At 46.4% G+C, this 288,358-nt stretch overlaps 1 protein-coding gene across 2 annotated transcripts; it reads left to right on the top strand.

Annotated features, from left to right (window-relative positions):
* The first annotated feature begins 11,762 nt into the window (after positions 1-11,762).
* LOC149328391 (uncharacterized) lies at positions 11,763-235,567 on the top strand. 2 transcript variants are annotated; one of them, XM_089561824.1, is made up of 9 exons: positions 11,763-12,465; positions 106,271-106,363; positions 162,976-163,253; positions 166,582-166,825; positions 167,709-167,981; positions 182,942-183,260; positions 216,053-216,389; positions 217,677-217,799; positions 227,034-235,567. In XM_089561824.1, exons 4-9 carry the CDS (start codon positions 166,617-166,619, stop codon positions 227,408-227,410), a joined length of 1,638 nt encoding a protein of 545 aa, XP_089417950.1. In that variant the 5' UTR covers positions 11,763-12,465; positions 106,271-106,363; positions 162,976-163,253; positions 166,582-166,616; the 3' UTR covers positions 227,411-235,567. The 2 variants fall into 2 exon arrangements, with proteins under 2 accessions (XP_089417950.1, XP_089417951.1); XM_089561825.1 differs by having other exon boundaries at positions 167,712-167,981.
* Positions 235,568-288,358: the final 52,791 nt, after the last annotated feature.

Raw genomic sequence — 288,358 nt, forward strand, 5'->3', positions numbered from 1 at the left:
GGAGCTCTCAAACTCCCGACTGAATGCGGACCTCGCCTCGAGTGGCGCTGCCATCAGGAAGCCCTGCGCCCTCCTCAGATACAAAAGAGAACTTCGCCCAATTTTTTTATATTAATATTGTATTATTTGGCTTCACGTGGCTCTGTTCATGCTTGGCCTGCAGTAGAGACATATTTAGTGGTGAAATTTTAGATTCCAAAATTAAATATTTTTGTCCCAAAAATCGCCTAAAGCATTTTACGTTTAATGTCAGCGCATGCTAAAGAGCCCCACGCTGTCTAAAGGGTAGACTCGGACTTCAGCTCCATCCTAGTTGAACACATATTTTATTCCGACAAAGGATAGGTTTTCCTTCTGAAAAGTAACCCTAATTTTTAATCTTGGAACAGCATTAATGCTCGCAAAAATGGCTATGAAATTCCGGTTCAACATGTAGAGTCGAACACTCAATAAGCGCTGCGCCGAAACGTATGGCTTTTCATTCGACAAGCTGTACTTAAAGGTGCACTGAAGAGGATTCTGAACTTGTCTTTTTGCCGCGGGAACTCTATCTACACGTTTCTAGCATTCTTAGAAACTGCAACTTATTGCCCTGTATGGCCGATTTCCCTAATTAAATCGAATTAACGTCCGGCTCCCGCCCTTTTTCTTGAATTCTGCCTCGTACGATGGGCGGAGTCGACCAACGCGTGAAGTTCCTTTCAGCCAGCTCCGTGGAGGCTTTGCTTTCGCTTTATTTTGTTTTTTAGGTTTCCATGAATAAATAGTTTCATTCGCAGATAATATAGCCGCAAAATAAGCCCGCAGAAATAAAAATACGCGCGGACTATTTGCTACTACGGACTACTACGTATTCCTCCGCCAATGGCAGAGCGGCAAGCCGCCACGGGACTGGGTGAAAGGCACTCCACGCGTTGGTCGACTCCGCCCACCGTACGAGGCAGAATTAAAAAAAAAAGGGCGGGAGCCGGCCGTTAATTCGATTTAATTTGGGAAGTCGACCATACAGGGCAATAAGTCGCAGTTTCTAAGAATGCTAGGAATGTGTAGATCGAGTTCCCGCGGCAAAAAGACAAGTTCAGATTCCTCTTCAGTGCACCTTCAATGGAGAATACACTAAGTACTTAATGGAACTTTGCTTATGCAGTTATAATCAATACGTAAGTTTTACTCAATAATTTTTACTTAATGCAACTGTACTCAATTCAGCGCACAAGTACGCAAGTGTATCGCAGCTGCCGAAGCGCCTATGGGGTGAACGTTTCAAATAGCAAGATCATGAAGCAGATCAAGCCTCAGTATTTTTTCACTTAAAAGAGGTAGAAGCTATTTCAAGCCGTAAAAGACCTATTTGCGAGTGAAATTCTAGCGTTTCACGGTAGCAAGAAAAGTCTTAAACTTCAAAAGGCTGTCTCGAGAAAAGTCACCTTTTTTTGAATAGCAAGTCCTGCTCGAGTACAAAGCATACAGTTGCAGAACTTGACCGTGGGTATAAAAGGATCTACAGTGTGTCATTCCGTCAATAAAAAGAAATATTTAAAAAAAGCGACCAGGGAGACAAGGAAACGTAAGCCACTGTAAAAAAGAGCAAGTACAAAGCCATTACAAAATAATACATGACAAAAACGACTGCATGACCAACAATACTCTTGCCCTCTAAGAAGGATCCCCAAGTTCTGATATAAAACGCGTGTCTCAAGTGCTTTCCGCATGCCGCGCAAAGAGACATAAAAGAAAGTTGGATGCTTTTTGGCATCCGAGATTTTACTGGGGAAGCGCTTTCCGGGAACTCTACTCGAATTGCGCAGGGGGGTGACGAGCGGGGAAGCACAGATAGCGATTTCGATAGCAAAGACAAAGCGGCAGTCTCCTATGGCCGCGCTTCCGGGCTAGAAGCCATCGCTCGAACAATCTTTACGGGGCAAACACAAAGGCTGCAAGTCGCTGATATGCCAACAGAATAAAAGGGAGAAGAGCGCCGGAGATAGGGAAGTTCGGGGAGGACGTAAATAAAGATATGATGAATAGCGACACGGAAGCGCGGTGCGAGATGCTATGACTTTCTTTGTTCGCCGCCACCCACTCCGCTATAGCCTCCCCTCAGCTCAGGATGCGTGCGCTGCGAGAAACTTGGCAAACGCCGCTGTTTACCAGGGACGCGCGCGGGCGTCCCCCGGTTGTTTGCTTTCTCGTCTATCTTTCGCTCAGAAGTCAGGTGAGGGCCGGTGTTCGTTCATCTAGCACGCCTGCTACTCTCGTTCCCTCCGTGAACTGCCTCTCTCCGTAGCGTGGCTGTTTGTTTACTTGTTTGTTTGTCCTGACGCAGCCTTCAAGGTCATGAACTGAAAGAAGAGGCGAAGAGAAAGATAAATCCAGGGCTTACGATGACCTAAAGTTAATAAAAAAAATGCAGGAATGAATCATGGCGCTAAACGAAGCGACGCACCGGCGAAAGCTATATTTCATGCATGCAGTCAACACCAACAACAAGGGGGAAGTGTCAGCGCACTTGCTAATGGAGCCTGCTAATTAATGACGCTGATCGCGAACCACTGATTTATGTACGCTTTCATAATGCAAGTTACAATGTATAAGATATTTTTCCTTTAATGAAAGCAATGTAAGCTTAATGAGTTGTTAAAGGGTTATTCTGACGCTGGCATGTCATACAACCGTAAAGTTGACTCGTCTAGGCACAGAGCCAAGTGTGGAAGACTGAGTCTTCGTTCTTGGAACGAGAGCTTTTGGTGGTCATTTTCCGCACCGCGAACGCTTCTAGGAAAATCTAAAAGCACAGCATACATTTTACCATCCAACATGGAAATCACCAGTAGCAGGCAGTTAGCTATGCAGACTAACGTGATCGGTACACGCAGTTAACCTTCCTAATTTATTAGGCTAGCTTCGTAAAAAAAAAGGCAACGGACGTCAACCAGCTTGAAATCCTCCCGACCGTTATTCCTCAGGTTATAGAACCTTCACCTAACCCTGAGTAGCTAGGAAACGACTCAGAGCGCCACAAAACTATGATTCAGATAAAAACTTAAGCTGTTCGGGGCTGAATATATTTTCGTGCCGCCGCGTCTTATTCTTCGTTACCCATTCTTCTTCGTTGATTGTATTTCTGTACTTAATAAATTCAGTAAACGTTCTCCGCGGTGACTACGGCACCAGCTACATTAACCTTGTGAAGAACTGCAACGACCAGAAAAAGCTACCGCGTATGCGCCGGCGAGAAGGGTGATTGCCTAGAGCTTCGCACTTAGCATACGATAATGCGATCCTCTGTACCTGCGCCAACGTTAAGATTATGCGCTTAGGCGAAGGCATATAACGATTTGAATAATCCACTCAACGCGATTCTGATCGACGCTGCATATTAAACTCGTTACTAAGCGTCTGGGCGACGTGATCCGTTTTAAATTGGAATGATATACGGACGCCAGTAATAACGCCTGCCACTTTAAGTATATCGAGGCGAATCATTCTGATTTCAAAAAATTTGCGCTTACGGTGAGCTTCTAAACTGCTTTCTGTCACCGTGCAGCAGCTAAGCATATAATCTTTGTCCTCAGTCCTGTTCCATTCGCTGCGTATAAAAAGGCTTGTCGCACTGATCTGAAATTACTCCAGTGTGTGTTAACTTTTGACATCACAACCAGGCAAGCTTTCTTACCTCATCTCCCAGACCAACTTTTCCCTATTTATTCCTGCTTTTTTCCCTTGTAAACCATCCTGTTGCTTTTACATGCTTATCACCCGAACCGGCTCGTATCGCTTTTTGCTTTTTTTTTGTTCCTCTGTAAGCTGAACTGTGGCTTTTACTTGGCACTCGTTGTCTCTCCTCAACATGTGCCCGGCACAATTCCATTTCTCTGTCTTCATTTGCAGCTGTGGCATGTTGTGTGACTCTTTCGTTCTCCATTGAGCACTGCACTCTCTCCGACTGTTACCATTGCACCTATAATCGCTATTTCCTAACACTGAAACATAAAAATGTTAGGCCTAACGCTGCAGCGAGTGCTCAACCGAAGCTACTTCGTGATAAGATTTTTTTCAGGGCTAGCGTAGCGTTGTTACGGTGGCTATAATGATTGTGATAGGTTTAACTATTACGCAAAAGGAATACGTGTTATTGCGTTAGGCCTCAAGCTTTACTGGCACTACGCAGCTTCCTGCTCTTGCATTCTGATTACGCCTGGTTTGTGGTCTGTAAAATGAAGGCGCATGGATGTAATAACTATTACGCTACACTACCAGCTTAAGTACTGATCGGTGCACAAATTTCGCCAAAATGACTCCCTAACGAGTTCAGGTGTTTTTCTATGCTTTTAACTAGTGAGAAAAGCGTCTAGGACGACTCGAATCGCATGTCATTGTAGTGTTTAAAGTACACAGTCGAATAATCTACTTTTTCGAACTGGATGAAATGTCCTACCTCTTCCTGTAGCTATAGTCATGGTTGTGTTTGATGTCGCTGATCGATCTCAGACTTGCAAAAAATTGCCTGATGCTCTCTTTAGTCACACCAAAGTACCCCTGCGGTACAACCACGTTAGTTAACATCTGTTATTCCAACATATATAGATCTGGAAGAATTTTAAATAATTACGTTTTCCAATAAATCTCGCTCTTGGCGTCGTAAGATACGATGCGGTTCTGTACTCCTCTACAATCAATAAGCAAGTAAAACTCTTGGTTGGGCAAGTTGGTTCATGTTTGAACGGGTAGGTGCTTGCGCGAAGACGACGGGACAGAACAAACGAACACACACGACATATATAGAGCGCAACTTCCAACTGGTTTATACTTCCTTCTACGAAAATAAGCCAGTTGGAAGTTGCGCTCGGTATATGTCGTGTGTGTTCCTTTGTTCTGTCCCGTCTTCTTCGCGCGAGCACCTGCCCGTTCAAAAATCAATAAGCCCAACGATATGAACTTCAACCAATAAGATGTATAGCATTTTTCAGTTCATCAATGTCATACCAATTGCGCTATTCGTTTTACAGGTTGAAAGTGTCAAGCCTAGTGGCAGTCCGGTTCTTTTCTTATGCATTCTATTTCTGCACTGCCTCTCATGAGGGCACGAAATGCACGAAAAGAAGGTGAATAAGAACATCTGCTCATTCCCCACCTCACTCAACTTGATCAAGACGTATTCGAACGCAGCTTAAGAATTTAGGAGGCATACTTCTCACTATCATCTTGTTCTCGCTTAATTCGCAGTGTCGTTTCTTATGCCCCAAATATTTTTGTGTAAACCGACATAGCGGGAACGAAAGTACGTAATCATCATGTTGTGGGCTGTGTAGTTGACTGGATCGTCCAGGGAATGGGGTGTGTTGTCCTTAGGGAATGCGCGGTGAACGAACTTACTTCATGAGCTCTACGTCTCGACCACTCATCTTCGATCACGTCCGATCTTTACGCGTTTCCTTAAGAGACACGCAAACATCGAACTAGGATTTTTTCTTTGCCAGAGCTTCTCAAATAAGTTGCTTGTTTCGTGACGTCAGGCGCACGGTGACGGCTATAAGTGTGCGATTAGTTGAACTGAGCAGTGGATATCTTGCTCTCAAGTTTTCAACCTCCGCCAGTTCTCTAGCATGGAATGTAATTTTCTGAATACATTTGACTTCACTACAGAACAAAGAAGACTTCTTTCAGAGAGGCGACTTGAATGCATTTGGCCGCAACTTCCGTGTGCAATTTTTAACTTAAACATGCAAAAATAATTCCACATGAGTTAAATTGTTCACATCTGCCGCAGCATCGAATTTGGCACAACGTGTAGCCTTTTGGTCGACTAACTGTTCATATAGCACCTGGAAGACGCAGTCGGGTTGAAAAAAAATGATAAAATTTTTTCCTGATTGATTTTTCAAAATGACCAAATGTGTCACGAACTTATACTTTATTAACTGAAAATCTTGTCTTTATTCTGTGTTTGCTCAGCTTAGCCCGACGGTGTTTCTTTTGAAAAGCGACGACAGTTGAAAAAAAAACATATTCCGTGAAGTCCATGAAGCAGCGCGCTTAATTTTCTGACAGCCTATTTTCGTTAAATCTGCGATGAATAAAGCTACCATAAATTTAAAAAATGTCGCGGCACGGCATTCCAGAATCTCACTACAATAATCGCTCCAGTAAGAAATCTAATTAGGTTTGGTTTATGGGGGCTTAACGTCCCGAAGCAACTCAGGCTATGAGGGACGCCGTAGTGGAGGGCTCCGGAAATTTCGACCACCTGGGGTTCTTTAACGTGCTCTGGCATCGCACAGCACACGGGCCTCTAGAATTTTGCCTTCATCGAAATTCGGCCGCCGCGGCCGGGATCGAAGCCGCGTCTTTCGGGTCAGCAGCCGAGCGCCGTAACCACTGAGCCACCGCGGCGGGGAATCTAATTAGGGTTTTGTAGGTATTGTTCTTTGGTAATCCCTGTTTCGTCAATAACTATTTGGTACAGAAATCAAGGGCGTCATTTCATTCGTACAGCGGAAAGATCTTTCCAACCCACGTTATTTTTCTCCTCGTGCAACTATCATTGCTCAAACACTGCTATTAGACAGACCCAGCTCCTCTGCGCAGAATTTAGCACCGAAATAGTGCTGAGGACCCTGTGTCGTAGATATGCCGGCGTCGACGTCGGCGTCATTGGCCGTCAGGGAAACATCCATGAAAAACACATAGAGAAGTAACCTGGTCAAATGTTTAGGGGAATCCCCCAAGGTGGAGTAGATTTGTAATAAGGGAGTAATTACTCATTGGCATCCACCCGAGCGCAGCCATTCGGCTACAAAGGAAAACTATACAGCTTTCTCAGAAACTTCGTAGTTAAAGCAAAATTCGTCCTGGTCCGGGGTTCGAACCCGGGACCACCGCTACACCGGAGCAGTCGCTCTGCCAGTTGAGCTAAACAGGACGGCAAGCTTATGGTAGGGCGAGAGCGAATTGATCAATAAGTCGAAGTGGGAACTGTGTTGGTCAAATGTTTAGGGGAATCCCCCAAGCTGGAGTAAATTTGTAATAAGGGAGTGATTACTCATTGGCATCCACCCGAGCGCAACCATACGGCTACAAAGGCAAGCTATACAGCTTTCTCAGAAACTTCGTAGTTAAAGCAAAATTCGTCCTGGTCAGGGGTTCGAACCCGGGACCACCGCTTCACCGGAGCAGTCGCTCTGCCAATTGAGCTAACCGGGACTGCAAACTTATGGTAGGGCGAGAGCGAATTGATTAACAACTCGAAGTGGGAACAGTGTTGGTCAAATGTTTAGGGGAATCCCCCAAGGTGGAGTAGATTTGTAACAAGGGAGTAATTACTCATTGGCACCCACCCATTGGTGGATGCATCCATTCATTGGTGGATGCCATTGAGTAATTACTCCCTTATTAGAGAAGTAACTTAGGTGGCATGGGGCAACCTGCCCAAAGCGTTCTGAGCTAACTGGTCACTGTGGTAGGTGGCAGTTAAATTGCTGATTGATCGGGAGAGGTTGGTCGGGAAAAGCAATCTGAGTAACATGTCACACCAGTGGCGGCACATGCCACCGAAGAGCAGTGGCGCATCGCTTAACAGCTGCGCCACCCCGCCAGGAGGGGTATGAGAACTCCCAGGGATCTATGAACGTAGAGGATGGCCGATGTCGCATACATGGCCATTAACCCATTAACACTATCGCACGATGCCCTTCCCCTCCCCTCCGATTTTTTGTCGTTTACCAATATTTATTCGCCACAGGACCCACACGGCTGAACAATATTCGAAATGTACGGCTATGAATGATATGTATGGCTACGTTTATCCACGACGGGGTAATGGCGCCTCTCTCACAACACAATAACTGGTCGATCCGTACTAAAAGTTTAATCTTTATGATTATCCCATTTGACAATGTTCAGTCGATTTGAATTCTACAAAATGCCTTTGCCGACATTCGCCCTCTGCCGAAAAAGAAACCTAATTCACAATTACTTTGGGAAGACAGCTTTGTTTTTTTTTTGTAGCAATATTTCGAAGGCCACTATATCTCTCCATATTTAGTCCTCTTTCGCGGGCCGATTTTTTTTCTTTGCTGAACATTCAAATGACAATGCCGTCCAAAGCACACGTGCTTCGCGCCACATATCGACATTTTCAATGCGGAATTCTTTTTAGCGCAACACATAAAGGGTACTAGAAAGGCACCATGTCTTGGCCTTTTTATGTGTTGCGCTGAAAAAAATTCTACCTTGAAAACATGAACCGACTAGGTCCCAAGCTAACGCTGCTGAAATATCCCCATATATAGGCAGAAATTCGTTCATATTCGGTTTCATTACATAAGTGGCCTGCGCTGTTCCCTTCGAGGAGGCGACATAATTTATTTAAACGAAGATGAGCTAGAGGAGCAGTAGGAAAACGTCCATGGATAAAGAAGTTTTCCTCGTAGCCACAGAAACCTTTTCAGCTGGATGGTAGAGAGAGGACCAACTTGACATGAAGAGGCGCGATCGCTATAACATGTAACTATCCACTTTCTGGATTTTTCCGTGGTGTCAGTCCAACATGTTCTTTTAAACTTCGTGTCTCTTATTCTTTGTCAGCTCTATCACCTCCTCTGCATTTATAACGATTCTTCTATATTCCCGAGCACAGGTTATCAAACCAGCGGCTACTTCTGGGTACCCTCCCCGTCTCGCCTCTGACACTTTCTTTCTCTCTCTCCCATAGCTGAGATATGCTATTTTCACATCCGGTAAAGTGGAAACAACAAACAGTTAAGTGGTAATAACAAAATCTACTTGTACAATAGCAGAAGAAAAACGGCGTCGAAGACGGAACAAGGAAGCAACGACCGGTACAGCAGTCTGCCCCGTCTGCTTCGTCGTTCGCGCTGTTTTTCTTGTGTTGCTCATGAAATAACTGGCCCAGCAATCTTCCCTACCACATAGCGAGGGGAAGAGAGACGCTTCATTTGCAGTCCATCACTCGGCTACCGATGTTGATGCCCTGAGGCGGGCTCATCAGAAGCAGTTGGCCTTCCAGCCAATTCAAGCCAATCAGAGCAATCTGGCTGGGACGAGGTGGACGAGTTTGTGGGTGGACTATATATTGGTAACGAAAATGTGCAGCGTTCGTGAGTATGGGGTGAGTTCACGACAGTTAGGGCAGGAGAGTGAGTTGCGGCAGTCGCAAAAGTGACTGCCGGATGGGATGAGGAGGGCATTGAAGTGGATTAGAGTCCAGAAACTTTCCATGTCTGGAGCTCTGCCTGATGAAATCGGGTACAGGCGCTGGCGGTGCCGCATTCAGCGCTTGTCTACCCTGGTTTCTGTCCTCTAGCTGTTTTCGTCTGAGTTGCTTATTTGGCAGTAAGCCCCACTGGACGTAGTGCAAATGTACACGCCACCAATGTTCAATCACTTACAAGCAAATTGGAGCCAGTGAAAACAGTTTCAACAACTGTTTGCAGATTTGTGTAGGCGTCTGTATTTTTCATGTGAGTAGCTTTTGGGGACAAGCAGTGTTGCTATTAAGGGGCGAGCTTGTCACCACTGTCTGCGTTGGCCCAGACGAACTCTGTCGAGAATGTGGATGCGAAGGCATGAGACATCATGAGTAACCTACTTCGGCACTCGTCCCGTCCAGTCAACGAGAGCGCTTCGTCGTGTTTCCCTCTTAGCCACCACGGTTTCATTTAGCCGTCGCTTTTCCCCAACGCTAGGTGTTGCTGCGGTCGCAAATATCTGCATCCACTTGTATTTGATTTCGTGTAATTGCGCCGTTCGTAAGGCAGAATGGCGCTGGTTATCTGGACGTCCAAAGTCGCATCTAAACTTTGTTGAAAAGGACCCAGTAGTGCATTTGTGCGAAAAGATTTTAAACAGATTTTTTTTCCTTCATTCTTCGACGACGCGTGAACGGGGTGCTGTTATGTGATGCTAACAAAGACTTCGTGCATTAGATAGCACACTCAAAATCCGTTTAGGTAAACAAATGTGGCTCTGCTGATACCGCATCATTGTCCTCATACATGGCCACTTTTGTCCAGGTGGTCGTAGTGAGCGTTAAATAAATGATGGTCAATATGCTTAGTTAGGCTTCATTCGAATTAGGTGCGCTATCATTTCGGCTCTGACTTCGGTTCCGGTGTTCAGATTGAGTGTTCACGGATGACAGTTGTTAGGGTAGCGATAATGGGTTAGTACACGTATATGCGGATATGCTCATTCTCTACATTCATAGATCCCTGGGTATCTTCCCATCAATCCTGGCGCAGCGGTGCAGCGGTCAAGCAATGCGCCATTTCCCGTTTATGGTAGGCGTTGTAATGGATGGGTCTTGGGTTGCTTAGGTTTGGTTGTGATCCAGGATGCTCTTCATCAGCAGCCTCTCAAGATTAATTGAGCTGCCGCCTGACAAGGTGCACAGGTGCTCACCTACCCACCACTCCCAACCTGTGGAGTGATATACAGTTGGTTGGCTGTTGCTGCATGACGAGCAGTGAACACCTATTCAGGAATGGTACTTTTGGCACTCTAACCATTTTTTCGTTGTGCTCGTGAACAAGCACGAGCATCACAAGTGGTATTGCAAGCCATTCACGCACTCCATCGCACTGGAAATATATACAGAGTGCGTCACCGGAGTGTAAGGCACTCGAGCAGGGCATTGCACTCCAAACAAAGCGACATCTGTCCGCAGCTGCTAAGTTAGAGACGCAAGGTTACCACGGAAATAGACCCACAAAGATTCACAGGTCAGATGAGAACCACCATTTTGCCCGAAAGCCTTAAGCTACTGCCTATAATTAGTTTTTATTGGCGGGTGCGCACTCTTCCAATGCTTTACACAGGGGGTTACGAAGCTCACATAGCCTCAAATAATACTTGTCATGCAGTGCGCGAAGTTTCTGTGGCGTGCACGCTAGTGGCAGGAACGTTATGGAGCTCTAACTTTTGCAGCACGGAATTTTTATAGTGTTTTACTTTGGCTATGCGAAACAATTTATTGTCCTGTGTCAACCAATGCAATTTTTCCACTTTACGAAGGTAGAAATATGTATACATAATTAACCACATTCGTCTACAGTTACATCGCAAGAAATGATTTCTAAACAGGTTACGCACTTAAGAAATCAGTGGTTCTGGTTCCAGGTTTACGATACGCTTGTATTTCGAGAACTTTTTTCGCACTAAAAGCAATCGACAATACATACGCTAAAGCTGTTTGTGAGATTACGCACTAGCTTATGAAGAACTTTTGAAGCATAAATTTAAATCACGCTTCTCGTAACGCAACCCGTCGGCTGCAGCAGATGTGTTGCATCAGCCAAGAGTTTGCTATCCGGGAAATTTTCCAATTTCTTTCGTCAGTTTATGTCATAATCGTGTCATGTGAAAAGTTCATTGCTCAACTTAGAAGTGAACGTTGCACCACCAAACGATGCGCAATCCTCCGAAGGCAACTTTCAGCAAACGTCGCTGCACACGAGTCCAGCCTAAAGCATTTGTATCCAGCGCCGCGCAGTCGGTGGCTCGTCCTAATCCTTGCAAAGCAATCAAAAAAACCAAAACTGAGGATGCCAATCGAAGGTCCCGAATAAAGCCCCAGAACAAGCGAGTTCCGGACCAGCCCGGGCGTGGAACGTTTCGGCTTGCTGCCAAGGTGGGGCGCAAGCTCCGCGATTCCCTAGGTTCTCGCTCTTTTCGCTGCCATCTTTTCCCTAGGCTTGCGCGAGCGCTCCCCAGGTTCAGAACCCCGGCCGGCCGGCGTCTCTCAGTCGCCTGTTGCTAGGCCTGCCAGCCGGGGTCGCGACTTGGCCGCGCGTCGCCGCTTGGGCGGCGGTGCTTCGTCCCACCTTTGTTTTTGTTGTTCCTTCTTTTGTTTGGACGTTCGTTTCTTCGGGGCGCCAGCGAGGTCCGTTTCTCAATATCTGCGACGCCGTCGATTTCACTCTTTCTCTCTCTCTCTCTCTCTCCTGGCGAGAAAGCAAAAACAGTTCGACCCACAAAGCTGTTTTCTGCCACAGCGAGCGGGCTGGTGTCGTCTGCTGCGCCGTGCCACTCTGCTGCGCGTCGTCTGCTTGCAGTCGCGGCAGGGAAACAACAAGAAAGAAAGGAAGTCAGTTGTCGCATGAGAAGAGGCTGGAGAAAGGCGTTTTCCCGAACCGGTGACGTGACGACGGATGGTGTGACCTGAAGTTTCCGTGCCATGCTTTTGGTGCTTTGTTTACGCGGGTGTTATCCCTGAAAGACTGCGACGAAAGTTTTTGATCGTTTCTTTTTGTTAGTGAGTAGCCTCCTGTCTACGATTGGGTGAACAGCGACACATTGTGCAGTGTAGTGATTCTTGGCGCGACTGAAGTTTTGCGAGTTGATAAAGGTGCGCGCATCGGTCAAGTGTGGATTACTGCCGTGGATTTGGACGGCCGGTCTCAAGTGAGATTTCCCGTCGTGCCCGCCAACCTCCTCAGAACACAGGTAAGTTTTTGCGTGCCACGCGGTTTTTTTTTATAAAAGTATAATCACTGCGAAAAATTGAGATTAAGGCAGCAACTTTTTTTTGCTGCGCCTGTTGACATCCTTCTATGATAATATTGAATTCATTTTTCAATAATTTTTCATTCCACGGGGATATTGCAGTGGGATGTATGAACAATATTACGCGTCAATTTTCCGAGAAACGCCTTTCTGAGACTTAGCGCACGTCTGCTTTGAACAATGTACGTTGTCAACCCACTTACATGTGAAATATGCTGCTGAGTGCTTTATTCTCACGAAGAATATTTTTCTGACGCATTGTTCAAGCAAGGACGTCCAACTATACTCTCCGCACCCAAGAGCCGTAAATCGCAACACAGACCCTATCGCATTAGCTAATTAAACAAACTTAGCATTGTTCGTTTAGAAATTAGTGCTAAAGAGCAGGAATATTTCCACACCTTGATTATTTTCTGAACTATATCAAGAAAACAAAACGTTCGTCATTTAAAGGTAGGGAAGTAATGCGGACTGCGATGAGAAAGATTATTCCAAGAGAATGCGAAACCCGTGCATTCCAACTTTACACTAGCATTTAATGCAACACGAATCGGCTAGAGCACAGCAATACCAATCACTAGGGGCATTTTCGCACCTCTATAAATCGGTGTAAATGCGGCTCGTATTTGATCCAAGTGGTGTCTAAGGTAAACTATTCTTTTGTCTGTGAAATCCAACATATTGAGTAAAAGAACAGCACGTGGTTGCTATTAGCCGCTGTTGCACTTATTACATAAATCCGCCTTATTTCTTTTTCGCAGAGTTCACATATCGTAGCTGCCATCCGTATAGTACAGACTATAGTCTTTGTCTGCGGCAAGTAATACCTCACGGAGCTCATTGGCTTTTGGCATGCGAATATTCATGGGGCATGGAGTTTTTCGCATGTAGTTACATTTAGTACTCGCCTTCTTCCATCGGGCGCCGCTGAAGGAAAGATGTCGGCATTGAGTATTCGAATTCGTATATCGACATCGAGTATCGGGCCGTTTGTGGCTGCATTTTTCATCGTAGCTCAGCAATTTTTTCTCATGGTAACCCTCTCATGGTAACTGATTCGGTGCTTCCTTGCATAGCGCGCTTCAAGCATTGATGTATATCTATCACTACTGAGCATCCGATGTTGAGTACGCAACACCCTGTTTATGTACACTTAGTCTTACTCGCAAAGTGAACCTCATACAATCCATGGTCCTGACACTCAGTTCACGTGGCGATCTAGTAATTCATCTGTAGTCCTCTTGATTTCGTTGGACGGAACTCACTGACGTAGTCCTTAAAGAAATTAGGTTACTTCTCCAGTCTCCTGTCCGGTCCAGGGGTGCTAGCCAGCTGCGTCTACAGATTGCGTGGATCGCGCAATTACCGCTTCTTGTAGTGTGTTTCCCACTCTGTTTTGCCAGGTTCATTGCACCGCCTGGTTTTCAGATAATGGTACCTTTTCACCTAGCGTAAATTCATTACTGTAAAGCCTGCCTTCTGAGTTTGTGGCTGGCCTTGTTACTTTGGGGAATATTGGCTTATTTGCTTATTGGGGTTTAACGTCCCAAAGCGACTGAGGCTATGAGAGACGCCGTAGTGAAGGGCTCCGGAAATTTCGACCACCTGGGGTTCTTTAACGTGCACTGACATCGCACAGTACACGGGCCTCTAGAATTTCGCCTTCAAGAAATTCAGCCGCCGCGGCCGGGATCGAACCCGCGTCTTTCGGGTGAGCAGCCGAGCGCCGTAACCACTGAGCCACCGCGGCGGGGCACTTTGGGGAATAATACACAGGATATAAGTAAACATGAAATCCTAAAGCTCCGCTAAATTTTTTTTTATTCCTCCCCTTTCCATTCCACCCTCTCAGTGCATCACTGAGGCCTCGGCATCAAGCCGACGCGGTGATATCGCGAAGTGATGCTCCTACCGCGAGCGCAGTGAAAGTAGAGGAATTTTATATTAAAAAATTACAAACACCCTTATCTTACTTAAGCAGCTATCGCTTTCCAAAGCGTAAGGCTGATGTATCAACTAGAACCAGTAGTTGCTCTAGTTACTTAACAATGCAGCCTTACTGAAGCGTGAAGGAGCTCTCTTGTATGGCTGGCGACATCTTATGTGGATGGCTTCCTTCAAACTCTGTTCTTTTATTCTTCCTTTCTCAAAGCGCAGTACCAAATCTGTGGACAGTGCAAGTTCTCGCTAATTATTTTTTTTAGTATAGAACACGATTATTATGTTTTCAACGACACCTCAGAGTGTACACTCACTGTAAAAAAAAATCTTTCAAAATGACGGGAAATATGTGGGCAGCCCTACTTCCAAGCATCTAACCGTCAAAATGACTGCCGGCCGTCATTTTCAAATGACGGTGTTTTTTATCATTTTGACGTCTTGCTTTTCAACTAGGAGTACAATTGAGCCTTCAATATAACGGCCTCACGTCTTTTCATATTGCAGCATGGCGTCATTTAAACGATTCGTTGTCAATATGACGGCATGGCGTTTTTTCATTGTACTGTGTGGCATCATTTAAACGACATTTTCAATCTGAAATACATTTAGGTTGTAAATATGACAGCCTGAGGTCTTTTCATGTACACTGTGGCATCAATTCTGGACGGCAGGCACCAAATTTAAGTTGCGCTTCTTCTTGTAAGCGATGAGTTACACATTAAAATACAGAGATCAATGTATCACGATCCATGTATAACCACAATTTATAAGGTAATTTCTGGATGTCTTTCGGCTTCACCAGCCAAGAAACTTCTGTGATTTGTATTTGTTTTAACGCCTCGTGAGGCAAGAATCAAACTACACTATAATGGCTGACACATACTGTTCGTTCGCGGAGATATGACAACAAATGATGTATCAGCATTTATATTACTTTTTCATGCCTCACGCGACCTAAACACCTTCTGCACATCACAGTAATCAGTCGGCTGATGAAACCGAAACAGTAACAAGAAATTTAATTATAAACGATTTTGCTGTCATAGCTAAATACCATGTAGTGATACATTCATTCTAATCGGTTACACATTATTTTAAAAATGAAAACACGCCAGGAAAAATTTCTCTATACTTAAAATTTTTCTTCGTTAATCTCAACACATTTAGCCTAATACGACCGCCTGGGTGTTTTTTCTACAGTTCATCTATAATTCTGTACAGTTCCGGTCCATATTTGTGTATATGCTATAGGGCTTAAGCAAGGTCAAGCTGGTGTTCATCGTTCTTGAAACGACCTCAACTGTTGCTCCTGTCGGTCGTTTGAATTTTCTCTTGCTCCTTGATCAAGGCTTCCCAGAATACTGGAAGTCGTTATATTTCTGAAGCCAAAATTTTTTGTATTATGAAATATCTTATGAAAGATGCTGCAAAAATTGATATCTTTTGAAGGCATTTATTGCTCATAAGTGGTTTGTTAGTTGCCGAAATACAAAAAGTAACGTTAAACTCGCAGCTCCTATGTCGCCTTAGGTGCTTCCTCTCAATAACATGCATGGACCCTGGCATCTGAAAAACAGAACATAACGTATAGCCTGGTTAGATACAAGGATGACAAAGAATATGCACAAAATTGTACAATATGAAGCCACGAGAAAAGAGCCACACCAAAGCAGAAACTTACAAGGAACAATTTTGTTGGCATCATTAAATACCTGTATATGAAATGAAAACACAATTCTCTTTCCTATAAAAGAGACATAGCGCATCTGTCTAATTTTCATTTATGAACTGTGTGGTGTTTTAACTACCTTGCACGACAATGAATTCTAACCTGCCTCTGGCATCGTGGCGTGCAAGGCAGGGGCTTCGTCAAGTTGCGACGACAGCCCACCGCTGAACTATATCGCAGCTTGCGGAAAAATTTTACACTGTCAGTTCGAAAGGTGTACTGACTTCCTTGTTCCCTTATTCCATCGTACTTTTGTCCATGTAACCATTCAGGCTATATACACGACATTATCTTTACATTTACCACTTGAAACCAACATAAGCACTCTACTTTAATTAGTCAATAGACTTATTTTGAATGATCTTCACGTAAAAGACAAAAAATATGCTTAAAGTGGACTTTATTTCCTAAAACTTAACATACGGTATGGCTGCCTCAAGGGAGGTACGCATCACATTTCCGCAAGGCAAAACTTTTATCAGCAGGCAACCTCATATAAACCATTTTAGGCAGTCTTAAGAGGGCAGGTCTGGAAGTGGAAGGCATTTGAAGCATCTCTTTCAACTGGACAACTCTGGCAGATCAATGCATCATTCTGGAGGAAAGCACTTGTGACCATCCCAAGGTGTGCAACACATATACTGACAGAGTTACGGATTTCTTGCTTCAAGTGTGAGCGAGCAGCACAGCTGACCAAAAATATATTTAATTACATAAATAATTATAAAAGGTGTTTTCTGCAATGTCGTGAAAACAGAGACACAGGACCAGATGTAGTCGCACACACTTTTTGGCGGACTTACAAATGATTTATTTTTGGCTCGTCCACGCACTTGATGCCATTTTCTGGCACAAGCGTTCATGCAAGTGAAAAAATCAAGTCCGGTCATCTTCCCATCTCCGGCAAAAAGCAACCACTCTATCTCTATGCTAAAGACAGATGGCTCGCTTATGTAGGACCGCTCATTCTTTTTGATTAAAGATTCAGACGTTTTACTGCAACAAAAACGTCTGAAGCATATTTTTGGGCTTTTCAATCACAAATATGCGGGAGCTTTTTGCCTTCAGTTTGCTAACATGGTAACCGTCCGTAATCCTGTTTGTTGTATATTGCAACAAACCCTTGTAACAAACGGCTCTCCTTCTACACAGCAGAAAAATGAAGGTTTGCTCATGCAGTTTAAATGTTTATTCGTAGTCACTAGAGCGCATGTGTGTTTTCGTACAAGGACATCATGTTGTGTTCCCTCCAAAAACGTGGACAATATGTTTCGCATCTTTCCTTTTCTTTCCATTTATGCGAGGCGTACTGCAACAAAGGGAAGCTCTCAAGCTCACCGCCGAATCCCTTTGCGCAACAAAGCGAACTTGGAGAAGGCCCTCCGGCGCCGGCGTCTTTTGAGGCGTGAGTCACAAAATGGACGCTCTGTCGGCACCGCCTCGCTTTAGAGGTACTGCTCTGTTCCGATTTCGATGAAAGCCATGATTATGTGCGGTACGTTTAATTTTAAATAAAAATCCTCTTACAGTAAGGGTACTTTGGATTATTAATAGCTGTGTGTGTGCGATGAAGTGCGTCTCAGCTTTACAATCTTAATGCTTCTTAGGCAGTATCGAGAGGACACTTTTAGAGCTTCTCATTAAAGGATCAATTAAATAACGCTGCATGAAACAATTTTTATGCTTTCATAAATTAGGCTTCTGTCTGTTTTCAACGAAAAGTGGTTAAAGGCAAGTAAGTATGCTAGGTGAGAAATGTAACAAAGGGTCGAAAGGAGGAAACCGTACAGCCAAGCCTGAAATCACTTGATTAAATACATGAATTAACTTGGTTCACCTATATAAAACAACGCAGGCTCAAAATGCAGCGCTGAAATTCCATTCAAGTCTTTATACCAGCACGTCGGCCTGCTCGTCGAATTCACGTAACTGTCTGTGAGACCTGTATCGGTGAAATAAAATGACGACCATGATACCAGGAGCATTGACTGGAGAGCCAAATGCGACAGGGGTATAGTCAAATAGCTTCAGTGCATTGTCAGTTACACTATTCCCTGGCAATTGAAAAAAACATCAGTCGCCGTAAAACTGATGGTCTCCAGAATAAAAGCACATAGACGTGTTTTCCATTCCAGAACACCGATTAGACCCTCCTAACATAAAGAATTATGATTGCATATTAGTCCGGTGATTCGAGCCACTCTTTCATGAGACACGACAAAAACTGCTGTTACTGCTCTCATCACGTTAGAGCAGGAGCAAAGCGTTCAGCGTAACAAAGAAAACCGCATACTTAGTCAACAGAAAAAAACTAAGGAAACAAAAAAAAAACTGTCGACACGGATTGTAGCACCTTCCAACGAATGTAGTTTACTCGGCCGCCCTCTTTTCCTTAATAAAAATCAATTTCCTCTGCTGCAATTCGGCTTTCGCGAGAGGGTATGGGCAAACCGCTGACGCCAGACGCCCCTAATCAATGGCTGATGAGCGAATAAGGGTTTACAGGGACGGAGCAAGCGCGTAATGGATGGCCAAGTATCGGGCCGCGCCCCATCTCGTTTGGCTCGGTGAGATATGACATCGCTTGACGCTACCCAGCGCAGCGGAAAAAAGGGAGGCGGGTGGTGGGGGAGAGACCGTGCACAGGCGTGAGGTCACGATGCATTTGGGTCTAGGGTCTGCTCATTAACTATGGGCCGTTAGGGGATGCCATTGTGTGATGCGCCCGACTTGCCCCCGAAGTGGGCATTCGTGTCGGCCGTGCATAGGCACGGAGGCGGCCAAATGAGTGTTTGATGGAGTCGGCCGGCCACAATAGACTCCCTCTGCACGGTGTCTTTTTCATTAGGCTCTGCTTGCTGGACGACATTCATTGCTTCATTTTCAGGCTCCCGTAGAGCCAATGAAAGCGATGAAATCTACCTCTATTGTCTTTTCGTTGAGGGAAATGATGTATAGGACAAGCGATGTTAGAGCAGAGAGTCATGTTTGCTAGTTTTATTACTTAATGGGAAAAAGTGGCAGTTAACAAGTTCGCAAAAAGGGCTTAAAAATGAAGAAACCCAAATTCTTTGACCAGAAGTTGTAGGTTTCCTGCTCTAAATGTACTGAATTTTTATTTTTATTTTGCTATCACCACTCAGCCGCGAAGTCATCGTAACTTTGTACGCCGTACACGAGCTCTCCCCATTATATGTTTTTTTACGCTATGATAAAAAAACGCAATACACGTAAATGTAACTAATAAAGCAATTGAATCTCGTGGCGGAGTTGTTCTGAGGAGCTTTAATACTGGTTCCAGAAAGTTCACAGTGCGAGCCGATGGCTGTGTGGACATCTGCATTGTCCATGGCAATCTGTGAAACTTAGTGTATTATCACTTCCTCACCTTCCGTTTGCACTCTACATTTTCTGTGCACGTTAAAGAACCCCAGGTGGTCGAAATTTCCGGAGCCCTCCACTACGGCGTCTCTCATAGCCTTAGTCGCTTTGGGACGTTAAACCCCATAAAACTAAAACCAAACCAATCTACATTTTCCTTTCCTTCACTTTCCCTAGTCTGCAGAAGCAGGTCAGGGTCACTCTTCCCCAGGCTCGAATCTGCTCGAATCTTGGCTCGAATTACTGTTTCTCACTTGCTTTTTTACCCTTTGTTGTTATTTCCTCTCGCGCACGGATTTTGACAGCCCTCCGTTTCCATCTGTACGGGTGCCCGGTCATCAGGCGGGAAAACTTTTCTGATGTTTAGACCTTTGCTTATGCAATCTTACGCCATCATGGCTAACATCGACGGTTGGCGTCGTTACAACGAATCATTGGACTCCGGGCTGCAAATCCATCCCGTCACGCAGCGTTTAGATGACTGACTACTTTTTCCGAGTGGCCATGTTTAACTACCAGGTATCTTCGCAAGAAGTAACCAAACAAAGGAATTTAGACAGATAGAAAAAGATTTCCAAAAGAAACTACCTGGTGCCATAAGAGATGATTGTAGGCCAGCCGTCATTCAATCCTATCGAAACTCTTGCAAGGGTGTCTGACATCGGGTTTATCAATCGGTCCTCTGACCAGACCGGGGAGTCCGGACTACTCAGCGCAGCAAACTAACACTTTGGCGTAGAGAGTAAAGGCATTCGCAAGATCGCCATGCCACACGTGCGGTGCGGAGGAGGTCCTGAAAACTGTAGCATTATTTCCATGTTACTGAGGACACACGTTACAAAAATCGTGAAAGAAGCCGTTCAAAATGTATTTCAAAAGCTGCGGTTTGGATGTGCGTTTTACGAATGCAAAACCGGAACCATTCTCAGTTCCATAATAGCGCCAGCATCATAGCCTTCTGCGGCAGTTTCGAGCTATGCAAAGCCGGTTAGATTGGGCCAGTCGCTTTTTGTTATGCAGTAAATGGGACAAACTTTCATTATTGGTAATGCCAGGTGCTAGCATGCAACTTGAATCTTGCAGTCTTGCATCGTTTAGCTATTCAAGAAACGTCGATAGGACGACTTAGGAGGAAAACGGCAGAGAATAGTGATGCGAAAACCACAAACTGACGGCCAAATATGCATATGCAGGCACTTCTCAATGAAAACAAAAAAAAAACGCTCAAAATTCACATGCAATCTGACATCCCCTTAATATTTCTGTTTCTTCGTGCAGTGCCCCTCTACAGTTGATCCCAAGAATTGATTTTCAATTGATAATTTCTCTCTGGGTATCCTGTGTCATTTAAAGCTATAGTCCTGTCAAAATTTGTTGAACGTCGCAAGGATGTAAGGCCATGAAAGAAAGCTGTTAGATCAGTTTGAACTGGGGTGGTATTCAGCCGGTGTCGCCTTTTGCGACATGTCGCATTCGCTCTTCGCTGATTGGCTCGAGCCGCGGTGACGGCGGCGTGACGACACGGACCCGCCTTCCTGCTACGTCATCGTGACGTCGCCCCAATTTACTACGCTTAGTCGAACAACGGAATGCGCTGAAGCGATTCGCGCGGGCGACGGGCTACCGTTAGCGTACGAACGCAATCGGCAGTTGCGGCTTTTGTGCCCTTGGCGTGAAAACATGGCGACGTCCTTTCAAGCGAGAGCCGCCCGCTTCAGCCCATTCAGCAGTCCTTGCGATTCCGGTCGGCATGTTTACCGGCAACTACTGGTGTTGTTACTTTTCGCTATGACTTACCTTGCTTCGACGATAAAGTTTAAGCTGCAATTCAGCCTAGTTTTTTAGATACGCTCTCGATTCTGGAGTGCGCAAGCCTAATGGGACCTCCAGCTACACTGCTACCGTCTGCAACTGCCCGAAACGCAGCCGAAACCTAGCACAACCGTCCGGAACGAAAGAAAAATAGATTTTTAGCTTTTTCGCGGTGTTTTATAGACTTAAATGAAGTAAAGCGAGTTTATATTAAATTTGCAAATGTTTTTTTGAACATTAGACGTCATGTGATGGCAAATATTCTTGCTATAAACGATACGAAACTACTGCTGCTAGTGAATCAGCAGTGGTAAATTGTCGCTTCTCGGAGTGAATGAATGCACCGCAGACGAAAGTGTCGGCGGCTTTTTCCGTTTCTTCGAGCATCTGTAAGCACTTTTCTAGGCCCCGCCCATATGCGACATGTCGCAAAAGGCGACACCGGCAGAATACCACCCCCGATGTTAGCGCAAAAGCTTTTTTTAATGGGTTGTAAGCCAAATCCGGAACCAAAAGCCAAGGATGCACTGCATCTCAGTATATAATGCATAGCTATATATTAAAGTTTTTTGCCCACATTATATAAACAGGAAACTATTTAATGTCCTACACATTGCCAACTATATACCTCAAAGCAATGGGAGAAAACTGGCTTTGGCTCCTGTATTCATTGCGGTCTACCTTTCGACATGTCTTTTACACTGCGCTAAGAATGCTCGGGGAATTTTAGCCCCAAAGTCTATTAGGGTGTTCCACCACACCATAAACTTCGCGTAAATGTTGTGATGTACAGATAAAAACTAAAAGCAGAAAGAAGATTAACGAAAGGCAGAAGAGAGCTACGAGTGGCAAGATCCGATGCATACTAAGCTAAGTAATCTAAGCAGATGAAAAGGTATTGAGTGGGAAACGCATGGGCAAAAAGGCACCTGGATTCTATGCTTTTGGACGTTTTCACATTAAACTACGTATGACCTCAATTCTTTCAAATTCCTCAATTTTTTCGAATTGAGGTCATAGGTTCGAGCAGCCGCGGAAGTCTTAACTTTTAGAAGAATGAGGATGAAAATTCATCACACCTTCAAGAGATGTGGAACTCACGGAATGTATAAGGAGTCATGCGATGTGGCCCAGAAGCAAACGTCCCACGCTCTAAACTATTGACAAAAGCTGTTCGTGCATCCGCGATCAAGGGACCGCCCTGTATACATGGCCGACGCCCCGCGCTACCTTGACAAGTGTAGAAGCGGGGGTTTCATTCCTGAAACAGCCGAACAAGGCAAGGACGCAGAAACCGATGTCCGCGTCCCCCCATATGCACATCTGTTCCAGCGTCTATGCCTCGTTTTGGCTCTTTCAAGAATGCAATAACTTCGTCATAACCAGGCGGTGCGGACGGCTAGACTCAACTAGACAGCGCCAAACGCCTTGAGACGCCGCTCAATAAACATCCTGAAACGAGTAGAGGCATCCTGAACTCCTGTGCAGTGGCAGCCGAAGCTACCACAAAGCCGCCCGCAGCGGCGTGGCACACACGTCCGATCTGATGGCGGGTCATGGATGCAGTGAGACGAAGAGTCGTCCTCTGAACGGTGCACCTGCACCTGTAAGGGCTCTAAGCATCCGTTATATCTAACACACAACGAGTTGTGTCTGTACACAGCCCTCAACTGATGCTCTGCACGTAGGATGCTGAATTCCATGGCAACACATGTATCGCACCATGAAGTACGAGTTTTAGCTCTCACCCAGGGGACACAAAATCGGAGCCTGCCCAAGCATGGCATGAGCATTCAAAGCAAATCGAACAATTTCAAAAGCGCAACTTCGACTTGCTAGTGCTCACTATTCGCTGCACCTGGCATGCAACCTTCGCCTAATTTATTTCTTTTGCGAGCATTCGCAAGTGGGAAAATTATCTTGGCAGCCGCAGACAGCCCTGAAACCACATTTGTGATACCTGACGGCCTTTGCGAATTTTCACTGATGTTTTTCAGCTTTGCAATGGCCCTGGTACTTTCGAGAGTATGATGAGTAGTTATGCATGGCCTGCAATGGAAGACGCATCTCTGTTACCTGTACGACGTAGTGATGTTATCCCCAAATTTTAGTCTCATATCTCTCACCTCAAGCACGCCTTCACTTGGCTAACGAACGCTGGCCTGCAGCTCAACTTAAAAAGTGTCGCCTCCTTCTCGTGAGTTGACGATTTAGATAACGTTGTCTCAGAGGAGGGTGTCCGCCGAGACTCCGACAAACTTCGTCCTCTGACTGCGTTTCCCAAACCTCCCTCTATTAAAGAACCACGGATGTTATTAGGCCACTTCTCCCATTTGCTTCCATTGCTTGCCCTTTGACTGATGAGCGCCTCGACAGCAATGTGGGCTTATCGATTTCACTCCCAGAATGCCACGACACCTAAAACACCTGGCACAGTCTCTTCACGACACCACCCATCCTGCACCATTCGGACCTGCAAGCACTGAGCTGAAGCACCAACGGATGCAAGTGTTATCGGCCTCGGTGCTATGCTCGCACAGCTCAACTCTAGATTTGACGAATACGCATTTTCATTTGCCAGCAGCACACTCACGTAGGCAGATTGCAACTACTCTCTGACGCAAAAAAAAGTGCTCCGCTATCATCTGGGCCCTCGTAAATTTCTGTCCTTAGGTTTATGGCCGTCCACTTGACGTAGTCACGCTCCCCCATGTCCATTGTTGGCTTTCATTGCCAAAAGACCAATCCGGCAGTTTGGCTCGATGGGCTCTCCATCTCCAAGGTAATAATAGTATATCTGCGTCGTCTGTCGGTCCGGCTGGAAACATCAGGTCGCTGATGCTTTCTTCAGCTCGCCGGGACCAGCCCAGATGGTCAGCCTATTCGCTTTCGAATCCGCGCCTTCACTCGCCATTAATCGCATGATTTCCGAACAACTGGAATATCCATAGATTGCTTCCCTTCTGGATTTATCCGCCGGTTCCACAATCGCATGCTCTTCACCGCCCAGTAACGCATTTTGACATTCGCGCTAACCACTTTTATTAGCTTAAAATTAAAACCGGCGGGCGGAAATGGTTTCGGGTCCTTCCACATGTACGAGCCCACACCTGTGCATCTTTCCAAGCTGACCTCAATGGGGTCAGGCCAGAGTGTTCAAGACGCATACCCTAAACTGTCTCAGATGGTGCTGTCACGGCTTGTACACATCAGTACTCAAATAGCTCCGCTCGTACCTCCCTTGTCACTCGGCCGGTGAGTTTAAGTGACTACCTTGTGCGCCTCGACCCTTCGACCCCGTTGAAATTAATTCATACGACCCTCTTCCGTGCACTGCTTCTGGTAACCGCTGGATTATTATCGCCGTTTAGCCACTGACGAAACACACTAAAACCACCCCGTTGCCGACTACTGCACCTCGATATGATGCGTCCCTCACTTTGCAGCGATTCATTCTTCAAAGCGGTGCTGCTCATGAGCTGACAGAGGACGTGTCTTCTTGTCTGACGTCGTTAATTAAGAGCCTTGCTCGTAGAGCGCAATGTACATTGGACTCACATCGTCTACGTCTCGAAGACACACATTTTAAACTAGCGATTTACTCACTCTAGATGACATGCTTGCCATGTAGTCTTGGTAAAAAATATACAGCCAAGGGGTTTGCTTCCAAGCCGTGTAGCGGGGCTCTTTAGCTTATTTGACACTCCTAAGCTTGGGAGGGATGAGAACTTAAATTCCTTCCGCGCTCGTGAGATTAGAGTCCTTGAGTATGCATGAGGTGCCGCGCTGCAGGGTTCAGAAGCGGACCCCTTTAGGCTCCATACTTTTTACAAACGTCGCTTCCAACCGTAAGAACTGGGACCTCAATCTCCTCAGTATTATTTGCACCCACAACACTGGCACACAATCTACAACAGGCTTCTCTCCGTTCTTTCTCCTATATGGCCGGCATCTATCCGCTCCCATTGATACAGTTCTCCCCTACCATCCTGACAATAAGAGTCTACAAATGCGTCAGAAGCTACCCAGCACTCAGAAGAGCGGCGGTCACTCCCGACAAAAACTCAGTGGCCCTAAGAAAACCTTATGACCAGGATCAGGTTCCACCGGCTTTCCTTCTTGGTTCACTCGCATGTCTATTAATATCAGTCAGCGTTCCCAGCCTCTCTAACAATCTTATTTCCAAATATCATGGGACCCGCACCGCGTAATGTAGCAAGCATCTCGTGTTAATCACAGCCAGAAGTTCTATGCAATTTTTTTAACTAACTTATTTATGGACGCACTGTGTTACGTGCTGTAAGGTCCCACTACAGCGGTCAGTATATCCGCAGGTACCTTCTCGGGACGCGTATACTTTTTTGTTATTTATTGTCAAAAGCGTACCATTGGTCTTAACTACTCGACGCGAGCGAACGACAACCATTAAAATGAATATTTCACTGCGCAACGCAAGATTAGATACTTCATTCATGTGTATAAAAAATATTAACAATATTCTACGATTGCCCAACATTTAAAAGTGATGCCCAAGAAAGTTGGAGACTGTTATTGACCTGCTCATAGTGTCCACCGATCTCCGCTGACGTGGCCACGAGACTGTGCATGTCCAGCTCTTGAAGCCTTACTACGGCCTGGATGTCTTGTCGTCTTCATAACTCCCCAATATGGCTCATCTTCTCTCCGGGGGCCATTGTAGAGAAGATGTACACTCCCCTAGCCGCATTGCCTTCGCTCGGAGCCTGCCAGACCTGTCTGACAGCGGACTTTCCACTCTGCTGCTCCCATTAACCTCAGCATCGCCAAATAAACTGGTCTTGCATTTCATATTTGTCCGACCAATATTTCAACCTCTATTGTAAATCTAGGAATTCACTTCTATAAAGCACATATTCTATTCAGTTATAATCTATTTCAAATTTATATCCTCAACTTCATTCTTTAAGTCAGTGTCCTTTTAGTCCACAGATATTCCAAGCGTTTCCTACTATTCTCTACCGCCGATTCATTTGCCTTCGTTGTCTCAACTTTAGAGCCTTGGGGTACTTACTCTGCCTGTCTTTTCTATCAAAACATGCTTAATTTCTAATTGAGGTTTTCCATACTCTCTACATTAGTCATCATCTTAGTTATCGTTCTTTGCTTGGTTCTAAGGCACCCTAATCTCGTAGCCAGCACCATCTCAAGTTCAGAGGCGACACTGCTTATCTCACGACAGTGCCCTCGTATCCGGGCCACACCAAGAACAGTTGCAGCGATGACGCCACCGCGTCTCCCAGCTTGGTCTGCGCCCAAGTGCGTTGCCCAGCGACGCCGGTCGTCGTCGTCGGCCCGCTGGCGCCGCCGCGAAGGTCGCGTCGCGGATCTGGCGATTGCGGGGACTAACGTGGGAGGGAGGGGGACGTCCTCGCAAGCTCGATATTCTGTCTGGTCGCCGCATTAACGGGGCGGCGAGGGAGCCCGTCCTTTCCTTAATGCTTCCCAGATACTCGTAATGTACCGCAGGCCTGCCATCTGGACGAAAGCTATTCAGTGGCCTGGAAGACATAAGGGAGCACAGCTTCGTCTGGCCCCTCCGGATATGGGGAAACGAGGAAGGGAAGTGAGAGGGAATTGGGAAACTGCAAAAATACAGTGCCTGGAGTAACTAACCATGCTTACCTTCTAACTCGCAAGCCAGCATGGCCGGCTTGTGCTTACATTCCCCGAAACGCTCTAGTCGGCCATTAAAGCTTAACTATTGACTACTCTTCACCTTGTCGAATACGCGTCAAGTGTTAGGTTTCCTACTGTCTGTGGTAAGTTTCGTTCAAAATACAACTGTCGTTGTAGTGGTTTGCTCAGGGATATATCAAATTTCTGCTAAAGATTCCTTAAATCTAAAATTTTTCCTCATTTCCACATATCAGTGACACGCAGTGTGAAGAATGGCTCGAAAGTATGTCAAATAACACATAAAAAAAGTCTTTCATTCCAGATGACACATGGACACTTTCTTTCAGTGCTAAAATCCCCTCTATCTTCTATTTTCTTGGCTTAATTCTCGCTAAACTGTTAAATGCATGAATTCTTTTCTTTATTCTCGTCTTTAATAGTATTTAGAGCTGGTTCTTTAGCGCCGTTATACAGGTCCCTCTAGTTTGGTACGTGTCAAATGCTCCGGTACTCCACAGAGTAAGAGGAACATGCGCATTCTGTTCAGCGTGTGGTTTCGCGAAGGAGCTGCTTCCCCGTGTTTTCCGTAAAGCGTAGCCTACTTCGCTACCATTAAGCTCGACCCCAGGCTCTTTCTATCACACTGCACCCAAAGGCAAGATATTGCTGTTTTAGTCGTATTGCTCAATATTCCTTCAGTTGCATTCATATTAACTTTGAACTAATAGCTGCATGTCTGGCTTTCTTCGGCGTGAACCGAGAACTACCGCGTTCACATGCCGCATTAAATGAGCGTCGCTCTGGTATGCCTGAACTGCAAACCAGAAATGAGACGGGGATCATTCGTGCTCGATAACGTGCCACTCCCGTTCACGCGTTCTAGGCGGACATGGAAGATGGCACTCGTATTGGATGGCATAGTTTCCGAATTTTACAATTCCGAAACTGTCTAACTCAGGAGAGTTGTTTAGATGTGGGAATACACGTTTCGTGCAGAGGTCATCACTAATTTTCCAATAGTCAAGCACTAGGTTATGGGACGATGCCGTAAGCCAACCGGAAACTTTGAAATTGAAGGTAGTGCTATTAGGGAGACCAAAAGGAGAGGATGACAAAACAAGGATGAACGGTTCTTTTTTGTGTCGTTGCGTCGTCCTATCCCTGAGATCCTCATAATAGTGCTACCTTCAATTTCAAAAGATGAGTAACCAACTAGCCTAGCACCAAGTTATACTGAAGTATACGACCAGAGGTTACTGTGGTGGTTTCTGAGACAGTGATGCAGACAGCAACAGTTTGCGCATCTAACAACTTGTTTTTGACATAAAGACAATTATCTAACAACGTGTTTTTGACATGGAGACAATTTTTACTCAGGTGCGCTCTCCCAGCGTATCGTACGGAATAATTTGTTAAATGCTGCTTCATTCCGCTGCGCACAGCATGTATCAATCGAGCTTCTACATCATCATCATCATCATTAGCGTACGGACCTAACCTATGTCCAACATAGCTGGATGAAAATTTTTAACATTGGAATATTGTATGCGACAATTATGAAAATACTGAAGGTAATGGTTCAATTTTCCGACGCGCAGCAAAATCCTTCTTTTGAAACTTTTCCTTCGCTCGCATTGAGCAGTTAAGGCTCCTATCGAAAACAAATGAGAAACGTTAGTGAGGTTAGCAAAAACGTTAATAGCAAAAAAGGTCAAGCTTTTCGAGCAAAGATCAGCGGATGCATTAATTCTTTTAGGGAAATCTTACAACGCATAAAAAAATTGCGTTCATAAACTCTTTCCCGTTGAAAAATGCTTTTGCCCTGAATAGCTGGGTATGGAAAGAACGGGCCGGTCATCGGCGATCCTGCACCAAAGCAAAAAGGGCTTGGAAAATTTAATGATACGTTTAAATAAGAAACAATGGCAATAATTTTGTTTAATAAACTGAGTAAAGGGAGAATGTGAGGCATATTCTAAGTTAGTATGCCACCAAAAACTGCAGATCGTTTTGAAAATGAAGGTAACGCAGAGAGACAATGTATTCCTGGAGAGAGGGTCCCTCACAGTGCCAAGAATGCACGCACAAAGCACGCGGCATAATGTCAGGAATCATCATTCACCGATAGGTGGACAGAAGAATACTGCATTCTCTGTCGGAATTAAATCGCCTAATGTCGGACTAATGGCGCAATAAATATTAATTCACACAGGCACAACCATGCTAACATATCTAGCGGTTCTACTATTAATGCATGCTCCACTAGTGCTGCTACAACTATTACTGTTAATCTTACTTCTACCACGACGACCACAAGAACTACTACTCTCCCGCTAGAGCTACTGTACTGTGATGATGCCACAATTTCCGGACGTCTCCTGACACAGCTGTAAAAGCCTTCCCTAAAGGCTGTAGCAATCGCACAAGCCCTTCGGCCTCTTCTTCATTACAAAGATTTTGGGTGGAACACGTTCGAACGATAAACTAGGGAGAAAAAAAATGAAGAGGAAATGCAGTCCTATCTTCTCTCTCCCCTTCCATCTGGGTGTCCTTATTAAGGAACCACCGCACGATGAGAATATAGGCGCCGGCGCGGGATGACTCTGCCCGTGGCGAGACGGCCCGCCCAGGAGATGACACAAGCGATGAAACGTAATCAGCCCGCCCCTCGCCACTGCTCTTTAACGCGAGGCCTTCTCGGCTGTGCCGACGCCCGAGTGATACCCTTTGCTGCTTGCTCGTTCCTCTATCCACGAAACGGGCAGTCTATACGGCGCCTATTATCGCGCTAAGTGCATAGCGCTGCTGGTGGCCTTGCGTCGCTTGCTTAAAGTGTCCGGTGATATTCCTCTATGCCTGATATGAAAGCATTGCGCGTAGATCTAATCAGGATCATACTTCCCGCAAGCGGCCGTAAATGTTAGAGGGTAAAGCTTTAGTAACGCGCACGAAACATTATTTCCAACTGCAATTAAGCTCCGTATTACCGTTGCCAGAATTCCGACATATCTCCCGGAAGGGGGATCTCGCGCCATATTCTCATGGAGCATCACTGGTCAAAGCTTTCTTTCTATGCTTCTAAGTTATAGAGACCTGCACGAAAGGCTTATACAACAGTCTAAGAAGTGACATACTTTCTTTTCCTGTATGATTCGGGATGGAAATGGTTGTTGGAGTTCCTCAAGCGGCCCAAACGTTGAGGCACTCTCGGGTGTATAAAAAGTGCTTTTCTTTTCGGCGAATAAATGGAAGAAATCAAAACGAGGTCTCTTATTTTTGTATTTTTTGCACTAAAGCCACCGTAAATAATCGTATGTTTTAGCGTTGCGTGCGAAAGGAGAGCTAAACGAGCGTTAAGAATAAAGTACGGTGTGGTTAAGAGTGCCGAGCGGGCGATTCTTTTTCTTGCCCGCGCCACTGTGATCGTATATCGCCTGGTCTCGAGACAGCATGAAATGTGCCTCACCCAAAAAGGCCATTATTTTATGCTGCCGGCTCCTTTTTGTATATTTGTTTCCATTTATCCTCGCGGCACTCTTCCCAGTTTCTCCCTCGCTCTCTGTTTGTTTGTTTTTTACTGAATAACCAGACAGTAACATAGGCGTCTCCATTTCTTTAATAAATTCCGGGCTATAATTTATTCTGCACTTCTTGGATTTGGGCCTTTTTGATGTCGCACTTGCGCACCTAGAATATGAATAGTTCTCTTTGAGAAAACACACTTAGTGTCTCATTTGCTCATTATAAGCCTCACTGTGACGGAACAAATTCAAAGACAGGTAGAAGCAACTGCGGAAGAGCATGAGAAAGGCTAGTAGCTTTGCCGCTGAAATCAAGTTTCCTGCGGCGAACGGCAAGTTAACCTAATTATTTATGTTGTCCCTGCTAATACATTGGGCATGATGGAGGCCGGAAAGTAATAGCGCTGAGCCATCAAACAAGCTTGCTATGTAGCAGTCGAAGGAAGGAAGTGGAGGATAGAGGTTTGACGAGAATTCTTTTTCAGCTGAACAAAGAATTAACTCTCATGCAAATTAGAGGTTCTTGTCGCTCAAAACCGCTTACTCCCTTCAGTACAGTTTGTGTCGTCCACAAAAATCAAGCTTGATTACTTGAACACATAAGGAAATGGAATTTGTCGCGGAAAGAACTAATTGGATAACTTGTTCCCTTCGTCCCACTTAATACGTGTCTTCCCTGCATTGCAGTCGTACTCTTAAGCGCTGTCGTGAAGAGAATCGCGAGAATTCTAGAAAGCCTGTGTGTCCAAAAAGAAGTGGTAGTTGAAAGTGATAATGACAGTTGTTAATAATGACAATGATAGTGATAATGGCAGTTGATATTGACAATGAGAGCGAGCCAAATAGTTTTCCAGTGTTTTTTGTCGAGGCACTTTCCACATCGTGTTTCTTAATCTACAGCAATTCAGTGCAGTATGCAAATCTTGTTATCCACTTGAAACGCGACGAAATCCCCTCCATCCCAGTTTCAAGTCGCCATTGACAGGTTTAACAAGGAAAATGGAGACCGGTTGTTTCGGAGGAGTTATTTTTTTTTAACCTGGAACACTTATTAAATCTTCCAGCCGCTGGATAGTGCCCTTGGAAATTTTATGCAGTGACCTTAGAATAATTATATTTACTGAGGGATGATTCTATTAGCTCGGTGACAGCAGTCTGTTTTATTGTTTTCTCTCCTTCTTCAAAACAATTATCTCTTGTGGCGTTCAGAGCTTCTGATAACGATTCCTTACGCACCAGCCATCTCTGTTTCGGTCCTGATTAAGATGATGTCATAGCGCTAGCGCTTAGCATCCAAAGCAGGCCAAAGCTGGCTTCCTGAGCTTGTTTTAACACTACTCAGGGCACAAGATTGCAGTCGGTGCAGTTTGAGGAGGGACTCTTCAAATAAAAGATGCTTTAATCCAGATGACGGGGCGCTTCTCAGTGCCAATCAGCATAACGTAAGCGAGCACCACGAGTATGCATATTCCTGAAAGCACATTACGCGAGGCCAGAAAAAAGCAGGGAGAAAAAGTTTCGTAGGAGGAAGGCCTGCATTGGAGCCTGCATACTGGAGCCTACATTGCCATGACTTACTATGACTGAGCGGGCGCTAACAGAAAGAAATCTGTGTGTGTGTGTGTGTGCGTGCGTGTGTGTGTGTGTGTGTGTGTGTGTGTGTGTGTGTGTGTGTGTGTGTGTGTGTGTGTGTGTGTGTGTGTGTGTGTGTGTGTGTGTGTGTTTCTTGAATCTCTTTACGTACAAATATTGAACATTTCACCTTTAAAGGTGTCACTAAAGATGCAATCCTGGGAGCAGGAGTGATTTTCTGGGAGGGCGCAAAACACGTGTCCGCAGCCCAGTGAACCTGAGCTCATCACTCCATGGGCCAAGGTGCGATTGGGAACGTGAAATTTCACGGTGGTCGGGGTGCTAGCAGCACTGTACTTTTCTAGGTTACATAGTCTAAGAGCACTTGCTGCTGGGCTAGTTGGTTTTGGCTCTTAATTAAATGGTTGTAAGGCGCAAAAAACTGACAAGACCCATAGGTAGGCGCTTCGTCCGGTAGCCTACCTATGTGTCTTGTCTGTTTTTTCCGCCTTAAAACTATTTAATTTTCTAGGTTAGTTCTTTGCCTGCACACCAAATCAGTTCGACCACTGATAACACGCGAATGGTGTATACCTGTGAGTGTTGCGTATTGTTGTTAGTCATTGGCTCTCCACTGATGCAACAATGAGGAAGCAGCGCCTCTGACAAGGGGTGTCATTTCACCGTAAAAAGGGCAGCAGCGTTTTTTTCGCCTAAACTCCTCGGCCCTGCGCCAGAGCCCCTGAACTGAGAACTGAGGTTTTATTATTCCGTGTCCTCGTGCGGTGATTCGCAGGGTTAAATGGACACAAAACTATATTAAATCAGTCTATGTGCGTAATATGAAATTCTAGTTCTTGGGGCCGACTTCCTCGCCCACTTTTCGGGAAGAACATGTTGGGTTGTTTAACTTTTTTTAATTAAACAGTCCAATGGTTAAACCTGAAGCTTCAATGGTTTAAGATTAAATTCTAAAACCTGAAGCTATAAACTGCCTTTCGAATATGTGAGCGGTCTGCAATGACGATGATGATCAGTGGCGATTGCAATGCTGTGAAAGATTCATTACCTAATAGTGTTCGAAATAAATATTCTCTCTACTAAAGCTACATGTTAAACAACTTTTCAGCTTCATAGAAGTGTAATTGGCCAATTTTATCATATATATTTAGATTCTGATGATACTGAGCGCTCTGAACGTGTTAATTAAAGACCCTATGGCGTATTTCTTCAGTTTATTACGAGGGTTGAAAGTGCGGACAATTATTGTGAATGATGTCACTCCCTCTTTTATTTAGTCGTTCAAAGCCAGCTTATTAAAATTTGTAACTAAAAACTTCATCTTTATATAGATAACCTTGAAGCTTACGGTAATGATGATTAAGACTCCTTGGATGGATTACAGGAATTTTTACAGGGCTCCTAAAGGGTGGGCACCTTTTTAAAACTTCCTGTTCGGAAACTACAAATATCTGGCAGCAGCTGTTTACTGCGCACTGCACTAACAGAGACCAGGAAATGCAGTCGCCGAGAGAAGTGCCGTGTAAAATTTGCTCAGTGAACACACGTGTTTACAGCACTCACGGTGCCGGAGGCTCGCCTTCTTCGGCACATCCAAATGAATGCAGTTATCACCCCGTCTCGCCTCTTCCTCTATCGCTATCGATCGGACCCTTCCTGCCCCAACTGCCCCTGTATCTATGCGGACCTGGCCCATTGCCTCTTCTATTGCCCGGCTGCTCAGCAGTCGGGTTCCTACCCCCCACCCTCTCTATCCATCACCACCTGGCTTGACTGTATTGGCGCCGAAGGGGAGGAAGAACAGCGACTTCTGGTCGCCCAGGCGGTCGACATGCTCGGCCTGTGAATTATGGCTGAATAAAGGTCCTGTACTACTACTACTACTATACTACTACTACTACTTCTACTACTACTACTACTACTACTACTACGTCGCCGGCTGAAGACTCCAAATCTGCGCAGCCGTTTCAGCGCCTCGCGCGTGAAACACTCCAGGGGCAACTCAGCGCAGCGCATTGCTCCGCTCGCTCTGTCAGGACGCCGGGCGCAGGCGCGCGGCGGCCGACACCTGTGGCATGGTAGCCGGGTGCCGCCCCTTCCCGCGATCGGGCCCCGCCCTTCGCCTGCTTGTTTGCACACATCGAACACCTCGGGGAGCGGCGTCAAAGCGGAACAAGCTGACTCTTCTACTCCGCCTGACACTCGGCGCTAGTCGAACCGACGCGTGGCTGGCGGCGTCTGAGGGCGCTTGTGGAGAAGAACGAGGCTGTTTGCTGCTTTAACGATTTTTCTTAGCGTCATCGCAGGCTTTCATGAAAGCGCAGAGCGCTGGAAATTTCTTTCCTGCCTACTACGCTCAGTGTGAAGTGCGCGTCAGCGTCCAAGTACAATGTATGGCGGTTAGAGTAATCATTCGGCGATTAGCACCTCAGAGGACCGTAACGGTTTCTGTGTGTTTTGCGTGCGAAAATCCAGAAAAATGGAGAAACTCTGGGTGAATCATGAGTTAATGTTAGAGATCTCCCCGAAGGTCACCCTTTGTCACTTTCTGGCATATCTTGAGCTTTTTCTCTGTCATGCTGTTGTTCATAAGAGCGCATGCCCGTAAAGCAAGCTCCGTGCTTCGCACCGTTCCTTAAGCCACTAACTCCGTCCTATCTGCAAACTTACCATGATCATCAAGGGATAGTTTGCGCAAAAACTTGAATTTCTAACATTTTATTCGGTTTTCGGCCGTGGCGATTTGAAATGTTTCACACGCAGCTCTAATCTATAAAATTAGAGCATATGCTACTGCCTCCAACCAATCAAAGCCTTTACTTTCCTATTCCGCCGGCCACAAAATTCTGGTGCACACACACACGCACGCACACACGCACGCAAACACACACGCATGCGCGCGCGCGTGCACGCACACACACGCACACACCGGGAACTACACAAAATCTTTTCTTTACTGTTCTCAACGGCATGCTCGTACGCAGGGGTCAGTGGTACATCAAGTGCGGGCATCTAGCGTCTTCTTCGATTTCGAAAATGCAGCTGTGGTTTCTTGACTAATACTTCCTTCGCATATTTCGCATGGTGTTCGGTATTCGCGCCCATAAATTTTGCCAGTGTGCGCGATCCAATAAATGCGCCTCCTCAAAACATGAAGAAAAAAACATACACTATCTCCCTAAATTGAATTTTCCGATCGTAGTGCATCGGAGCTTGCTACACCACTGCAGAGACCATGACAATACAGTTAACGGCAATAAGAGACTGGCTGCATGGTCTTTTGCGATGGCTCAGTGACCGAAAAACCCCGGTATCCCGCCGATAACGCGCAGTCAGAGTAAAACAAAGTAATTCAAAGGAACGCCGTTGAAGCATCAGCCAAGCACTGGCTGCCGTGCTGGAAGTTTAAGCGAAAAAAAAAAGAAAATAAAAGCGGTCGAAATCGCGCCGCACTCGCGAGCACACAATGGCAGCGACTGCTTTCAAGTTGGCCACAAAGCAACTCCGGAAAGAAAGTCGCAATAGTTTGAGCGGCAGTCGTCGCTGCGCGCTCCCGATAGCCGTCCGCTTCGGCGCCGCATGGCCAACGCAGCCAAGCGTCGCTAGTTCACCGAGCTACGGTACGCGGAACCCGACCAGACACACGAACACACACACACAACATCGCTGCCGTGGCTTTTCGTGCGAGCCGGTGGCGTGGCAACGGGTGATCGATCGACGGCGCGGGAACGGCGAGGGGGAATCCCGCGACGGCCTTGTTTGACGCCGCGCCGTAGTGTATATATACGATTGGCCTCTTCCTTCTGCTTCCTTTCCACGTGTCTCTTCTTCTTTCTTCTTCCTGCGTTAATCCGCTTCCACGCTACCCTTCTTCGCGCCGCCGCGGCTGTGGTCGATCCGCTTTTCCCTTATTTCCCCCGTTTCCCGCCTTTTTTCGTTATTTCTTACCCCGCTGCGGTTGGTTGCATGGCGTCGCCGACTCCCATACCTTTGATCTTTTCGGGGCGGTGGTCTAATAACTGTCGCGCGGTGACTCCGACGCCGTGCGGGCGGAAGTAGTTGGCCCGAGGAGCCCCCGAGAAGCGAGCAGCACTTTGGAGATGAAAGCAGTGCACGCTAGAGCAGCGTCGCCTGGCACAGCTCGCGGGCTGCGCGCAGTGTTTTCCGGTGTCACGCCCTCGCTAGAGACATTGCGGGGGTCGCCGTCGAGGGATTCTCCGCACCGCTGATGTTAGACACGTGTGGTTTCTTTCGCCCTCTTCGTTCGCTGTCTGACCTCACTCGTGAAATCTAATTCGCTTATTACTACAAGGGTTACGACATATTTAGTGCAACAGAGGCCTGGATGAAGAAGCAAAAGAGGATACCCATAGGCGCCTCAACATTTGGTATTTCATTCCGGTCAATCTCCGGCTAGTGTGTTTAGACTATCCAGAAGCATAGCTACCAACACATAGCTTTGTCGAACCTCTAACACAACGGTTGCGCGCTCTTATGATGAATAACTCGTTTATTGAAAGGGTGATGAGAAAGATGCCAGAGAAGCGATATGGCCAGAGAGTATAACTGTACCCAGTAGACGTTTGGAGGGGAGGGAGCGAGTACCACCCACATTCCACCCACTTTGCGCACTGCAAGTATAGCACATTCCCATATCGTCCAGAACGATCGGTTGAGCGCAAGCTTGCACTCAGCTATTCGGGGTTTTGCTGAGCACGGCTGGATAGTGGTGGGTAAAGAGCAAGAAGGAATTGAACATAAGAACGAGGAGGACGACAGGGCGGTTGGCGTTCCGTTCATTCCTGCGCTGTGTCCTCAAACATGAAAAAAAACCAGCTCCCCCAATAGCAAGCGTTGGTTACGGTTAGAAGCTCTGCCTCCCTCCTTCTCAACATGCTTCTGGAAAAGAGAGAGAGAGAGCTGGGCGCCGCCTTCTTGTGACTCCGGGAAATATAATGCATACTTGTTTTTTAATTACTACTTTCTATTTACTACAAAAACTGTATGCAGTATAGCACTGAAGAAAAGAAAAGCGAATTTTTATAAAATGCGTCTTAAAAGTAGTGGTGACTAATTAAAATATGCAGGCATGAATTCTACGACACCGCCAGAACAGTGTTGGCGAAAAGCAGCTAATCGAATTCCAGAACATAGTATACACAAGCCAGCAGTCACCATCTAATTATCAGGGGTCCGAAAAATGATGCGGAATGTTGTAAGATTTCGTGGTTACTATGCTGATGACAGTCTGCATAGATCAGCCGTTTGTTCTTTGGAAAAAACAGATGCTTGAAACATATATTACGGGAGAAGAAAAGGTTAACTCTCAAGCACTTATGTTGTTTTGTAAAAACCCTAATGGGACGAGTGTTGTGCAGTTGATATTGGTGAATTTGGAAATAAGCTTTCAGTATGCGGTAGTATAAAGACTCCGCTTAGAAGTAACCAGCCGCCTCTGCAGAGAGCTAGATATACCAAAATTATTTCGCTAGCAAAGGAATGGGGCACGATCACTGAGTGCCCCCGGTGCATGCGGCGAAAAGTTTTTTTTTTTTTAATGGTGGAGTGCCTCTGAAACACGTGTGGTAATACTGTATACAGCTTGAACGTAAAGAAAACATGTGAGATCCTTCGCGTACTCTTGGAGTCCACATTGTTACTCATAGAGCGTCTAAGAAAGCGCGCATCTAACAAGTCATTAACGTTATTAACTTCATTATGTTAACGAATTTGTTTCCTAAGGCGCTTTCACTAGAGCGAGCTTTTAGAGGCACAGCTTGTAAACAAGTTAATGAATTTCGTTTATCTTTTTGCGCCCGCCAGATGTGGCGCGGAAAACGTTTGGATACATTGTTGTGTTTACGTTAACCAATGCTAAATGACTTTCTGGAAAGAAGGCACTACGTGACTGCTTAGTTATCTGAGTTTTAAGTGATATTGTTCTCTAGTTTTAAGAGTCAGCGTACGGCTCCATATTGTGAAGGAGGAGAACTGCAAACACAAATATACACAGCAGTTTGTAAACTCTGCTTCGAAATCAGATTATAAGACAGGCAAGTTAGCGGTGGTCAGCAGACGGTCCTGCCACCTGTGTGCTGGGCTGTTGGCTATCGGTGGCGTCCTGCAACTTATTTCTATACTGTGTTAGTGGGTGGAGCAGCGCTGGGTAGTCCGACTCCACGCCATAAGTTGCGGGATGTCCTTTTAAGATCACAATATGACAAGATAACAGCCTGTTAAGCTAAAAGTGGTCATGTGAATGAATCTCGGTGCTAGTTATCAAAAAACTATTGGAAGATTGGTGGCTCAAAAGCAGAGAAGTGACATGCGGTTAGAAGTCTAGGATTAACAAGTTACTTAAAGAAAATGGCGTATCTATAGACCGAGGTAAGGTAAGTGGTGAGAAAATACGACTAATTCGGGCAGGTAGTGAACACATATCCGGATCACGAGAGGAAAATAACTAGAAGGATAAGAATGGGGTGGAGCGCATATGACAGGTTCTGTCAGATCATGAATGGCTTTTTACCAAAATATCCCTCAAGAGACAAGTATACAACAGCTGTATCCTACCGGTACTCACCTATGGAGCAGAAAAAAATGAAGGCTAACAACGAGGGTTCATCTTAAGTTAAGGACAACGCAACGACCTATGGAAACGAAAGTGATAGGTGTAACATTAATGGCGCAGTGAGTGTGGGAACAAGCGCGGGTTAATGACATCCTAGTCGACATCAAGAGGAAGAAATGGGCTTGGGCACGGCATGTAATGCGAAGGTAAGATAATCGCTGGTCCTTAAGGGTAATGGAGTGGATTCCAAGAGAAGGCAAGCGTAGCAGTGGTCGGCAGAAAGTTAGATGGGCAGGTGAGATTAAGAAGTTTCCGTGTGTAACGTGGCCGCACTGGCAAAGGACAGGGTTAAATAGGTATACATCCCAAGCAGCGCAGGTAATCGGCCCAGCATTTCAAACGGATGGTTTCCCTCTGGTCCTTTGTAGGGCCGGTCTTTTCCAATACATTACCAATATTGCGTCGATTACATGTATTGCTTGGGATAGGAGAGGCCCTTGCCCTGCAGCGGGCTCAGTCAGACTGATTATGATGATGAAGATAGACCACATTATTACACCGCTAAAAACAGAAACAAAAAAAAAAGTCGAGCATAGCGACAACTGCCACCATCCCGTTTCAAAGGAGAAGCTCTTGTCTTCCGTGCATCCGTCCCCGAGTTTGGTCAATCGGACCGCTGGATTACAACACCTCGCGCCTGTGGAATTTCTTATCTGTTATAACCAGAGAGCTGTCGTCTGGACCGCGTGTTTAGAGCAGCGTCCCATCGGACTTTTGTTCTTCTACCTTAGAGGCATGTTCGGCGCCCTTCTGGCACTTGCGTGCGGCCGCGTAGTGGTGGCTTTGTCGAGCTGTCGCGTGCTTCTCACTTCTGGCGTCAACCGCTCATTGCATTTCTGATTGTGAAGATGCTTATCGGCGGTCGGATATTCAACACCACCCAGTGGCCACAGCAGTGCTGCATCTGAAGGCATGGGAGTGGTTCAGTTATACAGATTCGCCCTGTCCACAGCCTGGCTACGGCGCCCACTTTCTTATGTTGTTGGGATGCCGTATTTTTTTAGGGGCATGCTTAAAACACCAACACTTTGAGAACAAAAGTTGCCGTTTGCAGGACGGGGAATAAGGTATTTTTTGGCGGAAGCGGATGGCTCGCAAAATGAGCGGGTTATGTTGCTGCGAATTCGTAGCATTGGCCGCAACGGAATGGCTCAATGCCATTGTGCAGCAATGTCATTGTGCGGGAGACAGGCCTGTATGCAGTTACTTCGTGGGAAGAGTTAAAAAGCTGGGCGACATTTTGAGAAAGGAGAACGTGGGCAAAACTAGTCTGGAGTTCCCTAATGATCTTCGACGAAATCTTTTTACACACGGATGCAAGAAAGAAAGTTCTCAAAGGTTATGACCATGCTCTAAGACTTCCTAGTTTTCTGTAACCAACACTGGCTGCACAAAAAAAAAAAAAAAAACACTTAGATTGTCTGGCCAACCCGAACGGCGATGCGCTCGGCTCAACGGCAGAAAGGCGACTGAGCGCTCGCTCGACGAGCGATCCTCCTCTCCCTAGTGACTCTGACACGTGGCCTAAACGTTCAGAGCAAGTTGACGCTGTAATCTACGCATTAGCCTGCTGTTAGCGTCACGCCGACACGCAGCGGACTGAGATACTTAACCGCGGACAACCACGTACTCACAGAGAGCCCCCCTCCCACCCTCCAAACAATCAGCTCTCCACGAAAACGGCATCACGCGGTCGACCGGAGCCGCTGATCACAGGTTCTAACGACCCCATCAGAGAGATGCGCTAACGAGAGATGTGGGCTTCAGCGACTTCATCTGAAGCCGCCGAAGTCGAGCGCATAGCCGACTCCGCAGTTGAGCATCGCTGAACAAATGTATAGCAGCCTCTCGCCGTAAAAAGTGCCGACGACCGCCATGCATGCTGTATTTTTTTTACATACGTGCCCTAATCATTATAGCTCGCCTTTGATCTGTTATCTTAACAGAAAAGCACCCAACTACCGGTTTCTTCTGCCGGCTCATGTCACAGCCTTATTAACGGCGATTTTGGTTCAAAATTATCTCAGAATCTAGCCCCAAGTATTAAGCACAACCAAGACAAAACGACAGTTGATTCGGGCGTCGTTATATCTCAGCGTAAAACAAAATGGCAAGGAAAACAGAGTGAAGTTCATCCAGCTTTTGTCTTCAGCTGAGCCCGCGAACGCATAGTGGTCTCTCTGAAGGTGTTAATAAGGTACTTTGTAACGCTCCTTCGATCTTCGTTTTAAGCAAGCGTGCAGCGTCCTACAGATACGAGACGAGATCTTCTTCAAGTCTTCGTGTCCGACTGTAATGGTCCGGTTTCAGTTAATACTCCACGACCACTTGCTACAATACTAACTTTCATCTTTTTCGTTTCATTCGTTTTGCGAAAATGTAATTTTGTACTAGATAAATAAATATCCAGATTACACTATTCACAGCGAGATAAATTTGTAAGAAATCGTAGCAATGAATACCATCATCACCCCAGGTTAAGACAAGTGACATGTAATATTTGGTTTGGTAGTATTTTTGCAGGGCGAGAACGTACCGTCACGTCGCGCAACGTTCCCCTCGTTGCCTTTCGTGCAGCCCGGAGTAAAGAAATACAAATAAATAAATTTCTGCGGATTGCCATCTCGGAACGACATGTGGGCTATGAGGAACGCTGTAGTGGCGCTCTCCGAATTAATTTAGACCACCAGGGGTTATTTATTTATTTATTTATTTATTTATTTACTCATTTATTACGGGCGCCTTTCCCATTTCGCGTCAATGAATATGCGGTCGCAGCTGCCGGGATCGAACTCTCGACCTTCGGATCTGCAGCCGAACGCCAAAACCAATGAGCGTACGCGGAGGATCAAAAGTGCGAACAACTGCAGTAGCAGAGAGACACAGCTTTTCCCAAGTTCTGCGTCTTATGACCAGCAACTGGCGATTGTTTGCATTAAACGAAATCGAAATTCCCGCGTAGAAACACCTGTTGCGGCCACCGTAGCAACGGTGAGCCGAAATGGCTGCACAGGTGTTTACTGGAGCCTGGATATATCAAGAGCTCAGGAAATGACTATTTGCCACTCGATACAATTTAAAGGCAATCGCTTGGCCAGAGGTGCTGACTGAGGCGCCCCCTTTCGCCCCTCCGCTCCAAGTGGCCATTTTGTCCGAGCGACCCCGGGTGGTGCGTGGTCAGCCAAGTGTTCCGGGGAAGAAAAGTGATCGAACAACTCGCTCGATAAACGGCCAACGCATTTCCGCCGCCTTCGATCGGCAGTTGGTTCCGCTGCTCGTGACTGCGGCCGAAGTTGTTTTGGGAACTGTGCACGGCGCTTTCTTGGAGAGATCGATCCTGTGCGGGGGCCGCCCTCCTTCCGTCACGCTTTGTTTGGCCCAGAGAACGAAAGCGCGGAAGGACATACAAAATGAATCTTAATGTACAGCGCTGCCGCACCCCAGCGGGATAGGAAATCATGGATACAGTGCTATTTAGCCCTTCTAATCAACTTGGGTTGGGGTAATCTCACTTATTCAGTGCTACTACTAATTAACATCTAATATTCAGTGTGCATCAGAGTCGCCCATTCTAATAATTAGATATTTAGCACTTCCTAGTTTCCTGTATTAAGCAAATTGCGTATAAATCCACTATACTCCGTGTTAACGACCGCACAGTTATCTGAAGCGAGAGCACCTGTGGAGCTGGATACAGCGCAGAGACCTGAATGTTTAACGCGCACAGCCTCTCATTCTGCAAATGATTTCGCGGAGCCAGCAGCACTATGCTTAAAGATTGCATGACGTTCAACCGACCGGCGAAGCTTTTAGAGAGTCAAGATTTAGTACCATTGCGTTCCTAACTGGTCAGTTTCGAGGAAGAAATTCATAGGAAAAATATTGGCCACATGTAACCAATGCATTCTTGCGAATTTCAGAAGGGCTGGGTGTTGGGTGCCTTTCGAGAAATTAATTTTTAATGAGAGAGCCATGTTAACAACATATTTTTGCAGAGGCAGACATTTTCTATAGCGATGGCGTAGGCGTGACATCACGCCACGGTTATTTGTCAGCAAGAAGAGAAGTCAGGCATGACGTCAGTTTAACGCGCCACGCCAGCGCACCACGCTGGGTTGTCTGATGACAACACAGTGACGTCACGCGGGCTCTACCAGAGAAGAAGCCAAATATATATAAATAAAAATATCATATTCACCCTGTAAACAGGTGTCGCTGAATCTCGCCTTAGACGCAGGTACTTATCAATTCTTTTCCAACAAAGAAATTTTAGAAACTTACTGTGTAAACGCGACCGTGCACTCCATCCACCTTCTGGAAATGAGCATGAACCGCTTACCATGTTATTCTCCCACTACCGAAAGGTTACTTAAAGTCGGCACTAAGCTTTCGGGCAGCAGACGTCTGGAAGAAGGTGCCAAGGAATGCATGGAGACTAGCATCGCGCTTGGCTGACGCTGTATAAGCGAGTCCATCTTGGGCATATCCAGCAAAGAAAGGACCGTGGAACACTTCCGTTGATCTCGAACGTCTTACGGCTGAGCCATCCCTAGCAATGCGTCGGTTTTTTGTGCACACAAAATGGTTTAGCTGTACAGCAGATGACACTCATGTACGCCTATGGTACTGTCAGTTATGAAGGAAAAATTGGTTGTCCTCTCTAAATGTGACAACCTGCAAGTGAACTGTGACATAGAAGTTAAGAATGCACGAAACGAGGCTAGCTTGTAAGAGAAGTTTATTTTGATTTTGTTTGGCAGGAAAAAAAATTATTAGCGGAAAGATGCAGGGAAAGTGTAATCAATGAAGGATACTAACAGAATACGGAAAAAAGGAAGAAGTGACAGCAGCAGGAAATCATGAAAAAAATTTTAAAGGCGGGAAGTATAACGAACGAGCGGTAGGTAATAAACACAAAAGTAGTGTTGAAAGGAAGTCAGTGACTGATGTATGAAAACGGCGATCGTAAAGTGCAAGGATAAAGTAGCATAAAACAAACATCTTCACTTACAAAATGACACAAAAAACTGGCTAATAAAGGGAAGCTGAAATGTCTCACAAAGCCATGCACTTAATTTGTCAGTGTTGTAGCCCGTGGTGATGCCCCACAGAGATGCTTTTAGCAGTTGCCATCAGTGCCGTCGGAAAGCTAACCAGTTCGGCCAATACAGACCTGGTCCTATTGTAGTATAACCTTGCACCACAGAGCCCTGTTCAAGTAACATGCATAGTGTCTTGCGCCGTTTTAGAGCTTTCCTCTAGTGGTCGTGTTTCAAGCCTCCGAGTTATGCTGATTCCACTATATATAATCCAAGAAGCGGCCTACATATCAACGACATTGTATCCCAGTGGTTGCCATGGTGACCGAGCTGCTTACATAATGCAATAAAATAATGATAAATGGGAGCGTGATGCCCGAGCACCACACTTGAAACTAAACTATCTCGATCCGGTATAACCATCCCTGTCTGGCAAGCGGCCAATGATTCCGGCATTCGTGTGAAATTTACGGGCCTCCCGTTTGACGCAGAACGTTCCGGATCGTTTCATACGATTCAGCGTTTCGTGCAGCATATATATTTATTTATTTATTTTATTTCACATACTGTCAATCCCATTGGGATTTTTACAGGATGGGCATATAGTAAGAAGGTACAAAGCGAATACAAATGGAATGGTATACATTAAAAACACTGTTATTTTCAAGTAATTACATGAGTATGGGAAAAAAAACACAGATAACAGAAAATAAAACACATAACGAGAGAATATTTTTCACAGAAAAGGGTGCAATTTTATACATTGTAAGTAATATGTTCATAAAGATGCTGTTACATGCAGTGATACGAGTGGTCTGTTGTACTTGAATAATTATGATTTAATTATCTATTTAATTATCGCTCAACTGTTCTTCTACCAAAGTTACAAATTTCTGCAAAGATGTATTAGTAGTAATAGACGGGTTCAAACTATTCCATTCTTTTATGGCAAGCGGGAAAAATGAATATCTGAAACAGTCGGTTCGGAATGCGTACTCTTTAAGGGTTAATGGGTGCTTATGCCGGGATGGTCTGGATTCATCTACAGATATATATAATGAAGTATCTATGTTTAATGTGTTATGAACTAATTGGAACAATAATTTTAGTCGTGCTAGTCTGGCGCGTTTCTGTAAAGTAAGAATACATGCTTGATTTAGTAGTTGGGATGGTGAATCACTGCTCCTGTATTTGTTAAAGATAAATCTAATTGCCTTTCTCTGCACTCCTTCTAGTTTGTTAATGAGTTGTTGTGTGTAGGGAAACCAAATCTAGTTAAGTTAGAGCCTAGCCGCCGGCAGGGATTCGAACCGGCGACTTCTGTACCCTCAATTCTATGTCTTTATGAATTTTCATGTGAATATATCGGCTCTACCGTTTGTTGCATAGCATTCCGGGTGGTGGCATACGATTCAGCGTTTGCTGCAGCATAGACGTACTAGTTAAGTTAGAGTCTAGCTCGCGTCAGGGATTCCAGCCGGCGACATATGTTCGATGTGTTAACGCTCGATATTAGTTCGCTGCCTAAGCGTCGACTCATTTTTGCACTTCATGCCCGTCGTTACTTTCTTTACTGCTGCCATTGGCGTGCCTCGGTTGGGCGCGAACCGTCATCCCACTTTGCAACGAATCTTCGTCATGACTCCATAAAAACCGCGGATGTAAGAAACACTAACTGCATGCTTGTTTGTCGCTCCACCCGTGGGAAGTTGACGTCCAATATTGTTGCGAACGCACCTGTATCTCGGAGCTTCGTTTTGGAGAGTGCCGTTATGAGTTTTGATGGATATCTGTCTTCTTCCAGTTTGGCCATCTCTGAGCGAAACTTCGGCCCATTTAGCGCAGATAAGAAGGCTTTTGGCTCATGAATTAACCGCAGTGGTCGGCCATCGTTCACAATCGTGATGCTTATTCTGATTAGAATCTCTATCAGAGTATTTATTATTACGTTTGTATATTTATTTTACGCAGGCACAATGCTACCTACAAATCAGTTGATTTACAGGACACGTGACAATAATTCTATCTGAGTATACACTGACAAAGTCGTTCTATGGCGTATTCTCCCGCATCGAGTCACTGGTGTGACCCTTTCACAGTATTCAGTGTGACGTTTTCACAGTATTTATATTTACGTTGGTAAATTTATTTTACATATCCGCAATGTTACGTACAATCCAATTGATTTACAAGACGCGTGACATCATTTCTATCGCAGTCTACACCGACAAAGTTGCTCTGTGGCATATTTTTCCGCAAAGAGTCAGTGGGGTGGCGAGGGAGCTACGTTTTCGATATATTCTTTTTTTTTAGTTTCCGCGCATCACACGCGGAATTCGGCGGCACTGCTATGTTCCGCAGCACGAGGTAGCACATTCCGGACGTCGTCGCCAGGCGGCGGCTGCCTGGGGCGTTGGCGTTTCCCCCATTTTCGGGAACGCATATGGCGCGGTGCTTCCCTGGCTGTCAACATCTCCGCAGATGTGTCCGTTCAACCTCATAATGTAGAACGCTACCTCTCCGCTGGTCTCCTCGAAATAACTCGCAGTCGTGCTGCCCCCTATATGCGTAGCAACTTCCTACCATCTGCCCGCCAAACGGTGCAGGCGTACCACACACGCGAATACTTGTTTCCAGAAGTTGTTGCAGCGTGATGCCATGAACAAATCTTTTTGCACAAACCGTGCGTTCATTTCGTACTGAACAGGGAGAGAAATGTGCATTCCGAAAGGCAATGAAATTAAATAAATGAATCAGGCTGCATTATAATATCCGGAAATTTTCGGCTCGAGCGTGCGCTTCCCGGTAAAAACCTCTTCTATTTTCCTTGCTCATTCATTTAACAAAGCACCAAATTTCCATCATTTCAAAGCAAACCTATGAACCATATGTTCCTGATGGCTGCATTTTACTAAGCAATCACTTCATCGTCGGCTGACCTCTTCGCACTTCATTTCATGAAATTACTTTCTGTCTGTCTCTCCGGCTGGGCGTACTCTCGTCAGGGGTCCATATTGAGCGCTTGGGGGTTTTGAACTCCCGTTGAAGACTCAGTACAACGCTGCAGTCCGGTTATAACCTGCAATCGCTTCCTCAGAAGCATAGCGCGTAAGCTAATGAACCAGAGCGATTGGTCTCAGAGCAGTTTAGTTGCGATCAAACCGGTGCGAATTGCTTTGTATTAAACTAAATCAGTGTGTGAGATCGGCGAGAGTGTATAAAGTGTAATATTAAGATGACTGCGCAAAAGGCGCGTACTAACCTAAACAACACACGTTGAAGGTCGCACTACACTTTATTCACTGCGCAAAAGAAATCAAGAAAAATTCGCACATCCGGAAATAGCCAACGCCACCAACGAGCTTCCTTTTGATTAAGATATATCAAAGTCGAAAAGAAAAGAAACAGCCAAAAAAACTGGCTATCATATAAAAGCAGCACTCTATTCACAAACATGGTTTGGCTCGGCTTCATGAATTTAACGTCCAAGAGCGACTCAGGCTATCATAATCGCCGCTGTGAAGGGCTCTAGAAAATTTCGATCACTTGGGGTTTGTTTAGCGTGCACTCGAATCACGCTCTAGTTGGGCCTTTAGCATTTCGGCCCCATCGAAATCTGACCGCTGCGGTCGGGACCGAACCCGCGTCTTTCGAGTCAGCAGCCGAGCATCACAGTTACTGAACCACCGCGTCGACCATTCGCAAAGAGATTCGAAGTTATTCCACCCTCTTGTACTGTAGCTGATCTCAAGTTTTCGAAGTCCAGATATTTTTAATGGCACGCAAAGGAAATCAAACATGTTGAGACAAGCCAAGTGCCTCAAATGCAAGAGAATTGGAAGGTTGTCGTACTCTAGTGGTTTTTTTTTGCTTTAAAATGAAGCGTTTACGTTACCTTCTGACAAACCTTATGCTGCTGCCGATAGAAAATTATTGCCAGAGCAAAATGCGGCGAATTAACGTAACATAACTGACGAATTAACACAACTGCCCACGGAAGAATACAATGCATCCAACATCCCGTGCTTATAGCCTCGAGCTTCATGCTTGAGTTGTAAACACAACAATTATATATCAGCACCCGCAGAGTGCTTTTCAGGAGGTATTTGAAGCATTTCTGTCTAAGAGAAAAAGAAACACACCTTAGTGAGTCAACCGTACCGTCTTTTACCATACCGTGTTTTGCCGCTGTTTAGCCGTTTGCATGTTATGTTTTGTTTTGTGCCAAAGTGGAAAAAATCATGCACATTTCGCTCGTCCTGTTAAATCCGGGCTGTAATTGACTGCAGTGTACAAGAAATGCAACGCAAATTTTAGTTCGTATGGATTTAAGAACCATACTTACACCGTCGCTTTGAAGTGGAGCCGTGGATGTGCCTTTAATATTTTTTAATTGTTTTACTAGCCTGTGATGGTGCCAGCTTGCAGGAAAACAGTCGTTTCTGCCGGTAAATCTGAGCGCTTAAATTAGGGGATGGATACAGCTGCAGCATGTGCTAAAAAATGCATGGAACGAGAATTCTGCAAAACTGCTGAACATGCGTAACAAGAGTAATATCATTTGCTTTTTTTATTTCTGTGCCGAAGCAAGTGTTCAGTCTGTAATATCAATCTCTCGTGTACGGTATTGGCAACTTGCGAACTGTGCACTTAAAACGAACATGGACGCGTGTTTCTGGCTGAAATCATCGCCCCAAAATTAATATTTTTGCGTAAATGAGCTTGATATATATTTTAGACCTAGGAATAATTTTATTTTACACTATATAGAACTACGTAAAATTAAAACTTACACCGCCACAAAGCGCTAAGAACGTAGATGTCGTGAAGTTAGCAACTTCAGTGCTATGGACTAGTGAATGTTTTTCTTTTTTTTTCCTGCAGGATGAAGTACAATCTCTAGATTTTCCTCTCAGCTTTCATTCTCTAAAAAGCAGGGGTCGGTCGTTTTAGTTGAAACTGAAAAACACCAGTAAAAGTTCGCTGAATTCATTTTTTGAAATTCTGTTTTAACCGATAAAGGTCAATATTTCTGGAATGTATGGCACATCTTACTCGCTATTCAGTGCCATTTACAGTTGGTTACAGCATAAAATGAAGATTGTTCTAATGCCAAGAACCAGGTCAGACAAAGGTACCTAGGAATCATGTACACTGACTGTGAATCATAAGGCATTGGTTCGCGAACTCAGACGCGTCGTTGCAAATATTTAGGAGTGTGTGTGTGTGGGGGGGGGGGAGTGATTCGAACATTATTTTTTCTGACTCAACGGTACTGAAACGGTTCATACGCGCCGCCACATGTTTCCAGAAAATGGTCACAGCGCCGAAACAGACAACACACAGAAAGGTAGACGGGACAGGCTATGTGACTAGCATATCTCTTTTTTAAATTTTTGTGCAACCCTCCCGCGCATGTGTGGTTCTTGCTTTCCCTCTTGATGCGCCTGCCCCGTCTACCTTTCTGTGTGTTGTCTGTTTCGGCGCTGTAACCCTTTTCTAGAAGCATGCACCAACTAGCCCCTGAAGTGTCTACACTGCGTCTCAGTAGTCCATATGATATCGAAAATATATGGAAATCCATATGTATTTTCTATAGACTGCATGAACTTTCCCTATAATTTATATTGATTTCAATACATTCTGCCTGACGTCCTATGGAATCCGTAAGTTTCTACAGGGGCTTTAAACAGAGTTCATGTCCACTTCATACGCTCTATCTTAATTCTATATAAGCAATTTGGAAATACAGAATTATGAGGATCGTCATGATACTTTCTGTAGGAAAAGCTTTCCAAATGGCAGGGGATCAGCATTCATGAGCGAAGAGCTTCCCCTTCGTGATGTGCTTACACTGCGTCCCAGCTTTTATCGGTTACGTTCTCCTGCAAGAACTGCCGGAGTGGGAAACGTGGAGAGCACTGATAAGAGGAGCTTCCGCGACCGTATTGCGCTTCGTGTTTATGCAAGCGCACTTGGCTACTTTGCGAACGTCCTGTATTACTTGCGAATCCCAATGGGATTTCTGGTACATGCTGTAGCATACACGTATAGTATTATGGTTTTAAGCGAGGGAGATAAGTGCACAAAGAAGCCGTCTCACAATATCCTGATCACTAAGGTGTTTTGGTTCGATTAAAATTCTGGTCCAGTGCATACAACAGCAGACACATAATGCGCGCCCTTTCTAGCGGAATGTTTTGACTATCGTATCGTATCGTATAAAGGATAAAACTAACCTTTCTCTGCTTGGTATGGAGAGCAGCGGCCACCAAGCACACCAATGAAGTCCTCTCCTATAGATCTATGATCCCCTGTCGAACAGCGACCGTAAAAATCTTTTCTATAACTTCACTAAATGAAGGGCTTAGGATTTTGCTTTCAAAAGTACGATGCTAACTTGTGTTATTTCCACACACCGATCTCCTGCGTTTTTTCACTGCAAGTGGTTGAAGCTACAAAATTTACGCAACCATTTGACGTTCATATGTGCCTTCCAAACTTCCCGTCAGCTCCTTCGCACCCGTCACCTAAAGCGCACTTTACTTTGAAAACAAAACAATTTTTATCAAACACGAGCAAAAATTTTTCTTCCAATTTTCTTTTTTCAATTATTTTTCCTCCTCTTTCCTTCTTCCAGCCTGTCAAAATTTGGGGCGAGAAAATCTCCGCTTTAATTGCAAAATATAGCTGGTTAAAACGGCTGCATATTCTTTTTCTAGACTGAATAAAAATGCAAGATAAATTGCACAAGGCGTTTTAAACGCGAATAACGTGGTGACCACTTAAGCGTGCACTGGCATGCATTGGGAAAACCTGCGCGCTGATATCTTGAAGCAGCTATAACTTAAAAACCTCTTGAAACGGCTCGCACTGAATGTCAGAAAAGCTAAACACTGGTTGGCACTGCATCATCCATCATCCTTCCGTTAACATTTTAGATCTGATATAGAACCATGGATATCGGCAATTAAGAGCCACCTCGTTCATTTTCTTTCTCACCTCGTACATCCAAGAGAACCACGAAATATTTATACAGGGTATTTCATCTGTCTTTGCACAATTTATAAACATGGGCTTTTTGAGTTATAAAGGCGCTTTTCTCGGCATAGCATTCTGAGCAGTGTAATACATCACAATATACCTAAGACGTGATAACAGGATGATTAACTAATATTGATTAGTTAGTTTTTAATTATTATGGCTAGGCTCCATAATGACTGAGAGGCGTGTAGCGCACTGTAAGCAATATCCATATCAGTTTTCAGCATTTCTAAAACACAGTTACCATCGGCGCTGTAGCCCAAAAAAGGTTTTCTACATCACGCCAAAATACACACCATTTCGAGAACCTTGCAGGTATAGCAACGTCTACCGTCCACATAAACCATCGGAATAGCCAAAATTTGTTCGGTCATAGCGCCGAGGGTAACCGCGTATTCGAAATTATAAAAACTCATAGATATTACTTAACGTGGGCTCTACGCCTCCCAATAATTGAGGACCCTCGCAGTAATAATTAAAAAGTTAACTAATCAAATTAGTTAACCAGCCTGATGGTTAGCACGTCTCAGCTGTGTTCTGATGTACTGCTCTGTTGGCAATTCTATGCCGAATAAAACGCTCTTCTAACTAAAAACACTATATTTAAAAATTGTGTAAAGTCTTAGGTGAAACAACCTGTACATGTATTACAGGCCTAGACTAAGCTGCGCCCTTTTAGATCGAACTTTGCTTTTTCTTTACCACTCACTTCCCTTCACGTCCCGGCAACAGAGGGGAGACTGGAAGGGAGCGACGCGAATCCGCAGCCCGTCGGGTCCCCCGCCTCCTTCATCTCAAAACGCGCCTGTGGTTTTTGCAATACCACGGCACCCTTCTAGAAGCTGATGTCACATGAGCCACATGCCGCGTGGCAGCATTTGGGCAAGAGGCCAGGAGTGTACGTGTTCTACACGTTTCTCGACCATATATATCCATACACATTAAAGGTTCGTTTTATCACACACAGCTGTTTTCATCCTTACCCCTTGCCTTTACAATAAGCTTTTTTTTTTCACGACTGCCGTTTTCCGCCTGCCCGATTTTGGAAGCTCGCCTGCCATACCGGCTGCTTTTTGCTGACATCACGCATTTGAATATAAAATAGATGTGAACAAAAGTACTAAAAGTGAAGGTGAGAACAGGGTACTGTATTTCCGTTTGCTCAGGTCTTGTGACCTTTGATGTAACTCCAAATTCTCACCTGATAAATTCGGTGACATCTTACATCGGCACCACGCGACCTTCACAAACATTCAAGCTGTGCTTGAATAAATCGCTTTCAACATTTCTAACTATGTCATCTTCCGATGTCGCCTTGACGTGGTCAGTAGCATCGATGGAAGGGAGAGAGGAAATGAAGCAATGAGCGGAGGAGAGTGAAAGGAAGGCTCACGGAGGGGAGAGAGAGAGAGAGAGATAGAAGGTGGTGAGAGGAGGAGTGCACTTCCCATTGGTCGGAGCTGGGCGCCTGCGATCGCGAGCCTTATCGTCTTCTGCTTTGCCACTCTGCAGTGTGGAGGGGAAGATGGTGATCGTTGGTCGCCTCCTGCTAGCTCTGACTTAATCGTATTTCTGTTTGGAGCGCGCAGTGGGCGTCGGGTACATTGTTCGATCTCATGGCGTCTCGTGTCGGAAAGAATAAATTCACCGTCAGGGACGCAAAGCCCATGCGATGCCACGGAGGTTCTTGAACCTGCTGATGCCGAAGCTTTACGGTGTGCTCTAGAATGCCAGCGGTGCCGAGGCGGCAAACATCCAGCAATGCATGCTTCAGAGACAGCGATCCACGGAGTGCGAAGGCAAGATAAAAATGCAGGTATACGAGCAGCTAGCTTGCAAGCTGACAACCTAGACACGAATATTCAACCGCGGGTACCACCGAAGATTTCTGCTTTATGTTAAGGCGCTCCTGGCTGAAAGGGTTTAAAGGAAGAAAAGTTTTTGCCTTGTATCCTCCTGGCAGCCATACTGTCAACTTTTCGAAGTTTTTTCTGGTGTTCTTTTTTTTCTAGACAGCTTTCCAGATGTGAATATCAAGATGGATTGCTTCAAGTGGAATTTCACCGCCTGCATTGTCCCTTGAAGTGCCGCATTTTTTACCATAATACTTTCTTCCGATGAATATTCTCGCCTTGTCAAGCGTATGAAATATGCTAGGGCTTTCTGACACACAGGCAGTTCGCTGACCGAAGGAGAGTTTGAAGCTCTGGCAAGGATTGGGCGGGTAGGCGTGGCCGAAGAAATATTTATCTGCACCCTATGAAAATTACTGTAGTCGGAATTGAATTAAATCACAAAATTTCCAAAAAGCAGTCATAGGGTGCCAAGAAATTTTAACGAAGAGTTATGCTTTGAAACTATTGACTGTCGCTACAAGCGGTTGAATGAAAGCAACGCACATGATGCTAGCGTGTGCGCTTCCTATTAAGTGTATCCGAACGGGTAAAAACCGGGGCAGAGCAAAATACCTTGCAGTTGCCTAAATTAAGCTGTGAAAAAATTGCTCGCAGTTAATGGCAGGCAAGCTCTAGAATTCACTTTTCCTAGTCGATCGATTATAAGCATTTGGTTGGTTTAATAACTGGGTAAAAAAGGTATTTACACCATTAAGATGTCTTCGTATTGCGCATAGCATAAAACAAAACGTTCGTTGTGTAAGCAGTGCTTTATGAAAAAAGAAAGCTTTCGTTTGTACTAAACTGGTACCAGGGCGATGTGCAAAGTGCAATGATTTAAAAAAAAAGGTACGAAGAGCAGCACACAAAAGCCGCAAAAAGTTTGGAACGCATGAGCTGCGTCGCAAAGGAAATTAGCCTTATGCTGAGGGCCGCCGTCTCGCATGCGTAAGTACACGGTTTAGGCTGTAATTTTAGGCGTGCACATCTCACCACACAAGCGCGTTGCAAAAACTACAAAACAGAATAGTTTTTGAATACCACGGCCTCTAAGTTTTCAAAATCTAAATTCTCGTTAACTGCGGTGAATAAAGCTAACTAATTCATTTTTGTTAATTACTCTAGTTACGATGACATTTTTTTTCACCCTTTGTCCGTGTGGCTGCGAACTGATTTACAATAATGACTTCTCTGCACTGCTCTTTGTATTTTTTTTTAATTATAGCCTGATTATGAACACCCGGTAAAGCAGTTTGAGCACTTCTGTGCTCATTGCGTTTACAGACCAAAAGCTCTAGGCCTTCGGTGTTCTATGACGCGTTTCAGAGAACACAACCAGCGCTTCTCAGGAACACTGCTTCCAACGAGGCTTTTGCGTGCGCCTTGGGGAAGAGATGCATACACAATTAGCTTTGACATGCTAGCTTTAGTATTTTTCGTCATTACTTAGGTCCTTAATCAGAACTGCATGAAGAGTACATAGGTGCAAACATTTAAACCAAATGCTTTTTAATGACGCTCTACAAAATCTTAATTGACATATTGCATCCGAGCTGCTGAGCACCCGCTTCTTGGGCTGGGCGTTGGTGTGGTTGTAGCATGCCGTCGGCATAACCGGGTGAGTTCGCGCAAGAATGCGGTTGCCACGTAATCACCCCGAGTGGGGTTTCTGTGGATGGAGGAGCAGTAAGTAGGGCGTGAGCGGAAGAATGTTGGGCGTTCTTCCTGCAGCGGCTTCTACGAAACACGCCGCCCAAGGAGAGGCTCAGCGAAGGAGGCGAAGCCAGCTTGGTGCAGTGGACTGGAAAGAACTGCTAGGAGAAGAACGCGAATGTGTGTAAAGCTATGAAGAGACATGTGTGACACAACGTATACATACATTTCTCTGAAACTGATTGCCTCAGTATACAGCGATATAAAAATACCAGAAGTGCTGCGCTGAAAATTCTCATTAGCGAGTATCGTAATTGCTCGGAGTGTTTTTTTCTAAAGCCAATATTAAATGTTAAAAAAATGAATGTTATCCCATACTTTTTACTAATTTACTAATTAATTATGCTTGCCAATGAAAGAAAATTCTGCACACTGTGTGTAATGCGCAACGGATTTATGCGCATATGCGTCATTCCTATGCGCACTTGCGCAAAAATCCTAAATGACATGTGCCTCCCCCCATCAAAATGGCATTCATGTTGTAAACAGTATCTTGTGTTCTGATTAAACATTCAGCGACCTGTGTTTTGTTTGCGGATCTTGCTATTTTTAATCTGTTTATTTATACGGTCCACTACTGCCTGGGCCTGATATAAGGCTGGCAGTACCAGTAAAATAAATAAATACGTAAATAACGCTAGGCCTCGCGGTTGTAAACGGCACTGAGTTGATTTTGCTGGGGTCGAAAACACTGCCTTTTTAATACATTACATTGCGTTATTTTTGCCGCAACTCTGTGTATAAGGCTATTGTGCCATTACAATTGTTGCTTCTTTTAAAGCCATCGATTTAAGTTTGGCACGTACAGTGTGCTTTTTCATGTTTCTGTATTTAACATTCATGCCCTGCACGTCTGAGAAGCGTCATGCTGCCCCTTCAGCGCTCGAACTAGCTCTGCCCAATTTCGAGAAATAAAAAACGATAATCGTAACCAGTTGATAGACGTCATATTGAAGTGGATAGTGATATCTCTGAAAAAGAAGAGGATGAAAAGACAATTTAATTCACTTTATTCACCAGATATTTCTGGATGGTTTCCTGGATAAAAGCTGCTAACGCAGCTTGACGAAGTCCAGGAAACCAATACAAGGCAATGCGCACAGCCTGTTACAACTAGTTTTAAGCCATCAGTAACTATAAATAATATTATAACAATAAATGGTAAAAACACAAAGCATAGAACAGAGGTAGTAATATAAAAATGTCATGAAACTCCTGGCTGTACAGAGAAAAAAAACGTAAGAACAAAGAGACAACTGAAGATGGCACAAAAGGGCTAGCGTTTTTTTCTCAAAGCTTTGTATTAGGCGCTTGAACACGAATCATTCGCTTTCGTGCTTGCGGTCTAATAAATTAGAGCAAAGCACAACTTTTTCACTCATGCTTGTTGGAATACTATATGAAACGGGTTATGTTGAAAAGGTCAGCGCATGCATGCAGGTCTATCACTACTTCTCTTCCCGCCTGACATTTTAACGCTCTAAGAAGTACCCGAGCCTTCATTTAGAAATTACTGTCGCACCCAACATGAGAAAAGATGGTCTCAGTAGCCCAAGTGTCACAAAACATCATCATCATCCTCTTCAGTGTTGAACGTTTCCTCACCCCCAAGTTCCTATTAAGGAGCCAAATACGGAAAGTTTTAATGATGATGGAGGCAGCGGCATCAAAGACATGGTAACGAGAGAGAAGAACTTGCTCGCATATGAGCAAATGTGGACACAGTGGTACTCAACCAGTGATCTTAAGGAGAGATACAGCTGGTAGTCGGGAATGCTTTGCTTTCTCCGGTGTAGCGCCGTTGTGCGTTTAATTGCTCTCGGAACAATACATCATTTCCTTTCTGCCCTGAGTGTTGCCACACTTCTGAGCATTTTGAAATTGTTTTTATCAAAAAAATATTGTATAGCGGATCCCTTATGTCATCACAGCTTCATAGCCGTACAGCGCCACCCCCATGACTTGTCGAACTTAATCTCGCGCTATACGCTAACCTTAAAAGCGCGAACAGCCTCTCGAAAAGAAATTCTCCAGCGAAGAAAAGCATTTTAGTCTATATTTGTCGCAGGTTGCAACGATTGGCGCACATTTCCCCACACCGATGAGTAAACCGTGTTTGCAATCCGTATGATTCAGAGAACAGTAAAAAAAACAAAGGAACACTCATTACTGGTTGTTTTCTTACTTGGGACTTGTTTTAAGCGAACGAGCGTGGAGGATGACAAAGTAGCGTGTCTGCGCTTTCTCTATACACCAGCTGTGTTCATGCCAAAATTCGAGGAGACAGCTGCAGAGTTTCGTGGAACACTGCCATGGAAAAGTGCCCCGTAAAGTTCTACTATCGGTTGCGAACAAGTTTAAATAAGCGTAAAACACGCAGTGGCAGCAGGCCTTACTTAAAACGAAAGCCATCGGTACAAAACGTGAGCCCTTTGTATCCCCAGCGCTCCGGGTATGGAGGATATGCTCTCTTAAAGCCGCCCCATCTGCTACCGCTGCGGCTGTCACATTGTCTCACGTAACAGGACACGTATTCAATGCAACGCCGAAGATAGGGACGGAACACGGAGAGAATAGGAAAGGCAGGCCCGGGAACTGAAACGGCGAACAATGGTCTTTACGAGGAAGACAGAGAAAGGAAACATGGAGCTGCAAGCTTTGGGGTCGATGTTTTTGTTCGGTGGTCCCGTTTACATCAAGGTGCTTTCATGACCTAGCTTAAGCACTGAGTGCAAGCGACTGGTATGATGTTCGAGATGTAAACCGTGCTATTATATCTAAATTACTGGATTATTCGGCATGAAAATGGCCCCATATGTGTAAAACTTCAAAGGCTAGCATGTATGTGTGTGTGGAAAAATTAAGCTGCGAATGAAATTGTAATTTTTTGGTCCCTGACGGGCTAATTGAACGATTAGTTTTGTGACTTTTTTTCTAAACCCATTTTTCCTGTTCACATCGCAGTGTGTTTCTTTTTTATTTCTCTCCTTTTTATATTGCTGTTGACGTATCCTTTTCCCTGTTCTCTTCTCACCACATGTTCGCTGATTTTTTGTTTAATAAAAATAATGATATTCATAACAGTACTTACTGGCGGTTCCTATATAATATTTTCAGTTACCGGCCTGTCAAGCAATAAATGGCTTGACGAACTAGACACAGTAAACCCAGACCCAGTATGAGGAACTATACCCAGGAAATACAGAAAGTTACAAAAACATAGAAACCGCACAAGAAATGGAAGTAAGAGCTAAAGGCCTTAAGTTTGTGCATGCGATTATTTACCGAGTTGGTACTACATGTCCATATATCATGTCATTAGACGAAAGTGACGATGACGATATCGTTTGCAAGGCAGTCGGAATATTTACCTGAATATAAACAGTGCTAATGAGCTCAGTATGTTGAGAATGTTATTCAAATGTAACATAAAAATTATTTTGCTGAAAATACAACTGTTCTTGCTGCACAAGTTCAAGAAAATCACCATAACCTCGCCAAAAACCGCTGCTATAGCGAACTTAGTGTTCATTAGGTGTCTAATGTTGTTATTATTCCAATTCAATAAACTCAGTAACAAATGTGACTGACACTGCTCATAAATTGGTAAATTAGGTTTTGAGGAAAGGAAATGGCGCCGTATCTGTCTCACATATCTCGGTGGACACCCTAACCGCGCAGTAAGGGAAGGGAGGAAGGTGGAAGTGAAAGAAGAGAGAGAAAAAGAGGTGCCGTAGTGGAGGTCCGCGGAATAATGTCGACCACCTGGGGATCTTCAACGTGTACTCACATCGCACAACACACGGGCACCTCTTCCGTTTCGCCTCCATCGAAACGCGGCCGCCGCGGTCGGGTTCGAACCCCTACAAAGGAATTGCTCCGAGCACGAACATAAAGATTGCATGACGTTTTACAAAACCCAAGCGTGGAGCAATGGGAGGGTCTGCTCTCCAGCGACTACCGCGATGACCAGATCGGTTTGATACGGCGAGCTCAGCTGACGGCAGCATTCAGCGGAGCCCTGGAACAGGGGCAACCGACCGTTGCGGATGGACTCATCTGACCACATAAAAAAAAAACACTTGTGCTAGAGCCAAATAAAGTTATACTATCCTATCTTATGACGTGCAACGGGAATTCACTTAGTACATGCGCTTTTTGTTTCGCCGTCTCTGGTTCTCGAGAGTGCGAGCGATTCGCACTTTGAAAACGACAGTATATAACGAGAACGAAGTAACTTACGCTGGACAACTGGGCACGTGCGGAGCGGACAGATGCAATTGCGTTTCGAAGAGACAGGAGCTCAGTTCAGTTCAGTTCAGTTTATTTACCTTAAAGGCCCCCTTGTATCGGGGGTATTACATAAGGGGCAACAATGCCTTTATACGGTGTCCTGGACGAGCTTGCCGCCCGCACTTCATGTGCACGTTATGTAATTTTTATTTTCTTTATGTTACTGTTTTGTTTTGGGGCGTTAACAGTATAGCCCTCTTCCCCTCAACCACCCACCAGAAGCTCACCTAACTCCTCCTTGCACACAACTTCACCCTTCCGAAAGCCACCACCCACTGCTTGCTCACCCATCGCTACCCTCCGGACGCCAGCCGGTGAGTGCCAATCACCCCCATCACACTCCAACAGCTCCGTCCACCATCTTTCTTACAACCTACCCCTACCTTCACCTTCGGGAAGCAGCCTTCGGTTGGTGTACCTCCGTGTACCAACAGGTAAAAATACAAATCCCACCTATAACCCACATTACCCAACCGCTTTCCGCTCCAGAAGCTTTGGCCATTCGTCCACCTCCAACTTCCAAAATATTCCCACCCACTGACAACAAACAAACACCCACTATCGCCCTCCAGTTGCCTTAACATCCACAGAAACGACGGAGATTTACAACTCAGATACGCAATATGAAGACGATTACTGCAAACGCATATGTACTATCGGGGACAAAAGTGGTACACTCCACGCGGCGGGAGCCGGAGCAACGGAAAACTGCGTTGCAACGCCATCTACAGCCGGCATCTGGGATCGAGACAGCCAGTGCGTGACTTTTAGTGTGAGCAGGCATGACGCTTGGCTCGTTTCAATGTTCCGTGCTTTAGCTCGCCAAAATGCCGCAGTTCTCCGTTGGTTCGGCTCCCGCCACGCGGATTATGCCAATTTTGCCCCCGATAGTACAACCAGTACTGGTACCACAGATTTGTGGCATCACATCGTGTGATCACCTATGCGTTTGTCTCTGTCCCCTTTCCCTCTTCTCCATGTTCGGTGTAGGGAACCAGCTCCCACTCTTGTCGACGCCTTTCCCTTGTCTGCGATTTCACGGCTATACGCAAGAGTATGCAGCCAGGTAGGCTCTCAGGCCAGATGAACACAATCGTGGTTCCTTCAACCCATAAGATGGTTTTGATCGACACGTTAAGTCTAATAGATACCACTTTAGGCGTCTACACCGCTATAAGGATGGCTGCTAGAGGATTTCTTATTATGTATTTTACTTTCATGCTCGAGTGCTTCACAATCCGGATACACTGCTTTAAGTTAGCGGTAGTAATAATATGAGTTTTGTAGTCCGTGCCCTTCTCCCAACTTTGCTCCATGCAAAGAAATAATGAAAGATGAATTTAACGGCAGCTGCTGCACAAAGAAGCTCCGCCAATTGGCTCCTCTCTACGTAACTCGATTGCGTATTGCACGGCATTAATCGAAATCAATGGCTCCAACGCCGACAAGCGACGGTCAGCTTTTGCTTTATACGGCCACCTGCTGTGCGCAGAAAAGCAGGCCGCAATCGTGGTCGTGGCGGCAACATTCCGACATTGGGTGGTCGGCGACCGCACATCACCATCGGCTCCAAACCGCAGCCAGTGGTCAGGTCCGCTTGCCCGATCGCCCGATCGCCTGCCTGAATGGCCCGATTGCTTGCCCCAGACCCTTGAAAGCCGTGGGTATGCCTGCGTGACCACTGACCGAATGGACGCGAAATGAACAACAGAAAATAGGCAGCGTGTGCAATACAGCCCCTGCTATCTTTCCTTTCTTTCATTCCTAATAACTGAAGTCGAAAAAAATATAAGCGCTCAAAAATGGCTTCTCATCTCTCATCGTTCGTATATTCAGCTGTAGTACATTTTCAAAACATAGACGCCAATGTCTTGCAATAGGTGCATGCCGGAATCAAACTTCCCACGCTAAGGAATTGGGGTTCGAACTGTTATGCATCCTCGACTTTGTATTTGACAGAAACTTTTTTTAGCTGACCCGATTCCCTTTATTTGCGAGAACAAGGTTTTATATATAGGCAGAGAGATGCCAACAGTCACTTCGACCAGACCTTCTGCGATTGTACCCGTGTACTCAGATTCTTTATTTTCCCATTTTTCTTCCGAGAAGAGAGTTCAGAACAATAGAGAACTTCACAAAATGATTGAGAACTTTCGCGAAAGACTCCTATTCAATTAATTTTCATTAGCAGCATGAGTGAGAACCAATGGCACGCCCATTGCGACTGTCACAGGCTTAAAATCCCGACACCGTATTCATTCCTGAACTGTCCCGATGCTGCCACTCGAAGGCGTCCGGTGCAAAAGGAGCTCGTCCGCATGGCTCGCGTTGACATCTGGTCGAGCGAAGAGTGGGCGCGAATGCCTAGCGACTCCCTCTGCTGCTGCTGCCGCGAGGAAAGGAAAAGAGGGCGACGAGGGAGAGAGCGGGAAATGGAATTAGCTCCCGGAATAGGAGTCTGCCATCGATTTTGCGCTCTGCGCGAGCGCGCCCGTGACACCGTCGGACGGCGTCACCCCACCCTCATCAACCCGCTTCACCGAGCGGCGAGCGCGGACCCTTGATTCGGGATCTGTTCGGCGCACTCAGAGCGCTCCTCTCTTCTCATGGGCCTGCAGTGCGCGGGACTATGCGGACAGGCGCTGTCGGGTTGGGACGTGTGCTTTGAGAGTTTGGGCGAACCTGCAAGCGCTGTTTTCGTGATTGGTTTGGTTTATGGGGTCCAACGTCCCGAAGCAACTCAGGCTATGGGACGCCGTAGTGAAGGGCTCCGGAAATTTCGACCACCTGGGGTTCTTTAATGCGCACTGACATCGCATAGCACCCGGGCCTCTAGAATTTCGCCTTCATCGAAATTCAGCCGCTGCGGCCGGGATGAACCCGCGTCTTTCGTTCAGCAGACGAACGCCATAACTAATGAGCCAACTCGGCGGGGTCGTTTTTCTTGAATTCAGTCTAATCGCTGTACCTGAGGTTTCCTTTCCGCGCATTTTTTTAGTTCGCATTTCATTTCTTTATTTAGTAGAAATACCTACAGCGTCATACATTATATATTTGCCACGCTGAGCCGTTCAGAAAGTGCAATTCGGCTGAGAACGACACTGGGTGGTGCGCTTACGGTTGGGAGCGCAAAGGAGACAACATAATGCCTAGAAATAGACGGTTGATTGGAAGAGGTATCCTGCTTCTTTACGTGAGAAAAAGAAGACTACAAAAATTTTTACACGCGTTTTCAAATAACGGAAGGCTTTCCGTTATCTTGTAGAAATATTCCCGCGAAGCATAAGACTGCCGCATAATGGCACCACCGTCAGGTAAGAGGGCATTCTTAAAAACGCACACAGCTGCCGCGACCGTTCAGGAAACAAACCACTGAAAATTTATATCCGCTGTTCTGACTCCATTGGTTCGCAAGATATGATGCGCTCTTGAGGTATAATGGCGAATGCGCATTTCGTGTGCGCACAGCCGCTCCGGGTAGACAGGCATTACCCAGGTCTCGTATTGTTTTGTTAGTTATTCAGAGCGGCGTGAGTAATGAAACTTCGCCAAGGAATACGCTTCTTCGTCTCTGATTCAAAACAACTTGTTTTGTGTCAAAACTTTCAGTCTTTCCTGACTCTGTGTTCCCCAAAAGTTTCACTGCGCACGGCGCCCAGTGTCGTTGCTGTGAAAGAAGCTATTGCCATCCTAAGAACATTTGTAACTTGTCAGCCTATTGCTAGCTGGCTTTTGCTGTGGTTTTCTTCGCATCGGTTTTTTATTCAACCGGCATAGTTTGCCTGTTATTATGCACTATGAAAATCCTTCGGAATGTTTCAATATGCTACGCATGGTGCGACACCTTTTTGCTTTCCCAGATTTAAAAGCTGCCGCTTTTTAACTATGCCTCAATCACATTCGATACCATTTCTCTACTTTACTTTCACTGTGCGCACTCTGTAGATGCGCTTATTGTTGTTTCCAGTTTAATTTTGTCGTACTTTCGTTGACACAAGTAATGGCATGCTCTTTTTTTTTTTGCATTTCTACGCTGTCAGTTGGTTCGCAAATAACGTGAATAGTTGTTTTCATTTATGAAACTGGAATCTGCATTTATTTATCGCGTTTATTTATTGCTTCCATATATAAATTTCTCAATCATGGTTACACCGCACAGTTGATCGCAAGCTGGACAATCATTCATAGGATGCAGAAAGAAACAAAAATCACTAGAATAAATGCGAAATGAAATGAAATAAATGAAAACAACAATCATGTCAGCAGTGTTGAGGATGAGAAGTCGTAACGAAGCCCAGAAATTGCGCTGATGCCGAGTCTGCGTTTCTTCCAATAGACTCATCCCACGGGGCCCATACATGCCGCTCCTAATTTATATGAAGAAGAGAAATGGACTGAAATGTGTTCCGGGTAAGCAGTTCTCTTTGCGCTGTTGCTGGGCGTACCGATCGATACACACGAAGGGGAACTCGCATTGATCTTACCAACCAACCGACCTCTGGACAGCGTGCTGACTGGACGAGCCCGAGAATTGCGTACGAGGAGGTTTTGTTTTTCTTTTCGATGGATACGCCTGCTGCGAACGGTCATGGTTTTCTTTATAAATAAAAAAAAAGTGCAAACCATCATTTTCACAATTGGAAGTGGACGAGAGAGGAAAGATGTTTCAACAACTTAGAAGTTAAAGTGCGGCTTCTGAGGAACAAACGCTGGCAGTAGCAGACAGAAGAGGTCTCAACCGCAGCGCACACGTAGGGTCTTCCCCACATGTGGCTCTATTTGACTGCCACCACTTAAGCCATGCGCGAATAAGGTGTCGTTGTGCTGGATAACCTTCGATGAGTCTTGACTCTGGGCACCTTTATACCTAGGACACGAAAAAATTCTTAAGACTCTTCATTTGCAATTGATTCCAAAGAAAGCATATTTTACAATTATATTGGGAGAATTTCTGGGATTAACTCTGAACACTGCAGTTACCGTTACGCTACACTTGAGCGGATGTGATGCTCAAATTCCATTCAAACTTTCTTAGCGCAGATTCACGTCACAGCCATTCTACGTAAGAGTGTAGTGACCATTGGAAAGGAGCGCCCAGGCATTTCCGCAGTTAGACCTCCCCCTACGCATAGCGCTCTAATGAGCGGGAGCCATATGAATGACGATACAGACAGGTCTTGGCTATCCATGGCTGAACTACGTGCATCCGCAGTGACCAGTCATGTATACTGCGCACTCAAAGTCCCGAGCCTATTGCTAATCATGCACAAGACTCAACTCTAGTCCAAAACAGGGACCAGCAAGTCACATGGCCATAGCTCCGAAACCACTGCACACCCTCAATGATGGAATATTCAGAGCGCACCCACTGTGATGAGCCTACTGCTAGTCGAGCAGTAGGTCAGGAACCGTCCCATGTCACAGACGAGCAAGTAGTTGCAGTGCTAAAGGCATTCGTGAATACCATGCGTGTGCTGCTTTCTAGCTTGCACACGCCATTTGCACACAATGCACTGCAGATGCAGTACATGTTTGTAGCGTCCCTCGCGCCGCACTCGGCTCGCAGGCCATGCATGGCACGCGGCGCCGGACAAGAAGGAGGAAGTTGGGCTAGGCCGCCGCAGCACGAGCAGCGCAATTAAAAAAAAACAGTTCGAACCTCAAGGCTGTCAGAGCTGGTTCTTCCTCGCCTTAGCTCCGACATGTTCAATCCAGGGTTTGCAGTTCTCTAATAGCTGGCACGATGCATCATCCAACCTCATCGTTCCAAGATGAAGTCGGGATGTCTTACGTTGTCATCCATGTCATCACTCGCAACGACAAGCAGCACCTTTTCTTCCCAGTGGAACTTATGTGCTGCCTGACTGCCTTGCGTTAGTGAGTGTCGATGTCTGCTACTCAGTGTGCAGCTCTCGGCAACCCTTAAGTTGTGCAGGATACAGCTGCGGCGGCCTGTGACTTTCAGTGCGCGTATCCCTGCCGGTCGCCCTTGCTACGGAACGCATTTATCTACTTCCTCTTATCTCTTATCCTTTAGCGAAACCCCTCATCCTTCTCCCACAGTGCTGGGTAGCCGACCGAAACATTCTTCTGGTTAACCTTCCTGCCTTTCCTCCACCACTTTTCTCTCTTTCTCTTCCTAGCACATGTTAGTTCCAAAGGCTTCCAAATGAATCAAAATTCTATTGCTCGCGAAGCTGTCGTATGAAGCTTAGTATGTGTATCGTGGTCGGTACTTTGCTGCGGCACCATTTCGACGGGTGCCGAGTTCGCGGATATTACCTTTCATAGCTAAGCGCCACTATTGCGCTGTTTCGCCCAAAACCTGAAGTTTTCCCGCCGAAGTCAGACAATTTGCGCTTAGAAAGGTAAGCCTGTCTTATGTAAAGCTAGAGCAACTGGCACGGCTTCATCACCGTAAGCTAGTACTTTCAGATCCTGAAGTTGGCTTTTTGCGGACCAATGATTTGTAAAGAGAACTCTTCCAAACTTGTAAAGGGACGCTTGCAGGCCACTTTGAAAGCCCTCAAAAAGAAAACTATTTTCACTACGTGAGCATAAAGCCTACATTGGTTAGAGCGACCGAAGTATCGTCGCAGTATGTACTGAGCACCGCTAACAAATAAAATGTGTCTGCAGTGGCGGTGGCGTCTGCTCCAGGGTTCTGCAAACCACAACAGATTAGACAGAACATTAAAGCTCCGGAATGGAAAAACCGCTAGACAGTAAAGGAATAACCCCAGCCTCCATGCTGGACGCTTTATTAGTTTTCTTACAGCTTGATATTAAAAGTCGGGCGATGATCGCTGCAGATATCTTGTTACAAACACCAACTTCATACATCACGTGTAGGAGGAAACGGGAAAAACGGCGTAGGGCTTAGTGATCGATGCCAGCCACTCATATGCGCAAATTATGTATTGTGGCAGTGTGCGTGTTAAGAAATGGAGCAGAAAGAGAGTTGGACGGCACGGGAGCGCACCAGTGCAAATAGTTATTCTATATTGCTTGATTAATTTCGGTACTCCTGGATTCGGTGGATTGCAGAGTATACCATATGGCGCGGAGCATGTGGGGAATTGCGACGAGACACTGTATTGTATGGCATGTCGAAGCCGGTACAGTGCGCTACCACCCGCTCCGTCGAGCTCCCACACTTCATTAGTGGTTGTAGCGCTTCTTACTCCAGGAGACTGGTCTCTCACGTTCCCTCTACCGCTGCCTCTATCCTGTCCCATTCACTTGAATTTTATCCCCTACAGTCTGCCTGTTTACAGATAGTGGCATTTGATGACTATTCCATTTTGTACAGTTTTAGTAACGCTCCTGTGTCCTCCGATATGCACGTGTAAACTTTCGGCCCAACCAGTCTAATTAGGCATGCGAGAGCGCGACACTCAGCACAAAGCTCCTCCGTGCTGCGATGCATCTGTTACCTATGGCGCTCCGTCTGACCATGTGGGCCTACAGGAGACCGCGGTTACTTTTTGTTCTTGGACAGCGTTTTAGTTCTTAACCAGCGAAACTGAAGAATGACTGGGCGGGCGACGTGAAGTGAGCCCTACTTCTTTTATTGAATGCAATTATTGTAGCTGATAAGGCGTAATGCCACTTCAGATTTCGTACGTAGTCAAGTGCAGCGATACCGCACTGCTGGCTAAGAGCCAAAAAAAGGCAACGATAATTAAACACATGCATCACTGTTTAACCTTAATCTATTTCTAGTCAGAGGCCAATTCAAGAGGATATCCTACCGATTCGTTCATTTAAAGTAAGCGTTGAGGAAGTATCAAGACAACAGGGTAAAACCCACATTTCCGTTTACAAACAACAGAAGGACCTCTTTTGAAACCAAAAAGGGCAGAGCTGAACTTCACACATGACCGTACAAACTCTATCTCGAGCGATACGCCGATAGAAAAACAACCAATACCAGGAGGGTAGCGTCCTGATGACAAAGTTTGGCTGGATGATAGGATCAATCTAATATCGACAAACTTCCCTTCCGGACTTCTTGCACAAACAGTGACCGCCTTATATACGCACCACTTTACTCGGGGCTCATAAAGAAAAGAAAAATGCAAGCGAGCAAAGATGTAGGCAGTAATCAAAACACTGACAAATGCAGATATATAAAATGTAGAGAAAAAGGAGCAACTGCTCGTGCAGGGTTCCAGATACTGCGAGGATCCACTCTGCTATAGGCCGATGCTTAAGTGCGCTGGGCCATTCGGCGAGCGCCGCTAGAGCGAGAGCACCCGGAGTGCAAGCGACTCTGCGGGCAAGAAGAGGTTAGAGAGCCCTGTCTATGGAGTAGCGTCGAAGAGCCCTCTGCATAAAGTACTCCGGCTCCCCCAGGGGTCTTTTTGCATCGCAGGGAAGTGCTATGCTGGACAGTTATTTGAGGAGACAGCAAAAGCAAAGCTGCCCTAACATTGGCTAATAGACAGTTTTAGCGTAGCCGGACTGCCGTAAGGCAAATAAGGTAAAGCGTTGCCGTTGCTGCCATTGTCAGGCTTGCCTAACCACATTTGTGTGTTAGCGTGCTTACCGTAAGACAGGGCTAAAGCTCTGTGATATAGCCGAGCTCGTTTAGCGCCTAGGGATGCCTATACTATGAACACATTGTTTCCGGTTCTCCACCTACCATATTTTCCGGCTTTGCCAAGATGGTAGTTTGCCATAGGACATGCACAAAAGAAACCTTCTCGTGAATAAGCGTTGCAGAATATGTGGATATAATACTCCAAATATTAATGCATATTTAGTTTTTATTGCGAAAGCAATACTACTTGCACTTTCACGCCTTTGCCGTGCCGCGGCCGGTGACCACCATCGTGCCGCGGCGGTGACCACCATTGACCTTCATTTCACCTTGATTGCATTAGATTGGATTAGATTAGATAGGGTTGGACTGTACTGGACTTGACTGGATTGGATTGGATTAGATTAGATTAAATTACATTTAATTGGATAGGAGTGGATTGGATGGGATTGGATTGGATTGGTTTGGAATGGATTGCATTGGATTGGATTGTATAACCGATGCATCACCAGAAGTCTAACCACAAGCACCACCACCAGCTACACTACCAGCTGTACCATGGCGTAGGTACGGATATTGCTTTCGCAATTACCGGGCTACGCCACAGAGAATTTTTTTTTTTTACTGGAACTGCTAAAACAACAAATTCTGCCGGTTGGATAAAGGTCATTGAGCCTGTATACTTTGTTCTGCGCCCTGCGCAGTCCTCACAATGAGAAATTGGTTTCCTGCAGAAGACATTTTGGGCACATACAGCGACACAATCGATCATTTTTGTGTCTCTAAGGACGCTCAACGGAGGATCCTTCTATCCAGTGTTCAAAACAGGGAGCGCACTTTACCTGCTAATCAGTTTTCCTTTCTTGTGCCGATAATGCCAATTAGTGTTCAGTTGTGCCTACTAAGCGAAATTGGCCTATAGTCTAGAGCACAGGATAATTTTGATTACACCTTTCTGTAGCACAATCTTTGAATACATTTGATTTTCAAGAATAATTAAATACATTATCTCTACAAGTTTCGTAAATAATCATCAACATGAATTTTAAAACGGGACAACGCAAGTGGCTAAATTCGGTCAAGACGTTGCTTCCGAACTCAAACGAATAGGTTAGATCGACTGCATTTTCCCGGATTTGAGGGAAGCGTTGGACACTGTTTCCTGGCCCATATTGGTACAAAAGCTGAAAGAACTAAACAAAACACAAAACTCGCCGCATGCATTCAGTACTGTTCACAGTCACGAAAACACCAAGTAGTACTCAGCGGCATCAACTCAGATGCGGTCTCTATTACGTCTGGAGTGCCTGAAAATTTGGTCTTGGGGACAGTTTTGGGCTTTTGGATATTAATAACAAATCTTCAGGCATATAGTATAACATTCGGCAGTTTGAGGATACTTGCGTTTTGTACACAAAAGCGTATGGGGAACCGGATCACACACATTTAGTTCATGATCTCAAGCATGTTGTACTATGGTGCTAAGAAAACCATGTGTCCTTGAAAGTGAAAAAAAGTGCATGTCACTTTTACACACACACACAAAAAAATGCGAACTAACATCAATATTTATTCCACAGAGAGGATTTAAAAGAGAATCTACGCCCAAATATTTGGGAGCGCTGTTTTCAGAAGACGGTTGATCGCCGGCTGACGTTAACAATGTAATTTGTAGCGCCGGGCGGCCTCTCAGCTTCTTGCAACGTAAGCTGAAAAGCATAAGACAGTGAAAGATGGTTTATAGAGGTTTAACGACACAAAGCGACTGAGGCTATGAGGGACGCCATACTGAAGGGCTCCTGAAGTTTCGACCACTTGGGGTTCTTTAACGTGCACTGACATAGCACAGCACAAGGGCCTCCAGAATATCGCCTTCATCGAAATTCGGCCGCCGCGGCCGGGATCGAACCCGCTCCTATAGGGTCAGCAGCCGAACGCCATTACCTTAAACACACACACAGACGCCTGGGCAGGCTGCCCAGAGCGCTGTGGGCAGGTGGGCAGCCTGTCACAAAGCGGGCTTCAGACAGACAGACAGACAAACACGCAACGCCTAAATGCGAGGAACGCCCAGCAGGAGTGCGAACGGACTAAAAAACAAAACCAAAATAACCAACAGTACCCACGTCTCCGAAGTGGTATGCAAAGAAAACCACAGGCCGGTGAGACAGCCATTAACGCTACCGACTTCTCGGCCGGGATCGAACCCGCGTCTTTCGGGTCAGCAGCCGAGCGCCATAGACAGTGAAAGAGGCTGCACATACACGCGTACACGCAAGCACGCACGCAGATATATATAGATATGCATATAAGAAAGTTCCGACATAAGCATGATATATATATATATATATATATATATATATATATATATATATATATATATATATATATATATATATATATATATATATATATATATATATATATATATATATATATATATATATATATATATATATATATATATATTGTTACGTGCTTAGCACGCACGGGGGGTTATTCCCAGAGGGGATCGGTCGGAGCAGGATGGAAGCAGGAAGCCTACCAGCGTCCTTCAGCTCTTTCTCTTCCTTTTTCTCTGCTGGTCCTTCATCTTCTGCTTCTTCCGTCGAGGTTCTATGGAAGCACGTTACATTTCCCTCCTCGCAGACGAAGCCCGTCGGGCGAGTTAAACAGACCGCCTGGGATGGAATCGCTTGAGGCGGGCTACATGCACCACCTGAGACTGGCGTGACCGTCGACCACTAGCAGTTAGTCGCGATATAACGTAATTAACGTCACTAATGCACTCCAACACAACAAACGGTCCAGTGTAGTGGGATAGCAGTTTCTGACACAGACCACGCTGGCGTAGAGGGGTCCACAACCACACAATGTCACCAGGAACATAAGAAACTTCTTGGTGTTGGACGTCGTAGCGGTTCTTGGAACGCTCTTGCGAAGATAAAATTCGAACGCGGGCAAGCTGGCGAGCTTCTTCAGCTCTGCAGAGTGTGGTCGCAAGAGAAGGTTCGTCGTGGATGAAAAATGGTAGAATGGTGTCAAGGCCACAGCGAGGCGAGCGAGCATAGAGCAGGTAAAAGGGGCTGTAGCCAGTTGTCTCATGTTGCGCTGTGTTGTATGCATGAGTAACGAACGGGAGGACGCCATCCCAGTCTTTATGATCTGCAGCGACGTACATAGCAAGCATGGTGGTGAGCGTCCGATTAGTGCGTTCTACCACACCGTTCGTTTGGGGATGATATGGCGTGGAGTGGCGAAAACTGCAGCTGCTGAGGCGGAGAAGTTCTTCAACAACGTCCGCTGTAAATTGGCGTCCACGGTCGCTAATGAGAACTGCAGGAGGGCCGTGCCGAAGAATGACGAAACGAAGTAAGAAGTTAGATACTTCAGACACAGTAGCAGCTGGTATCGCGGCTGTCTCACAATAACGGGTTAAGTGGTCTACGCACACAAGAATCCATCGATTTCCTTTCGAGGACCGTGGGAAAGGTCCAAGGAGGTCAATGCCAACTTGCTCAAACGGGGCTGTTGGAGGTGTGATTGGCCGCAGTTTGCCAGGTGGACTTGAAGTCGGCAGCTTAAAGCGCTGGCATTGCACACAGCTGGCTACATAGTGCTGGATGGTTGAACGCATGTTAGGCCAGTAAAATCGTTGCTGTGTGCGGTGGAGTGTGCGTGTCACTCCCAAGTGCCCAGACGTGGCGTCGTCGTGCATCATTTCAAGAACTGTGATGCGTAGGTTTTCGGGTACGACAAGAAGCATGCGTGCTCCTCCAGAAGCGAAATTCTTCTTATAAAGCAAACCGTCGCGAATGCAAAAAGTATTCTTTACAGAATCTTGAGCGGCATCAAACAAAGAGGTTAATGTTTGGTCTTTGCGTTGCTCAGTTCGGAAAACTTGAAGATCGGGGAAGGCTTGTGAAAGTGACGCCAAGTATTCATCAAAGTTGTCTGCGTCGTCATCAGTCGTTTGAAGCGGCAAACGGGAAAGACAATCGGCATCTGAGTGTTTACGGCCGCTTTTATGCACCACAGTGAAATTAAATTCTTGTAGGCGCAAAGCCCATCGAGCAAGCCGGCCACAGGGGTCACAAAGACTCACTAGCCAGCAAAGCGAGTGGTGGTCGGTCACGACGGTGAAAGCATTCCCGTACAGATAGGAGCGGAAGCGCTGTACAGCGAAAACAACGGCGAGACATTCTTGCTCAGTAACCGTGTAATTTCTTTCGCTCTTACTCAATGACCGGCTGGCATATGCTACCACGTGCTGATCGTGACCATGGCGTTGTATAAGTACAGCGCCGATACCGATACCACTTGCATCAGTGTGCACTTCAATTGGTGCAGATGGGCAGAAGTGGCGTAGGATGGGGCCCGAGGTCAAAAGAAATTTCAGATGTCGGAAGGCTGCGTCACATTCGCTGGTCCAATTGAACGGTGCATCTTTATGCAGCAAACACGTCAGTGGGTAAGCGATGTCCGCAAACCTAGCTATAAAGCGTCGAAAGTACGAGCAGAGCCCTAAAAAACTCTGCAGCTCTTTCACTGATTGAGGCACCGTAAAACTTTTGACAGCTTCAATTTTCTTTGGATCTGGTCGAACACCTTCTTTATCAACTAAATGACCAAGAACAATTGTTTCACGGTTCCCAAAATGACATTTCTTGGAATTGAGGATAAGGCCAGCTCGTTCCATGCAATCAAGCACAATATCCAGGCGGCTGTTGTGCTCACTAAACGTTTTGCCAAAAATTACAACGTCGTCCAAATAACATAAACAAATTTGCCACTTAAGGCCACGCAGGATTGTATCCATGAACCGCTCGAATGTTGCAGGTGCGTTACATAATCCGAAAGGCATAACGTTAAACTCGTAAAGTCCGTCTGGTGTTATGAATGCCGTTTTTTCCCTATCTGCAGCGTGCATGGGGATTTGCCAGTAGCCGGATCTCAAATCAATTGAAGAAAAGTATGAAGCGGAGTGCAGACAATCAATTGCGTCATCTATACGTGGAAGCGGGTAGACGTCCTTCTTCGTGGCCGTATTTAAGCGACGGTAGTCAACACAGAACCTCCATGTGCCATCTTTTTTCTTAACAAGGATAACTGGAGCTGCCCAAGGACTTGAAGACTCTCGAATTATGCCTCGCTTTAGCATCTCTTGAACTTGGTCATCTATTAACTTACGTTCAGTGGCTGAGACTCGATAGGGCTTCTGGCGTATAGGAGGTGCGGAGCCGGTGTTGATCGTGTGATGAATACGACTGGTAGGCGGTGGTGTAGAATCGTCTTTGGCAAAGTCGAACACGAACACGTGCTTCAGAAGGAGTTCCACTAGAGTACAACGCTCGGTTGTGGGGAGAGCCTTGTTAATCATAGCCTTAACTTGGGTCTCCATATCTCTTTTCACGTGCTGCTCACTGACAGAGTTGGTTAACGTCGCGACGGAACCTGACACACCTTCCTCGAAACGGGCGAGTTTGAGGCCCCGGGGCAACACAGCTGGCTCTTCAGAGTGGTTCACTGTCCACAGCTCAGTACGGCCTCTCACCACGGGAACGACGCAACGAGGCACGACGATACTCTTCTTAGAGCAGGCGAGTGTCGTAGGCTCTACAACAGCTTCAAAAGATTCGCACTGATTGTGAATAGAGGAAACCCGCACGAATGCTGCGGAGAAAGCTGGTACAATAGTGTCTTCTTCCACCGCAAATGCTCCAAAATCCGGTGTCGAGTTATCCACAAGAGCTGAAAGTAGTGAAGAATTCAAAGCAATTTCTCCCGTACGACAGTCTAAAGTTGCACCACACTCTTGCAGAAAATCAATTCCAAGAATCACATCATGCGTTGACCGTGGTAGCACTGCGAATTCTGTTCTAAACGTTAGACCACCAATAACAACATCCGAAGCACACACACCAAGTGGAACCAAAGGTTCACCACCGACACCACGAAATAACGCTGCACGGTCACCACTAAACATAACTTTCCTACCTAAACGGTTCTTAAACCTCAAACTCATAACGGATACGGTAGCACCAGTGTCCACAAGAGCCATCGTTTTCACACCATCAATAAACACTTCCAGTTTGTTCTTCAACATAAACACGGGCAGAGGTATATTGGACGCCATCGACTCGCCGGCGGCCTCACCTCCATTGGCCGCGCCTCCTAGTTTCCCGGAGGCGGAGGGGATGCACGACGTCGAGGAGAAGGTGACCGCCGTTGGCGCTGAGGTGGCGGCGTCACACTGCGGTCAGATGCAGGTGATGAACTCCGCAAAGTGCTCGGACGGTATGGGTCCCAAGCGGACGTTGAGGGTCGCTGCTGCGCGGTGTGCACTTGTCCGTAAGTAGGCGCTGGGGGTTGGCAGTCTTGAGAAGTCGGGAAACGACGGCGGCAATATCTAGCGATATGCCCTGCGATGCCACACCGGTAGCACAAAGGTTGAGAGCGCCAGCGACCGCCATAAAAGTCCTGGCGAACAAAGTCGCGACGTTGGCTGGAGCCAGGATCTCGCTGCTGACGAACAACGTCTTCTGGGTAGGTGGGCCTCCTTTCCGCCGGCTGGTGGCCATAACGTTTGGCAATGTTCCGATCGTCCATGGGCAAAGTGCCGTTAGGTTGAGCCCACGGAGTCGACAGGGCGGCAACATCTTCCTCCGGTGCAGAACTGTGCCGCAGATATTCTGTGCGGCAGAAGGTGTCCCGGGATCTGGACAATTCCTCGCGCACAATCTCTCGAATCATTTCAGCCATAGAATTTGGAGGACAGGCTTCAACACTGGCTATAGAGGTGACATTGGCCAATCTTCCGAATTTAGGGGTAATTCGACGCAGCTTAAGAGCTTCAAATGTTCTGCAATGTTTTATAACGTCAGCGGTGGTGCTCAGGCTCTCTTTACTAATCAGGAAATTGTAAACATCTTCCGCAATTCCTTTTAGAAGGTGGCCGACTTTGTCTTCTTCAAGCATACTGGAGTTAACTAGCTTGCATAACTTTAAGATGGCTTCGATGTATGCCGTGCAAGTTTCTCCGGGTGCTTGCGCGCGGTGAAGCAATGTCTGTTCCGCACGCTTCTTTGTTGCCGATTCATCCCCAAAACTTTTCTTGATTTCGGTCGTAAAGGTTGCCCATGAACTCAGTGTATCCTCATGATTGTCGAACCAGTCAAGGGCAGTGGCGGCAAGGAAAAACACCACGTTAGCCAGTTTGGTAGCAGCGTTCCAGCGATTGTATTTGCTCACCCGCTCGTAGTGTTTCAGCCACTCGTCAACGTCCTCTTCAGGTTTTCCAAAAAATGTGCGGGGCTCTCGGTAATGTGGCCAGTTGTTCGCTGTGGATGTCCCGGGTTGCTCGGCATTGTCGTCTCCAGGCATGTCCGATGGCAGTGGTGGGAAGCCTGCGAGTCTACGGCTCCTTCGGTAGATGGAATGCTCCGTGGTCGATACCCGGCACCTCTCACCAAACGTGCTTAGCACGCACGGGGGGTTATTCCCAGAGGGGATCGGTCGGAGCAGGATGGAAGCAGGAAGCCTACCAGCGTCCTTCAGCTCTTTCTCTTCCTTTTTCTCTGCTGGTCCTTCATCTTCTGCTTCTTCCGTCGAGGTTCTATGGAAGCACGTTACAATATATATATATATATAATCCTGCTTATGTCGGACCTTTTTTGAGCATACCTGAACTGTGTGGGATACGGCGCACTATCTTTATATTGACCAACTTGCGAGCATTCAGTCTCCTGCTGCCAGGTTTGTCCTATGGACGTACAATCACCACCTGAGTGTCAGAAGTTGAATTGGTGTCCCTTTGTGAACGTCGAAAAATTTGTTGCTGAAACGTTTTGTATTGTATTTACCACAATGAAACGGGAATCTTTGCATCCTGATATCTTCATTCACCACATTACCGGTCTTGTAGATAAGATCACAGCTGCAAAGTTGGACCCTACGCCTCCACGACTAATCTCTTGAAAAAATCTTTGCTGGGGCCATTCAAGATTCGAATGGTTTACAAGCAGATGCGGTGTTTCGCAACTCTGAAGATTTTTAGAAAGCTGCTTGCCCCCCCCCTCCAAATATTGCCCTTGGCGCTGCGAGTTCTTTTTTAATTAAAAATTAAAGGCCCGTGTCAGATATATGTACAACTTTATGTAATTGCCCATCGCATTGGATAATTAAGCTCAGTGTGGATATGTGCGCTAGCATGACGTCAGTTGTCGGTTGGAGCTACGACATACTAGGTGGTACTAGGCTACTACCTAATTGCCTCCCCCAACTTCTTCCATTCAGCTACTGTAGAAGCGCCATTCGAATTATGTTCTCCTCCTAACCACTGCTGCTTATTCCGCTTAGCTCGGTGCTGTTAAGAGCGGTACCGCCTAATTAGCGCCCCAGGCTCTCGCCTGGTTACCACCGGCTACACACTGGCAAATAAGCCACCCGATGGGCAGGTGAGCAGTGGCACAAGGCATGTGCAATGGCAGGTGCTGACATCGGAGGCACTTAGGTTGGGCTGCGACCGAGGTTGCTCTTCCGGAGTAGCCTCTAACGAATAAATGGGCTGCCGCCTGACACTGTGGCGAGGTGAGCATCCTGCCACAAAACGGGCTTCAGACAAACACAGAGACAGATAGACAAACACACTATGCTCAAATTCGGTGAATGGCCGCAATAAATGCTAGCGCATTGAAACAACGATACCTTCATCCGCATCATACACTCTATATGTGAAAGCTCCACTTTGGCGCATTGTGCAATATGCTATATTTGCTTATTTCACTGTTGGACTATCCTTGCCTATGTGTCTTCATATTTAATCGTAGCATACACATCTCTCTGACATCACGCTCATTCGGCCCGATGTCTGGCGCAGGAATAGCAGGACAAAGAAACAAAAAGAAACAAAAGAAGAATAAGAGGACAAAGAGAGTGCACACTATACAGCGCTGCTAAATAGTCCTACTTGAGAGTTGCTCGTTGCGCTGTGTACTGTCCACTTCGTTTCTTTGTCCTCCTCTTTCTGCATTAAAAATCCCGCCAAATATCTACGAACCAGCGTGCATCAATGTTCTCGCACAACGCTGTTTATTTGCTTTCTGTATCTGTACAAACTAAAATGGCAAGCCTTGTTGTCGCTTCAACTCTTACACTGTGGGTTCCAAAGTAAGTTGGGCCGTTTACTTTGGCTACAAAGCTGTAAGGACATGTCGGAAAAGAGTGCCAGTAAAAAATTACAGAAGCAATAAAATCACGTGAAATTGCATAACAATATTAGTGAAGCTGTTCTCCTGGCAGAGTACCGAACATGCCTAAAAGATTGATAAACCAGAATGTAGGATATCACAGGCCGGATCAGAAAGGAGTCTGTTCACAGGACCCAATGTGCTTAGTTCAGCATTACTGCAGACTGGACAGTGCATTTGTTCTCGTCATCCGACACGGTACACTTCATTTCATCTTCTTTCGCGTCCACGAGTTATGTTCTCTCCACTAGCACTTTGTTCGTCCTGAAACGCCTCCACGAGTCGCTGTGTGACCTCGCGTACAGCAAAGAACATTACCTACAAAGCGGCATACAGTGTTGACAAGAGCCCGCGCGCCCCATCCAAAGCCTTTCAACGAGGGCAGGAAACAAGACAGGAGCAAACTGATCCCACGTAGCCGCGACAGCGAGACACCCTCAATAGAAGTCCCCGACCGAGGCTGAGACACACCCGCGACGGGGCGACGCCTAATGGCCTGTCAGGGCTTGTCACCCCGCCTGTGGCGCCCAGCCTCTCTCGCCGTCAATGCAGCCGTCACTCTAGCGGACCCCCATTGCTTTGACACCCGCTGCTGCAGCTTAATAACGGGTACAACGTCGTTCCTCTGCGCCAAATGCCAGTTGGCTGGAGCCATTAAGTGGCGGAAGGGTATCGGCAGTTCCGGGCTCTAAGGCTGCGGTGTTCTACGCGCGGTCCATCCGCCCATGACGCGACAAAACTTCGTGGTCCCCATGCGAGTCGTGCGAAGATATGAAAGGCCGACGTCCCGAAATAGCTTATGCCGCTACGCGGATCGGTGAGAAAGGGAAAGAAAGCTGGAGAGAGAGAGAGAGAAGGGCGAGTGCACCGGGGAGCGCATTATGAGGGGCGCTGGCGGGACCACGCTGATAGTAAGACAAGAATAAAGAACCCGCCGCAGCTACGTTAAGATCGTCGGGGGGCGCGCTCTATTTCGAGATGGCTCGCAGGGCCGCTGGCTTCGCAATGTCCGGCGATATGCGGAGCTGTTCTGTCATTGCCTTTTCGCGAGCGTCATGCCTCTTCCCCCGCCCTCTCGTTTGGGGTGTCGTGTCTCCCTCGTTGAAAGGATTCCTTCATTTAGACTGCACCTGAAAGACCGCGGAAGCTTCCCCAGCGCTCAATCGGTCATGCCAGAAGCGAAAGGTACTCGTAATGTAGGCAGCGTTGAGAACTACCACGAAGGAAAACTCATTCTCAGGAGGATAAACGTGAAAGCGGGTATGATGGATTCCTGCCTTTGCGAATAAGCTAATTTTTGCTCCGCCTGTTGACTGAAGTGGTGGCAATATAACGTAAAAGGACGCCTAAATAAAATGTTTGCAATAAGAAAGTGGTAACCTACAGGAGTATTAAAAATAAGAACTGTTCCCTGGAAACGAGCACAGCCGTACTGAAAGGTTGTTCCAGTCTAATTGCCGACCTAAAAAGTTCCAGCTTGGAATGTCAGTGAGATCGAATTTTTCCTCGCTTGTACGGTCTCAAAGGAAGAACGCATTTTATAATTTTATTCAGGAACGTTAAAGGAAAACTCAGGCAGAAACCTGTAAATGCATGATGAATTAATAATAGCAATAATCGGCAAGCTACAGCTATACATCACTCTTGCAATCCCTTCATATCATCTCCACACGCCACAGACGTTAGGCCATTGCACGTCTGCTCGCTGTTTTTACGCCGGAATTAATCTTAGCCGCTTTCAAAATAACGCTTCACCTAGACAAAGATTTTGTAAAAAGACGCCTGCGTGCTCCTGTGATGTTGAGCAAGGAGTACTGACGCCGTACACTCTAAACACGAATGCGCGTATATATATGGCAATAAAAAGGCGCCACTCCCTTCCTTAAATGACGTGCGCTAGAAGACAGCTTACGCCCTATTTACTCCTGTCCGTTTAGAGTGTAGATTGCGCTTGCCGGGTGCCTACTCAGCGGCGGAAGCACGTAATCGCCACATCGAAGAAATTTCAACCTCGGGAGGAAAATATACAGCAGCTGTACCTTACCAGCGCCCCCTTATGCTGCACAAACGTGGAGGCTAACGAAAAGAGTTCAACTTCAGCACAAAGCAGCTAGCTATGGGAAGAAAATGATAGGTGTAACGTTAAGTGACAGGAAGAGGACTGGGCAGGTCAGTGATCAAACACGGATTAATGACGTCCTAGATGAAATGAAAACAAGGAAATGGGCTTGGGCAGGGCATCAAATGTGAAGGCAAGTTAACCGATGATCGTTAAGAGGAATGGAGTGGGTTCCAAGGGAAGGAAAGCGTAGCAGAGGAAGGCAGAAAGTTGGGTGGACGGACGAGATTAAGAAGCTTGCTGGGATATGATGGCCGCAACTGGCAAAGGACAGGGTTAATTGGAGAGACATGGGAGAGGCCTTTGCCCTGCAGGGGGCGTAGCCAGGCTGGCGATGATGATGCGAAAACTCTATGGAATACTTGCACTGTGTAAAAGCAATTCTCGTGGCCTTTTCTGACTATGCTTACGTTTGTCCGGCAGCCACAGACGCTTTCGCTTCACAGAAAGCTGCTTTTAATAATTTCCCAACTACTCAATTCTAATTCAAGCGGTAAAGACTGAAAAAAAGGGCTCCGTGATCATTGTGTGGTACGCAAAGAAGGTGTAGGCAAGCCTCAGGAATGCGCTCAAACATCTTTCTTGGCTTCACTGCAATTTGTTTGCCAATACTGAGCGACGCTGGCGACAAATCCATTTAATTTATTAAAAATGGAAAATTAATGCCTGTCCCCAATTGCTATCCCTCGCAGTACACTTTTACTTTTGTATTTCTATTCAGTCTCTCTCGCCAACCATGAATGCTCTTTATTACTGTTAGATGAGTGACTGTTCTGTTACAGACATTATGTACGTGCTGCTGCACTGCCTGCTTTTTTCTTTTTATCCTTGCTTCTTTCCCCGTAGAGGGCTGACGGCCGGTCAAGCTGACTAGATCAGTTTTGCCGAGTAGCCATCGCTGGTGTAGGTATATCTGTCCATGACAGCCTGAACAAAACACTCTTATCTAGTTTTTAAAATCACTGATTTTAGTGAAAGTAGGCTCTTTTCAATTGGAAAGAGACAATTCATAGGCACAGACCTACTTCAGTTTGTCCTCAAGGCTCGGTTGAATCCTCGCTCAGTGTTCCTTTTAATTGAAGCCATTTCTGTCCCAGATAAATTGCGCTATTACTGCGAAGCCTCATAATTATTTGCTTCTATAGGTTTTTTTGTCGCCGCTGGCAAGAGTCCTTACCGCTTTCTTTCTGTCGCCCAAGCACAACTAGACCACTCCGGAACGGTAATGTTTGCGGGCACTGCTTTCCAAGGCGTATAAAGTGCTGCCGATGTCTTGGACATTTTGTCTCCAATCTTCCCCGTGACATATAAAGAAAGCTCGGCAGAGTACAGCGGGAATTCCGAACTTAAGGCCTTAAAGGCGACGGCATTATTCACGTCAAGAGGAAAGAACCTTAATTGAATAATTAGAGTTACTCCAGACCCTGAATTCAGAATCATTCTCCAGTTATTTCTATTCTTTGTTTAGTTGTCACATTATCATATTTCTCTCTCGGTCTCCGGACGAAGAATATTGTGCCATCTCCCTCCTCATAGGATCACTCTAGCCAAGGCCTACGCGGTCCAAGTCATATGGGTCCCGTGCTCATATAGAAGAAATTCCCTAGAGCGCGGAATCTACTGGAGTCCTTTAATTTTTACTTTCCAGTAGGCGAAAGTGGAACAACTTCATTACGACACACCAGAATGCAATCAGAGCTTAACCCAGAGCTAGTTTTATGAGCAGCTATCTTGCAAAAGTGGACACGAAGTCGGTGCAGAAGACTTTCTTGCCGGCTGCACTATTAGCCAAGGAGAAATTACCACTCGACCGCTGCTCCCAATTTTTCTTTTCCCTATTCGTATTTTGAACCGTGTGACTAAATTGCTCTCCCGTCGCAGTCGGGAAGAGATGCTGATGGCGAACAGCTAGTGTTCCATTAAGCAGCAGCTGCGAAGACTTTCAAAGATTCCGGCACTTTAATGAAGGCGACGGCAAGTGGCCTGCGAACGAGCCCGGAGAGACTTGTCAGGGCTTGGCGCGCTAACTCTGCGGGAAGACGGCTAATTGGACCAAAACTGTCAGTCCGGCAGCTTCCGCGGTCTGAGCGATTGCCTTGAAGGCATTGCTCCAAGGCGCGCGGAGGCAATTTTCAGGACGTTTCGAGCTTATTAACATTATTACCCTTCATAACTTCGTTAATACGAGGAGCTATGCTGTGTAGTATGCAAAGTGGCAGTGCACTTTTGCTGATGTTACATGCACTCCTCAACGCTGAAGCCAGGCTGACTCTTGGAGTGGAACCGCCATAAGATTCTGTGCGGTAACTTTCACGTTGGTTTTGGTAGTTTTGTCCTGTGCAGAATTCTCGCTGCCGTACAAGCTGTGCTGATAAGAAAGGAAAAGTCTATTTGTAGGCATGTTCCCTGGAGTCACGGCGATGCCCGGGGAAGAAAACTCTGGTTAGTTTTCGCTTCAACTACTTCCGCGCACCTGATGACTGCAGGAAACGATGTTGAAAAACAAATAATAAATCGTGGATGTGCGCGGAGCTCTTCAGGCTGCAGCAATGATTGATTTTTCTGAGGCAGTGGGAAATGAAGCTTCTTTATTATTGCCGTCAGTGGTCCGATACCTGCTCAAAGATGGAGTTTTGTTTTAACTTGATACTGTTGCCATGGCAACGATATGACGGCCGTTTACCTTCCTCCGGCCGCTACAGGAGGATTTGCTGCTGTCATGTGGATTGGTTGGACAATGGTATGTAGAGGATGTTTGCTACCCCTGGCGGTGCTTTGTACACACAGTGAAAAAGAAAGGAAGGGAGATGCATGAGGAATCTATTCAATTCTCGGCCTCGTGTATATACCGCGGCAACCGAGATTCCCGCGGTTCCTATCAAAACGAGTTGAAATTCCAAATCGTACGATACTCAGAAAGGGCGTTTCGTCAGCGGTTTAACCTAGAGTACTGCTTGTTCATGCAGGGTAACAAGCAACAGTGAATTTTATGGCTGCCGTATACAGCTAGAAATGCCAAAAGAGACGAGAAAAAAAGCATGGGAATGCTACAGTGCTGACTAACAACCCACTTTTACTGCCAACTGACGTGTTAGTCACAGATGAGCTCCTAACGCTATGGTCGCGCCGTTCTTTCTCGTCGATGTTCCTCAGCCATTATCAATCACCAACTTTCCTCTTGCTGACAGTCAACGCGCGGGCGAGCAATGACGGAGAGAGAGAGAGAGAAAAGCATTTAATGCGTAGAATGGATGGGTGGGCCCTCATTCCAGGAGCCCATTGTCTTTTGCCGCCGCTCTTGCCCGGTTCACCAGCAAAGTCTGGTCTTCCGAATGTGAGCTGGACAGAGGCGCCCCAAAGTCCTCATTTGTTGGGTTATTGATTCTTGGTATGGCTGTTTTTTTCTGTCATGCCCATGTCATATCGTATAAGCTAACCACTTCAGCGCAGAATGTGCAATGTGGATCGTACGGATCGGAAAACATTCGCCTGAATTTGACGGCATTTGTATAGGTATTCGACGGCAATTTCCTTAGGACGACCCCTTGCTCCCTGTTCAGGAACATCCGACTGAAAACTTTTTTCGATGCCGAGCACGCTAGAGCTACGCTCGCCGCACAGGAGGCCGGTCCGCATTTGATGGCTAGTTAAGCAAAATCCCCTTGTCCAAGCAAAACCATAACCCGTTGTCATAAACCCACGTCATAGAAAGTGGCGCCCCGGCCGCGCCTGGCTGCCGAAGAGGACTTCGTTCACGAGGCATGCCTCGTGCCCGAAGCGCGGGTCGGCTCCGTCGGTTGCCATGGCAGAGGCAACAAAGTCGCTGCCCGCAAACAGAGCGTGTCGCGGGGCGCTCGTCCTTGACCTCGGGTACGGTCGCGCCGGGTGCGTGCGTAGACGACGCCGGTGGGACGCTTGCCAGCCGTCGGAATCCTCGGGGATGGGAGTGGGGGGCTGCGACACGTGGTCATAACCAGGGATGCGTGGGTAGAAACTATTAGCTCCGTTGGCTTGGCCAGGCGGAGGCCGCCCTTTGTTTTCCGCCGTAACGAAGCATGGAAAGGTTAGGCGGGTGACGTTTTAATGTAACAGGCCAGTGCTCGTGTAAAGCGGAGCCCAAGGTCCTGGTCTTCACATGAAATCATTCCTCACTGGTTGACGTCATTTGTTTAATCCACATGGACTACAATTACAGTATCAAGCATCCGGCCTCAGGGAAAAGACAGAGGCCAAGTCGCCAGCAGTACAACTTGTATTTTGAATACAGACTAGAAGAAGAGGTTACTCAAAGTGTTTCAATCGCTAGTTTATTGAGCTGAGTAGTAAGCCAGGGCCACATAGACATTAAGGAATACGGAAAATAAATTCAGCGGTGGTCGTCTTTTGCCACTGTAAGAGCATTGCACCGGTGGCCAATTGGCTAATCTTTCGTTTCCCTAATGCTACTGCGAATAAAAAAAAAGCCTTGCCTCGGAACGAATAAAATGAAGACCGCTGCAGCTCTATTTTTCTTTGATTTACATGGATGTGGTTTGATTCGGTCTCCGCGAACAACAATGATGAGTATGTCTGCTGCTACGCAGAAAGAACATCATGTGCAGTTAGCAGTAATATGAACAGAGAATTCACTATTACGTCTGGAAACGTCATTTTCATATTTTCAATTCTAAGTGGATTCACCGCGACTGAAACAAAATGCATTATAGTTTTCGGACGATGATGTGGTGTGCGACCGACCAGATCCAGGTAGATTGGCAGCGAAAGGTCTCTCCTTCTAGCCTCCATTCAGAAGTCGTTTCCATCGCAGCGAAGGCTCCGGCAATCTGAGCCAATCAGAACTGCTTACGCTGCAAAATGTGTTCTTCCGCGCCCTTCATCCCGGCACTGGTGAATCCATCCCTGGGAACAAAGAACCCCAGTGTCTACCACCAGGGCCTGGGGTGAAATGTGTTTCACTTTTTTGCCCAGGACTATACGCACATCGTCGTGATGTAAATAAAGATGACTTGACTTGATTAGTTGCTGCGCGCAGGCGATTCGGGCTACTCGTCGAGCGCCATGCTTATGAATGGCAGCCCAAAACTTAATAACGGCAGGCCCACGCTGTGCTGTGTTAGTGCGGACTTTCTGTTCTAAATCAACAAGTGAATGCCACGCTCGCACTCCTTTCAAACCAGTATCTTCAACTAACTTTTCAATTGCTGCAATAATTGTTTTTTAAAAAAGCCACAAAAATGCTGTAACATTTCAACTAATGTTTGCTATATTCCTTTGCCTTGATTGTACGAGAGACATCTACCTTTAACAGTGCTACAAACAACTTACGGGAAGAAGTAAAAAGTCGCTCGGCAAGTTTTCAGTGCGCCACATTCCTTTTACCCGCGCCACCGGGCTTCGAAAAAATGTCTGCCAGAGCCCAAATATTCTACAAGAACGAACGTCGAAATTTCCAGGCACTTTCCTCAGAACCGCAGGCTTCTATATCCTTTGAGTTTTCATTTGAACCTTGTATAGATACTTGAGGTGCTGCTAGAGCGAGTAATAAAATTATTCATTGGCTTCTTTTTAAGTGTACATTTAGGACATCTCAAGAGCAACTCCGCAGGTGTTTAACTTATCATTTACAAAAACGCGTTCCCGAAGACGCTTATAAAAGAAGTACTAGTGCGATTGCAGCGCTCAGAACGTCAGGCAGGGACAGTCTTAAAGCTTCCAAATCCGGTAGTAAAGAGAGGAGGATCACGGTACGTTGCAAAGTTTTCCAGTGACTCTATCTCATTCGACTAACAAGCGCCCTCTACTAATTCGGCGCGAAGGACATATTGTCAATTTCTCTTTGACTTTTCTCATTTATGAAATCTATTTGTTATTCTGAAATTCTTCCTGCTGTATTTTGATCAATAATGAATGTTGCAAAACATTCGAAACCGGCATTAGATCGGTGATTAGGGTTCGAATAAACTGCGGAACCAAATCGACACACTGTAAAATAGTTGTTTCAATGCGTATATATTTCTAATATACGCTGAAATAAATAACTTTATTTCTTAGCTCCTGTGAGCGCACCTGTTTATCGTTTATCTATGAGTACCATTGCATCATACACTACTCAATGCATATTTCTTCCTGTATTGGATATTCTGTTATGTAATAATATTACAGAAAGACCATTTATGTGCTGAATTCTGCCAGTAATTTTCTGCGTGATTCTGTACACACTACTGAACGTACACGAGTTTCGGAAGCAGTGCGGCGGATGAAATTTATGGCTGTCGTGTGAAATTGGATTGAAGTCAATGTTCCCTTTTGTAAACTGCAAGGCCGCTCCTGTTGCTGCCTCCAGGCGAGGACAAGACCTAGTTAGTAGGTTAATCACCTCATCTTGTCTTGATTCGTGGGCAGTAACTGTATCAGCAAATTAACTCAGCGAGAAGAAACAAAGACGAGAAAAAGAACGTCCGAAAGAGCGGCCATTTTGTGTTGTGTGTCTTTTTTTTCGCGTCCTCCTACTTTTGCGCCGGGTCTACCTGTTTAGAGGAATTACCCAACTAGCCCCGACCAAAATAACGCTAAATGTATATTGTCGTAAGGAGCAAATAAAAAAGTAAATGAAACAGTTTGAAAACTGCTGTACTTGCAAGAGTGTTACAAATTTAAAATACCGCAGAAAGCATAAAACAAACGCTTTTATTACAAGCATAGTCCACAACATATTCCTTTATGCCGTAAATTTCGCCAGTGCGTTATCATTAGCAATCATTTTGAGACATATAAAATTAACGACGTTTGGAGCGAGCTCATGTACAAACTTCATGCCACAATGACCTCACAGAGGTCGGCTCGAGCGCATTTTATATGTTAATAATGGCGTTGCTTTGTTTCCCCTCAGAATAAATGATACAGAAGTTAGTGTAGCAGACTCAAGAATTTCGGTTCTTTCTGTTCTCCATTCAGCCCCACTGGTGGATGCAGAATTTGCATAATGGCAGGGGTTAAGACTGAAGCTCCGCACCATTAGTTTAAAATTTGAACGAAGGAATGCTATGCCATGTTCAAGAAGAACAGAGCGAAAAAGACAGACTAAAGGGAGATACACACAGACAGTGCCCGTCTGTGTGTATCTTCCTTTAGTCTTTGTCTTTTTCGCGCTGTTCTTCTTCAACATGGCTTACCAACCTATGCATCCAACACGCTGACAATGAGGCACCGTGCTTACGAGCACTGTACGGCATAACTTGCATACTAATGTCTGGGGTCACGCCGAAGACACCTTTCAGAACGAAAGATGTCTTCACAACCAAAGCTGCTTCACGAAAAAGCGGCAACAGTCGGGCCGTCTCTAAAGCCTTGACCTCGAATAGATGAAACAATCATTGCATGACTAGGACTCGAACCCTCGGCGGCGGGAACAGGTCTGCTTCGCAACACAATGTCACGCTGTGCATTGCACATCGTCGTCTTCACCAGCTTCCATGTGCGGCGCGAACAGATATTAGGTCAGCTTGACCTCGATCAGAGCTTAACCTGAGTCTAATATCGTCGCCAGACGTGCCGACGACCTAGCGATGAGCAAAACCATGAGCCATCCAGGCTAAACACATGTTTTCGCATGTCTGCGCAGTTTAACTAGGCTAAAACCCTAGCATTTTTTTATTTAGTCATATTTATTTTATTTATTCATACAGAATACCCCAAAGGCCCTCGAGAGGGTATTACATAGGGGGGGGGGGGGGGGGGGGGGGCACAGGGAATTGAACAGAATAAAACAATACCACAAATATAAAACAAACAACAAAACCACAAATAAGACACTTTGCATGACATAAGTAAGCAAAAGAATCAAAACAAAAGCACAAATAAGACACTGCATGACATAATTAAGCAAAATAATCAAAAGAATGGCAGCGGGGCAAAGAACGAAGCTTACTGCAGTATTAAAATTATACAAACAGAACACTAATGCAATTAATCATTTTAGTAGCATACCCTGCAAAAAAGGAAGCCATGAACAAATAAAATAACAATGTATGCGAAGAGTTAAGCAGTAGTTATTGAAGATATAAGTTTAAAATATTTATCAGGATCAGTGGTGGTTGCGATATGTGAAGGCAGAGTGTTCCAGTCAGATATTGTGCGTGGTAAGAATGAATGCGCATAGTTAAATGTTCTGCACGTGAAACGCCTAACTTTAAAGGGATGATCGCGGTGGTCAAAAATCGAAGGAGGCAAAGATAATTTAAGATCAGAGCTTGTCGTTTTCTATAAAGGTGTTTTTATCCAATTTATAACAAGGAAGTAATTCCGTGTAAATAAAACGGCGAAATTAAATGCTGAAAACGGTTTGGTATCGAATAAATTCCGAGAATTTTAACGTTGCTGAGCATGTCAAGTTTTGTCTCTTGTGAAAATCCTCACTGGTCTCCATTTCTATTCGCACAGAACCGCGTAGTACAGAAATACGTAAAAAACATAGTTCATGTGTGAAGGAACCATTTACTTTACGGCACGAAGTAAAAAAATATAGAGAGAGAAAAATGTAGGATTATGGCATTGTTGTGGTGTGTCGTTCCTGATTTGTGTTCTTTCTTGGTGTTTCGCAACGCGTAGATCGTAATTTCTTGTCGTCTGTCCGAAACACGGTTCCCTATCAGCGCTGACGGTGACGCCGTGTCGTCTCGATCATGTCTGAGCCATTAATCAATGCGGCTACTTCATTCCTCCCGCCATAACCATTACCCAGCGGTCAAAATACGTCCCCCCCCCCCCCCCCCCCCCCCCCGTTGGTTTAACGGCGCCCATTACTCGCTCGGGAGAACTGCGGACATTAAATGTCTCAGCCCAAAACAGCTGGAATATCGACGCTCTGCCTTGACACAGCGCTCCGTGCCTCGGTCTATTGTGGAGAAAATTGCGTGTCACGACGGTGGTTCTACCCTTTCTGGCTTCGTGCTGAGGTCGTCATTTATTAAGGAACCCGTTTAACGTCGCCATTAAGTCGCGCAGTGGCCGTGCATGACAAAACGACCTCGGCAAGCCAGCGCCGTAAATTCAGATCCCCATCTCATACCGCGGCTGCTATCCTTGCGGATTTACAGAGGCGTTTAGAAGCGACTCCAAAGAGAGGAGTCGCATCGAGCGTAAATTATGAACGCAGCGCGATTCAGAGGCTATGTAGTCGACGAGCAGAACGCGAGCATTGACTTCGAAGCAGTTTTATATTGAAATATGTAGATCTTCGAGGCGAGCATCTAATATCGGCACAGGCGTGAAAACGCCAGCTGTTCCTCTGGCAACATATTGTGGGCTGAACGGGAGCAGTTATTATGCCCGACTCCGGTGATTCCTTCACACTTCACAATATTGGACGTGGCGGGGGTTTTAGTTGAGAACTTTCTGGCTGCAGGCCAGTTTATGATAGATATCGCGACCGAATAACTCTGAGAAACATAGGACGATGAAAGGGACGGAACAAGGCAGGTACTACCAAATGAACATTGGTTGAAACAGAGCTGTTGTGCATGAAAGTATTGGGAAGATTTTCTTTGTGTTTAGTATTTTTTCGCTTATTCATCCTCGTCTGGAAGCTATATCCCTGGGCGCACCTGCTGTCGATCTGTGATAGCTGCGGCGGTGTTTCACTAAATGTTCTGTTGCTAGTACCTCTTTGCTGCGTTCCCTCTTGCAGTCCTGCTGTTTTTGAAAGTTCATGAGTTTTTTAAAATTTTCTGACAGTGACAGCATGCGTGACCAATATTTGCCGCGCAAAATGTACACTGAGGCAAACTTCTCCTTTCGGTCGGATGTATTTTTGACATTCCGTGCATGCGACCTTATACTCTTGTTAAGTTCTGCGCGGTTCCGTCGAAAGAAAACTGATACAACTGCACTGAATTACTGTTAGTAAAAATTGATTCTGCTGCTCTTTCTGGGTATGTTGACGTTTTTGCAGCAGCAAAACGCGCACTTATGGCTGAGCGAATTGAATTTCAAAATTTTCCCGCCACTCTATTCGAACTCGTGACGTATGTACAACGTACTATCGCGCTCAATATGAGTTGCAACGCGCGGTCATCGACCGGGGCTCGTTCCGTGGTGTGCCTCCCACAAACAGTCGCTCGGAATTCTGGGAGAAACTTTTTCCAGAACGGGGGTGCTCTTGTTTCCTGGAACAGCAGTTTCTCCCAGAATTCCGAGCGACTGTTTGGAGGAGGCACACCACGGAACGAGCCCCGGTCGATGACCGCGCGTTGCAACTCATATTGAGCGCGATAGTACATACATACAAAACCCGACGTCGTCGTTGTCGTCGGCGCCGGAGGCGGCGGCGTGAGCGAAAAATCACCAGAATAGAATTGTAGGGGACCATCTAGGTTACGTGACCATGTGACGCTAACACAATCAGGCCACCGGATTTTGAGCGTACTGCCCTCCGTGTCAGGTGGCAGTTAAAATAACAATGGGCCTCGGGAGGTCATCCGAGAAGTCCAACCTGCGTCTCACCAGCCTCACGGGTGGCTGTTCGAAACAGCTACCACTGAGGCAGTAGGGCATCGCTTAACCGCTGCGCTACTGCGCCAGCAGTGATGTGAGGACCTTCAGTTATCTATGAAAGTAAAGAGGAAGCAATTCAGAATGTATGGAGATCGACCCATTAACGCATATAGCGTTATACCTTTAAGGCAAAGCTGAAGTGTCCCTTCCAGTTGTCGAAGTGGAGGATAGCGGCGAAAATTGATTGTCTACGCATGCAGTTTAATTCCGAAATTGGCAGTGTATGGCGACACCTATATATCGCCTTTATAGAGCCCAGCTCTTAGGCGCCTGTTCCTCTGTTCCGCGGCGTAATAGGCCTAACACGCCATCTGTCGCCGGTGTTACGCCACCGACGATGTTACGCCACCTGTCAGGTGCCGTGTTGAAGGTGGTAGCAGAGCAAATCGCCGCCTGTCAAGGCATTTGTTTCAGGTATTTATACTGTTCAGGAAAGTATAGGCGGCTGACAGTGTATACCTTCGCGCTGGAAAGCGGCCGCCCCACTTTGATAGAATAGCAATGGAAATAAACTCGTTTTACTACCTTTAGGTGTGTGCTGGCAGAAACTCAAGGTTTTCGAAATTCATCAACAACTTTTTTGCTACGGCCTGAGCTTTAGTCCGCTGTGAACCTTGGATGTGTAACAATTTCTTAATACGGCAATCAGTCACAGCTGACGACCAGTCATAAAGGGTAGAACGTATTGTCTTCAAAAGTTTCGGTCTCGCTACAGCTACAAATATGGCGTGGTGGTAAAAGATGAATATGTACTTGGCCAACGTCGAAAAACGACCGAAAACAAAAGGAAATAGGTTTGACTTGTTTTATAGGGTTTAACGTCCCAAAGCGACTCAGGCTATGAGAGACGCCGTAGTGAAGGGCTCCGGAAGTTTCGTACACTTGGGGTTCTTTAACGTGCACTGACATCACACAGCCCGCGGGCCTCTAGAATTTCACCTCCATCCAAAAGTGTACGTTAAAGAACCCCAGGTGGTCGAACTTTCCGGAGCCTTCCACTACGGCGTCTCTCATAGCCTCAGTCGCTTTGGGACGTTAAACCCCAATAAACCAAACCAAACCATCCAAATTCGACCGCCGCGGCCAGGATCGAACCCGCGTCCTTCGGATCAGCAGCCGAGTGCCGTAACCACTGAGCCATCGCGGCGGCGGCGAAAAGAAAGAAATAGTGTGATGCAGAAGAGAAAATAGTGCTTCTGCAAAATCCACACTACGACTGTTGTTTAATCATAATCAAGATCAATAAGCTGAGCAACTCCATCCTGTGTGACCACCCACTGCAACGCACCCACGAGCATGGCTCACATCTCACGTGTGAGTCACCTATGTACAATTAACTTTAATAGATTAACCTTCAAATAGTTGCTTTGGCTGGCGCAAACTTGCCTATTAAACTGATATAATGTGCAGAAAGACCCCCCACGGACCAAGCAAACTAATCTCGTTGCTCACTATGTTTGCGATGTGGAGACTATGATAATCCTATCTCCACTCAGAGATCGCTGGGAAAGCGCCGCTACGCGCTGTCTCTGTAGCGTGACCCAAAAGAATGAGAGCTGTTAGCGACGAGTTTAGATTACCATACTGACGTAACTGTACGTACGATACTACATCGAATTCAGACTCACAATGATCCAGTGGATCGTCTTAAGGACCATTTATTGCATCCCATAGGTTGTGCTATGCGCGAATATATTTTGTAAAGAGAGAAACACGTTTCACGTGATACGAGTTTAGTAGAGCGCTTCCATGTATGTGAGATAAGCCATAGATGAGAATATTTAATTTCTTTAAGGAAAGGCACCTGGATAGCAGGCGCAGGCTTCTGGTTGTAGCTGCATTTCCTGTAAGGCCTGGTGGTTAACCACCGTTAGTTTACTGCTTTTCTGCCTTTCAAAACAGTACGGTAAAGCTTAGCTGCATAATTGCGAATATTATGAATCGTTCAAATTTTAATTCTGCCAAACTTGGCAACTTCTTCATCATGATCACCAATTCTACGTTCGCTTCTCGACAATATGGCCGGATTTTAAGAGATGTCGGTGCAAGTTGACCTTACATCTTCCTTTAATGATAAATAAAGCATAGACTGCGCCAGATCATTTCATTATAAATCGCCACGCGATTCACACATTAATCTCCAAAATCTCTCAGCTACTCACTCCTACGCCGGACACGTCGACGTTACTGGTAAAATTTTTTTTTATATAATCGCTATTGTTCATTTGCTCGCGACAACTGCTATACGTTTCGTAACTGCTAATACTGCCTGTTACCTGCCATGCTCATTATATTGCGGACATGGAGCTATCTTCACATTGCTAGCGAAAGAAAAATAAAACTCTATTCCCTCTTTAGATGAGGCCCAAGCAAAGAACCTGCTAATTTACTCCCCATCTCAAGCCTAAATATTAAACAATCAAAACACAGAGCAACCGCTGGACTAGAACGAAGTGAACCCCACAATGCTCTTTCTTGGCCGACACAGCGCCTTCTATCATCCACTTCTTCTATAGCCCCGTCGTGTCGCTGCGTTTTCTATTCAGAAAATGCACCAACTTGACCAAATTTGTGCCTTAACACTGAATATCATACTGTGGATTGCCGCCAAGATCTTCTGGAGGCTGCAAAGGCTGCTTCCTTTTTTTTACCAATATTTTGTTAAAATTATGTTCGTCGCCAAGCAGCGTGCACTGAGTTCATTCAAGCTAGTTGTCAGTTTACGAACTTTCTTATACCCCGGGTCAGCCATGAATACTTTGTAGAGATAGACATGTTGTTTGTACATATAGTGCATTACTGTAAGCGGCTGCACTTTACCTCAGATTTTTTTTTTTCGGCCTACCGTGCGAATTTCACTTTAGCGCTGTTTCTTCAGCTCTAACGTGACCGTGATTCCCTGGTACTTAAATACATTAAGCCGTTTGAACTTTGTCGTTTGTGGTGTTCTCATTGTTTGCATTTATCATAATTCCTATTTCTTTTTTAAAAAAACGAGCTTTTTCTCTTGACATCTAATTAATAAGAACCAAAATATTCACATTTACTTAGGCGTTGCACACTTGTCCATCATTTTTTTTCGATTGCCTTAAAAATTAATACGTACAGTACTGAGTACCAGCCGTCTCAGCTAAACAGCTACATAGATTTCTATGGCATTTTAAATAATTCACTTCAATTACTTCTACAGATACTTGTTCTGAATAATTCCCAGGGGCACCTAATTCATTGTGTTGGCAAAACAATAGCATTAGAAGTTGTTGCTCTAAACGCATAGCTACCACATCTGGTTTAGTTGACCAACTTCCGGTCTGGTTTCGTAACTTCTGCTCCCTGGAATGATGTGATGGATGAACGCCGGTTTTTTTGTCCAGATAAGGTTTCTTATCCTTTCGCGTTACTCTAAAGCCGCAAGTGTGAACGGGACAACTCCTCCATAATTTTCTTGGTGAAATGATGGGACAGAGATTTGTGGGAAATCCCAAAGTTGCAAACATTTTATAAATATAAAGCCCTGTCCCATAACCTCCATTTATACTAGTAGAAGAGGTTTGAGGTCTCTTTTTTTGTAATTGCTATGTTCTGGTAATACTTTTCTTTTGTTACACTTTATTATGTTCTCTTTTTTCTTTCTTTCTGTTCTTGGGCTTTTTTTCTACTAATAGATTGTACAATGTAGTTGCCACGTTCTTGAAATGTGTTTTCTGACGTATGATGTGTCACTCAAGTTGTTTACCTGCTATAACTTCAGTGCTTAGAATCTTCTATAAAACGTTTATCTACTGTTGCAAATTAGAGGTAGCATGTCTGTTTTAAATATGTTATGATGTTACTGATACTGCTAACAGTCTTCTTGGCCTTAGACATGCTGCATGAGCAGCTTTTAGCCAAGGAGACTCTCCAAACACTTTCTGGAAAATAAACATTGAATAGAATCGAAAAATGACTTATCCCTCATAGAAAGCAGCCTGGTTTTCTAAGTAACTAAAATTTATCTTCGACTTCACAAAAATGAATTACTGGTATATGCCTTGCGGGAGGCGCCAGCATTTTCACTTCGCTGGTGGATGGCTAACTTTCAGTCTTCGATAAATAACAGTACTTACGTACCATTTTGCCCCAGAAGTTCCTATGCTTTCGTCCTCTGCAACGTCTTTGAGACCAACACAGGTCGAAATAATTTCTGCTGTTTGGCCACGCGGATCAGCGTTAGGGTGAGGAACATCAAAGATATTGGCGCACATCTGAAGAGGGTCACAGCTGGTGATCTCAAGTAACTCAAACCTGTTTCCCGCTCTTTCTTCGCCATTTATTTCTGCGCATCCATTCTCAGTTTCTCAGACTCTCGCACCGAATAAAAAAAAAGTGTTTCAAGTGCACCGCCTTCTCACTTAAAGTTCATCCTTCTAGGCGCTAGCAAAACAATGATCAGTTACCACACATTCGTTATCTAGGACACGGCTGAGGCGAGAAGAGGGACGGCTAGCAGAGAAGAGTCTGGAATTCGGTGCCCTCTGGCTCCATGAAGATCGATAGCCGGCAAGTATGTGGTGCGCTGTGAGTCAGGTGATAAAGTGAAGAGAAAAATGTATATATATACATCTAAATAAAAGCACCAGTGCAGAGTTGAGGGCTTGCGGAATCCGCTCTGCACTCCTGGAACTTCGCCTTTATCACGCCGCAACTTCCGCCTCTTCAGCATTTCGGAAGGTTCCTTTATTATTTTTACGCTTTTCGGCGCTCGAAATTTCTTCTTTTCATTTTCCGGCAGGGCCTGTCAGTCCCCAGAGGGTCTGTTGGCCAAAGCTAGAGAGCGGAAGTTGCTAACTTTCTGCTTTTCTAACCTTTTCGGGAGTCTGCGCCAGTTATGTGCCTCTTGCGAGATAGAAACGCTGCCAAATTGCGTGCAGTCGGCTGCTAACGCCTGTAGAATGTGGACACCTCCTTCGCGAACAGCTTCTACGTTACAAATAAGCAGTTGATGGCTTCAAATATACCAGATGTTTCAGCGAACACTTTAAGAAATTTTCAAAAATACGCTTATTGGGGCAAACATGTCACATTTCCGGCATTTTATTATCAGTGTTGGCGGACAGGTGAATCGCGTAAAGACGTAAGCTAGTTAACTAATCTTTAATAATTAACTCTTTAACTAATAGAGTTAGCCGCCTGGTTGCAATTAGAGATTTGGATCCTGTCGTTAGTAATAGCCATATCTGTATTCAGAATTTCGAAAACACGATTACACTCGCCGCAGAGGCTTGACAAAATTTGGCTGCATCGTGCGAAAATGCATGCGCTTTTGAAGCATGCAAGAAAAGCAATCCCTCCAGTGGACGTAACTAGTCGTAAAAGCGAAATTTTGTAGAGCCTCAGCGCCAAGAGTAATCGCGTTTTCGAAATTCTAAAAACTGATATGGCTATTGCTAACGACCGGCTACCGAACTCTTATTGCAACTAGACGCCTAACTCAAGCAGTTAAAAACTCAATTATTAAAATTTAGTTAACTAGCTTTCTACTTAAGATGATTCACGTGTTTTCTGTTGTCCGCCAAAACTGTTAATACTATGCCGGAAAAGCGATATTTGTACCTCAAAAACCCTATTTTTGAAAATTTTTTAAAGTGTTCTTGAAACACTCGGTATAATATAAGCTGCCGCCTTCTATTTTAATTTGTGTAGCTATGCTACAAAAAAAAATTCATTTTTTTTCTTGCGCCTGTTCAATGGCAGCGGGAAGCCACTGTAACACTCTATACTTCCTACACTGGGATTGGCGTTGAGCTTGCAACGGTTCGTACCCGTCAACACTTTAAAGTGCCTTAGTATATATGGCATCAAACATATAGGGACACTCCAGGAAACCACACTTTTTGAAACGGTTGCATAGCACTTAATTTTACAGCAGCGGCTTTGTAGCTGCTGACAGGTGTAACGTTAAGAGGCCGGAAGCGGGCGGACTGGACGAGGGAACAAACGGGGGTTAATGACATCTTAGTTGAAACCAAGAGGAAGAAATGGGCTTGGGCAGGGCATGTAATGCGAAGGCAAGAAAAGCGCTGGTTTTTAAGACTATCACACTGGCCTCCAAGAGAAGGGAAGCGTAGCAGGAGGAGGCAAAAAGTTAGATGGATGGATAAAATGAATTAGTTTGCGGGGCCAGCGTGGCCGCAGCTTGCGCAGGACAAGGTTAATTGGAGAGATATGGGAGAGGCCTCTATCCTGCAGTCGGCGCAGTCAGGCTGATGACGATGATGCTTCTTGATCATGATCATTCAGGTGGTGACAAGTATCGCGCGGGATGGGATGTTAAGATCCGTGGAGAAAGATCTCGAGCGCGCATTTTTTAATTGGTCGAGTAGACAGTAATTACGCAGCTTCTGTAGGAGTGACACAGTAACTATGTAGGGAACCAAAATTATCAACCTTGTGTCCATGAGGACCTCTCGAAAACTAGCATGTAACAGCAGTGGAAGACACTGAAGTAGGTTCACAATACGCACAGACCAGCAAGCAAGGTACTGGAGACATTGTTACCTGTGCCTGTTCTTAAGGCCGCTGCGCCAAGCAAATTTAGAAAGGCATTGTTTGCTCACCTTCATCACCGTGTGCAAAACTCTCATGATTTTCCACGCCACTCGCACATATCGGCCCACTGTAGGTGGAGGAGAGAACACTTTTATTTCAGCAATGGTATCTGGCCACCGTTCTCGTCGGGTGGTGTCTTCAATCCAGGAATCATTTGACTGTCGGTAAATAGAGTGCCCGCTCAATCAGCCGTTGCTGGTCTTGTGGGTCTATGCTGGACCTCTGCAGACGCTTCCCAAGAGAAGAAAACGGGTTGGAGGATGGGTTGCTTGTCCCCCGATGGGTCGACGGATTCCCGTAGGTAGTGAAAGACTGCGGGTTCAGGGAAGCTGCATGTTAGGCGGTAGCCAGGAGGGGAAGAAGGGGTGTGGTGTAGTTGATGTTTAGGACAGTGTGTCCTAAAGTTGAGGGTAAGCTATGACATCCTTTCTGTCGACTAATTTCTGTGTGTGTTTTTTGTTTATGGGGGATAGATTATTCTTATGTGGCAAGGATGAGTTTATATGTTAAAGGTTATGTGGGTGGTGGTGCTGTTACGTCGTTCTCTTCGTGTTTAAATCTCCGACGACATGGCCTGGCCTCTCCCCTTGATGCTCGGCGGGTCAGGTCTCGGGCGAGAGCGTGGATATGCTTGTTGCCAGGAATGGAAGCTTGGCCTGGTGCCCAGAACATTCGAATGAGAGGAATTGTGTCCGTGAAAACTCTTGGAAGCTGTATCGACAACTGCTGTGATAATAGGTGAGCGGCGTACACACGACATACCGCTTGTGAGTCGGTTACGAGGGTACAGATTTAGAGGCGTGGCAGAAGCGTGATGCCGAGCTCAGAACAATGGGAAATGAAAGAACAAACTGCATGTGCAAACATAGCACGTCCTCAAGAGCACCGTGTAACTCTGGGTGGGCTTATTTGATTTTAGAGACTTAGCTCACTTCGCGCTAGAGAAATTGATTCGGTGGTATTGCTTTATCGATAAAAAAGAACCATGCTCCACAAAGACTGGTAAAATGTGAACTACGCGATAAATTCCTTCTCTTTCGCCTCTTTAAGCGAACACTGAGGAAGAAATGAGTTGCTCTGGGCCAATAGATGACTGCGTTTCGTTGACAAGGTATCACTTGTGCTTGAAACAAAGCTTTTATATCGAAGGTAACGTCAAAAAATAAAATACTACAATTGCCACGGCTGGCCAATTTTGACAGAAAATCCCATTGGCGCCACAATTTTCGACTTAGGTCGTTGAAGCTAGGCAAAACCGCACTCAACTTTCAGCAGTCCCCACATGGCAGGGAGCTCCTAAAGAAACTGGGCCACGCCGATCAATTCAAGAGATACAGAGAACAGAAACAGCCTCGGACGAATATCGCAACACACTAAAAGTAACGCTCATACCCAGGAACATGGATCCCAACCTGCACAAACGCGCAGAGACGCAAGGGCTGAATACCTACAAAAGACATTAGCACTCCAAGAAACGACGATATACGTGGACGCAGCCACATACACCAGAACAGCGGGGCAGCACAACAGCAATGCGGTAACAACAGTGATTGCCTCGACCCTACGCGAGATCACCAGCGTATCACTACAAGACTGTACGATAGTCGAGGCTGAAGAAGCGGTCGTCGCTCTAGCTGCAGCGGACGGCTATCGATCTAAACGGTCTCTAAAAATCCTTACAGACTCACAAACAGCATGCCGCAACTACCTACGCGGCAGAATAGGGCATAGAGCGCTCCGCATACTCCGCTCTGGGGGCCACATAACACAACAACCAAACGAAGAACCAATCAGGCATACGATAGTATGGACGCCGGGACACGCGGGAATAACTGGGAACGAAGAGGCGGACAGGATAACTCGATGGTACACTTATTACCGAGCATCCAAAGTAGGCGACCTCGAGGGGAACGAACCTGTACCCCAAGATTATTCGGCAATACTAAACTATTACAAGGGCTGCAGAAAACGGTATCCACCAGCACACAACTCCCTTAGCAGAGAAGACTCTGTCGCGTGGAGGCAGCTACAAACGGGCTCGTACCCGAACCTACACGTACTCAACAAAATGTATCCCACACAATACACTGACAAATGCCCTTGGTGCCAAGAACCACCCACGCTGTACCTCATAACGTGGGCATGCCAGAGGATAAGCGTGATACCAGCGATAACAAACTCGAGTGCGAAGCAATGGGAGGGAGTGCTCTCCAGCGATCGCCGAGTCGACCAAGAAGGTCTGATTCGGCGAGCACAACTGGCAGCAGCTTCCAGCGGAGCCATGGACTAAGGACTTTGAACAAGTAGATGGACGAAGCCATCTGACAGCCGCAGAAGAAAAACAAAACTAGAGCTTAATAAAGTTTTTCACTCACTCACTCAACTTTCAAAACGAGATGACAGATTCCTTCCCGTACTTATGTCACAAGTTCAAATCATGCTGCGTGAAATTCCATTTCATCACCAATAATTGCGTCAGTTGATGGAGGTAGATATCAGCGTAGCAAGAATGTGCCAGAAAGAAAGTTTAATCATAAAAATTTGCCTGCAGTTCTTCTTAGTATACGTAAAAGAACCCCAGCCACCAAGAAGACTCGCCGGCCGAGTTATTTGATTCTCGGTGCCGTATGCTTTTACATATTAACATTCGGTGTGTCTTAGCTAATGTCGAGAAATCTTAAAGAATTCCAGTGATTAAACTAAATCCGGAGCCCTTTACACTGGCGTTCCTCATAGCCCATGCCGCTTTTGGGCTTTAAACGCCTCGTACTATTTCACACCGTTAAAAAGTAGAGTGCTCATTTTACGCTATAAGCACGTGCGCGCTTCGTTTAGCAATAAAAAAGAGGGCTCAGAAACAGCAAATGTTTTTAGTTCGCAATGTATCTTGCGCACGGTCCTTCCTACCAGCATCTGGGGAAAGGCCGCCAAGTATATATTAAAAAAAAAAACACGTTACCGCGCTCTTGCGCTACCTTACTTTACCGCCCTCGACCATGTTTTGAACGAAAAAAAAGCGTGAGCGCTGACCGCGTCGAAGAGAGGGCTCTGCGCTGCGGTCAGCGTCGGCCTGAAACTGAGTCAGCATCTTCGTCAGGAACACTTAAATCGTGCGCCGCCACTCTGATAACCGAGTTAAAACTTCAAGGACACCTAAAGCCTATTGCAACGAATCTTTCATTGGGTTATCACAAAGACAAAAAAAAAAACAGAAGAGTTTGATTTCTTTGCTGACCGTCGAAGTGAAGCGGTGGCCACTCACTTTGGTCCGGACAGGGTTCTTGCTACTTTTTAGGTTCTTGCTTTGTTCGCTGAAAATTTGGTTGAGTGCAGCGATAGGGTAACGCTACAGCGTACTGGCGTGTCTTCTTTATTTAATATTTGACGCACTTTCATTAAATCTAGGAAAAGGAGTTACTTTGCTACAACAACACTACATCAATATGTTTGTGACCCCCGTGTACAATTTCACGAAACGACCTTGGTCCAAAAATGAATGCCAGAAATTTTGCTTAATTATTTTTACCTAATGAGCAAAATCGTATAAAAAATATTCTCTAAGTTGCGCCATACAACTGAACGCGTTAAGTTGGCGGTTTGATGCGTCTGCGAAGAACCCATTTTTTTTGCTCAACTTACTTGCAACACTCTTTATGCAGATGCACAGGAAAGCGAGCAAACGTACAAACATACGCCTATATTCAAGAGCTTTCGAATTTTACGGCACAAAACGAGACACAGTTTATAGCAGAGAATTACTGAAACCTTTCGGAGATCTAAGGTTCAACAAGGGGAAGCTTTGGGCCAGTTGGTCTTACATGTTGAAGAGGAGAAATAACCGCGAACTTGGACGAGACTTAAGAACGAGAAGAAGGTAGGACGAGCGGTCCTCTCGTCTCGTCCAAGTCTCGTACAAGTTCGCGGTTACTCCACCTCTTCAACTTTCGGAGATCCTTCCGCACCTGAGAAAGGCTCGCTCCAACAGCTGCAGCGGTTACTACAAGTGCGATAACAGAAATAGGACACCGATGAGCCGTCGCGGAGATATCCGACCACCTACGAGTGTCTAGCACCTAATTTGCAGGTGTGATCTTTTGCTTTTATTTTCATGCAATAATCTTGTCATTCACATTGCAGGCAAAATTGGTATAGCGACAACTGAGCGCGGAATTCTAAACTGGCATATTTTCTCTGCGCCTGGCCGTAAATGTACGTAAGAATACTACTCAGAAGTCGTGAACACAAAGCTATGGGAATCCGATTGAATTATACTTCACTTTGTCGGTCACAGGCTGGGCTGCAGCTAATGACTGCTTTGCACCAATTTCAATGAAATTGTCAGACCGTCAACCGTCAGATTTGGACTGCTAGCTACAGTGGCAGGTACCCGCTATGCTTTGACGAAGCTGAACTTTTCATATGTCACATTTTTTTCTGGTTTGAGATTTTGATTTCCTATCTCTGTTTGCTAACTACGAACTATGCGGCTCAGAACTCGGTCAGGAGATCGAGGACATGTCAAAAAGTCGCATGAACTCTCTAACCAAGCAGGGTGGCCCATCAGGGTAAATTGTGAGGACGTAACAAAGTCGCGTTGCCCTCTCTCGACCAATCAGTGATTTGCGGTTCCGACACTAGCGGGGGTGTGGTGTGAAAACCATTGTAATGCTAACGCATTAAAAACCAGAATACATACAAAAAAAAAACTAGTATCCAATTCTTGACGTTAAACATATGTGACGGAAACCTCGTTCGAATTGAAGTCACCGAGCACTACTAAATATCGATTAAGTCTTTACACACATATAGGCGAACATTAATTCCTTGAACCTAAGAAAAAGAGCAGCTCCAAAGCATGCAACCACAGACGAAGAAAGGAGAAGACACAAGAGCTGACTATCAACTTAATTTTATTCAAGCAAGGCACACCTTAAATAACGCGATGAACAGAGGTGATAAGGAGGAGAACGAACAGTCTTGAAAAATAACAGCAAGCCGAAGCAAGCAACAAGACATAAAAAGTCAAACGTTAGAACCTTCTAAAAAGTCGACCTCTGCTGCAAAGAGTGATAATGAGGGAGTGCTGATGCAGGTGTCGCCATATCTCTTAATATAGTATGCTTCCAGGCTAACACGCGCAGTCTAGTCGGCACTCTTACCGAGAACCCTAGTCTCACTCGAACGAGACACGCATCCTCTGCACTTACGTTCGCAACCAAATGTGCGTACTTATCTTTTAATATACTTAAATTTCGGGCATGTTATTCATTGCTTCTCTTGTTTATACACCATAATGGTTCAGCATGCTCGCAATCTTCGCATTCAAGTATCGTGAGGCGTTACATCCACCCTATGTTTACATTCTGGAGGCAGCCATTGGGAACAGCTCTAGGGGAACATAAACGGCAGACCTCAGACTTCCGGCAATCGCCTGGCTGTTCGCCACAACAACCTACACTTCCGACATTACAGTGGTGTGTCGCAGACACGTGCGCATGCACAAAGAAACAAGAACTGACCCACAGCTGGGAAGCCGTAAGCCGCCGCGTCTCGGAATATTCGGTGACTCTAATCCGGCTTTATGGACGACGCCGCGACGTGCCTCGCGGCTTCGCCGGCTTCCAGCTTGCCGACGCTTCTAGCCAGATCCCCGCTAAGCAAAACAGGCCTGCGCAGTTTGGCTGCGGCCGCTATGTACTCTGGACAGCAGCGCAGGCACCACTTATGCACATGTACTTAATGTTTCGGGAGTACGCCGAGCCAGTGATGAAGTTTTGTGGACAGCAGCGTCGCCCTGCTCAGCGTTACCAGACACGTACGGGCGAACTTTATGGAGACTGTCCTCACCGCACACTAATGTCTGTAGTTGTTGTGGTTGCACACCGATGCAAAGCTCTGGCGATGTCGAGCCGGGCACGCGAGAAATACTTTGCTGTCACTTAAATAACTCTGTCTTGAGACAGAAAAAAAGCCATCGGGGCTAGGAGAAGCATTCCATTTGGTCGCAGTATTTATTCAATTCAGTTTGGTTTGATTTATGGGTGTTTAACGTCGCAAAGCGACTCAGGCTATGAGGGACGCCGTAGTGAAAGGTTCCGGAAATTTCGACCAATTGGGGTTCTGTGTACTGTGCGATGTCAGTGCACGTTAAACGTGCACAGTACGCGGGCCTCTAGAATTTCGCCTCCATCGTAATGCGACCGCAGCGGCCGGGATCGAACCCGTGTCTTTCGGGTCAGTAGCCGAGTGCATAACCACTGAGCCACTACGGCAGCTTTAGGCAATTCATTGAAAATCTGTGAGAGGCCTGAATTGGCTTTAACTTGAACGCAGCGCACAAAGCTCTGCAAACTAGCACAGACCGTACCAGCCAGAGTATCTACTACCACCAATCAAGATTGTTTAACATTCTGCTTTTTTTCTAGTGTGTCTATTCTAAAACCACCGCTACTTTCTTCCCTAATATGTCGGTTATATTTGCGCTGGGCCACCGGTGGCTGTTTGTATACTGAACTTTTGAACGGGTGGGACATATGCTTGCTGCCTTATCCAGCAAAGCCGCCCAGAATCTCCAAGTGTTGCCATGCCCGTTTCTGTGAAAGCATGTCCCTTGCTTTAGTACGCCAAGCAGCTGGTGTTGTTGTAACAGTACCGCTATCATCGACGCCGAAATTATTAGTTTATTGAAGTCTCTCCCTCCTTCATAGTTGCGCGAAAATAAAAATGGCGTTCAGGATACATCACATTCCCAGTCAAGAAACTCGGCTGGGCAATTATTTCCAGCTGAAGACGCATATTCGTTGCTCTGGTGGTAATAAGTATTCTGGAGTTTGGAGTGTGCCAAGGGCAGCCGTGCTGTTGGTCGATCTTGCAGCCGTATAGGAAACACACGCCAGTTAAAGATATCGTAGTCGAAATCAAGAATAGTAGATGGCCATGGGCATGGAACGCAATCAGAAAGCAGATGACGGATCGCCTTACAGGATAACGCACCAGGTTCCAAGAGTAGGCCAAGTTAGCTTGGAGGTGGCACTTTGTCAGGTGGACATATAAGACTATCAACTCTGCTATAGGATTGGGCGCCTTCCGCTATCCCAGCAGAGGGCTCTTTGGAAACAAATGATAGAGTGGCATGTTTTGCAGTTGAAACAGTGAGGCTTATGATGGGGATGATGATGATGATGCTTTAGTGATGCTGAGGTGACGTTGGGATAGCTGACGGGTTTTACTAAACAAGTTTAAAATTCACAAACAATGGAGTGCATATTGCAACCGCGCAAAACGAAGAGGGACGAAGAGAGGAAAGCACAGGACAAGACGCTGAACTTCAACTAAGGTTTACTACAAGGAAAACCGCATTTATACAAGATTCGTAATCACACCTGATAAACAGCAGACACCATCACATTATACAGGCACGTGGGCGCGCTGGTGTCTGCTGTTTATCAGGTGTGATTACGAATCGTGTATAAATGTGGTTTTCCTTGTAGTAAACCTTAGTTTCCTTAAGATGAAGTGTGCTTGGGCCGGGCATGTAATGCGAAGGCAAGATAACCGCTCGTCCTTAAGGGTAACGGAGTGGATTCCAAGAGAAGGCAAGCGTAGCAGGGCGCGGCAGAAAATTAGGTGGTCGAATGAAATTAAGAAATTTGCGGGAATATGGTGGCCGCGGCTGGCGAAGGATACGGTTAATTGGAGAGACATTGGAGAGGCATTTGCCCTGCAGTGGGCGTAGTCAGGCTGATGATGATGATGATGATGAAACCTTAATTTAAGTTCAGCGTCTTGTCCTGTGCTTTCGTTTCTTCGTCCCTCGTCGTTTTGCGCGGTTGCAATATGCACTCCATTGTCAACCATCAACTAGCCCGCCTTCACTTGTTACATTTGACACAAAAGACAGAAAATATACAGTGTGACAATAACGAACAAGTAAAGAAACACACTTCCATCAAGGATCGTTCGGAAAGGCGTTTTAATGCCTGGTTTGGTTTCTGGGTTCAACGTCCCAAAGTGACTCAGGCCATGGAGGGAAGCAACAGTGGAGGGCTGCCTATAATTTCGACAACCTGAGGTGTTTTAATGCACTGAGATCGCTCAGTACACGAGCCTCTAGCCTTTCGCCCCATCGAGTTGTGGCCGTCGCGGCCGGTATCGACCTCGCGACTTTCGGGTTAGCAGCTTTTAATGCAAGTATTGCATTTTAACTACTCTAAGAAGGACTGCAAGTTCAGATCAAGTTGCTGGCAAGTTTCTTGGCCCGGAGCCGTGCCGTCTGCATACTGCCAGAGGCTTTCCAAGAAATATACTTAGTTACCGCAGTGTTGGCCTAGTTGTGGAGCATCCGCCTCGCATGCGGTAGGTGCGGAGTTCGATCGCCAGATTCGCCGGGTACCCACCGATGAAGCAATGGGCGTACAAGCTTTCCCTTGGTCTGGTGCTCGGCTTATTCAGAACGCAATGCTTGGGAAACGGGTCTTTGACCCCATCTTGAGCAAACGAAAGTACCCTGTGCCATGGCGCTTTTTGGCCGCAGATGCCCTAGCGCCATAATAATCCATCATCATCAAGTATACTTATTTGCTCCTTGCCTGCTTTCAAAATTCTTTAAAAAAACCTCTTGGAGGCCCTATTTATAATTTCCTCCTGCATATTGGAAAGCAACACGTGCGTATGATAATTATCCTTTAAAGAATAAGGTTTAGTGCAAAAGCTGTGCATCATCTCACAGACAGCATTATAAGCCAGCATTACAAGCATTATTCCAGTTAAGTCATTACTCAGGATTAAGCTGAACCGTCATTTTTTTTATTCCTGATAAACCTAGGATAATTCTACTGCCGTCACAGCGCTCCGCGCCTTTGTCATAGCAGGTGGATTAAGACGCAGTGCTGACTAACGGCATAAATAAAAAGAGTTAATGTTCAAAAAACACATAACATGGGGCCCTGCGCTAAATATGCCCGGCCGGCCCACGGGGCCTTGTTCCAGGAATTATTTCCCTCTTCACTACTTTTGCTCGCGTAACACTCTCTGCAGGGGTCTGTCGTGCCAAGGCTGGCAGGTCTTCGCCAAGAATCCTTGCAATGCGCCAACACAGACATTTGTATAAAAAATTGATAAAGTTGAATTTTCAGAACTTCTTACAAAAGCATAGTCCCAAAATCAGGGAAGCTTCATAGAAGTTAGGTTGGTTTAATCTGACGTGCAAGGAGCCAAAAATCTGCGTAAATGCTCATGCGCGTGCGGAGATACCCCTGTCCTTCCGAAGCCAAGCGAGGAAAATGCACTTGCAAAATTTCTGAGAACGCGATTTGCAGCAAGTTTTCTGGGTGGTGACCAACCAACGGAATGGTACCTCATGTAAACTGCGCAAAAGGCAGACAAGCACAAGCATAAACAACAGGGCGCTACGCAAATCCTGTTCTTCACTACCGTCGCCAGTCATCGCTTGCGGGAAAAAAATAAAATGATGTTATCCACCCTTGCACGCCACTTCTCAGCGCTTACTTTTGGTCTCTGCCTACTTCTTCTCATTTGTCGCTTGATGAAGAGCCAAGCACCTGTCAACTCAGGAGAAAAAAAAAGGTTTTGGAACTGAACGACAAATATGTCTTGCCAGGCGTGTTACCAAAGGCTATGCGGACAAGTAGTCAAGAAGCTATTAAATATATTGAAGTGATAGCTCAAAAGTCGCTTAGCTAAATGTAGGATAAAATTCGTCAACGTCTGCAACAAGCTTCACGCATAAGTCTTTGCGTTAATGGAGTTGCGGCAAGCAGATACGAGCTCCAGTGTAGTGAAGAAAACATCTATGCTTTGAAAAAGTATCACCGCCAATGTCCTGCCTGTGCACACGTGTATGCACGACAGTCGGAGAAATGTGCACATATAAGGCTGATGAAGCGTAACAGGATCCTGAGCCGTAAATGATATTCGAAAATTGCGCACCATTGTGCAAGATGTTAGAGCCCACAAGCTTTTGAGAACACGCTTATCTTATTGAAGCACAGAGACAAGCTTGCAAAAGAGGTAGTATACACTTTAATAGCGCTCACAGGATACTGCTGCAAATCCTTAACACTGATGTGCTAGAGTGAATTTTAACTTTTCTTACGCCCGCACCAGTAATTATGTTGTGTTGCGTGCGCACGTATTTTTATGCGTAAATCTAGTTTTTGCTTTCTACTGGTGGCGTACCCAATTTTATATAATAGCCGCCATGCAGCGCTGGCTCGTGAGGCTTGCCTTGTGACCCGTCAGTTTGTTGGAAACTGGCTTTCAAAACTGAAGATTATGTTGAGTGTGTACGAATTAATGTGGCTCAACCATTACTCTCCTCTCAAAAATATGCATGATCTTTCCTTTGCTCGTTGCATGATTAACCACATCGCTCACGGAGTGCGTGCAGGGTTACTAACGAAGCCACGCCCAATTCTGTTGTTTTCAGGTGGAGTGAGGTCATCTTGGCCGAAGGACTTTTCCGAGAATCGTGGAGGCCAGCTTCCTCATTGGTACACTTGGCGTAGACACTGCAGTACAGGTAAGTCGTTTTTCATAAAGTTCTCATAAAAGAGAAATCCATCCGATTTCGTTCTTCATCAAGAACGCTGTTTTTTTTTTATCGAGGGGGAGGGGCTGTCTTGGTGTTTCTCCGGCAGCGAAACAATAGTTTAAAAAAGAGATTTAAAAGATTGAAATTTTTTTCCGCACATTCGATTTCTACTTGTGACGTCATACCCGGAACGGACTGTGTAGTCGCCTTTGGGAGTTGAACTGTGGTGCAGCCTCGCCTAAGGTATTCGCGACAAAAAACACTCCTCATGTGCCCAGAGTTTGGTTGTGAAAACTGGTTTGGTTTGGTTTATGGGGTTTAACGTCCCAAAGCGACCAAGGCTATGAGAGACGCCGTAGTGGAGGGCTCCGGGAATTTCGACCACCTGGGGTTCTTTAACGTGCACTGACATCGCACAGTACACGGGCCTCTAGAATTTCTCCTCCAAAGAAATTCAACCGCCGCGGCCGGGATCGAACCCGCGTCTTTTGAAAACTGGTAGTAAGGGCACATGTATTTGAATATTTGACCTTTTCTGCCCTACTACATCTATTTTGTAAGTAAAAGCAGTTTGACACTGGCATTCGGTAATAGATTCATACAATCTAACATAAATTGGTTCTCAGTGTTCTGTTACGCATTCATATTGCTGATAAACCCCTTCCTATGCGAGGGTGACCGCGCATCACGTGACAGAAACTTCGGGCCTTGTAGGTGCGAAGCGGTGACGTACCTTCGGTGATGCGTAGGCGGTGGAGAGAGTTTGCTCTTACTGCGCAAACGAGTCCCGCTCTTCGTGCTCATAGGCTGGGTCTAAGGGGTGTTGTTTCTTTTTTTTCCCTTGGGTTTGGTAAGTCCTCAAAGTATGGGCTGCGATGTGCCTGCGGTGACGTCCTCTGTTTTAGCTGCCGGCTCGCTGAATGTTCGCATAAGCTGCATCAAGCATCTAGCCCCTTTTTGTAGGCGTTGCAAGTTTCCTCGAGCAACTGTGATGAATGATATAGCACACTTTTTGTTATGTTCTTCAGCGAAAATGACATTGGCCCCTCAGTAAAACGAGCTTTTCGGCGAGTTCATTTGATACTTCACAAATAACTATAGGGTCAGAGTCACGTTAACGTTACGAATGATCTCGAGCTGTTTTTCCGTGCTTGTACTTGTCTTCCAGATATGTCTCAGTGATACTTGTCGGGGCCCTAAATAGGTTGTGATCCTCTTTCCTCTTTTATGCGGCTTTAAGTAGCTTATTGTAATTTATTATTCAGCCTAATTAATGAAAGTGACAGTTTCATACCCCCTTTACTAGCAGCCTGTCCCTCACCAGTTCATAACGCCTTGCGCCTTGCTCAAAAGGGCCAGGTCTAGTTAGCGGTAGTCTATGATATACTACATAAAATATGCTTACCCGCGTGATTAATTGTTTCAGTCCTGCAGATGAAACAAGCAGTTTCGCAGGGCAAAAAGGTTAGAGAAGGAGCATCCATCGGCGAACACAGGTGCTTGGGAAGAGCAGCACAGGTTCAGGTCGTTAGAATGGATAGTGCGGATCACTGGCCGGTTAATAGAGTGCGGTTAACGATCGCGCCCTACCACGCTTTCCGCGGCACAGCCAGCGTATTTTAAGTAAGCGCGTCCTGTGTCTGGAAAATTCTTACCGAGTTTCCCGGCGAAGAGAATCACGTTAGGGTAATCTGGAGCCCTGCGAAGGAATGCCGCCCGATTGCTTGAGAATAGCGTGATGGTGGGGGGAAGGCGCGCTTCAGATACGGCCGCAATTAGAAGACACCCCTTCTTCAACACTTCATAACTGTGCCCATTAACAGAGCGCAAAACATCACGTTACCACAACTTCCCCTCTCTTTACAGTGTCTACTCTTCTAGCCCATACGCTTTCTCCAGTTCAGGTCGTCCTACATAGCGTCCAGACCGGTCGGTTTAACTTCCTGATTGGCATCCGCCTTGGATGTTATCCAGGTCACATCTCCCGAGGATTTCCTTAGGGGAATCCTGGGGATGTCTCAGTCTATGATGCAAAATTTATCTAAAAATTCCCCGGTCTCAAGTACTTCCCCCAGGATTTACTTAAGGCGATTCTGTGAGATTCTAGAGAAATTTTCAAGCAAGGGAAATCCTTGACGGCTTGATGACAAGCAGAACTGGCCCCGACACATGCGTGAGCACGGCACCTGTTTTTTGCCTAAACAAAGAGTACAAATTTATGGGAAGTAGATAACAGCCGCTCATGAATGCATTGGCATCGATACCGAGGCATTCTGTCTGTCTGCTTTCATTGACAGAAGTAAAAACGAGCTTGCAGCCATGTTAGCAGCCCTCTTTTATATTTGGGAAATTTTCGGTGCCAGTATGCTTCCACCTATCTGTCAGAGCATGCTTTCCTGCTGTGAACATCTACTGTAATAAAAGTACCTTTGACAATAAGCAGTTTTGCTTCTCTCTGGAAGGCACATTCATTAGGGCTAGTTGCAAATTTCCGCTTCGTCTTTGGGCTCTTCCTCACGCCGTCTATCTTGCGATTGTGTTCTTTAGCACATAACGCCATTTTTAGGCAAATGCTGAAGCGTGCTATTTTCGTTCAGTAGTAAGGGGCCTTTTACCGCAGAGATAGTTGACCACATGTAGCGGTTTCTGAGTAAATCCCCGTAATTGTCCGTTGTGGCGTTGCGACAGGCCTACGCCACAGCGCGTTTAAAATATGCGAGCACGAGTCTGGCCTCGCTTAGCGACAGGACCGTAGAGACAGGACCCAACCTGTGTTAGCAGTCGCTGCATTCGTGGCGCACAAAGCTTTTCCGGCGGTTCTGCAACTCTAAATCTCTCTCGACGGTTGCCCGTAACGACAAGCAGCCGGCGAAGCGAAAGTATTGTGTAGCTCGGTGCGGCGCTTCGACTCGCACTGTTATGCAAAATAGGCCTTTGGGAGCAGCACGACGGACGCCAGCATTATCGACGTCCATTCGCTTCGAAGTGCCCGCCGCTCCTGCTGAATTTTTGAGCTTGTTAGTTGAAAGTACGCTAGAGCGGAGTACTCCAGCATAGCGCGAAGGGGCGTTCGTGGGGTAAGCGTCCTTCAGAAGTGCGAGGAAAAAGTTTCTCAACAAAGAAAAAGGCTTTGAGGCAGTCTGTAGCGCTCTGTCCTCTACTACTTCAGTGTCAGACTCCTTTGGAAAAGCCGAACGTGACAGCGAAGTTTTCAGCAATCCATGCCGTCTTCCTCGACAGCCCGCAAGATGGTCCCCGTAATATAAGGCGAGAAAGTTTGGTACTACTAAGAGTCTAGGCTAACTCAAGCAACCACTTTCAAGCCGGCAAGTTCTAGACCACATTCTTGATCTGCATCGTTGTGTAGCTAAGCGACGCTTCCTGAGTTGGTCTTTACGCTTTTCCCACATCGTCAGCATTAGATGTGGTAGTAGTGAAGGTAGAAGTTTGGGCTTCTTGGTTATACTCAATAAGGGGTGCACAAGTCTGCGAAATAAACAAGAACAGAGACACCAGATAAACGGTGACAAGTGACGCCTGCTTCACACGCTACGAAACACGAGATGACAGACAGGAAATGAGTTTATGCTGCTACGGACTATGTCTGCGTCAGTTATTGCCGCTTTTCCCTGCGTCCCGGTTTTCGTGTTCCCTATGACCCACACTTAACAACCTGCAGCATAGCGGTAGCTCCTTATGTAGGCATACGCTAGGAAACGCATCATGTCCAACATTCTTAGGCAAAAATTTTGAATATTGCAAGACTAAGGTACTGGTATAGAAATATTGGAGGTAACAGTCCATTATTCCGATATATATCAAGCTATTTGTTTGATAGTGTTCTATAGATCCCATCGAGCAGCTAACGCTGTCATAGAAAACCAATGGGTGACGCGTTTGACGATAGCAAAAATGTTAATAGGAAAAAAACGCAAGCCTGAAGAAGGGAAATTGGCGCATATATTGATTGTTATCGCGTTATCTTACAATATATCAAAGAAATTTCCCGTTCGAAAGTCTTTTGTCCAGAATTGTTGGCTATGACCGTGACTTGCGACGAAGGAATAGCTTCCATACATGGCTGCAAAAAGAGCGATTAGTCTCCACGCTTGCCCGTCATCACACGGTGTTTTGTTCTGTTCATCTGCTCATCCGTTGTGCTCTGTTTATTGCACTTTCGTTACACTCTGCGAATAACGAAGGCTGTAACGGCCGTGCAATGTCTTTAATGGAGTTATTTTCTTAGAAAAGGGTAGATCATAAGTATATATATTGTTAATCTCAGCTGCTTCTAAATAGAAGATTGATCCGAAAATTAATTACAAGTTGTGGTTAATAGGCAACTACCCGTTGTCCAGCGAATAATATGTGAGCAATGCTTCAGTCAGCGTGTTTTGACGGCCTGCAGAGTTTCAATCGCTACGACCGCGCATAATGACATCTGGGCATACAAGAGTTAATGCGTTGCCATGTTTCAGGCCATGGTCACATCAACTTGCACGCATTACGCAGGGGCTGTAACCACAAGAACTCCACATATTACACAAAATATATTACTCCTCAATTTTCAGAGTGGTATAACAATGTTTGTCGCAGTCTGAACAAATCCCGAAGCATTCAGCTTCTCCTGCAGAGAAGCTGGGGCGGAGATGGTGGGCTACTACAATCCACCAGCCGAAGAGGGCCTTTTGTATGGCCGCACGATAGGTGTCCTTATGCTTCTTGCGACCTCCTCTGGTAGCCTTTCAGTTGGTTTTTCAAGCTCCCCATTCTGGCAGTGGCTTGTCTGTCTCTTGGGCCGCATTACGTTCCAAAATTCACAGTGCGTGAATCCTTTTCTGTTTCACCCGTGCGAATTTAAACATACCTGATTTTTCGATGTTCGCCGCGACGTCACTCTCGTATCTGTCTCGATGTATCTTCACGCGCCATCTGCATTGGTTTGGTTTGGTTTTGAAAATTTAATCTCCAAAAGTTACTCAGGCTACGAAGGACGCCGCAATGAAGGGCTCCGGAAACTTTGACCACCTGTGGTTCTGAGTCTGAAAGAGCCTTTCGTGTGATGAGTTCCTAAATTTAAACAGTAGTTGGGACAAGCATAACCACCTTAAATGTTTCAAGAGAGCGTTTGGGAGCCTTGCTCCTTTCGGAGGTAAAATTGTTTGATGATTTCAAGAATTTAAAAGGAGCAAAATTTGTCAAGAACAGCGGCAAGGGTGTGTTCCCGGTGACCACTCTGACTCTGGAGATAATCGCCCCTGGTGAAAAAGCTCCGCGAAAACAGGCAACTGTCACTTATGTTTGTACAGTCGTTATATTTGGTGAGTTTGTTGAGCTCGGGTACTGACTGAAGGAGCCGCTGCCGCAGCCAATTGATGGGGCTTGATTACTCGCAGACCAGGAAGCTTATTCAAACTCTGCACTACTGAAGTGCTTCACCAATGTGGAATGGCAGCACCGGAAAGCCCAAGAAGGCCCTGGCCAGGACTGCTTCAAATACTGGGGCTAGCAGCATTTGATCGCCTTCCAAAACTTTATCCAAGAATGCGTTAAATGAGCTGTGCTATAAATTTCTCGCCAAAACCCTGTAGGCAGCGAGACAGACCGCAAAAGTCGTATCTTGTAGGACGGAAAGGATCTCACTTGCAGTGCTCATCACAAACTCTGTAGAAGCCAGGAAATGTAAACAACGCCCGACACATGTCGAAATCGCGTCACATGCGCACCTTCCTTCGTAACCGGCAGATTTATGCCAGTACTGCCCTTTCAAGTTTACCTTTCACGCCGCGCGTGCAGGGCTTCCGACTGACCTCCACACGGCAGAATCCGGGGCACAACCCTTTGCCCGACTTTGAGTATGCCTAAGCTTAGCAGGCGTCGTCCTACTGGGACCGGAGGGAGGCGCTATTTATACTCCGCCCCCCGCAGTTCTGTGCAGCGCAGGCAGAGGCTAAGGCGCACTTAACTCACGCCTCGCACAGTTCTCATGCCGATGTTCACAGTATAGCCTTTGAATAGAGTTAATATTCATGTTCTGCATTCAGCGACTCTCCACAGGTGTTAAGGCAGAGCATAGTCTAGATTTAGTATGCAGAGACTGCAGTGAGCTACAGTGCGCAGCGACGTCGGGGCGGTCGAGTGCTGCGGCGAAGTATTTTGCCTTCAACGAAAGCCAAAACCGTCACCAACACAAGGGAGCTTGCAACTACTGAGGTGAAGTGTAACGCCGCTTCAACCGCATCGCTTGAGACGTCCTTTGCAAAGGCCGTCCTCGGCGTCATCGTCCTTGGCTGTATTCCATCCCCAGTATCTCCAGGTAGTGCCAGCTCTGAATCATCCCAGGGGTCTCAGCGCACAGGTGAGCAGGTAATGGAGGCGGGCCGGGGTTGATCTTGTCGGCCCTGGCAGCCGGTGGTGGAGGCGAGGGCAGTTGCCGCAAGATGTAGCTGTTCTCGTTTCATCAATTATCATACAGCGGCCTATGACTCTTCTGGAAATGTGCGGTTGAGGGCTACCCACGATATGGCACAATGTTACTACGGGATAAAAGTGAACTAATTATGCGTCGATGGAGAGGGGCCCGAGAGACTCCGCAGTAGGAGAACATCAAACACGACACAATGAAGCAAAAAGGGAGTCGCTGTCATCAAGATAGCGTAAAAGAAGGCTTGAGAGCATTTTCTCCGGAAAAACGAGTTTTTACTGGCTTTCCTACAGCTTCTATTCCTTGGAAAGCATAAAAGAAAAAGAATGACTGACCAAGGGAAGTAGAGCGGACCGTTTTAATTTTAACAATACGAGGATTTTTTTAAGGCTCGCGTTGCTTTAAACAATAGTTATATTCATTTGCATCTGGCAATCGCTTCGAATTATGCGCACCAGCCAGTCGTAGACTTTGAAACAGTGAGAGTATTCTGGCCGTATCGCTCGAATGTAATTAATTAACCCAGCTATCAATCAGTTTTTTTTTCTTTTTGCATGAAAACGTGCGAATCTTACGAAAAGATTTTTGTTAATTTTTTTTTCTGGGTGGCCTTTGCTGTGCGCGATTGGGATCAATATGTGAAGCAACATTTCGCAAGCTGTAGCAATTTCGGAAGAACATTCCTGCCATACAAAGAACGCTCGCAATACTGAGCTTGTAGCTGCACTAACTCTAATTAGAATCTTGAGAGCACGTATTTGTTTTGTTCCCAATATGTCGAGCTAACGAGTCTATTGTGTGCTGTGAGAAATTAAATAAATTATGGAAGTACTATTAGCTGCCTGATTCCCTTATTGTAGCATAATAAACGCTTTTGCGGCGGCCAGAACAACGCTCTCAGTGAGAATGTGGAATTGTTAGAAATCTCTCGAAAACCACTAGGGCTGTAAATGGGCTTCCGTCTAGGAATGCCGGCAAGAGAGGTTAGTCATTTTTTAGTAAAAATAAGCACATAATCCATCACATATTATAGCTCCTTATTAAGGAGTGTATATACTTGGTTTCCGTTCATCTTTCTCTGCTATGTGCGTGCAGACTGGAATAGTTTAGCCGTGTCACTTGGCACACTATCAAAACTTCCCTATAGCCTTCAGTATGCATTTACTTAGTGAAAATTGGTGTTATCCTGAAAGCATTGCGCTTTTGAGTGTTTTCTTCTAGTTCTATATGTGAATCATTATCACTATTTACTCTTTTTCGTGCCATGTTGGAGCTTCAGTGCATAGCAAAATTAAACAAATATATAGTGATAGGAATTTTTACGTCTTTCTAAACGCATCTCAATGAAGTGTACATGGTGAGCCTCAAGTGAAAGTTAATGGTCAACAATATAGGCGAAATAGTGTGATTTTATTGCCGTGTTTTGTGCGGCCTGCAAAAAACAAGTGAAGTGTAATTAAGATCACGGGAACAAGACACGGCACGAATAAATCTAAAGGATTGCTCACTGCAGGATTCAACTGCAAAAAGGTTACAAAGGACCCAAATTCACTTCGCCAAAGCCGCGTTCCACAATGTTGTGACGACTGTACTTTCCGGTGAAAGTTTGGCTGAGAGCATATTCTGGACGCCTTTTATGTTGTTTCCTTTCTTCGAATCGATTTTCCATGCGTCACACCTGGACACCATTCTCCTTGGCTGTCCTGGCATTCCTATTCCGTTTCTCTTACTCTCTTCCCGGCTTCGATAAAGCAGAATGCGTGTACCTTTACTCGCCAATTATGAGGTCATAGCAAACCACTGCTAATGTTAAAGCGGTAAAACAAAGAAAAAACATAAGAAAAGAACATGCACAGGTCCGTCTCACTCCCTCCCAAAAACACCTATTGGGCAGTTTGCTCACTGCCGTCAGAGATAGATAGAGAGAAACAGTGAAGGCAGAGAAGTTAATCAAACGGGTATCCGGGTGTGACAACGAGATACGGAAAAAATAAAGTAAGTAAAAAAAGTTTAGACAAGGTAATTTTACGAGACGCCATACAGAGTGCTGCCAGGCTTGAAAAAAAAAACAAGAACGGTAAAACAGTGTAAGAACAGAGGCGGAAATGTCCCCCATGCGCGCCTACCACCAACCGCCAGGTGCTCTCGGGCGTCGGGGTCCGCCAGGATAAGCTAATCGTGTCTCGAGCAACATTCTGGCTCGCGGTCGCCACTACGACGCTCGCGGTAGTAGCGTAAGCGAGGCGGAGAGGGGGGGGGGCAAGAGCGTCTCTTTTTAGCCGCCCCCGGAGTTTGAATCTGTCACGCGGCGTCCCGAAATAGCCCCCCCGCACCCGGCACACCACCGTCTTATTCGCGGGGCTCCCCTCCTTGCTTGCAGGGGCCGCCGACGACGCTGTAGCCGACATGGGTTCTCCCCCGCCCTGTCCTTCTCTCCCTGCATGTCGCGGGTCGACGATGCATCACTCATGTAGACGGTGCGCGCGCCGTGTTCGCGTAACGCCTCCACCGCCGTTAACTATGCGGCTCGCGTACGACGTGTTCAGGTAGTCTACGGGACGACGAGCAGTGGGAAGTCTGGTCTCATTAGTTCCCAGGTATCTGCACCGTCTTGGCGTGCAAATGCCTGTAGCGACAAGCAAGTTCTTCGGTCTTGCAGTTTAATCGCACCAGGCGTGGACATACAAGTCAAGAACGACGCAACTAGAAAAACAGAACTGCGGAAGTGTCAACTCATCCCGAATGTGTAGTGAGCTGAAATTCCAGCTTTTTCAAGCTGTAATGGAATGATGTTTGCGCATTTGAGTCTAATTCGTCATCATCATCACCAGCCCGACTACGCCAACTGCAGGGCAAAGGCCTCTCCCATGTGTCTCCATTAACCCTGTCCTTTGCCAGTTGCGGCCACTATATCCCCGCAAACTTCCTAATCTCATCCGCCCACCTAACTTCCAATTAAAAATTTTGAGGTAAACAGGGGCGGGTAGGTATGATCAGCTATCCAAAACACACTGAAAATCTGTCAGCTGGTGTGTAGGTGATGAAAAACTATTCCAGCAGGATGAGAATAGTGGGAGGTAGGAGTGCGTGGTAGGTCTGTCCATATTGTCACGTAGCAGTTGGTACAGGTAGCGCCGCGTCCAGACGGCAGAGGAACGCCAACACCGAGATGATGCCAGCGCACACCGAGACGGCCAGGATGGAACGTCGAGCTTCGTCTTCTTCAGCAGCGAACCGCGTGGCGCACGAGCTGCGTGCCGAACAGCCGCCGAGCGGCTATTGTTGTAGACGCGGCATTACCCTCCCTCTCGGAAAGAGCATCGGCCCGATGCTTTAACAAGAAAATAGGGAGAAAGAAACAAAAAAAAAACAGAGTAACGCACAGCACGTAGTCACTGAATGTCTCGCGAAAAATAGGGCTTCATCCGCACTACATGAACAATCTCTGGTCTCTGCTGACGGCGAGTAGTCCGGGAAGCCCCGTCAGGGAGGACTTCATAGGTTACGTCGCTTAGCTGACGGAGAACTCGGTAGGGGCCGAAATACTGCTTGAGCAGTTTTTCGGAAAGGCCACGGCGTCGAATGGGGGTCCATACCCACACTTTGTCGTCCGGGGCGAACGTCATCAGTCTGTGGCGGCGGTTGTAACGTCGGGCGTCACGGTCTTGTTGGTTCAGGATGCACACTCTTGCAAGTTGTCGAGCTTCTTCTGCGCGAAGCGTGAACTCCTCGGCGCCAACGTCGGGGTCGCGGCCATCATGGGGCAGCATTGCTTCCAACATTGTCGACACTTCGCGGCCGTACAACAGACAGAAGGGCGTCCTCCGCGTGGTTTCCTGTTGAGCCGTGTTATACGCGAAAGTAATATATGGCAGGATATTGTCCCAAGATCGATGCTCAACGTCAACATACATGGACAGCATGTCGACGAGAGTTTTGTTGAGGCGCTCGGTCAGGCCATTCGTCTGGGGATGGTAGGCGGTTGTCTTCCTGTGAGTAGTGCCACTCAGCCGCATGAGGGATTCCAAGAGTTTGGCAGTGAAAGCGGTGCCTCTATCCGTGATAATTAGTGCTGGAGCGCCATGCCGGAGGACGATGCGTTCCACGAAATATTTCGCAGCCTCGGCTGCTGTGCCGCGCTGGAGGGCCTTGGTTTCAGCGTAGCGCGTAAGGTAATCAGTAGCGACGATAATCCACCGGTTTCCCGAAGATGAAGTTGGAAAAGGGCCGAGAAGGTCCATGCCAACTTGCTCAAACGGGAGTCTGGGCACTTGAACGGGATGTAAAAGTCCAGCTGGCTTGACAGGGGGTGTTTTTCGTCGTTGACAATTACGGCACGTGCGCCCATAGTGTCGTACAGTCGCCGCAAGCTTAGGCCAGTAATAGCTCTTTTTGATACGAGCCAGAGTGCGGGCGTAGCCGAGGTGACCTGCGGTGGGCTCGTCGTGACACGCCTGCAAGATTTCTTCACGGAGATTCGCTGGAACGACGAGGAGGTAGTCGCTTCCGGTTGGAGAAAAGTTGGCTTTGTACAGCACGTTGTTGCGCAGACAAAAGGAGGACTGGGTTCTTGCGAAGGGCTGGGGAACCTCCTCGGTACGTGCTTCCAGGAAGTCGATGAGAGGTTTCAGCGCCGGGTCCTCACGTTGCTGACTGGAAATAGTCGCTGCGTCTACGGCTGCGATGAGAGGAAAGTCCGGTTCGTCGTCGTCGCGCGCAGCCTCGACTGGATATCTGGACAAGCAGTCGGCATCGTTGTGCTGGCGCCCTGATTTATAGACGATGGACATGTCAAACTCCTGAAGGCGTAAGCTCCAACGCGCAAGGCGGCCAGAGGGATCCCGTAAGTTCGTCAACCAGCAGAGAGAGTGGTGGTCGGTTACAACTTGAAAATGTCGGCCGTACAGGTAAGGTCGAAATTTTGTCACAGCCCATACCACGGCAAGGCATTCTTTTTCGGTCGTGGAATAATTAGATTCGGCACGAGACAGAGTGCGGCTGGCGTATGCTATTACGCGCTCAGCGCCGTCCTGCCACTGGACGAGTACAGCACCGAGACCCACGTTGCTGGCATCTGTGTGGACGAGAGTCTCCGCACGAGAATCGAAATGACCAAGGACAGGCGTGGTTTGCAAGCGTCGTCGTAATTCATCAAATGCCTGCTGCTGCTGTTCTGTCCACGTGAATGGGACGTCCTCTCTTGTAAGATGCGTCAACGGTGCAGCAAGTCGGGAAAAGTTGGCAATGAACCGCCGGTAATACGCGCAAAGGCCCAAAAAACGCCGGACCGTTTTCTTGTCCGAAGGAGTGGGAAAGTTGGCGACGGCAGCTGTTTTAGCAGGATCCGGCCGGACTCCACGATGGCTGACGACATGGCCCAGGAAAAGGAGCTCCTCATAACCTCATGTAGCTGAAGAATTCCCTGCATGCTTCTTCCCGTAGCAATTGCGTCAATATTCTTTATGTGAAAACTGTGCGGAAATGGATTTAAAGTCATGGCTCCTAACCGTGCGGCTCCACACGCGCGCTGCTTATATTTTTCATTGATGTACCAGGCAGACAGTGGTAGGACTCCGTAGTACCAGGAAGAAATGTGTGCTTACGACTGCGGTAAAGAGGCCCACCAGAAGTACCGCATACATTAGAAGGGTCGGCAACTGCGAGCAGAGCCGCCAGTATGTGCACTATCCTTGCCTTTAGAGTGAGTCATGTGCAATGTACACCCTCTAAAGTTTAAGATTTTTAAGGTCATGAAAACAAATAATAGGCATGTTTGGCCATAAACCTTGACTACCGCAATGGATATTCGACTGAAAGCAGAGCAAAACTTTAGGAATTGTTATCAGCTATTGATATGTTCCATCCTTCTTGAATTTTGGGAGTACTCGGGGTAACAGAATAAAATGTGCAGTATCTCCGTATGGTGCACTGGCAAGTAAAGCTTCCTATCAAATAACTGGCCGCTATGTATGGTGCGCGGCCGCGATATTTACAGTACTTTCAAACAGAATCAAAATATTAATATGTTATTACATTGCTATTATGACAGAAGTGCTATTGCCAATTTGCGCTTCTGCCTGCAAGGTATGCAAACGAGAACGAATATCGAGTGTATACAATCCAAAAGATTGAAATGTTTTCATGTTGGACATGGAGGAAAGAATGGTTTGAAGATATCCGAGTGACAATGCAAGTAATCACGGAAATGTCTGCAGTATTAGATCTGGATGTCTCATGAAAAACCTTATTGACCAGTGCATGTGCTGTCGATGTTCCCAATCATTAAATAAATATTTATGATATCGTGATACTAAAACAAAGACCAATAAAGTAAATGCAGAGAAAAAAAAACTTTGGAGATTGGTATGTTTAGCTGTGCGTTAGTGCGATTTTTTACACGCAAACCAAATTTTGCTGAACTATTTCCTATTTCTTCCTATACCGATGCACTGGTTGCACCCTGCCATCATTTAGTGCTCGTAGGCGAATAGTATGCACTGTTTCATACATAAAAATACCTTACGCATGACTGGAGAGAAGAAAATATGCAGCCAAAATTAGATGCCTATACTTCTTTAAACGGAACATGAACTCTGTTGACATTTTACGTTTTATCAGACTTGAATACCCTGCATCTTTACGTCACTGCCCTGCTTTCATGCCACCAACTTTTCAAACATTTTTTTACTGACGTCTACCGCAGATTCATTGAAAGTTCCATGGTTATTTTTAAACCCCGCGGCTTCAGGGATTGTGATCTCGCTGCTTATGAGCCTCCAATTTTACAATCGTTTTTTGGTAACTTCAACCGCTGATTCATTCATATGACCATTATCTCTAAACCCTAAGGTCTCAGGTAGAGTGACTGGGCCTGCATCGACAAGCAGATAGATGTCGCCACATCAGAGTTGAAGATTTCAATTGTTTCTACAGACGTCGAACACACTGCGCGTGTGTCATCTTCGTGGATAAATTTCTGTTTGCAGCTTCGCGCTCTTAGAGAGGCTGATATTGTTTCAAAGGGTAGGCCACTGCCTCTGGAATTATGAGAGACCTATTCCATCGTGACCTTCGTGATTTGCCTGCAGTGGCTTGCAGATGGCGGCTCCACCTGGTAGCGGCGGATAAAAGCGGTTGCATCTGTCACCATTATTAGGTCAAGGCAGTTTTTCTTCTTTACCTGATAATTTATTCTTAAGACATTTTTATCGCTGGATTTTTGCTACTGCATGTCTTGCACTGTTTTGCTCCCAGGCGGTTGTGGCTTTATAAACTATCTCAAAATTACTAACTTAGGTTTAGTTTGTTCAATAACTACGTGTTTCTCGACAATCCGTAAACCCCTTAATTTGGCCCACTCCTACTGCGGTCTTTTTAATAAATGGTCCTTGGCGGAAATTTGGCTATAGTAACATCAAAAGGGTCTAGTCAGGGATACACCAGGCAAGTTACAACACCGACAGGGGCACGAAAGGTATTATTTATTAGAAATATTTGCAGCGCTCGTTGGCAGTTACCATACGGAGTTATTTCCAAACACACAGATAAAACGAAGATTGCAAAGAAAGCATCAAACCAATTTCAATACGAACAATACAAATATCTCATCGCAACTAAAATGAAACACAAGAAACACATTTTCAATAACCAGCATAACGCAAGCAGTTACGAAATTCATTACGCTTTGGTTAAAACATTAACTGTGCATTCTTGCCCAGATTCCGCATGGTGACCACCCTGTAAGAAGACAAATTCCTAATCTCATCCATCGAAACATTTTTGACAACCGTGTCGTTCGTTTATCTTTAAATTAACTCCTCTACTCGTATGCGCCATTGGTTACAATGACTTTGCATGACGTGCCCTTTTCATGGCTAGTTGTTCTTCTTAATTTTATCTAGAGTATCGTTAACTCCTCTTTCTTGCCTAAAGTATTCTCTCTTCGTGCCTCTTCACTTTCTGTCGGCAGTTCACTACGTGCTACAGAAAGTTGCATTCCGTTAACACTTTCTATGCCACGCTACATATCGTAAGTTGTTTGTCCTTTGCCATGCTGCTGCAGATTTCTTAAATTTTATTCCTAATACTTAGTCAACGTTCTACTTGGAGTGTCTAGTTTCTCGAGCGCACGCTACAATTCTTCACCAAACATTCTTACCAGTGTAATGTCATTAGAAATTCGGAGGCTGATCGCGTGCTCGCCATTAACTCTTGTCCCCAGCCTTCGCGACAGCGGACGCGGCTGCTGATATTACGACCAAGTGAAATCTTTTTGTCGCGAGAGCTACACTACGCCAGCCACTTCGCGAGGTCAGCACCATGGGCACGGTGTCGCGCCGAACGGGCGATGGCGTTCCTTCGTAAAATTGAAAATTCGTTTTTGAGGAGAGGGAATAGGCAGTAACTGTCTCACATATCTCTCTGGATACCTGAACCACGCCATGGAGGAAGGGATAAACAGTGGGATCAAAGAAGCTGTTTATGGTTTATGAGGGTTTAACGTCCCAAAGTGACTCAGGCTGTGCGGTACGCCGTTGCGAAGGGCTCCTGAAATTTAAACCACCTGGTGTTCTTTAAAGTGCACTCATATCACACAGTACAAGGGCCTCTAGAATTTAGACTCGATCGAAATTCTAGCCGCCCGCCTCCGCAGCTATGCGCATGTGCAGAGTGTCGTCGGATATGCGGCGCGTATATACATCACAAGGATACGGAGCCTGTGGTAGAAATGGACAGCTCGGAGGAAGCTAGGACTCGTCGTATGAACAAAGGCAACAGGAGGCGGCGAGCCGAGGAGACTGAGGAAGAGCGCGCTACGCATCTCGATAAGCGACGTAAGGACGACGCGGCTAGACGGGCCCGCTTAGCCGAGGAGAGTGCATCCACGGCGACAGATGACGATGAATCGAGTTCTGCGTCTATGAAAGAAGCTAGAGTCTCGCTACTCTACCAGGTTTAACCAGAGCTAAACCAGAGGTAACTTTCTTCAACAGATATAATACGCCTCAAATGCTTTAATCTGACCGTCCCTGCCTTTGACTCTAGAAATAGCGACTTGGCTACGTGACGTGATCACCACAATACTGTGAAGTCCGAATTTATGTGAAGTGCTTCCTCAAGGGCTTGGTAAACCAGGCAGTAATTGATAGCTCGTGCCTCGAAATCGAAACGGCAACCTGCAATGTCCCGAGGGATTTGTAGTAAGCCCTCAGTGGCTCGAAGGTGATCGAGGAATTTCACCGACAGAAAGAGCTGCACGTACGGTGGGTGACTACTTCTCCCTTTGCATTGCGAAACGTGGCAAACGATGTTGCACATATTTAGGAATCGTAATGAGGTTGACCGTCCAGGAGTTTCGCCTGAACTATGACGGACGCTGCAGTGGAGAGCCTCAATTGATTTCCAACTCTAGGGATCTTTTAACGCATACGGCCATCGCACGACTAAAGGGAATTCATTAAAGGGCACGGCATTCGGCCTCCGACATAATGCGGCCGCTGATGCAGAGACCCAGTACTATGATTTTTGGCGGGCTCGGAAGTGAAAAAACCATGAATTGATCTTGGCGGGCGCTCCTGAAAAATTACTTGCCAGTGAATTAAAAATGAGGGAGTGGCCACGCAACATATAATAATCGGGTTGGGCAGTTATAGTTACGTTGTTTCTGCATTAAGCCGTTGCATGCATCTCGTACGTCATATCATTAGTGATCAATATTGGTTAGTTTAAAGGTACGGTGTTCGCTGTAAATGTTCCATGAGCCTCTGGTGGTGAAATATTTGAAAGTTTACAGGACGTTATTTGCGTTTCTAGAAGTTCTCTGTTCGCTTAGCGGGTTCATTCCGCTCATTTATGGCGGATACGAATGTGGCTACAGTGTTGGTGGAAAGGAACCACTGCCTTACGGTGTCTGAAATGATTCACCGACCTTCACTCAGTTATGAAGATTGTAGCCAAATACAGAGCAGAGAAAAATCATTTGCCAATAAATTAGAAGAAATCGCAGGAAATCTCTCCATAATTACATATGTTTTTCTTCGACCAGCAGTTCATAATTGCCATATTAAACACCTCTTTAGCGTCTCTCATAGCCTGAGTCGCTTTGGGACGTTAAACCTCATAAATCATAATCAATCAATCAAACACCTCTTTACTGTCCTGGATTCAATTTTTTCTTGCAATGTTTGGAACGAGGCGGCGCACACGTTGAAAAGAATTGTCTGCAGTAGGATATGCTGCTGAATTAGCCGGCAGGCTAACTATCTCAATCATTTCCTACTCCGAAATCAGTTAAACGCGCTATACAGACTCAATGACATTCTGACTGGTTTGCCATCTTCTCCTGTCATATATACAAGCAGTGGCTGTGGTACTACCATATATAAACTTCTCCGGTGAAATAATACACGCGCAATATAGCGTGCGTTGGCGATAGTTGCGAACGACAGGGTAAAACGCGCCAACGTGAATGCAGCGTCGCGGGCAGCGTAAACACAACCGTTTCGTGTAGCGCGAAGTGCCTCTGAAATATGACCTCATTAAAAAATTTCCCTTCTACTCTGGGCGTTCCCAGCGGCTGTAACCTATGTTTCACGGCCGTTAAACATGTCTTCCGCTGTAACGCCTCTCTGTAAACACCCCTGTGTGCATTCGCGCTCCGCTGCATTTTCTAGGAAGCCCAAAAGCTCCGAGTAAATTATGTACTCTTACTTTTAAGAAGACTGAGAAGCAATTGCCTTGAGATATACTGCGTGGTTTTGTTAATGCTATGATGTCTCATCTCCCGAGTTCCACGGGATTTTTGAGCTAGGTTTCTTTGCTCTTTAGAACGCCTTTGGTAATGTGGCACGGGAATTAGAACGTAGCTTTAATTCCGGTGATGAGGAACAGGGGAACAAAAATTAAACGCATTCTTCAGTGCGTTGCTGTGGCGGTTATCGTTTTGAGCTTTCCTGAATACACGTGGATACGAGCTATACACGCAGATAAGACAAACATCATTCGCTTTAAATCACGCACACTATATAAACTTATCGACGGTTTGAATCTCTTCTGCGATGACACACGTGGTCATCAGTTTACATTCTGCCTTCTCTAAGTTTTGCGACCATTATCTGGTTAGGTACTGATATCGGGAAAAAAATGATCAGGCGGAAGAAGAAAGCTGTACATTACCTCTTTCGATGTGAATCGCGAGCACATGACAGGCCAGGCAGTACTATCAGAAGAGAAAGTAAACTTACCAGGAAAGGTGATTTAAAATACCATTCCTGGAAACGAGGCATAGAAGTAATGGTTTAGTCTACCGATAGATGCTAGCTAGGGTAATAAACCACGCTCGTCGCGCACGCCGTTCTTTGTCAACAGAGTTAAACTTTCCGGCAGTGCAAGTTTAAATTCGCTTTCATGGTCCAGTGCTTTTTCCACCCATACCGCCTTCCGAAATCGGAAACGCAAAATAAAAGGAGTAGAGCGGCTTTATGGAGCAAAAACGATCTGTGGCTGCGGAGAGCGAAAATCATTACATGATGTTTTTCCTGAGCGTACCGGGCCACAATGAACATTTCTAAAATCTATTTCCTCGAATGTAACACACCAGCATTGTAGTGTGTGCCTTCTTTGTTCTTGTCTTGCGTATGTTTTCGCTGGTTCCCTTTCTATGCAATATGAACCAACTAGCCCAGCAGTTTGCACTCCGTAACTAAAACCACAGCAGATAATTAAAAATTTACTATCCTCGTTCCGGTCGGTTCTAACCACGGGATAGTTTGGATCGCCCATGCCTCAACCAGGATTGCGGCTAGACCTGACCGGCGCCTTTTTGTTCACTTCTGCTTTTGATTGGGACATTCTTCCTCGGAAGTTGCCGATACGATTCGCGAAATTTTTTACGTATTCTTTTGTTGGAAACAGAAATAAAATCCAAGCATGGCTCATTCGGCGATGCTAGCGACGATACTAACCCAGCACAATCAGAAGATTGACAACAGAAGCGGCAAAACATTTCGGTGCTGAGCCAACCCAGATGTTAAAAACACACACGTACTGCAGGTATAGGTATACGTCGTCGACATGTCTTGCGGCGCAGTGCTTTCCGCGCAGTTTAAAAAAGAAGCCTGTGTAGACCCGCAGGCAGCCAGCTGGGAGTAGTTAGACTCAGCGAAACGCCAGCCTTGCCTCGCTGCTGTGCTTGAGTATTGACTCCGAAGCCTCCTCATACTAGTAAACGGCACTTTCAAGTCGTTTTACGCGTCAAAAGCTTGTTTTTGTTCTTTGAAACCATGCAACTTTCGCACCCTTAATGGGGAGCGCAGGTAAGTTCCATCTAGTCTGTGTTGTGTTCTTTGTTAAACTGGAATGTATGCCGCTTTCAGATTATATTCATGTTTGTTCAGCTACTGGAGATTAACTGTTGTTGCAAAAGTTTTCTGTAAACTGATTTTTTTTTCTTGGCCTCCCATTTAAGCTCCTGACTACACCAGAAATGACTATGTTATCGGTGTTTACAAATGAATACCGATGTAGCCGAGCATGATATGTCTTTTCGCGAAATAAAAATATCAGGTCCTCCTGCAATTTCATTTCCGAAACGACCGATGGTGGTAAAACGTGTGATTCTTTTTTGTGATATATACTTTGCAAAACTTTGTTTTTCATTCAGTGTGGGTCTTTGTCATTAAACGCAGACTTCTGATAAAAGCGGACTTCAGCTTGTCCCTGTGTTCGTTTAAGTGTCTTTTTACAATTATATTTGTTTGTTCTGCTTACTGAGGCTCATTACTTCGCGTGTTGCTCCACATAAGAAAAAATCTCCATAGGATCCTATTCAGCACAAAATACCCGTCTCCTTAGCGGTTCGTGTCCTGTGGAAAGAAGAACCTGGGTTTAAGTAGTAAAGCAACTGATTTCGCTACTTCCACTCCCACGTTGTTAATGAAACACGACTGGTCCTCTCGAACAGGCCTCTTATCTTGCGAAAAGTGTAGTATCAACGGGGCCAGCCGCTGTTGACGAAAGGAAAAAATATTTCTGGTAACCGGCCTTGCCTGATTAATGAACGGGACCGTATAACCAACAGCTGAGAAAAGTCAGTTCATTGAAGTGCGGAAGTTAGTTGTATTCAGGTAGAGTTTTCACGATGTTTCACCGAGCCGGCTGCTTTGCACCGTGAGACGCACCGCCTTTGTGCTGGAGAAACGCGCCATGCTCTCTTGGATTCTTTTTCTTCTTCTTCTGGCTTTTGGATTCTTTTTACGCTCTTCTTCCTCAACGCTTCATCACACTGTGCTGCACCGTTCCCCTGAGCTTTCCCTCCATCGATCCCGTTTTCTTAACGCCAGTGAAATAATGAGCGCGATCTTACAAGAGGATCTTAAGTGGATCTTACAAGCGAGTGTCTCTCAGATAGCCGCTAATAAGGTATGGAATGCAGAGGAGAGCTGGTTTGTTTGTCACGTTTTCTTTTTTCTGGATTGAGCGGAAATAGTTTCAGACTGATATCAGAATCTAGTAAAAGTATTCGCAGAACCCTGCAAAGGAGAGCAACTAGAGAAGTCTCTTCGCCTATGGTAAGGACGTACTAACCATAGCTTTCAAGCGTGTGCTAAAAATGAAATAAAGTCGAAAGGAAGCGAATATGTTTATTAGGCTATCTTGCAACATCTTTAATTCGCGTTTCGAACACTAGTTTTTAGTCCAGTTAAAGCCGCCTTCATAGCGCTGGGCAATGACAGTATTAGTAGTAAAAACATTTACTTTGGAAGAGAATAGTTAGGGCATAGGGGTGGGGGAGCGATAGGTTTGGAGCTTCAGCGTTCGGTCTTCCCTATTCCTGGATCCCGTTCGCCTCCGCCTCCGCCTTGGCCCTCGTCAGCAACCAAAGTTGTGTACTTTGGTCGGAGTCCGTCCGGAGGGCCCAAAGAACGAAGAAACAAAAGCGGCAGTGAGGGCAGCGTTTTGGTGCTTCCGACTGCTAACATGAATGCCTGTAGCTCAGAATGCAGAAAAACATTTGGCAATTCTTTAAGCAGAGCTGGCTGTAAACACTGAAGCGCAATATAGAATTAGGTTAGCGCTGTCTTGAGACAACATTAAAACGACCTTGAAGGCGGCGAACTGCGTGCTTTTTTAACAGCGCTTTAGCGAACACTAAGCTTGACCTAAGCTGGCAACATGCTGTCCAGGAGGGGGTTGTACATGCATAATGAATGCAGAAGAGAGTGAAAACATGAGGCAGCCTGCACGTGCGCTCACTTTCATCGTAGTTTACTCGTAGCCAGTGCATCTTCACTAAAGCCATGATGCTCTTTGTGAGCGCGCTTTATACAGGGTGTTTTGCCTAAGGCTCTACAGAATGTTTAAAAGTATGCCTTTTGCTTTAGAAGAACGCTTTTTCCGGTTTAACATTGTCAGCGGTGTAGTCCATCAGAATACAGCCGGACGTGGTAACTAGCAAGCTAATTAACTAATACTGAATAGCTAACTTTTTAACTATTACTGTTAGGCTACTTAATTACCGAGCAGCCATCCTCTTCGGCTCTGTGGCCCAACAAATTTTGACTATTTCAAAGAGTTGCGTGCACTAGAGAGGTTGCTTTGCCTGCAAGCTTCTCGAAAGCGCATGTATTTTGGCGCGATGTAGGCAAAATTTGTTGAGACACAGCGCCGAAGATAAGCGCATTTGTGTAATTCTAGAAACTGATGTGGAGATTACTTACGGTGGGCTACACGTCTCTCATTACTTACGAAGCCTAACGGTAACAGCAAAAAGTTTACTATTGATTATTAGGTAACCAGCCTGATAGCACATCTTAGTGTATTATGATGTACTACACCGCTGGCAATGCTTTGCCGAAGAAAGCGCTCTTCTAGCTAAAAAAAGCCTATTCATAAAAATTGCGTAAAGTCTTAGGTGAAACACCCTGTATACGAGTAATCAGGCAGTGTACTGTAAATATGAAGCAATCCCTATCTGAATTTTGCCTCTTATCCTATTGCGTCCAGCAGAGAAACAGCATCAAGCGCGACCGGGCTGCACTCGTGGAATCTGAGCAACCGTGCGCAGTACAGTTGTCCCTCATGGAAATAAGTGAATTAATTCCAATATTACGAACGAAAGTCGTTTGCTTACATTGCCAGCATTCCACTGATTTAATTGTCTGCATTCGTTTTTCAGAAGCGTTGAGTTTCATGAAAGTACCCACCGTGGTCCTCGTATGTTGTTTTTTTTTTTTTTTGCGGTAAATAGGCTTAGAATGAATCATGTTGTATTAGGGCACCCCCTGCTAGAGAACAAAGCGACTACTTTGTGTCGTTGCTAGTTTTATAACAGCGCCCCTGGTTTTTACATTCGCATAGTCGCACGTAGTTTTCCGCAGTGGTTGGTTATGCACAATTGATAGATTTTACATGCGTGCGTTAAACAGGTTTCTCGAGGCTTCTGTTCCATTCTTCCTATTTCGTGTTTGATTACTGGGTAACTGTGTTCAATCACTGTTACAGAAAATGGGGAAGATCGGGTGCTTGATAACATAAAAATAAAACGAACAAGTGCAGAGAGGGGGATCCTCAATCTGCTAGCGAACGTTCTGAGAAGCGGGTTTGTCTTCATCTGAATCCTGTTATCGAAACGTTGGTTACCGGGCAGAGGCTCCCGCGAACTTCGTACATCTTGGTTAGTGTTGGGTTTTATCACAATTTCTCGCAAAATTGCAAAATCAGCTTTGCAAATGAGACGCTTATGCTTGATGTGCTCTGCCAAGAGATTTGAACGTTTTGTCTATTCTCAATAAATTTACCCTGGATTTCTTTGAACCGAACAAGCGGAAACTCTCAACAGAATAGAGAAACTTAATTAGGTGCCTTAAATGACACAAAATTAAAATCCCTCTAGCAACAACTTTGCAGTATGAGCTGCCGTATTTTAAATGAATCTTTTCGTGAGTATAAGTGTTGGTTTTCTAAAGGAGGAGTTTTTTCCGGAGGCCGTAGTCCTCATTAGAGTATAGGGCTCAGAAATGGACTTGTTCCGCCTTTCTTCTCCGTTCACGGACAAAGCTACCATCTCGAGACGGAGCCATCAAATTCTTGCTAAGAAGCGCCATCGTTAGTGTTTCAACAGAAATAGAGAACTCGTACTCGTAATAAGTTACACTTCTCCTGCAACGAGTATGCAAATGCGAGACGCCCCGTCTCGGCGCCTTTCATTCAGACGGGCGCGCCGTCTCCTCGATCTGAGCTCATAACGAGTCCACGTATTTAGAGCCGATCGCAACAAGTTCATTGACGAACACTCTAAAGGCGTCGCCGTCATTGATGCATTGCAGGCTTCTTAGCAACGGCGCCAACTCACCCTTTTCATTCGCTTTGCGAATGAAAGGCCACGGCGGCGCCAGGCTCGCAGGCGCCGGAGAGTACACCGCGGAAAATATTACTCCCTCAAAGGCGGTGGATGTGGCGGGGTAGGTTGGTTGGTCACGCGTCATTGAAAGCAAGACATGAAAGCTCGCCGGATCTCCATTCACTCCCCTTTCTCTTCTCTTGATTCGGCCGCGCAGTAAGCTCATCGAGCGAGCAGCTCCGAAAGTGAGCGGCGAAATGAAAAAGCGACGCTCTTGCCGCTTCATATATAAGACGCCCGACGCGGTCGGTTGGCGGCGCTTATAGAGCGTGGGGCTCTGGGAGCTTAAGGCGGTGCGGTGGCTTCGACTAGAACGAAAAGGAAGTAGTAGTGAACACCCGTGAGGCGCGCTTATTGCGTTTGACGCTCAGCAATCCTGACGACACGTTCTGGAGACACGAATCATCATTCCTGTCTAGCGAGGTTTTGTTCCGGAAACTAAAAGGGACGTAGACGACGAGGCTGCTTTGAGGGAAAAGAAAAAAAAAAGCGTAAACGAATAATGATCTACATGATTGTAGGCTAGCGTGCCTTGCTTCCAAAGCGCTGCACGGTTTATATTTTTTCCTCTGAGACGGAGCTTATAGCTGCCCCTGAGGCGTTCCTATGAGCCCGAAGTGTGGACAAGGCGTCCGCACCGAAAGGATGTTTTCCAGCCGTTAATAGCAGCCTGCGGGAGCGCCGTACAGAGAGAGCGGAAGACGGGAGTGAGGGAAGGAGAAATGTTAGCAGCGGCAGTGGGAGTCGGCTTCATTACGGTGAGAGACGTATCTCCTTGTTGCGGTGCTGTGCACGGCAGGTAATTGAAAAGCTAGATGAGAAGCCAGAAAAAGGGTGAGGGGCCACGAATCCGAGACGGCAAAAACGTTCGACGGAACACTAAAATCTCCGCACTAGAAAGAAGTGAAGAGTATATGAGGGCGAGTGACAGAGCACTCGAATATCCTGGAGCCATGGCTAAGAAAAAAAAATTATTTTCATGAGACTAGCGTGAGTCCGCCATCAGAAGTGGATGCCTTCGGGGTGTTTCACAGATACTTAAAATTAATAAGGCGTGACGCGATGGAATAAAAAAAAAAAGAGTTCAGGGCTTTTCGCGTTGCCATTGTTGTCATATTCTGCTCTTACAGCATTAGATTTTGGTCGAAGCTTTGATTATTAATATTGGTAAAGGAACGAGAAAGCACACTGTAAGCCTTCTTTCAAGTTAGCCCCACAAAAAAATAATTCTTCTTACGCATTGCACACAACTATATTTTTCGTTGTCAGTGAATATGTTTTCATTGCGTAGTGATAACGACGTTGATAACTAGCAGCTTAGTCACAGCTGAGCCTCTCACGCCGTACTGGCATGCGCTTAGTTCCATGCAGGACTTTAACATGGGCAAACTGTGTTCGCGTTCCAAAATATTCAGTAGGTTTATTAATGCGTAAAAACAATGTCTATTATCCTCATAAACTGCGTCGTACAATTCGGATGCTCTGAATAATTTCTTCTTAGTGTGAAATACAAAAAAAAATTACAGCCCTATCTTCAAGGTGAACTCTAGTACTGCCACATGCGTGGTGATCGGTAGAGAGTAGGAGGCCGCGAGTGTTTTTGACAGAAAAAAACTTGTTTTTATTTATTTACTTTCGATACGCTCAAGGTGTATCGCAATACACTCATGGTGTAAAGTCATGGACCGAAGTTCGTAGTATGCGGAATCGTGGTAAAAAAAGTTATTTCTATCTAGTAAGGCACATCGGGCCAATTGAAAGCACAGATTCTTGAGAATATACGCGTGCTCCATTCGACAGAATAATTCGAGGTGACTGGCTGGCCAGGCAACGCAAAAATAATTTCATTTTTCATCAACTGGCATCCTACAAATATATACCGATGTCTATGGACTACAGAGGACAAAGGTGGCCAGTAGTGATAAGTAGTTGCAATACAAAACATTAGTGCCAGAGCAGTGATAAAAACAGGCAGACTAAGATTTAAAAAGGCAATCAACATGCAGATTGCACATACGATTGCAAACGCAGCATAACACCTAATGCGATTGAAAATATGCCCAAATAAATAATAAAAAATAATAATAGGCATATGCGTCGCGAATTTTGCGGGACTTGTAAGGCGAAAATTTATTTAGCGGCTCAAGTGCTAACGTCACTAGTTCGAGGAGCTACGCCAGTCGCTAGCCAGTCGCGACCTGACCACACTTGTTGCACCAAGCTCGCAAATAATCCTGCTCAAGACAGAACTTATTGGAAAAGGTTCTGCGGTATGCTGAAGAGCAGAAGAGAAAGGGAAGAAACAAAGACGTCACACGCTGTGACCGATAGCATGAAAACATTGCTTCATTTTTTTTTTTCGAAAACGCACAAGGGCGAAGAGGATCGGTCAACCCATGTGGTGTAAATGTGACAGCCTGTATGATTTTTTCTAAAACACACTGCTGGTAAAAATAGTTATATGATTTCAATATCGTCGAAAAAAAAGACCTTTAAAAGTGTGAAATACCAATAAATGCTGTTACACTAGCTCCGTTTACGTTTCACGTTTTTGTAGGGACGCTCAAACGCACTGTACTAGGCGTCTGCAACACCTTTTCGCCTTCTGAGCATCAGAGTATCTCGTACAAATTAATAAAGAACATTTTTTACGAAATACAAGTTTAACTGCACGGCCTCCTTAATCATACGAGGCCGCCACGTTTTGATATACTCCTTTAGAGCGGATACATCACTCTGTGCATACTGACGTAGAAGAACGAGAGTCAGTTGTGACGAGGTCAACGGCGAAAGGTGCGCACAATCTGGAAGTCCAGTTTACTTTGGGCCTTCGTAAAGAGGAGGAGAAACTCAACCATACTTACTTTGCGTGCATGGAAGAGATCATCCGCAGGCTCTCTGGTTCTCCTAATAGAGCAGGCAGTTGTTCTTCTGCACCGGGGACAGAACTGTAGCGCCGTTGGTGAGTACTGTATCGAAAAATAAAGTGCTCCCAGTAAGTGCATGTTCTCATTTTTCATTCATAGAATATGCGTTAATTGTACTATAAAATACGATAGAAAATTTGAACGCGAAACCATTAAGTAGCTCGGGTCCCAGAAAATTCGCTTTGCATTCGGATTCACATTCAGCATGTTCCTGTACGTTCAAGTTACTTTAATTGAACTTAAATAATTCAGCAGAGTAAGCTGCATGAGATTAACACAACGTAAAGACACCGACGTAAAGCAAGGCTGTGCGACTTTACATAAGGAAGAAGCGTAGAAAAACCTAACTAGTAGTAAAGCATCCGAGTGGACGCGAAATTACTTCTTGTGTAATAAGGGTTGCGGTTACCCGCTTCGTGCAGTGCGTCAGAACTGTGAAATTCCGCTGCCCTGACACTGCGAATAGTTTCCAACTAAAAGAAAGTGAAACGAGAGGACTTTCATTTCGCCCGAAAGTCATAATGCTCAAGATATACAAAACTAAACGACTCCTCTCTCCAGACTACATTTCCTGCCAAGATAGGCTTAGTGATAACGAGGTTTCTGTGTCCCACCCTCTACGTTACGTTTTGCGCATGCTGTTTACTGTTCGTGTCCTATCAACTCTATGCGGGTGATGTGCCCTGCCATTCAGCGGGGTCCTTTTGTCGCCTCAAGACGACCGCACCAGCTCACGCCCGCAGGACGCTCGGATTACTCGAGAGGAGCCGAGCAGCATGGGAGGGCGTTGATGGCCCCCTTTTACGACCAGCCAGCTCCCGAGCGCTAAGCCTTGCTCCGGAAACCAGGGGCCGTCCCTGTCTTATGTCGTCTTGGCACATTATTTGCACCCCGTAGTTATTTTTTTGCTCAGCTTTCTTTCTTGCGCTAGTTTTCCTACTTCAACCTGGAGAAGAAAATGGCATCTCAGTATCGTAGGCTCTGAACCGCAATGTGGACTTCTTGCCCTTCTTCCACTTTTCTTCATCTGTGTCAGCAAAGATTCATGCACGCTTAGTTTTTCTAGATTTTGTCGTTTGCTTTTCATTCTTTTTTTTTCTAAGCGAGAAAACCTGGACTCAAACCTAAGCCTCCTTGTAACAAGGAACTCATTTGTTCCCCAGTTCAATTTCTCCTACACGCAGTGAAAGAAACCAAAAGGAGTCCGCATCAAAAAGCCATACATTTTCCCAACGTCTGCGTCGTTTCTTTGAGCCCTTTGTTATTTAGCTGATTTGATATTCCTGCGCACTTTTTCTCAGGTAACTATTCCAAGACCACCGGTCGTTTTTCAACACCTTTTCTACACTTTCTACTCCTTGACATTTCCAGCTGCAGCATTTCCTTCGATGCGTCTTTCTTACGTTTGGTGAGCTTCTGTTTTCGCATTGGTTTCTGGCTTTGAGCAGCTTGCTTCTATCATTGCGCTGTGCTTGTAGAGGCTTCGCTTCGGGGTGTTGACGCTGGGATTCTGTCGTGCTGCTTTTCGCTCACGTGTCACTTCTTGTTTTGCAGTCCCGTCTGGGGGAGGCGAATGTGTTCTCCCGCAAGACATAATCCCTCGTGAAGCCGGCTTTACTTTTTCCTGCTGAGACGAACCGCTGGTGTCGTCGTTACGGTTGCGATTTGTTTCCTTGAGTTCTGCCCCTTCCAGGTCGGCTTATTGCGCTGTCGGAACATATATCACCGTTGCCAGGAGCCTTACCTTGCCGAGTGGCACCTCTGCACCTCTGTGGTGTCCGAGTTTTCTTTCCTTGAGTTCCGTGCAGGATTCAGTGCGATTGGTTGATCTACGTCTGAAGTCTTGACTTTTGGTGTACGGCGGAAGAGCTGCAATCAGCCTGGCTAGTATGCTGAAGATGGTTTGTTTATAATGAGCCAGACTGCATGTAGTTGAACACGATAAATCTTCATGAGGCTAGTGGAACCATCTTAATTTGAACCGTGGTCAGCGTAAAACGAAATAAAAAGGACATGGCGCGTACAAGACAACGACCACGAACAGTCGTGGTCATCAGCTTCTACATGTATGGTCGTTTTAATTCTGTTTTGTCCTAACCCCATTTGCAAATGACGTGCAGGATAGCGACCTCTGCAAATTATCGCTAATTATACCCATCTTGCACAATGCTTATTTATCCTAACCCGCAATGTTGCCTATCGCATCTTTTCACCTTCCAGATTTCCCTCGTGGCCAAACTTTCTGTACCTTGGTATGCACACTATCTCAATGAACCAATCGGTTTACCCGATGGCTATTTTATAATATGCACAAGTGAATTTTTGATGCCAAACTGCGGCTAAAATCACCATTTCCATCAATGCCGCTCTTTGTTTCTGCATTTTGCCGCAACATCTTTAATTTTATCTTCATACCTCGTTGCGCTGTAATTGTTTTGATATGAAACATTCTTTTTGCCCTACAAGTTTCTGCTCCATTACTGAGAAGTTGCAAGGCGAATTGCTTGTATCCATTTCCTCTGTTTGCAGTGAGCATTGATAACATGATTGTATTACCAATGTCTTCAGTATCAATGAAAATAACCTAAAAAAGCTGCTGTTTGTTATCGCCCACCTGATGGTTGTGTTTGTGGTTTACTTTCCTTTTTAGACAAATGTCTAATGTTTGGTAATGAAAAGAACGAAAGGATTCTTATCGCGAAGATTTCCATGTTGACATGAATTCGATAGCCTTAGAAAACTCGATTTTCTGAGTGTCCTTGCTTCAGATGTATGAATATTATAGAATCAGAAACATGAATTTCTGGAACATCATAAACAATTCTTGATCCATTACAAGCTACTGAACTATATCTTGCATCACCAGTGGGGTATTCAGTTGTCCGCCGAGCGGCCATATGCTTACGTTTCTTGAGACTAAACGTGCTGAGGACAGCCCTAACTTACCACCGAGCTTCCAAAGCATAACTGATACTTTATTGATAGCATTTCAGTCAGAAATACAATGGATGTGTTGGAAGGGTAGCCTTCCTAAAACTAATGCAGTAGGAGCTTGCGCTATGTTTATTGATAAATTTGTAGCTATTGTAGGGGTGCGTTTATTAGGCGTCCTCAAGAGACCGAACCGCCGTGCAGGATCTGGCAGCGTAGACGGGCGTAGCCAGCACCAAGAGAGCGGGGCCACTTCGTCGTCGAAAGAAAAGCCGCATAAAAAGAAAAGAAAGAAAAGCCGCATAAAAGCATACGAAAACATAGGTTCACAAGGGACCTTCTACGTGAAATAAAGAAACACGAACGCCTTTATGCAAGATTTCAAAACACGCAAGCCCTCATATCTAAAAACATTTAAGGTTTTTGAAAATAAATTGAGCAAGAAGGTATTTAAATGAACCAAGAGAAGCATATTATTTACAGCTGTTTTCGTCATGCTCAAGAAGCACTAGGAATCTCTGGAATAGAGTAAATAATTATTTAGGAAAAAAAGCAATATCAGATCCAATATAAAAATTTCCTTAAATGGCCATTTGTTGGAAAGGCGGGACATGCTTTATACATTTAGCTATTCTTTTGTTCACAGAGAACATGAGACGTCTTTAACTGAGCCACAAACATTTAGTTTTTCTCCGCATTGAAGCGCAGTATTTTTACAGCCGTGCACTACCGTAGAGCTGTGTTCAGTTTTCTTAGGATTTAGAAACTCCAGTAGCTGCAATGCAGATCCGGCCAGCTAAATATGCGATACAGGACATTTCTCTTCTCTTAATCTGCAGTTATAATTTGTGAATTTGATCTGTACGTTTCCAGATAGAATTAAAGCTGCGAGAGTTACGACGCTGTATATAAAGGTGGCAAGCTAGTTAAAAAAAAAAACTATTGTCGCATCTCTGTTCTCCCCGTATTCAAAATGGCTCGAAAGAGTCATTCAAAATAAATTGTCTTCGTTCTGCTATAAATTTCACCTCTTAAAGAACGCTCAATACGGTTGTTAAAAAAAAACCTATACAGGTAACGCTGCTTGATCACAAAAGAATAGCCCTAAATTAATTTGAAAATCTTCTAACAATGGGCATATATGTAGATTTCTCGCAGGCTTTCGAGCACATAAAGCGTAGACTTTTAATCCAAAAACTTTAACGGGTCATGCATACGAAATCGTAAAATTATAGATAGCCGAGAGGTGCCATTGTGTGTGTGTAAATAGTTTGAATTCACAGGTGTTAAAAATATTCTCAGGTTTTCCACAAGGAAGCATTCTTGGCCCGCTTCTTTTTAGCCTCTACTTTAGTAATATTGTCTTCATTCAGGAACAGCCAAAAATCCTTACGCATGCAGATTATATAAGCATATTTATGCTATCTGCTTCGCTGACTGAATTAGTAAGTAAGGCAAGTGATTTCCTTTTTCAGTTAAGCAACTGGGCATCACCAAATCGTGTAAAATTCAATGCTAACAAAACAAAACCTCTTGTTTTCCGCGCTAAAGGTACGAGAATACCTTCAATTTTTTGTCTAGCCTTTAACGCTACACGTAGTGAAATTGCCAGTGGCTTTAAGGCCCTCGGATTTTATATTTCTGGCACGCTTCAATATGATCACCATACAATTTTTGTTATTCAAGACATTAGTCATTTAGTAGAACTCATTAATAGAATCGGTATAGATATTCGTATAGAATAGAATTGATGCAGCAAAATTATTACTTTATAAAGCACTTTTCGCTTCCCACATTAATTAGTCTCATTTGGTATGGGGCACAACTCAGTCGAATCCCCAATAAGATATTGATGTTCCAAAGAAGGTCATGCTCATTATCGAAAATGCATCATACACAGAACATACCAGGTGTTCTTTCATAAACACAAAGTCATAAGAATCCAGAGGATGTGCAGATATAACTTGCTGCGGCAATTTTAATACGGCAGTAGAAAGAACAACACACCACAAGAAAGAATTTCGAACTTACACAAAGCAGTACTTGTGCTTTGCACACAACACACACAATTCTGGGAGATAAACCGAACAAGAAAAAATTATGGGCTTCAAATGTTTCGCCATAGCTCAACTACGCTACTTAGCTCTTTTGAATCTCTAGGCTTAATTATTCTGAGGTTAATACCAATAAAACAGAAATCTAAATTCTTCCTATACTAAAATTTATAACTTGTTGTTTTGTAAAACAAGGCGGTTTTATGCTTTAGCGCTTCGTAGTAATTTCACTGTTATGTGGCATGCGTCTCGGGAACTCTTCCTGTGGAAACCATTGCCAGTTAATAATATACCGGGTGTTTTCTTTTAGGAGGTCCAAAATTTTTAAAGAAAGGTGAATTCCTTTAGATTTATTTTAACCCTGGGGCTATACTGAAGGCTACGGCGGGCGCCAGGTAAGAGGCAAATTACTTTTTTATTTTATTTTATTTTATTTCGCTGTTAGTTCGTTGATTAACTGAATAGGTTTATTAACTTTTATACTTTTTATTTTAGGGGATATGTTGTATTAGCAGAATTGGAGATCGTCTTCCAAACAGTCCAGCCAAGAAAAAAAATTTTCATCAAAAAATTTTCTGCGCGCGTTACGAAGCGAGAAAAAGTCACCCTGGTAGGCAGCTTCACCACGGTAACGCAGCGTCACTGAGCGCCTGTGACGTACGTAGTTCGCTCCGCCCTGCGCTTTGTGTCAATGCGTTTTTGTTCCCACGCGGCATGCCGTGAGGCCGCCGAGCGAATCGAAAGAAGCAGCGATAGCGCAGGCCGCCTGTCCGGGCTTCAGGTGACGTCAGCCGCGTGACGCAAAGCGCAGTGCGGAGCGAACTACGTCAGAGGCGCTCACCGCCGCTGAGTTACGGTGTGATGATGCCTACCGGGGTGACTTTTTCGCGCCTCGTAACGTGGGTGAAAAATTTTTAATTAAAATTTTTTTCTCGGTTGGGCTGTTTGGAGGACGATCTCCAATTCTGCGAATACAACATACCCCCTAAAATAAAAATTAGAAAAGTTTATTAACATACTTAGTTAATCAGCGAACTAATTACACCAGTTTTCCTCTTGCCTGGCGTCCGCCGTAGCCTCCAGTATATAGCCCCAGTGCTAAAATAAATCTAAAGCAATTTACATTTTTTTTTTAATTTTGGGCCTTCTGAAAAAACACACCCGGTATGCTTTTCTGTGGAAACAAGGCAGATTTGCAATTGTGTATTTATTTTACTAACTTGTGTGTGTGTTTCGAAAAGTTGTCTTGTAAAAAAATGCTAAAAAGTAGAAGCAACAAAAAAAAACATTGCCATCATTAACGCAGAGGTGATGCGTGCATCACTGCTATGCTGTTGCTTGTAAAGAGGGTGATGGGCTCCTCAAGCTGCTCGCATGCTGCTTTTCTCAACGGCCTCCTCCATATGTATATTGTATAAAAATAAAACAACTGAAATTGCAATTGAAAAAATTATTTATTGGTCTGTAATTTTAAACAAAACATACACAAAACCGTGACAATGCAGGCAGAACCCGGGAGTTAGAGCAAAGGTTGTAGAAATAATGCATTTAATAATAATATTATTCAAGCTAAAATCTGAGGGAAGCTCTTTTGTACGCAAACCCACGGCATACGCAAACCCACGGAATAAACCTCTCCCCTTTGATGAGGCGATGAAAATTGCTGCTGAGTGTTTGCACATCCAGCCGATAATAAGTGAGAAATTCAAAATTCTGAACAAGTAATACAACGCAGAAAGCCGCAGGTGAGAACCAAGTAATAGATCTCATGAAATACAGTGCGAACATTGTTCAATAAGAAATTTCCACCCTGTATACACAGAGCCTCACGACCACGGCCTGACCGAAGTTTGGATCAAAGCTTTCTCCAAAAAATCAAAAGAAAAGGGCCGCCTTAGAGAAAGCGTTCTCAACATTGGACAAGATTTACAAAATCAATCAAGTGGCATAGGAAAAGAGAAAATCACAAACCTTTGCATAGCTTTTTATGTATTTCGAGAATTTGACTCAGTCGGAACATCAGCACTCAAGTAAAAACTTGCTGAACCGGGTGGCGTAGAAGCATGTGTTAAGGCCTTAAAAAACCATTGCAATTATTCAAAACTTGAAAGAAAGCTCGGACTGAATAGATCACTTGTGAATGCACCTCACTTGTTGCCTTAAGTGCAGTTCTCATGAGTGCGCAAATTTTGAAAGTAAACAAAAATAGTTTTTGCTAAAAACATGATGGTAGGGAATTGTAAATTGCCTACTTCCAACTATTTTCCGGATTAACTGCGCGTACCTCTTGTAAGAGCTTATAACCGAGAAACAGGAAAGGGTAGTCTGAAATGTTGCGCATGATGTGAAGGTTGCACCGTGCTGGCTGAATGAAATATTAGCAGTACTTGATCAGATCTCGGAAAGAGTACGAGGCTACGAATTCTTTCGTGTTTAGTAATGTCCTCAGCTGAAAATATTCCGAAATTTCTCCATAAGCGCGAGAGAGGACACTGGCTAGAATGCTCTATAGCTTGGAACGGAGCGAAATAGTTGCAGTTAGAGGTGGCCAAGGCTCACCATCTTGTTTCCCAGACTTAAAAACGGCGGAGGGCAAAGCCAACGATTGCTGGCGAGCGCGCTCGCCCGAATCAACGCCACAGTTTTCGCTCGCTTGGCGTGGCTGCGTCGGATCGAATAACGCGCCAAAGCGAAGCGCCATCGCGGTGACCTCGCGCCCACTTCCACCCTGCGTTCAAGCAACGACAAGGAAAGACAAGTTGTCTTCTCTTTCGCGCAGGTTTTTATCGAGTTATAGGACGATGTCACGACTGGGAAACTTTACATTGGCTAAGAAAGTTTTAAATTGAATTTCTCTCTTCAGTTTTCAGCAACTTTTAGGGTGCACTTTCGAGGATTGAACAACGCAACTCATCGCCACTGAACGTTAATGCTTCGCCTGATTCAATCAGGAAAGAAGAGTGGATGGTAAGGGAGGAATGAGAAATGTAGTTGCCTCTGGAATCGGCTGCCGAAAAATGGCACTATTTGCCTTCTCCTTTGTGGGTTGTATTAGGTATAGAATTACCCATCTCTTATGATTGAATTGGGTTACGCAGCACAACAGAGGCAAACGGCGTAGATTGGATCGCGCGGAGACTGTGAAGTCACATCCATCGCTTTCCCTATGCCTAACTGGCGCATTTCACAAACACAAGGCGGCAACGACGCATGCAAGGTATTACGTACGCTGCGTTGAATATTTGCCTTAATCCCACAAGTCCAGTCCATTGTCCGAGCTTTCAAAAAAAATCCTGAAGCCCACTCATTAAGGGCTCGAAAGACCTCAAAGATTACGGAGGAGTTCCTCTGCGCTGACACTGGATGCACCCGCCCAAGACGCGCACAGCTTTTTTGGGCATTGGTAATCAACAATTGCATCAGAAGTGATTTAGGTGGAGCTGAAAATTAATATGGAGCACGCTAAAGTAATGATAAAGAGACTGCCTAGAAAGTTGCGGTTTACGATTGGCTGGGAAGGTCTGATGCTGATAGCGGAGTACATCTACCGATCTGTTGGCGAAGTAGTGACCCCATGTCTGGCTTATGACTACGAAATAACAAGGAGAATAAAAATGCGCTTAAGTGCACTCAGCTGGTACTCGCTGGTCATGAACAGCAGCTGAGAAGTATTTCTCGAGAGCAAAGTGCAGTTATATATGAGCAGTACAGAAGCTCGAACTTGGAGGTTAACGAAAACTCTTGAAATACGCATATGGTGTAAACCACACTGAAAACAGAAAACACAATTTGCAAACAAAATGCTCGGGGTGACATAAGAAGAAAACAGGAAAAATGCACAGTGGGTTATGACTCCCTAGTATAAATGCAAACCGAGGAAGTAAATATCGGTAGCGCACGCAACGCGGAAAGCAGACAACTGATGGTAATTTAGGGAGACGCAGTTTGTTTCGAGAGAAGGTGAACGCAGCAGGAACTAGCGGAAAATATGGTCGATAGATGATATTAGCAAATTTAGTCTTAGTAGGTGAGCAAAGCCGATACAATAAAAGGATTATTGGAGATAAGTTGGCGAGTCCCTTGCCCTTCTGTGAATGATAGCCCTGATATAGGTCGCGTTCTCAAACTTCGAGTGACAATGCAGGTTCGTATTAGAAGTTCAGAAATTTGCCAGACTTTTACAAAACTGTGGTGTTTCAACTGTCAGACAGAAATTCTTAAGGGCGCTTCTTGCTTTTGTGCTCTTACCCTTTCAGTTTTCCAAGAGACTTCCACACACAATATCAGTGCAGTTTATTGCACTAATATGCAGTTTATTACTAAGAGAACTGCATCCTTTCCGGGGCTTCCTCTCTTCAGGGAAGCTGGAAAGAAGCAAGGAGAGAGCGTGATGGGAAGCTACGCTTTTCGCGTGTGACTGTGATAGTGACGCGTGTGATAGTGTCACGAGGTTGGGGCGCCGTGCAGAGGTGCTGAGATTTACTTTGCGTGTGGGGAAAGCGCTTTTGGGATGGTAATGCCAAGGCGATCTCCGGAGTACCTGCGCAGAGGCACCCGGAATCTGCTGGATGCAGTGCACATAGGATGGAGTCAGACTGTGTCTACCGCCGTAGCCTATAGCCTATTGTCCTGGCGCAAGTTGGAAGGGTTCAGTGCGAGTAGGGCGTTTATAGTGCCGCATCACTTATAGTGGTTGTTGCCCGCATTTAGCTGCTGTACGTTTGTCTGAAACCGGTTTTGTGGCAGGCTTTTATGCTGTACATGAGTTTGCAAAAGCTGGCAGAGTTCCGTTTAGTAATGGGAGAACAATCTTGTACGCTACAGCTCAGCAAACGATGCGTTTAGATAAGCAAGTCCAAATAAGGATTGCGAAGAATACAGGTGCGTTCGTGTACTAGTGCGGTGGTAGCTCTGAGGCCGGAGAAATTGCTTCAATCATGAATTTTGTTGCTCTGTGAAGCGAGTTGACGGCGAGGTGACTCGAAACTCTTGTAAAGCTGTACTTCCACAACACCGATGTGTTGTGGAACAACACACAAAACAAATCTTTAGCTGGCGTGCGCGACGGCCGCTTTTTCTGCGCTGCAGCGCTCTGAGACGAAGCAAACTTGCAGTAAGCTCAATATTAAGCATGGGCTTAAAGAGCCTTTGCTATGGATATTTTCGGAAGTTTTTTCTCTCACAAGCTGCAGGAGCGCGGAAAATGCGGCCGTCACGCACGCCAGGTAAACATTTGGCCGGCTGTACATTTCCTTGGTTGACCCCATCCCGTCATGCTGCTGAGCTATGTGAACTACTGTTTGCCCTCAAAGCACCGCTATTTTCCGGCAATATTCAAAGAATTGTCGGAAAGCGTTTACTTATAGAGCAACTGCTAGCTGTACGGTTTCTCATTTCCCGCTGCCCAGTTCAAGACCGGGAAACCATCATCATCATCATCATCAGCCTGACTACACCCACTGCAGGGCAAAGGCCTCTCCCATGTCTCTCCAATTAACCCTGTCCTTTGCTAGTTACCGCCACTGTATCCCCGCAAACTTCTTAATCTCATCCGCCCACCTAACTTTCTGCCGTCCCCTGCTACGTTTGCTTTCTCTTGGAATCCACTCCGTTACCCTTAAGGACCAGCGGTTATCTTGCCTTCGCATTACATGCCCTGCCCAAGCCCACTTGTTCCTCTTGATTTCAACTAGGATGTCATTAACCCGCGTTTGTTCCCTCACCCACTCCGCCCTCTTCCGATCTCTTAACGTTACACCTATCATTTTCCTTTCCATAGCTCGCTGCGTTGTTCTTAACTTAAGCTGAACCCTCTTTGTTAGCCTCCACGTTTCTGCCCCATAGGTGAGTACCGGTAGGATACAGCTGTTATATACTTTTCTCTTCATGGATATTGGTAAGCTACCAGTCATGACCTGAGAGAACCTGCCATACGCGCTCCACCCCATTCTTATTCTTCTAGTTATTTCCCTCTCATGATCCGGATCTGCGGTCACTACCTGCCCTAAGTAGACATATTCTCTTTCTACTTCTAGCACCTCGCTACCAATTGCGAACTGCTGTTCCCTTGCAAGGCTATTGAACATTACTTTGGTTTTCTGCATGTTAATTCTTAGCCCCACCGTTCTACTCTGCCTGTCTAGCTGATTGATCATGCTTTGCAGTTCTTGTCCTGAGTGGCTCAGCAAGGCAATGTCATCAGCGAATTGCAAATTACTCAGGTATTCTCCATTAACTCTTATCCCCAACTCTTCCCATTCCAGTCCCCGGAATACCTCCTGTAAGCAGGCAGTGAAGAGCATTGGCGAGATCGTGTCTCCCTGCCTGACACCTTCCCGTATTGGAATTTTATTGCTGACTTTATAGAGAACTATAGTAGCTGTTCAATCGTTATAAATATCTTCCAATATTTTCACATAGCACTCTTCCACACCCTGATTCCGCAATGCCTGCATGACAGCTGAGGTTTGCACTGAGTCGAATGCTCGTAATCAATGAAGGCTATATATAGGGGTTGGTTATATTCTACGCATTTCTCTATCACCTGATTGATAGTGTGAATGTGGTCTATTGTCGAGTATCCTTTACGAAAGCCTGCCTGATCATTTGGTTGACTAAAGTCCAAGGTTGTCCTGATTCTATGAGCGATTACCTTAGTAAATACCTTGTAGGCAATGGACAATAAGCTGATCGGTCTGTAATTCTTCAAGTCCTTGACATCTCCTTTCTTATGAATTAAGATAATGTTAGCGTTCTTCCAAGCTTCTGGTACTCTCGAGGTCACAAGGCATTGCGTATACAGGGTGGCTAGTTTTTGTAGCACAATCTCTCCTCCGTCCTTCAGCAAATCTGTTGTTACCTGATCCCCACCAGCTGCTTTCCCACTTTGCATTGCTCCTAAGGCTTTCTTTACTTCCTCCTTCGTTACTGGCGGGATGTCCCATTGCTCTGCTCGACTGCCTCCCTCAGTAACTTGATGATTACATTCGCTACTGTATAGATTTGTTTAGAACTCTTCGGCTAATTCAACTATCTTATCCATATTGCTGATGACGTTGCCCTGTTTGTCTTTTAGCGCATACATCTGGTTTTTACCTATGCCCAGTTTTCTCCTCACTGATGTTAGGCTACCTCCATTCCTTAGAGCATGCTCGATTTTCTCCATGTTAAACTTTCTTATGTCGGCTACCTTGCGCTTATTTATTAACTTAGATAGCTCTGCTAGTTCTATCCTGTCTGTGGAGTTAGACGTCCTCATGCTTTGACGTTTCTTAATCAGATCTTTAGTCTCCTGAGATAGCTTGTTGGTATCCTGTCGAACCATCCTACCACCTACTTCTGCGGCGCACTCTGTAACGATAGCTGTAAGATTATCATTCATTGTTTCAACACTACGGTCGTTTTCTTCAGTTAAAGCGGAAAATCTGTTTTGCAGCGACATTCTGAATTCCTCTACCTTGCCTCTTAATGCTAACTCGTTAATAGCCTTTCGATTCACCAGTTTCCTCCATTCCCTCTTCAAATCTAAGCTAATACGAGACCTTACCATTCTGTGGTCGCTGCAACGGACCTTACCGAGGACATCCACATCCTCTACGATGCCAGGGTGTGCACACAGTATGAAGTCTATTTCATTTTTAGTCTCACCATTGGGGCTCTTCCACGTCCACTTCCTGTTTGCTCGTTTGCGGAAGAAGGTACTCATAATCCGTAAATTATTTCTATCTGCGAACTCTACTAATAACTCTCCCCTACTGTTCCTAGAACCTATGCCATAGTCACCTACCGCCTTGTCTCCAGCCTGCTTTTTACCTACCTTTGCATTAAAGTCGCCCATCAGTACAGTGTACTGTGATTTTACTTTGGTCATTGCCGATTCCACATCCTCATAGAAGCTTTCAACTATCTGATCATCATGGCTTGATGTAGGCGCGTAGGCCTGCACCACCTTCAGCTTGTACCTCTTATTAAGCCTAATTACGATAGCTGCCACTCTCTCGTTAATACTGTAAAACTCCTCGATGTTGCCAGCTATATCCTGATTTATGAGAAATCCCACACCTAGTTCTCGCCTGTCTGCTAATCCACGATAGCACAGTACATGCCCGCCCTTTAGTACTGTATACGCCTCATCTGTCCTCCTAACCTCACTAAGCCCTATGACATCCCATTTAATACTGGCTAATTCCTCCAGCAGCAGTGCTAAGCTAGCCTCACTTGATAAGGTTCTTGCGTTAAACGTTGCCAGGTTCAGTTTCCAATGGCGGCCTGTCCGGAGCCAGAGATTTCGGAGCCAGAGAGAGAGAGGAGCAGCGATGGCGTAGAGGTAGAGCATCCGCCTCCGTGCAAGAGGACCGGGGTTCGAATCCCGGTGCCACGCAATTCTCCACTGGATAAAAAAAAACTCCGCGTGTCGATGGAATTGCATAACCAGGCTCTGAGTGCGGCCTGATTTCGGTGACCAGAGCCGACAACGCACTTCCTCATCAGAACAGGATTTGGCCACCCTGGTGTAGTACTTCGCCACAACCTTCTATGAGGGAAACCGCAGCAATGCAATTCAGTTCTGTTTTAGGAATTGCGTGTGGGCGCAGTTGGCTAAAACGTACACATTTTGAAAACAATAATTACTACGATGTATAATATTTCGGCGCTCTCAAAGTTTGTTCGATAAGCTAAATTCAAGTAACAAACAATTAAACAAGACTACTTACGATGCATAAGGCAAGCAAAATTTGAGCAACGACCAGCTGTACGGTTCCTCATTTCTCGCCGCCCAGTTCAAGATTGGCGTCTGTCTATTAGGCGCTCGGAAATCACAGTAATGCAATTCAGTTACGTTTTAGGAGTAACTGGCAAATTTTGAAGGAGTTGGGGGTGTGATATTCCGGGCGTTGTTGCATAGTTTTTGCACAGCTCTATAACTTGCTAAAATGCTGTTGTCTAGAGTTACATCTGCAATCGGAAATGTCTTAACTAAATCTATAGATATGTCGGTGCACTAAATGCGTGCTGTGAATTTTACTGTTAAGAAGCACCGTTTAAGACAAGGCGACTTGCTTTCCATCCTTAAATTGGCGTACATTATGAGTCCAGAATAATGCTTACATAGTGTCAGGAACATGCGTGTGAGGAGCAGTTGACTAAATTATAAACATTTTATCAACAAGAATTAGAGCGATGTATATTATTTCGGTGTTCTCAAAATTAGTTTCATAAACTAATTTACAATTAGAGAATATTAAATAAGAATACTTTTGGTGCATAAGCCAAGCAAAATTTCATAGTGTTACCTTAGCTTTCAGGAAGAAATCGAGTCCGTGCTGTCTTTTGTTTTTTCCGATTTTTTGTCTTTTGCTTTGCTGCTACAGTCGTGTCATTCAGATGTTTTCTTACTTATCTTTGCCTGCCATGTTTCCGTGTTTGCCTTAATCTCGCTATTTTGCTCCTTGTTCCCACGTTCGGTGAGCACATTATCCTTTATTGTAGTGCTTTATTTTGTGCCGCGTATTCTTTTTTTTTCTCTTTTCTGGTTGTTATTTCCGCGTCGTTTCTTCTTCTCTACTTACTTGTTGATATATTGTTTGTCATGATAGTATGTTTCCTTTTGTTTCCCTTGGTTATTAATGCACTGTATTATATTTTTTGCCCCCCTTACACAATGCCCAATGGGCCTGTAAGGTATTTCAAGTTAATAAATAAATATGTCCTTCCACAAAAAACAATTATATCCTGCATACTTCATTCAAACTAGACTATGTATCAGTGACGGAAACGCAATTTTGCGTCATACTGCATTGCTTAGATACATGAAATTTACTGTCTCTGCAGAAAGGTGACGATCAGAGTGAATTCAACCAATTTGCTTCCCACTTGAGGCACAAACAGAAACCGCACGCATTTGTGCGCCATCATTTACATCCGGGCGACTGCTTCATCCCATTGAGAGCCATTAAGCAAAGCGAAATCCCGTGACCGAACCTGTTAATTACACGCGGAATGCGGCGCTCTTTTACTCTTTATCTATGCCAAAATAAATAAAAAAAGCAGCTCCACTACTTACAGGACGGCACACGTACGCTGCTCAACCGCAATGCGAAATGGCCTAGAGACTGACCAACAATGAGCCGCTTTCCAATGTTAAAGCCCCCGTGATTCGTTCCTGAATGCTTGAAGCCAGCTTAATTTTTCAGAATGCTGTACCTGCTGGAGGCAACGGATTACATGCGATTAGGACCGGCTTTCAGCGTCGTTCTATTGGCAGGCGGGAAGGCAGGTACCCGTAATCCGGCGGTCGACCTCGTCGAACCTTGTTCAAACGAGCTGAAGTTGAAGCCTCCCTAATCCCGCAAGCATACATTTTAGACGAAAAGCAGCTTCGACGGATCTCAATCTGTATAATTAAGTATAGAATAGAGCAGTTTCGTCTTCTTTAATTGGAAGGAAAAACTGCTCGGAGGGTCTGCTAAACGAGGCATAGGCGCATCATGCTCCCCGTTCTTTTGGCGGGTAAACAGGAAATTGAAGTTTATTTTAAAAAGCACCAGCAGAGACAAGCCCACGCCAAGAGTGAACGTAGCCTTAACGTTTACGCCAGATCGTCGTCATCGGAGCGAGGCGTAGGTTTGTTTGGACGAACCCCGTTACCTTTCAGCACGCCACGGTGTGGAAAACAGGGTAGCCTGTCAAGCTCCGCCACATCAGCCGGGCGGCCGGGTGCCAAGTTGTGGCCTTCCATTCCTTCACCGCTAGCGGGCAGCCAAAAACCAGCTTACGAACACTTAGACCCTGTCGATGGACAGGATTGCCGTCACGCATTTGGAATTTCAGCGCGAAATGAAAGCTTGGAATTACGCAAGCAGTTTCTCATTCATGTGAGTAGATGCACGCGGACACAGGTGCCTACTTTCGCAAGAGCAGCGGGCTTCATTGGTCGCGGGGCGGCGTTAAACATACAGCCATGCGTCTGTCATAGCAGCGGGGAGCGAGATTGTTTATTTCTCCATGTTTATTTTCCGGCTTTCCTAGAAAATAAACTCGCAACCGGCGCTCGCAGGTTGGTTCTCGGAGCTCTGTGCTACCGCCGATGTTCCTCTGTGAAGCGTGAAATATTTCATGTAGAATTTCTTCCGTCTTGAGGCAGTGATTTTGCGCAACTTAAGAAAACATCGAAGGTAATGGCTACGTCCAAGCGATTTGAAATTCATACGATGCTGTAAAACCGGCTACTCGTCGAGTACAGTTCAGCACATTTAAATTCTTCGGACGCACAGAAACACAGCTGTACTGCGTTCTGTAATCAGATACTTATAACGCGGTTTCGTTACTAAGAGGATAATGACACCGTAATGTTATAGGGAGGCTGAAAGCGTCAGCGTAGGGGTAGGTAGCGCTGAGCTACCACAGACTGCAATGTTTTCATAGGAAAAGTCAAGCGGAAATATTTCGTGCCCTCATTTATTCTTCACTAACGCGCAGGTCTTGGATTTCTAGCATCCATGAAGTTATTTGGGAAACCGCAGGGTGCACGACAGTGTCTATCCTTAGTCTCTAGTCCTGCCTCAGTGTTACACATCACATGATGCCGTATTCAAAACCACGTACTAGCTCTGAAGTAGCGCTCACACCGCTTTTAGCTTCCCTTGTTGGCGACATAAAAGTTTAATTGGGAAGGCCTCGTGTCCTCGTACCTTCCTTAAAGTTCTTTCTCAGAACACCTCGCGAAACCGCAAGCATGTAACAGCACTAGCAGCGTACTGGTATCGCTGAAACCAAGTAGCCTCACCGAAAAATCGAGACGAAAATCGCACACGAAAAGCGCGCAAAAAGCCTTGAAGCTCCGTTCTCCGTTTATAATTACGCATGTTATTTCCTAACTTCTGCCGCCGAAACATTCAGTTTTCACCTAGTTATCATATATTTATCATTCATGCACTTTTTGTTAACAGATGTTCACTGACATCATTCTTGAAATTTTGTTAATATCTCATAAAACACTCTCTACTAATTCTTATTTTATTAGTGGCATGCAAGAGAGAAATATTCTAATTAGAAACCGTACATGCATCAAGCAGAATATATTCAAAATCGGACTCTGGCTGTACTCCTACTAGCAACTTCAGCTATGGGATCTACTGATCCAAAAAGATATACAGCTAAAAAAGAAAATGATTTCGGCACCGGTATTACGGGAATTTAGGAGGATATGGATGCGGGTTAATTCAGACCATGTGGCAATATTTCGTTGTGTCCCTAAATCTCGGCTTTTGCTATTTGTTTCCATGCTCCTGTGGAATCAGTGACACAACTAGTGGTAGTCGAGGCTAACACAGCAGAAGAGAGAAGCTTGAACATAAGTGGCCACTAGTAACACTCTGCTGTCGACTGAAAGTTCGGTATGTAATGAAAAGTAAACATTTGCCTCCACCTGGAAACCTGAATATGAAAGCATGAAAAAAAAGAGAGAAAAAGTGCTGACTTTCATGTTGGTGCATCAGTTTTGTTCTAGTAATTTTGCACAGATGGAATGTATCAACAAGTAGAAGCGGTCAGAGAGTATTTTTTTTTTCTGAGTAGTGCGGAAAGCTTTAGCATCGAGGCGCTGGTTACAGGCCGCAATTCTACAGCTTGAACGTTTTGTTTCTACCAAATCTTTTGCAGAAAAATACGACAGCTACGGGCAAGAGTTCGTTTTGCGGTCTTAGGACATAATCATTTGGTTTTATGCTCTACTCCCTTTTCCACCTTATGTTCTACTGCTTCCTGCCTTCCAAGATCGCAGTAAACTCATGCGTTATTGTGTTGTACACATGGCAATAGTCGACTACGAGAATTAGAACATTAGGACACCCACTGACCTTGAAACTTTTTAACATGTTTCTTTCAAATCGCACATTTGGAAACTATAAAAGGAAACAGGCAAGTGTCGGTATCCAGCATTGTTTTCTACTACTTGAATTGAGGCTTCCAGAAATTGAATTAGCCTTGTCCTAAGCAAACGCTCCAATCTATATTTATTGCTTCATTACCGCCGTAATCCTAAAGACCGCTTAGGTAAACTGGTTACATTCTCAGATTTTATTCGAGGCTGCCGACTGGTTTTCGTCAATAAGAACACGAAAAGCCGTTATGTCCATGCGAAAAAGAGCACCCATAGCAAATGTGCGTGAAGTGGAGGTAAGTAGGTGGAAAGAAGCAGCGACTTCCTAGAAAAGGGAATATTAACACAGTCGTAACCGTATGTTTTTGCTTTTCTTCATTGCAATAATAATGCCCCGTTCTCGTGCGGTTTGTTATCACATATCACGGACGCAAGCTGTGAGCGCTCATTTCAAACTATTTCTTGATTTTTATTTATTTTCAGCTGCCCTCCAGCGGTCATAGTTCTAGTGGGGTGGTGCACGCGGTGATGAATACAGTTGAGCAGGAGGACATGATAATAATAACTGAGAGAAACGCTCAATCAATGCTGACGCCTAATGAACTCTGCCGGCCTGGCTTGTAAGCAGCGATGTAACGATAAAATATATGAATGTGTGATGCCAACGCAGCTGTAAAGAAACCTAATACACACACTGAGGCTCATGTTGTACGAAGGGGCGTTGAAAGCACGGGTTGGTCGTACACTGCGTCCAGCTACGTTAAGATTAGCCCTCCGTGTTATTCGCATGCAGTCAGTATGTCTCTAAATGCATTTTTGCAGGAAAACAAGGTGCTGTGACTACCGCGCAGTATTTAATTTTGAGTCGCATGGCCCGTATCACAGCACCTAGAAAAATCTGTTTAGACCGTCTGTAGACTTTCCATAGACTTTTCTCAATGAAGTCCTTCAGCGCCTGTCCTGAGCGTCTTTCTTTGTGGTTTGTGTTATATTTAGCGCTATTTTTATCTTTTGTTACATAAGTGCATAAATTTTCTGGAGACAAATCCTGTGGATTAGTCTACAGAGAATACAAATCCTATAGACAGTCTATAGAGGATCTGTTGATTGGTGGCCAGACAGTTTTGGTAGACTTTTGTCTACAGGCAGTCAAAAAGAAATATCTATGCCATAGGAAGGCAGCACAGTCTATAAGAAGCTTATAGACTGTGGTTTTTGCTCAATGGGGCAAGTAAGGCTCGCGCCTTGATAATACCACGTTTCCGCTCTCTCATGGGTGAACAGTTTAAAGCGTTTGATCCACCTCGCGTCCTCCCCGCCCTCATGAGGGCCCACAGCTGACAAATTCTCGACGGCCCCGTGTTTCTCGTGCTTCGGGAAGCCTGAGCATAATTTCTTCGGACATCATGGGAAACCGCGACCCATTTCCTATGAGGAAGCGCAAACTCCGCAATCGGGAGACGTGGTGGAGCGAAGGAGTGCATCCGTCAGTTCTAATTCCTGCGACATTCCTCGGCACAGGGCTCTTTAGAGGTTTTTTTGAGTGTGCAAGTTTTTTAAGTTTTTAAGTGTATAAGTTTTTTAAGTGTCGGTACTGACCTATGGGGCAGAAACGTAGAGGCTAACAAAGAGGGTTCAGCTTAAGTTAAGGACAACGCAGCGAGCTATGGAAAGGAAAATGATAGGTATCGCTAAGAGATCGGAAGAGGGCGGAGTGGGTGAGGGAACAAACGCGTGTTAATGACATCTTAGTTGAAATCAAGAGGAAGAAATGGGCTTGGGCAGGGCATGTAATGTGAAGGCAAGATAACCGCTGGTCCTTAAGGGTAAGGGAGTGGATTCCAAGAGAAAGCAAACGTAGCAGGGGACGGCAGAAAGTTAGGTGGGCGGATGAGATTAAGAAGTTTGCGGGGATACAGTGGCAGCAACTGACAAAGGACAGGGTTAATTGGAGAGACATGGGAGAGGCCTTTGCCCTCCAGTCGGTGTAGTCAGGTTGTTGATGATGATGATGAAGTGTCATCGGGTGCAGGCTACAGAGCACGCGCCCGCCAGAAATCTTACGCTTAAAATTGCGAGCATGTTGACATGTTTTCATCCATGGCTTTTGCAGACTGCGACATAGGTTTGCGATGGCGTCGCACTTGTGAGACGTTGTTTTTTTTTTCTCTTATTGAGTTCTTTCTTCTCACCGCGGTTTTCCGGGACCCGGTTTTGTTTTCCAATGTGCGACACGCAGAGGCTGCGTCGGTACTTTCTACTAGCTCTGTCCCAATGGCGCACTGGTGAAAGAAAGAGGTGTCGCAAAATGTTTTCAGTTGCCAATCTCTTTCACAACGGGCGACAAATGAAGGGGGCTATTTGTAGAAACGTCAGAAACGCTACGTTACAGGTGAAGTTTGCCAGATAACATGATTCCAAAAGGCTTGTTGGGCGACAAATAACTGCTGTTGTTTAAAGAGCGCGCTCATAAGAATGAAGCAATATATTGGCGTCGAAATCTCGGCGATTGAAAAAATTTTGCGTGACAACAAACGCAAATACGTTCTTTCGTTCGTTCAAGTTCAGAACATCCCGAGTTGAAAGCCGCCGACGCACGAAGCTTCCGTACGAAGCGTCCGCAGGTGCTAGCGGCCACCGCAAACGCCAAAGCCAGAGAAGAGTAGCGCTGCTGAGATAAATTATTCAGTTGAATGCCCCAGACAGGCGCTCGCTGTCGCCTTCCAATGGCTGCTTCTCGAATTTAGGCGCAAACAAGGAACCCAAACATGCGTCCTCACCTTCGGCCCCAAACACGACAGTGGCGCCCTGTGGCGGCGTGGGTGGCGAAGTGCGCGCCTCTTTTCGTATCTAGTTATTATAAATCAGACATGAGCCCGAATTGAAGGCTTGATTAATGCAGAAGGAGGGAATCTGACACTGCAAGCTGGTCCAGCGTATCTTTACAGGTCTCGTGGCGCTGAGACGCCAGCTGTTAGGCCATTAGAGCGCCGCAGAATAAAGCAGCCCAGCAGCTCTGGCTGAAAACCGCTTCCTTTCAAGAGATGCACTTGCCTATGCGCAGTGTAGTTCTCGCTTCCAGTGGTGAAAGGCCTTAATGGGAACTTCATAACGCTTCTTTCAAGGCACCAGGAGCGCTGAGAAGTGCGGATGCAATGTATCATGTTTTTCTATTTCACTGACTTTCTTTTAAATCCTGTAAAAAAAAAAAAAATTCGTAAAGTTTAGTTCGTGGCCGACACTGCAGTCGTATGTTTTTACAAGATTAACTGCTCCGTTGGCACTGTTTCTGAAGCGTATAGTTGAGAAGTTAGAAAATTAGTTTCACTCGACACAAAGAGACTATAGGGGATACTCATGTTGCGTGAGAGGCGCCGTTTTGGTGCACAGCGCGCATCTTTAGCGGTGCAGTCCGAACCAGTGAATGAACAGCGATTATACACGGCGCGCTGCCTTTCGCCTCCCACTGCTATACTGTGTGGATACTGCAGTGCTGGGTTGATATTTGCGGACATGCTCATAGAAGGTGGGCTAAGTTTGCAAGTTCGTTAGAAAATATACAATCATTCGAGTAGCGGCCGCGATAGATGTGGGCGTACAGATCGGGAATTGGGTAAGTGCTAGTCTCCAGGAGACACCAGGCATCTCATGGGCCTTGAACAGCGTATTATGCCCGCCTGTCTCTGTCCTGTAGGCTAAGTGGCGGGCGGTGTTATGGGTTATGGGATCACCGCGTCGTGTTCGCCTACGACCCCTATATAATTTGCAATCACATTTCTATTGCCCCGCCGCGGTGGCTCGGTGGTTACGGCGCTCGGCTGCTGACCCGGAAGACGCGGGTTCGATCTCGGCTGCGGCGGCTGAATTTCTTGAAGGCGAAATTCTAGAGGCCCGTGTGCTGTGCGATGTCAGTGCACGTTAAAGAACCCCAGGTGGTCGAAATTTCCGGAGACCTTCACTACGGCGTCTCTCATAGCCTCAGTCGCTTTGGGACGTTAAACTCCAATAAACTAAACCAAACATTTCTATTCTAATGCTGTTTTGGTTTCGGTTTCATCGACCAAACAAAGGCTATGATGGGCAGTTGACCTTAAGGTCACGTAAGGCACAAAACCCCTGCGATAAAAGCGCTGATTCGTAGTTTTAATTCACTAAAACATTCAAACCAGCCTCCTTCAAACCATGGAATCACAACAAGCGACGTATCAGCAGTTATTGTGCCATTTTTTTCCTTCCCCACGTGGCCTAGAGACCAACTATACCTCACAGCTGTCGTTCACAGAATTCATTCAAAGCCGAAACAGCTTCAAGAAGAATTCTATGTGATTATAAATTATTTCGAGATTGCAGGCTAACATCACGGAGTGATATGTTGAAATTAATTCACATTATTATTAATGATAATGGTGTCTAACGCATCGTTTAAAAGAAAACAAGCAAAAAAGAATTTTATGTCTTTAGTCCTTTAAGTAGACAGAACGAAAAATACTGAGAACTGCGCTGATTCTGAGTGATTCCCAACCTCACTCAATCGCTTTCACTTGAGTAGGTATCTCCATTTTTTTTTTCTTTTATAAAGCTTGGCTAATTTCAGCTTGGACATTTTCTCTGGATCAGAGGCTATTTTTTTACTAATATAGTGGCTAATCTGTATCTAATGGCTAGCCTCTATCGGAAGAAATAGATGTCTCCCTCTTTGCTTCAGGATCAATAGTCGTATAAAAGTGCCCTTCATAAACGTCACTGGAGGAGTGATCCGCATTTTCAGTGCCAAACGAGAATGCTCTGAGGTGTCAAGGGGAGCGGACGCTGTTGGGAGTATGTCCCACACGAATGGTGTGATCCAAGTTGTCCAGAAAGTAGAGTGGGACTGCCAGAAAGTAGAGTGGGACTGCCAAGGTGACGTAGAAGGAGCCAAGGTGAAATGCAGTCAAGCCACGATGTATCGGACCCACATATTTCGAGTTACTGGCTGCATCGAACATACAAGCCGCCCCCTTCAAAATCTTTTGCAAAAATCTAAGAAGGTTGCGCAGTATATCGAACTACAATTGCGGCGGAGTTCGATATATCGAACTGCGTGCCCTGCCCCCTCAAGTGGAGCTTGTCCTAACGACGCTCACCATCACTTTCCTCGCCCGGAGACGGGTAGGCTCCTCTGTGGAACCTTGTGAGGAAGTGGACGGGAGGTATGGTCGAGTGTGGCCTTTTGTCTACTGCTCCCATTTTCCACATCACATCCCCTTGATGCTGTGAAGCCAACCTGACTCTTACTTTGCGGCGACTTTTACCTGGTGTGTTTATCTGCGGAAGGCGTTGCAGATATTAATTTATCCAGAAGTACCCTAAAGACCATTGAACGAGGGTATTACATGATGGGGGGGGGGGGGGGGGGGTGCGAGGGGTAATACAGTAAGCACATAATACAGAAATATATTTAATGCATTAAAAGAATGAACTAATAATGCGATTATAGACAGCGGGCTGTACTAAGCTGTACTCGAAGTTTAAAGACCGATGGTGTTTTTAATAGTGTTCTGATGACATAATTAGGTTATGACAGGCAGTTGCTAGATTTAATGAGCCCTCTGCTGCGGCTTCCATGGCAAGCAGTTTAGGCTTACCTAAGCCCAGCCAGCGGTGCTTTGCTAGCACCCCAGCAGGCGGCTTGCCGCTGCAAGAAACACGTGAGTAGCGTAGGTACAATATATTCTTGCTTTTGGGTTTAAATCAGCTTGTTTACTGCTAGTTTTTATATATCCAATACTAGATAGATATGGAACTGTTACGCGATCCCCATCGAGTTTAATATATCCATGTCTGAGTATATTGCTTCTGTCTAAATCCCTATACAGCCTGATATTTTTGCACTCGATGCCATGTGAAGACCAGAATGCACTTTTATAACCTTCATCTCTGCCAGCAGTTGTTTATGAGAGCATTTATGGCATTTAAAGAAAGCCAATTCTCTATTTTCATTCACGTCATCTACTCTATGGTGTCATTCGCTGTATTTGAGTGAACTATGTACTTATACCTCAGAACATCATTCAGCTGATAATGTACTTATACCTCAGAACATCATTCAGCTGATAATTAGGGCAAATGTATTGCCTTCGTTCCTTTCTGTTTTCTTCCTTTCTGTTTGGTTGTGAAGCGGAGTGCTGATTAATGCTTATTGGTTCATGGCTACAAGGAAAGCGCCTAGACGTAGCACTTGTGTTCCGCTCTACCGTCGTTCCTTGCTTGCTTCTTCTTTTCACACATTAATAAAAAGCACGGCATATTGAGCGACCTAAACTTTGAACACCAGCTGCAGAGATTCATGCCTCGCAAATTTTTGTCATAGTCATCAGGCACTGCAACAAAGACAAAGTGCTTGGGTGAAGACAGTTCCAGTGCTGATCTGAAATGAAAAAACTGGCGCTGGCATAGCTCAGCTAGGCCAGGATATACGTAGCGAAAGCAGTTTCGTCTGCTGATATTTCGGAGCGACACGCCGTCGTTGTCGTTCAGGAGCTTGTCGGCGTCTTTTCGCCGGATGTGCCTCTCGTTCTTCGGGTGTCTCGGCCGCCCCCTTAGCCTTTCTCGCCTCGTTTTCACGCGGCGTGGAAGCTGTGCGCGGTCCGCCACCTGCGCCATCTGCTGGGCCTGCGCCGTACATTTCGAGAGGGAGTTTCAGAGGGTGCCGCATGATGGCGCATCAACTACACGCCAAGCACGGAGGCAATTTGCCAGAAACGAAAGAAATTTGGTACTCGCTTGATTCCGACATATGTAATTAACATTCTCATAATTACGCATGGAAATCCTTAACACACTTCTCGAAGATATGTTTTCAAGAATTCTGCGCTCACTAGACGCGCCTTTGTTCAGCTTCAAAGGTCGAAGTGTCGTGGCGGCAAAGTGGCAGCGTCCACGTCTCGCATGCCGACGGCCCGGGTTCTGACTTATTCCTCAACCTTTGCGAAGAAAATCGAAGCAACTCTGAATACCAGTTTTAAGACTTCATAGCGTTATTTTGAGGTGGCTAAACATGTTCTAGCTTTATATGTCGGCGCTAATTCAAATCCACGCTTGCTAGAGAGACAAACCGAAAATAAAAGCAAGAAGATTGCAGCGGCTGATAATTTATACATTAGACTAAGTAGCTCACGTGCTCCCCTAGACAGGTCTTAAATCTTATTCACAACAAAGTACTGCAAAAAAACGTAAAACTATTTTTACACAGCTACCTTCTTCAACATTTTCCAAAGAGAAAAATAGTTATCGATTCTACCGCAGTATCATTCTTATTTGAATAAAACCATCTGCCGATCTATATAGTTCCTACTTAATAATGAATTTCTACAGCCCTAAAGCAACACAACGCACAATAGACAATAAAAAGAACGGGCGCTTTTCTTTATTTTATCTTCAAACTTTATTAAGCTTTCTTAGCACTAAACTTTTTGTGCGGTATTCATACAACCACCAGGAGGTTTGCAGAGCAAAGGGGCAGCAGTTCACTCGATCAGGGCAGGGCTAATTGTAGGTTGATTAAAAAGCATGTGTGCCTCAGTGGACGTACGGTCGCGAATAAAAGGGATCAGCCCGAATGATCGATCACTTATGCCAACTAATGTCCACTCACGGCGGTCCTGTAGACGAAAACACCGACAACGACATTTCCAAGCCTTTCTCAATTTTCAGTTTCGGAAGCTTCAGCAAGAAGTCTTGACCTGATAAGAATTATCCACTTTTTTCCTCTTTTTTTGTTCAGCCAGTTGCCTGACACTTGCGGCAATCCTTTTCCTCGCTCTGTGCCCTCTTTATCAAAAATATGCATCCTATGTGGTTTGTTTTCATTTCGGCTGTTCGCGCCCGTGAAAGTCCTAAACTTTTCAGGGGTCAGCAGGAGCGTCCCTTTGAAGATATTTGGAATAGCCGCGATTCAAAGCAAGCCGTACTGCTCGATTCCGAAGTAAACCCAGCTTGCTGAACACTTTTCACAATGATTGTTCATAACCTGTTGATATACCGTGTGTCGCACCTAAAAGTAGCCAAGTCGAGTAAAAAATATGCATCCTATGTGGTTTGTTTTCATTTCGGCTGTTCGCGCCCGTGAAAGTCCTAAACTTTTCAGGGGTCAGCAGGAGCGTCCCTTTGAAGATATTTGGAATAGCCGCGATTCAAAGCAAGCCGTACTGCTCGATTCCGAAGTAAACCCAGCTTGCTGAACACTTTTCACAATGATTGTTCATAACCTGTTGATATACCGTGTGTCGCACCTAAAAGTAGCCAAGTCGAGTAAGGCCAATTGGGATTGGGAGCCAATTAAATGGGATGTCCTAGCTCGTCAGTACCACGTCTTTGTGGATACTCTTGCAATCGGAAATGCTAATTAGCATTTCCATACCATGTCAGGAATAAATTGCCAATCTGGGATTTGTAGGTCACCGTGAAAAACTTGGGCTGAAATGTGTGCAACGAGGTATGCATTCCATAGTTCAATGACCGGCTTAAAAAAATTAAAAATGCGCCTAACCCCAAAATCATCACGTGAAAGCCGTGCTACTTCAGTGCCCCTAGAGGACTTTCATAGAACAAAATCCACTTTTTACACCGCTGTTCGTAGACGCCCGTTCATGCGTTCCGCGTCGCCGTCGGCGTTGGCCGCGTAACCGGTTGTCCAAGTACCACAGACATACTCTACCTGGAAGGTGGCTTCCACGGGAAAACCAAGGAGTGTGGCTAGCAGGGTAACAGAACACCTGTAAATGGTGGCGGGTGGCGTGTGGAGAGCTGCGCTCAAATTTCATGTTGCCGACGATCGTAATTGTCTGGCAATTGTTTCCACAGCGTTGTCCCGATGGTACTTTGTAGGTACACTGGGCGAGCTAATTGCGTAAGCGTGCGTCAGTTTACTTTCTGAGCATATACTGCCTGGTCAATATTGCCTTATTTTGGTCCACACACACAGACACACGCGCGCGCGCACACACACACGCACACACAGACACACACACGCGCGCGCGCGCGCACACACACACACACACAGTGCGCGCACACACACACAGTTAGTGTCTCCCTCATTAAAATTTTACCTTCCTGTTAAGTAATTATGTAAGATCGCGCTGAGTTTGGCCTATGCACACTTTGTAAATAATACTAATGCTCTTTCATCCCTTCATGTTTCACTGCACCACCATGCGAATGAGAGGTGCAATCGATAATAATGATCAAAAAATACCGTATAAATCAGGTACCCAAAACCTTAGTCGTTGCTTCGACTGCCGGTAAAGACCGACCCATTGGGCAGCCGCCGCCACCCAAATCAAGCCAGAAAGCGTTCAGGCGTGAACGACGCCCGAGAACTGGAGAAACGCACCAATGGAGCCGACTTTTCGCGGCTGGCGGCGCGCGAGCAGCGTAGGGGACAGTGAAAAAGCGAAGCGCATTTGTTTTCGGGCTCGTTTTCATGTCGGGGAGGAGACATCCAGGAGCAAAAGAGCGATAGGACTACGCGCAGAGTGGCACGTACCACTGCAGAAACCGTGGTCCATCCCTTCCCCAGGGCCCTATCGTTGTGCAGTTGGGGCACGTCTCGACGGAGACGAGCTGCCTACGTACGTGCCCGGACCAACAGAGCAGCTGCTCCGCACCGGTGCGGAACGGGACTGGAGCGGCGCTGCGCGGGACCTTAATTAAAAGCCGCATATTTCACCCGGGGCTTTCCCGTCGACTCTATCGGTGCAGTACCGCTCCTGTACATTGCTTGTTCGTCGTATTTTTTGGGTGCTGCTGTTAGCCGACAACTCCGGCCCTGGGGCTATTTTTGGCTCTATGTTTGAAAACTGTTCCCGGGGGCTGATAACGAAGAAGGCGCCTGCCATATGCGACTCTGTTGCTGTCCTGTGGAGTGGGTAGTAGATTATTTCTTCAACAAGCGTTAGAAAGAGGTAATTTACTTAGGTTGCTTAGATTATCTAAAACTCGTACAGAGAATCCACCAAAAGTAGCACTACCGTCTTAGACACTTCAGGTAAAGTGACTATGAGCTTCAGGCATGAGAGTTCCAGTTGGTTAAAGATGTTGATTAAGTTAACCCCTGATAATCTAAGCAGAAATCGTCTTTTTCATTACACTATAAAATGGAAATTTAGAAGCGCCAATTTGAACGAAATTTAGTTATTCCCCTCGAATGGTCCGCGTTATTAAGCTTTCATGAAGCTAGCGATGACGTCACTGCGGTCTTCTTTTTACGTTTATGAAAGATTTCTTCTTTGCCTTTTTTTTTAGTACAGAGGCCAAAACACACGTCTACAACGACATAATAGTATGTTCAGCAGCTCCCAAAGCCGCTGCGACCAGGAAGACAAAAAATGGCGATGAAATCGTATGAGTTTAACTGCTCAAGCTTACATCCGGACTATTTTTAACCACGCGTTATCTCTCGATTTTGCATGTTTAGTCATAAACACGCCCATAACGTGTTCTAGACAAGCGCATTGTCCTCTGTACATGTCTGTAGTTAGTCTTTATGCTTTCAATGTCTACTGGCTTTGGTTGGTTGGTTTTATGAGGTTTAACGTCCCAAAGCGACTAAGGCTATGAGAGACGCCGTAGTGGAGGGCTCCGGAAATTTCGACCACCTGGGGTTCTTTAACGTGCACTGATATCGCACAGTACACGGGCCTCGAATTTCTCCTCCAAAGAAATTCAACCGCCGCGGCCGGGATCGAACCCGCGTCTTTCGGGCCAGCAGCCGAGCACCATAGCCACTGAGCCACCGCGGCGGGATCTACTGGCTTTCAGGCAGTAGTGGTATGTATTCTAATTTTGCAACAGCTTGTGAATGACGCAAACAAGTCCAGGACGCGTTTATCGTGCGTTAAACGGCCCGCGTGCTGTCACAGCCAAAGCGTGTGAGGAATATTTTTACATAGGAACTTATTTGGGAATGCATGTAGCGCGTCCGAGCCGACAGAAGAGAGCAGCGCTTGTCCCGTCCATCTGCTGCCTCTTATCGTCGCTGTAGTGATCCATGCAATCCCAAAAGCAATTTGACCGAACTCGCCCAGGAAAAAGTTTTACCAAATTACCTAATTTAATGCTACCTCTACGGGATGCAAGGAATATAACAACTGAATATTTCCAGTCCGTTGTTTCGCGGAACAGGTGACGTAATATCCACCCATAAGTTGCCTAACCTTTCATTAAGCAATATTACTTCTCTATCCAGACAATCTTCATTAAGCTTTGATGCCGTGCAGAAAGAAAGCCTTCACTAACGGACGAAATGACCCTATCTAATTCTTTGGTTGGTTGGTTTATGGGGTTTAACGTCCCAAAGCGACTAAGGCTATGAGAGACGCCGTAGTGGAGGGCTCCGGAAATTTCGACCACCTGGGGTTCTTTAACGTGCACTGACATCGCACAGCACGCGGGCCTCGAATTTCTCCTCCAAAGAAATTCAGCCGCCGCGGCCGGGATCGAACCCACGTCTTTCGGGCCAGCAGCCGAGCACCATAGCCACTGAGCCACCGCGGCGGCTATCTAATTCTTTACATTTATCTATTGCACTACAACTCTTCTTCGGATAGAGGAAGCTGCAGCGCAGACATTCGCACATCTTTCCTGCAGTGTTCTGCCTTATTACCGGTGCAAAATTTTCCTTTTCCGAAAGAGCTTGCGGCGGCCGGCATTTGCTGAGCCACACCTCCGAGGGAACTTTGTTTTGAATCCGAAAAGCTTATTTGGGCATTGCTAACGGCCGGCTACAAGGCACTCATAACAGTGAAACACCTGACCGTAATAGTTAGAAAGTAAACTGTTTGAAATTAGTTAATGCGCCTACTATAACATGACTAACCTGTTCACTGATGTCCGTCAAGACTGCCGTTATAACGGTGCATAAGTCATCGTTATATATCAAAAAGCATTCTTTTTTAAATCTGGTTCACCTCCGCTGAAACAAGGGCTGTATACATCACTACATAATTAGGATAAATTATTTTTGCGCTCTGTCACTTTAGGACTCGCAAGATCATCCGTCAAAAATAAGAAGATAATCCGGCAGGAATACCACCGCGGAGGATTTTTACCCGATATTCAGCGCAAGGTCGCGACATGTAATCTCGGCTTGCGGCGGCTACATCGAAGAACCTAAATTTCAACAAGCTTTTGTGCATTGCGACGCCCAAGGATTCTGAGGAACTCCAGGCGGTCGAAATTATTCCGGAACCCTCCACTACGGCGTCCGCGATCGAATGCTTGCACAGATTCGGGATGTTCCCTAAGAACCAGGCTCCACCAATCTGCCACAAATGAAAAAAAGACTGTACCGCATTTTCTGCTTTGCAGTTTGCGGAATGTGCGAAATATGCTGCGCTTGTGTTTAGTATTTCGTATCTCGCTCTGTGGTTGCATGTGTTAGCACTGTTATTTTTACTAGAACCAGGATCTACCAACTCGCCAAGAAAGAAGTTTTAATGATGTACAGTCAGGCCGGAATGAAACGCGAACACGCATATGTCATACAGTTCTACTTTGCAGCGAAATATTCCTTTAGAATCTATTTACGATTATGCCCTTCGGCAGACCCTTTATCCAGACACATGAATCAGGCTAGCTGCACACTACAGCTGAAAGTAGGCAGGTAAAATATTTTGTTTTCCTGACATGCGCTATTCGCGGGGTTCATTCCGGCCTGACTGTACATGTTTAAAACTAGAAATTTTGAGCTTTTACGAAAATCTTAGTAGCCGACTGTACAGTACTTTTCTGATATCCTGGAATATGGGAGAAATTTTCAAGCGTTTCGTCTTCGATACTTGCACAGCACGTGCGCATACATTTTTTTTCTGCTGTATAGCTACTGCGGGCTACGCACCGGGCGTGGACAATGTATTGAAAGTCTCTTTTTTTATTCATGCGCTATTCTATGTCTGCTCACTAGAAGTCTGATGTCCCTGAAAAGTTTCTTCCCGTTGTATATTTGCAGTACCGCCGAGGAACGAAGGCATGCCGTCGCGACGGTGCCGATTGACCCTGTCATCGCCCCCTGACGCAGCGTGACGTCACCGGTGACGTTGCAGGACTTTCGACCACGTGACCAACTTCGTCATCGTCTCCCGCCGCCCGGCGGCTGAGACGCAGAGGAGAAGAGCAAGCAGGAGAAAGAGGCAGCAGCGGAGTGCGGTGGCCGAAACCGGGCAGGGCGAGCCGTGGGTTGCCCAGAGGGCGTCTTCCGGTCTCTACTGGTCGCTGCGATGGTCTTGGGTGCGTACGCAGCTTCCCCAAATAAGCGGGGGAGGACAAGCTACCGAACGTATTCAAACGCATATTTAGCGCTGGACTAGGCACGCCCTTTAAGCGTATGTCAACGATACTTCAGTCCAATGGCCGCATAGACACCGTCGTCCGAAAAACACCAGGAACACATTGACGAAGCTCCTAGCGACGTCCACACTGCATGCGAAAGCTGCGCTTCAAACCAGTCATTTATTTCCACAACAGATCTTATGATCATAAGACTGGTCTGTAAAACCATTCACTGTCAGTTTTGTTTGAAGTGCGCACCAAGTTATCCGCGTGAGCTTGTGTTGTCGATAAACAGGTAGCTGCGAAAGAAAAAAACATCAAGTAAATGTATCAAAGTTGAAGCTGATGTAGTTCATATGATAGACAGGTATGAAATATTTTATATACAACGCCTACAGGCTACAAGGCCGTCAGAAATTCAGCCATAATGGCCTGATAACTTCCACCGTCTCCCGTCGTTCGATAGTCTTTTCAGGCACTCTTTCTTGTGCCGCTATAAGGTTCGTTTGACAAATTCCTTCTGAACGCAGCATTCTTCTCGTTGTATTTCAACTACCAAAGGCTGTTTACTCTGCAAATCTATTACTCACAATAATTAGTTGTTTAAACTAGAAAACAGTCTGGGCGCCGTTAAAATTTTCATTTCTCGTTAAACCTGCTGATACTGAGAAACACTTTATGCGCAGTATTCTGCCGCAAAGACTGCATTAGGTTTGGAATGTGTGGTAAAAATTTCCCACCGCAATTTTCTTTCCTGTTAAGTAACAATTACGGCTCTATTCCCGTCTATGTACAACGGGGGACAAAAGTAACCGAATCCCTTTCCAGCCACCGCGGTGGCTCAGTGGTTATGGCACTGGGCTGCTGACCCGAAAGATACGCGTTCGATCCCGGCCGCGGCTGTCGAATTTCGATGGAGGCAAAATTCTAGAGGCCCGTGTACTGCGCGATGTCAGTGTGCGTTAAAGAACCTAAGGTGGTCGAAATTTCCAGAGCCCTCCTCTACGACGTCTCTCAAAGCCTGAGTCGCTTTGTGACGTTAAACCTCATAAACCATAAACCGAATCCCTTTCCAAGACCCTAACAATGCCGCATGGCGCAAAGGCGCTATCGGACAATGCACTCCTGGTGTCGCGACTGGCGCAGGGCATCGTCACGCGGCGCTCTCATGCAGTGTGGCATAGTGCGGCATGGTTTGGAACTTGAATGGGGACTGTGTTCTAGGTCCCTTAGCCTGCCCTAGACAACCGAGACATGCAATGAACTCTTTGTTTGCATATTTTGTTGGGTTTTTAATTGGGGAGATAAAAATACGTTCTCCCCGTTTAGCCGCGGCTGGCCCAGCTCAAAACCGCCGGATCCCACCCCGTGGTCGCGTACGCTACCGAGTGCACACTGTTGTGACCGTACTTCTAGCCACGTGGCCAGACCAGTAGCAACCATGAATATTCATCGAGGCCGACAACCCCGCGACGACCATGGGAAGTGGGATGCTTGGAATGCCCCTCCGAGCCTCAGCGGATTAGTGTAGCCAGAATGCCAGGGGCCATTGTCAGCAATAACCCCAGCGAAATTCCTTGATCGGAGGTATTGTCCGGGCGACCACAGAGGAGGCTACGGGCCGGCGCCGGTCACGCTGGCGGATAATTGAAGAATTCTGTGGCCCCGACTCGCGTTCTGGGAAATCGGCGGGGAAGCAAGTTTATTCACCTGCTGGAGGACTTCGGGAGATTCCTTTCCCGCAGGGCTGGATGAGGCGGCAACTCCCCCTCTCATCGAACGAACTGCGAGAGAGAGTGGAAAAGCTCGCACCTGCCCAGCCGTGGGCGGTAACAAGAACGTCCCCTTCGGTCCATCGGATTGGACAGTGCTCGTCGACCATTATTCCCCAGCCAGGGATCTGGGGAAACCGGACGATATTTAACTCGGCCGTGAGTGTGGCCGAGAGAAGCCTGCTAGCTCCAGTCGACTACGGGTGACGAAGACGTTCCCCTTCCACTGAGAGCCATTCTCAGTCCTGCTTTGTAAATAATGTAAATAAGTGTATAAAGTTTTCGTTACCTTCCTCTAAACCCAGTCTCCCATACTCCTCGTCCAATCACCGGTCACCGGCCATGCTACCCGGGTCGCAACAACACCGACCACGGTGGGCCTTGCTCTGAGGAAACAAAGGAGCCACACACTGGCTGATATAAACAAGGCATTTATTGCTACAACAGCGATACGCTGTTGTATACGCTGAGGAATCGAGGACGTCCGACTCACCAGCACGGTTACGAGCGAATGTTCGCCCACGCTAGGGCAAGGGATACTGCGCGGCCGGATAGGACGAGATGCGGGGGGACGTTCCTACCCACGAAGTTTCCCGCCAGCCGGCGAAGAGCGTAGCCTCGCGCCGATAGTAAGCGCGCTTCCCAGGTCCCCAGCCGAAGAGGACCCTGTCTACCCCGTGCGACGCCAGCGCCCTCCCTAGTTATTAAAAGTAACACGACTAAGAAAGGTGCATTGCGGTGAAGCAAACCACAGGGGGCGAGTTGAGGGTGCATTGCGGGGAAGCGAACCACAGGGGGGGGGGGGGGGGGATTAAAGCGCGTCCCCACAATTTAAAGGACATTGGACATCTTCACGGGCTCTAATTTCACCTTGCATGTTATACTCTGCCATTCTTCACGCAGTGAACTTTTTTTAGCTCATATGTAACATCATTACTTCCCGATGCTCTTAGTGCGCACTTAATGGGCGCATTTTATCTTCTGCCTTATTTGTCTTATTTTACCTTTACCGCACCACTCTCCCTCTGCCTTTATTTTCCAAATTCCCTTCTCCATGCAGAGTAGCATACCAGCGATTTTTAGACGCCGGCTAAATTCCCTGTTTCTTCATTATAGGGCTTCCCTCTTTCTCTCTCTCTCTCACTCTTGAAGGGGTCTCAGTTGCTTTAATCAGCGATAATCGCAACGTGAACAAGGGAGCAAATGCCTCAGGGTGCTTGCCAAATGTTCGACAAGAAGACTTTTCTTCCTCCCTTTGTTTAATTTGTGACTATCATGAACCATCTGCCCACCCTCTATCTACAACGGAGACTTGTGAGCGATAGTTCGTCGAACATATAGCCAAAATCCTTTAGACTGTCGCCTTACACATGCAACCGGTGCACTACAAAGCCGCGCCTTTCCTTCAGGATTTAATCATAGTGCAGCCCATACACGTAACACCGTGACTGCAGTATATCCCTCGTACCGAGCTTGTTCTAAGGTGCAGTGTCCCTTTGCTCTTCTCACCGCAGGGTTCCGTTGCCAGGCTCTCTGATGGCCCGTTCGCATGGCGGGCTTCACGAAGCACCTCAGCACGCACGTCTACTTCCACATGGACAGGACGGGTGCCTCCTCCTCGTCCTCAGCGCCCCCCTCGAGCAGCACCATGACCGGCAAGAAGCCCTCGGGCAGCCCACGCCTGCACAGCGGCGGAGACTCGGCCGCCGCGCCGTCCTCGCGACGCTCGCGCGACACCACCACCCGAACGCGAACGAGGTGGGTACGAGCAGCTGGAGCCTTTCTACAAGACTTCTATCCTCCCGTGTCATCCTCAATCCCGGTATTGTCGTTGTCTAAGGGGTACGACCTACGGACAAGAAGGAGCAGGGGGAATGGTCCGTTATTCCCGTGCGACCACTTCTCAAGACGGCCTTGCCTTCATTTCTTTAAAGCAAGACAACCGTGGCAACTTGTCATATGTTTCGAAGGAGCAGAGGAACATGCAGACAATTAAGTTGGGGCCCTTTTCAGGAAGTTTACACGAAAAGAGGAGATAGAATTATTGTGAGCTTCAGGCTATAGAAGCAGATGTTAGGTGAAGCTCTATATGATGATTACAATAGTGGCTTCAGTTGTCTAGTAGTGCAAGGGCAGCGTGGCCAATGCGGGATATGACTATAATGACCTAAGTACACAAGCTCGTGTGAAGCACCAGTTATTCGAAAACTTCACTGCAGCACCGTAATAGCGAAAAGATTGTACCAATCGCAAAATCAACGAGTAGCCACTAGCTCTCGAGATTAAGCCCCGTGCCGGACTTTACGAGACACGGGCTCAAACCGATAAACTCTAATATCGGAAATAACAGGGCCCAGGATACTTGAGAGTCAAGTGAAACGCAAACCAACGTTACCTGCTTTTAGCTCTTGTGCACAGTAGTGGAGGTAGAAGTGGGACTGACATTTTCTCGTGTGCGGAAGTGAAATCAGGTGGCCATTAGCAAGCATGGCACATATACACCTCGACTGTCGTTCGTGCCACCGGAAGGCATTTATTCCCTAAAGTACGTCGCGTGCATAGGATAAATAGAATAACTGCTTTTATTTGGTACAACTCTCGTATGCGGCCGTCTCTGAAAAAAATGTTCTCTCTTCCACAGCAGGAGCGAGGCTACAGAACCCTTCATTATGCCTTCGTCGGTGGCCCCGTCGCGCTACGACCCTACCAGCGCGGACTGGGACGAGTTCGACTACTTCTGCCAGAGCCCGTACCTGCTGTCGGTGAGCGAGCCCCCGCCGGCCAGGGAGCGCTTCAAGCGGCGCCTGTTCAGGCGCTCGCACAAGTACTCGGATCCCCCGTCCACGGCGCCCGCAGCGGGGTCGCAGAGACACCTCGACCAGCCACCAGCCCAGACCAGCGCCGAGAGACTCAGGTACGCTTGGCACACCGCATGAATGCCATGGGGATGTCCCACCTCGATGCGCACTGGTGCCATATCCCTACCGGACGTACATGGCATTTCTGGCTGAAGAAAATGTAGCGCCATATTATCACAAACAATTTCATAGGGCCTTCCCAACCGCTGTGCTTTGCTAAAGCAGCCTGCTACTCAACCCGCACGCTTTCCGACATCTGGCGGCAGCCTCGTGTTCGACTGCAGGTGCACCTGCTGACAAACTTACTCTGTGCATCGGTCGGTCTTCGATACGATTTCCTTATTACCTCGTTGTTTGGATGAAACCTATGCTCCGGTTTCTGAAAACTAATTTTAATGCTTGGATGCCTTTGGAGGTGCAAACGGCTGCAGCGCTTTCAGTGCTCTTTAAGGTGACATTCATTTCCTTCGGTAACGTTGAGTACCATTTCGTCCAGCGTGGTTGTGGCCTCCCTGCCATAAACCAGCCTAAAAGGCGTCATATGTGTGGTCTCCTGCAGCACTGTGGTGTTGTAGGCGGAGACGATCCAGGTCTTGTGTCCCAGGTCGTATGTTCGGCATCTACATACATGGCAAGCGATGGTTTTATTGAGGCGCTCCTTTAGTCCGATGGTGTGTGGATTGTATGGTGTTGTCCGCCGGTGGCTTGTTTGGCTGTAGCGCAGCATTGCTTGGGCCAGCTCAGTCCTGAATGGTCCCCCTGTCCGCGCTGAGCACATCGAGGTCGCCCCATGGGTGCACCCCACAAAAAATTTGGTGACTTCTGCTGCTGTTTCACTTGGTAGGGCTTTTCTTCAGCGTTGCAGGTCAGGAAGTCGGTCGCTATGATGATCCACATATTTCCAGACGTTGTCTTCGAGAAAGAGCCAAGCAGCTCCACGCCAGCATGCTGGACGGTTCTTGAGAGGGGTTCGTGCGGTTCAAAAATTCTGCTGGTCGGGTTGGAGGGGTCATTCGTCGCGGACAATCTCGGCAGGTTTTCACATAATGTGTGACATCATTAGACAGTCTGGACCAGTAAATGCGGTGGACTAGATGTCGAGCTGTCGGCTCGTCGTGGGAAGCATTGAGAACCTCTCCGCGAAGACGTGCAGGTACCGCAAGGAAATAGGCTGTTTTTTTTTCTTGCTGCGAAGTTCTTCACGAGGACATCATTCTGTACGCAGAACGATGATCATTCCTGGCTTGCACGAGGCAGGGATAGAGAAACCTTGAGTTCCAAGTAATCATTAGGCCGTTTTAGGTCTGGGTCCAAGCGTTTCTGCCGTGCAAAAGAGGTGTGGCTGATCGGTTGAAGGAAGGAGCCTTCATCGTCGATCGGCGGTGGTGTATCTACAAGGGTCTGTTCGTTACAAGCAGTCGGCGTCTGCGTGCTTGCGTTCAGACTTGTAAACGATGGTGGAATCAAACTTCTGGAGGAGCAGGCTCCATCCGGCGAGGCGGCCGGCAAGCCAGCACAGTGCGCGATGATCGTTCACCACCTTGGAGTGGTCATCCGTACAGGTAGGGTAGGGCTTCCGACGAAGCCCAGGTGATGGAAAGACGTTCCTTCTCAGTTATCGAATAGTTATACTCTCGGCCTTGGACAGGGAACGGCTAACGTATGCGAATACTTTCTCCACTCTGTCGGTTTACTGATCGTGGACGGCGGCTAGAGCCACACAGCTTGTGGCCCCGCCGCGGTGGCTCAGTGTTTACGGCGCTCGGCTGCTGACCCGAAAGACGCGGGTTCGATCCCGGCCTCGGCGGCCGAATTTCGATGGAGGCGAAATTGTAGAGTCCCGTGTACTGTGCGATGTCAGTGCACGTTAAGGAACCCGATGTGGTCGAATTTCCGGAGCCCTTCACTATGGCGTCCCTCACAGCCTGAGTCGATTTGGGACGTTCAACGCCAATAAACCAATTAACACTGCTTGTGTCGGTATGAACTTCAGTATAGGCGTTTTCATCAAAGTGCGCGAGGATTGTGGACAGTGTAAACGAGGACACAGGGGCGCAATAAAAGACACGGACATAGAAGTAGACAGGGACAAGCGCTTACTATCAACAGGCTTTATTCGACGTAGGCCGTTCTATGTCCGTGTCTTTTATGTTTTATGTCTATGTCCGTGTCTTTTATTGCACCCCTGTGTCCTCCTGAAAAGTTATGAACCAACACGCCCAAATAGAAGTACTTCTGAGTGTAAACGACGCTGAAATTCCTTAAAAGCTTCCGCTGGCGGTGCTTCTCATTTAAATGGCAAGTCAGCCTTTGTCATTTGGGTCAGAGGCTCGGCGATGCGCGAACAGTTCATGACAAATCGACGGTAACACGCGCACAGTCCGAGGAATCTGCGCATAGCTTTCTTATCGGTCGGCGGTGGAAACATTACGTACTCCCTCCTTGCCAAGATGCGGCCTAGAAACAGCCGCTCTTCTTAGGCGAAGTGGCATTTCTATGCTTTCAGGTTCAGACTGTCTTGATTGCCTGTAGTACTGTTCGAAGTTCGGAGCCTTTTTTTGCGGCTATTTCGAACTGGAACTGAAATTAATGCTGCACCTTTGTTCAGAGCAAAGCGTCTTCTCTCCCATATGCCAGGCGTACTACAAGTGTTTATAGGCGATGCAACACAAACACTAATTAGCTGTGTTTACCCCAAAAGTGAGCTTGAAGGTCACACACACACACGCGCACGCACGCACGCACGCACGCATGCACGCACGCATGCACGCATGCACACACACACACACACACACACACACACGCGCGCGCGCGCACACACACACACACACACACGTGTTGTAGCTCTATTGAGAGATTGAGAGGCTGTGCAGAATATTATCATAGGACGCGGCTAGCCTGGAAACATAACAAGGCCATCTGACGCCTTCGACTCAAGGAAGAGATTAGCTGCCGACGGAGATGGGGAGGGGAATGGAGTTTGCGTGGCGGGCTACAGCGAAATGTCACGGAAAATGTTACCCGACAATGACTGACTGACGCACACAGCCGAAACGCGAAAGCTGCTGCAAATCCCGGCGCGTTGGAAGGAAGCGACGACTCGGTCGCCGACTGTGAAACGTTGTGAAAAGGCCTCGTTGCCAGCCGTGTTGTGACCGACACAGGCGGCTGTCCGATGAGCCAAAGTTCGCGCGAGTCTCGGTCACTGGTGGTGGCGGGTGTTCACTCTCGCCGGCTTCCAGCTGCGCCCGCAGAGCGGTCAAGGAGGACTCAGCCTGCACCGCAAAGGTAACACACGCCGCGACGGAGATACGCCGTGGGGTCGGATCCGCGCGCAGAGTTGCGTGAGACAACGGAAGGGCCAGGTAGAGACCGCCTTTCACATATTCTTTTCAAGTGGCTGGGGCAAAACAATATAAACTATCGGCTTAGTACCTGAGTAATTTATGTTGCCAGGGTAGTACACGCGGCGTGCTTAATCTGAACAAGACACATTGTAAACAAGTTAGCCTTTGCGATCTTCGTGTCGTAATACGCATTGTTTATGTTCCACCTTGCCCTAATTAGGTACCGATGATACTCAGGGCTGAAAGCGATTTAAAATATGTGCAATTTGAGGCGACATCAGCAGAGTGCAGTTCGACAGTGAGACAACTGGATTCGCATGTGGGCGCATCTCATTCCGACACAGCGCTCTAACAAAGGCGTTTGTTTTCACCAGCATTTTTTTTTTGCGACATGGGGTGTCCTTAGCCCCACTAACTTGTGAGCTTGAGTGGTGTTTACTATGATAGAAGATGTCTTCGAGGCTTACCTAGGTGACAGTGCTCCGCGGCATGAACTGCTGGTTAAAATCTTATACTTTAGCTGCATCACCAACATGACATCCAAGGTCGCAAGCTGAGACCGGCCGGCGTATGCCACTTAGGAAGTGGCCAGAGCGTGCCATGCAGTGCAGCGGCATTGCGAGACAACAATCACCGACGGTAATTGCGTGCAATTAAAAAAATCAAGTCGTTTTCTAAAACAGAAATCTTCGATCTATATCATCGAGCGTATTAAAATCACATTAGCACATTAGCTATGCGATTGAAAACAAATTGGAGCTTGAGCAAAGGAAATGGCGCAGTATCTGTCTCACATCTTAGTGGACACCTGAACTGCGCCGCAAGGATGGGATAAAGGAGGCGACCGAGAGAAGAAAGAAAAAAAGAGGTGCCGTAGTGGTTGCCTCCGGAATAATTTCGACCACCTGAGGATCTTTAACGTGCACTGACATTGCGCAGCACACCGGAGACTTGTGCGTTCCGCCTCCATCGAAACGCGGCTTCCGCGGCCCGGTTCGAGCCTGGGAACTCCGGCTTAGTAGCTGTGCGCCCTAGCCACTGAGCCACCGCGGTGCGTCGTATGCAATAAGCTGTATTTCCATTTGTATTTTGAACACCTCACTTTAAAATTTAAGGTGAATAGGCGGCAAATCGCGCTTTTTTGGAAGTTCAGAATTAGTTTTCTCAAATGTATTCTGTTTTATTTGAACTGAATCATTTTTGCTAAACAGTTGTTGTCCCAGGCAGTCGATAAAGCGTTCTATATTGCTGACGAACGTCCCGTGCGTTTCTTGGCAAAATTATGCAAAGGTACCATTTCAGCTGAAGTAAAGAACTAAAGCGCCTAAAATATTTTCTGCTGGGCGTTTATTGTTAGCTGACGCTAAAATGCAATGCCTTTCCATTTTTCAGGGAAATATTTTAGCGGGAAAAGCTATTAAATAATTTTAATACACTTTGAATGACATCGAGTTTATCACTCTTATGGACAATTCCGAGGGCTGCCACATGATAACGTGCCAACAATTTCGTGCAAATAATCGGGGAGAGTCGATCGCTAAGCGTGTTGGGTTTGGCGCAGAATGAGCCCAGTATGTACACTTAACTCGAGTTTCTTAAGCGAATTTTGATGACGCAACCAGGCCATTCCTTAATTTGTTCCTTTTACAAGGAAATAAAACCACTAGTTGAGAACGGCATTCCGTAATGGTATTAAATACAGGCTGTTTCACGCAAGACTTTGCGCAATTTTTAAAAACAGAATTTTTGAGTTAGAAGATCGCTTTTATCGGCATAGCATTGACAGTGGCATAGTAATATTGAATAGACAACTCTTTGACTGTTACTTTTAGGCTCCGTAATTATGAAAAGGCGCGTAGCCCCACCATGAGTTACATTCATATGAGTTTTTAGAATATCGAAAAATCGGTTACCGTCGGCGCTGTGGCCCAACAAATTCTCGCTGCAACGTGCTACAACATTTCGTTTCGAGACGTTTGCAGGCAAAGCAACCTATCCAGTGCACGTAAACATGTGGAAACAGCCATAATTTGTTTGAACACAACGCTGAGAGTAACCGCGTTTTCGGAATTCTGAAGATTGATATGGTTGTAACTTGCGGTGGGCTGCAGGATATGCAGTATATCGCACTTCAGAGGGCGATAGCATGGACGGCATGTTTGAGTATTTTATTTGTTTCTGTCAAATCTAATACCAGCTAATACGAAAGCAGGTTTCTGGTGGTGCCCCACACAGAATTATCTATTGAATGCTTAACCTTGAAGAGTTGAATATTGGAACAAATGTCACATTGTGCAGCAATAAGATGTACGAGGCCAGAATCTGACAGGTCATTCCTGCAACTGCTAACGTCGCTCTCAAGTAGGCGTTGGTGAGCTTCAGCGCTTCTTTAAACGTGCACTGTGTAGATCATGAGTTTGAAAAATTCTCAGCTGTCAACGTCATCATCCGCCTTAATACAACCACTGCAGGGCAAAGGCCTCTCTCTCCCTTATCGCTCCAAATGACCCAGTCCTGGGCCAGAGCAGGCAACCTTATCCTCGCTAAATTCCTAATCTTATCCGCCTATATAACCTTATTAATTTTGGTCGTGCTAGAAACAATTACCACAGTGTCTAACGAAATTAAATCAGGTTCCGGAAGTGGCAGAAGTCTGTTTCTTCTCATTTTGCACCACACTGATGGAAAAGCAGATAACGAGCAGTTTTTCTCGAAAATATACAGGCCAAAAGGTTTTCTTCTAAACCTAGCAGTGGGGATTTCTAGGTTGGCTAAAGTCATTAGCTTCAGAGATATGAGTGGTGAAGTTCACCTAGCCTTCGAGACATTTTGACAGCTGCTGACACAGAAGCATTACAGTGTATATCCAAGAAACCAACCCTGTAGGCTGTGTATTTTTTTTTTTTTGTAAAAGATGTATATTGGTTTCCAGCTGTCTGCCCTACACTCACAGGTAGGGGGATAACATTCAAGCGCTCAAAATAAGTGAATCAAGAAAATGGTTCAAATTGAGGCACTACTGTTACTAAGATGGGTGTAGGTCGCCTATCTGTAGGCATTTCCTTACGACTGGTGATCGAGAGTTGACTCATTGGGTGTCCGTTAGCTTATTAGTTTCTTACAGTATCCTTATCTGCTCGGCCATACTGTGTAAGCTGCTTTTTTTTCCGGCGGTGGTATGGCGAGTGAGAGCGAAAATAACATGCACACATGCCTCAGCACCGAGCTAGAGCCGGTCTGCTCGCGAGCCCCAAGAAATAGCGGCTGTTTTGGAACATAGCATGCTCACAGATAAGCAATACTGAATTTTACACGTGTGAAACAGTACAAATAACTTACCAGCATGCGTTTGTGAGGTCAGAATTATGACCATCAATTAACTTCGTTTTATTTGTGCTCAGAATCAAAATATCCAGTAAAGCGGCAAAACAAACGGTATATCATAAATCATGTAGCTATTTAAAGACAAATTTAGGGTTTATAAGAAGTGAAGAGCGCTGGAAACAAGACAACGCCTCAAAAGAAAAAGTAGCCGACGATTACGTTACTTCCTAATGCGAAATTCGAGCGCAGCTCATCATCTGTTTCAGCTTTTCGATACATCGAGGCAAAGAATTCGAGCAAGATATGTATGTACAATTACAGACAACTTTTTATTTTTCACACATGTTCCTTCTTCAAGAAACACTCCACTAACAGTTCTTGACTGTCATGAAGGAAGCTTTTTGGACGGAGAAATAGATGGATATATGCTGGACATGCTGCACCAATGCCTGGTTCTCAAAGACGAGATCTGCGCAAATATTTCGCGAGGTTGTCACAGCTGTGGGAGCCATTACGTGCAAGGGGAACGAGATGTTCTCCCGCATAAGTGGTAAGAAACTCCCGCTTGTCTTTATATCTGCATTAAAGACCTCATCCACCCTGGCAGGTGGCAGCGTTTCTGGCACAATGTTCTCAACGCCAAAGCATGCAGCGCACATCTGTCTCTACCGCCAAGGTAGCTTAATTCAGGTGTCCACTGTTCCAAGGGGGCAGTTATGCGCCTTCCCTCTTGTTCAGGTGTCCACCCAGATGTGTGAGACAGATACTGCGCATTTACTTTCCTCGAAAAAATACGAAAACACTTTGGAAATTCTAAAGTGCGCTTGGCGAAAGCCATGTGGTCAAGTCACTGCCGCTTCCCCGAACCACTTGACGCGGGATCATTGGAGTGCTTCGGAGCCATTCGTCTCACTAACTCGACTGCAACGAGACGTCTGGCGAAGGAGCTGCGGTGTAGCTGCCACCGTTGACGCACGCGCGCTCGTTCTACCGCTACTATGTGACGTCACGGTTGCTATGCACAGCTGCGCCCCCACTGGCGCGCCGGTTGCTAAAGAGGGGAGGCGGTTGCGCTTTTACTTTCTCCTTTCCAAGCTCGCGCTCCATTGCGTTCGCAGCTTAAAGAGTGTCCACTGCTGGTTACAACGGACAACGGCGACGGCAGCGGTGCCTCCGCAAAACGCAGAAAGGGGCGCCTAAGAGGTGCGCTCTAAAAAAATAAGGAACACAGCGCTAGTGCCTTTCCAATGCATAGTTTATTGTACACACAAGTGCGTTAATAGAAACACAGCGTCGTTTGTAGAAATTGCGCGAGCTCGGCGCTACACTGGCATCATGCTATCAAACACAAATAAACGAGAAAAATATAGATGCTAAGAACAAAACACAAATGGACGCGTGTACACCTCTATGGATGTTTACAGATTAGACCTGGAGCTTCGATGTACATTGTACGACCGATTCAAAACGCTCAGTTTTCTCAAGGAAGGATCCACTGATCGTCGTTTCAGCATCCTCCTCGCTTGCGGGAGGTGCGGGGTTCGATCCTCAGTGCCGCCGGGTACCCACCGGTGATACACTGGGTGCAAGCTTTCCTCTAATCTGGTGCTCGGCTTCTTGAGGGTGAAATGCTTGGAAAATGAACCTTGACCCCACCTTGATTAGAAGAAAAACACCTTGTGCCGTGATGCTCTTTGGCCGCAGATGCCATTGCGCCATAAAGAAAAAGAAAAGGATTCACTGATCATACGTGCACAAATGTCACATCCAGACCCGGTATCTCTGCACCATTCACTATCTGTTTTATTTCTGTTGCGGTTCGACCAGTTGTGATGGCTGTTACGATGTAATCCGCTAATTACTTTCGTCGCCCAAAGCTTTTACAGTGAACCTGTAACATTGTCTAAAAGGTTACGGCGCTCGACAGGAGATCCCAAGGTCACGTGATGGAATGCTGACCTGGCGGGCTACATTTCACGGTAGGCCAGACGCAATAACGCCTATGTACCGCGCGTTGTCAAGGCATGTTACAGAACCTCAGGGGAACCGCGATTAATCTGGAATCCTCCACTACAGCCTCTCTCACGTCCACCATGTGCTGGTTCGCTACGTTAACAACACATACCACTTTTGCAGTCAACGGCGAGGCGCCCAGTTAGACAGGTTCGTACCTTTCAGATGTCTTCTTCGAGCGTGTTGTCTAAGCAGCACAAGTGGAGAAAAATATTGAACTCTATGAGAGCGACAGCCTCGCAATTGCTGCTTTGACCTTTCTATTCTCCCACGTGGCCTTGCGGCCGCGTTCAACGTTCTCGTAGGCAGCTTTAAATGAGCTTGTTGTTTTTTTATTAAAGAAATGAAGATTTTGCGAGGCATTCTGAAGATGTGCCTGCTTAGTAATTTGTGCTTAGGAACGGGTTTTGTAAAAGTGCAGTTTATTTCTCGCTTGCTTCACTTAGATTCAATGCCCTGCTTCCGACCCGAATAAAGCGCACAAGTCGTACTGTTATTGCTTAGTATTTCTCACTGAAAATTTGAACATATCGCTCAGCAATAAAAATGGAGACTCCTTTGAAAACCACGAATCCATCGATGCCGTCTGTCGGCTCCCTACTCCATTATATCACGCAATGGCAGCCACGCTTAAATTCTTACTCAAGCTCAGGAAGCTCGATCTTAACAGAAAGTATGAGCTATGGCCTCCTGCTATACAAACGTACCGTAGGCTGCGAAAAATTTACCTTTTTAAATAAACGATTTAAAATGAACTTGCAAATAGAAAGTTTAAAATAAAAGTACCGCCTGTATTCCTGATAGAACGAACGGGCCTCTAGACTATTACTGTCGGGTAGTTATAACAAATCATGCGCGCGATCATCTGATGATATTCTGAAACTTTTCTTGAGCTTTCAAGAATGTCCCTCTCAAACCACAGTGAGAGTACCGCCATCCATTAAGTTTTTCAATCGCTATGTGCGAAAAGGCAAGACCTTAGCAGCCTTTCAGGGTCGCTTCCTGCGCCTATCTGAGCGCCCTTTTGCATGTTTCCTTTTTTTCGGCGCTCAGAATGCAAGCCATTTTGAACAAACATCGCTAAGCGAACGGATGTTGAATGTATGGTAACTGTTCTCAAATTCCAGAATTTTTTTCGGTTCTTCCCCAAGACTATATTGGAGACTTGGAGACTAACTTGGAGACATTAAGGAAAATAACGTCACAGCCCCAAAAAAAACAACAATCAGAGTTATGTTATGAATGCCACAGAACGACAAAACAGTGTACACTTCCTCAAGCAATAACTATAAATGATGAGCACAAACTCAAAAAATCCCACAACGTTCTCAGTCAAGAAATCTCACAACCTCTTGATACCGCACTGTAGTATCAAATATTGCTGGTCCGTTCAAAAAACACAGTGAAGCCTTGTGTATAACCGCCGCACTTTAAGGACATGAATGTAAAGCCATTATTATAGCTCTGCACCTGCAGTGACATCCTAGATGGCAGCACACGACCTATTTATAAAAGCAATATAAAAAAATTGTCAGAATAAATAGATCCTTTTAGAATAAATAGCCGTTCATATTTCATTATTCCTTATAGTTAGGCCTAGCATAGCATTCTTACTGCGCGCTCATGCAGTAAGGAATTATGAAGTAACCTTCACGATAGCACATCATTACGTCGCTATAGTGCGCGCCAAGTAAAAATACCAGACATATTTATGCCAAGAAACGACCGTTTCAGAAATACGAAGGGCAGACACCTAACCTCAAATTACGGCTTGTTTATCTGTGGCTAATGTGGGGTATATGTCGTGCGCAGAGAAGTATCGATAAATAGAAAGGCGCAGACTGCCGTGCTTTAAGGCTCGCATGACGCTTTAACTTGTACAAACTGTTTCTTTATTCAGGTTTATGTTCAGAGAGAAACAGAGGTCGTATGATTAGGGGCAGTTATAATAAGCAGTTGGGTAAAATTCTGCTAGGTCACGTACAGCTGATAGTGCCTTCAGTGACATTTTGACCGCTGACAGCACGGTTGGCGTCAGCGGGAAGGGCCCGTATCGTTGTAATTAGCGTTTTATTGCATGAACTTCAAGTTCTTAAAATTTCCCTACAAGTGAGGACAGCACATCTTGGAAAAAATAAAGAATCAGAATTAATCGTCAGCATGTACCTCATTTTTTTTTTGTAAGCGAAACTGCTGTCATCTAACGAAGGCTACACAGAACTGAAGTTCTTTTATTACGAACATAACTATTAGTAACCGTCGGCGGAAGCACAATTGCTTGTTTTTATGCAGTAGTATAGAGCATCAAGGTACTTAAAATTGTTTACTGAATTCGTGAGCCGGAGTTCTCGAGTTCCAACCCGGCCGCGGCGGCCGCGTTTCGATTTGAGGCGAAGAGCAAAAGGCGCCCGTTTGCTTAACGATGTAACTCCACATTAAACATCCCTAGGATCGCCGAAATTATTCCAAAGCCCTCCACTATGGCACGCCTTTCTCTGTCTTTTTTCACTCCTACTTTCCTCGCTAACCTTACGGCGCGGTTCGGGTCACCGAACTTACGCATTTTGTGCGTTAACTTGTGCATATTGTATGCAAATGCAGCTCGCAATAAAAAGCAATTTGTGCCATAATACACAAGCCATGTATTTCAGCGGACGGCTCCAGCAAGGTAGAATCATGTGAATGTCGGTTTTTTTTTTCTTTCAGACCGTAGGCGAGAAAACTCCTCTTGTTATGTTCCTCCAGGAAGTGAAGGCTCGGCAGACGACTACCTCCTATTGAAGTCCGTAACACACGCTTAAAATAATAAGGATTACCACATGTTGAGAATTACTGTGGAGGTATTCACCTGTCCTCTGTTAAAAAATAGAATTAGGGGTCAGTGGGATGAAACGCGACATAATTTTCCAAAGGATCGCCATCACTTTTCATTCGCAGGTATCACAAAAAATACTGCCGAGTACTTTCCAACCGTCTTGGCATCACGGTCATCAGCTATGAAAAGTCGAACTGAATAGGAACAAATTAAAATTAATTTAATCTAAAGCTTTAAAATGTCTAATTTTTCTCCCCACCATGGGGCTAAACGAGGCGCCCTTCCAGAATCACCATATTACTCATATTTGCAATAAATGCTCACGAATTTGGCTTCACGAGCACCTAGGCAAACTTTCCGAGCGTATTCGAATCACAGACGCTCTAGTAAGACCGAAAACGGCAGTGATTAGTTTTATGGCCCACTACCTTCAACGCAGTTCTACCGCCGGTTTCTACGTGTAGCCTATATACGCGATTTTTTTTAATTTCCTCCTTTCGTCGCAACTTTTTGCTGATTTAGTGTCCCAGTACATGCTCTTTTGGTCAGCCTTGTTGAAAGGACACGTGTTTTGGAGCGCCTCAGCACCAGGGGCCGCATTCTTTCAGCTGTCCATTTCCCGTTGTCCATTTCGCGTCTATTTGGTCCTCTGTCAGTGGTCAGTCAGATATTGCCGCGGCTTTCAAGCGTATGTGGCAAGCGATCCCACCGTCGAGTGATTGGCGATCGTCCGGTCTGGTCGCCTGCTATTGACATAGCCCTGCGATGCAGCTCACCACTGCCTGCATATTGCATCCAGTTTCAACCAATGGTAAGGTCCACTCGACAACCACCCAATGGCTGGGTGGCTTGTCACAGCCGCGGGTATATTTGTGCGACCACTGGCAGAGGAACCAATAGACACGAAATGAATAACGGAAAATGGACAGCTCAAAGAATGTGGTCAAATGTTTTGATGTGATTGCCGGACAGACAGAACAGAGCAAGCGCCATTGTCAGAATGTGTTGTACAAATAGCTGTTCATTCGTGCAAGGACAGAGCGCGACACTAAGGTTCTCAAGACATTGTATACTGTTCCTCCTTTTGATATTCACTTACATTCTTTACTGTTCTGTGGTCGGTGCCTTTGGGAATACCAAAACGCTTGTTCGGACCTGCGCCGCTTACATCTCTCCAGAGATGATTTCATGATTTCTGGGCGGTAGCCGGCATCCGTCCCTTTTTTTTTGTACGTTCAGGCGGTCCTAGACAGTAGGAAAGCAATGAACCCCGTCAGGCTTCTGAGGGCCCGATGAAACCATTACATTTACTTGAGAACCGCCAGAACACCACAACGTCGCGTTAAATTAATTATATCTTAATATTGAAATGAAATGCTCAAAGAAGTCTTGAACGTAGCATGAGATAAGACCAATCACTAGCTGTAATAACAACGAACTTGGATTAGTCTAGGACGCCAGGTTGATTGAGCTGCTTAGTTTTTGAAAAATCTGGCGTAAAAAATTTCGCGACTTTTCAACAACTTTTTCGTTCACCGAGGCTCACTTCGCAATTTGTTTTTCTTCTTACAAGGAACCAATCTGATAAACACTGCACTCGATTGTAGAAACCATGTGACGGTTCATTGCGCATAAGTATCAAGTTAATATGTCAGCTCGTTTAACAGTTACGGGGTCCTATGCAACAAAGTGTCACGTTTTTCTCCACTTTCTCCAGCAGTCGCAAAAGGCGTGCTTTAATGGAGCTTCCTAGGGCGAGAAAAATGAATTAAACAGGAAGGAAAATGTGTTCTAACGAACGCAGTGTCTACGACGGATGAAAGACAGTTATCTTGTGCCAGCTGGTGCGGCGTTCGCAATGTCGAAAGTAATTGTGCTTTAAGGTTGCTTTACATGGAGTAACACGCACGAAAAAAATATAATCCAGTCGCATTACCGTTGCGACGCCAATCGCAGCCCCTATTTCACACGCTAACGATTTCAGTCGCTGCGGCGCGACACGCTTTTCGTAGACATGTAATTCTGCGGCGAATATATAGGTCCAACAACTTATTATGCGTTTATTTTATAATCGTGACTTATTCTATGGGGCTGTCGTACATTTTTATGCTCGATAAAACATTCTAGGGCTTTCTGCGCTCATTGAGTGGTGCGCAACTACTAGCACCCAGCCTTCCCCGAAATCCATTTGGTTGAACGCGGGGCCGTTCATAACGATCTACCCTACGGAGCAGCGGTACGACCGGAAAGTCCGACGCACAGGGTTTGCGATGACATCAATGCGCCTTTCTGTCTCAGAACATCGGAAATCGCGCAGTGCTGCTTGTACAACCGCATCATGTGAAGCAGAATTTAGGGAAATAACAATAGTTAGGTGTTAGCCTCCTCTCCTCGAAGAATTGAAGTGCTATGGGTGCAAAAACACTAAACGGGCTTAGAGCGCATGCTGAAGTGGCTCACTACTACTCGTGCACATGAAAAAGTAAAACAGCGACAATTTCACATTTTCGTGTGTACGTTAAATAATTGGAGCCATTCTGTGAAGCACACATAAGCTCCACTATAACATTCGTGGCAGAACCTCTGTTTATGCTTCTGCATAGAAGGTTAAAATGCGGTGAGATATAGGAGTGGATCTCGTTCATTTCACCACTGGCTTTGCTGAACGCCTGGCGCAGCGATAGGACAAGAAGCTTCGAGCGATAGGACAAGGAGGATAACTTCTTGGTGCATTCAAGGGGGTTGATGAGCGAAAAGAATCCGTTAGCGCCGCCAATCGTATCATCGCGATTGAACGTATGGTTTTAATACAGAGCCCACATCGGTAACGGTCCAACATGAACTGCATCAGTTAAGGGCAACGTTTTGTGCGTGACTTCTGCGGAGCTCTGAATAGCAAACGAGTTTCTCTACATTTTCTCACATTGCTATGCTTGACTAAAGAGAAGAGAAATATGACTTGTCAGCAGTGAAATCCGCTTTAAGAAGTACAGAGCAGCCACTACAGCAGAATAAGCCGCTGTTGCCTAGAGTGTAAGCCCTCTTTTGCTTAGAATCTGCGCATATATGTAGTTTTTATTCGCTGAATTCGAACGGCAGCTCTAGAGAACACTTTTTAAGAAAGATAACAAAGACTGGTTGGTTTACCGGGGTTTAACGCCCCAAAGCTACTCAGGCTATGAGGGACGCCGTAGTGAAGGACTCCTTAAATTTCGACCCCCTGGGATTCTTAAACCTGCACTGACATCGCACAGTACATGGGCCTCTAGAATTTCGCCTCCATCGAAATTCAGCCGCCGCGGCCGGGATCGAACCCGCGTCTTTTGGGCCAGCAGCCGAGCGCTGTAACCACTGAGCGACCCCGGCGGGCAAGGTAACAAAGAACTTGTCAGTACAAAATATTCGCCCAATCCCAGGAGACAGTGCGGGTTCTCTCATTCGGCTCGCTGGTATCCACACCGCATCCAATATAGCCTTAGTTGTGCTTCAGCGTTCGGGTTCCTCCCCCGTTCCGCAGGTGCAGCAGCCGGAGCACGGAGACCATGCTGGGCGACTGGCAGCAGCCGCCGCGGCGCCAGGGCTCGAGCCGACGCTCGCCAGCCGGTGGCGTCCCTTCCTCCTCCTCCATGGTTCCTGGCTCGCAGCGGTCCCTGCTCAGCGACCCCGACGAAGACGAGTTCGGCGCGGCCGACGAGCCCTCCTCGCCGCCGCTGCCTCCGCCGCTGCCCAGGGCTCCGCCGCCCTACGAGCGACAGCAGCAGCAGCAGCAACAGCAGCCGGACTGCGTCATCGTCTCCTCCCGCACCATGGACAGGTTCCTGCCTTCCTTCGGACAGGTGAGCCAGCAACTAAGACCGAATGCTAAACTTAAACAAGGGAATTGCGCTAAAAAAGACAGGGACGAGAAGAGGACAAGGACGGGCGCAAATCTTCTCTTCTCGTACGTGTCTTTTATGCGAAGCATATTACTAGAGCTACACTACAGCCCGTCCAGCGCGGCGGTGGAGCTACCATTGACCATTAGCGTGACCACGTGACACCACGTGACAACGTGACGTCAGAGCAGAGGAGAGATGGGCTGCCGGCTCGCGCGGTCGGCCGCGGCGGTGGAGGCTCCACATCAGAGGCGCTGCAGCTGGCCACGTGACGCTACAGCAGCGGTATAAAGCTGAGCTTGCCTCGCTCTCCGGGCACTTACGAGGCGGCCAGGTGTTGGGATGCCGCCTAGAAGCAGGGCTGATTTGAACGAGAAGCGAAAGCTTCAGCGTGCCACAGAGACCGATGAAGAGCGGGATGAACGTCAACCAAGGAAAGCCATGTATAACCAAGCATAGCCATCAATATGCTTCGCATCTGACTAGGCTTAACCTTAGCTAAGCCTCAGCCATTTTTTTAGCGCAATTCCCTTGTTTAAGTATGTACGACCGACGCGCCCAACAACGTGCTCTCTTAAACTACCGAATGCTATAGCTGTTGCAATGTGCACTGTTCTTCAAAAGCTTGGAGCCCTCGGGGTTAACGCCTAAGCTTTGTAATGTGGATTTGGTATCACAGCTGCAAGTTCTAAGCTTTCAACGAGCCGAAGAGCTCGCCTAGAGATTTAAAACGCCCATGATCCTCAACCAGCCACAGAGCATGAACTAGAAGCAAACCCCTTGAGCTTCATACTTAGGACAAAGCCTGTACGTTTGTAATTGTGTTAACGGAAAGGCTCATAAAAAATGATTGCGTATTCCTTAGCCAGGCATAGAGACACGCGTGACATTCTGAATGAAAAGAGCGAAAAAACATGGAGGAGAAAAAGAACATACCAGACATGGCTGCACATCTTTCGGCATCCGCTTCATTCCTCGGCATCGCCCGCAGGGTATTGCTTGCCTTCCTCGCTAGGTAGTCCGGTTATTTTCGCCGTCGCTCAGCCTACCGCGTATGATAGGCCAGCTGCGACCATTCGCCCCGCGGAGAAGTTCCTCTGTATGTGGACCTTGGCGTCCAGGAAAAGACGGTTTGGACGCGGTACCGCAGATGCAGTCACAAGAAAAAGTTTACGCGATGAGTTTGCTCGGCAGCAATTTTAGTTCGCCCCAGTTTCCCTACCCAGTCTCCTGGCGTGGGTACAGGCACATAGCGTAAGTATCTCTCCTCTAGGCTGCTCACTTGCAATAATGATAGGAAATATATTTTATTTGAACAGCCGCTTCCGGTATACTTTATGCCCGATTGTGCGCTGCCTTTTGAAGCTGAAGGCTTCCAAATGACCGTCATTTGTGAGCTCCTATTTTTGTAACTAAACACGAATTATCAGCATTTTGCTGCAGTCTAGTTGAAATTGCCTTTCAAAATTTTATACAGTAATGTATCTTCTACAGCCAGTTTGCAGATGACTAGTCTACTCATTTGAAAAGCAACCTCAGCCGACACCTTCGATATGTGTACTCGCGTGTACCGTTCTCGAATTCCCAGAAACAATTTTCAAAACTCGGGTTTTCAGAATGCTGAAACACCTGTATGAGTATCCAGCTGTCCCTTTGCAATGCGGATGGTCAAGGTTGCACCGCCTCTCTAAAATATGAAAAAGTTGGAGCGTCAGTGTCAACGAAGACACCGTTCGTCAAGAATTGGAGATATGATCGACTTCATTTTGTGGTGTCAACCTCGAGGGGCTGGACAGATGGGCTAAAACGAGGAACTCAGGAAACAGAAGATACATGACAAACGTGGAGGGTGACATATACAGGGGGTCGCGTGACGAGTGACATACCTAACGTAAATATAAGGCCAAAATCTAGACAATATCTAATTAATCAAGGTGACGATACAAGGCATGACCCGCAGAATAACGCTAAACACGTAAGGTACCTAACGCTCCCTCCAGCGTAACCATGTTATCGTCAAATTGTAATCTGTTCGAACAATGCCGGCATACATCAGACAGATCTGTTTGCTTCAGCTTTGTTTTAATGTCATGAGCGCTGTCGCCGCCAACATTAAAATTCGGCCGACATATGTCGGATGCACTTATATCTGCAATCACACACGGGCGCAAGGTAGTGCGGAAGCTTTTGTACTGGAAATTTCTTTTGACACATCCCGTGGTTTGTGTTAATATGGTAGGAAATTCTCTGATTCTATTCTTCGAGTCATAGCTCAATTTATCCTCCGCTATTCGAAAGTACTCTGTAGAAAAAGCAGCAGCGCTCCTTGCAGTGTGGTGCCCAGATGTGTTGTTTTCTTCGCGAAAGCTGCATTATAAAGGTACTGTTACAGGTTGCCAACGTCTGTAAAAGCCTACCTTGATAATACTGTCACGGACTAGAAGACGGCGAACTGTGCAGTGATGCGGGCGGGAGCGCTTAATCATGCCATCGCAATATATCATGTTATTTCATCGGCTTGCCGCCATGTGACATTTGATGTCAGAAGTTGGGTACCTTCATCACCCCGGTCCCAGAGCTTCGCAGCCTGCTGTCCACCGAGGTCTTCCGTGGAGTGCTCGTGGTTTCGCACCTCCCCGTGTTTTCTCAGCCTGCCAGATATAACCCGACGCCGACGCTCTCCTCCGTCACGCCACAAGCCCCGACCAGAAGACACGGCGACATGACTCCGACCACACTGATCCAAGACCACCGCCAATTACCCGAAACCCACTGACCACCCACCCACATATAAAAACCCAGCACCCGAGCCCCTGCCGTTAGGTGCGTCACGGGCCTTGGCGTTAGCTTCAAGAGACGGTGGCTCCTCAGTCTTCGTGGACCTGGCTTCGCCCGCTCATAATCTGCTCATCTCTTTCATCGTGACGGCAAGCCCTTCATCATCTTCTATTCTGTATTCATCCCTTCTGTCACGCCCATCGTCACGTTCTGCGTTTCTTCGTCACTGCCATTCTTCTAGTTCAAGTGGTTCGGACGATCGCTTGGTGGCGCCGGATCGTGTTAAGGGCTAAAAGACGATGAGCTGTACAGTGACGCGGGCAGGAATGCTCGCGCCGGGCCGTCCATCATTGCATGATGCCATTAAAATCTGTCATGTCGTTTTGATTTCGTCGGCTTGCCGCCACGTCACAATATGACCGCCGACATTACATTTCATACAGCATTCTCTCATCATCCCATATGGTCCTTAGAGGCCAAAGATACCTGCATCAGCTCCTTTTTGACTGCCAGGTTAAGGGGCGAGTTTTTGATACCGGTATATTACGCGTACCGAGCTAATTTTCGGGATACGTACCTGGCGCTGCTATCTGTGTCAAAAGTTGCATTTCTGCCAGCTGTAGGGCGACTTGTCTACTTTCAAAATAAGCAACAATAGCGAACGAAAATAAATGAAGCGGCCTGGGTGTTAAAGGCACCTACTCCAAGCTTCCAACTCCGTTGTATAGTTAAAAGAAACAGATGAAGGGCGAGGCTAGGGGCCAGCAAAAGCAAACTGTAAAGACAACGAAGATCATGGGCATAGTCAAAGAACTCGGCACTCAGCCAAAGGCTCCCGGCTCCAACTGCACTAAATGGGTCGATGACAGCTCCGGACCGTGCCGGAATCCACCTTGTGCTGTCGCTCTGTAGAAAAATGACAAAAACACGCTTTCCATCTCTCCTCCGTGATGAAGGTGCGACAGCGGCGTTCGTGATTCTCGATTTGTCACAGAGGTAACCGTGGTTTGTACAGGTATCGCGAATGCAGCGTGGGCATCGTTAACTTTATTGAAAGTGCCATACAATGGTCGATGCAAAGGCCAAAGGCGCATGTCCTGTCACCTCTTTCGCTTTCGTCTTTTGCTGCAATAGCTGAGGGAAGGAATTTTTCCTTGATGGGCTGAGTTGACTACGGCAATGGCGTCGTCGGAAGCGGCAGCCAGAAACCTCCAAGGCCATTCCCTCGTCTCTAGAGTTGTTCTCTGCATGGGTTATGGTCACAGCAGCCACGCATTGGGCACTCCTGAGAATGACTACGTGTGGATCATGTGCTGTCCCAGATTTTAGTTCTTTTTGACCGCCTTTTGACCCCCTGCAATGTGGGTAGTGGAGGAGGGAGGGGATAGGGAAGTGGAAAAAGTGGTGCACTTATTTTAGGCAAGAAATACTGTAAGCTCCCATTCCGGGCAACCTAAGGTGAACATCATCCGAACCTAAATAATTACATTAATGAAGTCTAACTTAACCGATGCATTTCGAACTTCTCTATCCGAATGAAAAGCAAGAGAGAAAAAAAGTGCTGGAGTCTTATCGCAGCTAAACGTCGCAAAGGCTTATGACAGCGTCCTTCAGAGTTCAATACTGAATGGTTTGCAAAACATAGACGTACAGGGCCGTCTGCTAAGATTCATTCATTCCTTTGTCTTTGATCATGCAGTTCGACTGCGGTTAGGGGGCACTATAAGCACACCGAAAGGGCTGTATCGCTAGGTGTTCCTCAGGAAAGGGTTCTTCCCCCTGGTTTTTTAAAGTTATAATAGCTAGTCTCCCCGATTCAGTGCAGAACTGCAGGCATGTGCGTATGTCCATATATACACACGACATTTGTCTTTGGTTTACCGGCTATCAGCACAAGCGACAAGCCTTGATTGCTCGACAGGCTCTACTTTTGGTACAAGATTACCTTGAAGGTGTGTGATTGTCTCTGTCAGCGGGAAAATCCGACTTCGTCCTGTTTACAGGTATAGGGAGACGTTATCCGCAGTTGAAGATAGATCATGGTCACTCTTGTATTCGTCAGTTCAGTCACGTGCGCTTTTTGGACGTCACTATTGGCTCCCGTCTACAGTGGCGCCGAGTTGTGGACTCGATTGTCTTGTCTCCATCTTCGCGTATCTTCGCGTCTCCATCTGCGTATTATCGCAGTTGAGCAGTCAGGAAATCACCCTTCCTCAATGGTCAGACCGTAGTCCTTCAATGCTTTGGTCAGACTTAACGAAGCCTTAGTGTTTAGTTGCGTAATGTACCAACTGCCTTTAATTGTACCCTCGGTATCAGCTTGGTCGTGGTGAAATTTTGAACAGAAAAGGTCCAAGAAGAGCCCTTGGAGTTCCGCAGGCGGAAGCGAACAATGCAGTTCTTCATGAGTTACTACCGACACCGCTTAGCTTTATCGCGTACGATGCTTTCTAACGCAATTTGGCCGCCTCACAGAGACGGCAGCAGCGCGAGCCATTCTGCAGAGGCTCCGGAAGATATCTAGTCCCGATCCTACTTGACACTTAATACTCATGGTTCCCTAGACTTTAATCTTCAAAGACAAAGAAAGCGGTTGAAACCACCCTGGTCACTTGCGAGCCTCGACTGTTCGGTCTTTATTCCTACCATGCACCCTAAGCGCAGTTCTCCTTTGGCGGCAACGCGTTCTCTCGTGCTCGAGCATTTAGAAACAAAGTATGCCCGTCATCTTCAAATTTTAACTGATGGTTCTGTGGATAAGGCGACAGGAGCTCGTGCAGAAGCTTTTCACATTATTTATTCGAATGCTGCTGGTCTGTACGCCACAACGGCTGAAAGCTTTGCAATTGACGCGGCTTTGCGGAAGCTAGGGTTTTGTCCGACTCAACCTGTTGTGATCCTGACTGATTCAAAATCAGCCCTTCAAAGTTTAGAGCGCGGGCTCCCTACTGAGGCCTTGGCTGTTAACTCTCTACGCATGGTGTATAATCAGCACAGCAAAGGCTTCTCCATACGATTTGAAGGGGTGCCCTCACATTTAGGTGTCATAGGAAACAAGGTGGCGGAGAGTCTCGCCCATGCAGCACTGTCAGGTTATCCACCAAGAAGTGTCCCTCAAGATGCCAAGGTACTCTTCAGAGAAACGGTGCTCGGCCATTTCAAAACCCTGTGGAGTTCACCCACCAAGCCATGTGTGACCAACGGACTAAAAAGACCCCAGGCCACATTACTACATCGCATTCGCAAAGGCTGTGCTAGTATCCCTGCGTGAATGTATAAGACGGGTCTGGCATCGTCTCCGATTTGTACTACATGTGGTGTGTGCGGTAGTATAGAATATTATCTTATGTGCTGTCCAGTGTACAACACGGAAATGTGTGTGCTGTTTCCTTTCCTCAAGCCTCTGAGAGTTCTTTTAAAGCCAATGTCCACTCTCACGGAAAACATTTGTGTCGAAAGGAGGCTTCCTGCCTTCTTTTAAAGTTCTTCCAGGACTCGGATTTGGACTCCAGATTGTGACAGCAGGAATTGACTATTGGCTGCTATAGTAGATTGTTTAGAGTCATGTAGATCAGTCAGGCGCCAGGCATATCGGTGTCGCTACGGTGGGGCAATTGCCGGCAGAATCCACAAGGCTGACCCCACCAGTAGCTTAAATAACCTCAACCTCTTATCCCTGTAGTTTGTGTATACCGGGTGATTTCTTTTTTATCTCTAAACATTTCATTCCAAAAAATATAAGAGATAGACCAGCGGGTTCTGTGCAAGATTACTGTAGATCAATGCGGACAATATCTACGTGATTGAGTTCAATGTAAAGACGATCAGTTAAATGAAGTGTCTAATGAACTTTTTAACTTTTGGTATTATGGCGTAAAATGGCGTTCCAAACTGAAGGTCGTCAACTTCAATGGAGTGGCGACGTTTTTAATTTCCTAAAGCGGCGTCATTTCCCGAAAAATGGAAGATGAAAACTGCGAATAGACCGATTTCACAAGCAGTTGCGCTACGCCACCGCCGCCGCGATGCACTCTGGGAGTTGTGGTACTCCGGCCGGCGGCCGCGTCGGCGCGGTGCGTGGCGCACGCGCAAGAAGCAGCCCTGTTAGCGTCGCCACACGATGTTTCTCTGCACGAATGCTGCATTTGCGGCACAGGTATGGACACCTAAGGAGTCTTGGGCTCCGACAACTGTGCGAAGCAGAGGGTCCCGGATTTTCCGTTTTATAGAAGAGAAAAAGTACCCAAGACATTTCGTAGAAGCTCTTCACGAAAGGCAGGTGAAGAAGTCCTGTTCAGTGCATTTAGCCGTATTGTCCCTGTTGATCAGTGGACATTGACAAATGGCAAATTTTCTAGTTCTGAAGCTGCATGAAATGCCTTTTACGCGCCGCTCAGCTTTGAGGCGGTCCCTTAAATTGTTAAAAAGAAGGCGATAGGATTTACCTTCGTGCTGAGTCGTTAAGCCATCTTTGCAGAGATTTCTGCCCGGTGCAAGGTTGTGGAGGAACAAGTGTTCTCAGATTTATTGTTATATTCAGGAATCCACAATGTTCGTTTGATACATGTATTCACTCGTGATGTCTCGAGCTGCCATACTAGCGATAACGCTTTCTCTATTTCACGGAGTGAGAAAGCGAGGCTATAAAAATGTAGAAATGTGGAATAATTCCTAACGTTTTGTTGCTCACTGGTACTTCAGCATAAGTGGTATTCCAGTATCAGCCACATGCCATTTATGCCGGGATATCACCCACATTTTGCCTGTTGTTTTCGAAAAAAATGGGCGATCTACTGTACTCGTACTGCGAAAATAGCGAAAGTATGTCGTACGGGAGACGCCCTGGCAAAAGATTATATTAACCTAAATAAAAAGTAATTAGTGTAGCAATAATCAAAATAAAATTATTGGTCACGAAATTAAAAAACCCTAAACCCTAATTAGGCGTACTCAAAAGCTCCCCAATTAGCTTCTCTTTTTCTCATTTTGCACTGAACACAAGTATTTGTCACATCACCATTTAGAAAAACGGCATAGCTCGCTCGAATGCTCACCTTTCCTGCTGGTGACCCGCCTAGCACGTCGTGAATACACTTATGTGTTTCGTGAATAAAAAAACAGCTATCGTATGGCCAGTTTTCAGCAAGGGCTATGATGAAAAAATAACGACAACAAACGCTGTGCACAACGTCTATAGCGAATGCCTCGATGAATACAGCGAATACTGAAACAGCTAAATGAGGTGGCAAGAAATGTAAATACTGTCCGAAGACGTTAATTAAATCGCGTGCATCGCTGTGCGTTGAAATATTCTGCTGTCAAAATGAACGAAAGCGGCAGTCAAGCGCGTTTTCATCGTCACCTGCAGCATTTTCCAAAGCAAGGTGCGAGGAACAAGCGCAGCGTCGCCACCGCGGTCACTCCACTTCATGCGGCAACTGACCACACTGTCTGCGCTGCTCCTACCGCGATCAGCATTGCACCCCTCGAAACTCCGCCGTGGAGCCTCTGTTTCCTTTATAGAGCTCAACACAATAAACGAAACTGCGGAAAGTGCGGCCGGGTGTAATGCCAGTCAAGGCGTAAAGTAATGTGGGCTGTCGTGCAGACGATGCCACGAAGGACTACAACCAAGATGGCGGCTGGCTACTTCCGGTAAACGCGCGCATGCGCAGTAGACTTTGTGAAATCAGTCTATTTTAAAGCTGTGCAAGTTAGCCTGATAAAACGGCGTCGCTCGAATTTTCAACAATTCAAGCTGCAGTTTCAGTATCTTATGATAAGGAAGTTAAAGCGATTGCGGCGACCCTATCATGCATAACGATGCCATTTTTTCAATGGGCAATGCGAGAAAACCAACTTAACGATCTTTGAAGAGCGTATTTTAGGCGCTCTATGTTTCGAATCATAATGCCGACACAGAAAATTTAAAAGCTGTATGTAAAAAGAGACGATAAACTAATACTGGCTGGTGATTTCAACTTGCCTAATATTGACTGGAACACCTTTTCATCATTCTCTGCCCATAATGCTGATACTGTAATGCTCGACATTGTGTTCACATTTGACCTGCTGCAAGTAGTAAATAATTTTACGAGAATGCAAGGAGCCGCGGGATCAATTCTAGATCTATTTTTTGTCAGTGGTGCCATCCGCAATTTCGTAGCCTGTGAAGTCACAAACGGAATATCCGATCACAAAGCTGTGCTGCTGAGCTTGTCAAATGTGTACCCAGATCGTCACACTAGCGTGCATTTTTTTCCCAATTTTTCGCGTGCGGAAGACGAATCTATTCTGGACATGCTTGATTCATGTTATGAGAATTTTAGGAATAGCACTGATAGTGTGAATGACCTATGGCTCACTTTTAAAATGATCGTCTCCCATTGTATTGCCCGTTTCGTTCCCAAAATTGCAAAAAAGTCTGTGTACCGCAATCCGTGGATTTCTCGGGAGACGTTACGCTTGCAGCGAAGGCTTAAAAGGTTAAAAAAGAAATCAAGCAGGACTTCATCATTAAAACCAATTCTGGAAGCAATTTCAGAGGAACTTAAGCAGAAAATAATTTGCGACAAAGAAAAGTATTACGGAACGCTCCTGCCCTCGTTCATTAAAACGTCTCCCGAGAGATTCTGGCACCAAATCACGCCCAAATCTTCTTCCACGAACGAATTCATAGTAGACGGCAAATGTGTGCGTGATGAGGCTGTTGTTTGTTCTGCGTTCAACAAATTTTTTCAGTCAGTATTCACAGAGGATAATGGATGCCTGCCCAACTTTTCTGCAGCACTCCCTGCCATATCTGATGTTGTAATTTCAGAGACTGGTGTTTGTAATTTGGTTTTGAACCTTGATGTCAAAAAATCAGCAGGTCCCGATAACATACCAAACACTTTTTTGAAGCGCTATGCGGAGTGGTGCGCAAAGTACTTGACAGTAATATTCAACAGATCTTTACATGACGGATCTTTACCGGATGACTGGAGGACAGCCGCGATTAAACCTCTGCACAAAACCGGAAAAAAAGCACACATCGAGAATTACCGACCCACATCTCTAACTTCCAAGTCATGTAAAATTTTAGAACATATAATTCATAAACATATATTAGGTTTCTTGGAACAGCACAAAGTACTTACCGATTTTCAGCATGGCTTCAGGCGTGGGTTTTCCACAAGTACACAGTTAGTTGAAACTGTGCATGACTTTGCTCAGTCGATTAACCAGGGAAAACAAACAGACGCAATATTCATGGATTTCCGTAAAGCATTCGATAAGGTGTCACATAACAAACTAATTCATAAATTAAGTTATTACATTAAAAACGACAGGATACTTGCATGGATTAAAGCTTATCTCTCGAACAGATGGCAGTTCGTCACTCTGAACAATATTTCTTCTAGCAGTGTCCGGGTTATGTCTGGCGTCCCCCAGGGATCTGTTTTGGGACCACTCTTATTTCTGTTGTTTATTAATGACATTGTGGCAGATCTTTCAGTTCGCGTGAGGCTGTACGCGGATGACTGTGTCCTGTATCAAATGGTGTCTTCAGTTGACGACCAGGTGCGTCTAAATAATGACCTAGCGAAGGTGGTTGCGTGGTGCAACAAATGGCAGATGTGCATTAATTTTGAAAAAACCGTGTTCATGAAAATTACAAACAAGAAAATGCCTCTTCATTTTGTGTACGGTACTAACAGCATATCATTATTAGAAGTGACAGAGTATAAATATTTGGGCCTATGGATTACTAACAACCTTTCGTGGTCAAAACACATAGACGCTGTAGTAGCAAACTCAATGCGGAAACTATTTTTCTTGAGGCGCTCCCTAAAGTCATCCCCATCTAGTGTTCGTCTATTGGCGTACAATTCCCTCATCCGTCCGTTACTAGAATATGCCGTAATCATTTGGGACCCTTTCACGTTAACAAACATTCATAAATTAGAGCGAATACAGCATAAAGTAGCTAGATTTGTTTTTAACTCATATGGCCGTGCATCTGTAAGTGAGCTCGTGAGGCGAAGTGGGTTACCCCCCGTCACTGAGCGCAATCGTGTTTGTCGATTAAAGTTTTTTTTCCAGCTTATAAAAGGACATTATAAAGTTGATACCTCTAATTATTTTTCTTACTCCTCAGGTTATAACACGAGACAAAGGCATGCACTAACAATCACCCCTTTGAACGCGCGAAATAACTGCTTTAAATATTCTTTTTTTCCGAGGACAATTACTGATTGGAATAAACTTAATAGCGAGACTGTTAATCAAAATTATTTACTTCTGTTTGAAAAGTGCCTGTAAATGTTGTGAATTTGTGTGTGTTTATATGCTTGTATTTTGTTTTGTCCCACCCTGCTATGATCTGTACAAGATCGCAGTATCTATAAATAAAAAAAATAAAAAAATAAACCTTTGGTATTGACAGCCATGAATCTGAAAATACATTCTTGCTTCCTGTAGCAAAAGATAGGAATCTAATTAATCATTTACAGTTAACTAAACGTAAGTTATTTAACAATCATATATGTAATGTCCGTCTAACTGATCAATCCACAGGCAGTGACAACGCAGACGTATCTCTCGCGGTTTTTCGAGTAAGAATACGTGTATAGTAAACATATCATCCGTATACTTTTTATAGGAGTATATAAAGGAGCGTATACTCCAGTAGGAGGTCTATACCGCAAGTCTAGCTAACTAAAGCGTGTCCGTCCGAGGTTATACTGCGAATAAACCATCTGCCCCCGAAAACCAGTTCAGTATTGTCCTCACTTCTTGAATTGATTATACGATACAATGATCAAGGTTAGGTGATTGGTTTGCTCATACGGATGCGGCGACGACACAGCTGGTGTTATAGAAACCATGACGCAAGTAGGTTGCTGGATTTGTCTCCATATCTAAAGCACGTGCTTTCTTTTTCGCTCAGAAAAGAGAAAATACAATTTTGGTGCGGTTTATGAAAAGAATTTTAGAAGAAATTGTCTTTTGTAGCTTCAATTTGCACACGAAACCTAAAATAATTAATCTACCAATTCTTGCGACAATACAAAGATCTCCATTTCTAGCAATTTGATTATATTGTGTTGTGTTTAAGTTCAACAGAACAAACAAAAGTATCATTTCCCTTGAAGTTTGAAGGACACTGAAGAAACTTTTTACTCCATCGTGACAAATTTGTTATCGGTATTGTGTAACTCGAGAAAAACTTCGATGTTCCTCGTGCCACCACTTGGAAATATTTAAGGGAAAGATTCCTGGTGTCGTGCAAACAAACAGTAGGCGATGAGGCAAAGAAATCCATAAAGCAGATAGGCCAGAGACGGTAAGTCTCGCGTTTCGCTGTGCATACACATGGCACTTTTCCGGATGAGCAGTTTCCGCAGAGTAAACGACATGGCTCTCTCGAGACTGGCCCAAATAGGGCCACAAAAGTGAAGTCCCGCGCTGAGACGAGCGCTCCCGCGGACGGGTCATTGTTATGCCCAGATTCCGTTTCGAGGCTCGGTCCCGGGACATCTGACGCCGTGACGCAAACAAGTCCCTTCCCAGCGCACTTCTTCGGAAATCAAGCCAGTCAGAGGCGGCTATGCTCCTCCACTACATGGCGGCCGTTGGAAGACGTGCAAATAAACTCTTACGGCACATTGTACGGCACCCGCAAGCGAGACAAACTTAAGTGCTCAAGATTTAACGCACAGTCAGAAGAGCTTTAGCCTGAATCTTCTGACGCCTTTTGTAGTTTTGGTGCCCGGCGGCCTTAAGTGCCGTTTTCGAAAAAGGTGTCAGTTCTGCCGCCTAAATGCACTTGAGTTTTTGAGAACCCTGGCTATCCTTGCGCGTAGCCTCTTTTCAATAGCTGTGTAGCAGCATGAGCTTTGTTCGAGGCCGTTTGTTTTGCTTACTTAGTCTACATGCGCCACTTGCTTTTAGTGTTTAAACAGCGCCCAAATACAATTTTAAATTTCTTGCCTTGCGCCATCAGATTATTCAGAATTTGGGGTTAAATATGTTTTTCTGAATATATGCAATAAACCATATTTGCGTGAACAGATTTTTTTTTCTTACTCAGAGCATTGCGACTCGGAGCACAAAGCGTGAAAAAGGTGAAAAACGACTTTTGGGCCACGGCTAAAAACATTTTCCGTATTTTCATGGGAGCACCAAGATATGATATTTTGATCAATGTTTACAAACGTATAGTATTCTCAGGGCTCTCTCCGGTAGAGTAATTTTGACAACAAAAAAAAACTATTATTAGGAGGTAAAGGCCAATGCAGTCTCCAGGAAGGACAATGAAAAAAGTCGTAAATTTCGGTTATTTCATTTCTGCCAATATTTTCGAGAAGTGTTATCAGTACCGTCGTCAGAAAGGATGACATGCGATTGAGTAGCGCTGGCGCTTCACCCTTCCACAAATGTATTCCAAATGTATGCTCCTTTTCCACGCTCGTAATAATCAAGTTGATCCGCTCTGACAATGGCCGGTAATTTCTGAGAGGAGCTTCGCCACTAGGCGGAAGAAACAGCCATCGGACACTGTTCTCTCGCGACCTACAACACTGATGCTAGCACCTTCGCGAAAATTTTGCAATTTTTACCCTATGCTGCGTAAATGGTTAAACCGAACAAAAGCTTGGTTCACGCCATTTATTTGAAGATATGATGCAACTGTGAAGTAGAGGCAAGTGAGAAGCTACAATCGGGACTATGGATTCTAGCTAATACGCTGTTCAAAGTGCCCCACTCCCTCAAAAATTGTCGTATCCTCATTGCAAGCGTGACGCAAGCGAGTGCTTAACCTTCTCGCCTACGCTTATGTCCTCCTCGCCTTCAGGCTTGGGCATCGTCGGCCTCCGTCCGCACTCCGACGCTCCGAATCCTGTGTGGGAACCTTCAGCTCCATCCCGTGTAGGCGCTACTAACTCATGCTGCACCAAGTGCCCGTGGTTTGGCGTGTTAAAATATGTCCGCAGGGCCACGCGCATCTCCAACGCGCCTCCTCCCATGAACAGCTTTCGCCGTAAAAGAGCAAACCGCGACTTAAAGACGTAATCGTTTCAACATCCGAATTATACAAGGATATTTATACGTTCTTTGAGAACTCATGTACCCGATTGCAACAACTTCCACAAGACAGGATTGGAAGGTAGTCCATAAGTTGCTATTTTTGCAGAAAACTATTCACCTTTTGCTGGTATAGAAGTTGACGCCACTGATCGCATCTGCTATAGAGGAAACTACCCCCCCCCCCCCCCCCCCCCCAGCAGCACAGGCAATTGGGCCAATGCTGGAGACGTGATGGTAAAGGCACGCCCTACAAAGGGCCGGACTGAAACCATCAAGTTGCAATACTGGCCGATTAACTGTGCTGTTTGCGCCACACCGACGTCAAAGCTAACTCCAGATGAGGAACGACCGTCGTTGCCTGATTCTGAACCAAGGATCAAGGGTTTGAGGAACATCCTTCACTCAAACGCGCTATTTGCATGCTGTTACCTGTGGATAAAACGCGTACGCCAACAATACGTTATGTAACCATATACTGATAGGAAAAAGGAGGTTATAAGCTTCAGGAGGCGTGACTGACGAACGGAGCTTCTGATCATCCATGACGGGCGGGCGAAGCGCAAAAAGATGTGGAGATTTGGCATGATGGCGAAACGAAGAAGATAGAAAATCGATGACGAACACAGGGAAAATTAAAATGGGCTCCCCAGTATTGCATGAATCGTAGCGATCGCATTGTAATATTCGTTAAGAAGTTGTAGAGATCGATGGCTTGAGGGGAAGGCGACTTGGGCGGAAGAGGTCGGTAGCAGAGACGCTGACGCATTTGAAATGAAAACTCAAGTATAGGATTTATAATTGTTCCTTTGCACGAGGCGTAAAACGAGGCGCTGCTTTATACAGGGACGATTATACAGGGACGATGACGCATCAGAAATTTAGTCATATAGCTTACTCCTGCGAAAGCCTCTTTTTTTTCGAGAAACATAAACAGCACTTCTATGATTTCTACATGATGTCCAACTGTTTTGCACATGCAAGTTGGAATGAATGATCGCCGAGCTCCAGCAATAACTTAAACTTTCAGATAAGAATATATTTTGCGCTTGCCAGTTCGGTGTTTGAGATTGTTGCTCTATATTCACGACATCGTATTTTTTGTATTGAGGCAGGTAATCGTATGCTACAAAAACAATAAGGATCAATATTGACAAAAAATCATAAAGAAAAAACAATTTACATTCATTCATTAATTCTAAATGGTATGTTCAGCTCCTGTGGACTGAAAATTCTAAACATTTCTGGTGAAGCTGATATGCATTTAGGCTGGAATCAAGCTTGTTGCCATTGAAGCTTCCTACTGCAGTAGTTTTTGAATTTCACAAAGCACGGCTCTAATTCTCTCTTCGAATTCGGCAATACACTCGTCTTTTTTTTTTCTAAACATTTGCTGTTGTTACAGAATATACGGCTGCAGTATTACATTATCTATGAGTACCCAGGCATAGAAAAGGAGTAATTGAAGCAAAAAAAAAACTTAAAGTGTCGACAGAATCCAAGTAAGCGCAACTTATCGTGCATCGCCGCACTACGCAGCGAATCTCTGCAAGTAATGCGACGTCGTGCGCTGTCTGAATAATTTACATTTCTCTCAAAGGATTCACGTTTCCAAGTTCCATCCTCATCTTCTCACCGCATCTTCTGGCGTGGCCTCGGCATTCAGTGCAAGGCAGACAAGCTACGTAGAACTCGCACGGTCGGCGGAAACAGGAGCGAAGATTCGGATAGGACGGCGGCGGCGGGGTGTCCCGTGACGCGCACCAGCACCATTGGAAACAGCGAGATTGATGGCTCCCTTTGCACGAGCGGACGATTTTCATTCCCAGCCATCCCTGGTCGATGTGCCGAAGAAAGAGCCAGGTGGGGTGAGCAATTGGAATCGTTTGTCACCGCTTCTCTGGGGACGGCAGGCGTCCCTGGCGCCGATTCGGGTCTCGTACCCTGAACAGCGTCGCCGTTCCCCCGCGACTGCCTTTGTTGGAGATATGAGAAAATTTCGGGAGTCTTTTTTGCAGTTTACTTCAACATTCTGCTTTACAACTAATCTGCTGTATAATACTGGCACTGTTCCAATATATGCATATTTCGGCCGCATATTTCCAAATACAAACATCCTAACCATATAAGAAACTTAGACTCCTTTTTGCTAACAAGTACCTGCAGTTGGGCTTGTTGGTGTGTATTCGTGAAAGACGAGAGCGCAAAAACGACAACACGGGCGAGTTAGGGAACAGCGCTCGTCCTGTTCCCATACTCGTCCGTGTTGTCAATCTGCGCTCTCATGCATTTTGCTTGTGGTGTAGTAGCTTCTTTATATGAACTCTCGCTTCACAGATAGAAAAGATTTAGGCATCTATGCGCCACAGTCGCAAGTAGCGCACAACATGTTGCTGAGTTCGTGTGAAAGTGGGCTTTCATGGACTACGAAACGTGAAAGCGAAACTGCGCTATGCGTCCAGTTTTATGACGAAGTTTTTCGAGGAAGTTTTATGAGGAAGTATTTCGTTTATGGTGCCTACGACACCGCTTACCACAGTGTAGCAAATGAGGCAGTCTTCTTAAGAACGGTCACTATTCCCGCAAGCAATTTATTTAATTTTTTCACCAGGAAAGCCCTCGCCTCGGTCATTATCAGGAGGAGAGGAAAATTTTTTTTAAAATCTCCAAATAGTTCAACATACTCTTCTAGCTGACAGATTTTACTATTATAGCTGAATTTACAGCCTTTGTCAAAAGTAACCAGGCTGCATGGTTTGCGTCTAGCTTCTGTAGTGGAGCCCTTTTCGTTCTTTTCCTAAAGGTCAAAAGTGGTTGAAAGGTAAGAAGACCCCCCCGTCCTTACTTTTAACGACCACTTCAGCTTCAGGGAAGCTGTAAGGGCTCCACTGTACGGGCTAGAAGCAAACCATGCATCCTGGTTACTTTTGACAAAGGCTGTACAAGATGATAACATCTATCCACCGCGGAGAAAATGTGAAAAACAAAAAAAAATGTCTGGCAGGTTAGCATCGCTAAACACGAAATATTGTGCGACAGCACAGTTTTTTGCAGGTAGACACCACCGGAACGTACCTGAAAGCGCGATTGAGGTGTCCACCTACCTGTGCAGCCAGTTATGTGCGCCTTCAAGTATTTCATCGGCAATGCCAATATACCCAATGTACGCCGGCGGCCTAAGTTCCAGTGCCGCACTGCTGAGGCAATCTTGTCAACACCAACACGCATCGTTCAAGTGCCGCGTTTCTGGCACAACGTTGTCCACGCCAACGCGTGCAGCGCACATCTCTCTGTCACTACCAATACATAGCTCAAAGCACGAGCATTTGTTTGATAGCAGTATTAATTGGTAGAGACGATGTGCAGGGTGTTGCAGTGTAACACGACGCGTGTTCGGATGAGGCGGCAGCCTACTGCTCTCGCGCAATGGCTAGCGAAGCTCATGTGTTTGTGGCGCCGTGGGTTCGAATCCAAGTTGAGAATATATATATGGTTTGTTTCTGTTTGTTTCCTTCACTGGCACAAACCGACAAACCCTGAAAGTTTACAAATATATCAAGATCTTGCTCGGAGTTTACCCTTCGGAATAGTGCTTTCACAGTAAATTTTTTTTTCACATACATGACACCGCTCTTGGAGAGGGCAGCGCTTGAAATTACCGTCTTCAGATGGCGCGTCGGTTCACTCTTCTTTTATCAGGGAACGCACGCGGTTGAACCATTTTCAGAAATCATCCTGAATAACTAACTGAGACATAAAGCGAACGACTCACGGAAAAGTTCGCTAGGTTGTTTTGCAGGAGGCTTAAGTTTGTGTGTCCAAACTCCTGGCAACTCAACCATTTTTTTTTTTTTTCAATAATGAGGCCTAACCTTAAGAAGATAGGTTTTTAACGACCGTGCAAATCCCATAATAGTTCATGTACGAAGGCTTCTGCATACTGAATGAGTAATAAATCGCGAAATATTTTTGCATATAAGGAAAACATTATGTGATGAGACACTAAAAGCGCTGCTGTGATGTAATGGGAACATGATGCAAATTTCAAGCTTCCGAGGACCGGAAAAAATAATTCACGCTAATATCCGAGAAGCAACTTTTATTACAATGGTATCAACTTATACGAGGGATACCAACGACTTGTTTACCACAACTCACCGCGCAGCATATTAACTAGCTGGCGTCGGGAAACAAACCTGCAGCGTGCTGTCTCATCTGGATGAACCGCTGCGACCCATCATTACTTTCAGGAATCTTCCCCTCATTTGTGCCTCGTCGTCGGCTAAGCATTAGGGTTAATGGTTTCTTAGGGTAGTTTAGCTGAGCCACGCTGACGACATCGTCCGGAGCTCACGCCCGTAAATAAAGAATTAAGCCTCTGTTGTGCGTGCTTTGGTTGTGCCTGCAAAACCTCGCTTAATACTTTGGGTACGCGTTACTGAACTGCGCATATTTTTGTGTGAATCGAGTTAGTAGCGAAGTACTTTTTAACAAGTAAGTGCACAATTTTACGGTACGGTCGCAAGAACAGCCAATGTCGTCAAAGCGCCAATTCAGTAACTTAAATTCAGTAGGCCGCATTTTGTGAGGATTAATTTCACTCTTAATTTCAGTTTTCTGCGATGCAAGGTACGATAACAGAAACTGGAGGTGAGGAAGCAATTCAGCAATCACGTTGTACCGTGCTGCAATTTTTCTTTCAGGCATGCGAAGCTCCTCAACGTGCTCGCTCATTCGGCAATGTCAGCGCCCGCAAACACAACGCTAACGAGACAGCTACCTTTAGCCTCGACGGCGCTACAGTTCCTATTCTTTTGAACTGAATTTAGGCATCATTAACTTGTTATACTCTTTTCACGGCCCCTTCACGAGATAAAATAGCGGCATAGCACCTTTTTGAAAATATACATACCCAGCAACTCACGATAAGCATTTTTGAGCAGGAAACCATTCATGAACGCAACTTTTTCGTATAATAGAAGATTTCGCTGTAACAATCTATAACCGCACATCACACCACGGCAGTGTTACATTTCTTTTATCTATTAATGTTTTTGCTATCATCAAGAGTATTCCCCATTCTTTTTGGTTAGTCTTATGGCAGCCTTCGATGCGATCAATGGGAACATTTTAAAAGAATTATTTGGCTACATATCAGAAGAATAGACCATTACCTTCAATATTTCTATAAGAGTATCTTACAATCTACCAATTTCAAAATTCTTGAACGAGAATGTTAGACATGATGCTGCAGGGCTGTGTTTCTGCCACGGCCAGCGTGAGATCATTTAGCTCTGCGAAGCGGGGGAAAACCTCCCAGGCTCCCTCCCAAGGTGCCACCGTATTTGAGTCTTTGTCTGGTCAGAATGCACGCCGCCAGCTGTAGTCATCCAAATCTCAAGACCACTATCTCGATGTTCAGAAGTTGAAACGTAACAACACACACAATCCGCAACCGCGTGCTTTGCAAGAAACAACACTTTAATTTTTTTTTTCTCCCTGCACCATAACTGAGTGTAACCAGCTACCACCAACATTCCTTACTAGCACTCGGTTTAGAACATGCCTTTCATAGACTTTTTGTGTATGCTGAAGTTCTTTTTTGCTTTTTTTTTACGGTTGAATGTTGTGTCCCTTTTGCAAGGGCTCTCACTGGGCCTGCAATCTGATGAAACAAATAAAAGAAAAATTTCCAGCGCTATTCATCAGCATCTCCGCCACGTCCAATAGAGCGCATTTTCCTTGCACACATACCACTACAGAATGGGCTAAATGGAAGGGTCAGTGCATAAAATGTCAGGCTAAGACGGTTCAGCCTCATACCAATATTTCGACTAGGCTACCCAACAAACCTAATGAGGTCACACGGGAGTTGTTACCAGGAATTCGGAACAGTGGTCAATTTCACTTTATTTACCACGACGTCGCCCATTGCAAAAAGAAATTAACGGGCGTGTTTTCACTGGAAAATTCATACAAGGCGGTAGCAAACCGTCGATCTGAGAACCTCATCAACTGTGCTGTGCGGTGTTAGAGCACTCTGTCTTTGTCCGACGCACGCCGGCGCGTTCACGCATTTGCGCACAGACCTACAGCTTCATATGAGGTAACCATGTTCTGAAAACATCAGTTCTGGACAATTTACCTCGTGATAGAGGCAAGCACTTCAGTGAACCGTAGAAAAACTACTGCTTGTTCTGTTCAAAGCCGCCTGAAAACAGCGACTGGAGCTGTCGAGTCTTCAAAAATCGCGCTTTCATAAGCGAAAACGCCCCCAATTTTCGTAGTTTCCATAGGCACCCGCTGTTTTTGAATGATTTATGAACGAAGGTTAGGCAAAGCATCCAGACACGGCTGTCCTTTTACATCTACGGCAGGTCAACTACGACCGAAATCTTGCGGGAAAACCCGGATCATCACCTGTACAGTTAGTAATAAACAGAAAACGCGTTTCCTCTTATTGAAGCGCCATAGGCCGTTATGTTTAGCGGCGTTAGGAGCTGTCCCGAAAGCTTGATAACGAAAAATCAGGCCGCAAGGAGTTTTGAGTGTGTTCCCTAGTGTTCACGGAGCTATATCGGACTAAACCTCACTCTTGAAAGTACCACCTTCTGTATGAAATTACTCGAGGTGCTATTGAAGTTTGCATGTAACTGCTAAAACATCCATTTTGCATTCATTCACTGAAAACAGTCGCGAAAATCACTGGCGACGGCAGATTCCGCTCAAATGGTAGCCTGATACTGCTCAGGTATTCGCTTGTTGGGCTTGTTTCTTTTTGAACATTCTCACCTGCTGTCTCACGCCTGTTTATAAGATACGTCAGCCTGAGGAAACCCTTGTCCTAAGCACCGCCACCGAAATCATCTCTCACGCAAACTTTGCAAAGAACAAAGTGTGTAATGCTCGCAACAGTGTTCCACGGGGCTCGCGGCATAATCGCGTCGAAGCGGGACCGATAGCTCCCAGGTGACGCCTGTATTTCAAGCGGCGCCGCGCATTTTCTCAGCGTAACACGCGCTTCACTGATGCGAGTTTGATGGCCAGTTTTCCACGCTCTTCTCGGCACACTTCAGTGCGAAGAGCGGGGCCTGAGATCAAAATACAGCGCGCGCCATTGTATTTCTGCTCGCGAATAGGAAAATAAAGAACCCTGGAATCTAAAGGACGCTTTTATGTGCACATCGGGCGACTGTGCTCGTAGCGTGAGAGAGAAATTTATGTTGCGAGTCCGCCGCTCCTCTTTTTCCGCCGCTAGGCTTGTTTTCCGAGCGACGGGTGTGCTTGAAAGCTTGCGCTCTCGAAGCTATCAGGCTCGCTATGGAGACAAGTGGATCATAATATGGTCCGTATCGCGTTTCTCAAGAGGCGTCGCTCTTTTCGCACCGTGTGCATCGCCACTTTGGAGCTCCACCTTCTCTTTGCGCTACTGGAGTGGGCTTCCCTTAACGTGCCCTTTTGTTTTACCTGCCGCTGTGCTCTTTTGTTGTTTCATGGTATGGCAATGCTTTTCTAAGTGTACTCTCGGAGGAAGGCACTGTGAGTTAGTGAGTAAACTACCCGACGTGCATCAGGAAAGAAAAAAATCTTGAAGATGTTCTAAATACCTTATTTTGAGAAACAAACAATCGTCGGCCGACGTCGGCCTGGATGCATGAAAAAGTCTTTCTGGTTGGGTAATGTTAACACCATAACAAAGCACACACAGGACAGGAAAGGCACATACATGTATTGACAATGTATGGGAGGCTGTGCTTTTTCTGCTTCTTACTTAGTTGCTTTTTGCACGTGACATTTTAGTGGTACGGAGGAGATCGCTCTCCTTTGACCTCACACTACTACATGCCTATCTATCTAGGTACACACACTTGGATACCATCGCAACTTGTACAATTTTTTCCGCTTAGATTCGGCAACTGGCCCACGTGAAAGTCCCGTCACGTAAACATTCTATGATTGTGCTTCGGCGCACGAAAAAAATTACGTTGAAACTCTCGACAATATAGTTTCGCTAAACAAAGCGAGCTTAATTTGTGGCTAATATACACTGCTTGCGAGTGCAATGAGATACAAAACAAACTGGGCCATCGAGAATGAAGCTCACCTTGCAACGATACAACTAACATTAAAAATGTGATCGGCAGCACATCTTTTCTTTTATTTTCACCCCCCTTTCTTCTTTTCAGAATGCGTTTTGTGGCGGTCCAGGTGATAGCCGCCTACTTTACCTGCCATTACTCAAAACTCTTTGTTTTCCTTTCAGACCGCCGCTAGAAGGGTTCGTGAAGCAGGGTAAAGGCAGGTGACGAAGCAGCATAAACCATGTTTCTTTCTTCCGTAACGCCTTTTTCGCTGGATATGGCGACTATCTTCCGTGCCCACTACAGCTATCATCTGCATCGCTGCATATGCAAGTGTTTTTAATGGCTCTTAGAAGCTCACGAAAGGCAGTCTCATTGAAATCTATTCCTCAAGTAGCTACTACATGCGTTCCTGGCTGTCAGGATAAAGCATCCACAACCCTGAAATATAGACCCAGAGCTCAAATGCCATCATTTATTTGTTTTTAGTTGCGTGTGAGGGACCAGCTGTACGGTGAAAGCTAGGTGAGTTAGTCCGTGCCTGGGGCAAGTGCTCTGCAAGTGGACGTCTCCGTTCTTGAACTGAGCGCACGCACTTAGGCTCTGCCAGAAAGGCCCATCGCAGCGACGCCTCCAACTCCGACGCTCCTTTCCCTCCGGGGGAATCATCGCGTGACTGGACGCCATCGGCGTGTCGAAAGACGGCGCGCTTGCGGTGAGCCCGGGACACGGGAACGCCGCGACGGCCCAAAGAGGGCAGGGCGGGTGTTCGTCCGTGCACGAGAAGGCATTGATCACTTCGCCGCGTGCGCTGCTCGGCCCGTCGGCCGATTCCATCGGTTACACCTGGAAATAGAAGTACGTGGGTGGAAAAAGCAAAGATGTAGAATGCGCGTATGAAGGGTTCAAAAGTGCCGGAGGTGTATATAAAGCAGCAGCAGAAATCCTGCTAAGAAATCCGCTTGCTATGCATCGGAATAGCTTCCCCAAGATGAGGTGAATGTAATAACCTTTCTTGAGGTGTTTTTAGTCATGGCACCGTAATACGCAGAATGGCAGAATGGCACCGTAATACGGATCCAGTTTGCGTCCTTCTTAAGCTGTTGTTCTCTCCCTGACCGGGTTCCTTGTTATAGCGCTGCAAAATGCACCAAGCAGCAGTAACAGGTATTGTAATCTAATATATTTCTGGATGAAATTTCTTGCAGTTCACATGCACGCATATCGCAGTTTATTTGATGGTATGAAAGGCTTAGCGCCCAGAGGCTGGCAGTGAGCTATGAGGAAGCCGCTGTATAATAAATAAAGCCCTTTGTTTACGGTTTTTTGTTTCGGAATTCAAAACGTCACAAAACAGGCACTATTTTTATTAGCTGAGGTTCGAGTACCAAATGGGTTATTCAGCAAGAAAGGCCAACGTTTCGAGGTTTTTCGGTTCAGTTATTGCACCAAAAACCGACTTAATATAGTCTCTCGTTTTTCTGCTGGCATGAAATGAAGAATTTTTTATCATCTTTGTTCATAAGCGGTATGAATGCGGAGTGCTGCACTAAACTGCTTTACAAATAAAATGTTCTGCTACATCAATTATTAGAGTTACTTGGGCTCGACGACTGCCATCACCTTTACAGGACTTCCACCCTTTTTGCCTGCCATTTTACATCACGAAAACGTTCACTATCCAGGAGAGCGACAGTACTGAACGCAGAATATTCTTGGAGCAGGTCGTTGTTGGAGTGGGCAGCGCCTGTGCTTTGGCCTCTAGCGTTTGAAGCGTACTTTTCGAACTTGCCCTCGACCCAAAATACCAACTACTAAAAAACGAGCTATTTTTTAACAGCGGTTACGAATATCAACAAATACGTGCGGTTAAAAAAAGATTCAAAATCATCTGTCAACTGAGAACGCCCCTCTGGAGTATGCATGATATCAATAACTTTTGTGCGATGTTTTTCGCTTTCTCCAGTGCAAAATTCTCTTCCCTATAGGCGGATTCAACTTAAGTCTGTAGTGAAGGCCTCACACAGTTCTTATATGACAAAAAAGTAGACCGCTGTAAAAGGTATTCTTGTTAACTAAACAAGCCGCAAACCATCGGACAAAGCTGAAGAATGTTAACAGCTCGGCCCTTTCTGATATAGTAAAACATGAAAAACTGATTACTCATACCGTTTTCGTTGGTCAGCTGTGCAATACATGACACCGCACACCATGGCCCATTGTTCCAACTGTTGTTCGGTTTGGTTTGGCTTATTATGGTTTAACGTCCCAAAGCGACTCAAGCTATGAGAGACGCCGTAATGAAGGGCTCCGGAAATTTCGACCACCTGGAGTTCTTAACGGCGCACTGACATCGCACAGTACACGGGCCTCTAGAATTTCGCCTCCATAGAAATTCAACCGCCGCGGCCAGGGTCGAACCCGCGTCTTTCGGTTCAGCAGCCGAGTGCTGTAACCACTGAGCCACCGCGGCGGCCGGGTAGAAGCTCGGGCTAACCAACTGTTTAAGAAGTCGGCTCGAGAAACCAGACCACTGGATGAAGATTGATTTCGAAAATGGTGGCGCTTGGGAACCTATAAATTACTTCTCGATCACGGCTGCAGCTACCTCTGTGAGGTTTAGAATTCTTGCTCATTCTTACTAAACAAGAAGAGCCTTTCTTTCGCCGAAAACAAGCGCAACGTTGTAGCCGGAAGCATGTAGGCCGACTCCAACAAGAGACGCAGTACCCCGGTTTTCGTGCGGAGGCATTAAATTTCCAAAATCTAATTTGAATAAAAGGCCCGGCGGACCACGAACAAGGCTTTCGATGTTCGATCCCATCAGCGAGGAGTGCAGGTTAGGATTCCTGGATTAGCTTTCTAGCTTTCTTCGCCTTGCATACTTTATTCGCTGCCTCTGTCGGCGATTGGCCGCTTGGAGCAGTTTTTTTTTTGCGGGTTCTACCACTTCGTCTTTAGTTTTTTTTTTATTTCTATTCTTCGGTTTTAGCAGGCACTTAGAAAACCCCTCTACTGCTCACGGCAACAACAAACAGAGAAGAAACAGGAAGCGAAGCGACGTTACCGAGCTCATTAAAACAGGCATGAATTGGTAATCTCTGCATCGCAATTGCGCTAATGGACCGTTCGACGGCCAATGATTTTGCTGCACTAAACAGAACCGGCGTGCGAAATTATTGTTTCTTAAACACTTACATCGGGCATGCGCATACATCATTTCTGCATTTGTTTGGCGCATGCTGACCTTAGCTGCTAATGTGCCATTAAACCCAACAGGACACAACGCATACATCGGGCGGTTTCGAATATTTATCTTCCGCTAAAATTCGACGTGCTGAATTTTCAGAGTTTTTAGAGATGTTTCTTTTTTTTTCTTTTACGTGGAATACGTGATCCTGTTCTTCAGCAACCGCCGAACACTGTTTCCGCTGTCACCGCCGCCGAGGGTTAATAATTTTGTGGGTATAAATGAGCCCATTAAAGAGTTTCTTTTGGAAGCCTTTCACTGTTCCTGGCTGTCATGACCACCGCGTTATTATATGACTTTTTCATCCCTCATGAGTATGCACAAACACTGCGTGCCCCTAATGACAGATTTGTGCTACTTGCGGAAAAGACTGTAGAACTGGCTTCTTGGGGCAATAGGAAGCACCTGTTCAAAAGTGTGAAAACATCGACATCAAGCGTTGGCTGGGAACTTCACATTTTATGAGAAACACTGAATTATCAATAAAGATTACTAAGGTTTGTTGCTGAACGTGCACAGCTCACAAGTCCTCAAGTAGATTACGTAACGCAAGACCACCAGCACAAAACTCTGAGGGCGCTTAAGTATGCTTTCTTGCAGGAACATGTGCTTTGGAAAAAGGTAGGTTTTTGAGGAAAAGAAAGGGCGCAGTAGCTCTTAAATCTCGACATATCAGCGGACACCTCAACCACGCCTTAAAGGAGCAGGAGGAGGAACAAACTTTTATTTGTCATAAGACAAGAGGGCAGGATTAGGGATAAGGTTTAGACAGATTGTGGGCCCTCTCGACAGCGTTAGCCGGCTTGAAGTCCATGCTTCAATGCGGCCTTCAGTGCTCAACCCACTACCCGGAGTTTTACCCCCACTGACTACGGTTTCAGATTCGGAAGCTCAGAGGTGGTTGGTCCTCTGGACGCTCGAATAGGATGTGATTGAGGTTTGCTTTACAATTATTGCAGAGAGTGCAGCAGGAACTCTATTTCGTAGCATACGTCAGGGGAGTAGATATAAGGGTTTGCGAATGTACCCGTTTGAAGTTGTCGCCAGGCAACCTGCTATGCTTTGGAGAGGGATTTGTGCAGGGGTGTGTTTGAGTCGATCGCTTCTATAGTGGAGGATGATTACATGGTAGGTTATCAGGCGCCCGCTCCTGAATTAGGGGCGCTGGTCGCTCTGTGCCCGGTTGACGAATCCTCGAGCACATTCATGAGCTGCCATGTTCCCTGGGTGGGAGGTGTATGTTGGCACATTTATCAGCTGGAACCGTTCTGCGGATAATTTGGCTCTTGCCAGGATGGAGAGAGCTGGGGCATGAAGCCTTCGCTTAGCGAAGTTCCTGATTGCTTGCTTCGAATCACTGAGGATGGATATTGCCTTGGTGCCGGCTATATCGAAAGTCGGGTGTTCAGAGAGGTGGCCGTCACCAGGGGTTGTTCGCTGTTGTCTACGACCGCGAGTGCAAATGCTTCCTTGTCGGGGTATTCTGCCGCATCCACGTAAACCGTTTCCGGCAAGGGGGAGTAGTGCTCAAGCAATGCCTTGGCTCTGGTGGCGCGCCGGTCTTGGTCATGCACTGGGTGCATGTTTTTGGGATAGGGAGGAATGAATATACGGTTGGCAATCCGTTTAGGAAGCGAAAGATCGGGAGTAGCCATGACGGTGTATCTAATTTTAAGTTTTCTGAGGATAGCCCTTCCTGTAGCAGTTTGGGAGAGGCGTTCATAGTGGGCTGCAAGATGCGTCTCACCCGTCATCGACCGTGTTATGTACCCCTAGCTGGAGTAGTTTTTCTGTGGGGGTATTTTTGGGTAGGTGGAGGGCTGTTTTATATGCTGCGCGAATGATTGTCTGAGGAAGCTTTCTCAGTTCAGTTCGGCGCAGATTAACGTAAGGAATAGTATATGTTTTACGGCTGAGGACGAAGTCCTCCGCCAGTCGCCGTGGGTCCGCCTCCTTCATTCCTCTGCGTTTGTTAGTAATTGCGCGAATGAGGAGATGCGTACTGTTGGCGCCTGCTTTTAGTTGACCAATTATAGCATTATTTCTCCCACTGTTCTGTAGGAGCATTCCTAGTACCCTGATGGTTTGGACTTCGGGTATCTGGGCATCATTGAGGGTGATTGTCATCTTAGGTGATTTTGAGTGTCGGGGTTTTCACGAGACCAATAGTTCTGATTTAGTTGGGGAGCAAGTTAAGCCAATGCTCCTGGCATGAGACTGGTTGACATCTGCAGCGGTTTAGAGAGTCTCCTCAATTTGGCCATAACTTCCTGTGGCAGTCGACAGGACTCCTACTCCGGACTCCTAAAAAGTTGCAACCTCGAAGGCAGTCACCAAATTATTACACCAATTCGGCGGCCCACGACATCATTTCTTTTCTAAAAAACAAACATATCGCCAACGCTCATCCTGCCCACGCTCTTGAATATCGAGAGAGTACGAACCCCATCTAAACGCGGAAATTCCTGAAGCAGGTGTCTGGGCAGCCCTGTAGCAGCTACGCATTACCTCCGCCACAGGGACAGATGGCATAACCAATAAAATACTTCGTAACCTCGATGGGAAATATATTCCACGGAGTACATGAACAGCTGCTAGAAACACGGTGGCATTCAGCATCAGTGGAAACACGCCAAAATTACAGTTATACCGCAACCTGGCAAACCACTCCGCCTCGAAAATCTCCCACCTATATCTCTCACCACCTGTGCCGGTAAACTGATGGAGAATATCGTCGTGAACAGGCTGACCCGGTGGACGACCAACAACTGTATCCACACACCATGCTCGGCTTCAGGCAACACCTGTCCACGCAGCACGTCATGCTGCAACTTAGAAATGAAAACCTAGACCAAGACCTCTCCCACCGACCGAGAGCGATCCTTGCGATCCTGATAACAATTGAAGAGAATAAGTAAAAAAAAACGAGAACATGCGTTCTGTTAGAGCTTGACCGTTTTCTACCGCTTTGTACTATTTCCTGCCATATATTTTAGGCTTTCACCTGGGTAGTCTTTCTTCCTCGTATAGGAGAAAGACATGGTAAAAGGTCAGTGTAAGTAGTCTCGGAAATGCCAGCCTCTGGTTATCAAAGTAAATGCAGGTCCTTTTATTGGAATATTGAACCGCTTTCTGCGGCCGCCCTCCGTTCTTAAGGACTGCTTTCTCACACAAAATATTCACCCTTGAGGCGTTTGCTTTCTCTACTCAAAGATGTTATTAGTGGTCTATTAAAAATAATAGGGAGAATATGCTGCTCACCCATACGCGCCGCTCGATTTATAATCGCCTGTTCACTTATGCAGTCTACAAGGTTAAAGAAAGCTTAGACCTGTAATTTCCGACATGTAACCAGCGATGCAATGCTTCATAAAGTTAACAAATGTTAATTCCAGTTCAGTCCCTGCTAACAATTGCTAAAATAAATGCAGAAACGGTTTTCTCTTAAACAGGGAAGCCGAAATTAAAAAAAATCTATTCTTGGTTTTCTGCCCTATTTTTTTAATAGCCCTCCCTAAACCATAAGCAGTGCCCCAGACCCTTCTAGCGTTTTCAGTGAGCCAAAACAACCAAGTTTTCTGAAGCATCTAGCGAGCGGCAGGGATACATTTTTTGGACCTGGTACAAACTGGATGTTAATCACGTCTACACTCCAAACAAAGCTTATCCAGAAAACAACTACACTTTGCTCGAAGCTTAGCGTATCTTAAAAAGCAATCAGGCAACAAAAATGCACTGTTCTTCACACGTGTGAGACCCGTGTGACTCACTCTTTCATTGACAAGATATCAACCTAGCATGTCTAATTAGAAGAAGAAATGATGGAGACCTGAAAATAATGCTAATGTAACGTCCTTTATTGGCAAGAGATGACTGATTGTGAAGGCCGGTTAGAGCGGGCAAGGACAGGTCCGGTCGCAGAACAGTTGATGCTCCCACCACGCGCCGCGCGTCGGTTCTGCTGCCTCAGCTGCCGATCGTCGTCTTCTCGCCTCGCCCCGCGCATCGGTTCTGTTGCTCCGTCTGCTAAGCGTCTTCCTCTTTACATTTGGCCCCGGGGGAAAAAGAGCCATCCTGGCGATTTAGGGGGTCAACAGGACGCAGGGGTCGTAGTATGGCTTCAAACGCGAAATGTGGACGGTCTCACGCCCACGTCATCGGAGATCGGATGATGGCGTCACGGGCTCAACGACGTAATTGACGGGAGAACTGCGCTCAAGGACACGGTAGGGTCCGTGGTAGTTGGGCAGCAATTTGGTAGAGAGACCTGGTGCAGCAGAAGGCACACGGAGCCAAACAAGAGATTGCGGCTGAAAAGTGTCTGTGCCATGGGAGTGGTCGAAGCGGTATTTTTGGCGCCCTTGGTCGTCGGACGTGAATGACCGGGCGAGCTGGCGGCACTCTTCAGCGTGTCGGGAGGCTTCAGATACGGTTGTGGTTTCCGACGAATCAGGATGGTACGGAAGAATAGTGTCGAGCGGCGAGGATGGTTCACGGCCGTATAGAAGGAAGAATGGTGAGAAACCAGTAGTGCTCTGCGTAGCGGTGTTGTAGGCATATATGACGAAGGGGAGGATGACGTCCCAGTTAGAATGGTCTGCCGCCACGTACATTGACAACATGTCACCTAATGTTCGATTGAAACGTTCTGTCAAGCCGTTCGTCTGGGGATGATAGGCAGTAGTGGTGCGGCGAGTAATGTTGCATTGCTGCAGAAGAGATGAAACGACGTCTGACAGAAACACCCGCCCACGGTCGCTCAACAGTTCACGCGGGGCTCCGTGCCGAAGGATGAAATGGTGCAAAAGGAAGGCTGCAACATCCCGCGCCGTAGCAGCTGGGAGGGCAGCTGTTTCGGCGTACCGGGTCAGGTGGTCTACAGCGACGATGACCCAGCGGTTTCCTGCAGCAGTGTAGGGAAGTGGGCCATACAGGTCAATGCCAACTCTTTCAAATGGCCTGGATGGGCAAGGCAAAGGCTGCATAGCGCCGGTCGAATGGTGATGACCCGGCTTGCGGCGCTGGCAATCGGGGCAGGACCGGACGAATTTTCGAACGTAGTTATACATGCCGCGCCAGTAATAGCGGAGGCGAAGCCGGTTGTAGGTCTTGAAAGCACCGCCGTGACCAGCTTGCGGGTCGCTATGAAAGGCTGCGCATATTTCTGAGCGTAAATGTCCAGGGATCACTAGGAGCCACTTGCGGCCATCAGAGAGATAATCACCCTGTCGTAAGAGGACAACCAGTCTTCCACGTCGTGATCGTCCATGCCGCTGAAGACGGCAGGGTCGCGCTGGCGGAGCGCACCATGGCAAGCGACGGGTGCCGGTGAGGAGCTGGCTGGCTGGTTGGCGTTGGCAGGCATAGGGGTAGTGATAGTCCGGTTACGTAGCTCCAGGACGGGATTCCGCAACATCCACCAAGATGTAACGGCCTTTATTGGCAAGAGATGACTGATTGTGAAGGCCGGTTAGAGCGGGCAAGGACAGGTCCGGTCGCAGAACAGTTGATGCTCCCACCACGCGCCGCGCGTCGGTTCTGCTGCCTCAGCTGCCGATCGTCGTCTTCTCGCCTCGCCCCGCGCATCGGTTCTGTTGCTCCGTCTGCTAAGCGTCTTCCTCTTTACACTAAAAGCTGTTTGGTCAACAAACTTTCATATCTTGTTTACCAGTAAAGACATAAATCATGAGTTCAAACCGAAAGATACCGCCACTTGGTGTGCCTACAAAAGGCGCAGTTGACAAAGGAACCATTTGTGCACAAGGCATATTTACCTGGTGCAGCCCCCATGCCATGAAGCCAATTTTCCAACAACTAGGTCAGACAGAGCTGCTAAAGAATGGCTGCTCGGGAAGATCCAAAATGTCAACGAATCTTTCAACCATGAGGTGTGTGAGCGCGAACCGAAAAATGTGTTCCTTGGAAAGGAGACGCTCAGAATTGCAACCTTAGACGCTGTTCGAATATTCATCGAAGGCTGCATAGCCAGAGTTAACGTCCTGGAGGCGTTTGGGATATCGCCGGGGCCCAGCACTGTGGTGTGGTTAGGTGAGATGGACCTCCGGCGAGCGTACTTTGCCAAGAGAGATGTGGAACGGATGAAAAAACAAGTCAGGCAAGCAAAACGACAAGCAAAGAAGCGACAAGCTGACTATAGTGAAGTCTACGTGGCTAGTGGTTATTAAATAAATCCTTTAGTGCATGCTGTAAGGCATAAAAAATGAAATAAAAATGTTTTTTCATTGAACCTCAATATCTCGAAATGACTTTTTTGGTTACATTTGCCCCTTTTTAAAAAACGCAGCGAAGGCAGAACGCTATTTTCTTTTCAAGCATGAACTAAACAGCAGCGCCAAGGTACTGAACTAGGATTACTCCGATACACTTATTGTTCCAGTTTTCAGAAAAATTTTTGTTGTGAAAAAAATAATGCGTTCGGAAAAAAAGTTACAAAAGTGTTCCTAACTTATGGAAAATAATAATCCTACTTCAGTGGCATGACGACATAAGCAGCAATGAAATAAAATAAACCCCATAAAACTAAGTGGATTAGTTGCTGTGAAAACGGGTCATACATATCCCCCAAAATACATGGGACGTAAGTATTTCCGAAAGCAAGGCCAAGGCGTTTATTACCACATATACAGAAGACCTGCTGAAGTAGAGATTATTCAGAGCCTAACTTTAACGGCATAATAGCCAATTTTTTTCTTTTTCTTTTCTCAGCAATCGTATTGGCGTGCCGCTTCGTTTTCCCTAGAAATTCAGGAACCACGAATAATTTGTTATGTGTACATCCACTGTAAGTATCTCTTTCCTAAAAATAAAACACACTTTTTTCTACATTTCTGCAATGAAGTTATCCTTAGTGAGGAAATACTGCAAACATTACCAGGAAAACGGGGGGGGGGGGGGGGGGGGGCACCCATACAGCGCTGCTAAGCCTAACCGCTGGCAACGTTCTGTTCTGCAGCCACTGGGTCATTCTCTTTCTTTCTAACTTCACGGATGATCTCAACACACTATTTTTTAATATTAAAACCCATGCACCACGTGGGGCAGCCTGGGGAATTAGTAGCGTCCACTTCTCCTTCCACTTCTCCTGTACCTGTGCATTACACAGTTAATATAAAATGGCTTAAGCAATGTCGCGTTGCTATTAACCGCAGCGGTGGATGTTTTGTTGATTGTTTGTTTTGTTAGATGTCATATGTCAAAGCCAGGCAGCAAAGAAAGAAACCGCAACGGTGTCCTAGTGGTTTGAGCATCTGGCTCGCATGCGCTGGAGGATCGAGGTTTGGTCCCCAGTGCCGTCGGGTACCCACCGGTAATACAATGGGTGCAAACTTTCCTCTGCGTGGTGCTCAGCTTCTTTAGGGAGAAATGCTTGGTAGATGGGTCTTTGACCCCACCTTGTGCAATGAAAACTGCATTTTGCCATGGCGCCCTTTGGCAAGAGGTGCCCTTGCGCCATCAAAATTAATCATAATCATCACCAGTGTCGCATTGTTCACCTATTCTTTGAGAACGTTTTTAGCAGCCAGTTTGAAATATTCCCTTCTCTACCCCACCAGGAGGTGTGCGACAGCGGCGTGTTCGGCGGCGGCGGGTCGGCGGGTGGCGGCGGCGGCGGCAGCGGCGGGGCGACCTCCCCTCGGCTGTCCTCGTCCGGCGGTTCGGTGTCGGTCGAGGTGGCCGAGTCGACGCACCGCATCGTGGTGGACTTCTGCGAGAACGCGGGCTTCACGTGCCACGACCTGCCGTCGCCCACCACGGAGCTGTCGCCCATGCCCCGCGACTGGATCGCCATGCAGCTGGGAAGACAGCGGCAGGCGTTCGCCTGGCTCGAGCAGTCGTCCGCCTCCCGCTCCGTGCTCGAGGGACTCCTCCTCATGAACGTCGAGAGGAACAGTTGAGTGCTCAACTTCTTTGGGTTGAAGTCCGTCTGGTTTGGTTTATAACGTACAAGGAGGCTCCTACATCAACTAATACATCCCCAGCAATTCTCGGCAAAAGTATTTTTTGGACGAGAAAGAGTTTATGAACTCATTTTTTTTCATGTCTTGTGTAAGCAAGAGAGTTGGGGTTTGATGCCCCAGCAGCTAGCGCCGACGAAGAAGAGGAAGAAGGAAGCCGACGCAGACGAAGTTCGGGTTTAGCGCTTCCGAAGGCTGGCCTGCTGAGCAGCACCGCTAGAACAAGGACTGTGGCCGTCCATATGGACTCTGCGTGTCACCCCACTACACTTGTAATATTTCACTATAACAATTAATATAACCGCAGATCTGCCGTCAGCAGGCTTGCATTTTTTCTATTAACTATTTCGCTATAGTAAAAAGCGTTCTCTATTGGTTTTCTGTGGCAGCCTTAACTGCTCAATGCCAGTGATGCACACACTACAAAAGGAATATTTTGCTACACATCGGAAAAATGAATCATATCTTAAATATTTTCATATCAGTAGCTTATAGTTTTTTACAATTCAAAATTTTTATCGGTGAATGTTGAGCATGGGAAATCCCGATGCTCCCGAACCAACTCAGTCCCCACAATCTATGACGTCCGGTTAAGTGAACGGCGTTTGTCACGTGTCCAGGGAGAAGTGATGTCTGAAATGTGCTCACAATTTAATGGGTCTTTGCGCTAGTCACTTTGCGGTAGACAAGAAGGAAGACGGGGCAATGCCTACCCGATGCATGAGCCCTGTAAACTGAGGTGGCTGCAAACTGACCGATATGGACAGACCTGGTGGCTTCGCCCGTGCCGTAGTGTTCTACGATGCATCACTGCCCGCAGCCACCATAGAAAACCATGTCGCATCCCTTGTTGAAATACCTGTTGCAAGGAGCCCGGATTTCAAAACATTTTTAATTTTTCTGCGTAGATGTTAAGCTGCAGATTAAAAGCACCATTCCTGAATCGGGACTGTGAAACGTCTCTAATATTCCATTCAGTACAAATAAGTATTCTAGAAATGTATAACTGAACTGAAAATCAAGCCGCAAATTGATTTCTTTATTCATAGCCATGATTTCTCCAAACTCGAACTTCTTTAAAGTTTTTTAAATGATTTGCCTCTGGTACACGCTACGTGTGCTGTGAAGCAGCTGCTGGACAGGTCTCGCAGCTTCTCTGTGGTGAGCATCATTGTTGAGAGGAGCGCATTTACACTTCAGCGCCGTCTTCTCTTTCACCCAGGTCAGTTCCCCTTCGTGACGTACCTGGTGTGCGACGCTGCTCGGTGCGATCCAGTGCGGCTAATCATGCAGATGGAGAGCCACCAGGACGCCGGGCCGGAGGGAGAGCGGATACATCACACAGGTACAGTTTATTAGGCCTGTCATCCACAGGAAACTCAGGGAGCGGATGGAGTTATCCGCTGTCGAATCCCTTGCAACGCTCATAGTGGGACGAAGACGAAGCTGGCAGTGGCGCGGGACGGAGCGCCCGCGCTAGGCCAGCGGCCATTAAATCATCTCATAGCCATCGTTCACCACGTCTCATTCTTCGGCTGGCCGCCACGTTACATTTGGTGGAGGTGCTGGGGTCCTTTCATCGCCATCCTGGTCCCGCAGCTTCGGTGTCCTGCGCCTGCCGTGGACGTCGGCCGTGAGTGCCTGGTCCGCGCCGCCCGGCCGTGCCCCAGCCCGCCGGACCTGACCCGACCTCGCCGCTCACCCCAGCACCGTCCCCCGCCCGGACCACAAGACACGATGACACAATACCCCACCGACCCGAGACCCGACCGACCCGAGACCCAAGACCCACACGTGAAGACACCGCCCCCCTGCCCCTGCCGTCCGGTGCGTCCACGCACCTCGGCCGTCAGCTCCTGGCACCCTCCGGCCCGGATGCTTCGTGGACCGGGACTCATTCTCTCATCTTTCTCATCGTGGCGGCCAGCACTGCACCATCTTCTACATATTGTTCGATCCTTCACTCAAGACCATCGCCATTTCGCCGTCTGTTCGTCACCGATCGGGACGATCGCTCGGAGGCCCCGGGTAGTGTGACGAAGACGAAGCTGGCAGTGGCGCGGGACGGAGCGCCCGCGCTAGGCCAGCGGCCATTAAATCATCTCATAGCCATCGTTCACCACGTCTCATTCTTCGGCTGGCCGCCACGTTACAATAGTGCTGTCTCGGCCAAGTTGTTACTTACCAACTAGAAAATATGTCGACACGACAAGTGCGAATATACATTAGAAGGAGTGAGCTAAGCTCCTATTCCGGAAAAAATTCACAGTTGATTACAAAAGTCGGTAATCTGGAATTTCAGCGGAGCTCTTCACGACTTACATGTGGCGTGGCAGCCACCTTCCGGCTGTCCATTCCTCCTCTCTTGCCGTGGCAGGTGGCGTTTCGCTCTGCTGCTACCTGTCAACACGCCACGTGTCACACGCCATAGCACGCCACCTGTCAGGTGCCGTGTTACGCCGGCGACGTTGACACCGACTACGACAAGACGCGGAACAAAGGAGCGTGCGCCTAGGAGCTGAGCTCTAAAATAAAATAATCGCATATATTTCACGTTGTTATAACCACAGGTTGCTCAAGCTTTTGCATGTGTGTGCTCGAGGCATAGAAAAAGTTAGTTTCGCGACATCTCGTCGGGTCGAGTAGCAATTTCGTGTCGAGACGCAAAAGAAGAATAGAGGTCAATAGATCACGAAGCTAATGCAGGCGCATGACTAATGCTGGGCTACATTTCGATGCGCCGTCCTTTCGTAGCCGCAAAATTTTCTGCGCTTATTTGTTACCTTCTGTTACGCTCAACTGAGGGCACTTCCTATCGCCATAAATGTAATACCCAATATATTTCGTACCTGCCTCGCGGCTGTGTGAGGTTGCCATAGTCACAGCGTATGTTGTTATCCGCCACATACAAGGAGTGGCACGAGCATAAGACAACGCGGATGAAGATGGTCAGTCGAAATAATTTCTGGTGCATGGGTTAATTTCACTGTTACTAAGATAAATCCCTAAGCACTCGTTGTTACAGCGGTTTCTGTGTATGATGATGCGCACAGTACCTCGTATTATTCCTAGACGGCAATTAATTCCATTATCAGCGATGATCCACACCCGCTGCAAAAAGTGTAGTGCCCAGAGGGTTTGTTGCTGGGGCCACGGCGTGTGGTTCGTTATACTTCTCCCGTGTTTCAAAAGTATAGAAGGTCAGATGAACTCAATTCTCCCTCTTCAAGGCTTAAGACTTTCACGGATGCTACAAGATTCCTTCCACAAAGCTTAGAAGAACCGCCTGCACCCCCCTCGAGCCCTAAAGTTTTAACAAAGGATGTAAAACAGTGTCAATAAGGCAGCTAAGAAAGTAAAACCTGTGAGCATAAACATGACAAGAAGAGCGATATTTTTATCGCTGAATGCGCAGATGAAACAGAAAGAAATGCGTGCAATTGTGGATTTTTTGCCATCTTAAAAAATAGATTGGTTCTGTTCTTTTTTCATAACGATTCTGCACCGAAGGATAAAAGAGGATATCATGTTTTTAGTGGGCAATAAAAAAACACCCACGTACTGAGTTGCAAAAAATGCGATTACTCACGGCTAGATAGACATGAAATTTATATCGCAGAAGCACAACTTTTTATATGCAAGGTAAGCACAAATGTGAACAGTTTATAGAAATAATTTCCTCCTGCTCCAGTTGTAACCTAAAAATATGGGCACAAGAACAAGAGCATGGTCCAAATAAAAATGTTCATCTTACGTGCGGAAAATTTCTGAGCAAAGAAAGTTACGGGAACTATTTCTCAGCCTCAGATTCGATTGCGCCAGCAATAAACAAGAAAGCGGGATTGCCCGCGGGAGCAGTCCAAGGCGGACGGGCAACTTTTCATTGTTTTCTCTTCTCTCCTGCTTATTGGCTGGCAGAGGACGCTGTCTTCAGGCGATAATGGATGCCACACTAAAAGCACGAAGGTCCGGCGACCAATCTTGTAATGGACGGTAGCTTCCCCTTGAGAGCTAATAAAGAGAAAGCTTATTTCTTCTGGGGCTAATAGGGAGCGGCTGCCAGTAATTGTAGCCATCTTCCTCGTTTCCCACATACATCGCTGCGTACAGCTTCAATAAATATTAGTGGCTGCCTTTATTGCAGCTACTAATATAAGCCGATGCTCATTTCGTGAATAAAATAGGGTCCGTCAAGCATTACAGTGTTATCATCTTATGTGTCGTTAATAAAATGATTTTCCTGTCCTAAATAGAATTCTTCTTCGATTATCGTCTCATCAGCAACTTGCCATTTCGAAATTCAATTTTTGCTGCCGCGACAGGGCTTAATTACGATGCTCAGCGGCAGTACAACAGCGAAAAAAAAAAATAAAATTGTGCCATTTAACTAAACATTTTTGCTCTTCTTGATAACCGCCATCCCAGCATAAGCCTTGCTTTTTCTATGCTTATTGGTCCGCGTTTGTAAGAGAGACTAACACAAGAGTAGTTTTCTCCGGGCCGTGCAAACGCATCCGGTCTTCTACTAAACAGAAAGGGGACTGGGATCTTCGATGTCACGTAAGATAGGTGATTGCAAACAAAACTAAACAACTATGGGAATTTCGACATAGTATACAAAGGCTCAATGCACATTAGTACGAGGTACAGATTCTGCATCGCACAGATTGTGCCAGGATGTCCACAAATAAGGACGAACCTCGCGTGATGCGTCCATGCTAATCCACAAATTCGAGTACTCTTTCAAAGCCCCGCCGGGGTGGCTCAGTGGTTATGGTGCTCAGTTGCTGACCCGAAATACGCGGGTTCGATCCCGGCCGCGGCGGTCGAATTTCGATTCAGGCGAAATTTTAGAGGCCCGTGTACTGTGCGATGTCAGTGCACGTTAAAGAACCCCAGGTGGTCAAAATTTCCGGAGCCCTTCACTACGGCGTCCCTCATAACCTGAGTCGCTTTGGGATGTTAAACCCCATAAACCATAAAACTTTTTCAAAGCGGTCTAATCGGCAGCAGCTCTGAAGTCCAGCATCATCGCAAAAGCTACTGAAGGGGCCGGATTAGTAACAGGTGTTGCAATGCACCCTTAGCGGTGGCTGTTACACGAGCCTTGTTCAGGACTCACGCCAGTTCACCATATTTGCTGGCGACGCCAGGACCCATGTTGTGAGATTTCTCCGCCAGCAGCACTAACGTGGGCGAGAAACTGCAGCGATCTGGAGCGTGCAAGTCGAATATGCTTTACGCTACATAAATTGAGTGCTGTATACACATTTCACGGTAAACACTTCAAACAAACTTTGTTGCTTCTTTCCTAAGCACTTGCTGTGTTGAAGCATCGCGGCAACGCCGTTAAGTTACTCCAAGTCTATCGCATTGTCAAAGAAAGGCGTGAACTTGGTATGAAAACAACCGCTAGGCGAACTTTTCGCCGTGAGGCGACTTCGTAGAGACAAGAAATTCTTGCGTAGCCGAAATCGCATTATCATCGAAATCTCGGGCGCAGCTGATCTATGGAAAAGCAACTCATAGCAAGCAATAAAAGGGTCACTTGAATGCCCAATAATTCACTATGCAGTGCACTATGCAGTGCACTGTGCGCTAAGCAATAAAAGGGTGGTCCCGCGGTGTAGTGCCTTGAAGTCTACTAGGCGAGATAGGTGGCAGTGGTCGGGACCTGTGGAATTCTGACCGCAGTAAGCCATCCCACGAGTTCGTCTAGTCGCAAGTCTTCTTCGGCCCTACGCGAAAAAGATGTCACAGGGTCTTGAGTCGATTAGACGCAAGGCGTCGTCGTTCAGCCTTACGTAGCGGTGTTGTCTTTAAGACGTCGTCGACAGCACTGTGCGGGACTGGTTTGTACGGCATAAATATAAAACATAAATTGCGCGATGGACAGGACACAGAATAGATGCGAAAAGGGCGGGCGTATTTTGTCCTCTACTTGCCCTGTCTGCATCTGTTCTGCACCCTATCCGTAGCGCAGTTTATTCTATATTCAGTAGGTGGAGGTTATATGCTTGGAAAAAACCAGTACGAAAAAAGAAGGGGATGGAAACAAGAGAACACAGAAAAGCGCTGTCTCACAACTGAATATATTCATACGAAGTGTACAGATTAAATAGCAAAGAACACGTGAAAAACACATGAGAGAAACGTGATGACAAACGCGATTGAAAAAGCAAGTTAGAGAAATGAGCACTCAAAACATGGGAAGCAAAAGTTGAAAACGCGATTATGTCACTGCTGAATGCAGGTAACTAATCTCATTCATAGTCAATCGAATTGATGCGTCGCTTACCCAGTCGTCTCCACATCTTACGCTGTAGAAAGCTGCTATTATCTCCGTCGTGCGCTGGTCCCACGCTCTCTTAAGCACTACGGTTTCATCAAAGATCGATTGGCATTTGCATCACTTCGCGCAATGCTAAGGCAAGTTTTCGGTTGCATTAGGGCTTAAAGAATTCTTATGTTCGAAGTTACGGATATTCAAATAAAGACCGGCCTGACAAATGAAGAACTCTTTGCAGGTAAGAGGAATCCTGTAGACTAACTGCGTTCTACACGATCCGAACCAGGGTTTGTGATTTACGTGACACTGGTGCACTTTCTAGCTTTCAAAGGTCTACCTTTGAAAATTTCCTGTTATGTTGATGACTAGTGCTCGTACCTTCTGATCATTTCAATTAGTTTGTTCGTGATGTTTTGAAGGCAATTTCACTTTTGAATTGTCTGCTGAAGACTCCCTACGGTTCCTCTCTTTAACCAGCCATTTTTGCAGCAAACATATTTGCTGACGTTACCACTCTAGGTCCAGTCAGCCTATGCTTCATTTCTATTCTGGATATTCAAAAATTGTAACGGATGCAGCAGTCTCTTCCTATCTACGATCGGCCATTCTCAAATCGTTTCCTTGAGTAAGTGAATACTCAGTTCAATGCAGGTTATCCTGTGTCAGTGAATAGAGAAGAGTTGTCAAGCTTGTACAAAAAGGAATTGACGTTAGAAAAGTGCACCTGACCGGATCTAAAAAGCCCGCAATCCTGCCTCATGTACATCGTTTAACACACGGGTTGCAAAATGTCGCAAAAATATATGGTGTGAGAACGGCCATTTCTGCGCCCCTAAAACTGTCGAGTGTTTGCGCCTTAGTTCATAATGAGGCAGGTGTTCGTAAAAGTGTACACCAGTGTCACTTAAATCACAAGTCCAGGTTCGTACCGTGTAGACCACAGACAGTCCACAGGACCCTTCTTCCCTGCAAAAAATTCTATATTGCTCAGACAGGCCGCTGTTTTAATATCCGCCTTTTGAACAAAGGAATTCTTTAAGCCCTAATGCAACTGGAAACTTGCGTAAGCATTATGCAATATGCAAATGTTCATTCCTCTTTGATAAAACCATGGTGCTTGAGAATGCGCGGGGCCAGTGCAAAAAGGAGATAATAGAAGGTTTTTACATCATAAAAACAGGAGACGGCTGCGTAAGCGACGCATAAACGGCATTGACTACGAATGAGATTACTTACCTGGATTCAGCAGAGACCTAATCGCAATTTCGAATTTTTGCTTCTCTTCCTTTTGAGTGTTCATTCCTCTGAATTACTTTTTCAAGCGAGTTTGCCCTTTTTGATGTGTTTTTCATGCGTTCTTTGCTATTTAATCTGCACACTTCCTATCAATAAATTCAGTGTTGCCAAGCACCCTATAACAAATAACTAACTACGGTAGAGGGTGTTCTAAGTAGCAACTTAGGTTCGCAGGAACTAAATGACGGCACTCAGAAATTCATGATATGTGGTGTTTTGAGATTTTCTTGCCGGAAAGAAATTACCTGCAGGCATATTTTTTCTCGGGTTATATGAAGAAAAGCTGTTTAAATTATTTCTGAATTAGCACCAAGAGCGTAGAGATATATAATAAACAACATCGTTTAACCTACTTTTCGTCGCCTTTCGTAAGCAAAGCACATGGGGGTTTTGGATAGAGAGGAGAGCGCAACAATTCTACAGGGAAGGGAATAAAAACGACCCACTTTTTCAAGCTTTGTCGTAGACGCCCAAAATATAGATGCTTACGTTTCCATTACAAGCCGCCTAAAAATCCATAATATATATAAATCAAGCATAGAAACGACAGCCACCAGAACATAAAAAATAGTTGGTACTGTACACTGCCTTGAACGTATGGTTTAAGTCATAGGGACGTTGTCGAAAATAAGGATAGTGAATAAATTTTGTCCATAACATGACCTGTTCAGAACAAAGGGATATCGGATACACAGATGTGGGAGCGCACTCAGCTAAGCGAAAAGAATGAAAGCGGATGGAACAAACTATACAAACGCTTTTTTCGTGCGTTGACAAGAAGCGATGCTAAAGAATTGCCAATCTAGAATTCAAGGGATGAAACGAACCAGCCTAGTCTTTCCGACGTTCGCACACATTTGCAACGCAAATATCGACGCCCAAGCTCTTTTCGAACCTTTGCATTCAACGCAGCCGAGTTGGAACGAGGCCTGTGTTTGGCGATTCTTATATCGGGCGCTCGGATTTCGCTTGTTTCCTCTGGGAGCAGTCCTCTGGAGCGAGCCATATTCTGAACAAAAGAAAATGGACTGGCTGTGCGCACCGGAGTGGAAATGGAAGTAAGAGCAGTCATCTTTAGCCGAAAACAACGTTGCTCCCTCGCGGTTTTCGAACCGCGGACGTGCCCACAGCGAGTGAAGCATGCGTTGGGACTACTCCTTATATATAAAGCATAATCAATTCTGCGATCCAATAAAATGCTATGAGTTCACAAAGGCTTTGAAACTCTTCAGGGGCGAAGCAAAGCCCTCTAGAGCAAAGCCCTCTAGAGCATAAAACTCAAAGCTCTATTGTAGTCTTCGTTTTCACGCACGAATTCTTGAACATCCACCAATCTTTCCGTGCACCAATCTTCCAGTGCTTCAGCAAGTTATGCGAAAATTTCATTTTAGTGCCGGTAAAATGATTCTTTGAACCATGAAATACTGAGATCGCGGCGCTACTAAATTTTTATTTGCTGCGAGACTGCAGCAGCCGCTCAAGTTGAAGTTTTTGCACTGCCCTTCGTCAGACAGACATAGCGTTAGTAGAGTATAGGGCGGTTGGTTTCGTCCAGTGCTAGCTCACGGCCTGCAAAGACTGCGTTCACAATCAAATCGAAGTTTAGGGGGAAGTAGCAACACCATGGCGTAACAGTAACAGCAAGCTAGAATCCCCTTTTCAAAGTGCGATTGCCGTTTACTATGCGAATGTAAAACTAACGCTTGCCGTGAAGCAGAAAAGAACCGGTCTTTTCCAGTGTAGTATCCCGTCCTCCCTTTTTCAATAAATAAGGGCATTTGACTGCAATACTGGGCTCCAGGGATTATTCTCTAAAATGCTTTCATAATCCGACAATCTTGGCGCACGAACAAGTAAACACCTCTTTACGAACTCCATCTCTCTGTTACTGTTCTGCTTTTGTCGGCGCAGCGCCGTCCTAACAGGGATGCGTCAACCGTCATAAGCGCAGTGCTACTCTGCGCGGCGGATGAGTGGATACTGGAATCGCCTGCGGTGCCAAGGGCAGCGGTATCGGATTCCAAAGACGGCGGCCGTATTGTGCTACGCATAAAAAGGAAACGCTCCATTTTATCATGTCATTTCGGTGCACTTTAAACACCACCAGAAGGTCGAAATTAATCCTAACCAAGGAGGCGTTTGTGGAATATAAGCCTCAGGTGTTTAACGAAATGCCGAGGTAGCACTAATACTTGGACGCGGAGGGAGGTCTCGGGTTCCATCTGGCCAATCAATGCTGACACGACGCCTTCGAAATGTGTGGTTTCCGCGAGGCGCATGTGGACTCAGAGACGCGGTATATGCTGCCACAGTAGCTCTCCGCGAAATCTGCCGTAAGCAGTGTTGATCTAGCGCTATTAGACGCCGTGCAACCTGTCTTTTAACAGCGTGAATTCAACTTGATGCGCGTAGGCGCTCTGTGGCGAGTATAAAAGCAATTAAGGCACGCAAGCCCTTGTGCAGTCAATTCCAGTTTCGTGCTTGAGGTTTCCTCCTCTTCTGGCACTCGCAAAATGTACACTACCAAAAAAGTCGTACCTGATCGCCACCTTGGCTTAGTTGTTTGTTGTTCCTAGAAACGGATAAATGTCAAAAAAGTAAATTTCAGAACAAATACAACACAAACATAGTGTAGGAAATACGGAAGCTTCTGTTTTCGTAACTGTGTGAAAAACAAGCTAAAATCTTGGAAGCAAGGCGTGAACCATGAAGCATACGTAATTACCACATTGGATGGATTTGATGGCCATGCAACTAAAAACTATCGGCACATAAATGTGTTCTTCACACTGTCATATTCGCGACGCGGTCGTCAAACTTACAAGATACCTCGACTGCGGTTCATGCTGCCACCTTTTAGTTTCTTCTAGAGTTTGTGCGGTGCTGCTGCCAACTATGGCTAATGGAGCGTAAATGATTCTTAACACATGAAATTTTTTATTCCAATGTTCTTCTTTCACCGCATGTCTTCTGCCACGCAACGTGCCGCCACAGCCGTCTACGACGAAGTGGCCACCATCGCCCGGCCCCCCGTGGACGTGGTGCCGCGGAAGCCGAAGTCCAGCAAGACCGGCTACATCCTGTCCGCCTTCCGCGTCTTCCCCGGCGAAGACCGCGAGAAGCTCGACCGGTCCTGGCTGCTGTGGACCGGGGCGCGCCAGATCTACCGGCGGCTCCCTCCGCACCTCGGCCTGCGCCGCATCACCTTCCACAAGAAGATCTGTCCCCAGGACCATGGCATCACGTACGTGCTCCTCTGCGAGTGCCCCACGCTGATGGACTACGTTCCCGAGGCATGCGTGCTGGTCGACCAGCTACGGGCGCGCTGCTGCGGTTACACGGCTCTCTACAGAGTGGTGGATTCCTTCTGAAGAACAGCGGCACTGACTGCACTGGCAGCGTTGCCCAAGTCATGTTGTGTGCTCTCTGTGGCGGCTAAGCTTGTGCGCTGTCAGCTGGACACTAGGTGTTGCGTTCTCACAGTGTCGCTACGAATCGTTCTTTGCCATTGGCGGCCACGATAGGTGTTTTTAGCCCCGGGTGTCGGCACAGAGTTGCCGGACTCGACGTTTAGACGACTGCTGACCAGACCATGCTTGCCCAGAGCTCAGGATTTCAGATCTAGTTAGGCAACTCCAACTAGTTCCTAAAACTGTAGCCGTTGCAGGTGCCTTGCAAAAACTTTAAAGGATAAGAGTCCCATTTGAAAATATTGTTTCAGATTTGGGCCGCACAATTGTTTGAACCCCCTTGCATGTTGGATATTCAATGTCTGGACGATGCTGACACAAATTGTGATCAAGATATTAGTTGTGTTTAGAATTCGTCCTGACTTCTTTCTTTGACTTTGTGTTAATAATGACCGCCTGCTTTATGGAAGCACCGTAAAAAGAGCGCTAAGATATGTTCGCAGAGGACCACCCAAATTGCCTTACACAGGATTGTACCGAACAGGTGGTTACCGCGCGCTCCTTCGCATTCGCTCACGGCACAGAATGAGCTTAATAAACGTGAAGGCTTGCTGGTGCTCAAAGGAGCCTTCGTTGTCGCAACAGCTATATGCAGCGATGACTGAGGAATGTTTAACGGGCTGGGAACGACTGGTTGGTAGAGCTGATTAGCTCTTTGACGCCGCTTAGAAGCGCACGACGCGTAGTAGTAAAAATTTATTTTGCACAAGGTCACGTGGGACGCATATTTCTCGCTCCAGAGTAGCAACAACCTGCTTGTAGAATGTGCAGCGAAAACGTTTATTTGTCAAGTTTTGTGGCTTGCGCAACGCTTTAAGTGTGTCACCATATAGTCGATGCCTCCTTTTTGAAACGACTGACGCATCTCGGTTCACGGGATCAGTGCCAACGCTGCGGCTCTCTGCGTGCAAACGTTGATAGTGCTCTCGGCGAACTAAAGTGTTTTTCTCGAACCATGGCTGCTGCCACATCGTGGGTGCCTTCCGCATTTTGCCTCAGTGTTTTGAGGCTCAAAGGTAACTGAATGTATGTTGTCATTACCTGCAGCGGAATAATCTCTCTTGGGTTCTAGAGTTGGTCAGCAACACTAGCTGGATCGACAGTGATGTGTCGTCAACTGGAACTACAGTGGGCTCTGACTACTGAAGCCTTTTTGGAAGTGAACGGACAGGAAAGTGAGGCCAGAGCACCTCGAGTAATGTACAGATGACCTCGTTGCGTTGTTTAATGTAATAGGTACTGTGCCCTACACGAGAGATTTCATGGAGACAGTCTTTGTTGAACCAAGAATCTTTTTAAAAATTTTTCTAGAGCGAGATTGTATATGATTCTTTGTGCATAATTTTGGTTTACAGAACCTCAAGGGTAATTCTGAACTACGCTTGCAGAAGAATCATTTATACCTGATGAAATTTCGGTGGTATTGTGCAATGAACTTTTCCAACTTATTGTACCGGTCATGCACCGCAGCTAATTACTCTTTGGCTGAAAAACTTCACAAACTGATTTTCACTGCAGTCTCATTTTTGTGTGTGACAGGAAGCACTGAACGTCAGGAGAGGATGTATGGAAAGCTTGATTGTGCTTCTGGTCATTCTGTCACTATTGTAGGAGGCACACACTTCTTGTCTTAGTTGTTATTTGTTTGTGAAAAAGAGATTCACTTTCGTCATGTGAGAATCGCGATACATTACGCCCCTGACTGGTGAAGTGATGCTCATTTTTTTTTTGCTATGGTCGCCTCATGTCTGCAGGCATTTTACCGGCACTGTAGAGCACTGCGATGGAAATATAATTAGCAATCGACGCAGCTTGTGGCCGCTACACACTTTGTAATATCCGCTGTTTGGTGTCAGGTATGCGTAAAAAACTAGAGGTGTGCGAATCCGAGACCGGCCTCGCACTACATATGTCTATCAGTGGCATTTTCCGGACATTCTCTTATTCGTTTTGCAAACATTATTTTACCAGCTATCACGTTAAGAGAACGTAGGGTATTGTGAAAGAACTATGGGAACACGACTGACACATAAGGAAAGCAGAAATTAAGCTTAAAAGTGTAGGCACATTGCTTCTGACGAGTAACCTTCGAGTTTTGATCTGCAGAAAATATTTGCTTTTGATTAAGGGTGTGCGAATACTGGAAAATTACGGATACCGAACCACATCGCCTCCCATTCGATTCGCTGAAAGAATCAAATAGCGCACGTACAGTCAGACAGGAATGAAACGCGAACAGAGCATGTCAAGAAAACAAAATATTTTACCTGCCTACTTTCAGCTGAAGTGTACAACTAGCCTGATTCATGTGTCTGGGTAAAGGGCCTACTGAAATGCATAATCGAAAATAGGTTGCAAAGGAATATCTCTCTGCAAAGCAGGAATATATGACATATGCGTGTTCGCGTTTCATTCCGGCCTGCCTGTACAAGATTGTTGGAACAGTATCGAATATTCTCTTAAGTTTTCTAAATCTAATAATTGGCGCGAAGTTCAAATTACAGACGCCGTAGTTCTCTTCGACAAATCTTCCGAAAAGAGTGAGCACTCCGATGACCATCAGCATTCCACCGCGAGCAGATGGCGCGGGACAGACGGTTCGGCTTCTCGAAGCGATTCATTTTTATGCGGCGGCGTTAATCATGCTCATACATGACCTTCAAAATTCTGCAACGAGGGAGTGCTCTGGCACGCTTAGAGCACCGTGCCTTGATGCCTGATTCCAAATGCGAAGGCGCATACGTACCTCTCTCCCCTCTCATTGACTGATATGTACCGCTACTTTTCGTTTGTGGTCATCCTTAGAAAGTGGCAATTTTCTTATTCGTGTGTCTTGACGTTCATCAGGTTACCGCTCAGACGTTGTGGCTGCGTAGCCCCCTGTGGAAATCATGGTTGCGTTTTTTTAACATCCGCACCTGTAATTCTATAAATTGTAGAGCCGCACAGCAGCGCCACCGAAAACCCTGAGCTGATTTAAGCTGTTATTGATTGCGCAAATATTTCATCCTTGCACGAGTCCCCGTAAAAATACTCGATTCGTATTTGATTCGATTGGTTCACCATTCGATCCGTGTTTGATTCGGTATTAGCCTGCATTTTTTGTAACCGATTCGATAGCCTATGTACACTATTCGTATTCATTTCGGTTAACAAAAAGTGGTATTCACACACCCTAGTTTTGATTTGTGTTCATTATTTGATTCAGATTCACATCCTATCCTCGAAGTTCGAAATTTTTGGCCTCCACTAAAGGCTATCTACTGTGGTCTTAAAGAATAATATGTTTTAAGAAAGGTTTCCTTGCTGCTAAAAGGGATCCTAACACAACAATGGGGCCTAGATTTGCCTGCGTGCTGTAAACAGGACATCGAGACTCGGACGGCAACAACTTGTGACTTTCATTTTACGTTCATCATTTGGTCAGTTCTGCAGCTTAGACACTCTGCACCGTGCATGCACCTCCCCTTAAGCTTCCTATCATTCATCTGCGCATGGCGTTTCTTGAAGCATCATCTAACTCAATAGGCGGCACCGTAAAGTACACGCTTTCAATAATCAGAAGCCGGTAGACCCTCCAAGGTGTGTCTCTGGCATCTGCCCCCCACAAAATGGTGGAACATAGCACGTGAGATCACCCCTGTAGCTTCCGTATAGAGTAGATTGATTTGGTTTCTCGCTAGCTTTTGCTATATTGTACAGTTTTCATTTCAAAGACCAGGGCAATGCTGTGCCAAGTATTGAAATTGACATGGTCGAATTCTATTAGTGCATTCAGTTGGAAAACGAAATTCGCTTTTTCTTCATTCTTTCTCAACAGATATTTCATAAGCCGAAAGCTGCATACTGGCTCCTAGCGATACAAAAGAAATAAATTGAACGTGAGCACCGGAGGAAAATTTATACTTTTGAGATGCATTTTTGCAACGTGCAAGCTATAGAAGAACAGTATGTTATCTAGTTCACTAATCTGCATTCTAAATGTCATCATAAAAAGTGCCTCGTGCACATTAACCCAATTGGATCGATCTGTTTGCATTGTGAAGCCACATGCTTAAGAAACTGGCGCAGCTCTGCCCATAGAAAAAAAAAGATATATAAATATATATGTCGTAACTTTATGCATGTTTTCTTTTCAAGCGTGAATGCCCTACGTCAACCGAGTACGCACAACAAACGGTTCATTTTTGCAGTAGTATTGCTATGGTGTGCACAGTTTATTTTTATGTCATCGTACCTGCCTGTATATTGCACTGTGCCGTATTTGGAATCACACATGTTCTCTACTGCGCGAACTACTGTAGCCAGCTTTAGTTACTGCATGTTGCCCGCGTTCATCCCGCGAACCTCCCTTGACACTGCGCCTACCTCTGTGCGAGTGCAGGTCGCCCACCTTGCTTGTTGAGTCTGAAGTGAGAGTAGGCTTCCGGGTTTTTTCAACGTAGTCCTTTTTGCAGTCGTGCATGCTATGCTTTCGAACCGCTAAAGATAAGGAGGACCACTAGCAATGAGCTGACTGAGTATTTGAAACTTACAAAGATAACTATGCGCACAAATGCATTTATCAATCCCCACGATGTCTGAGACTATGCAACAGGTAGCTAGCCTTTTAGCCAACTGGCACGAGCGTTTAGAAGCTGTGGAACCAGAGAACATCGAACACTGTTCACACGGGGTATGGTTTTAAGAAAGGGACTTGAAATGAACTTTTATTGCGCAGTTGATTCGTGAGGTTAATTTTGTACAGGATTACAGAGAGAGCATGAATGTGCTCAAATTCGTCGTTTTAGTACAGCCGCAAACCATTTGCTACTACAAACAGACTTCACTACCGCTATCTGATGAAGTTCTTCGAATGTTCCGCTAAATTATGATTTTTGTTCTATTGATAGAGCATAAATCCCCCGAAGCAGCATAAGATGTATTTCAAGGTAGGACAAATATGGTTAGTTCGGGATATCATGCACCCCCATTTAGATACGTCGATTTGTCCATATGTTTTCCGTGTTTACGACCTATGGCCACATATTTAACTAGGACTAACGACAAAATGATGCTGCTCTCGTAGAAAGAAGAGAGCGTATCAGCTGTGCTGCTGCTGCTAATCTTCTATTGGGGGCAGTTCCTAGGTAAAAGCACCTATTGGTCTTACTTCTCTGGAGCGACAATAGCTTCGTAAAGACGTGCAATCGGGATTAAAAGTTGTGTACACTACGCGACCTGCGACTAAACTATATCACAGCGCCTAATGGGAACAGAATTGAAAAGAAGGCTGCTTTTTTTTCGCACCTATCGCAGTTCCCTTCCATCGATATGCCGATGCCACTATCATCGAAAACCCAGAAAACCTCGAGCTCCTTTCCAGTTTATTCGAAGCTCGCATGGTGTGCACAACTTAGCTCCCGACAGTGTGCTTCAAAATGACAAATAATAGGAAACCCTGCTGTCAAAAGCGCTTGTTTTGTTTTGTTTTTTCACCCCGGTTTGAGCGTCTTCAAAAAAACACCAATACAAATAAATATTTCCAAACATTCAATTCGGAACTTTGGGGTGTTCTTTCTTCAGAGAATTCGCCTTGTTCGCAAGGTGTGGCGCCGTCTATGCAGTGCACGGAAATTCGTCTCCTGCCAAGAAAGTATGCTGAAAACCAGTGCACGTGGGCTACGCCTGTACGAAGCTCGTCCAGGCGACGCTGACTAAGCATGCGAAATATGAAGTCCGTAAAGTTGTCTTTTGGGCTTGTTCGAATAGCCCGCTGAATTCTAAGAGTGAGGTAAAGACAAAGGACGATAGAACTCAACTGCACAAGCGCTTGTCCTGCACGCTTCTATAATCCTGTCTTTAGCTGCGATTTCGGAATTTCATATGTCAGGTGTATGCATGCATTTGTGAGCATCTGTCGATGGTGCCCGTCGCCAGCATGAACACCGCATGCCCAGTTGAAGCGGATCCTTTGTTTGAACCAGGGGGACTCTGAAGTTGGCGGAGGAGGGAGAGATCCGCATCGGCAGATCGCCGTGTGAAGAAGGCAAATTCAAAGCGGCCTTTCACTGGGCCTACACCTTCGATCGGTACCATGTCCCGCAGCGACTATGTCATCCGGTGGATGGTGCTAAGAAGGAAGGATAACTGAGACCACATTCCTTGTTTCGGCTAGCTCTTCCCCACCACGATGACGTCATGGAAAATTCGGAGCATGGAGGTAGCGAGAAAGGGAGTGAGCACCCGCACTGTACCGCACAGCAGGCAGTTTCGCCGCCACTCAAGATAGTGTGTTTGTTGGCTTTGGGCAGCACAGGTTTTGCTTTCGCGGCCGATTTTTGAGGGTAAACGTTATGCTTCATGTATAGTTTCGCCGGCCTGGTTTCACGTTCACGAAAACACCTTTCGGGACCAAATCACTAATAAGGCGCCCCACGGGGCTTGTTTCGGTCGGCATACTGTAGATTTGTGTAAGTTCCCTTTCAAACTGGCTGTGAATACTGGGGTGAAAGAACGCTGTGCTTCTCAAATGGGCGTTGAAAGCGGCAAGATGCGGCAAAACAAAAAGTCTTTAGATATGTGTGGCTGCTAACTACTCCTGTTAGTTGTTTCCAATTTATTCAGAGACAATTTTCTCGCTACTCCAAAGGTATTCTCGATAATGCAGTGCCAACACGAAGTTCACTGGCAAATTTGGTTTCTTTTCTTTTTAGTAAAAATAGGACAAAGCCCACGCATTCCTGCAGGGTCTCGTGTGCAAGAAATCAAGGGCATTTACTGCGTTATCTGCATCTCATCGCAAATACTTGCGGCGAACTTGTTCCCGCAAGCTCGCATCTTGGAAGACTGAAGACCTGAAATAACTGCTCCAGAGCCTCTCGCTGGTTTTGAAGGCACAGCAACACCTTACGCTTTATGATACACTGAAGAGTATGCCTGTAGTGAGTGCTGAGCAGATCCTGCTTGTCTCTAACTAGGTTTTGTTGGGTCAAGGCACAACTCCGAAACAGCGGTCGAGATGTTTGCTCCTGAGAATGGAATGTACTTGAGTTCAGCAGCACATTTCAAATCTTATGAAGCGACGTGAACTGAGTTCGAAACACAAATGTTATACATTGATTTTGACAACTCGCGGATCGCCACTCTTTTTGTCGCACGGACAAAATGTTTTGTGTCACTCAGGGAAGCCTCAGGAGTGCAGGGGATGGTTGCAATTTGTATTCTTAATGCAAAACTTAAATAATAAAAAAACTAACGTTGGCATTCCTCGCTATGTAAGCAGCGCGTGGTATTGTCAATGGCTGCTTACTGCTGAAACCTTCCCGCTGTACACCTCCGGCAAGTGCTATCTGTTCTGAAAGGCAGCATTTGTTTAAACAGATGTTGACACAATTTGGTGATGTGCGAGCGAGGTTTACGCCGTCAGTCTGTGAAATGTATTGCCTACATCGGAGGTGAGTAGCACTGAAGCTACGACAAAAATGATTTTACTTGTCAGAAATGGAGCATGGAAAAGCTTTCGCAGCGTACATTTCTGGCATCAAAATCTGATTGTTGTGTTGTAATACTGGCGCAATGTCGGAGAAGTACATTGAGTAATAGTTTCAACCTTAATGAAAGAAAACATTTACGAAAACCTATACGGACTTGCACATATGGTTGAAAACTGTGCTTGAGTGTTCGAATCCAGTGCAGCTTTTTTAAATTATTCATGCGTTGTTGCCTTAAAAGAACCAAGAAGTGTTGTAGGAGCTTCTGGATAAGCTTCGAGGTCAACAACTGTTTTGCACTTATGTCAGTGCATCCAAGTATGAGCTGAATGTCGACAACAGGAATGACTGGTTGAGAAGGCCTGCTTGAAAAACAAACACAGTAACCGACCTCAGTTGACGACTCCTGTAAAAATAAAATGCTAAAAGCCCTGCTGAGAAAAAGGTCGCTTTTATAACATTTGCTGTTGACGTTGTTTGCTGGTGTATAATAGCTCTGGTCGTGATGATTTGTTTTGTTTCTATCGCCTCGAGAATGTTTTGGTGTAGATTTGAGCGAATAAAGCATTCGTGGTACATGTTCGCATTTTAGAATTGGTGTTGTTTTTCACAGGTTGAAAGCATGGCCACAAACGTGAGATTTTAGGTGCTAACATTATGAAACTCGTATATCTAGTGGCCGGCGTCTGAAGTGAGCTGCAATGGGTTATTTCAAACATTTCTTGACAGCGTGAGGTTGTTGAAAAGAAGTGTCGTTATAAGGGCGCTTTCCCATTTTACTGCCACAAAACTACGGAAGGAGGTTGTCGCCATCCTGCGCGGGATATGCTGTGATAGGCTGACGGCGTTGGTGTGCTTGTGTTCTGACTTGTAAACTACGGTGACGTCAAACTCTTGGAGTCGTAAGTTCCAGCGAGAAAGGCGGCCCTAGGGATCTCTCTGACACAAAGCCCGCATAACGTCTGATGGCCGCTGACAACACTGAAAGGCCTTGCATACTGCTAAGGATAGAATTTCGATGAGGGCCATCTGATCACAAGGAACTCTCTTTTTTTCGCAGTACTATTAGCACCTGTCGTTGACACCGAACATCTCGAATAGGCAATGACTCACTCTATTCCGTTCTTAGTCTGGACGTGCACCGCGCCAAGGACTTGGCTGCTTCCTTCATTCTGGATTTCGGTTTCAGCTTGTTCATCAAAGTGGCGCTTGATGGCGGTGTATATGACATTGAATTTCCAGAAATAGGTTCGAATTCTGGCGCTTCAAACTGAACAGAATGCCTTCTCTTTCATAGACGCTTTCGTTCTTCTTTCTTTTTATGAGCCGTTTCTAACGAATCTCATGTCCGTCAGGGGCTCGGCACTGCGCGAGAACGTCATTACAAATTCGCAGTAATAGGCACACAGTCCCTGAAATCTTCGGAAAAATATTTTTTCTGCAGGATGCAGAAATTCGGCAATAACCGCTCTGTCCTTACTGACATCGTGGCCAAGAAAGGAGCGCTCCTGCAACATGCCAGCGACAGATATATCAAGCTGCAAATATATCTAGTAAACGTACTTTAAATGCGGTATGACTTCTCATTTCTGCTCACAGAGCTATCAATGAAGCCTGCATGCGGCCCCCGTAGACGCTGTTAAGATGTTCAGTAAGCAAAGGTCTTACTTAAGCCGCAGGCATCGTTTCGAACGTAGCTCTGAGATAAGATCACTAGATGGAGATGAATGCCATCATAAAACCACTGGGGGGTCTGCTCACATCTGTTTCCGGAGGAAGACCATCCTAATTCGCGGAGGGTGCGCAGGGCACCAAAGAAGTGGCTCTGCGTCTTAGCCCTCTAGCCCATAGTAGACGAGACAAGACTTGAGCTGTCCGTGTCTCTGCGAGGCAGACTAATTCTATAGAAGTTTTTTCGAAGGGCTGCAGACCCAGCGGAAGGCTACGGGCTTCTTCGAAGACCCTGCTGGAAGCATCCTGGCGTGGACCTCCCAGCGCTGTTTTGAGGCCTTCCCTGTAGTTGACATCAATGCGCGTATTCTTGCTGTCTTGAGGCAACATGAAAGGAAGTGAGTTAAGAATTTCGTTATTCGAAATAGCTGATTATAGATTAAACATTGTTGAGGTACTAGTGCCTCATATCGCACCTGCAAACGCTTCAGCACGTTTAGCTTTGGCAGTGAGGAAAGACCATAGTTTCCTCCTGTCTACCAAATCTAAACGAATGATGCGGACAGCATCGATACTCTCCACCACTCTCCTACGGTAAGGATGACGCCCAACCACCCCGTATGGCCTATCTGACCTATTCTGGGTTGCTTCTGTTCGCAGGTCTCATCGCTCGCACCGCCGTCTTCCTCCTGTGGACAGCACGAAACAGGACTTTTCTCCTGACAGCGGAAGTGCGAACCAGACCAAAGGGCTCTGTTCTGCAGAAAGTCCGCCCTTTGCGATCACAGCAAGGACTTGCTCTCAAAAGCGGACATCCAGACAAAGATGCTGCAGCGTGTATCGATATTAGCAGCGGTCTACGGTGCTGTGGCCCATGCTCGTGGACGGGCTGGGATGAGAAACGACTTGGTCGGAGACGGGGCATCGGAAGTCGGAGGGTGTTAAAGAAGACTGTAATGTCTATTTTACAGATTTAGAACTGTCAAGTTCCGCAAAACACGTGAAAAAAGGCGAGAAGTAAGCATGCACTACACAGGCGCCCGACTGCTTAAATGGCCTGGTATCTTCATTTCGCAAGCTGGGGAAATGCATTGCATTCATTAACTGAGGACAGTCCAATCAGCGGATCAATCGTGGAATCCTGCGTAGCTACCCACCGCAGGCGGCGTGCCCTGGGCTCTTTCGAAGCTCTTCCGGTAGTGATGGTGGTGGCGAAGAACATTTATCATCCATTAAATAGTTACAGAGAGGTGACTGGAGCACAGCCTAATTGGCCCCTTCCCCTCACAAAAACTTGTGAGCACACTTTGGCAACTAAAGTGTTGAGAGGCGAAAGCCGAGGACACTATGCCGTGATGAATTCTGGAGACTGTGACGTCACACCGTCCCAGTGGCTAGATCGATACCCAAATTATGCATCTTTCGGGAATATTAAGTGTTAATTACGCTTAATTACACATTTTTCTATCTAATTTGACACAAATCTGACGTTTGTCCGATCATTCCATGGCAATTTTCTCTATGTCGTGACGATTTCCGGTGGATGTGACGTCCCACCGTTCTTGTGCCTATATCGACGCCCGTGCTATTTTGGCGCAGATTTGAGAGTTTTACTGCAATTAATTAACTAATTACTCTACACTCATCAAACGTGGCTTTTAGGTTCATTTTTTTCCTCCTCTATCTGAAGCAACATTCGTTTTCTCCTATCTTTTAGTTTCCGAGTTAACACGAGTTAAACGCGGCCAAAGGTCTGACGTCCTCTGCTGACGGACGACAGTATGAGCCACTAAAGGCTTTCACTTTAGTACTAGGTGGAGCCCCAATTCCGGAGGCCCATTGGCAAGCAAACGCCGTGAAGGCCGCGCAGCGACAGGACGCTAATCTCAGGTGTCGACGCTGGCAATAAAAGCACCGACGATGCGCGTAAGCCCTGACTGCCGCTCCTGCAGATGCCATGCTCAAACCCGGGGCCGGATGCACAAGCGCTCCACGGTGCGCGTCCACGGTGAGTCGTGTTCACCCCAAGAGTGGACGTCTCTGAACATGAAGATAAGCCGCGCAGCGACAGGACGCAAATCTCAGGTGTCGACGCTGGCAATAAAAGCACCGACGATGCGCGTAAGCCCTGACTGCCGCTCCTGCAGATGCCATGCTCAAACCCGGGGCCGGATGCACAAGCGCTCCACGGTGCGCGTCCACGGTGAGTCGTGTTCACCCCAAGAGTGGACGTCTCTGAACATGAAGATAAGCCGCGCAGCGACAGGACGCAAATCTCAGGTGTCGACGCTGGCAATAAAAGCACCGACGATGCGCGTAAGCCCTGACTGCCGCTCCTGCAGATGCCCAGCTCAAACCCGGGGCCGGATGCACAAGCGCTCCACGGTGCGCGTCCACGGTGAGTCGTGTTCACCCCAAGAGTGGACGTCTCTGAACATGAAGATAAGCCGCGCAGCGACAGGACGCAAATCTCAGGTGTCGACGCTGGCAATAAAAGCACCGACGATGCGCGTAAGCCCTGACTGCCGCTCCTGCAGATGCCATGCTCAAATCCGGGGCCGGATGCACAGGCGCTCCATGGTGCGCGGCCACGGTGAGTCGTGTTCACCCCAAGAGTGGACGTCTCTGAACATGAAGATAAGCCGCACAGCGACCGGACGTAAACCTCAGGTCACAACGCTAACAATAAAAGCACCGACGATACGCGTAAGCCCTGACTGCCGCTCCTGCAGATGCCATGCTCAAATCCGGGGCCGGATGCACAGGCGCTCCATGGTGCGCGGCCACGGTGAGTCGTGTTCACCCCAAGAGTGGACGACACTGTACAGCGTCGTCGTAACGGATGCGGCGTCGTCATGCTTCGTTGTCGATGGAGAATCTTTATTGTTACACCGTGAAGCAAGCTCACATACCGGGTGTTTTTTTTAGAAGGTCCAAAATTTTTTAAAAAAGGTAAATTGCTTTAGATTTATTTTAGCACTGGGGCTATACTGGAGGCTACGGCGGGCGCCAGGCAAGCGGAAAATTGCTTTAATTAGATCGCTGATTAACTAAATGTGTTAATTAACTTTTCTAATTTTTGTTTTAGGGGGTATGTTGTATTCGCAGAATTGGAGATCGTCCTCTAAACAGTCCAACCGAGAAAAAACAACTTTAATTAAAGAATTTTTCACGCACGTTACGAGGCGCGAAAAAGTCACCCTGGGAGGCTTCTTCACACTGTAACTCAGGGGCGGGAGCGCCTCTGACGTAGTTCGCTCCGCCCTGCGCTTTCCGTCACGCGTCCGGGACTGGCGGCCTGCGCTATCGCTGCTTATCTCGCTTCCCTCCAGGGCCTCACGGAATGCCGCGTTGGAACAAAAACGCACTGACACAAAGCGCAGGGCGGAGTGAACTACGTCACAGGCGCTCACAGATGCTGTGTGACAGTGTGAAGCTGCCTAGCAGGGTGGCTTTTTCTCGCTTCGTAACGCGCGCAAAAAAAATTTTCATGACAATTTTTTTTCTTGGCTGGACTGTTTGGAAGACGATCTCTAATCCTGCTAATACAGCATATCCCCTAAAATAAAAATTATAAGAGTAATTAAAGTATTCAGTTAATCAGCCAACTAATTAAAGTAGTTTTCCTCTTACCTGGCGTCCGCCGTAGCCCTCAATACAGCCCCAGGGTTAAAATAAATCTAAATGAATTTACCTTTCTTTAAAAATTATGGACCTTCTAAAAAAAAACACCCGGTAGTTCCATGGCCGCTGCAGCCACTGAGGATGCGGCATGGCGACGTAAAACGTGCGGATATCGTTGCCAAAAACCTCAATGAGCGGCTCGTCGTGTAAACGGGGTCGCGCCGGTAGTCTTCTACCTCACGATGTTGTTGGCCGGATGTTGGTAGCGGTGCGACGTACGAGAAATGTCGCAGTCCCATTCTTCCGTATGAGAAGTGAAGGAGGATGTGGGCTGCTTCACCACAGTGAGGACACACCGACAGAGGGAGACTGTCGGCGAGGCGATGCAGAGCGCGCGACGGCGGAGAGTAAGCTGACGTCACACGTCGCCATAGCAACGGAGAGACTGACGTTACACCATCCCTTTGGCGCGGCGGCGGCTCCTCGAGGAGCAGGGGGGTCCACGGACCACGCGACGGGCGGTTAGACCTGGCGTACTATTGCTTTCGCAATAAAAATGGCCCGCTGATATCCCGAATAAGAAATTCACTTTTTTCTGCGATTTTGTCTCTCCAGGAGCGGCTAAGGGAACGCATTTCTTCATTAGTAGCGAGGATGGATTCGATTCAAAGTTAAATACCTCACTGGAGGAGCGACTGCCCTCTTTCTTTTATTTTTTTTTTGGGGGGGGGATGAACACGCTCGTAACAGCCTTCAAAAGCTTCCTTTCGAATTCGTTAAAAGCCTGTACAGGAGCTTCATGATTTTTATACAATAATCGTGCAGGCTCGTCCAGTGCGAAATAGACATGCCCCAACTTCACTCATTCGTTACGAGTGCGGAATGCTGCCACGCCGTCGGACAGTTCTAGCCATTCTTCCCTATCTTTAAGAGAAGTAGTCCTTGGAAGATTGAAGCACGCCTCACGAAGCTCCACAAAAGCTGAAGCGATGTCTCTTCAGCAAGCTCCGTCTTCGGAAGCATGGCGGATGGGCGATGCAGCCCCTCCACCAGATATCACGTGGGGGGGGGCAAAGAGATGAAGCCATCTGTCGGCGGCCTTCATGATGAACAAATAGATCAAAGCCTTGCGCCAATTATATGCCTGAAAGCAAATTCCACGTGAACGAGATGGCATCTGTCCCCGCAATTAAAATCATATTACGGTGTTCTTGGTAAACGCGCACGGTTAGTGCGTGCGATCTGAAGTTTGCATCGTAGAACGAGCAAAAGGCAGTCAACGAACCGCAGCGATAGTCGCTGGGTGCAAGCGCTTTATCTGGGGCATTTTATTGGTAGCCTAGTCTTTTTAAAGTGCATATTGGACAGCGGAAAATGCAGCAGCCATGGCGCTAATTACTGCATCTTAAGAAGTTTAAAGAAAATTCGTGCTGATGAGTTTTCAATAGACTTCTCTAACGAAAGGCTTTCAAAAGATCTCGTATAACTCGGCCGAATGAGTTTTCACTATCTTTGGTTCCTCTTTTTATGAGCGCTCTGCGTTGCCAAGCGGCTGCCTCTGAAACCGGAGCCCGAGCGCCCTCTTTCATCTGATCTCTCTGAGCCAATTAGCCGACCTGGAAACCGTGTTCTCTGCCTCCTCTCGGGTCAAACACGTTCGAAACCATGTCATTCAACATAAAAAGCAGAAATGCTTTGCTGTACAGCCAATGACATTTCATTTTATCAGTTTCTTAACACGATCAGCATGGCCACAGGGCTCTCAAGCTTGCATTATCTACCATGCAATCATAACGGGCGAGGGTGATGAAAATGCCCTTTCATGATTCCTGAACATTTTCATTCCAAACCATTTATCGTGACATATCAATACACATGTTTCTTTGAGCTTAAAGCAGTTATGCATAACACGCATTTTTTTCTTGTAATCAAAAAAATTAAGCACGACAGGCCTAGGTTTATCGACGCCTTTTCCTACTGTCTGTATTCTTTCGACAGTGTTGGTTGTAACGCCTAGTTTTGCACAAAGTACTTCATCAAGAACTAGCTTTCTCAAGTCACTAGTGGTCTGATCTATTGGTTCTTTGAGGCCATAAATAATAAGGTTCCTTCGTTAACTTCGGTCTTCCAGGCCATTTAACTTTGTCTGTTGCTTGCTTACAATTTCATTGAAAGAAGTGATCTCTGGCCGTAACTGATCAAGTTCATCTGTATGCTTTGCACTGAGACTGAGCGTGAAGCTCAGCTGACTGGACCTGTCGTTCACTGTTTTTCAAGAAATTCCTCTGAAGCAGAAATGCTATTTGTAGAGGCCTGCAGGTCTTCATGCATGTCTTTTAACATTTACTCAATATCAGGGGGCCCAGTATTAACTTCCACATCCCCACTCAGAAAACGCAAAAGCGCATTCCAAGCCTCATCAATCACCGATAAGCACAAGCCGGGCATGGCAGGTCAATAATCAACCTTTTGTCTCTAGGGAAACACTTAGAGGAGCGTTGCCCACCAACCTGTACAATAAAGAGCAGCAGTTTCTTTGATGTGCCCATGACGGTCCTGCCATGCCCTCTGGACTGGTTCCTGTCGGTGTGGCTTATATAACCCATTGCTGGCGCTGCCATTTTATTTGGCTGATCCGGTCTCCTCACGAAAATTCGTCTTCCATACGCTAGCACGTGGTTTAGGTCGTCAGTTATCAAAGTCGTAGTATCCGGTGCATTTCGTGCCAGTGCTAGCGTAGTCCCAGTCAACTTCGTGCCACCTGCACAAAAAAGAGCAGCGTTTTCATTGAGGTGCCCTTGACGGTCCCGCCATACCTCTAAGGCACCGTCATTAGTTGCGCGCTTCCCTGGAACACCTGGTATAGCCTTCATTTATTACGAGAAAGGGTTCGACACAGTCAGAACCCAGCAGTCATGCAGGGATTGCGTAGTAGAAGAGGGACATGTCATACTTCTGAAAAATACCTAGCATTCGCACAGCAATCGCAGTCGTTCAAAGGGAAAGTGATATACTACGGATCAGGACTATGTCACGCAAGGAGACGCAATTTACACGGCAATATCACTGCGTGTTTAAAGGAGCTATTCAGAGAACTTCAATGGAAAGAATTGGTGAAGAAAGTTAGTGGAAAACATTATTAATCAATGGTTCTCTGATGAACTCGCCTTGCTAAGTAATTCGCAGGTCGAATTGCAAATTATGATGTTCATCGAAATGGCTGTTCTAAAAATTGCCTACAGTGGTTGGTCTAAACCTTAAAATGCACAAAACTAAAGCGATGTTTAAGAATCTCGCAAGGGGCAGCAGCACACAGTAGGCAGCAAGTGTTGGAAGATCTAAAGGAATACAACTGCTTAGAGCAGTGAGTGACAGCATGTCCGCACCACAATAAAACACGGTGTAGGTCTAGTTGGTGAAGCATGGTTTCTTGAAGAAGTTTTTTTACCACTACAAAAATGAGGACACAGAAAGAGAGAAAGAAAGAAAGAAAGGAAGAACGAAAGAAGGAAGGAAAGAACGAAAGAAATGAAAAAAGAAAGAAAGGAAGAAAGAAAGAATGAAAGAATGAAAGATAGAAATAAAGAAAGAAGGAAAGAAAGAGAGAAAGGAAGAAAGAAAGAATGAAAGAAAGAAGGAAAGACGGAAAGAAGGAAAGAAAGAAAGAAAGAAAGAAAGAAAGGAAGAAAGAAAGAAAGAAAGAAAGGAGGAAAGAAAGAAAGAAAGAAAGAAAGAAAGGAAGAAAGAAAGAAAGAAAGAAAGAAAGAAAGAAGGAAAGAAAGAAAGAAACAGAGAAAGAAAGAAAGGAAGAAAGGAAGAAAGAAAGAAAGAAAGAAGGAAAGAAAGGAAGAAAGAAAGAAAGAAAGAAAGAAAGAAAGAAAGAAGGAAGGAAGGAAAGAAAGAAAGAAAGGAAGAAAGAAAGAAGGAAAGAAAGAAAGAAAGAAAGGAAGAAAGAAAGAAAGAAAGAAAGAAAGAGAGAAAGAAAGAAAGAAAGAAAGAAAGAAAGAAAGAAAGAAAGAAAGAAAGAAAGAAAGAAAGAAAGAAAGAAAGAAAGAAAGAAAGAAAGAAAGAAAGAAAGGAAGAAAGAAAGAAAGAAAGAAAGAAAGAAGTACACAGGACGGGCGCTATTCCGGATCCGGACGACAAGAATGAAACGAGTATCAGCCTAAAAATCGATTGAAATGCATTTTGATGGAGTACTCTCGTGATTGATATCAGCTTACCTCAATAGAACGCGATATAACTGCTGCATCTTACCTGTGCTCACCTCAGGTGTAGAAGCATGGAGGCTAACCAAAAGTGTTCACTTTAAATTGTGGATAACGCAGAGAGCTAGGGAAGGAAATGATAGGTGTATTATTAAGAGACAGGAAGACAGAAGACTTGGTCACGGAACAAAGGAGAGTTAAGGACATCCGAGTCGAACTCAAGAATACGAAGTCGAGATAGCCGATGGTCATTAAGGGCAACGGAGTGGATTCCAAGAGGCGGAAAGCGCAACAGGTGGTGTCAGAAAGTAAGCTGGGCAGATGAAATTAGGAATCCTTCGGGGGTAAGCCTGCTGCAGCTGGCACAGGAAAGAGTTAATTGGAGGGTATGGGAGAAGGCTTTGTCCTGAATCAGTCGTAGTTAGACTAATAATGATGATGATCGACTGTACTTTTACGCAAGTGGCTGTAAAAACGAAACTTTACATATTTTTATGCTTTTACTGGCAGTTTGCAACTCGCCGGAGGTGGCCGGGCCGGGCTAATGAACAGGGGAGTGGCACTAAAAAATAAAAGTGGCAGGCTAAAGTACAATCGCAAACACACACTTTGAAGAAGTATAGCTATGATGGCCAGCTGGTTCAAAGTTAATGAGCTGTGGTGCATTTTCGTGCCCCGTTAACTCTGAGCACAATTCTGGGTCATCTTCGGGATGCGCACACCATTGCATGTGAACACGGTGTCACCGTGCGTTAAAAAACTACATGAACCCTCCGACGTGTCCAGGCTGTTGCCGCGGATCTGTGCACCATTTCTTTGTTCATTCTTCAAAGCTGCCGGCACGCGGCTTTATCACTTTGTCTGTGACGCAAGACGCGACCAGATTTAACTCGATTGATCGCATACAGGCAGAGCTGGTTTTACGTTGTTCCAGAATTCTGGGGTAACTTTGCACGCAGAATTTTCAAAGTTCGCTTTCATCTTTAAATGAGATCAGCCGAGAGCTTGATGGATTCTGTTCGACGACCGCCGAGCATGCTTGTTGCTACACCGCCGCCCAGTCATTCAATTCTTTGTGGGCGCAAGTCAGCCTAATAAAGAGTTTCGTTTGGAAACCCTTTTCCCTCTCTTTTTTCACGCCGTACTGCCGTCACTACTACGTGACATCTGGAGGAGGTGCTAACGAATCTCCCTGTCGCCCTCAGCCCCCTGGGAGCCGCCAAAGCAGCCCGAACAGTTTCGAAGAAGCATATCACAAGAAAGCCGCAGAAGCCGCCCCAACCTACGACGAAGAGCGAAGCAGCCGTCGTCTCCAGGGGCGTTGACCTGAATACGGACTATACCGCACCGCACGCGATCAAAGAAATATTCCTCAACGCCGATGTCAGCCTTGGCAACGACACCAGCCCTCATTATTTTGCACCAGCCGCGACTGCCGCCTACGTTCAACGGTTCACCGGGTGAGTGTCCTGAATAATGGCTGCAAAAGTTTTAACTTTTCGCTGTATTCAAGAGTTGGGATCACAAGACTAAAGTGAGCCGCATTTTCTTCGGCCTGAAAGGACCAGCCAGATATTGGTTCGAAAACCACGAAGATTCCCTAGCGACCAGGGAATCATTCAAGAGGGAGTTCCTGAAGGGATTCACAAGCATCGCCAGGAAAGAATGAGCGCAGCTGCTTCTACCGTCACGCATCCAGCACCCGAATCAGACAGTGACCGCATATGTAGAAGGCATGAAGCGCCTTTTTAGACGTGTCGGTCCTTGCATGACGTAAGACAGCGAAAATGCTTCTTTACCGGACACCCCGTGCAAACCATGACGTCAGCCCTCTTCGCTTCCCACCGAAGGACTTGTCACCAACCAGTTCACCGAGCCAGCCGACGTCTCCAAGGGGCGCAACCTGAGTTCGGCACCCTGCCTAACCGCCCGCGACAGCGAAAAGCCGCTGCTACGAGCACTACAACGCCGCCACAGATGTCGACCCCTATCATACTGCAGCGGCAGCGGGTGCCCCCAACTTTCAATGGAAGCCTAGGCGGAAACCCCGAAGAATGGTTGGCCCAATTTCAGCGCTTGACATCATTCAACAATTGGGATGATGCTGCGAAAATCGGGCGCTTATTTTTCTCACTGCAGGGCTCAGCACGCACGTCATATGAAAACCCCGAGTCGTCCCTACCGACATGTGGGCTATTCAAGAAGGAACTTTTGAAGGTACTTACCAGTCTGGTAAGCACGAGTCCAAGATCCAGCTTCCGAACGAGCCCGTCCGCGGTTACGTCGAAGAGCCTCTTTCGCCGCGCCGACCCCGAGATGACCGAGGAAAAGAAAGTTCAGTTTTTAATGAGCGGCGTAAAGTAACAAATCTTTGCCATCCTCGTCCGTCAGCCGCAAAAAAATATCGAGGAATTCATAGCAAGAAGCCTGCACGATCGGGAAGATTCTTGACGTCCGGACTCGGCAGTACAACAGCCCTGCTTATGTCTCTGCAATTCGTCCGGACACGATGACCACGACCAGCGACAACTTGCGGGAACTTATGCGCGAAATCGTCCGCGAGGAGCTACGGCGACTGCTGCCAACTTCCAAACAGCCTCAAGCAGCGACCCTCACGGATGCGGTGCGAGAAAAAGTGCAACAGGCACTTCGCACCGAAACTTCGACGGCAGCACAACCCCAGGCCATAAATTTCGCCGCCGTGGGGCGCAGGCAAAGGCGTCCTCCCACTCAGCCGCAGCAGCCGTATACACAGCCCCAGAGATCCCAATCACCCGCCAGCCCAACTAAGTTGCAAGCTAACCCAAGAAAGGCCGACGTCCGGAGGACCCCCGACCAGCGCCGCCCGCTCTGCTTCCATTGCGGCGAACCCGGCCACGTTCTTCGGCACTGCTCCTACGAAAGAATGGGATTGCGTGGCTTCTCAATTGATGCCCCAGGACCCCATTCCGACTATTTGGCGACTATTTGGTGTTTACCCCGCCAGGCAGCCTGCCTAGAATGATAGTCGATGTTCTTAAGGTGCTTAATGAGTGCGGGCGTGGACTAAAGTTTACAACAGAGGTACCCACGAACAAGGAACTGCAGTTTCTAGATTTGGTTTTGTTTTCCCGAGGCAAGCACGTGTGCTGGTGTTATCGGCCAAGATCGGCTAAGCCCTTGTTAAACTTCCGGTCAGGTCATTCCAAGCTTATAAAAGAAGGCATTATCTTGTCTTGCTTGCAATCTTCACTCAAGAAGTCCTGCCATGAAATGATTGGGGAGAGCATTGCAGCCCAATCTAACAGATTACGCCCGAATGGCTATCCGGCTCACCACATTTCAAGGGCAGCGGAGAAATTTCTCAGGCAGGTGAAGTATGGGGCTCGGCCGAGTGCAAGAAATGAAAATAAAAATAAAAGACCGGCAGTGGTTCCATATGCGCACAGCATGTCCCATGGGCTCAAAAAAGTGGCAGGCAGATATTGCGTTGACGTCGTGTTTTCTGCCCCGAAGAAATTAGGCAGGATGTGCAAACAGGTAAGGCAGAGGCAGGAGGGAAACAAAAGGGCTTGTCAGATGCGCCATGTTTCGCCTTATGTACCTTGCGAGGTAGGGGTGGTATGCCAAATTCCCTTCTCGTGTGGCGCCACATATATTGGCCAGACAGGAAGATGCATCAACAAGCGACTCATGGAACATGAGAACACCAGAAAAAAAGACCCCCTCTCAAACGTGGCGGTCCACTGCAGAAAGTGCAAATGTGAACATGAAAAAGATTACGAAAAATAAAATCAGAAGAAGACCCTCTCGCTAAATGTGCATTTCGTTGCAAGAAATGCAAATGTACCCCCGACTATAAGAACACCAACATCGTGTTCCACCATAGTGATAAGATGACGCGAGAAGTGATTGAAGCTTTTCTTATACGTGAGAAGGGCGCAACGTGCATTAGTTGCCCATCGGTCGCCCTTTCCGAAGGGGAGATTGGGCATCTGGAGTCACATGTGGCATGAGTTGACTATAGTGGCGATTAATCTTTCCTAACTCTGTCTATATATTTGTGTGTTTTTTTCAATAAACCCAGTTCTTAGTCAGCGCCTGTTCGTCTTTACCCATCAGCTTCCACGTCCCGTTTTTGTTGCGCTGTTTCAAAAATGAATACGTACCAACTTGCCCAAATTTCTGCTTGACCCCATTCCGGCCAAAGACCGCGGGATATCGACGAGTACCTGCGCCGAGAGGAGTACATGTCGTCTAGCGGTCTCTCCCGCTCACCATCACCGCACACGCTACGTTTGGCGTTGCCGGGCCGCAGCCACGCAGCGGTTCTTCGCAAAAAATCTCCCAGCCCCCGCAGAGGGAAAAAAAACAACTTTTGGAGGTGAGGTCGCTCACCAGCGAAACGACGTAACGACGATCGTCCACCGACCACGCCACATGAAAACGCCGCATCCATTACGCCGACGGCGCACACAAACAAGAGCTCGATCCCGAAGCGACTGGATTTCAGAACGACGCCCCACCCAGAAAAGCCCCGACGACATGCCCTACCCCGATTCACATACCCGATGAAGCCATGACACGAGGCCGAGAACAACCTGCAACGCAAGAGCCAGGACATCTGACATACAGGTGGCTGTCGACGGCCTGAAACTTACCGATCTAGTCGGCACAGGGGCCGATTATTCAGTGATGAAGGGAGTTGAGGAAAGTCACGACGCAGTCGAGGAAAGTCACGACCGCTTGGTACAGCGAAAAAATTCGCACCCCTCGAGGACACCTTATTACGCCATCAGGAAGAAGCACAGCTGGAGTGAGTGGCAAGTGTTACAGCAATGTTCCTGCGACGTAATATTGGGCATGGATTTTCTAAATGATCATCAGGCGATCATCGGCTTTTCATGCAAGCTCATCACACTTTCGACGGACGAAGCCATCCCTTCGACGACAACCATACAGCAGCAAGATGCCCTGAGTGTCGTCGATGAACAAGTGAGCGGCCCTCCCGATCACGTGTCATATTCACCGTAGGTGCTATGGATGCAAAGAACATGGAAGCTCTCATGGAGAGGGATTACGGAGTTGCTTCTAGAGCGATCAATCAGCATCGCAAGAGGCATGACACATTTCCGCAATGCTGAAGCTGAAGTGCTGCTGCAGAACTTCAGCGAATACCGGCACGTTAACAAAGGAACAACGATTGCTTTCTCTGATGAACTATCCGACGGTCGCGACGCCTTCGCCCTCTCTGATCAAGCCCCAGAATATTCACCTAAGAAAGATCAAAAGCACCTCTCCGACATAAAGCCATCCTTGTCCCGGAAGAAAGAAGTCTAGATTAGCAATCTGCTTCGAGGATACAGCGAGTGCTTCTCGTCATCGCCTTAGGCCCAAGAAACGCCGATTGCCAAGCATTGCATTGTAACCGACTAGCACGCCCGACCTCTCCGCCAAAGCCGCTACCGTGTGTCGCGTCGATAATTGCGGGCCATCTGGGACCAAGTGAAAGAAATGCTTCGGGATGACGTCCACCAGCCATCGGAGAGCCCCTGGCGGCACGGGTTGTTCTACTGATGAAGAAAGACTGCTCACTTCGATTCTGCGTCGATTACCACCGCTTCAATGACATAACGAGGAAGGATGTCTACCAACTTCACCGCGTAGACGACACACTGGACCGGCTCTGCAACGCCAAGTATTTCTCATCGATGTATTTCAAGAGCGGCTACAGGCAAACTGAGGTTAAATGAAAGAGATAGCGAGAAGACCGCATTCATTACTCCGGATGTCCTCTTCGAGTTCGAGGTGATGACATTTGGTCTCTGTTCAACAACAGCGACTTTCAGCGAGTAATGAATACAGTGCTGGCAGGCCTGAAATGCCAGCTTTTTCTGGTATATTTAGATGATGTTGCTCTCTTCACCTCGAACTTTGAAGATGATCTAAAAAGGCTTCGAACAGTACTAGACGCAATCAAGTCGTCTGGTCTGACCTTGAAAGCAGGGAAGTGGATCTTTGCCCTTGAAGAGCTGCTGTTTCTACGCCACATCATTAATAAGGAGGGAGTACGCCCAGACCTGCAGAAAAGAACTGCTAACGTACACTTTCCAGCGCCGGCCGATAAGAAAGCTCTGAGCAGATTCCTCGGACTGAAAGCGTATTTCCGACGATTTATCAAGAACTTTTCGCTCATCGCCGAACGTCTGAGCCAACTAACAAAAGGAGACGTGCCATTCAAATCGGAAGCGCTACCCGCAGAAGCCTTCAAGGAACTTCCGCGTCGTTTACAATCCTCAACGCTCCTAGCGCACTCTGATGAAAACGTCAAGAGTGAAATTCATACCGACGCAAGCAGTGTGGGCATAGGCGCCGTCCTCGTTCAGAAAGCCGACGGACTGGAGAAAGTAATCGCATAAGCTAGCGGTTCTCTGTCCAAGGCCAAGGCTAATTATTCGACAAATTAGGAGTGCCTTGCCATTATCTGGGTTACGTCAAAATTCCGCCCCTACCTTTACCGTACCGACGACCGTTCAAGGTGGTCAGCGATCACAACGCACTCTGCTGGCTTGACAGTTTGAAGGACCCCTCCCGCCCCTTCGCTAGATAGAGCCTGACGTCACCGCTTTTTAAAAGTCCGGACACAAACACTCTGGTGCTGACTGCCTGTCATGAGCACCTGTAGATACACCGCCGCCGTACAACGATGAGGATGCCTTCCTGAGATCCATCACCTTCAGCTATTTTGCACAGCAGCAACGCTCAGACCCAGGCCCGAAACGCCTCATAGAATACTTGGAAGACAAGGTTTCTTCACCCCCCGCCTCGTTCAAGGGAGGATTGTCTTCGTTCTGTGTACCCGAATGATGCCCTCGCGAAGACGAACATCGCTGCCAACAGAACGGCCTACCTCCTTGTTGTACCAGCAAGTCTGCGCGAAGTTCCTTAGGTTTCACACGACGAGGCAACGGCTGGACATCTCGGGTTTTCTCGCTCCCTCCCCCGCATTCAAGACGAAGTATTACTGTCTGCCGATGTCGCACATTATGTGAAAACCCGACGAGATTGTCAGCGAGAACAAACCCTTGCCACCCGACCAGCAGGATTTCTGATCCCCACTGAAGACTCCTCAAGGCCCTTTCAGCAGATCGGCATGTACTTGCTTGGCTCTTTCCTGAAGTCAATGCCTTGAAATAAGTGGATCAACATAGCGCCCGACAACCTGACCCGCTACGCCGAGGCAAAAGCCCTACCGAACAGAACACCAGCAGAAGTCGCCAAATTTTTCGTGGCGTGCATTCTTCTGCGACACGGCACCCCAATGTGCTCATTACGGACAGAGGAACAGCATTTAAGGCACAACTGACGCAAGCCATCCTGCGTTACAGCCAAACCAGCCACCAGAGGACAACTGCATACCATACTCAGACCAACGCACTAGACGAGCGCGGGAAGAAAACTATAGCCGATATGCTTGCCATGTACGTAGATGCCGAACACAAGACCTGGGACGTCATCCTGCCTTACATCGCCTTCCCTTACAACACCGAATTTGCAGGAGACCACCCAGATGATGCCTTTTAGGCTTGTCCATGGCAGGCAGGAAACGACCACGCTAGACGCCATGCAGCCCAATGTTACCGAAGAAAACGTCGACGTCGCCGCCTACCTTCAACGCGCAGAAGAAGCCCGAAGACTTGCCCGATTAAATATCAAACACCAGCAGCGTACCAACGTCAAACGCTGCAAGCTACGAAGGCGCAACGCGGAATACAAGCCAGGAGACGGAGTCTGGGTTTGGACGCCACTTCGCCACCGCTGACTGAGTGAAAAACTCTTGCGCTGTTACTTTGGTCCGCACAAGGTTCTTCGTCGACTTGGTGAACTGAACTATGAGGTCGTCCCTGACCAAATTACTGCATCCCAGCGACGCCGTGTACGACCAGAAGTTGTCCATGTCGTCCGACTAAAGCGCTATATGAGCGCTAAAGGACGCCCTGTTTCCATGCTCGGTGTTTATTGCGCACTGTCCGCTTTATTTGTTTTTAGTGACCTTATCTGTTTTCAAGCACCGAGTGGATGCTTCTTTGAGAGGAGAATAAAGCCGTGAATCATTGTAGTGTTTGTCCATTGTTCAAAGCTGCCAGCACGCGGCTTTATCGCTTCGTTTGTGATGCAAGACGCGACCAGATTTATCTAGATTGATCGCATCCAGGCGGAGCATATTCTACGTTGTTCCAGAACCTTGTGGTAATTTGTACGCCATATTTGGAAAGTTCGCTAAGGGCTTTAAGTTGAGCAGAGCCGAGAACGTCAGGCGTTCTGTTAGACATCCTCCAAGCACGCTTGTTGCTAGGCCACAGGCAAGAAATGAAGTTCTTTGTGGGCGCAAGTCAGCATAATAAAGAGTTTAGTTTGTGAACCATTCTCGCTCTCTTCCTCCACTCCGGACTGCCGTCACTACTACATGACAATGTTAAGTATCTCCTTCATATATCCGTGCGCGAACCCTTTAGTGCAGCGCACTTTGAACGTCATTTTTTATAACCATCTAGCGTGTGGTGTAATAAGAAAACTACAAGTGGCAAAATTGTGAACATTTTTTATATGTGCTCAGAGATGTTGCTCAGTTTCTCACAATATCAGTAAATGAGTATTTTTTTACAGTGTTTATCAAAGCAAAAAAAAATGTGCCAACCTTCAAAGATTGATGCGGACTGCTGAAGAGCAATTGACAGCAAGTAGTAAACCGGACAGCAAAACAACCTAAATTTCTTTGTTCAAAGGGCTGCACTGGCATGAATTGGAACAGTGTTTAATTTTGATACTGAATTAATGTATGCGCCTGAATATTTCTGCCCACGTTCATCGTCCTCAGAGAAGAAGAATTGTCTTAATGCGCTTATTTTTTTGTGTGCGCAGTAATAAAGAGTTTTTCGATATATCTCTTAGTTTCATTCCTGGTTTGCAATACGGGGACCACTCGTTACAAAATACCTCATGGCTTAGGGGGGTTCAACATCCCAAAGCGACTCACGCTATGAGGGGCGTCGTAATGAGGGGCTCCGGAAGTTTCGACCACCTGGGATTTTTTTAACGTGCACTGACATCGCACAGCACACGGGCCTCTAGAATTTCGCCTCCATCGCAATACGACTGCCGCAGCCAGGATCGAAACCGTCTTTCTGTGTCAGAAGCAGAGCGCCATAACCACTGAGCCACCGCGCCAGACGTTACAAAATACGAAAACTTGCACCGTGTTGAGTGCTTTGGCGCGATAGGGATATATCGGAACACGTAATCAACGCCTGTAGCATTCTGCTTCATGTGTGAGAAATACTGTGTATTTTAAGCCAAGAGAAACTCAAGAGATTTGCGTTTGTTTCACAGCAAAAAGCGGCATCGGAATGTGCAGCGCTAATTTGTTGCATTCATGCTACCTCGGAGGAGAGCCCTTCGATGAGTCTAGCGTATGCGAGCTCGGCTCAATTAATGAGCATACGGCATGGCGGTTGCGATTGGCTTAACGGACGCTATATTTACGGCACCTTGCCATCAGCAGCCGAAACGGGCGGGCAAATTGCTTGTTAGCTACGTCCATCAAGAAAAAATTGTTATGAAGAAATAAAAGACGAATTGACGCAGAGTTGAACAGAGCCGTCAGAGAAGAGATGAATGGCGTATGAAGTGTCACCTCAAAAGCCGGTTAGTGCATGTCACACGACGCGTGACAAAAGCTTATGTTCCAGCTCATCTTCCGGAATTACAGAATTTACACAGCAGGGCGAAAGAGACAGAGTAGGAACATATGAAGCAGGTTGCCAGGACATTTTTGGTTTCATAAAAGCCGCATATGATGGGCACTGCAGTGTGGTAATTAAAGATGAGCCTGCGCCAAATACACGGATTTTCGCACTGTGACTTCCAAATATTAGCGTCTAAGGATACCAACATAGTTATCACGGCGCAACAGAGACTTTAAGTTTTTTCGCGCTCTCGTCTTGAAGGACATGAAAATCTTGCACTGATCAGTGCGTGCCCAGTGGCCCTGAAATCATCTGCTTTTAGCTGTCACCCGTATCTTGCTTCTTGACCCTTGCATCCTGCGCCACCTTACATGTGTTTTCTGCTCGGTGTAGATGCTGCACTTGTTTTGCCCAAAGGAAGGACTTACTAAATTAGTTTCATGTGTGCGTATTGCCTGCGGGCTGCTAGGTAGCCTGAGGTTGTACCATTTCTGCTAGACGTGTTAATGAGGCCTGCTGGGATTTCAGTCGGTGCTGCTGCTTGAATTGGCGCGCGAACCGTAAATGTATACTATTTCTGTACCGTACCGAAACGAAGCCCAAGTAGAAGGAAAAAGCCATCCGCAGTGCCTTCCTCTAATTTTTTTATTGGATTCCCAAAGAAATACCCCATTACAGCATACCAAATATACTTAATGTCTATTCTTCATATGTGCATCTTTTCGTGGAGACCTGGCGAGACCAATTTACATGCGCCAGTTTGTATCCCAGTCATCATTTTATTTACGACACCTGCACCATGCCTATTTTCCATTCACAGCGGAAAATTTCATCCCTATAAGCTAACTTTTTATTGCCAACAGCTTTATCGTATCCAACTTTTTACATGAAGATAATACGACAGCTAAATTAAGGAGTGAGTTCTACAGACTGCGGAGCACTTGGCCTGTTAAATTTTAAGCCTGCTTATTTTACGAAGAAACAGAGAGCTTGCATTTGATTTTGCAGTTATTGTTTGTTGTCGGCAATTTTCTACCTCTTGCAACTTATGCGAAATCTAAATCAGGATCTGCCAGGATCACAAAAGTAACTTCAGCGGACCCTGATAAGCAAGAAGAAAGAATAGAATGCCAATTTCACAATTGCTTCAGAACGCCACTAATACCCCCCCCCCCCCCCCCCCCCCCCCCCCCCCCCAAATACGGCCGCAGTGTTTCGGCTGCCCCCATACTTAATGCGCATAATGCCGCCGACTTCCATCCTCCCGGATCAAAGCGCTTTGACTACCCGCCTTAAAGCTAATCTCCTTCCATACGAGGGTCCTTAGCTTCATCCGGATGACGTCCCATTGGCGGTTCTTAGAGCCCTTTCAGAGTCGAGGTCTAATTATGAATGATCCGGCTTAACTAGTTGCCCTGCAATCGACTCTGTTGCTTGGCGATGACCTCATTCCACAGCCCACGTCGTTTCGAGGCCACGGCGCTAAGCATGAGGCAGTCGGTTCAACTCCGGGTGCCTGAGTGGCGTAATGCTTTGGTTGCAATTTGTATTCGTCCCAAAAGATGACCCGCATGTGGTCTGCGCTTGAAGCTCCCCGGAACGTTGCGCCAGCGCGGATTTTACGCCTGCTGCAATAGTTATATGGTACTGCACGGAATGTTCTGCTCGGAGTCTGGCAGCGCATTATCATGAGAGAGGGAAAAATTTCAGTTAGCATAGATCAATTCGCAAGAGCCGGGTGGTCATGGTCTCTAGTAAAGGGCTCAGCTGGCGGCAGCTGAATTACGGACTAGCTGGATGATCCAGGTTTGCTAATCCAGGTTGTCGCTGGTCAGGGCCTCCTCCAACTCCTCCCTCCTCCAGTCCTGGGATTCCCACAAGAAATCATGCCGTAACTCTACAGCCCGTCTTGCATCACCGTTATTTTTTTAAGGCGAAAGCCTTTTATGGATCATGAGTGGCGTGGACAGGGAGTGTCGCGCTTTCACAAGTCAATAGTCAATCCACAATCCAATCCATAGCCATCCAAAAAGCCTATCGATATTACAATTCATTATTCGACAAGCCAAACCATAATCCACTATCCAATCCATGATCCAAAAAGGCACGAACTGTCAATGAAGAACAATAACAAAAGGCAATTTGGGTCTAGGCGGAAATCGAACATCAGCAAGAGGCGTGCGATACTGGGATGATGCCGCTGCGCCACGACGGCTCTTTTTTCTTCATGCCAATCGATTCAGCGCACCCGAAAATTGTCAAGTGTGGCATTGTGATATCTTGTTTCAGTCAACCAGTGAATAAGTCTTGTCATCAGAAAGTCAGTGACAGCGTCAACCTGTAAGCTGAAAGCAGCGGCTGCCCAACGCGAATGCCAGTTTCCGTGGCTGCCGGCGTCCTCAAGACAGCCGTAAAAGGGAAACAAATGACTAAGAAAGAGAAAAATATGAGCGGCCAGTGGTTTTGCCTTACGTGCACGTCGTCTCCCTTAGGCTACAGAAAGTTGCTGAACGGCATGATGTCGTTGTAGTGCTTTCTGCACCAAATAAACTCAGAGTTTTGTGTGCAAAGGTAAACAACCCTTATCCAAGGTGCCATGGGAGCACATGTGGTGGAAAGCGCGCGACAAAGTCCGTGCCCTGCTCTTTCGGAATGGTGTACAAAATTCCGCTCTCATGTGACCAGGCAGACATTGTCCAGACGGGACGATGCTTGTATGAACGGCTCCGGGAGTACCGCAGGTTATGCAGCTTGTTAACTGCATCCAGGCAACCTTGCGACTCACCGCTCTAGATGCGGCAAGTGCAAACCATTCTTTCACGGCACTATACTGTCATGTATACAACAGCTGTATCTCACCGGTGCTCACCTATGGGGCAGAAACGTGGAGGCTAACAAAGAGGGTTCAGCTTAAGCTAAGGACAACGCAGTGAGCTATGGAACGAAAAATGATTGCGGTAACGCTAAGAGATCGGAAGCGGGTGAAGTGGGTGAGGTAACAAACGCGAGTTAATGACATCCTAGTTGAAATCAAGATGAATAAATGGGCTTGGGCAGGGCATGTAAAGCGAAGGCAAGATAACCGCTGGCCCTTAAGGGTAACAGAGTGGATTCCAAGAGAAGACAAACGTAGCAGGGGACGGCAGAAAGTTAGGTGGGCGGATGAGATTAAGAAGTTTGCGGGGATACAGTGGCCGCAACCGGCAAAGGAGAGGGTTTATTGGAGAGACATGAGAGAGGCCTTTGCCCTGCAGTGGGTTTAGTCAGGCTGATGATGATGACGATGATGATGATACTGTCATCCGTCAGTCGCAGGATAAGATGAAAATGGAGCGGTTTGAAGCCTTTTGCTTGATTTCAGAAGATGAAGACGCGTGCCTAAGCGAGCCGTCAGACACGTTCAAGAAGTGAGAAGTCGCCTTCTTAAGGACATGAAAAAAACCCACACCCGCCGCGCATGCCCATCTACCACATACGAAAAGAAGCTAACTCAGCAACCTGATGCCATCATGTTTGATTGTTCGTTCATATTCGTCTTTTTTTATCGTTCCTATAAAATCACTTTCCCGCGAAATAAAACCGGTCGATAGTTGCGCGCTGTCTGTATAAGTAGTTTTCGCTTCAATTATTCATTATTGTTCGTTCTCGTGAGTAGCGCACTGATCAAGTTAAATACAAAATTACGTTTCCGGCAAATTAACTTCTTGCTTGGCGTGTCGTAGCGCCGTCATGCGGCACCCACTGAAAACCTCCTTCGCAATGTACAGCGCTGGCCCCGCAGACGGTGCCATAATGCATGAACTAAGAACGAAAACCACGCAAAGGACGATAAGCAGGGAAAAAGTAGACAGGACGAGCGCGGACTTGCAACTGCAAGTCCGCGCAAGTCCGTGATTTGCAACTCCAGTTGCAAGTACGCGCTCGTCCTGTCTACTTCTTCCCTGTGTATCGTCCTTTGCGTGGTTTTCGTTCTTAGTTCGTGGATTACCAACTAGCCCCCTATCGTACACTCTTTCAAGCCATAATGCAAGCAGAAATGCTTCCGCATTAATGCAAGTAAGTTTAATTGAATTTTGAATTTGCTTGAATTCCTTTTAACAAGACCGTAATAAAGGCGCCCGGAGGAGCGGCCTTAATACCGTATTTAACCTTCATTTTGCAGAAACTTGTACAGCTGTGCATCATTACCGCTCACAATTATTTTTTCAACGCATTGTTCCAGATGTTATCGTCCACAATGAATAGCACAAAGAAACGTCGATAAATGTCGGGAAAGCCTGCTTTTGCTGATTACGACGGGTGGCAGCAATAACGAAGACCAGTCACGTAACAAGAAACCAAAACAGCGAGTCCGGCGTTTACTTGCATCCGTTAACTACGTAGAAGAAACGACCGGCGAGGCCCGGCCCTCATTACGCATCCAACCCAGGATGAGGCCCTGGCCTCGTGGTGGTCGATGGGGATCGACTCGGCGCTCGCGCTACGGCCGGGCCAGCGATGACACAACCGATGAAACCCAATCAGCCCGCCCCATCCACTTTTCTTGCAAATGAAACCTAATCAGCACGCCTGGCCCTCGTTTCGCTAGGGTCCATACATTTTCTTTGCCGCATCACCAGTCTCTAGGGTCCCTGTGCGCGCCGCTTACCCGCAGCCCCCCCTGGCTGCGTTTTTATTGCCCGGTTTATGCATCCGCGGCGTGAATGCACTGGCCGCTGAATGTTTAGAGAGTTTCCCCAGCGCTGTAGGGCATTCTATAGCCGCAGTCAGTCAGAATAACCAGTTCTGCTGTTTTTTTCTGCTTTTGTTCACTGATTTAGTAGGCCCATAAGAAGCTGAAGTTACTAAAAGCAGTTTTCAGCACTATTGCTGTAGCTGCAGCAAGAAATACAATCGATATTGAGCAGTAACGTTACGGGCTAGTATCCCAAATCAGTATAAATGCCCAATCGGCACTCATTTAAACACCTTCAAATTTACCGAAACTGCCTATAGACAACATACGTCAGCCAACGTATGCGCTTAAGAGAAGGTATTTCTTCCAGGTCTTCATTATTTTTTGGCAGTTACCGTACCTTTTACATCTCCAAGCCCTAGACATTGCAAAGCGCTTAGAGGTCCCCGCAGAAAGAACTTTTAAAAGTGTTCCCATGAAAGACTTTAGACAACTGCGACCAACTTCTGGCGGCGACTTCAAAGTTAGTGTGCATGCTACACTGCCTATTAAACACACTAGTGTCTTAGAATAGACTGAAAATTCTGCTTTACAAAATGTACAAAGAATTCTAAACAAATGAACAATAAAGCCAAGGAAAGTAACGTAAATGAAATGCCTTCTCCGCTTTTCAGTTACTGGAATCTCAGCTTTGTTCACGAATACCACAAATCTACAAATTGAGATTTTGAGGCGTTATGTTTGAAGTTTCGAAATTCTAACGGGTGACCTCTTTTCATGCGTCCTTAATTATTCGCGCACTAAAAAAATACAAGTTCCTCTAAACACAACTTTACGTTGTATTCGTGTAACCATCACAGAGTCAGATCACTTGAGACATGGCAAACAATATGCGCATAACATGGCTACAAACAACTCCGGCTTTAACTAAAACAGTCTCCCCCTTCCCAATTCTTCTTATTTTGCCATACACAAGTAAATGCTGTACGCCTAAGCCATCAAGCTGAAAACCTTCAAGCTGAAAACCTTCAGCACTACGGGGCATCTGTACTTCTAACATAATTATTCTGCCGCCGCGGTGGCTCAGCGGTTATGGTGCTCGGCTGCTGACCCAAAAGACGCGGGTTCAATCCCGGCCGCGGCGGCTAGATTTCTTTGGAGGAGAAATTCTAGAGGCCCGTGTACTGTGCGATGTCAGTGCACGTTAAAGAACCCCAGGTGGTCGAAATTTCCGGAGCCCTCCACTACGGCGTCTCTCATAGCCTTAGTCGCTTTGGGACGTTAAACCCCATAAACCAACCAACCAACCATAATTATTCTGATCGTTCCTGTCCCAACTGACGCATTCCCTATGCAAATGGGTAGCACATAATTTCTTTTTGTCCCGCAGCTCTATAATAGTCGAATTATCTGAATTTCTCTGCTCCCAATGGCGTTTTAGTTTGCGTCGGCAACCTGACCTACCAACTCTTCGTAGACATTCTCGTGAAAGTATGTCTCTATGCCTGAGATTAACTTGAAATAGCCTCCTCTGTCCCTCAAACATCATATATTCTTAGCGGGTTCAAATAATGGTAGCGAACATGCATCGAAACCACTGAAATTGCATATTACGCGTTGTGCAAAGGCACGTTAACTACCCAGCGTTGCGGTTCTGGTACTAATCAGCGGGCCACTGCTTGCAGTCCTCCAGAAGGCATGTGCGCGAACACTGTATTCTGTACACTGGAAAGGCTGCACAACAAAAAGGCTTGAATCTCAAAAGTCAGAACGACTGTTTCTTTTTTACTGACTAAGCAGTATAGCCCTCTTTCCCAAAATATTCGTGGTGTGTTGGGTGGTGGGTTGAGGGGAAGCCTCCACGCTCCAGAAGAACCTTCCGGAGGACGTACCCTCTAGTGTGCACCTTCGGGACCACATCCTCAAAACAGCACCTTCTTCCTACCAGCCTCCACCAAGCAACCATTCATTGAAATCCACTCCTTCCACAAGGCCAACACTCACCAACTTACCTCACCCTCCAGAAGTTCCACCCTCCACCTCGCCACCCACCATTGCCACCCACCAGAACACTACGCAGCCGCGGAACGAAAGAGAGACGATGAAATCGAAATCAAATACGAAAGGAAAGGCGATCAATGTCAAATCAAATAGTACAACAATCATTGCTTACGTAGGTTTGTCGGATCACATCGTATTCTCACCTGCGCATTTCTCCGCGTTAGTTCACACTGATCCTATGCTAAATGCACAAATGCTATAGAAAAAAAAAACACTTTGGCGTCCAGGACGCGGCAGGGCTTGTTTGACATTAGCACGTGCTTGAGCGGCCAATTATTCACAGTTGCCAGCAAAACCTGTCTCCTGGGCGATGAAATGTGCACGGCTTTGCAAGTGCTCACTCAATTCCGCGGTACGCCGGCAAGCGTTGTGCTGGTTCTATCGCGATGTTGGCGAAGCAACAGGTCACCGATCGATGCCCCAGGGCACGGAGGCCGCTGCGGGGTTATTTGCATCACGTTCGCCAGAATGCGAATGGTGCCCCACTTTCTCTTGCCCCACACTTTTTTTTTGTTCCTATCAGCTTTCGGGTTGAGACGGGATGTTAACATTTTAGCTTCATGTTAATTCTTTTCAGTAGTGGTGATTTCTCTATCGGAACATATGCACAAGCGATGCATCAAGCTAGCCCATGTTCACTATTATTGGATAAAACTTTTTCAACATTCGAAGATTTTGAGGTACTGTTACGGAAACATTAAATGTAATTACACATTCTTCCTATCTGCAGCAAAATCTTTCTTTTAGAGTGTTTCCATCACTGGCATCGAGCAACTGAGACTGCCATAGAAAACCAGTGGGAAAGGCTTTTGACAATAGCAAGAATGTTAATAGCAAAAGAAATGCAAGACTGCAGATGGATATATGCGGATATAATGCTACGTGTAGTGAAATCTTTAAATATATTAAAAAATTGCTTTCATAATATTTTTCCTGTTCAATAAGGATTTTGTCCAGAATTCTTGCGCATGGAAAGCGGCAAGCAATATCCCTAATATTCACTACTCACGATTATCAGTTCTAAAGTTGACTTTCTTCGTGTTAGAGGCTCCACTGAGTGGTTTTATATCTGGCTAGCCATGCTTGTAGCATTTGGCTTCCAGACATATGTCGAAACAGTTCTATGTAGTGTAACCTCTCCCCTCTGGTCCGCCAACCTGAACACGGAAGCTGAAATCGTAGTATATCGTTCTGGCCTGCGATTTCTTGACTTGAGACGCAGCATAACGCATGCGACTAATTGTAAACATTGAAGCAAAGTACCCTACTTTCTAGAGCACACATGACGTTGAGGACAATTCTATTTATTTATTTACAAGTACTGCGGTATCAAGGAGACCAAGCAATTCTCTCTCTTGAGATCTCCAGACAGAAAAAAGGACATACGTGCTGAACAGAACACCGCCACTTAGGCCGTCGGCCCTTTCTCAACGCTAATCTCAATTATTTCATTCCTTCCTAGAAACCGGCATTTCTTATACGGCATTGACTCTAACATTTTTGTAAAAAGAGGAAACGAATATTATGTGTACCTCAATAGAAACAAACCTCCAGAAAAGTCATCAGAATGGTCGAGAATGAAAAGCTTTCTTCAAACCTACGACTAACTCCATCACGTTTGCCAAAAACACGCGGTAAAAACTAAAAGACGCCTTTAGTTTAAAGGGACACTGAGGAGAGCACTATTAATATATTTTTTATAGCAAAATCCGATAGTTCGGCATGTCATAGCTTTGTTGCCACTTGGCGGGCAGCGAAAAATGCATTTATTTCTAAGAAATTTGGATTCGAAGTTGAAAAGGTTTTTCCCGCCGCTGTGATTCAAACTTGGGATTCGGCTATGACGACAGAGGACTAAGTGACGTGAAACATGACGTGACATGACGTGATGCTGACTCCGTGATTTCTGGCCGCCAGCAGTGCGGCCTAGCAGCAGCCGAAAAGAAAGCTACCGCCGGCCGCACGTTGAAGGCATCTATCGGCTATTGCGGCCGTCGCTACAGTCGCTTCGCTTACGTTTGCACCGGCGTTTTGCGAGCGTTACGATGGATCTCGTTCTCGAAGTCGTCAACGAAGTTTTCGCAAATAGACACCTTTAGCATACCGTGTACCTTGATACCGCTAGCGGAATACCGGGAGCCCGCCTAACGCCGGCGAGCAGGCGCTGATTGGTCCCGATGCTTCAGGCGAGCGCGTAGCTGCCCGGCACGTGGCGCCATCTGGCGACGTCAAGGAGATTTGCGCATGCATTGGCTGCGCCTCAGTGATTTGTGCTTCTCGTGTCCTAGCGTTGTTAGAACCATTGGTTCTAGCAACACTGTTTTGTTATATGACGTCATGACGCTTGTACTTGCGAGTTTGGCCTGTGGCGGCGATACCTGTATTTTGGTTCTTGCTCTTTTCTACGTTACAAGAGCTTTGTTGTCAGTATGAGTGGCGTTTTTGTAATCAGAAGCTGGTATTCTGTCGATACAAGCCAACTTCAATTTCTCCTCAGTGTCCCTTTAATCTCCGCAGGGGCATCTGCAACACGCATATGGTGGTGTGTTGAAACACTGCGTTTTTACGATAACCCGCAGGGACGTCCCCGCAGTGGGATGTTGGTGAGCTGTGCACCATCACGCACCCCAGCACCCGAGTTTAGCCGTGCGTGGCATGGCAGAGCCCGCAGAAAAGGGGATCCTGGTGGTTGAGCCGATGCCGTGTGTTTGAACCTTTAAGGCCCCTGGGTAGAGGCAACACGCCACGTTGGCACCAACTTCGCGTAGACGAGTCGCCTTTTTCTCTCCTCTCCTTCATCTTTCACTTTCCTATCTTCTTTCTTACAACTGACCTGTCTCCTACTCTCTTCTTGAATTTTTCCTTTTTTCCCTGGCGGCACAGCTGGCGTGGGCAGGACTTAATGCAAGTTCCTGCCCCGTCCCCTCATTGGTCTACATGGTGGTTAGCTGGCACCACGTCCGAACAAAATACTTATTTTATGGTTCCCCCTTTCCCACTAAGCGACCACCCTCAGCATAAAGGGCGCAAAGAGTCAAGGCAGAATTCCTGCACAGAAAAAAAAGGAGTTTTCCCGAGGTACCGTGTTGTAAGTACACAGTGAAACACCGTAGAAACCAGCACGAGTCATTTCACTATTCATTGTCTCTAAATGTCTCACTAATGCATTTGGCCTTGGCTACTAGGCGACGAAGCTGACTAGTGGCGACCTGCTCCTCCAAATCCGCAACAAAGTGCAATATTCCAAACTCCCAACCACACTGACATTTGAAGACATATCGGTATCCATCAACGCTCATCGATCACTTAACACAGCAAAAAGCGTTATATCCGAACACGATTTCCTCGGTCTCTCTGAAGAAGAAACGTTGGAGGGTCTAACAGCTCAGAACGTCACCGTTTTCCATCGCATCAAATCCGAAAAGAGACAAGGGAACACTGACAAAGCACGTCCATCACATCAAAATCTGAAAAAACCACAAGGAAGCACCATCAAAGCAAATAGTCTTGACCTTTGCCTCGAGACAAATGCCCGAATCCTTAGAAGTATAGGTATATGAAAATAGCTGCCTGTGTAAAAAAATCAGCTATGGCTCCCAGAGCTGTCAGCGCTGTCACATCTGTGCCATATGTGCATCCAATGATCATGAATCCGTGGTCCGCAACGCTGCACCACTTTGCAAGAACTGTGAAGAGGACTACCCCGCGTACATGAGGTTATGTCCGGCCTGGAAGAAAGAAAAAGAGATAATGAGTATAACGAAAAAGTAAAACATCTATTTCCAGAACTGTTATCAAGCGCACTGAATCATTGGCAACACGAAACTTTTAAGACGACTACGGTAAATTTTCTTCATTTAAAATCCGACTCTTAAAGCAAATGGATCAGTACACCACTGAAAAAGTTTTCTGGTAGGAAACGTTTATTGAACAACAATCTTGATTAACCAGCATGAAGAATAGCAACGGTACCTCGAACGCACAAAAGAATATAACGAAAAATTATCCGCCCTCAAACAGTTCTCTTTGGCCGACTTAAACTCTACCCCCAAACACACTTCAAAAATTCTGGCTAATTGTTTTCACTAAAACGATGTACAGAATGGAGTTTGTAAACACCGACCATAATTGAGTGTAAAGAGTGCGCGAGAATCCTAAATAAACATTTATATTCAATGCTCTCTTGAAAAACTAGTAGTCGCGACCTTGTTCCAGTCATCTCGACGATAATCATGCCTCAATTACAGACGCCCTGACAGGAGTAGCTAATGCGATCAATTCCCTCAGGTTGACTCATTAAATGCCTGCGACCATGATAGAGTAAACTACTAAAACTACTATTTGAGTCAAAAGTCAGGTATTGCATTCGATATTTGGCCATTCGTTCCAATCTGCACAATCCCCGATGATTGGAAGATAGCAGAATTGATTCCAATGTTTAAGTAAGGTGCCCATACAAATCCTAACAATTATCACCCCATCTTTGAAACCAGCGTTCGTTCGAAATTTTTTTTACCATATTATATTGCTCATCCCGAGGAATCACCTGGATTCACTGAACTATTCTATCATCATTAGCACAGTTTTTCGAAGCCACTGCTCTGTGAAACTCAGTTGGCTAATTCACTCACAGTATACTCCACTTCACAGACGATAACCTTGAAATCAAAGGCCCCTTAGATGTTTCAAGACCAACATGGTTCCATTTTCACATGTCCTCATAAAACACTCCTATCTAAGCTTCCCTGTTGACCTGATCAACTGTAGTATCGAGTTTCTTAAAGGGCACACGCAATTCACCTCAAGCAATGCTTGCCCCTCATCTAAGCAATGCTACGTCAGATGTCAGCCTGGGCACCGGTTTATCCCCGCTACGATTCCTCATTTACATCGACGACCTTTTAGCTGACACAAACCCCTAAGGCCATTTGCAGTCAATTCGGTCATCTGCATCCCAATCCGACATCTCACCGATATGCCACCTGGTTCAAAAAAATATTGACACAACAGCCATGCAATGCGATACATGGTTTTATCCTTGAAATCTGAGCAAATGTCAGCTGTTGTTATTTCGCAAGTGAGCAGTAATTCAGTATTTATTCCCCATTAACACAGTCCTAGGTGCCCAACATAACTTCACAAATACCTTGGATACATCTGACATCATACACCAGCAAACAAAACGTTTCGATGCCTAACGCATCTTAGGTTATCTGAGGCGACGCCCCAAATCAGCATCTCCTGATGTAAAAAAAGCTGGCTTAATGTCGGTTCACACGAGCGGACCGCATCGCGGACAATACGCCCGGGCAGCCTACCACGTAACGCAAACGTGACTCCTCTGAGTGACCGTGAGCGTCCTGCGCCGAGTCCGATTGGGCGCAGCACGCTCAACGTCACTCAAAGGAGTCACGTTTGTGTCACGTGGTAGGCGGTGTGCCTAGATTCTCCGCGATCCGCTCCGTTATTGAGAACCCACCTTATCAAACATTCTTCCGCGCAAAACTTTACTACGTACCACGCATCCGGAACCAATTTCAAGTAAACCTCCACGGAGAACTCGGGGCCATCCAAAGCCGTGAAGCCCGATTTATGACCTCAAATTACTAAAAACATATCGGCATTACTGCACACAAACTCTGTCTCCCTCCGCACTCTGTTAGTCACGCCGCATCATATCTCGCCTTTGTTTCATGCTCAGCAGCTCCAAATGCCCGGCTATCAGACACCCGCCATTAAAAGCACCGATCTGTGTCTCTAGCTGCCGCAGCCGCAGTCATCCTACAGCCAGTATCAAGAGGTGCGCTTTAGCTATGAACAGTTTTTCACCACTTCAATAACACATTGGAGTTCCCTATCAAACGACATAGTTTCATGAACAATCGCGAATAATTTCACGTCAAGCGCACCAGGCATTACAGAAACTTGTTACCATTTCGTCGAACTTACCTTGAAGCAGTCAGTGACTTTCAACGGTGCATAGTAGAGACGCGCGCATTTGTTCCTGTGTTTTAGTGCGAAAGTACTACTTCACTAGCAATCATGAAAAAAGCCCATGAGTTTCTGAAGCGTCCACCTAGGACGCTTGATCATCCACCCTTCACCTTTGAGATGAAATTACTTGGATACGGTGTGGCTAGGGGAAGGTCACGTGGTAAGAAAGTTTGAAAGAAATCGTCTTCAAGAACAATGTGAGGCAATGTCTAGGCAAGAGGCAAGCGAGTTCGAAGCACAAGTTAAGGCAAAGTTTAGACACTTGTAAAGCTAATTCGAAACCAAATGCTTTCGCACGTCATACTCGGTTTAACGGCTACGTCTTTATGTTCTCTTAACCCTTCCTTTTTTTTCTTTTGGGGGGGGGGGGGGGGGGGTGAGGGGAGGATATACCAGGTGTTTCAGGTGAGACTGTAAGCACTTTGCAAAAATAGGCTTTCGGGGGGTGAAAATACGGCTTTTGCGGGGTAATATTACCAGTGATCGCGGACACCGGAAAGCCGGTGAATTCTGTTAAGTAGTAAGATGGTTAACTAATTTATGATAATTAGTTTTTAACCGTTAGACCTAGGCAACTAGTTGCAATTAGAGATTATTTATAGCCAATCGTTAGTAATAGCTACATCAGTTCTGAGAATTTCGAAAACACGATTGTCCCGACGCTGTGGCTCGACAAAATTTCTTTACATCGTGCCAAAATACTCGCGCTTTCGAAAAGCATGCAGGCGACGCAACCTTTCCAGTGCACGTGACTAGGCAAAAAATTCAAATTTTGTCGAGCCACAGCGCCAAGGGTAATCGCGTATTAGAAATTCGATACACTGATATGGCTACTACTAACGACCGGCTACAAATATTCAATTGCAACCAGGCGCCTAACTGTAATAGTTACAAACGTAATTATTAAAAATGAGTTAACCAGCTGACTGCTTAAAACGATTCGCCGCTTTTCTGGTGTTCGCCAACAATACTGTTTTAAAAAAGGCCATATTTTTGCCTAAAAAAAACCTATTTTTGAGAATTACTTAGTCTTCCTTGAAACGCCTGGTATATGGATGCATACCATTTCCCCGTCCTACTTATGTAGCGCACCCTCAGGGATTTCAGTTTAAAATAAACGAAATGAACTGTAACACAGATTCGAGGATTTCAACACACAGGCAAACAGAACGCAGGAAAAGTTGCGCCACAATTCCATATTTCAAATAGGAAAAAGTTAATTGATATTGCTTTAAATGGTGATTAGAAGAACAAATTGGAGCTGGTTCCATTTTGTTACTATTTAAGTGAAAAATTTATTTTCAGAAATGTTCGTTCACTTCGCTCTGTGTGTCGATACACTGAGTTCTTGCATTGTGATAGATTCATTCCTGTAGAGCTCCTCAGAGCGTACATGGAGATTATTTACACATTTTCTTCATTTCCAAGAGCATCGATGAGTCGATGCTGGGGCCTACAGGTTGAAAGCCCATGGCAGCCTCGACAGATATTCAATCGCAGCTGTTTGTGCACGTCATTTGCTGCTGGGTATATCTTAGTATGCTATGTGGGGCAGTGTGTATGCGTCCACCGGCTTGCACCAGTTTGAAGAAAGAGCCGCTCAAGTTAATTCCCACCACCATGCGTGTTTAACATCGGCTGACACTCCACAACACACGGCCGTATTTGCCTTCTTCCCTCATTAGAATGCGCCGTCACGGCCACGGTTGCACCCGCAACCGTGCTCAGCAGCACAATGCATGAGCCGATGCGATTCTGCGCTGGGTTTTGCCTGTTTTTTACGCGCTGAATTTGGCAGTTCTTTTCCATACGCCACGGATGGCTTTCTGGGTGAGCCCATTGTTGATCTTTTCGTTCCACCTCATGTTTATCAGAAAATCTGCTACATCTTTCTTCTTTTTTATTCCGGTGTATACACGTACAAACGCTTTCTTTTAAACATCTTGAGTTTTCCGTGCAATCACAGCGAGAAGATGGAAACCAATGTTTTGCATAAAACGCAGTGACAATAATTTTTTCACATAAAAGCCCGGTAAATTGCGGCTTTAAACATTTGTGGACACAAATTTTAGTTGCATGTCTGCAACCATACCCACATAATGTTTCAGCATTAAAGTAAAGGGTCATAAGCTAATATTGATAGCGACGTGAGACTAGATGAGCCTTTTTGCAAGGCCCAGAGCGGGCTTTCTCATTCAACGCCGTCCTTAAATTCGCTCGTGTTCAACCCCACTCTCAAGGCGGTGGCCAGTCAAACACAGGACACATCCCTCCAGGAAGCCAGTCAGTCAAATAGCACACTACTGCAGCAGAAGAAATGATGCACGGTACGCCACAGCAATGTCCAAGCAGGGCGGAGTCGCTCGTTGTCCGTGTCACACCGTGCGAACGGGCGAGGAAACAAAGCAGTTCCGCTGCTAACGTCTGAATTTCAGCCACGGTGGTGCAGGCAGTTCTACCCTCTTTGAAAGCCGTGCATGTGGCCCGTGCGATGCCGCGGGCGGCAACTGAAATCAAAGGCGAATTGTCTGCTTTTGAGCCGGTTGCTCACAAAAACGGGTAATTACGTGATGCCCCGTCCCGTTGTAGAGGAGCCTTGATTGCACTGTATTCTTGCACTGTGCCATGTCATTTTCTCACTCTTTCTATATTAATGCCTCTTTACGTTGTACTTTTTGTATTCTGGACTGATGTCCTTTTTCTTGTATAGTTTTGTTCCAACTTTTATTGTGGACAAGTATTCATTTGTTGCCAGACTTCCTGGTGTTAAATTTCTGGACTTCTTTATTTTGTTTGTGTAGCCTTTTTACTTTGCACTGTTTGTAAAATGCCCCTCCTGCTAGCGCCAAAGCATTGGCCTGCAGTATGGTTAAATAAATAAATAAATAAATGAATAAATAAATAAATAAATATCCCAAACGGCTACCCTTTCATCTGTCCGCCGCGTCACATCTGTCCCCAGGCGCCCTTCTCCTGGAAGGTTATCGTCACCCAGCGAAGCGTGCGAAGCGTGCGAAGATCCCGCAAGCTCTTTCTCAGTGCGGCGCCAGTCTTTGATATATTCGGCTGGTGCTACGGTGCGTTGTCAGCTGTCATCATAACAACAGTTTTCAAACTTTATATGAAAATCGATTCACGTCAGCTCTTTTCCCATGGCACGGTAGGCTTTGAGCTTCTTTTCTCAATCTTTGGCTTTTCTGAGCGAATTGTAAGCTTTCCGGCAGCGCACTGCTACTACTCGAGTTTGAAACTAACTGAAGCTATAAAAACCGCGTTATGCTTTTCAAAACCATATGTGTCGCCTGCCACTTCAATCGCATTTTCCTGTGAGAGCGTCACGAAAATATTTGTAAGGAGACTCTGTTATCTTCCCAACCAGGTAAGTAAGTACATTTCACAAGGAGCTTCTTGAAATTGTAGTCTCGATTCCGCGGTATTATCAGAAACTTGTTGACAGGAAGTCTCAGACCGCACTTCTTAGGCGCCCGTTTCTGACTTGCGCGCCATTTGCGTTGTCGTCGGCGCAACCGGAAGAGCTATAGCAAAGCGAAGAACATTGCGAAGGACGAAATTAGGGCGACAACGAAGAGAAAGCCAGAATGAAAAGGCAGAGGAGGGAGTGGCGGTGGAAGAGAGAAAGGCGGAACCGTAAGAAGCAGAGGAGGAGGAAGGAACGGTAGAGCAAGGTAAGAGGGGTCGCGCTCAGTTTGAGTCGGCTGTGGTGTAATGACTTCCTCAACGTATTTAGATAGCCCCCGTGCTTAAAACGTGTGCCGTAACGCACCGCGCAAAAGCGACTTCGGTGGATGCAGTAGCAGGCAGACAATACAAGTCTCTCCCATTCGGGTGGCACACATTGGAGGTTTTATGAAAAAGTAGGCACTGCATACCCAAAGCGCAAAGACTGCGGGCCCCTTAATTGTGGCACATGTGCGTGTTAGATTATGTTCAAATCAGCGCACGATTTAGCGCAAAAAATTCTAGTCGCGACTTGAATCAGCCATGAATCGGCAGTCAAACCGTCATTTAGCGTACACACGGGTGTTTGTGATTCCACGTCGTTTACCACGGGAACGAGCACACACTACTCTGAATGTGCAGGCCACAAGCCTCAAGGCCTGCTCCAAAAGAATCGCGTCTTTTCTGGCTAGAACGTTCTTCATTGAAGCAATAAAACGAGCACGTTGCAAAGCCTTCTTGCAGGGAGCAGCAAACGTGGGGCAGGACACTGAAACGGGGAAGTTCTTGCACCGCGCCCCTCTATACGAAGAGAGTTCGTACAGTGCGATAGTATGGAGGCCCTGCGTGACAAAGGAGCAATGCTTTGCTTTGTACTCTTAAGGGTAGATTAAGCGTCGCTCAAGTTTTAATTCTAATCCATTCCTGGTCCTATCAGATAAAAGCCGGCGGCGTGTGTGTGTATCTGTACTCGCTGCTTGTACAAAAAAATCCCAGCGATGGCAAGAATAGGGAGACGACATAAAAGCGGCTGTATGAGGCACACAGCAAGCCGAGCACCGCCAATTCAGGTGGTCATATACATTTCGTTCGTCTATATATACTTCCCCATTGGCCGGCCTCAATGTGGCGCCTGTTTTCCGGACAACACTTGCGCCGAAATTTTGACGCAACCAATCGACCGCGTTCCGGTGTTGTGCGATTTCTCATTGCTATAGCTTACATGTGCTCGTCAAATTTGAGGCTAGCTTGCGACAGGAATTCGAACCGACGACATACGCGCCTTCAATGTATGCCTTCCAAGACTATTCACCCCTTCTTGTAAGGTGCGGTTGAGCTGACCACCCAGATGTGAGTCATCGCACCATTTCCTTTCTTCGAAAAGTAATTTTCGTATCAGAATTGTGGTGCATTGGTTCGTCGTACAGCCTTCCGGGTGGGGTCATAGGCGCGTGTGTATCTGTGGGTGGTGTGTTTGCGGCTGGGCGTCAATGCGCACAGGGACAGTAAAGCGTTTCAATTCCCACACGTAAGTAGTCTTAAGTGTCTCAGCAGAATTCTTTCTATTGGAATATATCGCAACATAAAGCTGCGCTCCAATTTCGCATTGGGCAGGACGCGATCGCAAATCAAGTTTTTTGTGATGATCGCCTTCCGTTTCCGGCAACAGAATCTGTATCTGCCTCGGCCGCCGTGACAAAGATGGGGCCACTTCCTCGCATGTATTCCTGGAGCAATGTGCACACAAAAAGGCATTTATTTATTTATTTATTTATTTGTTTATTCATTCATTCATTCATCCGTTCATTCATTCATTCATTCATTCATTTATTTTACCCTCAAGGCCTTCCAACCATTGCAGAGGGGAGTGGGCAGAAAATATAGAACAAACAATGAAGAAAAAGGAGACGGGTACATAAAAGATTAATCCTGTGTATACAATGTTAGCTAAGACAAAATGCATTAGTGCAGAACAAAATCGCCAGAGTTTATACAACACTAGCCAAAGTTTTGCGAAAGTTATTTACGTCAGTAGTAGATCCAATTTCATCTGGAAGATCATTCCATTCCTTAGAAGTACGGGGAACAAATGACCGCAAGAAAGAAACTCGAGTAATTATTTAAATCAATGAATCATCTCAAAGCGAAAACTCAGGGACATGCTAAAAAGTAAAACACGAAGTTTCTATCGGATAAAAGGGCAGACGAAGATAACCGTGCAGTGTTGAAATTCTCAAGACGGAGAAGGCGGTCTACGCGTGAATCGACGCGATACTTGCCACAGCGGAGTTTCACGCCCCGACAGTTTTGCGATACTTGGCTTCCTCCCAGGAAGTTGCGCGCTTTGTTGTGACTTTCATGCTCTTTCCTGAGCCGCCTTCTGTCTAATTGGCCCCGGATGAGTTGTGCGCAGTCTGTCGCTGTGAGAAGGGAGCGTCCACGTGTGTATCTCCTGCACTCCCAGTGGAGCGGCAAACACCCTCGGGGCGAACAAAGATCACCTTGACATGTTTGCGCGGAATCGGAAACGGGGCCTGGGGCCGAAACGTGTCATAGCCGCCACACTCGGAATCACCTCACATGTGCTCTTTCAGGTAAGCTAAGAAAAAGTGCCGTCGCTGTCAAGACGAAAATTGCCATGGACACGTTTCAGAGAAATCATGCGGCACGGCTGATGCATAGGCGTCAAGTAAAAATAGAGCTTATGAATTTCATTTGCGCAGCATAAATATCGTTACGCCTTCAGCAGCAGCTGCAGATAGCACTGATATTTTGTGATACGTTCTTGTTTAAGACACTTTTTATTTTGCTGACATATGCGAGCATTTTCTTGTTTAATTCACTTTTTTATTTCAGTGAAATGGCAGGAAGATTACTTTTTCGTTCATGCAAGCATGTGAGAATTGAAAAAGTAGCACACACAACTATCAAGCATGAGAGTACCGCGCGCGATCTTTATATAACGCAAAGACTTCATTCTCTCTTTCGTTTTGTGATGCGTAGCAGATGACACAAATATAGAGGTAAAATTAAATGTACTTCAGTAGAGTTACTTCTTGGGCTAGTTGGTATACCTGATTTGAACTCATAGTTTTTCCGCGCAACGGCATACGGCCAAAGAAAAAAAGCAGGAAGAGAAGAAAGACGAACACAGCGCTGACTGTCAACTGTTTATTTAGGGACGCACACACAGCTTAAATACACTCAGACCAGCGCAGGCGCACACCGTGCAAGGTACACAGGAAAAAAACTCGTTTCACATCTTTATCGCAAAAACTTTGATAGGAACATCTTTTCTGCAGTATAGAGAAGAACTTAAGTATCGCTGACACATTCTGACCCTGCTCTCTCAATATAATATGCCTCTATTGTTTCACGGGTTGTTTTTGATTTGCTTGTGCTCAGAATCCTCATTCCCGAAAACGCTGATGTGCAATCCTTGCAAGTAGCGCAGTGCTCCACAAGGTTAGCACCTTCCCCATTCCTTAGGTCTCTTGCGTGCTTCTTGAGCCGGTCGTTGACGCAGCGCCCAGTTTGCCCGACGTACGATCTGCCACACGCCAAGGGGATTTCGTACACAACGCCTGTGGTGCATTCCGTAAAGCGGTTCACATGCCTCTTTTTACACCCAGGTTTTTTGTTTTCACCTGTGATGCGTCGGGCCAACTGGCCAAGCTTCCGAGGGGCTGAGAACACCAACGGCACGTTGTGCCGTTTTGCCACCTTCCTGAGACCATGGGATACTTTGTGCACGTATGGCATCACTTCAGGCCTTACTTTAGCCTGCGGAGGGGTTATTGCCTCCTTGCCAGTTCCGGGCTTCAACTTCTTCAAGAGCGCTTCTGCAACAGCGACAACAACCGACCCAGGCAAACCGGTGGCCTCAAGCCTAGCCAATTGTTTCCCCAAACTGTCTTGCATATCATGTACACAGGATTTTCGGAGCGAAGACTCTAAGCAGAGTTTAGCGATCCCTCTCTTCACAATTTTCGAATGGGATGAATTATAAGGCAGTAGCACTTTTTGTGCTCTGGGCGAGTAAGACCAAAAAACATGCTTATTGGTGAACGTAATTCTTTAATCCAAGAACTGCAGGCTGTCTTCAATCGGGGGCTCGTACGTGAAAGTGAGCCCCCTGCCATGCTTTTTGAAGTCACGCAGTACACTCATAAGTGTATCCTTATTGGGAATGGCGCAATGTTTGTTTAAAACAATTAAAAAATCATCCACGTAGCGAAACACTTTTGTAACAATTTCACTCTTAAAATGATTAAAATGACCCTGCAAATGGCGATCAATGCACGCTAAAAAGATATCACATAAAACCGGAGCAACGCATGACCCAATACAAATGCCCTTCTTTTCCAGATAAAACTCATTATCAAAGGCGATAAACGTACTACACAAATAAAATTCTAAAAGCGCTAAAAAGTTATCTACAGTCGTCCCCGACGCATTCTGAAACTTAACGGGTGCGTTATCATCAATACATTCCTTGAAAGCAGCAAACAGTTCTTGATGAGGAACGGAATAAAAAAGGTCGTTAATGTCAACCGAAAAAGCATATCTTATATTTTGGTTGTCCTTTAGGAAAGGAACTACATCCATAGTACTCAGCGCTGTGTTCGTCTTTCTTCTCTTCCTGCTTTTTTTTCTTTGGCCGTGTACCGTTGCGCTGAAAAACTATGAGTTTAAATAAAGTAAAATTAAACAAACAAAATCAAATAATGGTAAAGTACCTGCACCAGAAAATAGTCCCTGTTTTGTATTGCACGGCACACACCATGCACTTCAACACCATCGGCCTCAAGGCGGAAAAGTGCTAGTAAGCTACCTTATTGAATTGATTTTGTGAACTATAACCTTGAGCTCAACACAAAAACATCGTTTGAATATCGACAATTCTGGGTTTCAACAAAGCATACCTGCGAGTTTAGAACTAGAAAGGCGGCAGCAGTAAAGATAGCTAAGAAAATGAACATTTTATCCGACGAGCATTCCTTGGAGAAAGACGGCTTGGTTTTACTGCTTCTTTACTTTGAGAGAGCAAACAGAAAGCAATTTTTGTTTCCTTGAAGTTATACACCGCTAAATATATAGATGAATACATAGAAGGACATGAGAGGATAGATATGACCAACTGGACCCGCTACGTGCTTTATTAAGCACAAAGCAAGAATCGTGCAAGAACACCGCTTACAGGGTGTGTCAGGAATTTTAATGTAATGCTATGCATAAAAAATCTATTCGCGATATCGCTACAGCCCGTTCCAAATTCATCGACGTATTCCTTTTTTTCACCTACGCAGTTTTTCCAGCTACTCTGGAATGCACTATACGCTTCTGGAATGTGTCGACGCGAAACTCCTTTAGAGCCTTTGCCACGGTGAACGCGTTTCTAGCTGCGCCGCGGGTGCGTTTTTACATTTCCGGTATATTTCGTTCACACGCAATTCTTAGAAACGACGCTCTGAGCTGCATGTGAGGACACTTCACAGCCATCGGCTACAGTAGCCCTAAACAATTCTTCGAGCGTTCTTCCTAGCCAATCCCATTCCCATACCTTCCAAATATTTGAGAAATTTGAATATAGGTTTTTAACTTGAAAGAGCGGAAAGGAATACCGAATATTTGCTATTTTCTGCAAACAAAAAAAGAAGTAATTTCCGGTGACTTCCCCCTCTGAGATATCAGGGTTGGCCTCCTACTACGTGCTCTTGATATCTGATGCTGCAGAAACTTCTAACATGTGCGCACATACCAGGGATTGGCATTCGTGTCAATACAAGGGCATATCCTTAGGTCTGTTTATAATCGAAAAAATGCGAACTAAAAAAGAACAAAGGTTTTAGCCCTCAGCAAAATTGCTGCCAATTATACTTTACAGTTTCGCCGCCAGGAGCGGGCACAGTTCATCCCTCTGAAGAGGAATGCCCACCCCGCACGGTACTGAAAGCTATAAGAGGTATTACTGGGGCTAGTTGGAAATGCATTCTAGAAGGTATTGGTGAGCGCTATCGTCCTGTGTGTTCGTCCCTTTGCGTATTGTGATAGCGCTCACCAATACCTTCAAGTACTGAAGGCTAATGAAAAAGAGAGCCGCATTTTATAACACATATTTCCCGTTTATTTCTTTAGCTTTAGCTTTTTTTTTGTGCCTACGGAGTGAGTAATTCGCGCTGGAAATCTCACTAAAAGGTCCTCAGTGCTTTAGGTACCAAGAGCCGCGTCTACATGAATGGCTTAAGACAGAATGCGTCTTAAGCCGATTGTACTTCTCAACCTGCTCCTTCTCTCGAAGAGAGGGAGTAGGTTTTGAGACGGAAAGGCGCGACCCGTCCTCTACTCTCTTTCATTTCATTTCATTTATATCGTCCTTAAAGGGACTATGAAATAAATTTATTGAGATTACGTAAAGATAGGCAATCCATCACTCGTCACCCCAGCGCAAAAGTTTTTGAGCTAGCATCAATAACAACGAAGTTATAGACGATTAAAAATCACGCTCCTCCTCTCCCCCCTCGATTCGTACGCGCGGGGCACCATAAAAAAAAATAAAGAAAACAGCTCCGGGACTGGGCTCCCCCCATGAATACGTCATTCGCTGACGTTCGGTTTACGACTTCCGGTTGTCGCACTCCCGAGGAGCAGCGTGCGTAGGCAGCGTCTCTCCGGTCTCTGCGCTTTCTTGGCTCCCGAACTCGCGACAGAAAGAGGCGGCAGAGGTAAATTGAAACCATAAGCGCGAAGGCCATGCCTCGCTGGCTCGCGCTTGCCCGAGGGGGTCGCGCGGCGGCTCGAGCAGACGATTTTCACCGCTACCGGAAGTGTGCCCGTGACGTCGTAGCTGCGGCGGCTCGAGCGAATGACAGCGTGTGGTGGCCTGCCGACGTCATGGGACTAGTGATGTCTGTTTTCCCGATTTTGGTTCCAAAATGGCTCCCTACGAAGACACCAACCGGCCCGCGAATTTTAAAAAACACGATTTTTAAAAATTCATAATAAATTGCCGGCTCAGTTCCGAAGACTCATACTTGGTGTCAATGCTTCTGAGCATCACTTCTAACATTTACAAGCGGCTTTTAGTTCTTTGCATGGTCCCTTTAAAGGTCCGAGGACATTACATAAGGAGGGGGTTACAAGTTGTCTTGTGTAATGCACTCATGATGAAAACATAGGCAATAAAAGAAACACTGCAACTGCGAACGCTACAAAAATAAAATAAAGAGTATCAAGTGGTTATAAAATAAGAAAAGCTAAAAAAAGGTACAGAAAAATACAAGAAAAACACAGGGAAAATACAGAAAAAAGTTGGTTGGTTGGTTGGTTGGTTGGTTGGTTGGTTGGTTGGTTTATGGGGTTTAACGTCCCAAAGCAACTAAGGCTATGAAAGACGCCGTAGTGGAGGGCTCCGGAAATTTCGACCACCTGGGGTTCTTTAACGTGCACTGACATCGCACAGTACACGGGCCTCTAGAATTTCTCCTCCAAAAAAATTCAACCGGCGCGGCCGGGATCGAACCCGCGTCTTTCAGGTCAGCAGCCGAGCACCATAACCACTGAGCCACCGCGGCGGCAGAAAAAAAGTAAAAGCCAACAAACGGTTCACGTGTTCTGAAAGTGACTGGTGAGTTTGGCGCGAAATGATTTGCGGTCGTTGCAAGATACTATGTCGTTGGGCAGGGCATTCCAATGGTTTATTGCGTTAGAGATTTTTACACTTTTCCCCAAAAAAGTGGGCTGGAGTCGAGTTGTGTCGCATAAATGTAAATGTGACTAAGGATCGGTGGGGTAGGGTTGACCAATTAAAAGGGATAAGAGTGAAGGGGGAAAAAAGAACAAAAATAAAATAAATCTTTCGTGCGCATCCGTTTGGGTCTTAGTCGCCCAAAGAGACGAGAAACTTTTGTCATGGCTAGTATATATGTCGATTACCTATGCTTTTCGCTACTAAAAAGAAGCCAATGTAGTAATATCACTGAGCTTGTTTGTCGATACAACCGAAAGTATAGTATTGTTGCGTACAGCAACGATTCACACATTGCGTCGAAACAGCACAGACATCTAAAGAGGCCTGTAATTACTCATCAGAGAGTTTCTATTCTCCCATCCGCCAATCCTAGGCGGCCACAACAGTACGCAACTTGCTTCCTAAATAGCTAGTAACTAGGGGTCCTTACACGCCCTATTCGCTTTTTAGAGCAACAATATGGACACAACGAGTGCAGTTCCAGTTCTAACGCAGCCTTCTTTTGTTAGGACCGAGTTTTAAGCACTTCCTCAGCGCTGCTGCTGGCAGAGCTGAAAACGCGAGGGGAGGTGGTGGTGTAAACTTTATTGGCCACGACAAATTACAGGTGGGGGGCAGAGCCCCCCTCATGGCCTGCGGGAGTGGCCCACACAGTGGGTTCCTCCCTTACAAATGGTGTGCCAGACCCCGGAGGGCCAGCCTGTTAGAGGCACTGGTGATGGCGAGTCGTTGGTCTTGGAGTGCTGAACTGGACATCAGCTGTTCCCAGTAAGTGAGTGCCACCTCTGGGGGAGGGGGGTGCGGGTAAGTGGAACAGGTGAGCAGAACATGCAGAAAGTCGCCTGGTTTGCCACATAGTCGACAGGAGGAGGAGAATAGGTCAGGGAAGCGTCCGTGCATGACTATCGGGTATGGGAGTGTGCGAGTTTGAAGCCTGCGCCAGAAAGTTGATTGCGTGGTTGATAGCGAAGGGTGAGGAGGTGCGTATATCTGTCTGTTGAAACGATAGTGTTGTAGGATGTCACTGAAATTTAACAGGCACTCCCCTTCGACGGAGGAGGCGGTGTGCTCACCCGCCCGGAGGGTAAGATCTCGGGCGAGGGCATGCGCCTCCTCGTTTCCGGGTAGTCCGGCATGTGCTGGCGCCCAGATGAGCGTTACGGTTCTGGAGGGATTCCTGCGTCGGAGTATGCTGCTGGCTTGCCGAGAGATACGACCAGTGCTATAATTTAGGATTGCTGTTTGCGAATCGGATATAATTTTGGTAGCGGCTGAAGAGGAGATGGCTAGAGCAATAGCCGCCTCCTCTGCCGTGGTTATGGATGAGGTAAGAATGGTTCCTGCCGTGATGGGGCGGCCGTCACTGCGAACAGCCACTATAGCTGCCTGTGCGCCTGATGCGTAGAGCGAGGCATCAGTATATGCTACATTGGGATCCTCTCCGTAAGCACTGTGTAGTGCTAAGGCCCGGGCCTCTCTGCGCTTTTTATCGCGCTCCGGGTGCATGTGTTTAGGGAGGGGGGGGGGGGGGGGGTATCTGAACTGCAGCTCTTATGGGAGTGGGGATTGTGTCAGTGCCGGGTATAACGCCGACAGGCGATATGCGAAGAGACTGCAGCAGAGCTCGTCCTGCAGGGGTGCGTGTGAGTCTGGCTAGTTGTGCCGTTTTGGTGGCCTCACAGAGTTCCTCGAAAGTGTTATGTATTCCTAGTCGAAGAAGGCGCTCTGTGGAAGTGCATGGGGGAAGGCGTAAAGCTGTGCGCGTACTGCTCCGAATGAGGCCGTCTAGGCGTTCTCTATCTTTCGCTAAGAGGGGCAGATACGGTAGTGCATATGTTATTCTACTGGTGATGTAAGCCTGTGTTAGTCTAAGCGTGTTTGGTTCCCGTAGGCCCGATTTTCTGTGTGCCACACGTTTGATGAGCCTAGTGGCTTGTTGTGTGTGCGTTTGTAGCGCTTGGATCGTGTCAGTGTGAGAGCCAGAAGTAGTGAGAAACATTCCCAGTATGCGAACCTTTGGCACTGTGGGAATCGGTTCCTTGCCCAAAACGAGCTGAATATTCGGTGGTGTGCCAGACATTCGGTGGGGTTTGTATATGAAAAGTTGCGATTTCGTGGGGGAGCATGAGAGCCCTCTATCATGGACGTACGTGCAAATGGTATTTAGTGCTGTCTGTAAGCGGTGTTCTATCTCCGCGTCGCTACCTCGGCATGTCCATAGTGTAATGTCATCGGCATAGAAGCTGAAGTGTAGGTTGGGTATCGATTTGAGTAATTTAGGTAATCCCATCATGGCTATGTTAAAGAAAGTCGGGGAGAGAACCGCTCCCTGTGGGGTGCCTCGTGCTCCGATGTTGATGTCGTTTAAGGAATGCGGGCCGAATGAGAGATGGGCCGTGCGATTACTGAGGAAATCGCGAATGAAGTTGTACATGCGTTGTCCAACGTCAAGGGATTGTAGGTTCGTTAGGATAGCCGCGTGGGTAACGTGATCAAAGGCCTTATTGCAGTCTACTCCTAATATGGCTTTCGTATCCTTTGTTTTGGGTTCCAGTATCTGATGTTGTAGTTGGAGGAATACATCCTGCGCTGACAATCCTGGTCTAAAACCATACATGCTGTTAGGGAGGAGCTCATTATCCTCCAAGTAGTTGCTGAGTCGCGTCTGAATGACATGCTCGAAGAGCTTGCCTACACATGAAGTAAGAGAGATGGGTCGGAGATTAGTATGGTGAAGCGGCTTGCCTGGCTTGGGCAGAAATACAACTTTCGCTGTTTTCCAATGAGGAGGTAGGGAACCGTTTTGCCAGCACTCGTTGAAATAGGCTGTTAAGACTTCGATAGAGGGGGTGTCCAGATTTCGTAGTGCCCTGTTCGTGATCCCATCCGGTCCCGGAGCGGAGGATGTGTTCAGTTTGTGGAGTTCTGCCCTTACCTCAGCTTCTGTAATGGGCTGTTCTAAGAGTGCGTTTGGGGCGCCTTCGTAGTCGGGGTGAGTTTGGGCAGGGAATGGTGGAAGGTAGAGGTCTTTAAGCTGTTGTAAGAGGTCCTGTGGTTGAACTGTGCTGCCATGAATGAGTTTAGTGAGGTTATGATTCTGGGTCGTTTTGGACTGCGTTGGGTCTAGAAGATGCCTAAATAGGCGCCATGTCTGAGAGAGACTCATGTTTCCATTCAGACGAGTGCATAAGGTCTCCCAATTTTGCCTCATCAGAGTGGTTGCGTGCTTCTCTATTTCTGCATTTAGTCTACAAAGTCTTCTTTTAAGAGTTCGGTTCCACCGTTGTTTATGCCAGCGGGGCTCAAGGCCCGTTTTTGCCTCCCACAAACGCAAGAGGCGTGTGTCTACCGCCTCACTGGGGCAATCCGGGGGGGTAGTGCGAGTAACTGCTCGTATATCCTGTTGTAGTTTTGTGGTCCACGCCTCTATGTCCGTTATGGATGTGTGCGTTCTATTGCTGCGGCATTTTCTGAGAGATTCCCAGTTCGTGATAGTTGGGTGTTTAGGGGAGGGTTTGCCAATTTGGCTATGGAGCGTAATCTCTATACTGTAGTGATCGCTGCCTACATTTTCATTAGTGTTGCACCATTTTGCATCAGGAATGGAGTGTGTGAATGTGAGATCTGGTGTGGTGTCCCTGCTCACACTTGTTCCCACACGAGTGGGGTGATCGGAATCAGTAAGAAGTGTGTAGCCTTCCTGCTGTGCGGACAGCCAGACTCGGCGGCCCTTTGGAGTGTCTGTAGGGTACCCCCATGCTGTGTGTGGGGCATTGAAGTCGCCTACAATTAGCAAGGGTTGCTTATGCGCAAGTTGTTTTACAAGTTAGAAAAGCCGGTCGAAGTTAGGGAGAGCTCTTTTAGTGGGGCTATAAATATTTAGAATAAAGAGACTGTGGAATTTTGGGTTATTGGGTACAAGCTCAATGCAGATATGGTCAATGTCGCAAACGGGGAGGCTGTGCACCAATACGGGACACGTACGTTTAACAAGAAATGCTACGTTGTGTGGTGCCTCCGATGAGGGTAAATAAGGCGTATATCCCGGCAGGGTAATGCGATTAATCGGTTCCTGTAGCGCCAAGACATCCGGGCCTGAAGCACGTTGTAGAAGCTGTTGGAGGATCCCTCGTTTTCTCCCAAAACCCCGGCAGTTCCACTGCCAGACCGTGCATAAAGGTTTAGAGGGCACCATCATGTGGCAGCGATGGGAGTGCCTGTTGCGTTAAAGTGGGAGGAGTATGACTTATGTTCGGGGTTGGGGGGTCCTGATGCTCTGGCGTCTTTGGCTTGCGCTTACGATAGGGGTGACTGTAAAATCCAGCCAGATGCTCTTCTATTTCCTGAAATCTGCGGGCTGTGCGTTCTGCGTGCTCTTCCAGCGCTTTATGGAAGGTTGTAGAAATTTGGACGAACATTTGATCGATTTTTTGCGAAAGCGCTGCTTCTAGCTTAGTTACTATGGTGTGTTCAATACGTTCGACCAGGCGAGCTTCTAGCCGAGCACAGAGAATGTTTTCAAGGCGATCTGCCACTGCTTGGAGGTCTGCATCCGAGAGAGCTACGCTTGTTCTAGCGCTATTGTTCGAGGAGGGTAGCGGTTCGAGATCGGGCTCAGGGTCCTCATGCATGGGTGCGGTGGGGGGATGGTCATTGCTTTGAGGGTTAGTGTCTTGTTGATTTGGTGAGACAGGATCGTGAGTGGGGTTAGAATTGGGGGAAGGAAGTGAGGAAGAAGGGGATGGTCCCCCAGAGGTAGCACTTAGCTTGGCTTCCAGTAATGCGATGCGTTGGAGGAGCATGGCGTTTTCTTCTTGAAGCCGCCGTTGTGCTGCATTCTCCGGCGTTGAGGTTGGCTGTATTGTGCTGTGCTCCGGCGGTGTAGAGCCTCGCGGTGACTGCGCCACTTTCTGCGCCCATGTATCCTGCTTGCTTGCGGTGGACCCCGTGAGGTCTTGCTGCGGCTGGGTAAGTGCAGGCCAAGACGACGGATGCTGGTCTATTTGTTGGAATGCTTGCTTCGCAGGGTACTGAAGCCGTTTTGTGCCTGGGTTCCGTGCCTTGCAGGGTCCGGTGCCCGTGAGGTGCGGGCCGTTGCAGTGGATACATTTAGGTATGCACTGTGGGTCTGTACTGGGATGTTGTGTCCCACATCTGGGGCATAGATGGGTCTTTGGTAAGGGACAGACGTCGTAACGGTGGCCCGGTTGCCTACAGTTCGTGCAGGCGTCTGGGCTACCTCTGTAAGGCGTGCATCTGTAGATGGTGCCCATATAGTTGATGGCGTAGGGGACCTTGTCCGCGTCGAATGTAATGAGGATGGAGTTGGTCTTCCCCATTCTGCGTGCAGCCAAGATGGTGCGGTCTGGATTCCCTTGCACGATATATTTGTAGATTTCCTCGGGCGTCTCTTGATAGTAGGCGTTCGTCAGTACTCCTCTAGTGGCGCCCGGGGGCGGTGCCGCATAAGCTGTGCACTCGTACCGTGTGTCGTCGATGGACAGGTGGGTGACTCCTATCAGGTGTTGAACGGTTTCGGTGTGCGTTGTGGCTATGGTAAATGTATTGTTGGTTGGGTGGATACGCAGCACAGCGTCGGCTGGCAGAGGCTTTGTTAGTTGGGCTTGAACTGCAGCTCGTATTTTCATTCCGGGCATGGTGGAGAGCAGGAGCTCACCTCGCGGCCGGAAGACAACTCTGATTGCCTCTAACGGCAGGGGCGGTATTCGTCTGTTGCGCTGGGAGACGAGGAGAGAAGCACGTGTGATCGGCGGCGCCCGTTGCGGCGCAGCAACAGCGTTTGTCGCGGCGGAGAGCTGGGCGTTCCTGCCGTTTGGGTGAGCGTTGCCGGCGGTGCCAGGCGTTTGAAGCGGTTTATGGGTAATTGCTGCAATCGCTTGCCTTTCTGCCCGAGTCTTGTACGAACGGCCCAACGCGGCGATCCAGTCGCCGGACTGAAGTTCGTGTTCTGGGACGGTGCGTCCCTCCACCTGGATCTCCATGGGGAGGCCGGGCTCGCCGGCTTGGCGCGTTGGTGAGGCTGCCGTCAGGCTTATCTAGGTGGCGTTCCGCGGCTGCACAAAACCGGGCCGGAATCCAGGAAAGGAAGAGTTCAAATCACACACCTGGACTTGCGAATCCCTGGAGATGTTTGGCGCTTGCTTGGACAGTTGGTTGGCCGCTGTGATGAAAATTTCCGGAGAAACACACACATTTAGCCGGAGCCCATGTGCAGCGCGTCCGACCCGCGTTGCCCCCTGGTGCACAAAACGTGAGTAAAAGTCACCGGAAGCAGGCTACGATGGTATGAATCTTCACTTGAAAAAAAAACTCGCGGTTAATAGTTATCGGGAAATGTGACGTGAAACCTCCGCCAGCAAAAAGGGGCCGCTTACTCCACACTCCGGTGGCGTTATCAACTGGCCGCATGCAAACACTTTTTGATAGCGAACAAAATCGTTAGACAAGGTAAATTCCCTCTAAAACGACAGGTATACTTCTGACGGAGATATGTTAAGTAAAGGGTATGGAAACCAAGCATATTTCTCAAGGAAATTATGGGAGCAATATTTCGGACGAGCAGCCAAGGAGCGACGGCGTTTGTCAATTTTTTAAAGTGTGCCTTATTGTGCAAAAAATTCACGGAATTTACATTCCAGACGATTCGCAAGAAGATATCCTGTTGTAGCGTGCTAACTGTCAAGGCTTGCGCTACAAGTGTGCGCCGACACTACGCTGCCCCTAAAAACAAAGAAGTTGCCCCGCTGTCTTGGTGCTGTCTACGCTGCGAGATCCGTCACAGCAGCTCGGTCTCTCCGAGGACACACAATAAACGCACGCCTACAATAGGTGGAACTACTGGGTAATTCCCCTACCAACCTGGAACTCCGGAGCCGTACGCTGCCCCCTGCGTCAACCGCGACAGATGAGACTGCCTCAACACCGGCGGCCAATTCAACCACGGTACTTTCTTCTGGTGTCATCCGGCAGCGTGACCCTCTCCCCTTCAGTGGCACAGCCGACCAAGGTGTTGACGACTGGCTGTCTTTGTGGGAACGAGTCAGCAGCTGCAACAAGTGTGATGACTCCATCAAGCTGAGTAACGTCATCTTTCAACTTACGGACGTCGTGAACCTCTGGTTTCGCAACCATGAGGCAAACCTGTCCGCTTGGCTCGTATTCAAGAATAGTTTTGCGGAAGTGTTCGGCCGCCCTGCGCTGCACAAGCTCCGTGCCGAACAACGTTTACGTGACTGTGCTCAACACACTGAAGAGACCTTCACCAGTTACACTGAGCTCTATAAACGTGTCAAGCCTGTCACGTCGGAAGCGAAACAAGATTCATCACATCCTCAAAGGCATTGCTGACGACGCATTTCAGATACTTCTCGCGAAGAATCCTATCACCGTCAATGAGATCATTAAGCATTGCCACAGCTACAACGAGCTCCGCAAGCAGCGCGCTTCTACGCGGTGCTCCGGTGCCTGCGGCGAGGCCCTTCTCCACACTGGCCCTGGGCGGTCGTACTCCTGAGGTCTCCCCTCTGCTCCACCAAATCAAAGCCTATGTTCGCGAAGAGGTCGCCCGCCAGCTGTCCCTCATTTCACATTTCTAAGACCCTGCCCGCCATGTTCCTGACTAATCACCGTCTTTGGCTCCTACCACATGCCGTGCCGAGCAGGACCACGTCGCTGATGGGCCGCCGTCTAGCACTGTGTTCCCGCCTGTGACAGCACCCCTGACGTACGCTTAAGTGATGACCAGGCCGCGACATCAGCCAGCACCAAGAGAGCTGGGTAACTTCTTCGTCTTCAGGCGCAGCCTAGGGATGGCGCATGCCGGTAGCGGAACCGCTGGCAGTTGGCGCTCTACAGATTCCTTGCCGGGCTTAAACTGAATTTGAAAAAGTGCCACCGCTTTCCTACCCAACAACTCACCATATTAGCCATATTAGTGCACGTTGTTTCTGCAGACGGTATTCTTCTATACCCCGCCAAAGTTCGTACAGTTGCCGAATTTTCGACGCCAGCCTCACAGAAGCAGCTCCGTAGCTTCCTTGGGTCCTGCTCATACTTTCGCCGCTTCGTCTTTACTTACGCCTCGATCATCGCCCCTCTGACCCAGCTACTATCCGGCAGCTCCAACCTCTACGCTTGTACGCCTGCTTGCTTGTACGCCTCCGACACTGCGCCGCTTTTTGGTTTCGCCTCCTATCATGCGCCACTTTGACCCGAATGCGCCTACGATCCAAACTGACGTCAGAAGTATTGGACTGGGTGCCACTCTCACCCAACGCTAACTTGGTTTCTGTGAGTACGTGGTCGCTTACGCCAGTCGGGCCTTAAGCAAAGCGAATGTCAACTATTTTGCTACAGAAAGAGAACAATTGGCCAATATTTGGGCCACTCGAAAATTTCGTCATATGTCTACGGCCACCCATTCTGTGTCATCACCGACCACCATGAACTGTGCTGGCTGGCCTCTCTGAAAGACCCGTCAGGCCACCTAACTCGCTCGGCTCTGCGACTGCAGGAGTACAACATCCATGTCATTTACTGCTCTGACCTGAAGCATTCTGACGCGAACGCTCTTTCCCGCTCGCCGCTACCTAGCGCTTGATCGTTTGCCCCGGCGTATGCTTATGACTTTTCCTCGCTTGCCACTGCCGACATGTCCACCGAGCAGCGGAGAGAACCTTGGATCGCAACCTTTCTCTAGGCTTTCTTTCGACTCCTTCTACCTATACTTCGTCCCATGCACTCCTCCGTCAAGCCCGTCACTTTTCTGTTCGGGACAGTCTGCTCTATCGTCGCAATTGCCTGTTCGATGGACGCAAATGGCTCCACGTCATCCCCCGCAATCTCCGCACGGACCTTTGCGCTGCTTTCCATGCGGACCCCCAGTGTGCACACGGCGGCGTTTTGAAAACCTACAGGCGTCTGCGTCTGCGATTCTGCTGGCGTGCATGTACCGCATTGTTCTCCACATTGTGCGGTCTTGCTTTTGGTTGGTTGGTTTATGGGGTTTAACGTCCCAAAGCGACTAAGGCTATGAGAGACGCCGTGGTGAAGGGCTCCGGAAATTTTGACCACCTGGGGTTCTTTAACGTGCACTGACATCGCACAGTACACGGGCCTCTAGAATTTCTCCTCCAAAGAAATTCCAGCCGCCGCGGCCGGGATCGAACCAGCGTCTTTCGGGTCAGCAGCCGAGCACCATAACCGCTGAGCCACCGCGGCGGCGGTCTTGCTTTTCCTGTCAACGGCGTAAAAACTCCTCCTCGCAACTCTCCTACCTCACTGCAGCCTTTATCCTGTCCTGCCCACCGGTTTTACCGCGTTGGCATAGACCTCTACGGCCCCTTCCCCCCAACTCCCGCTGGTCACCATTGGATTATCGTGGCCGCAGATCATCTCACCCGCTATACTGAAATGTCTCCATCTGAAATGTCTCCAGCGTACGCTCCTCTCGTCGCTTCCTTTTGTCTAAAGAACCTGATTCTTCGCCATGGTGCTCCTCAAAAACTGCTCAGCGACCGTGGGCGCGAATTCCTGTCTGACGCTCTTGAGGTCCCCCTCAAGGAATGCCGCAATTTTTACACCATGGTTTTAATAGAACTCTCAGTGACATGCTGGTCATGTACGTAAACGCCGACCACTCCAACTTAGACCAGGTTCTTCTCTTCGTCACCTCCGCCTATAACACTGCGACGCAAACCATTACTGCATTCTCTCCCTTTTTTCTTCTGTACGGACGCGAGCCCCCCTGCCTGATGGATACTCTTCTTCGCTGCCGTCCAGATGTTTCCGAGCCCAAGACCCTCTCCCACGCCGCCACGTACGCCGAAGAATGCCATCAGCTCGCTCGCTCGTTTACCATGCAGAACCAGTGGCAGCGAAAACACTACCGCGGAACCCGCGAGGCCTCTACGTCCTATCCCGGCGTATCCTTTGAGTGGCTCTGGGTACCTCCTACAACTCCCGGCCTTTCGCGGAAACTGTTTGCTCGATACCGTGGTCCCTAGAGGGTTCTGAAGTAAACCCCACCTGTCAGTTACATCGTTGAGCCCGTTGCACTCTCTATGGAATTGCGTCGCCGCGGCCGAGAAGCCGTCAACATCAACCACTTGAAGCTGTTCTACGACTCCCCTGTTCATTCTTCCCCATACACATAATAGACGCAGCCCTACACTGTGTACGCTGCACTATG

This window comes from Amblyomma mixtum, chromosome 9 (genome assembly GCF_055824585.1).
Source record: "Amblyomma mixtum isolate Tamu chromosome 9, ASM5582458v1, whole genome shotgun sequence".
NCBI lineage: Eukaryota > Metazoa > Arthropoda > Arachnida > Ixodida > Ixodidae > Amblyomma > Amblyomma mixtum.

Bases quoted from the DNA above. Each gene is read 5' to 3' on its own strand.
- LOC149328391 (XM_089561824.1), top strand. From the start codon at position 166,617: ATGGCGGGCTTCACGAAGCACCTCAGCACGCACGTCTACTTCCACATG. The intron at 166,826-167,708 runs GTGGGTACGAGC...TCTCTTCCACAG, and splicing joins ACCACCCGAACGCGAACGAG to CAGGAGCGAGGCTACAGAAC. The intron at 217,800-227,033 runs GTACAGTTTATT...GTGCCGCCACAG, and splicing joins AGAGCGGATACATCACACAG to CCGTCTACGACGAAGTGGCC.